The 288,358-nt window shown below is 41.6% G+C and overlaps 1 long non-coding RNA gene across 4 annotated transcripts; it reads right to left on the reverse strand.

Annotated features, from left to right (window-relative positions):
• Positions 1 to 6,747: 6,747 nt before the first annotated feature.
• Positions 6,748 to 236,710, reverse strand: LOC311527213. Of its 4 annotated transcripts, none has more exons than XR_014713281.1 (4): positions 236,576 to 236,678; positions 227,867 to 227,896; positions 175,091 to 175,179; positions 6,748 to 7,489 (listed from the first exon to the last, which is right to left on the reverse strand). It is a non-coding gene; the product is annotated as an uncharacterized lncRNA (long non-coding RNA). The 4 variants fall into 4 exon arrangements; XR_014713282.1 differs by lacking the exon at positions 6,748 to 7,489 and adding an exon at positions 10,878 to 10,948; XR_014713283.1 differs by lacking the exons at positions 6,748 to 7,489; positions 227,867 to 227,896 and adding exons at positions 122,932 to 123,297; positions 123,732 to 123,803 and having other exon boundaries at positions 236,576 to 236,710.
• Positions 236,711 to 288,358: the final 51,648 nt, after the last annotated feature.

Genomic DNA, 288,358 nt, shown 5'->3' on the forward strand with positions numbered 1-288,358 from the left:
TGTCTCCTGTCCAGGACTGAGACAAAACCAGAAGTGGTTTTGTCTGGTTTTAGATGGAGACTGTGCTGCTCTGAGCAGCTGCAACTATGTTGACCTAACCCTCAGTGCAGACGCAGCAATGTTGATGGAAGAATTTTACTATCAGCCTAGCTACAGCTGCTAAGAGAGATGGATTAACTCCAGTGATGGACAAAACCCTTCCATTGCTATAGGAAACATCTATGCTACATGTAGCACCTGTGGGGTGGACATGGCCTTTCTTTTTGTCCTCAGTAGAGGACTTCCCACAGCTGAGATGTAAAAGCAGGAATTTCTCTTTCCCCCTACCCTTGGAAACTGTACTTCTTCACATCAACTTTCCTTGGCTAGAAAGGGCTAGCTGGTATTTCCTCCTAACTTGCTCATAGGAGTGATAAGCTAAGAACTGAGCATTCTGGGTCTACATAGCTCCCTGTGCCTGCGATACAAGGGAGTGAGGTGTGTTGCCAGCATCAAGCCCCAAAGTTAATCTAATGCCATTTTAAATTTTGTTGCATCAGGTCCTTTTGATTTGTTTTTAAAACAAAACTCTTTCCCACCAGGCGAAGTACAATACCAGAATCTGCTCAGCAAATGGGTATTCAGTCTAAAGCATCTCTTTCACCTGAATCTTCCACTGGAAGTTTCTAAAGAGAACACGGGGGTAACAGAGGAACCAGCCACAGGGCAACAGGAGGAATCAGCAAAGCGACATGCTCAACTAATTGCAAACAACAAAAGTCTGTGTGGCTGTGCAATGAAATAGCTCCTTTGTACGACAGCCTCCCAGTGGTGCAGAGTTACAAGCTGTCGCCAAGTTTCTTAAATGTGTGGCGGAATCCAGTGCTTAATTTGCTTGACTCCCGGCACCTCTTTTCCTATTTTTTTTTTATTTTCATAACTGACGTGGCAAACCCAGAGGTGCCAGGACTATGAACTGCCAAGCGTAGAGATGCCGGGGCTCCGCCCTAGCAAGCCACAGAACACATTAACCACCGGCAGGATCCCCACTTCCTGTGCTGTCTGCAAAGCCAGAAAGTGATTTACTGGATGGTGCAACAGGATCAGCAAACTCTCCCCAGCCACAGTCCAAAAGTCTTGGTGAACACTTCCTTGGGGACTAACAATACTTTTTGCTTAGCTGGGTTCCTTATTTCAAGCAAACGCCTCGGTAATAGAGCAAGGGGGATACTGAATATACAATAATGAAGACCATGCGTATTCATTCACCTTTAAAAATGAACTGATTTTAGCCATCTTTGGTCCCTTTTGAGTGTTTCTACATGAACCTTTTTTTGCCTAAAATTCAAATTGTTGCCCTCCACCAGGCAGGCCCACAAGTGAAACCGGATCTCAGTCGGGGGATTATTAATTTCTGTCTTAATATATACAAATGATTAATAATAGTGACATTTATGGAATTCATTGACATGTTGCTAACATAGCATTTTAATTCTATTATTACTTTGTTAGTCACTTCTAAACTGTTTTACTAAAGGAGAAGAAAACTTACCTATTCTTGGTTGGCACATGGCTGGCTTTGACACTTGGCACACAGAGATCAAATTCTTCTCAGGCAATGTGACACATGTATTGTATTGGGTTAGGTTACATGCCTTCTTTATAACATTCATGGGATATGACATGTGGAAGTTGGTGACAGAAAATGGGGATTTTTGAAGCTATCTGGGCCAGAAAGATTCCTAAGAACAGCACAGATAACGAACAGCAAAATCTACTCAAAGGAAAAGCACACAGCTCCACCTAGGTGAGAGGGCAAATCTGTGAGGTGCCTGCATATATCTGCAAACCTAAACTATTGCTATTGATATTGGTTAGCATACTAAGGGTCTAACATGCTGGAGAATCTGGATTTTATCTCCTGGCCCCTGTCACATGACCTATGTCAAAAACTACAAAGGTTGGTACTATCAGTATCTATCAGCCCCAAGGCTACTGCTACATTCACAGAGAGGTGTAGGCCTCTGAAAGGCCAACCTGAGAATTACAGACCAGTCAGCTTAACTTCTGTACCTGGAAAGATAATGGAGCAAATAATAAAGTGATCAATTTGCAAACATCTAGAAGATAATAAGGTGATAAGTAACGGTCAGCATGGATTTGTCACGAACAAATCATGTGAAACCAACCTGATAACTTTCTTTGACAGGGTAACAAGCCTTGTGGAAGGGGGGGGAAGTGGTAGACATGGTATATCTTGACTTTAGCACATTTTTTGACAGTGTCTCACATGCCCTTCTCATGAACAAACCAGGGAAATACAACCTAGATGGAGCTACAATAAGGTGGGTGCAAAACTAGTTGGAAAACTGTTCCCGGAGAGTAGCGATCAATGATTCATAGTCATTCTGGAAGGGCATAATGAGTGGGGTCCCGCAGGGATCAGTTCTGGGTCCAGTTTTGTTCAATATCTTCAATGATCTGGACAAACTAGAGAAATGGTCTGAGGGAATAAAAAGGATGAAATTTAATAAGGACAAATGCAAAGTATTCCACTTAGGAAGAAACAATCAGTTGCACACATACAAAATGGGAAAAGACTACCTAGGAAGGAGTATTGCGGAAAGGGATCTGTGGGTCATAGTGGATCACAAGCTAAATACACTGTTGACTCATAACACTGTTGCAAAAAAAGCGAACATCATTCTGGGATGTATTAGCAGGAGTGTTGTAAGCAAGACATGGGAAGTAATTCTTTCACTCCGCTCTGCACTGATTAGGCCTCAACTGGAGTCCTATGTCCAGTTCTGAGTGCCACATTTCAGGAAGGATGTGGACAAATTTGAGAGAGCCCAGAGAAGAGCGACAAAAATGAGTAAAGGTCTAGAAAACATGACCTATGATGGAAGATTGAAAAAATTGGGTTTGTTTAGTCTGGAGAAGAGAAGAGTGTGAGCGGACATGATAACAGTTTTCAAGTACATAAAAGATTGTTACAAGGAGGAGGGAGAAAAATTGTTCTTCTTAACCTCTGGTGATAGGACAAGAAGCAATGGCTTAAAATGCAGCAGGGGAGGTTTAGGTTGGACATTAGGAAAAAATTCCTGTCAGGGTGATTAAGCACTGGAATAAAGAGCCAGTGCTTAAGAGAGAGGAAGAGATTGGGCATGGTTTCATAGCAAAGGGGTCCTGTTTAACTGTGGGACCAGCCCAGGGCAGGGAAGTAAGCTAGCACTGACCTGGAGCAGAGCGAGACTCCATGATTCAGGAAAGAAGCCATGATCTGCAAGAGAAAGAGTCTGAATCCAGCAGAGGGCTTTACACTAACTCCACAGAATTCTCCAGAGTGGTGATTTGTTTTCAAATCCTATGCACAGGCTATTTGTGTGTCTGTTTGTTGTCACTATCACGTGCCCCCTGAAGCGTTAACTAGAAACCCAGAGTGCACACATGGCTGGTGTTCTGGAAAGGTGGGCTTAAGCTTCCAGGGAGTCGGGGGGAGTCAGCACCATTCCTAGAGGCTTAGAGCAGCTGGATCACGTGGTCCCATTTCCATGAAGAGGTAACAGATAGAGCACCTCTGTCCCAGAGAAGTGCCAGAGAGTTCAAGGGAAGAGATAGTGTTGCAGCTTACTGAGACCCAGGGACGCTCAGAGGAGGTGTGTCTGGCGTATTGGGATACAACACAACAATGTAGTGAGTGTCCAGCAGAGGGTGCTTTACTAGGGCTGTGTGGGTGACAAGCTAAGTTGCAGATCATACCTGCAAGTGAATAGACTATGCCTACTTGCGGCCCAACTGTGATGGGATCAGTCCCATCTGCTGGGCACTAATTTGGAATCCTTCCCTGCTGTTGTGCTGAGGGAGAACTTCTAGCAGATCTTGTCTTAAAGCTGTACTGATTCCCCAAGGGATAACATCCACATTTTTTTTAGTCCAACATAACCCCTCTGCTCACTGCTGCATGGGAGTGGCACCTCTTCCCAACTCAGATGGCAGCTTTAAGAGCCATGAATGTTTCCTCTCCTCCTGAAAATTATCAACCCACTTCTGCAACCTATTGAAAAAGGAATGTAAAAGAGACTTTGTTTTTAGAGCCATGTTTTCCACTCCTAAGCCGATCCTGAAAATATTTTAAATTCATAACTGCAATCACATTCTGAAATATTAATAAAAGACATCTGAAGTAATTTTAGCCACTCTTAATATTAAGAAAAGTTTTGAAATGGTTACTTGATGCCTATTAGACACTACACTAAATTAGAGAGAAAAGCTGGGTTTCGTAATATCTTTTAATGGATCCACCTTGTCTTTCTAATATCCTGGGACCAACATGGCTACAACAACACTGCAAACGACGCTAAGTTAATACTTCCCAGGAGTTTGCTGCATTTCAAAACAAAACACACAAACCATACTCAACTTTTTAAATAGTTCTGCCAGACACAGGGGATTATTTATCCATACTTGCATGCAAATATCTCATGTTACTCTTTAAAAAGCTCTTTAAATAAAGCTTTTCAGGGAAATAGAGCCTGCTACTATTTATGGTCCTTGAAACTGGAACTATAAACCTCATCAGTTTCTTTTATTGATTTTAGACAAAATTGCAAATATAAATTACAGCGGCTGCAAATTAAATGATTTAATCATTGTGTTTGAAAGCCAATGCAATACTGTCAATAACACAACAAGAAGTGTGCAGAGCTGCCATATGACCTTGAGAAAGCAGAAACATTTCTGCAGGGAAGCCCCCAGCTACCAGGCTCGTACCAGTAGCAATGGATTCCTCATGTATCCCTGACCAACGTACTCATCCAAGCAAATGGGAGTAATAAGAGCCTTAGACAGATGGTTTTACATGCAGCTCATGAACGTATAGCAAACTCATATAAAGTCACAGAACAAGCTGGGTGAAATACGCACCGCTCTGTACAGATCTCTACAGAGAGATTGACTGTCCCACCAGTTTTCTTCTTTCATAGTCTCAGTAAAACACGTCGACCAAAGGGTCATGATTTAGAAGGGCAAATATAAATGAGTGTGCTTCTGGCAGGATACATTTCTAATGACGGGGCTTCTGTTTCACAAAGCAGTGTAATCATCACTTTTCGGCATGGCTGAGACTTAGACCCTGGTGCACAAAGGTATCTGTTTACCAGGTCATGAAATTGCATGTATACTAGCAGTGATCTTTGTTTTGCACCTGATGAAACTGTAAAACATTTCATTTTGCTGTCTACTGAGTTTTGAGAAAAGGACACTGATGGCAATAGGAATGCCACCCCCCCCACAAAATCTCCACTTTTCCACGTATATCTTCGTGATCCGGGGGCACACACCCTTCCTTCTCTCAGGCTGTGCTACTTCTCTGTGTTACAGGTCCGTTAACATCTGGAGTGACTAATATTGTATCGAAAAGGAGTACTTTGGACATAGTCCATTATAGTTTTGTAAAAAGGGCGAACACAGGGATACTGGCTGTCACAATGGGCTCTACCCCCAAGGGATGGGAGGCCTTCTGGTGGGGGCTTTGCAGAGTGAGCCCTCTCCTCCACTCAGACTCCAGCAGTGGCTCCTGTCCCATGCAGCTGGCTGGGCTCAGCCCCCTGCTTTGGGCACTGTTATCTGGCTTCTGGCACATGGGGTCTCAGTGCTACTCATGTTTGGCCTAGCTCCCAACAGGGGTGGTTGTGGACAAATTTGAGTGAGTGACACTATGACCAGGTCATAATGCAACTCAGTGAAATTTGGTCCAGCTGCCCCCAACTTTCAGACTGATCCTTGATTAAATGATCTGGGTGAAAGTGGGCAGTGCATCTGGGATTTGGGACGGAATTGTTCTCTGCTGTAAATTACCCAAGCTAATGTGATGGTGGGTGGGAGGAGGGCACCCTCCCTGAGATCATTCTGCAGGGATTGTCTGGTGGGCACAGCAGCTGCAACAAAGGGTCCTACAATGGTTGTAGGTGGGCTCATGGCAGCACTAGTGATAAATTGCCCAGTTCAGGTTAAATGCCCTTTCACGGTGTACTTGGGCTACAAAGACTGATGTGTTTGCTATTAATGCTGCAACTTGATAGACAGGCGTCCCTGTAGTATAGAGAGTGAGGGAGGCAGAATTGGTCCTGTAGTAGGTGCTTGTCAAGGTTCCACCCCCACTCTGAACTCTAGGGTACAGATGTGGGGACCTGCATGAAAAACCTCCTAAGCTTATCTTTACCAGCTTAGGTCAAAACTTCCCCAAGGTACAAAATATTCCACCCGTTGTCCTTGGACTGGCCGCTACCACCACCAAACTAATACTGGTTACTGGGGAAGAGCTGTTTGGACGCGTCCTTTCCCCCAAAATACTTCCCAAAACCTTGCACCCCACTTCCTGGACAAGGTTTGGTAAAAAGCCTCACCAATTTGCCTAGGTGACTACAGACCCAGACCCTTGGATCTTAAGAACAATGAACAATCCTCCCAACACTTGCACCCTCCCTTTCCTGGGAAATGTTGGATAAAAAGCCTCACCAATTTGCATAGGTGACCACAGACCCAAACCCTTGGATCTGAGAACAATGAAAAAGCATTCAGTTTTCTTACAAGAAGACTTTTAATAAAAATAGAAGTAAATAGAAATAAAGAAATCCCCCCTGTAAAATCAGGATGGTAGATACCTTACAGGGTAATTAGATTCAAAACATAGAGAACCCCTCTAGGCAAAACCTTAAGTTACAAAAAAGATACACAGACAGAAATAGTTATTCTATTCAGCACAGTTCTTTTCTCAGCCATTTAAAGAAATCATAATCTAACACGTACCTAGCTAGATTACTTACTAAAAGTTCTAAGACTCCATTCCTGGTCTATCCCTAGCAAAGACAGAATATAGACAGACTGAGACCCTTTGTTTCTCTCCCTCCTCCCAGCTTTTGAAAGTATCTTGTCTCCTCATTGGTCATTTTGGTCAGGTGCCAGCGAGGTTACCTTTAGCTTCTTAACCCTTTACAGGTGAGAGGAGCTTTCCCCTGGCCAGGAGGGATTTCAAAGAGGTTTACCCTTCCCTTTATATTTATGACAGTGCTGCATGAGAAGCTTATGGTAGCATGGGTCTTTAGAGGACCACGATCTCAAGGTGGGCATAGGCAATAGAACGAGGCCCTGAGATACATGGGGGATGAACCTGGATATCCTGCTGTGTCCTCAGCCTCCATGTGGTTCCTGGGCTGTATTCCTCTCCTCCAAGGCCTGGAAATCTTCTTCTGTGAGAGAAGAAAGCTGCTAACCTGAGTTCAGATCCAAAGAGTTTTCCATGGTGAAGGGGAAAACCCAGCCCTTGGATTCACATCCACGAACACAGCCATGCAGGGAAAGGTGCAGGGAAACAAATGGTGAAAGTCCCATTGAGCATGGTGAAGTATTTCAGAAAGTCCTTCAGAGTTTAATTACTCTCTTTGCAGTGAGCAATGCCAAAGGCAAAAGGAATCTTTTCCAGGACAACAGAATGTTACTATTTATGGACCTGCAGGAGAAACAGAGCTGAAGTAATTAGATACACAAAGGTTTTAATAAATGAATTTAATTATTGCTAGAGGTACCAGATTGGAAGCCCTGGAGATAGAAAGCTCTTTTTGTCTGCAAAGCACATACAACCTGGGTGAGAAGAGTAAAAACCTTCCTACCAGTACGACTTATTGTGACTTGCAAAGACCACTAATAAGGGTATTCGATTCACATCCACTCAGTTCTTGGTCTTTGCTGAGACTGCCAATGATGGGGCTGAGCTGTCTACACTGCAATAAAATACCTGTGGCTGGCCTGGGTCCGCTGACTCAGGCTCACAGGACTTGGGTTGTTGGGCTATAAAATTGCAGTGCAGATGTCCAGGCTTGGGCTGGAGCCTGCGGTCTTAGACCTTCCATTTCTTCCCCCTGCCCCCACTATGGGATCCCAGATCCCTGGCTTCAGTCTGAGCCCAAACTCCCAGTAGCTCCAATGGACTTTGGATCAGGCTGTCTAGAGGAGCCAATTACCAACCCCCTCAGACACCTCAGGCCCTATAACTTTGGTGATTTTGTCATTCATTTACCTCAAGTCATTTTGGTTAATTTCTTTAATGGCCTGTTTGGAAACAGCAACCGCTTTATTTATCTTGGGCTTTATCAGGCTCCACAGCTGTGGGGCCCATGAGGCACCGAGGGCTGGGAAGCTGAGCAGCTGCAGAGTCTGTCCCTGACATGGAAGTCAGGCGGTGTTTTAGAAAGAAAGGCTGAGGAAATGAAATGCTAGCAGCATTCCACCGCTCACCCCCATTCACACGGCACGCTCCATCGCTCTTGCAGCTGTGGAGAGTGTGACTCCTCCTGCCAAATATGCAGCGCAGGCTATTGGGTTTCCAGCACAAAATCCCATTGTAGAGGAGGGAGGGAGAAATCTGGTCTTGACATTCCACCGCATGTGCTCTGGAAACTTTAAATTCTTGTTCCCACAATCATCCCAGGCTTGGCTTGTCCCAGAGCTGAGATTTAATACCTTCCAATGGCCTCCATTTCCTGGTGTAGCACAGAAACCAATGGATCTTCTCAACCTATTAGAGCCCTGTATTGAGTACATTAAGTCACAAGCAACACTTCTTTTTTTTTTTAGCTTGGTCAGAGAGTCGATATGATGAGTATTCAAAGCCTACAGTTAGTAATTCCACAATCAGAGCTTTAAGGTGGTATGAACCATGGGTGATTCTAAAGAGCTGTAACTCTGAAGGAGACATGACATGAATTACTGAATTTCCATAATTCTCCAGCTCTTCAGGTATTTTCACTGAAGAATATATTCAAATACGGTAATTTGTGCCTAATTAGGCAAATTAAAATGCCAAAAGATGAGAGTTGAATGGGTTTTTAAATGTCTGCTCTCACTGGGTACCTGGGGCTAGCACACAAATCCACTGGCTCATCGGGTCACCAGATCCACCAAATTGCCTAGGTTTACAAAAAGTCACCTCCCATTAGCATTCTGTACCACTGCCTCAGCATATAGCACAGGAAAGAAAGAGTCAAGTTTGGGGGAAATTGCGAGGTGGCAAACAATGTGTTCAAAGCATTTGCTGTGGATGTTCTCAGGTTGCCTTCCCTATTCTCTGTGGCCACTCACTAAGCTGCTGACATGTGGGCTGCCCAGACAGCTAGCAACACCATGTTTTCAGCTGTGCCTATCTGGCATACAGCTGCCTGACTATGTGTTTGCTGATTTACTTTTTGCTCACTCAACAACTAGGGTTTGGTTTGGTTTGGTGGGGACACTCAGCCACTGTTTCAAGGAGACAAAGGAAGATTTGTTCATAGCCACCAACAAAGATGATAAGAATAAAGCTTATCCAGGTGTGCTTGACTCAGGATCACTACCTACATTGGGGTCCACAAAGACACACCTTAGCTAATACTCTTTGAATCCACTATTGGCTTCTTCACTGCTCACCAACAAAGACTCCTTGGATTGCAAGTAGATATTGATGGCATCACTTGCTGTAAATTCTTTAGTTCTTATTGATGCTAGAACTCTTGCCCTTGCTTTATAGTGGGGTGTGAGGTTGGACAGTGAGGCCTTGGTGTTTAGCCGTCCTGTGACTGACACTATAGGCTGCGAGTGAGCATTAACACTTGTTGGTATTTTCACAGAAGGAACCCCAGTGATCTGGCATGGAGCACCGATAATTGTGGTGGCAGCTGTTTACCCCTTTTACCCTGCTTCTATTGAGCAACCAGACAAATGTGACTGTGTACAAGAATCAAAGGTGTGGCCATTGCTGACGTGCTCCTTTATGAGCTCCTGTCTAACATTCTGCCTGATGTTTTTCAGAGCAATCGTTACCATGGACGGTACGCTGGAGAGATTACATTTCACTGACTGGCTCTGAGCAGTTAGAATGCCTACTGCCGGTCGCATTAGAAGCTTATTACCAAGGCAGCATTTTGTGTGCGTGGTTGCATTGTAAGAGAGAGATAAGGTACAGTGTGCCTCAAACTGGTTATTGTTAAACCATATGGTATTGGGACCAAGTAATGATGGTGTGTTGAAAGTCTAGTGCATAATGGTTGTAACGAATAGCTGCAATGTACAGTGTGGTAAATACAGGGGAGAGATCAAGAGGTTGCTGAGCACATATGAAATGGCAAGTAATTGAGGGAGAAGTACAGAGTGACGCAAAAGCCTTTACCAGACCCCAGTCTGTTCTGTAAGCTGATGCACTTCCTAACAGGAATATAACACATAGAAACTATCTCTGTTTATTTGGGAGTATGGAGAAGTTCACATTCAGCTTAGGTGTAGTCCATCCAATAACCCCAGGGCTATGTTTCCAGGGACTGCTACAGCTTCTGCCATCAGCTGAGGTACGACTCATGTAGCTTCCTGCCATGCACGGAAAAGAAATTTGTGCCCAAACCTCCCTGACAGCAGCACTATGGAAGTTTCTGACACCACTACAGCTAGTGAGCAATGCAAATCCCTAGCAACTCAGTGAAGAAAGGATATGGGGATGGTGCTGTCTAACCACCGCTGTGCAGAGCTTTTTCCTTTAATATTTTCACCTCTGGTGGAAACATTACATCTTACCCTTATCTCTTCACCTTCCTTCTCCCTCTGGGAACCTTCATTGCTAGCTTTAATGCTTACTGCTATGCAGATGACACCTAACCCTATATCTCTCTTTTCTTACTCTTTGATGCTTGTATAACAATTCTATTTGCCTTTATTCTTTTAAGTTTTGCCTACATCATGAATTCCTACCTCTGAATGCTTGAAAGACTAAATTCTTCATTCCAGGGAGAACAAAAAAGAAGTGTTTTTTGTATCCAATGTCCTTGAATTTGCTATCACGTTTCCATTCAGACCTTAACTTTGTTCCTGAGGGCCAGATATCTTGAATTCATCCCCAGTCTCCAGTTCCACAACTCCATCTCTGCATACCTGCTTATCACAGCCTCTGAAATTTGACCAGAATTCATCATTACCTTTACCCCACAGCTTCCTGCGGAAGTCCTTAATCGTTGCCTATCTTGACTACTGCAGTTCCCCCACTTATGACCCACCCTGCTCTTTAGGGATTGCTGTGAATACAATACACTTTTGCTCCAAGAAGCTGGAGCATATCACGCCCCCATCCTCTCTTGCTTGGCTTCTACATAAAACAGTTACAAAGTGCCATCTTCCTGGTTATCAGAGCTTTGTATGGGCTTGCTCACATCTACCTTGGATGCAGGAATGGGTAGGTAGGTAGGAATGAGATCAAATACCATGACATTGAGTACCTAGGTGTCCACTCTTCTTCAGTCATGTCCTCTTCTCTTTCCCCAACCCTATGACAGGCCAGAGGGAGAGGTCACTCCTTTGAATCGCCATCCCCATTTATCTCTACCTTACTCCCTTTCCCCACTACCAAGCCGCTGAATCATCTTCTCTATAAACCTTGCTTTGGGGTATGACCGCCAGGTCTTCTCTTGATGGATTGGGCAGACAGCCCAAACTACCTGCCTTGCCAAGAGCTGAATGGCTGGGGAAGAAGGGCAGACAGGTGGGAATACATGAATTCTTACCCAGAAGAAAGTACCCCCTCCCTCACTTTATGTAGAAGAACCTGAACTTCTCACCTTCACAGACTTTCTAAAGAAATAACACCCTTGTGCATGTATAATATACAGGAAATGCACAGCTCTTCATGGGCAAGAGGAGGTGTTTGATGTGTGTGATTGAAGGAGGGTTTTTTAATGACAGAATGAAGCATGATTAATAATGTTGGTGGGGAAAACTGTGATTTGCACAATTTCCTCCCTGCTCTTTTGAAATCTCCAACATGAAGAAATGCCTCTTAGAACCATCTTAAAACAAATTCAGTAATAATGCATGTCTGCTACCATTCTGCCAAACCAGCCCATTTAAAGATCAATCTGTAATGGGAAGCAGTTTAACCCCATTTACTTTTTTACTGTCAGTGGTATCAGAGCGATCACTTATAACCTTGCACGTTAAGTAAAGCAGTTAATTGCACCACTGTATCAGGTTTAGACATAAAAAAACAGAATTAATAGTAGGTTTAAAGAAAAGGCTTAAAATAGGAGATTTGAGTGCTGTAAAAAGGGTCAGCGTCAGTTAATGCTGTCTTATAAATATCAAGCAAGGTTAATATTTGGCTTAAAGAGAAGACTAGGAATGGTTTTATTGATTAGAATTATCCATATCTACAGGCTTTTGCCACAGACCCTCTACCTTCTGCATAAGTCTATATCCACCCAATGTGGCAGCTTAAGTCATTGATGATAGATGGGTTTCTCAAATAAGCTGTCTACCTGAGGTTTTTCTAAAGTGACTGTCACCGAGATATCTAAGCACCATGCAACAATTAGAGAGAGTATGTAGCGTGCCCTAAATAGCAGTATTTTCACAACCTCCTTTATTTGTAACGTGTCAGTGTGGATGTTTGGTTTTTTTTCCTTCTTGCCTTCCACTTCCTCCCTTCCCCAGCATCCCAATTTGTAGGGTGGTCCTACGAAGATAGCATTACTGGCTCAAGGCCTTACCGAAGAAGGTGGGACTTGCATTTAGATGTGAAGGTCATAGAGTCAGATGAAGTCTGACAGCATCTGTAATGTTTTCCACTATTGGGCTGCTGCCACTGAAAATGCTCCAACCGACATCAAGGCCCTGTGGTATCAAGCACTGTATCAACTCATAGTCAGAACGGCTCCTTGCCCTCAAAGAGCTCACAGTCTAAACTGATAAGACAGACAAAGGGTAGGAGACAGAAAGGATTATTATCTCCATTTTAGAGACGGGAAATGGAGGCACCGAGAAATGAAGTGATTTGCCCAAGATCAAATAGACAGAGGCAGGATGTGAACCTAGGTCTTTTGAATCCATGTTCAGTTCTTCTCCTAAATTTGTATTTTAAATACAACTACACAGCCCTATTTCTTTTGTATTTTTGCCTTAGAATCATAGAATCATAGAATATCAGGGTTGGAAGGGACCTCAGGAGGTCATCTAGTCCAACCCCCTGCTCAAAGCAGGACCAATCCCCAATTTTTGCCCCAGATCCCTAAATGGCCCCCTCAAGGATTGAACTCACAACCCTGGGTTTAGCAGGCCAACGCTCAAACCACTGAACTATCCCTCCCTGGGGTATCTAAATATTAGCTACATAAAATATGTAAATTGAAAAAAATGCATATTGCCATCTTTTATATATACACACACACACACCATATCTAGGTGAAGATTTTGATATTCAAGCTTCTGATGCCTGGAATCGTTGTCAATTATATGTGATATTATATATGGTTTGCACCAGATTTGCCAGTATAAACCCAGTGCAATCTTCTTCTTTCACTTTTTAAAAAAATTCTCTGATTTACAGATTTTAACCAAGATCACACTGACCATTTGGAAATACCTTAATTTAGAAATAAAACAACCCTAATACTATTAGTCTCTAAGATCATATTAAAGCTTCCATTCACACCTGCAGTTTACTGGATATACAAGACTATAACTTAGAGCTAACAAATGATCCTCTGACAGTCAAAAATATTTGAACTGAGGAGGTTTTGAAATTTTCCTTTTTATGAGCACTGAAGTTCTAAGTGACTAGAGATGGTCAGAAAATGGAATTTCTAGACCACAAGAAATTCTGACATTTAAGAACTTTTTGTTCTCCTGAATCGGGACGAAAAGTCCAAATTTCAAAATTTACCTCGAAGCAGAAATTCCAAAATCTTGTGTTGAAGACACTTCAAAACAATTTTAGTGAAACATTTTGTTTAATGTTGAAACCTTAAAATATAACATAGTACATTACCAGTGATATATAGAAATATAATGTATTAAAATTAATTAAAAGGTTTTAAAGTAAATTAAAAATCAAAATATAACAAAGTGATAAAGTCAGAACAAAATGGAACAAGGTCAAAACAAAACATTCAATTTAGAGTCAAGTAGTTTTGAAAAATTTTCATTGAACAGTTTGTCTGAGTCAGTACATTCCCCAAAACAATCCCATTGCAATGGAACAGTATTTTTGAACAGCAAACTGTCTGATAAAATTCTTTTGCATCAACCCTATTGCCTGGGTTCTATTTCCATCTGTCCTTAGCTCCTTTTGGCCATTGTTAACCATTGTGTGCCTCAGGTCATCCAGCTGTAAAATGATGCTAAACCAGGACTCACAGCCATGTTCTAATGTGTTCTGAGATTTTATGAAGGTGCAATAGGAGGACCAATTGTTACTAATTACAAGTTACTAATTACCATTTTTTATTTATTATTGTGGGATCACTTGGAGCTGTATTTTCATGGTCCTTTTACAGCCACGCAGGAGAATAAGAGGGAGTAAGGAACCCTTTGCTCTCCCACTCAGCCCTGCTCAGATGACTCTGGCTGTGGTTGGGAGAACAAGAACTACTCATATGATACTCTCTGTGGTGTGCAACAGGATGGAGATGAGGCAGACGGGGGAGGGAGGTGGGCAGAAAGTAAGAGGAGACCCAGCTTTGCCCGCCCTAACAGGTCGGAGTACCTGGCTTGGTACACAAGGAGGAGTAAGCTTTTCCATGAAAAAGAGTGAGGTAAGTTAAGGCCAGATGGTGCCTAATTCTAATGAAATTCAGTGGGGGACTGAGGTGGGATTCACTAAGTCGGACAGAAGCTGCTATGTCAGCATTTCTGTGCTTAACTTTTAGGTGCCCTTCTGCCTAGAAGGATCCACAGCCTTTAGTTAAGTGCTCAGGCTCCCCATACAATGCCCAATGCCTAAAAAAGGGATTCACAAAAGCCAGCATGCTGAGCAAGGAGCCATCTAAAGTAGCCTATAGGACATGCTGAGGAGAGAGATGTGGCCTAAGCCCTGGCCCTCAAAAGGACTTAGATGCCTTGGGATTCACAGGCTTCAACCCTCTCCTGGAGTTCAGAGGTCAGCCATTTTTGGACAAAAGCTGAGGAGGATGTGTCAGCATCCTGCTCTAGAATCTTTAGCCTAGAGGTCAAAGCACTCCTCCACAATGGGGTGACCTGGGTTAAAATACCCACCCTGCCTGATGTGGAACAGGGAACTCGAACTTCTCTCCAACCTCCAGGGAGAGAGCCCTAGCCTTTGGGCTATGGGATAGTTTGGAGTGGGTCTCTCTCTCTCAATCTCTTCTATGGAAGTGGTGCCACTGGGTCTAAATAATTAAACTCACTGCCCAAAAGAGAGTGAGGGTGACTCCATAGCCCAATTGTTAGAACATTCCTCTGCAAGATGGAAGACGTAGTTTCCAGTCCCCCAGCTCCACTCAGGAGAGACTGAGAAAGACCCACCCCAGAACACTAGAACCTGCTTCTTTTGGGTGGGTTTAGGTATGCTTTTAGCATGCCTCCTGGATCAGGCCCCAAAGGCAAGAGCCTGGTTGTGAATCCCACTGGGGCTTAGGCGCCAAGCTGTTGGGTGGGGTCAAGACTGAGACGGCTCTGCGCGTGTCCAGCCACTGACACTTAGATGCCTTGGGGATTTCAAGAGTGGAAACTCAGGTGCCTAGGGACCACAGGCACATACAAGGTTAGGCAGCAGCTGAGCAGGGGTTCTGTGAAAGCTCATGGCACCTAATGTTGAACTTCAGCACCTAAAAGTGGCAGCTAGGCACACAGGCCCAGATCCACAAAGGTCAATGGAAGTTAGGAGCCTAAATACCTTTGAGGATCTGGGCCTAAACCCCCTTTTGTGAATCCCAGACTAGGTGCTTATCTGCATCTTTAGACACCTAAATACCTTTGTAAAACCAGCCTTAAGTGGCTAAATCATTTTTGAAAATGAGAGTTTGGCTCCTAAGGAACTTAGCTGCTTTTGAAAATGTTACCCTCTGTATATTCAATTCTGTATTTCTACTGAGTCTGCAAACCAAGATACATCATTGCCTGTTATTATGGATTTTATTTTTATGGTGTGAACACCTGTCTACTCTGAACTGGGCTACATCCATCAGCTGGTTTTACAAATGCTACCAAACAGCTTCATTTCTTTCCCTTACATATAATGGATACATTAAAACCACGAGTGACTTTTATTAATTCAGGAGAAGAGCTGGTGCTTATCTCCTTCTGGGAAAAAGCTCCTGCCCTCTTTGGGAACTCTCTGTATATTGATTTTGATGCTTTACTGAAGCATAATATGTGCCTAAAAGGAAGATTTTCCTCAGATGACATTCAGTAGCTTACAAGGAAGTGGGGAAATAAAACAGCAGTAAGAGAAAAGAATCAACTAGTGAAGAAAGCAATTTAGATCTGATGGTGTAATTTCTCTCCAAAATGTAAAGAGATATTCAGGGAAATATATGAATGTGCATTTTCCTAAAGATATACAATATTCTAGCACCTCTTTTCCCAAACAAATTCAAACCACTTTATAACAGAATTTGTTCTTTCACATTTTTCAGTGCAAATGAGGGCAATGACTTTTAATTGTGTATTCTTCATTTGGATCGCTATCTTCTGCTTCATCCCCTGCCTCCATAGCAGGATGGAAGTTCAGTCTCAGCTGCGGCCATTCAATCCTCCTCTTCTCCGCTTAGACTGCCACTGAGGGCACCGATTGTTACAATGTTGGATGCTTGCCTGTTAGACCAACCACTCGTTTTGATATGTCCTGGACCTTTAAATGCTCAGAGGGCTCTGTGCTCTCCCTGTTTCCCCAGTGTTTCCCAGAATAAAAGCCTCATTTTCCTCTTAGTTTCTGTTTTGCAGCCAGAACAATAAAGCATCGCAGCATTCAGCCGTGTGTCCATTACCTTCCTTTTGCCTCTGTGTGGCTAGCTCCTTCTCCACTGGCTCCAGAAACATAACACATTCCAGAAAGACTAGCAGACGGGCATTGCTTTTGGGGAGCACCAGCTCGGGCTGGACCCATCATAGTGACCTAGAATGATCATTTCCATTCATAGAATCATAGAATCATAGAATATCAGGGTTGGAAGGGACCCCAGAAGGTCATCTAGTCCAACCCCCTGCTCAAAGCAGGACCAATTCCCAGTTAAATCATCCCAGCCAGGGCTTTGTCAAGCCTGACCTTAAAAACCTCTAAGGAAGGAGATTCTACCACCTCCCTAGGTAACGCATTCCAGTGTTTCTCTTAGTGAAAAAGTTTTTCCTAATATCCAATCTAAACCTCCCCCACTGCAACTTGAGACCATTACTCCTCGTTCTGTCATCTGCTACCCTTGAGAACAGTCTAGAGCCATCCTCTTTGGAACCCCCTTTCAGGTAGTTGAAAGCAGCTATCAAATCCCCCCTCATTCTTCTCTTCTGCAGGCTAAACAATCCCAGCTCCCTCAGCCTCTCCTCATAACTCATGTGTTCCAGTCCCCTAATCATTTTTGTTGCCCTTCGCTGGACTCTCTCCAATTTATCCACATCCTTCTTGAAGTGTGGGGCCCAAAACTGGACACAGTACTCCAGATGAGGCCTCACCAATGTCGAATAGAGGGGAACGATCACGTCCCTCGATCTGCTCGCTATGCCCCTACTTATACATCCCAAAATGCCATTGGCCTTCTTAGCAACAAGGGCACACTGCTGACTCATATCCAGCTTCTCGTCCACTGTCACCCCTAGGTCCTTTTCTGCAGAACTGCTGCCTAGCCATTCGGTCCCTAGTCTGTAGCTGTGCATTGGGTTCTTCCGTCCTAAGTGCAGGACCCTGCACTTATCCTTATTGAACCTCATCAGATTCCTTTTGGCCCAATCTTCCAATTGGTCTAGGTCCTTCTGTATCCTATCCCTCCCCTCCAGCGTATCTACCACTCCTCCCAGTTTAGTATCATCCGCAAATTTGCTGAGAGTGCAATCCACACCATCCTCCAGATCATTTATGAAGATATTGAATAAAACCGGCCCCAGGACCGACCCTTGGGGCACTCCACTTGATACCGGCTGCCAACTAGACATGGAGCCATTGATCACTACCCGTTGAGCCCGACAATTTAGCCAGCTTTCTACCCACCTTATAGTGCATTCATCCAGCCCATACTTCCTTAACTTGCTGACAAGAATACTATGGGAGACCGTGTCAAAAGCTTTGCTAAAGTCAAGAAACAATACATCCACTGCTTTCCCTTCATCCACAGAACCAGTAATCTCATCATAAAAGGCGATTAGATTAGTCAGGCATGACCTTCCCTTGGTGAATCCATGCTGGCTGTTCCTGATCACTTTCCTCTCATGCAAGTGCTTCAGGATTGATTCTTTGAGGACCTGCTCCATGATTTTTCCAGGGACTGAGGTGAGGCTGACTGGCCTGTAGTTCCCAGGATCTTCCTTCTTCCCTTTTTTAAAGATTGGCACTACATTAGCCTTTTTCCAGTCATCCGGGACTTCCCCGGTTCGCCACGAGTTTTCAAAGATAATGGCCAGTGGCTCTGCAATCACAGCCGCCAATTCCTTCAGCACTCTCGGATGCAACTCGTCCGGCCCCATGGACTTGTGCACGTCCAGCTTTTCTAAATAGTCCCTAACCGCCTCTATCTCCACAGAGGGCTGGCCATCTCTTCCGCATTTTGTGATGCCCAGTGCAGCAGTCTGGGAGCTGACCTTGTTAGTGAAAACAGAGGCAAAAAAAGCATTGAGTACATTAGCTTTTTCCACATCCTCTGTCACTAGGTTGCCTCCCTCATTCAGTAAGGGGCCCACACATTCCTTGGCTTTCTTCTTGTTGCCAACATACCTGAAGAAACCCTGAATTCCCTGAGCTATTCAATCCTACCCTGGTCTAGGATCTTTAAACCAGCGTAAACTTTCGTAAATGCTGTCCCCATACACGTTCATCACATCCAGGAATGTACTTGACACACAAACTGGACATTTTGAGGGCTATTGCACACTGCACACTTTCAAAGATGGCTTTGAATCAGCATAAGATTCTGTAATTGTCAAAACTGTAAAAAAAAAAAAATCTAGGGCCAGGTGTAAATGAGAACAGAATTTGAGCAGCTAATGTTCAATCTATTCATAAACTCACTCTGGTCGATATGGGAGATGGGTTTTCACAGCATCTATCTATTCATCTTTGCTGTCCAAAGTGACAGATCATGATCCTGAATCCCTAATTCGTATGAATGGTCTTTACTCAACCAAGTAGCTCCATTGAAGCCAATAGGATTGATCACATAAGCAATATCTGTGTAGGATTAGCTACTTAATACTAACAGTTATAGTGCAAAACAGTTAGCAATAATGGCTAGTTCAAAACCTGGTCATATTCTTGCTTATACACTCTGAGCTTTCTCTTTCCTCCCTCTATGCAGCTGTTTTCTCACTTTACAGAATATCCTGGTGGGGGAACAGATCTAATGTACTCTGGCTATGTTTATATATTTTCTTTCTGGCCTTGTTAATTATCCATGAAGGTTCAGGAAATAATCAGATGCTTAGAATGCTTCTGCAGATAATCAAACCTTTAACAAATACCCCAAAACATAACAGCCCTTCCTCTACTTTAGGTGGAGGGCGGGGGAGAGGGGGGAGAAATGCCAGAAAGCTTTAAGAGCATTTTACTCAGGAAATCATGTCTTTTCCCATTTTCCAGCTGACACATTGCATTGCAATTCTGTCACAGTGCATTACCTTTGTGATGTGATGTAATGCAACATTGCTGATGCAACCCAATCTGATGTGTCTAATGTGATACATCAGGTACAATATTTTGGAAGATTTTTTTGAAAACAACTACCAGAGAAGAGACTTTTTTCTTCTTCTTTCCAAATTAAAAAGCCTTCTCAAAGAATTGTGTCAACTGGTGCTAATTGCATTTTCATGGATAATTAGCAAATAGAATTAAATATGAAAAAAGGTTTGGTATTTTGCTACTTAGATGTTAAACAAGAACAAAGAATATGAGATCTGATATGGGGATATCTAACTGGCTTCCCCAAGATGCACACAGCTTAACTGAGTAGATTTTATTTGTTGTGTCTGATCCTACTATCGTTGATTTAGAAAGAACTGGATTGGAGCCCAGTGTTTGCATTTTTTTTATGAGCTTGAACCATAGTGATGCTCTGATGGAGAAAAATAGTAAAATCACACGTGTCTGCAGAAATATTGGAAGTCACAAAGCATCACTGGATAGGAATCCTGGCTAGTCCGGAGGGCACTGTGCAGCAGAATTAGAGGATGGCTGGCAGCCTGTTCTGCTAATCACTGACATTCCCTACAGTGGAAACAATATTGCTGAAGAACGTAATCAAGTATCAGATATCTCTAGCAGGAAAAACCCTTAGAGAATCGGTCTACAAAGCAGCCCCAGTTCATAGAATAAACTCCAATAGCATCAGGAGTGCCATTTAATAAGTTATAATTTGGGTTGCTCTTTTCTTTTATGATTCTATGCTCACTGGGCCAAATTATACCCACCAACAGGGCTGGATGGGTGTAAGGGGGGACTGAATTTGGCTAACTCTCTCATCAGCCTCTCTCTGGATTATAGCCACACTATCTGTGAATAAACTCTTTCACTTCTCTCAGTTAATGCTGCACATACCTGCACTATGTTGTTTGCAATCAGAAGGCTTCATGTCCAGTTCCCACTGGGGTTAATGAAAGTCTTTTAATTGATTTCAGTGGGCTTTGGATCAGGCCCAGAGAGCTTGAGGTCCCACTTACTTTCTCCTCCCAAGCACATGAGAGAGAAAAGAAGGTTTCTTTCAGGTTAATCATTGTGCATTAACATTAAATTCATTATTGCCTACAGTACAGCTGCACTTGGGTCTCATGTTTCCAAAACTAACAGCAGATACAGAGAAGCACTAGACTTTTGTATATGAAAGAACTTAGCTTTTTCACCCGTGTCATGATGACCAGATGAACAATAACCATTTATTTCTTACACAGTGCAATTTTGAAACTTTCTGGAAGTGATTTTTTTGTCAGCAAAAGCAATTTCAGTTAAGCTGAATGAAGTGACAGTAAATTCCACATCTCACAATGAAAGGCAGGCAGTTAATGTTGAAGGTCCCGTTCTGCTTGCTGCATCACTTGATGATAGTCAATGTAATATAAGCTTGCGTCCCTTTATCACTGTCAGTCCCTGGAGAGAACCTCTATATTTGAATAATACATATCCCAGAAATATAGTCAACCGCGCCACTGCTTTGGGTGCCAAATTGAGAAACCTTGGGATGCCCATTGATTTCAATGGGCTTTGGATTAATGACTCTAAATCTTTGGAAAAAAGTGAATTTTAAAGAGGGATTTGATGGTAGAAGGGGGTGGAAGCATGGCTGCCTGCTTTGAGGAGACAGTCCAGCATGTAAGGGACCACATTTTACTCTTCCAGATCTTGCTTTCCTTCTCATCCACCCCATGTTCCTCTGACCAAACACCACTTCAGTGTTTACACTGCAGTAAAACACTCATGGCTGTGTCAGCTGACATGGGCTTGAGCTGCAGGGCAATGTAGACATCTGGGCTTGGGCTGGAGTTTGGGGTCTGGAACCCCACAAGGGGAGAAGATCCCAAAGCCCAGACTCCAGCCCGGGCCTGAACATCTACACTGCGATTTTACAGCCCCACAGCCAGATCCCACATCAGCTGACCCAGGCCAGCCACGGGCATTGCATTGCAGCGTAGATATACCCTACATTTCAGTCCACTTCACACACTGCTGATACTAATTTTTCAAGTGTAAAATGTAATTCAAGTCTTCATAAAAAGCCATTTGCTCCTGAGTCTCAGAATTCTCACACCAAGTTTGAAGTGTGAAATCCAGTTGAAATAAAGAAGCTTTATACTCTGGGTCTGACGATCTTGCAAGAGCCTTCAGCATACTTTAACTCTCAGACTTAATCGTATCTCTAATAGCATCTCAGCAGTTTTGTCTCGGCCCTCCAAAGGGCTGGCAGAATGTCTTTTATCTCTAACGACAAGATTTTCAAAAGCAGGCACACACCTGATCTACACACAGACACATACATTAGGAATTTGTGTGCACACGCTGGGCAAATATAATTACAGGCTCACATCTGCATTTGCCTAATTTTGAATATCTAGCCCTAACTGCACATCGCATGTGTAAATGAGTCTCTGCAATCTGCATAATCCAGAAACTCATTCTGAAGGAATTTTATCAAGACTGCCAGAGTCAGCACTTATTTAGGATATTGTAAGCATCTATCTACAACTGTTGTTTCTTGAAGAGTTATTAGTATTTCTTAGGAGTAGTGTGTCCTGCATAAATGTTTGTCTGTAATGCTGTCCAGTCTTAACAACACTATTCTTGATACTTCACACTGGCATATATCATTGTTGAAAGATGTAGGAGTTGTTCTTTTTTGATTTATTTATCACCTAGCATATATGAGATTTCTTTACTTTTGAGGAAGCTCGTATTTAAAGTGAACTTTTACTGAAGGTGTCATAAATATAAAGGGAAGGGTAAACCCCTTTGAAATTCCTCCTGGCCAGGGGAAAGCTCCTCTCACCTGTAAAGGGTTAAGAAGCTAAAGGTAACCTCGCTGGCACCTGACCAAAATGACCAATGAGGAGACAAGATACTTTCAAAAGCTGGGAGGAGGGAGAGAAACAAAGGGTCTGTGTGTCTGTCTATATGCTGGGTTTCTGCAGGGGATAGACCAGGAATGGAGTCTTAGAATTTTTAGTAAGTAATCTAGCTAGGTACGTGCTAGATTATGATTTCTTTAAATGGCTGAGAAAAGAACTGTGCTGAATAGAATAACTATTTCTGACTGTGTATCTTTTTTGTAACTTAAGGTTTTGCCTAGAGGGGTTCTCTATGTTTTGAATCTAATTACCCTGTAAGGTATCTACCATCCTGATTTTACAGGGGGCATTTCTTTATTTCTATTTACTTCTATTTTTATTAAAAGTCTTCTTGTAAGAAAACTGAACGCTTTTTCATTGTTCTCAGATCCAAGGGTTTGGGTCTGTGGTCACCTATGCAAATTGGTGAGGCTTTTTATCCAACATTTCCCAGGAAAGGGGGGGTGCAAGTGTTGGGAGGATTGTTCATTATTCTTAAGATCCAAGGGTCTGGGTCTGTAGTCACCTAGGCAAATTGGTGAGGCTTTTTACCAAACCTTGTTCAGGAAGTGGGGTGCAAGGTTTTGGGAAGTATTTTGGGGGGAAAGACATGTCCAAACAGCTCTTCCCCAGTAACCAGTATTAGTTTGGTGGTGGTAGCGGCCAGTCCAAGGACAACGGGTGGAATATTTTGTACCTTGGGGAAGTTTTGACCTAAGCTGGTAAAGATAAGCTTAGGAGGTTTTTCATGCAGGTCCCCACATCTGTACCCTAGAGTTCAGAGTGGGGGAGGAACCTTGACAGAAGGAGTAGCAATGGACAATCCTCAAGAGATCTAAAGTGTGGGTTCAGGTCAGAAAAGCATTCAAAACCATGGAGGGGCATCCACATTATCCAGATCTTTGGATCAGAAAAATGGATTGAAACATGGCTGAGCATAGATTTATCTGGGAAGATTTCTGTTCCTAGACACCAGTTTAAATACCGTATTGTGAGAACAGATGTCCTTGAGAGTATTTCAGAAATTCTAGTTCTTGTCCTGGTCAGAAACTGAAAAAATAAAACCAGATATTTCAGAGCATTGGAAACAATCTGAGTTCTGTTCTACAAATGGGGAAAATATTTGGTTTTCACATTTATAAATTGTCTTGTCAGCTTCAATTTATGAAAAATACCAATTTAATAGCTTATATTTATATATCATGATCCATCCCAAGGGTCAGTGCTGCCAACTCTCTTGCTTTTATTGCTAGTCTTGTGATATTTGTGTTTTTCTTAAAGCCCCAGCTTCTGGAGCCCTGTAATTAGGTGCGAATCTCAACTTACATTTTTTTAAAAATGAAAGTTTCTATCCCTCATGGCTATACAAAAAAGTTAGAAAACATGAGTGCACCCTAAAGGCTCAGAAACCAGAAGACAAATGAAAAGAACCCCAAATGTATTATATTTAAGATAATCTCATGATTTTTGAACAGTAGGGGTTAGCAATCCTAAGGGTCCAACAGTGACTTGAATCACTTCACACACAAAACTGAAATGCAACCACCTCTGAGGTAGGTCATGGCAACTGTTTTAACAGTGTACAACAGTTTTGGATAGAAATGAAATTGGCATATCCAATTGAAACATAATCAGATCCTCTCTGTCCGATTGTTGAAGTTTCTCTCTCAGGACTTCTGATATTTACTCATATCTGACTTCAGGCTGTTGTTGAACAGTTTTCTTCACTTGTTATCTGCTACTCTCTTTCACAGATTCTTCAGGCAGATCTCGTGTTTTATGCACAAACTCATAACACTGTATCTTGTGAAATCAGCCATCCTACTTAAGGAGCATGATCCAGCTCAATTTATTTCTCTAAAAAGCAAATTTGTCTTATCATTTTATTTTACTGGCAGAAATTTTTGTGTGGTAATCTGCTTTCTAATTATATTTTATTATATCTCCAAATGCAAGATTGGGAAATGTTTCCTACCTATATTAATGCTATACTATGTTCCTGGGAGGGAAAAACATCTCTCTTCAACTCATGGATTTCTTTAGCAGAAGTTCATTGGCATCAGAGTTAATTATCAGTTCTAATATCAGATAACAGCACCACCTTCTGCCAACAAAGTAACAGTTTCTATCTCTTTTCTTTTGAAAATGATTAGATTCATTCTCTTTTTACTTTGATAGCTTTGTCAAATATTTCTGATGTAAAAGACACAATTTAGACCAACACTCTAGAGAATGTAATTTAAAGCACCCCAAACTGACCAGAATAAATATAGGTGAACCTACCGGTAATTAACAAAATACACAGGAGTTGGCATACAAAAACAAAACAAAACCAAAATAATTGCACATTAAAGTCCTGATTCAGCAAAACACTTAAGCATGTGCTTAGATCCTTTAAGCATGATTTAGTGCTTTGCGGAATCAGGACCTTAAAGTGTCATGATAAGATCATGGGTACAATTTTCAAAAGTGCCTAAGTCTTATTTTCAAAAGTGACTTGGACATTTAGTTGGCTACTAAGGCCCAGATACTCAAAGGAATTTAGACACCTAACCCCCATTGACTTCAATACCTTTGAGGACCTGTGCCTTTGTAGCTATCCAAATGCCCAAGTCACTTTTGAAAATAGGATCTGGGCTCCTAAGTCACTTAGGCATTTAAAATAAAATTACTCCTTAACAAGAGGAGAATGAAAAAAATGAAAATGTATTAGGAATCCTAACAAAAAGAAAAAGTACAATCGGCCTTACTCTGATCTCACCTATGCCGGTGTAAATTAACTCCGATGTATACTGGCTAAAAGTGAGAGGAGAATGAAATCCACAGATTATGGCACTATGTTCTATATTTTCTTTGATCCATATTGTGGCTGGCCTTGTGCACATTTGCAACAAGGGAAGTAGCTGCAAGGAGCCCACCTTCTCCTGTAGCTGTGTTGGGGGCAACCAAGTTCCTGATAGCAAAGGGGACTGTTATACTGCCAGAGAAGAGGGGAGGGGGTGAAGTTAGGTCATTCTCCACGCCCCCCCGCACATACAGTCATACACACACTTCTGCATCACCTGTGAGCTACAGGGAGTGCCCACATTATGCCTCCAAAAAGAGGTCTAGGTAACGACCTTTGAGCATGCTCCCCCTCGCACCTTCAAACGAAGCCCACATGCTCTGTAGACAGAATGCCTCTGGGAACTGCCACATGCAAACCTGTAAAACCCAGGGCCCAAGCTGCAAATGTGTTGTCAAAACATGGTATCCAAATCTCCCAGTGTTTTGTTTGCAAAGAGCTCGTATATAGGTGCCCAAGTATCCACTGTAGGTATTTAATGCCAATTTGGGAACCCAAACGCAGCATTGCAACATCCGGTGAAGGCACTAGCATTCATATACTGTGCTCCCAGTATTAAAGGTTTTCAAATCCACAGGAAGCTTTAATAGGAATGTTACTTTATGCACTAAACATGCCAGAAGTACCAAGTGATACAATGAGCCAGCGTGGAATATATTTCATTCACCATTTTGAAAGCAATACTCAGTGTATTCCTATGCTAACTGTGGATACAAATCATAGAGCTGCCAACAAGAAATACCAACTGCTAGTGGTTCAAGAGGAATATTTTTCAAGCCAGAAGGGACCATTATGATCATACTGTGTGACCTCCTTCATAGCACAGGCTAGAGAATTCCACCCATTCATTTTTGCATCAAGGCCATAACTTCTGGACATGCTAGAGCATGCCTTTTAGAAAAATATCCAGTCTTGATTTAATGACTTCCAGTGACGGAGAATCCAACACATCCCTAGGTTAGATTGACAACTGGTTAATTACCCTGAATTGGGGCCTTTTTTCTAATCTGAATTTATCTAATTTCAGTTTCTAGCCATTCTATTCTATTCTGTAGAGATTCTTATACCATGCTCATCAGCATAGTATCTGTGCACCTACCTGGAATTTATTAACCAAGATGACTAACATCTAACATTTGTTCTCTCATCCTCTTCTCAAAGGGAGGCATGTGTGCAGAGGAGTGCTTTGTTTGGGAAATTTTAAAACACATGTGGTTATGTGTTTGTGTGAAAGAAGGAAAGGTCAAAGAAAAGATCCTTGCCATTAGAGCAGAAGGCGATGAGCTTTGGAATGGTTCTTAATTCTTGTGGGAGTTCATTCTTCACCAGTATAAAACTCAGGTAAATTACACATATTCCTGTCCCTTAGGTTTTTATTGAGGATTTAAACTCTCTACTTTTGGGACAAAAAGAAGTAAATGTCCCTCGTCTCCACTTTTTCAAGTATGCATACTCCTCCCGGGGCTTGTAACAAAATAAATAGGCCAGATCCTCAACTGGTTTATATAACTGAAACTCCATTGTAGTCAGGGGCACTATGCCAATAGCTCAATTTCAATAACACTTCTGCTTCTAAATCCCTTAGGCACTTTTGAAAATCTCCACTGAGTCTTTAGATAAAAATATGTCACCTGAATATGTGAGTGGGCTATGTAGAATATCAGTGACTTTGAGGTGTACCGTACTTTCAGAACTCACTCTGTGCTTTAATCACAGGAGATGCCACATTTTTACGATAAAAATGCTTTTCAATGTAGGAATCATGCTGAGCTGGAACCGGAGGCAATGGGCACAGAAAAATTTATAATCACCTATAACCCGAACAACTGATGAATGGCTAAAGAATAACACATTTATACTCAGCTCAATAACCTAACATTTTAGGGTTGTTGTTTCGGGTGGGGTTTTTTCAGATTTTGAAGGCAGTTTGCTTATTAGAGTTTTATAACAGCCTCAATGAGTCCAAATTCTGTTCAAACCAATGAAAGCATCTTCTGAAACAGCTGTATTTTTATGTGCATGTGTTTTAGTCAATTAAAAGGTCTAGCCTTAAGGATTTATTTTAGTGTAATCTGCTAAAAAGATAAGTACAGCCAGATGCAGTGGCTTTATAAACTACTGGACAATTGGAACTGGAGCCAGACGGTATTTGAAATCAACTCTAGCCCAGGAATATCCTTCCACTATAGGAAATGGGTTATTTCTTCCTAGCCTAAAATAGCCTTTTTAATTGTGTAAAAACACCTAAAAAAACTTTAAGAAAAGGAGGACTTGTGGCACCTTAGAGACTAACCAATTTATTTGAGCATGAGCTTTCGTGAGCTACAGCTCACTTCATCGGATGCATACCGTGGAAACTGCAGCAGATATTATATACACACAGAGATCATGAAATAATACCTCCTCCCACCCCACTGTCCTGCTGGTAATAGCTTATCTAAAGTGATCATCAAGTTGGGCCATTTCCAGCACAAATCCAGGTTTTCTCACCCTCCACCCCCCTACACACAAACTCACTCTCCTGCTGGTAATAGCCCATCCAAAGTGACAACTCTCTTCACAATGTGCACGATAATCAAGGTGGGCCATTTCCTGCACAAATCCAGGCTCTCTCACCCCCTCACCCCCCTCCAAAAACCACACACACAAACTCACTCTCCTGCTGGTAAAAGCTCATCCAAAGTGACCACTCTCCCTACAATGTGCATGATAATCAAGGTGGGCCATTTCCAGCACAAATCCAGGTTTTCTCACCCCCCACCCCCATACACACACAAACTCACTCTCCTGCTGGTAATAGCTCATCCAAAGTGACCACTCTCCCTACAATGTGCATGGTAATCAAGGTGGGCCATGTCCAGCACAAATCCAGGCTCTCTCACCCCCCCTTCCCCTCCCCCGGGGACACACACACACAAACTCACTCTCCTGCAGTCTATACTGAGGCAAAGAAAGACGGTTGGGGTAGTCCTAGGAAATATGTAAAATACAGTTTAAATGGTTGGTAACTGTCTTCTCTGCTTCTGTGTATGCACATCCATAGAGAAAATCAATCTGTCGTATAAACCATTCAACTAAATTAAATTCTAGTTAGCATCTGGGATCCCGTCAATAATAGTAGTTATATTTCTGGAGATCCAAAGAATGGTGGAAGTAATAGGCACATAAAGATTTGAAACGTTAAATAAATTAATTGTTGCATTTCTGCTGCTACCAAAACATGGTTTTACAGAGTAATTAGTAATTAGGTATCTGACTTTAATGAATAAAATTATGCAATAATTTAAATTCTCAAGACCTGTATACCATCAGTAATGTTTACTGACTCTCAAATGCATTAACTTTGCAGTCATCTTCTTGGTAGTTCAACATAAATCTTTAACAGTAAGAGATTGTCACCACCATTTTAAGTGATTTTCATGGTCACCATCATCCTGAAAAATAGTCCCCTGTGACCGTAGCTCTTCAAATAGAGTCAAACAGAAACACAGCCCAGTTTTAATAACAGTAAAATTCAGGTATAAACCCACCAATGCAAGAAAATTCTGCTTTCACAATGTCTACATAGACAGTACCTATCACCACCCAACTTTTCTGAGACTCTGCGATGTAGCCATAGGCACAATTAGTGAATAGACTAAACGTAAAGGACCAGATTTTTAGTCCTGCCTTAACCAGGTCTCCGCTGGGCCTCCAATTCTGTGTGTGCAAATAATTGCAAATGCAGTCTATTCACTTGTTATTAGCCCAATTTTAAAGATGGGGAATAGTCACGCAGAAGTATCAACCCTGAAATGACCTGGGCTCTTGGAACCTAATCCTGCAAAGCATGTCCTTAGCTTTAATAATCCCGTTGAAGTCAAAAGAGAAACTAGTGACTTACTAAAGTCACCCAGGAAGCCCATGGTGCTGAGAATTGAATCCAGATCTCCTGAATTCCAGTCCAGTGTCATAATCACATGAAAATCCCTCTATTTTGGCCATATTCTCTGACCATTAAACTGTCTTTATGCCAAAAACCTCCTGACATCAATGAGAGTTTGGAGTGAGTAAGGACTGATTAAAGCACTGTTGTACATGGCTGGCTGGTTCTTGCTCATATGGTCAGGATATAACTGACTGTCATATGTGGGGTCAGGAAGGAATTTTTCTGCAGGTCAGATTGGCAGTGACATCTTTGTTTTACCTTCATCTGCAGTGTAGGGTGCAGGTCATTTGCAGGATTATCCTGGTATACCTCAAACAATTCCCTGCCATTGTAAGGGCCCCAGGAACTGATGTACCTCAGTCCCTCCTATTCTCTGCCTGCACCTCATAACAGTTGAATCTCTTTAGTTTAGATACTTTGGTCTAATTACAGTTGTTGGGTTTAGTGTCCAGGTGCTGGGTGGTGCTCGTGGTTTGTGATATGCTGGAGGTCAGACTAGGTGATCTGGTGGTCTCTTCTGAAAGTCAAGCTGTGTTCTTTCTGATTTGTGCATAATCACCAATCATAAAGCATCTGCAGGGAGGACTTAATACAAGACACAACAGAACCCAGCTCTCTCTCCCATAATTATAGTCTATTTAGTATAAATAATATTTATTTGTGTTGCAGTAGCATCAACGAGCTCCAATCACAGACCAGGACCACAGTGTGCACGAGAGCATGTCTACACTGTACAAACACAGAACAAAAAGATAGACCAAAAACTCTTTGGGGCAGGGACTAAGTACAAGACAAAAGAGAATAGGTGGGCACAGTCAAACAAAGGAGCACAAGGAAACAATGAAGAAGATGAGTGAATCCTACGAGAATAATAAATAGCAAAAACTTATCTTTGCCACTAAAATAAACAGATGTGGCTTGGCATATAAACAGGAACTTAATCTATTTTTCTGCTCAGAACCACACACATTAAGATCTGTAGCATCTCACTCTTTATGATTAACATGGAACAGAGCTGGCGATATGTCATATTCTTCATATGGATGGCAAAGCAACTACACAAGTTCAGACTGGTTTACTATGAAACACTTAAGTCAGAGAAGAGATCCCGAAGATGGAATCCTTGCTCAATCACAGTTCTGCATCAACACTGCCATACATTCTCCACAAATGGACTGCCATCTGGCAAATACCTGAATGAAATACAACCCGTGTTCATATATTTGCTATAATGCTAATTCTTGTCTTTTTATAACTGGCTATAAGATAACATCTTCTTTATTGCTCCCTCATTGATTTGTTCCTTAGAAGCAAATGAGAGCATTTCAGAGAAAGAAATATATAAAATAAAGCAGAGAGGCAATCTGCATGTAAATCAGCATCAGTCATTGACATTTGAGACTTGACAATAAGCCATCTCAGTCCCAGCTGTCCCTGCAAAAGCTGATCTCTTTTGTAAGACAGAGAACACTGAAAGCAAACAGAACCCAGAATGAATTTAGATAAGATGCAGCCCCTCTTTAGCTTGAAGTTTTTTCTAAAGCTTCCTTTGTTCTTTAGCACCCAAGAATACTTTCTACCTAATGTCAGTGTCAATGTCAATTTTTCATTTGTCACTTTCCTCCCAACTAATGCAGTTTCCCTAAAAGTCTCATTTAAGTCATTTAGAATATATTTTCTCAGCTATCTGGTTGCAGTCCAACAGAATGTTCCTTAAACTGCACAGTGTGAATAATTCCACTTTCTCCACTACTTTATGTGGTACGTTAAAACAGGCTCCTAATCTGCTGCTGCTGTTAAAGCTACTAGGGATAAACTATTGCATTGTTCTGATTGCATTGTTATATCATTTATTTTACTTTAACAGTTCTCACTCTGTACAACAAATTCCCCAAATGTGGATTTTTTTCTATTTCAGGTACTGTGATAGAAAATAACCAAAATAGGTTTGGATTTACAAAATGAATATTATTGGACCTTATGAATGGTTTTGTACAGGACTAAAAAGGTTTTATTTGGATAAGCCAAATGACTTAACTGTTAGTACAAAGACACTGTACTGAAGACACAGTATGAGATATGACCTTGTGAATACTCTTTCTCAGGTCAGCAGGAAATGGAAACTTGGAATGGTAGAGGAAATTGTGACTAGCATTTCACTCATACATTCTTATGGCGAGTTGTGGAAGGTCACTCCAAAATCATGATATTGTTTCCTCTTCCAGCCACCAGGGGAAGCCTTGCATTTCCATAGAACAGGGATCAGCAACCTTTGGCACGTGGCCCATCATGGAAATTCGCAGCGGCCTGGAACAGTTTGTTTACCTGCAGCGTCCGCAGCTTTGGCTGATCGCAGTTGCCACTGGCCGCAGTTCGCCGTTCCAGGCCTATGGGAGCTGCGGGAAGCAGCGGCTAGCACATGTGTAGCTGATAATGTATATGACAGTGCACTTAGGCTGGCTCATCACTTCCTTAGTCACTCAGGATGGAGAGAGATCTTTTGGCCTGTTCTAAGTCAGTTATCTAAGGCAAGGGAAAAATCACCATTGATGCATATATCCTAAAGAATGGCAAGTTCCAGTCTCTCATTTAAAGAGCCCAGAGTCATCGTGACATCCTACAGAGTGTGAGAACAATGTATTTCCCCAATACCCCAGTTAATCCTCAGTTACATAATTCAGTACACGGTGAATAGCTCTAATAATCCAATTCCTCCAGTTGCGGTTCACCCAGATGGAATAATAACTGACCATGATTTCCATACTCACATTGAATAGTATCCATCGCCAGAAGATATCCCATTGACTTCATTGGGATTGCATGTGGAGTACAATATTGTAAGTAAGGGTATCATAATCTGGCCCTGAATCACTCCTTCTTTATTACTTTTTTTCAACTAGGCAGAGGTACTTGGGTTGGGTTTTACTCAAGGGTTGTGTGGGGGATGTAGATTACATCATAGAGGCACAACTCACATTACTTCTGGGGGAATTCTGCACCACTGTGCATGTGCAGAATTTATGTCCCCCACAGATTTTTTTGCTTCCCCACAGAAAAATTACTTTCTGATGGGGAAGCAAACGGAAGCCATAAGAGCAGTCATGTGACCCTCCCCAGCAGCATGTTTTGGGTGCCCAGGGCAGGCGTCAGAGAGGTAAATCACTGTGGGGCAGGGGACGAGAATGGGAAAGACTCGGCTGGTGGCTTCTACCCCGTGCCAGGCTCAGCTGCTAGTCCTGGCTGGGCTGGGGAGGATGGGACTTCCTCTTCCCCTGCATAGCATCTGGGGCTAGGTCAGACCCACCCCCAGATTTTCCCCCCAACTGCAGGAAGCTCTACACACTCCCCCTCACACACACACACACACACACACACACACACCACCCTGGCTTCCTGCACCCATCGCTCCTGTCAAGGTTCCTCCCCAACTCTGAACTCTAGGGTACAGATGTGGGGACCTGCATGAAAAACCTCCTAAGCTTATCTTTACCAGCTTAGGTCAAAACTTCCCCAAGGTACAAAATATTCCACCCTTTGTCCTTGGATTGGCCGCTACCACCACCAAACTAATACTGGTTACTGGGGAAGAGCTGTTTGGACGCGTCTTCCCCCCCAAAATACTTCCCAAAACCTTGCACCCCACTTCCTGGACAAGGTTTGATAAAAAGCCTCACCAATTTGCCTAGGTAACTACAGACCCAGACCCTTGGATCTTAAGAACAATGAACAATCCTCCCAACACTTGCACCCCCCCTTTCCTGGGAAATGTTGGATAAAAAGCCTCACCAATTTGCATAGGTGACCACAGACCCAAACCCTTGGATCTGAGAACAATGAAAAAGCGTTCAGTTTTCTTACAAGAAGACTTTTAATAAAAATAGAAGTAAATAGAAATAAAGAAATACCCCCTGTAAAATCAGGATGGTAGATATCTTACAGGGTAATTAGATTCAAAAACATAGAGAATCCCTCTAGGCAAAACCTTAAGTTACAAAAAAGATACACAGACAGAAATAGTTATTCTATTCAGCACAATTCTTTTCTCAGCCATTTAAAGAAATCATAATCTAACACATACCTAGCTAGGTTACTTACTAACAGTTCTAAGACTCCATTCCTGGTCTATCCCCTGCAGAAACCCAGCATATAGACAGACACACAGACCCTTTGTTTCTCTCCCTCCTCCCAGCTTTTGAAAGTATCTTGTCTCCTCATTGGTCATTTTGGTCAGGTGCCAGCGAGGTTACCTTTAGCTTCTTAACCCTTTACAGGTGAGAGGAGCTTTCCCCTGGCCAGGAGGGATTTCAAAGGGGTTTACCCTTCCCTTTATATTTATGACAGCTCCTCAGCTGCAAAGGGAGGGATATGTGTACAGGGAGCTGCTCCCCCATCCACCCAACCCCTGTGCATCCAGACCCCCTCATACCCAGACCCTCCCGCTGAGCCTCACCCCCCACACTTGGAACGCCCACAATGAGCCCCACTCCCCATGCACCTGGGCCACCCTGATGAGCCATCTGCACCTAGATGCACACCTCACCGAGCCCCAACCAGCTTCACCTAGATCCCCAACCCACTGAGCTCCACTCCCCCAGCATCTGACCCCAACAACCAAACCGCCTGCTGAGCTCTATCACCCCCACACCCAGACTCCCCCTGTGGAGCCCCAATGACCTTCACGTGGACCCCCCTGCAGAGTCCCATTACTGTTGCACCCAGAAGCCCACCCCCCACCCCCAACAAGCCCCTGTGCATCCAGATTTCCCTCCCCCCGGATCTCCCACTGAGCCACCCGCATCCAGATTGCCCCATACAGAATCCTCTCAACCCACACCTGGATCCCCCCACACTAAGCCTCTCATAGAATCATAGAATCATAGAATATCAGGGTTGGAAGGGACCCCAGAAGGTCATCTAGTCCAACCCCCTGCTCAAAGCAGGACCAATTCCCAGTTAAATCATCCCAGCCAGGGCTTTGTCAAGCCTGACCTTAAAAACCTCTAAGGAAGGAGATTCTACCACCTCCCTAGGTAACGCATTCCAGTGTTTCACCACCCTCTTAGTGAAAAAGTTTTTCCTAATATCCAATCTAAACCTCCCCCACTGCAACTTGAGACCATTACTCCTCGTTCTGTCATCTGCTACCCTTGAGAACAGTCTAGAGCCATCCTCTTTGGAACCCCCTTTCAGGTAGTTGAAAGCAGCTATCAAATCCCCCCTCATTCTTCTCTTCTGCAGGCTAAACAATCCCCGCTCCCTCAGCCTCTCCTCATAACTCATGTGTTCCAGTCCCCTAATCATTTTTGTTGCTCTTCGCTGGACTCTCTCCAATTTATCCACATCCTTCTTGAAGTGTGGGGCCCAAAACTGGACACAGTACTCCAGATGAGGCCTCACCAATGTCGAATAGAGGGGAACGATCACGTCCCTCGATCTGCTCGCTATGCCCCTACTTATACATCCCAAAATGCCATTGGCCTTCTTAGCAACAAGGGCACACTGCTGACTCATATCCAGCTTCTCGTCCACTGTCACCCCTAGGTCCTTTTCTGCAGAACTGCTGCCTAGCCATTCGGTCCCTAGTCTGTAGCTGTGCATTGGGTTCTTCCGTCCTAAGTGCAGGACCCTGCACTTATCCTTATTGAACCTCATCAGATTCCTTTTGGCCCAATCTTCCAATTGGTCTAGGTCCTTCTGTATCCTATCCCTCCCCTCCAGCGTATCTACCACTCCTCCCAGTTTAGTATCATCCGCAAATTTGCTGAGAGTGCAATCCACACCATCCTCCAGATCATTTATGAAGATATTGAATAAAACCGGCCCCAGGACCGACCCTTGGGGCACTCCACTTGAAACCGGCTGCCAACTACACATGGAGCCATTGATCACTACCCGTTGAGCCCGACAATCTAGCCAGCTTTCTACCCACCTTATAGTGCATTCATCCAGCCCATACTTCCTTAACTTGCTGACAAGAATACTGTGGGAGACCGTGTCAAAAGCTTTGCTAAAGTCAAGAAACAATACATCCACTGCTTTCCCTTCATCCACAGAACCAGTAATCTCATCATAAAAGGCGATTAGATTAGTCAGGCATGACCTTCCCTTGGTGAATCCATGCTGGCTGTTCCTGATCACTTTCCTCTCATGCAAGTGCTTCAGGATTGATTCTTTGAGGACCTGCTCCATGATTTTTCCAGGGACTGAGGTGAGGCTGACTGGCCTGTAGTTCCCAGGATCTTCCTTCTTCCCTTTTTTAAAGATTGGCACTACATTAGCCTTTTTCCAGTCATCCGGGACTTCCCCGGTTCGCCACGAGTTTTCAAAGATCATGGCCAATGCCTCTGCAATCACAGCCGCCAATTCCTTCAGCACTCTCGGATGCAACTCGTCCGGCCCCATGGACTTGTGCACGTCCAGCTTTTCTAAATAGTCCCTAACCGCCTCTATCCCTACAGAGGGCTGGCCATCTCTTCCGCATTTTGTGATGCCCAGCGCAGCAGTCTGGGAGCTGACCTCGTTAATGAAAACAGAGGCAAAAAAAGCATTGAGTACATTAGCTTTTTCCACATCCTCTGTCACTAGGTTGCCTCCCTCATTCAGTAAGGGGCCCACACATTCCTTGGCTTTCTTCTTGTTGCCAACATACCTGAAGAAACCCTTCTTGTTACTCTTGACATCTCTGGCTAGCTGCAGCTCCAGGTGCGATTTGGCCCTCCTGATATCATTCCTACATGCCCGAGCAATATTTTTATACTCTTCCCTGGTCATATGTCCAACCCTCCACTTCTTGTAAGCTTCTTTTTTATGTTTAAGATCCGCTAGGATTTCACCATTAAGCCAAGCTGGTCGCCTGCCATATTTACTATTCTTTCGACTCATCGGGATGGTTTGTCCCTGTAACCTCAACAGGGATTCCTTGAAATACAGCCAGCTCTCCTGGACTCCTTTCCCCTTCAAGTTAGTCCCCCAGGGGATCCTGGCCATCCGTTCCCTGAGGGAGTCGAAGTCTGCTTTCCTGAAGTCCAGGGTCCGTATCCTGCTGCTTACCTTTCTTCCCTGCGTCAGGATCCTGAACTCAACCAACTCATGGTCACTGCCTCCCAGATTCCCATCCACTTTTGCTTCCCCCACTAATTCTACCCGGTTTGTGAGCAGCAGGTCAAGAAAAGCACCCCCCCAGTTGGCTCCTCTAGCACTTGCGCCAGGAAATTGTCCCCTACGCTTTCCAAAAACTTCCTGGATTGTCTATGCACCGCTGTATTGCTCTCCCAGCAGATATCAGGAAAATTAAAGTCACCCATGAGAATCAGGGCATGCGATCTAGTAGCTTCCGTGAGCTGCCGGAAGAAAGCCTCATCCACCTCATCCCCCTGGTCCGGTGGTCTATAGCAGACTCCCACCACTACATCACTCTTGTTGCTCTCACTTCTAAACTTAATCCAGAGACACTCAGGTTTTTCTGCAGTTTCGTACCGGAGCTCTGAGCAGTCATACTGCTCCCTTACATACAGTGCTACTCCCCCACCTTTTCTGCCCTGCCTGTCCTTCCTGAACAGTTTATAACCATCCATGACAGTACTCCAGTCATATGAGTTATCCCACCAAGTCTCTGTTATTCCGATCACGTCATAGTTCCTTGACATCACCAGGACCTCCAGTTCTCCCTGCTTGTTTCCAAGGCTTTGTGCATTTGTATATAAGCACTTGAGATAACCTGTTGATCGCCCCTCATTGCCAGTATGAGGCAGGAGCCCTCCCCTCACAGACATTCCTGCCTGTGCTTCCTCCCGGTATTCCGCTTTCCCACTTACCTCAGGGCTTTGGTCTCCTTCCCCCGGTGAACCTAGTTTAAAGCCCTCCTCACTAGGTTAGCCAGCCTGCTGCAAAGATGCTCTTCCCTCTCTTCGTAAGATGGAGCCCGTCTCTGCCCAGCACTCCTCCTTCATGGAACACCATCCCATGGTCAAAGAAACCAAAGCCTTCTCTCCGACACCACCTGCGTAGCCATTCGTTGACTTCCACGATTCGACGCTCCCTACCTAGGCCTTTTCCTTCCACGGGGAGGATGGACGAGAACACCACTTGCGCCTCCAACTCCTTTATTCTTCTTCCTAGAGCCACATAGTCCGCAGTGATCCGCTCAAGGTCATTCTTGGCAGTATCATTGGTGCCCACGTGGAGAAGCAGGAAGGGGTAGCGATCCGAGGGCTTGATGAGTCTCGGCAGTCTCTCCGTCACATCACGAATCTTAGCCCCTGGCAAGCAGCAGACTTCTCGGTTTTCCCGGTCAGGGCGGCAGATAGATGACTCAGTCCCCCGGAGGAGAGAGTCCCCGACCACCACCACCCGCCTTCTCCTCTTGGGGGTGGTGGTCGTGGAACCCCCAACCTCAGGACAGCGCATCTCATGCCTTCCAACCAGCGGAGTCTCCTTCTGCTTTCTCGCCCCAGACATATCATCTGGTCCACTCTCCGCAACGATACCTGTGGAGAGAACATGAAAGCGGTTAGTTACCTGTGTCTGTGTTACTGGAACCCGGACATTCTGCTTACCTCTTCTGGAGGTCACATGTTGCCAAGCTTCTTCACTGGCCTCTTGGCTCCTCTGTGCAACCTGCTCTATATCTGTAGAGCTTTGTGCCCCTAGAAGCCTATCCTGAGTTTCGTCCAGGAAATCCTCAGTTTCCCGTATGCAACGCAGGGTTGTTATCTGTTGCTCCAGACTTGGATCCTGCCTGTCTACACCTGGTGCTCCTGACATGGAGGGGCAGGGTCCTGGGGTGTTTCTGGGGTAGGCCCAGTTCTTGTGCTGTGTCAGGCTTCAGTGCAGCCTCAATGCTGAGTCTGTATCCCGGGGAAGTGGGGAGCTGCCCAGTGATCTCCCACCTCTGTGCAGCCAGTGGTCTATGCTCCCCCCCATGCCATGCTGGAGGCTTCACATTTATTTGACAAATAAAATTTGCAGAATTTTGCAGAATTTTAAAATATTGTATGCAGAATTTTAATTTTTTTTTTTGTGCAGAATGTGCTCAGGAGTATCCCATGGAGGACATAGGGGTCTAACTGCAGGGAGATCCTTGCAAGATTAGGGCCTATGTTACTTTCCTTCACTTTCTTTCTTATCTTTAGAGATCCTAGCATATTATCAAAATAAATAATGGATCAAATACCTCATTAAGAACCTGAAGCACTACTTTTGTGCTATGAATTTAAAAATAGCAGCAATGTTTGGGTTGCTAAACAGAACTGCGAGGTTATGGGAGAATGAAACCATTGATTTCCTTTTGACAGAAACAAGTCAGATCATTTTAGGATGTTAGCCTTAACTGTGCATGAGTTTTATAAGCTTAACCTGTGCTAGTCAGCTATGAGCTCAGTGGTTGAGGCTAAATACAAATTTGGGACTAGCCCAATTCACACCATATAGAACCCAACTGATTATGTTCTGACTCAAGCTTTAGATTCAATGGCCTTGGTCCATTGAACTTTGTGCAGTTTGTTTACAGCAAGGTATACTGAATGCAAAATCCTGCCTTTCTTCCTGGAAAGTAAAATCAAAGTTGAAACCATCTGGCCTTTAGAAAACACTCACAAAGGGAAGGCCATTGCAGGATCCTTGATGTTTGAAAATCTGCTGAAGATAGCACTGACAGTTCCCAGTGGACGATGTCTACACTCTTATTCATACAATCTATAGCACAAAGGTGCAGGGAACAAATGAATGTTACATTTTTGAATTCTTTAGCAGTTACAAGGCAACACCTTCGCCCCTTCCCTTCCCAGCATGGCATATTTCTTTCTATTTTGGAGTCTTTCACCATTTCTTAATAAGCAACACGCATCTCACTCAGGAACTCTCTCCCTCCTCCCCTATTATTTTTTCCAGGACTTTGGGGGGCCCCATGGACTGCTTTTCCATAGCAAGAGTTCACTATAAAAGACAAAGTTAGACTGTATGTTCTTTGGGACGGAGACTGTCATATTGCTGTGTGTTTATACAGCGCCTAGCGCAAAGGGGTCCATGTTCATGACTAAGATTCCTAGTCATGATGATGATAATAATACTAATAATGTGAAGCATTAGCACACCAACATTCCTAGAAAATGTTAGAAGTGGGTGGAAATTATCCTTATGCTCAAATAAATTTGTTAGTCTCTCAGGTGCCACAAATACACCCTTTATTATCGTCTCTGGCTTTTCTGCAAGTGTAGTTCTAGTACAATGCCATGTCCACACCTCAGTCCCAACATACAGAAAGAACAATCCAATGTGGGAAATACCATGAAAAATGGGTTTTCTGGAGCACTTTAAATTACAGGAAAGAAGGAGGTTAGTGCTCTGGGATAGAAATGTTGTTCCAGACACAGGGAGAGGCATGGAGTAATGTAGTAAAATGTGAGAACAGGAGCTGTAAGGCTAGCATCATTGGTGGAATGAAGAAGGAGAAGAAAGAAAACAGAGTAAAGTTACAGGCTGGGTCAGAGTCCTGAGGACAAGAACCGTAAGTATAAATCAGTTGGCAACGGAGAACCAGCAGAAGGATTTAAATAGGGGAGTAACGTGACCTTTGCGGTGGGTAAGAAAGATGATTTTGGCTGGACTGGAAGGGAAGGAACCCAGAGAAGAAGAAGAGGCAGATGTCAAAGTGGGAGGTAACCAAGGCTTGTACAATTGTGTTAGCTGAGAGGAACTGCTGCCACCAATGATATTAATCTCATATCTGAATACAGCTGGTTGAAATTTTAAAAATGTTGATATAATTTCAAATTGAATAAAAAAAAATCAGGAATTTTTTAAAAATTTCTGCAAAATTGTTTTCCTATTTTCAATCAGCTAGCCAGCTGGTCAACAATTTTCAAATTTTAAATTTAAAAACAAAAATGAATTTCTTGTGCGGAAATTTTCATGATTTTCTTTCCGCTCCCTCCCATTTTCAACCAGTTTCACGTCTGAAGGAAGGGACTTAGGAAATAAGAGTTCCTATCAGTTGCCATATTTATTCTTCAAAAGAGACCACAACAACAGAAGTATTCTAATTTGCTGTGTTTTAGCTAAAAACTCGCTACATTGCGATCTTTGCTAGAACCACAACTGGTGAAAAACGGGGGAAATGATTTTCAAGACAAATTTTCCAAACAGCACTAGTTACAGCAAGCATTTTTTGCTAAATGGGCATTCTTCATCCTCTTTCGCCGCAGCTGGTGGCTTAGCACTTGTATGAAACTAACTAAATAACTTCCCAATTAATGAAAAGCTCTGATCATTACTTTGCCTTTATGCTGTATGCTGCCCACTTCTGCAGGAGCATACTTTCACCTATCAGTCCGAAAAATGCAGCATATAAATGAAAGGGCTCTCAGGTCGGAACCTGCAGAGAGAGATCCTGCAATCCTTTTCTTCATTCTGCACCACCCAGAAAGACATACACCTGTAGATCCCTGACACTGTAGCAAGGACCCCTAAGGAAATCCTTTAGCAAAGCTTTGCCAGTGTTAGCAACTGATACATTGCCATCTGTTAGACTGATTCCCTCTCCAGTTCTTTTCCTCCTGGGACATTTCTAAAAGCAGCTATATCTGGTTTACTGTAGCTGTGCAATTAACTGATAACTAATGGTTTTCCAGTAAATGGTTATGGCTGGAGACCTCACCGTAAACTCTCAGACAGCAAAATGCCCTGTTTAACTCAGTGCCGTAATCTATCGGTTTATCCCCAGGTAAAGAGGAGACTTGTAATGATGATAAAGGGCTCACTTGTAATGAATATAATATTGAGACTTCAGGACACAGACAAAATCTTTAGACTTTCACAGACTCTTTAGCTTTCAAGCTAATCAAAACAGCCTGTGATGTCACCACACAGGGTCTTGGTAAGTCTTGGCCTGAACCAAACAATCAGATTAGACTGCTGGCTTCTCTAGAAATAGCATATTCCTATCTTATGTAGGAACATCAGTATACTACACAAAAACACACAAAAAGAGACTCCTTTCAATCTCAATCTCGCTCCGGCCTGGCTCTCTGTTGTCCTGCCCCTTGTTTAATTATTTACACAAGGGCATCAGGAGTAGAACATACCACCTTTCTGGTCTGGTCGCATCTTACATTCACTTTGCACTGGTTCAAATGACTACACAAAGTGCAAGATAATGGGAAAATCAGGGCCATCTCGTCTTTACTGTGACCTTCAAGTTTCTTTCATGTTCATATGTATTACTTTTAAATTGTCTTTTTAATTTGTGTTACAAACTTTAAAAAGTATAGTTTAAATACCTTGGACGCCATTCCTTTGAATCATCTCTGTGTTACATTATGCAAGACTCTAATATAGTTGTCCTTCAGACTGATTTAATCAGGCATCTAACGTTACAGTGACATCAGAACTGATTTCTAGGGCGAGAAAGATAAAGAGACAAGAACAAAACATGACTTGTGCTGAAGAGGAGCAAATTATAGCACCTTCTAGAATGCTTCGGGCACTTATTCTAGCGAGTCATATGCATGAAATCTATCTTATCATGTCTGACCCGCTGCAGGACACGGCACATGAAATATCAAAAGGATCTTGTTCCAGAGTTGTCAAATAAAAACTTCGCTGAGATCTCAGATTTGAACTGTCTAAATCAAACAGAGAAGCTTCTTGTGTTGGTTTAGATTACTTATATACACAGCTTGAACATTTCCTAATTCTGCTGAGGTCCATACAATTCTGCCTTTTGAGAAGCATTATCTAGATCGTTTAATGCCTAATCAATGGACCCTGTCACGTCAAAGAAGAGCCATTACATGAGAAAATAACAAAAATGTTTACTTTAGGCTGGGAAAAGAAACTTACTTCTGTTATTGACTCCTTATCCCATCACCTTCTTGTACCAGTTCCTTCTCTGCTCTTGTAATCCTTCATGGTTAGGTGCTCAACTGCTACTAACAAGAAAATATAACAGATGGACAAGGTAGCTTGGGATGTACACACTATGAATACGGAACTGTCCTCACTCCACTCTCTCTCATTTCTGTCTCTTTCAACAGCCATACACCTGTGTCTTATTGGCAGTGCAGTTGGTTGCACTGTGGGAAGATGGTCTCTGAACCAGATGAAGAGGAAGTGGAAGGAAGTGTGATGTCTGAGCACAGTTTTGAACGAGCGCAACAATGACAGATGGACTCAGGAGCGTAAATACGAACAGTCCTAGGGACGTTGAAACATAATTTCTGAGCGGAATTTGGGCAGTGAAACAAATTACGATGTTTGTTCTCAACTCTGATTTAAATTAAAGATGACAAATTAACAGAGAAAAGCTGTGAAAGGTGCTGATTTGTTTGGCTCAAGGTGCATTTTGTGGAGAAAATTTACAAGTATATTGTTGCAGAATATTTTTTATTGTATAAGAAAAGGGTAGTCAGTGGCATAGACAACTTTCTTCTGTGTGATGGGGAGGGCTAGAGTTAAAAAGAACATAAAATAATAGCTGCTGAATATGATCTGTATACTATTTAATTACTGTCGCAGAGACAGTTCTCTGATAATTCAGTTTGTTCTCTTCAAAACGGGAGGGAGATAGCTGCTTGGAGTCCCTCTCTTTCCCCCAGAATATCAGATGGCTTTGATAGCCAGGGCCAGGTTGAAGGTATCTCCTGCAACAGGCTCAGGATTCTCCCTTTCCTTCCTCTGGCTGGGAAATAGCTCAGCAGGGTCTCCATTTCTTGTAAAGGGGAATTCTGTGTGACCTGCCCATACTTCTCCCATTCCTTTTGCAGCTAAACTGGCTGGTTCCCTTCTTCTCTGATGAGGGTTACTGATTCTCTCTCTCCTCTCTTTGTGCTCCTGGACTTCGGATCCACTCTCTCTAGGGGAACCTGGGATAGGTCCAGCCAGCTGCCTCTCCTCTGGGGATGACTCCCACAGCCTTTTAATTGGCTCGTTTTTCCTCCCTTCCCACCCCCACAACATGAGTTCCATGTGCTCTTTTCACAAAAGGAGGGGGGAGAGGCCAGATGATCAGACATCACGGAGCCATAATTCTCTGTCTGTCCTTTTGCAGCCTCTGGCTTCTGTCCTATCATGCCTTGGGGTCAAAGGACCTCCAGCTATCACCTTATTTATAGTCTTCTCCTTGTCAGAATCTCTGGGTGAGAGAGGCACATAAAAGCAATTGTTTTCCAGTTAAATCAACAGATCAGATAAAGGCTTTTTTCGTTCTTCATTCTTTTGCATTCTACGCAGTTCTACAAAGAATGTAGTGAGTACAGACAACTAAAAGGCAAGCTAAATACTATAGTTTTTGCATTGGTCTTCACTGCAAAAAGGATGTGAAGGAGATTCCCAAAGCTGAGCCATTCTTTGTAGGTGACAAATCTGAGGATCTGTCCCAAATTGAAGTGTAAATAGAGGAGGAACAAATTGATAAATTAAACTGTAATAAGTCACCAGCCAAGAGTTATGAAGGAACTCAGCTATGAAATTGCAGAAACTACTAACTCTGGCATGTAACCTATCACTTAAATCATCCTCTGTAGGAGATGACTGGAGGATAACTAATGTAATGCTGATTTTTTAAAAAGACTCTGAAGGTGATCCTGGCAATTACAGGCCAGTAAACATAACTTCAGTACTACGCAAATTGGTTGAAACTATAGTAAAGAAAAGAATTAGCAGACACATGGATGAACATGGTATTTTGGGGAAGAATCAACACGGTTTTTGTAAAGGAAAATAATGCCTCCCAATCTATTCAAATTTTTTGAGGATGTTGACAAGCATGTGGACAAGAGGGATATAGTGTACTTGGACTTCCAGAAAACCTTTGTCAAAGTCCCACACAAAAGGCTCTTAAGCAAAGTAATGAGATGTGGGATAAGAGGGAAGGCCCTCTTATGGATCAGTAACTGGTTAAAAGATCGGAAACAAAGGGTAGAAATAAATGATCAGTTTTCACAATGGAAAGTGGTAAATAGTTGGGTCCCTCAAGGATCTGTACTGGGACCAGTGCTGTTCACATATTCATAAATGATCTGGGAAAAGGGGGTAAGTAGTGAGGTGGCAAAGTCCACAGATGATACTAAATTACTTAAAATAGTTAAATCTAAAGCAGATTGCAAAGAGATAAAAATGATCTCACTGGGCGACAAAATGGCAGATTAAATTCAATGTTGATGCGTGCAAGGTAGGACTGTCAAACGATTACAAAAATTAATCATGACTAATCGCACTGTTAAACAATAATAGAATACCATTAATTTAAATATGTTTGCATGTTTTCTACTTTTTCAAATATATTGATTTCAATTAAAACACAGAACACGAAGTGTGCAGTGCTCACTTTTTAATTTATTTTTGATTACAAATATTTGTGCTATAAAAAACAAGAAATAGTATTTTTCAATTCACCTCATACAAGTACTGTAACACAATTTTTTACCATGAAAGTCGAACTTACAAATGTAGAATTTTGTACAAAAAAAACTGCATTCAAAAATAAAACAATGTAAAACTTCAGAGCCTACAAGTCCACTCAGTCCTACTTCTTCTTCAGTCAGTCACTCAGAGAAACAAGTTTGTTTACATTTGCAGGAGGTAATGCTCCCTGATTTTTGTTTACAATGTCACCTGAAAGTGAAAACAGGTGTTCACATGGCACTGTTGTAGCCGGCGTGGCAAGATATTTATGAGCCAAATGCATATGCATAAAGATTCATATGTCTCTTCATGCTTCAACCACCATTCTAGAGGACATGTGTCCATGCTAATGAGGGGTTCTGCTCAATAACAATCTGAACCAATGTAGACCAACACATGTTCACTTTCATCATCTGAGTCAGATGCCACCAGCAGAAGGTTGATTTTCTTTTTTGGTGGTTGGGGTTCTGTAGTTTCCGCATCTGAGTGTTGCTCTTTTAAGACTTCTGAAAGCATTCTCCACACCTCATCCCTTTAGATTTTGGAAGGCACTTCATATTCTTAAACCTTGGGTCGAGTGCTGTAGTTCTCTTTAGAAATCTCACATTGGTATCTTCTTTGCATTTTGTCAAATCTGCAGCGAAAGTGTTCTTAAAACGAACATGTGCTGGGTCGTCATCCGAGACTGCTATAACATGAAATATATGGCAGAACGTGGGTAAAACAGAGCGGGAGACATAGTATTCTCCCCCAAGGAGTTCAGTCACAAATGTAATTAACACATTTTTTTAACGAGTGTCATCAGCATAGAAGCATGTCTTTTGGAATGGTGGCTGAAGCATGAAGGGGCAAACAAATGTTTACATATCTGCCATGTAAATACCTTGCAATGCCAGCTACAAAAGTGCCATGTGAAAGCCTGTTCTCACTTTCAGGTGACATTGTAAATAAGAAGCAGGCAGCATTATCTCCCGTAAATGTAAACAAACTTGTTTGTCTTAGCAATTGGCTGAACAAGAAGTAGAACTGAGTGGTCTTGTAGGCTCTAAAGTTTCATATTGTTTTGTTTTTGAGTTCAGCTATGTAACAAAAAAAATCTAAATTTGTAAGTTGCACTTTCACGATAAAGAGATTGCATTACAGTAGTGTATGAGGTGAATTGAAAAATACTATTTCTTTTATCATTTTGCAGTGCAAATACTTGTAATAAAAATAATAATATAAAGTGAGCAGTGTACACTTTGTATTCTGTGTTGTAACTGAAATCAATATATTTGATGATGTAGAAAAACATTCAAAATATTTAATAAATTTTAATTGGTATTCTATTGTTTAACAGTATGATTAAAACTGCAATTAATCACAATTAATTCTTATTGTGATTAATTTTTTGAGTTAATCATGTGAATTAACTGCAATTAATGACAGCCCTAGTGCAAAGTAAAGCACATTGGAAAACATAATCCCAACTATACATCTAAAATGATGGGGTCTAAATTATATGTTACCACTCAAGAAAGAGATCTTGGAGTTGTCATGGATAGTTCTCTAAAAATATCCACCCAATGTGTAGCAACAGTCAAAAAATGTTTGGAATTATCAGGAAAGGAATATATATATGTTAAGACAGAAAATATCATAATGACACTATATAAATTCCTGGTATGTCCACACTTTGAATACTCAGAAAGAAAAGGAGTACTTGTGGCACCTTAGAGACTAACAGATACAGAATTAGAAAAGGTACAGAGAAGGGCAATAAAAATTATTAGGGGTATGGAATAGCTTCCAGATGAGGAGAGATTAAAAAGACTAGGACTGTTCATCTTATAAAAGATACAGCTATGGGGGAATATAATAGAGGACTATAAAATCATGAATAGTGAGGAGAAAATGAATAGGGGAGTCTTATTTACCCTTCAGATAACACAAGACCCAGGAGCTGCCCAATGAAATTAATAGGCTTCAGGTTTAAAACGGATATCAGGAAGTACTTTTTCACACAGCATGCAGTCAACCTGTGGAACTCATTGTCAGGGGATGTTGTGAAGGCCAAAAATATAAACTGGATTCAAAAAAGAATTAGATGACTTCATAGGGGATAGGTTCATCAATGGCTAAAGGTCAGGAATGTAACCCCATGCTCTTGGTGTCCCTAAGACTCTGACTGCCAGAACCTCGGACTGGAAGAGAGGGAATGGATCACCCAATAATTGCCCTGTTCTATTTATTTCCTCTGAAGCATCGGTCACTGACCACTGTTGTAAGACAGGATACTGGGCTGGATGTACCATTGGTCTGACCCAGTGTGACCATTCTTATATTCAAGAGCATTTTGTGTAAGTATTTTAATTCTGCAATCTTGTGCCATTCTTACTAAGTTAGTAGTGACTGAGTGAAATACAAAAAGCAAAGTATATATTCTTAAAGTACTAAAATGAAATTACTTATAACATGACTTTTTAAAATGGAGGAAATTATTCTTCCAATTGGATGAATTTCTGCTGGTTGTAGTGCTGAGTAGAGCTGGACAAACAGGTCAAAACAAAAACAAAAATTTTCAAAGTATTTGAAATTAAAAAAAAAATTGTTTCATGTCAAACAGAATATTCTGTTTCATTTTGAGTTTGAGCATTTTTAACCATATATATATATTTTAAAAGTTAAAGGAAATTTCTAAATAAAAGTGCTTTTGAACTAAAACATTTCATTTGAGAAATGTCAAAATTAAACATTTCAGTTTTTTTGGAATTTGATTGGATTCGGGTTTTTTTGCTTTGTTAATTGTTTTTCTTTGTTTGTTTGTTTTTTGCTTTGACTCAAACACTTCAGTGAAATTGGCACAAATTCATAAAATATGTCAGTGTCACTGAATCTGCACGTTTTGCAAAAAAAAAAATACAACAACTTTCAATCAAAAACTTATTTTAATTAAGCACACAAATTAACCTTTCACGCAGTCTGGATTCCCTAACTGGGAAAAGGCTCAAGACAAATTTCAGAGGCACCAAGCTTCTTCGTGTTACCTTGATGCAGTTTATAGTCTTCAAAAGACCACAGACAACAATGATGACATTCTAAGTTTTCTGTAGTCTCAGAAGAAAAAAGAAAACAGGAAGAAACTATTGAAAATACTAAGTAATATATATTATCTTGCCCGACAAGGATTTGCACTGCAAAGCTATTATACTGAACAGCTGAAAATATGCCCCAAAATGGAGAGGTTGACTGCAATTGCTTTGTTTACAGACAGAAATATCTCTTATGATTTTAAGAGCCATTATTTCCATTAGCTCACTCTGAATAACTGGACTTGAGATTTTGTCTTGATTCTTTTTCAGAATCATATTCTGAGAAAATTTCTAGAAAATGGTATACTATTATAGTAGGTGAAACAAAAGACTTCTCCAACAAAAAGCAAGTGGTTTTATGCCTGCAATAAGTGGATTATGACATGAATGTTCATGAAGAGTTAATTGCGTTGTACAATGCAGCCTGTACCTCAGCAAAGGTAATCATATCAGTAGATATGTTATTGAACCTAAATCTGAGGACCAACAACTGTCATGTACAATATGATGGTGCTGCTCATACGGAAGGCTTAGTATCAACGTGTAGCAACCAGAGTGTAACAGGAGGAACTACAAGCTACATATGCTCATTGCTAGGGCACACTTTGAAGTTGACATGGCAGCTCACTACGGAATTAACCGTATCATAAGAACATAAGAATGGTCATACTGGGTCAGACCAATGGCCCACCCAGCTCAGTGTCCTGTCTTCTGACAGTGGCCAATCCCAGATGCTTCAGAGGGAATGAACAGAACAGGGTAATTATTGAGTGATCCACCCCCCATCTTTCAGTCCCGACATCTGGCAGTCAGAGGCTTAGGGACACACAGGGCATGGGTCTGCATCCCTGACCATCTGGTTTATGAAATCACAAAATTATGTTTGTAAAAATCGTCCACATGAAATTCTATATTTCAGGACCTAAAGTATGAAGTGGTAAGTATAATAGCAGGCATTCATGTCTTTCATCCAATAGATAGGATCTCCATGCAGAAGCATTGGAGTCAGTTTCTGAGAAAGTCGCTGTACTCTGTGTGCAACTTGAGATTTTGTGGAGGATGCAACAAATGATCCTCAAATGTGAGCTAGAATTGGTGGCACTGCAGCTCAAATGTAAAAGTTTAACTTACTCTTTGGTATTGAACTAGGTCGAAATGACCTCAAGATGGTAGCCAGTCTGTCCAAAAGTCTGCAAAACTCAGATATTTCACCAAGAGCACATAGAAACTTGGAATTTCTGATAGGCAGGAAAATTTCACATTAAAACAAAAATGCTCTGATTCACAATGAAAACAAATATTTATGAAATTTTCCATAAACCAGAAATTCCAAAGAAAAATTTACAGTTTTGGCAAATTTTCTTTTCAAAATTTCAGGTTTTAGATTTGGAATTCTGAGTTTTCATTTCAGAATTCTGAAATTTCATTTTGGAATTTTAGGGGGGGATTCATTTTTACACTATTTTTATTATTTTTACATTATTTCAATATGTGTCAGTAGTCAAACTGTTTCATTGGAACACAAACAGGAAACTTTTAGATCTACAAAAGGATATTTCAATCAGTACTAAGTAGCAGATGATTTTAAAATATTTTTATATAAATGATTTTTAAAATAAAATAAAATAAAATATTTTACTATTATGTCATATTATGAAATAATGTGAAATAATAATAAAAGGTCATTTGAAACAAAATTTCAAAATTCCAAAACAAAATTTGTAATTCAAAACAAAATTCAAACATTTTCCAAAACATGCTTTGAAATAATTCATTTTACAATGTACAGTATTCCATCAAGTTTTGAACATAAAAGCTACAAAATTAGTCAAAATTACAGTGGATCTGAGAGACAGACAGAACCATATTCCATTGGACATACAGTTTAATCGAATTGCTTCCCAAAACTGAGTTGATTTTACCAGAATTTCATTTCAGAAGAAAACTGAAAGAAAAAAAAAGTTCCAACAATGTCAAATCATCCCATTTTGACATTTGCAGAATGTTTCAAATTTTCATTTTGAAATGACTTCTCTTTTCATTATTTTGTATTATATTATAATTTTTACAACATATATAATATATGTTATAAATTTCATCGGACTCTATTTCAGGATTACATAATATGATATTATTTTAAAATTGTGTTTTGTACAGGTTCTGTGGGCCAGACACTTAAACCCACACTCAAAAGCCAGTGAACCAAATGATATTTCAGTACTGTCCTTCACATGATTCTGTATAATGCACAAACTGGGCAAAATTATGTCTCAGTTCCCAGTACAGGTAACTGACAAACACCACTGGGGCAAAGGTAGGAGGACTCCTTCTCCTAATCCCTGGAGCAGCATGGCTCCATGACTGACAGTGTAGCCTAGTGGCCAGAGGATGCTCCATAACCCTTGTACCTCTCCTACCAGGGGGAGATGGACTGGAGACTCTGCAGTAATGCACAGCCCTATCTGTGCTTCCCAAGTCCATCTGCAAACCTGCCCCATGGCATCAGGTAAAAAGCTTTTTAAATGCTTTGCTTATGTTCCCTTCAGCACAATAAACACACCATGGTGCTTTATAGATATTAAAAGACAAAAAAGCCTGCATTTTTATACTTGGGTGCCTAAAGTTGCACCCAAATCCATATTAAAGCATCTAAATAAGTGTCCTGAAGTCAAGAGGAGGTGCGGATGCTCATCACCTCTGAAAACTTCTTTAAATACCCGACTAAGGATCTAGGTGCTTAACTTTAGGTACCTAAAACATATTTGAAAATGTTGAAATGGCCTTTGTCTCTCTTCCTAAGAGCTTACGTTCCAAATAAGATGCAATTCTTTGGGGCAAGGACTCCTCCCTACAACAGAATAGATTAGTTCAAGGACAGATGCTGCTAAGTCAAGCTCCATGAAGAACAAAACATTTAAGATCTAGCTTAAGTCCTGACTTAAGACCGGAGATCTCGCTGCATAGCTTTTTACCATACACCTTGTATTCATCAGTATGTGGTGAGCTTTGGTGTGTACAAAACTGCCAGCACATATTTTAAGACATCTGATGGCAAAAAGTCCACTGATCAATTAGCAATTTGGAAAACTTCCCACATGCTGATGGAGGCACCTTCCAAACAGTTTTTCCCCCTTCAGGTTTGCAGAGCATTTGTAAGAGGCTTTCGTCCAGACAAGATCTTTTCATGCTGACTGAGGAAATACCCTCAGAAAGTGAAGGAAACCATATTGTGTTCAGATTACAAGTTTGCACATGCATCTCATAGGTTGGTCACATCAGCCTTTGGCAAGAAGACAGAAATAATTATTGGGCTCCAGGAAGATTAGTTTTCATCATTCATGTGATAGTATCATGTGGTGTATTTGTAAAAGCAAGTTACAGCAGGATTCCTGGAGCACAAAGAAAATGAGATTTTTAGATGGATTTAAAACATTTCAATGACCTCCAGTGGAAAATTGAAAAGTATGTGTTCTGATACATTTTCAGTAAGACACACCAGACAAAATTAATGTCTGGGATGTGGTTATACACTGACACAAATAAGACCATGGAGTGGGAAAAGTTTAACAACAGAAAAATCCAAAGAGAATACAGAGTTTATTTCCATGTTTATTTCCATGGGTAAATAATTGCAGCTAATGTCTGCTGAATGTAAACTGTCAGTTTAACAACCAGTACCAATTCATATATTTGAATGGATTTTTAACAGAGTCCAGCTTCATAAATCAAGTAAGGAAAGGATATGATTCTTCTATCCTCAGTGGTATCTCAGGAGCTTCATTGACATGTGCCTTAATGATTTATAGTTGGCTACCTTAATCAGTGCTCCAAGCACTAGGGGAAAGTGCCCAGGCAGCAAGCCAGATCATGCAAAAGTGCATGCTAATTTGGCTTCTTGCTCAGTGTTCACAGTTCTCAGAGTGCTTATGTTCAAACTGAACTCCACTACAGACTTTCTAACAAGGTCACTGTGTACTTTCGGTGATCACCATAGAGATAAATGATTTCTAAATCCCCCACTGCAACACACTCATTCTAACACTGGAATTCCAATAAACTGGTATATAAGCCACACTATTTTTATCAAAAAAGAAAAGGAGGACTTGTGGCACCTTAAAGACTAACAGCTCACGAAAGCTTATGCTCAAATAAATTGGTTAGTCTCTAAGGTGCCACAAGGGCTCCTGTTCTTTTTGCGGATACAGACTAACACGGCTGCTACTCTGAAACTATTTTTACCAGCATCCCTGTTCATTAGACCTTAGAATATGTATGCCGTCATTTCTAAAGTGCTTTTAACCATGACATCCAAGTGCTTATATGCAAAATTAGAAAGGTGTAGGTCCTGATTCCCCCCTGCCTCGCCCCTTGTGTAGTCATTTACAACTGTGCAAATTGTGTGAAAAATGCCGCCAGCGGTGAAGGTGACTGGGGAATTTTAATCTGATAGCATTTTAGACTCACTTTACCCAGATGGAAATAACTAATTCAGCTCCATAATCTACACAGCTACCCCTCGTGGTTAGTATAAGCACTGTTGCTACCAAACTACTACAAATATTGAAGTGATCGAAAACAAGGCAAAGCCAAATTAACAAAATGCTAAATATAAACATTTCCTATCACACTCTGAAACTCACCAAACGCTGTCTCTGGCATACTTCCAAGGGCAAAGAATTCCAGACACAGAAACCCTCAACTGAGAAACCTTTTGACATTTTGGTGGAGTTCATTTAGTTGAACACAAGAGACTGGTAGCTACAGCATCCCAGCAAATCTCAACTACGGTGATAACATGGCGGGTGTCAGGCAGACTCTGAAGAAACTGCGTACAAGATCGTTCAGGGCTTCAAAGGTAATCAGCCATGAGCACAGATGCATTTCTTTGCCTACTCCATGCATTCAATGAATCTGGGTTGCCAAGGGTAGAGAAGAGGCCAATAGGGGGCAGAGTTGCAGAGCAGCCCGCTCTCCGTAGCATGGTCCTTTCAGAACCGCTAGATTTCCATGCAGAAATCTGTGCGGGAGTTAAAGCAGCATTAATGTCAACACTATTTCTATATCGCTTCCACTTTCCAGTCCCAGGGGGTAGAGGAAGAAAGAGGAAGGACACACTATATGGCAGCCTGGCTTGTAACTGTGCCATGCTGCCAAGGGAGGCAAAGAGGACCCCTCAGAGCAGCATCAGAGAGCAGAATTTACACATGGAAGCCCTGGGGAACTAGCCAAATGTACAGTTTAATAGTTTTGTTATTGTGTATATTAAAGACACACTTGTCTTACTCCAAACACCTAAAATGCTATATTTGGTCATTTATATATTACTAGGTAATGTATATCAAATATTAAATAAAAATATAAGACTAGATTATAAAAAGATGTTCAACATTCTTAGGGGTTGCATTCTGTTATCAACTTCTGGTAGAGGTGACCCAGCCTTGAACTGTCTACTACCAAAAGACTGAGCAAACTAGTGGGCCATGACATGCTCAGAATTCCTGACTCCAGAAGGTAGTCATTTTTGCAATGATATTGCCACAGCAGCTGTTTGAAGTAATGCTGCAATGTCAGAATTGCTAAAGAGTACTTACTTCTGATTGGAGATGTTGCATAGCATGCTCTGAAGATTTACACAATATGAAATTACACACAGGTATTTTGAGAATCAGGCCCACAGTAAGTATCATTTACACTAAAGGCACTTTACACTGCCAGAATGGTGTCAAGGGGATTTAGTGTAAATAAGAACAAAAGTCCCCAGACTCCTTGTCTAACCCCAGGGACACAATCTTGAATTTTCAGTTTTTTGCCAGAGGAAAATAAATATTCAACAAATAATACGGTGACTGAAATTTGAGGAGGAGCAAAACAGAGTGTACATATAACCATCGTCTTGGAGAGTTTAATGTTTAAAGATTCCCCTTCCTACAGTGTGTGACTCTACAGATTGGACAGCTTGTATCACTGTCAGCTTCCATCCTGAGGAGAGACACCCAAATCAAAACTTAGTACCATATGCTGGTCTCCAGTAGGTCACAGACACCCAATAAAAATCTTGATGAAATCCAAGACCTTAGTTAGGTGGTATTATTTTATCTGAGCTTTCTTTTACAGGGTCTGATTCTGTCTCTCAGATTTACATACAGGAACAGTTACTCACACAAATATTACCACTGGACTCAGTGCATTACCTGTATAAGTAAATATTCACCAATGTGAGTATGGATTGTATGATCCAGCCCATAGTGTCTATAGGACTCATGGCATGGATGTGTCATCTTGTAATACTCTTCTAATGTGAAAATGTATGAGAAATAAGAAAACACCCACTTTGTTTTAGATAATGGTAGTATCATTTACGAGTGAGCTGGAGGCTTGGATTAAAAGCTTTGATTGACAGGGAGTTGATCATCCTCACACTCTATTTCTACAAGAGAGTCTATCAGTTAATATTTCAGGCATGATCTGAGGTTGTGCCTGTTAGCCTAGGTGTTAGAAATGACAGTAATATTATTCTGACAGGCTGTGACTTTATAAGTGTTTAGCTGAAAGGTTAGTTTGAGCTTCGGTGTTAGAGCTGACAGTAATGATATTCCCATATACTGACATCAGAAGTTTGGAACTGTTAATGTAAGGCGAGGGGCGGGCACAAGGTGAGGGCAAGAATTCCTACAGCCCCGGGGCTGGGGTAGAGAGAGCAAGATCCTTTGGCCCCGGGGCCAGAGTGGCAGGAGCTGATGGATCCTCTGGCCTGGGTCCCCAGCGGTGGGAGTTGACAGCTGCTCCAGCCCCAGGGCCGCAGGGGGAAAAGCTGACAGCTCCTCCAGTCCCAGAGCCCTGGTCGGGAGAGCGAGCTCCTCAGGCACGCTCACCCTTCAGCACAAACTGTGCAGAGGGGCTGCGAGAGCCACTGCCACACCAACCCCATGGGCAGGAAGAGGAGAGCCAACATGACCCAAGACCGAGAGGGTCGGGTTGTTGCCCCACCTCAGACATGGCACTTGTAGTTGGGCCCTGTTGGATTTGGGTTGGGTTTCAGGGCTCTACTATTCAGGGGTAAAACACTGTAAGAGAGTCCCTTCTGCTTTCTTTAAGCTGGCCAATGTTTGCAGCGTGGCTACCCTCATTTCCAGACTCATCCTATGCATTCCATCTGCCTGGGAAGGTGCCAGGGAGAGGTTTGGGGTATAGTTGTGAATGGTGGGAGGTGGGGAATTTGTTGATTATTAAAGTTTTAGCATTTATTAGTTAACCTTAACCCTTTCCTTCCCTAGACCCTCTGTGTCCTCTCCCCAGTGAAGTCTCCCTTTGGTACGTTGTTATTTTGGGGTGAGGCATTTCATTTGCTGCGGTTTGTATTATTATATTTTGTTTGCTGCTGATACTCCTCATTATGAAAAGTAGCATCAGTCATTTTCTTAAGGGACAATACACCTTGTATCCCAGGCACAAAGAGGAGTCACCTTGGGTGAAGGCACCAGATATTTCAACAAAGAACCTAGGATCCAACCCACGTGAGAAATATGTAGAAGCCGCTCTGATGAGCAAGCACCAGGAAGGAGCCTTGAGTCATGCCTCAGGGGAAAGGCTTACATCTGGCAGCAGTCTTCCTTCTTTATTTCTAGTATCTACACTGTCATTCACACAAAAGACAAAGACTGCTTGTTCCTGAGTTGCAAGCATAAACAACCCCCCCGCCCAATCAACAAGCACAGTTTACACTTTCAGCAAAGGAGAAATCTGAATGATTTTTCTTATAGCTGGCACAAAAACATCCATTTATACTTGGCCCCAAGTTCAACTTCATTCTTATATATCCTGGCAGAGTGCTGCTCATGTAATAAGATGGAAACTGACTAGCCAGGTTCCATGAACTACTGGGGTGCAGGGGAGCTGGTAAAAATTAGAAATCTGTGTCATGAGGGATTTCAGAATTTGTTTTTATTCCCTTCAGGGAATCCAGGACATCTGCATTGCAAAACACCGTTTCCTGCAAAATAGGATCATGCAGAATCAGCAAAATCTCTCTAGAACACAGAACTTTTCTGCTGATTACATTGTAAAACTTTCACTTTTCTTGTGCTCCCAAAGGTAATTAGTAAACAGAATAGTGATTTGCTTTTTCTACTTGGCTGCTGAGAGAGTACACGTGCTCAGGCTCTCTTTGCTTTAAAGTCTACTATGGCTTGAAGACTGGAGACCCATAGGAGAACATATTTAGACCCTCTGTTGTTCGAGTTCAGCAGGCAGAGTCACATAGTGAAAAATACTAACTTGCCCCCAGCAATTGCTGGAAAAGTTTTATTTCTTTTTGTCACTAATCAATATGCAGCTCCTTAGCTGGTGGCAATTGGCACTAAAGTCCATGGAGCTATGCTGATTCACCACAGCTAAGTATCTGGCTCCCACTCTCTAATGCAGAATTCAGGAGACGGGGGATACAAATTACTCAGCATGTCACAAATCTTTTAAAACTTTAACTCCCTGTAGAGCTAATGTTCAGATTAAACTAGAATCCGTGATACCGCTAACAGTCCACTCCTCCAAGGTGCTGAGTCCCTCTACTCCCATTGTCAGGATCTCTGCCCCTCTCAGGATTGGGCCCTTATAGATAGCATCCTATTGTATTATCACATAAATAGAGCCCTGAAAATCTGTGGATATTCACTTTATATCCAAGAATGTGGATATCCGTGGACCATGTTTGCGGGTCACAGACCGGATGCGGATACAAATTTTGAATTCGTGCAGGGCTCTACACATAAGGTCATATGACTAATGTAACTGGAGAGGACACAGCAAACGGTTTATCGGGACAATAAGTTAATAAGTTGGAAATGGGTGTCTGCAACAGACATAAGGGAGCAAATTCTTTGGAAGTCTAGCATGCCATCAGCACACTTACATCGGCTTTCAGCACATGAACTGTACAGTAAAGGCCTTTCAAACATTTCCAGAGCCACCCAAATTTGTGGCGCCCACAAATCTCAGGAACAAAACAGTGGGCTCCATGCATGAAAAACTTCCTTGCACTACTTCCAGATCACAGATGCTGCAACGGTGTCCCTTACAAATAAGAAAGTTATAGTGTACTGTAGCTCATGGATGTAATACAAGAACAATGTATTTGTGCTGCAATTAGTCGTATCCACCAATTAAAATCTTATTTGCTAAATATAGGTCAATTCCAAATACGGAATGACTAACCTCATGGCCAAAGAACACAAAGTACACATTTAATTAGCAATTAAAGTTCTCACTAGTTTCAGTTTAACATCTGTGTTTGTATGTATTAGGCCATGGATTGATACCATGTGATTCTATATTGTTTGATGTAGGCACTGATTTATTTTAAAATAAAGGGAAGCAGGACAGAAGCCAGAAAAAATAAGGATTTTTTTTTTTTTACTTCTAAAATCATGCCTGCCTGATTTTTGGTTTTAATCGACTGGGATATGAATAGAGCCAGATACAATATGTATCAGATCTGGGTGCCAATTTGCTCTGGATGTATGACAGGGAATTTATTATGATTAGTATTTATGTGACTCAAATAAAAATCACAAGGTGAACATGCACCCCTCTCCCATAAAGATTCAAAAAGAACTAACCAGTTTCTCCTGATCAGTGGTTTAAATACAGTGTTGGCCCTTAAAAAGTTTCCAATCAGCAGTGTGCTGGGGAAAAAAAGTGGGTAAACTAACAAATTAACCTCCGTATTCCCCAAATCAAAATTGGGTAAATGCCAAAGCTAAACTCTATATTAGCCAAAGGAGAAGTCAGTAAACTCCATTTACCCATATTTACTCTCGAGTACACTACTGTTTCCAATGTTACCTAAGATAGACAAGATACTTTGGTCTGCAATGTTTCCTTGAACAGTGGTGTACTCTCTACAGGCAATACATTGTATATTGCAAATACTCAAGTAATATAACTACAAATACAAAGTTATCTAAGGCAATCAGCAAGGTTATAAGGGGTGCCCCTGTAAACAGACCAAAGAGCCTTTACAGTTGAAGATGCTCCAACAACGTTTCATGATGTTTGTCAACGAAAACTAACAAGCAACCACACACACACGCCCAGATGGGAGGATGATTATGAAGGAGCCAGTGTGATCATCCTTGCCCTGAGTGAGTTTTGAGATCTATATGACTTCTTGAGACATTCTGGAATTTTAGGGGCTGGATCACTTTCCCATTCTGTGCACGTGCCTATGTCTACATGATGAGCCTGGAGTGTGATCCCCCACTTGCATACACATAGTTGTATGGTAGCAGCAGCATGGGGGGGGGGGGTGTTGAGTACCAGCCTGCCTGAAATTGGTGAGTACATACTCAGCATGTCTCTACTGTGTCTTCACTGCCGCTATCTATGCACCTACAGCTACACTACTCTTTGTACACATGCTAGCTGGATAAGAGCTCGCACACATATGTGTACGCAAGCAGGGAAATCTCACCCCTGGCTTGTAGGGTAGACATAGCCCCTAGGTGTATGTGTACATGTAGGCATAAAAGCCCCGCACACACTTCAAAGGATTGATCTGAAGGAAATTCTAGTACAGATTCTCCACTTGTGTAAACTGGCAAAGTTCCATGAACTTCACTAGTGCTACGCCAATTTACCCCACTGAAAGTCTGGCTTTCTGCCAGTTGCAAATCATGAAACTTCCCGTTCCCTATCAGGTGTTTCCTTGTAAAAGGAACACATTTGCACACTTGTTCCTTGTAAAAGGAACACTCTGACATGCACTGTAGTTATAACAAACCTTTTGCACTACAGGTATGAAAACTGTGCTGACTTTATGAAACCCCAAACTATGGCATCAGGTTTCATGACAAGCATAGTTTGGTTGTCCACAATGGCTTAACTTGGGCCAATATTGAGACACTGAAATAAACTTCCATCATATCCACTAATTCAGTTGCAGAGCCCCAAACTGCATTTGGCCCGAGTGCTATAACATTTTTGTGCATGTGTATGGGAAGCGTCTTGTGGCAATGGTATCGTTATTTGCAAGCAATCCAAGATTTTCAGTGTTGGAGGAGGGGGTGTGTGGAATCTGTAACGCATTGCTGTTGCTGTCACTTTCGATAGTCCAGTGGATTAGAGTCAGCAAGCTGACAAAGCTGACACAACCTCAGATTGAGGGGTCACAGCAGCAAGCACTTTATTGGCATTCATTAAAGCTGGGGAGAGAGAGAAGCGTGGTGATAGGTGCAGGCAAAGGGTTAGTTTGGCTGAGCAAACACCCTCAAACTTTGGGAAAGTTGAGAGCTGAATTGTACAGCTTGTGCCCTTCTCTAAACACACTAAGCAGCTCTCTTCCGCAGCCCTCACTGTGCACTATGCTGTGTCCCAGTCATTTGCTGCATTCTAGTGCAGAGAGACCTGTGGGCTGGTAGTGTCTTTAAGGCACAGCCCAACACAGGGGGGTAGAGATGTACTGCCCCAGGGTGAGCAGCCAGAAAGAGTCCCAAAGTCTCCCTGGTATGCAGGAGGAAAACAGTAGCTAATACACAATTCTGCAGGCTCCAGCTTATTTCCCCCATGCACCAGCCTCACTCCATGGACCAGTATCCAGGTCCTGACTCCTCCCCATCCCTCGAGGTGCTCTCCACCCCAATGAGTGCATGGACGGCTGCAAGGACTACACAGGCTTGCTTTAATGTGGCCATGCAAAGGTTGGGAAGGCTCCTTGTGCCTCCAACATACTGTGTGCCTGAATGGAGAAGGGGCAGGTATAGCCTGGTCCTGTGTGAATACAGGGCCCAATTCCGCTACACTTCTTTACACTGAGAAGCACTATACTTCACAAGTAATCCCGGGCATGTGGTCTACTGGCCATGGCGCACAGTGACAGCATTGGGACCACAGTTTGTAAAGCACTTTGGGATCCATCGAGATATACGGCATGTAAGTGTAAGACAGAATTATTACTACTACTGTTAAGGTCTTTCTCGCAAGGTGTGTTCTAAAATGCCTTTGCATGTTAAATATCACCATTACAGCCCAAGATACTAAATAATCAGCTGAGAGGGAGAGAAATCAGTAGTCATCAGCAAGGGGAAAAGGATGTGTTTTCAAACGATATTTGAAGAGACAGAGAGTCCATGAGGCAGAGAGAAAGAGGAAAGGTGTTCCTCATGGCTGACAGGCAGACACGCACACACACTCACTTTGTGTTATTCCTGAGATATAACCAAGCTAACACTACAACCTCAAAATGTAACACTCTGACTACAGGTAGCCATCACAACTTCCGTTTTTCAGACAGTTTTCCTTTCAAGAAGTTTCATCTTCGCAGCCCTCGACCACAGACAGCAGATCCTCCCCCACTTCAGACTTCCACGAAACAAAAAGATGAAAGTTAGCCCTGGCAACATTGTGGTTTCTGCTCTCTCACACAGTCTCTGCAGGTTCACAGGCGTCTTCTGGTTCTGTCAGCCTACCCTGAGTTAGACCTGTCTGCTATATGATCTTTACTCCTCCTTCCCATTGCTTTCCCAAGTGTATGATACCATCAGAAGAAGTTTGGTAGTAATGCCATTTTTTGTTCATAATTTTGTAGCCAGCACTGACATCAAACTGTTTTTCCAAACAGCTTTTCATGAGTGAATTAGAAGGGACATCACGGTGTAATGGCTCCAGAGCAGAACTGGAAAGGACCCATTAAGACCCCTTCCATGTTGGAGCCATACAAGTATTTTGTCCATTCATATAATTGCAACTTCTTTTGACTCAAACTGATATTACTAGAATCATTTAATTTCATCTTTTTGAGACACATCTAGAGGTCAATCTTGTAAATGTTCCACATGTGAAAATCCCACTGACTTCAGCAAGAGATCCATGCATGGAACATGTGGAGACACTGTATGAAATCCATCAGTACATCTTCTCTGGAGTCAGTGTGGTATGTACAACGGTTACTGCACCATGCAAATGTCCCTCTGGGACTGGCTCTTATCATTTACCAGATGTTTCTACCATGCCTGTTACAATGGGGTCCCAGCTTTGCCTTTAGTCACTACCACAAACCAAACGTTACTACTGAAAAACCATATCCAATCCTATAGGCCAGATTTTCAGATGGTGTAAACTGGTGTAACTGTGTGGACTCCAATGGAGTTACAGTGACTTATACTAGCAAAGGATCTGGCCCAGCATGTTTACATTTTTCTACTTACTCTACTTGGGAAAAAGACACATAATAAAATACTAGTATGTTCAATAGCCAGCATTGACCCACTCATCTCATATGGGTGTAACTCCATTGGCTTCCATAAAACGAATCCTGATTTACACCAGTCAGAATCAGGCCCTAAGATTTCCCCCTCCCTGCTCCTCATCACTAAAAAGAGGTTTGGAGAAGCTGAATGGATTTATGCCTTCATTTGGGATGGTGCTGGTGATGGGGAATTTGCATTAGGTTGCTGCTGAAGAATGAGGGAGTTATTGGTAGTATTTTTTATAAATATCATATGCCCCTTGGGTTTGATATTAACCTGCCTGCATGCCCCGAGTTAAACCAAAGGAGGCTGTTAAGGGAGAAACCAAAAATAAATAAAACAATAGCAAAGTAAGACTCCTAGAGGAAATTATGGGAAAGCTGTTTATTAGGGAATACTCCTATCTGGCTCTATCCAGGCTGAAATGGATTACTCTGCCTAAGGTTAAAGCCTGGGATCAAAGGGGATTCTAAATCTCACAGCCCTAGAAAGGGGGGAGGATTTGGATGAGCTGGGAGAGGCTAATCAGGGTGTGTCAGTGAAAAACTGAGTTTGCCAAATGCAGAGAGACAGACACAGATGCTGTGAGCAGGTGCTGGCTGTTTCTCCCTGCCAGCGATGGAGTTAGCTGCGCTGAGGAGGAATTTACAAAGGTGTAAATAATACCCAAGCATGCAGTAGCCTTTTATTGCTTTTACCCTTTGCTCCACAGGCTTTGTACCTCTGGGGAATGAATAAATCATGCTTCACTTTGAAGATGCTCGTTCTGTGATCACTGAAAACAAACACTGGCTCAGGCTCCCAAAGAAAACTCTGAGAGGTGCCCACGCAGAGTTGGGCCTGTGTCATTAACATGATTGGGAACCAGGGAGGTTCCAGTCCAGAGATCCAGGCTGAAGCTATGGCTATGCTACAGAGCTTACAGCGCTGCTAATGCTGACGCTCGGAGCCGACGGGAGAGAGCTCTACAGCAGAAGTAGCTACATTGGTGGGAGACCGTCTCCCACCGACATAGTGCTGTCCACTCCAGCGCTTAGGTCAGTGTAACTTAACTCGGGGGGTGACTTATATGTAGCCTGCATGATTCCACCACAAATGAAGGAAGCCAGGCCTGTTACCACAAGATTCTCTCAAGAAGGTCTAAGGTGCAGTGTACCCAGTGGTCATGACAACCTTTATACTGTGATTGTATTTTTTGAAGGGTAAGAGTTGCCACCATTTTGCCAAAAGAGTGATTCATGATTAAAATAGTCCCTAGATTCAGCACCAAAAGCCTACACTGAAATTTACAGACTCAAGGAAATTCACAATTCAGGATTAATTGCTAAATAACTAAAATCAGGCCATAGTCTGGTGACACTTCTTTGGTATTTGAATATGAATTACTTTGGTGTTTGTATCAAAACCGTAATGTTCTTTTAATGTAGATAGTCTCATTTGAATTTCACTGGGATTTATTGGAAGTAGTCTTTTTTCAATTATCTCATATTGACATGATTACTGTAACTATGTATAATTACGTACATAGTGTAAATATGTGCAATCATATACTTTCAACATTCTTGTTAATCCTTGCAAACAGAGACAGTTCTTCAGGCAAGCAGGACATATATTCTTATGTATAGCACAATCAGATGCACCATTCCTGAGCCCTTTTATAATGCTTATGAAAAAATAATGATAATTCACTTCAATTACAAGATAAATGGAAAACTTCAATATTATGAAAACAGAATTCTGGGCATTCGGGGGTATCGTTTGTACGCTATGAGTGGGACAACACAAGGGTTAAACTGACTCTGCGTATGAGGCTTATCAAAAATATGCAGTGAGTCTTCAGAAGAAGCTCATGAAGTCAAATATCATCAGTTATTGCCTGCCTGTGCAGAGAGTGCCTATGAAAAAAGAACTCAAAGTTGTGTGTGAGTTTTAGGAGAGATACAGCACCCTCCGCCACACATTTAGTCTTTGGCAAAAGAGGCAGTGTGGTCAGGTGGCCAGTAGCTGGACTGAGACTCAGGCCACCTGGGTTCTATTTCTAGCCCTATTGAAGTCTAAATGTTTTGCTGGATCACGATCTATGTGTAGGCTGTGCAACTTGGACAAATCAGTTCACCTCTTTGTGCCTCTGGTTCCCTTTCCCACACTGTTTGTTTAGCTTGAAAATTCCTCAGGGCAGAGATTATCTTTCACTATGATTATGTACGGCACCCACCACAGTGGGACCCTGATCTTAGTTGAGGCCTTCTGGTGTTACTGCAATACAAACAACAACTGTTTCCTTCACACAGTTGAGAAAAAGATGCACTGGTTTCTTTTATGTATATAGAGAGCTATATTTTGCTGTTTCCATTCGTTTTAAAAAAATTATATGATTCAGCCCAGCATGAATTCTCAGGGTTATAAAACCTCACAGAAGGGACTGCTAATGGAAATTATACATCTGACTAGAGTGGCACTACTGAGGGGTGTTAGAACATTATGCAAACAACAGAAATACTCAGGTTCAAATATAGTGTTAAAATAGTGATGACTCCTGCTGAATTATTCCAATTTACAATCCAGCAATAGATATGATGTTTTTATCTTGTTGGATATGTGTGCTCTAGCTTGTTGGCACGTTTCAGAACCATGAGCCAGCGCTCCTTACTCAAGTAAAACCCAACACAGTCACTTGACTTGACCTCAGTGGGAATTTTGCCTGAGTCACAAGCTCATGATCGGTCTCATTGTCAGGTTTCTGACTTAGATCTTGATTCAGCAAAGCACTTAGGGTACATCTACATGGCAAGCAGAAACCCGTGGCAGCAAGTCTCAGAGTCTGGCTCTAGAGATTTGGGTTTGCAGGGCTCATGCTACAGCACTAAAAATAGCTGTGTGGACGTACAGGCTTGGGCTCTGAAGCCCATGGATCCTGAACCCAAACCGAAATGTCTACACATAGCAATTTTTTGCACGATAGGCAAGCCCCGCAAGCCTGAGTCTGTAGATCTGGGCCTCTGAGATTTGCTGCTGTGGGTTTCTGCTTGCCATGTCAGACTTCAGTAGATCTCTACACAGGTGCAGCAGTCAGTCTGCGTGCAAGAACTTGCAGGACTGGGGCTCTGACCTAAGTAATTAAGGCCAAATTTACAGAGTTGGCTTGTAATTTTGGGTGCCTCAAGTTTTAAGCACCCAACTTTAAACACTTTGGGACTAATTTTCAGAGGTGCAGAATATTGACTTCATCTGGAAAGGTTGTTGCTCAGCATCTCTGAAAATCAGATCCAAATTACAGGCCACTTTAGGCAACTAATTGCTGTGTTTGCCTATGAACTGCCACATTGCTATATTGTAGATAAAAAGCTCTTCTAATTAACTTCAGGTGGTTGTAAGATATACATGTTAGAAAAGAGCTGACTTCATTTTTAAACCAGCACTTATATTGGACCACACACAAATGAAGGGTCATTTTATGCTCTACCGACTTCTCTGAAACCCAAAATGTTATACAACAGAAGCATGTCATTGTAATCCCAGAGATCTATGCCAAAGTCTTTTATTTAAAATACATATTATATATTAAACAGTGGATGAACTTCTGTGCTTGGCCTGTTTTCATAATACTGGGCTTACAAAGGCCTCAAAAGAAAGCAAAGAGCGAAATTGCCTGATGACCTCTTCTGCTGACAGCCTCTGTTGTTCATCTCAACTGCATTTGATAGAACACAGCACATTCTTTTAAATATTTTATCCACTCAGTGATCATGGGTGAAAGAAAGAGGTAACAAGAAATGACAAGGGAAATAACTACATTCTACAGCCTCTGACAACTACAGCCCTGACAGCATTCTTTATTTTAAATTTGACCAGGGTTGTGGATAGATATTAAGGTACAACTTTGACAGGAGATTAAATAAGTGAGTTTAGGATTTGAATTATATTATATCCAAGATGATCTGGGAGTTCATTTGCAAAAAGAAAAAAAATAGTGAAAGACTAAGCAAAGACAAAGAATTCAAAGTGTTTTGTTACATTGCAAAGAATGCTTTGGTTTTATTGTACTAATACTATGATATATGCCTAGCAGTTTCCTTATGGAGGTACCTAAATTAGCACATAAATACAGTGACATATTGATGAATGAAAAACACACCTACGTAGATTACTCCACGTAATGTGCAACTGTTACAAGAAAATATTTTAATGTGAATCTGGGTTATAATGCTCCATTGTAACGCAGAACACGGGGGCCACCTTTCTTTTCATCATATGCAAGGGCACAGCAGTTCATATACTTAGATCTGTTTCTGGACTCTTTTCAGTTATATAAACGACGGGTCATCTTATAACCCTCTGGCCAGACCACAGAATAAGGTTTCACAATTAAAACCCTCATTATTTCTGAGAATCTTTTATTTCATAAAATCAGAGTTCCCCCTCCATGCCTTGCCTTCTCAGCATCATCATTCCTGCTTCAGTGGCTTTATTCAGTGAAGGTGTGCTTCATTAGCAATAAGTGACGCTGCAGAGTACCAAGAAACAGAGTTGCATAAAACATGCTACCAATGTGATATATGCCATCATGTGCCAGCAATGCCCCTCTGCCATGTACTTTGGCCAAACCAGACAGTCTCTACGTAAAAGAATAAATGGACACAAATCAGACGTTAAGAATTACAACATTCGAAAACCAGTCGGAGAACACTTCAATCTCCCTGGTCACTCGATTACAGACCTAAAAGTCGCAATTCTTCAACAAAAAAACTTCAGAAACAGACTCCAATGAGAGACTGCTGAATTGGAATTAATTTGCAAACTGGACACCATTACATTAGGCTTGAATAAAGACTGGGAGTGGATGTGTCATTACACAAAGTAAAACTATTTCCCCATGTTTATTCCTCCCCCCCCCCACTGTTCCTCACACGTTCTTGTCAACTGCTGCAAATGGCCCACCTTGATTATTACTACAAAAGGTTTCGGGTTTTGGGGGGTTTTTTTCCTTCTCTCCTGCTGGTAATAGCTCACCTTACCTGATCACTCTCGTTACTGACAAGAATGACCCTCATTTGTGTGACTTCATTCAAACTCATTGAACACTTCATCGAAAATGTGTATGGTAACACCCATTGTTTCATGTTCTCTGCGTATATAAAATCTCCCCATGTATTTTCCACTGCATGCATCCAATGAAGCGAGCTGTAGCTCACGAAAGCTCATGCTCAAATAAATTGGTTCGTCTCTAAGGTGCCACAAGTCCTCCTGTTCTTTTTGTGGAAACTAACACAGCTGCTACTCTGAAACCTGTCAGAAAACATGCTGAGGCTCTGTTCTTTTTCTATCAGCAGCCAACTCGAGACTTGTATTCCTGAACCTCAGGGTTCTTCCCAATTTAGGTCCCTCCAGAAATTAATCTTTCCCCTCCAGTGCCAACCTTCATACAATAAAATGGAATAAATATAACCATTTTGGTTCTTCCACTGATTTCAGCCAGATGGTATAAAGTGGAAGGGGGTTAAAAGCCACTTTTTCCTTAATAAATAAATTAGTCTCAAGAGATGGTCAGGATGATAATAGGCATGAGGATACTGAGCTGGGAGAGATAGAGAAAGAAACGTTCCCTTTACTTTTTAATAACATAAAGTCTATTGTTACAAGGAATTAGAGTCACCAGTACGCACAAAATAAGAACCAAACATGAACAGCTTTTCACCTCTGGATTATTGTTCCTCTAAGGCCGGGGTTCTAAAACTTTTGTACTGGTGACCCCTTTCACATAGCAAGCCTCTGAGTGCGATCCCCCTCCCCTTACACATTAAAAACACTTTTTAATGTATTTAACACCATTATAAATGCTGGAGGCAAAGCAGGTATGGGGTGGAGGCTGACAGCTCACGACCCCCCCCCATGTAATAACCTCATGACCCCCTGCGGAGTCCCAAGCCCCCAGTTTGAGAAGCCCTGCTCTAAGCCTCCTGCAGTAGAAAGTGTGCACAGTTGCTTCAGAGGACTCCTTCTGGAGTGCTGTCAACTCTCATAATTTTATCATGAGTTGCAAAATATTTGATGTTTTTCTTAAAGCCCCAGCTCCCGTCAAACATCAAAATTTCATGTGGTTACATGAGAATCTCAATTATCACTGAAAAAAAAAAGTTTCCAGCCCTCAGGGTTACAGAGAAAAATGTGAAAATGTGGACGGTAAAGTCTCAAAAGCAAGAAGACGAAATGAAAAAATCTCAGTATTATTAAGTGATTGTCATTGGGACTAATGGGGTAACTCATGATTTTTGGGTGATTGGGGCAGGCAATACAGTGACTGACTAAGAGTTAATTAGAACAGGAATACTTGTGGCACCTTAGAGACTAACAAATTTATTAGAGCATAAGCTTTCATGGGCTACAGCTCACTTCATCAGATGCACAGAATGGAACATAGAGTAAGAAGATATATATATATACATACAGAGAAGTTGGAAGTTTCCATACAAACTGTAAAAGGCTAATTATTTAAGATGAGCTAGTATCAGCAGGAGAAAAAAACTTTTGTAGTTATAATCAGGACATTTAGACAGTTGACAAGAACATGTGAGGAAACTTAACTTAGGGAAATAGATTCAATATGTTTAATGACCCAGCCACTCCCAGTCTCTATTCAAACCCAAGTTAATGGTATCTAGTTTGCATATTAATTCAAGCTCAGCAGTTTCTCATTGGAGTCTGTTTTTTAAGCTTTTCTGTTGCAAAATTGCCAACCTTAAACCTTTTACTGAATGGCAAGAGAGGTTCAAGTGTTCTCCTACCGGTTTTTGAATGTATGATTCCTGATGTCAGATTTGTGTCCATTTATTCCTTTACGTAGAGACTGTCCAGTTTGGCCAATGTACATGGCAGAGGGGCATTGCTGGCACATGATTGGCATGTATCACATTGGTAGATGTGCAGGTGAACGAGCCCCTGATGGTGTGGCTAATGTGATTAGGTCCTATAATGGTGTTACTTGAATAAATATGTGGACAGAGTTGGCATCAGACTTTGTTGCAAGGATAGGTTCCTGGGTTAGTGTTTTTGTTGTGTGGTGGCTGGAGAGTATTTGCTTCAGGTTGGGGGGCTGTCTGTAAGCAAGGACTGGTCTGTCTCCCAAGATCTGTGGGAGTGAGGGATCATTTTTCAGGATAGGTTGTAAAACTCTGATGATGTGCTGGAGAGGTTTTAGTTGGGGGCTGAAGGTGACAGCTAGTGGCTTTCTGTTATTTTCTTTGTTGGGCCTGTTCTGTAGTAGGTGACTTCTGGGTACTCTTCTGTCAGGGTCTCAGTCCTTATCTTCAAAGTGCTCCAAGACCTGGGCCTAGGATTTCTAAAGGATTGTCTAAGGCTATGTGGTCAACAACTCCACTCTTCTGACACTCAGCTATACACGCTTTTCCCCCTGAGGAGAGGATGAGCGAACAAATGATAAGTGACAGATGCGTAGTCATGCAGATTCATGCACTGCTTGAAGGGGCTCAGCGACTACAATGATGTGAGAGATATAAAAACCTATAAAGAACAGAGAGAGTTAGAGCTGTCTGAGTACAAAGTGGGTTCCTTCCAGTCTTCACTGGCCACCAGTGTATGGTGATTTCAGAGATTTAGGAAGGCTAGATTAAATAGATTACACAGACAGACAGGCAAGTTCTCCCTGATCCTGCAGTGAGTGGAGTTTGGGCTCAGCACAGAACTGGGATGGGGATGAAGGGCATAAATAACTCCAGATACAATCAAGTAGTTCCTCTTCCAAATGTCGTGAATAGTCCTCCTTATGACTGATAACTTGTCTACAAAGCTAGTTACTGCACGGCAAGCTAAGGTATGAATCTATCTCAGTGGTTTCCAAACTTGTTCCGCCGCTTCTTCAGGGAAAGCCCCTGGCGGGCCGGGCCGGTTTGTTTACCTGCTGCGTCCGCAGGTTTGGCCGATAGCGGCTCCCAGTGGCCATGGTTCGCTGCTCCAGGCCAACAGGAGCTGCTGGAAGCGGTGGCCAGTACGTCCCTCGGCCCGTGCTGCTTCCAGCAGCTCCAGTTGGCCTGGAGCAGCGAACCGCAGCCACTGGGAGCCGCGATTGGCCAAACCTACGGACAAGGCAGGTAAACAAATCGGCCTGGCCTGCCAGGGGCTTTCCCTGCACAAGTGGCAGAACAAGTTTGGGAACCACTGATCTAGTGCACCAACTTGCCACTTGGTAATGTCCTGTGTGGTCACTGTTGCAGCAAAGTCTAGTAATACTGTACACCAATCCACACTCCGGGACTTCCACTACGCTGTTGCAGTGTCCACACGGAATGTTACTGCGCAGCAAACTGGTGCGCTGTAGATTGACACCCTGGCTTGCCACGCAGTAACCTGCCATGCAGACAAGCCCTTAGTTTCAGTTTTATAAGAAAACAAAGATCTTGGTGCTTTAGGGAAGGCCCAGGCCTCGGACCTCTTAAAAGAGCAAATGTCACTTGAAAACAATCCTCTCTCAGATTCCTCTGTCTTGCTCATCATAAATGTTTACTGTGTTGCAGTACAACAAGGAATTGTATCCTGCAGGGAGTAAAATTGGTATAAACAGTGTATTAAAGAAACACTTATTAGGAGAATTTATTAGAAGCCCAAGGAAGATATTTAGTACCTGGACAGTTTCATTTGGGCTTGTGGTGTGATGTGCAACACCCAGAAACTGACAGTATTAATTCACTTCCTTGCACCCCTACTCCTAGAAGCGGTGCTAGCCCATTGGGGGCCTAAGGAATATTTTTGCCTCCCCCCACCAACACATAATAAAAAGCAAATGGGGCCCCCTTGAACTGCTTGTGGCTCTAAGTAATTGTTTAGTCTGCTTATGCCTAGCACCGGCTCCACCCACCACACTCCCACACGATCTGAGATTCTGACCTTAAACTGATGTTATAAAAAGCAAGTGAGAGATGGTTAGAAATAAAGGCAAAGCTTCTTCAATGGTCACGCTAGGAATGAGCTCTTGGTACCTTCAGTGAAGCTGCAGCTACCTAATGACCTGACAAAGCAAATCATTAGCAACATTTCACCTAGCTCTTAAAATATTTTCATTGTAAATGACTCTCCAGCTAGATGAATGCCTGGTGCAAAAACTAATTACCCTTTATTTGAACTTCCACTCCAGAAAGTTGAAGCAACTAAGAAAAAAAAAGAAAAAAATGACAGAGAAGAATAAGTGCAATTTTTCACCCTGTTTTTCTTCCCTGCTTTTGTTATCAAGTCATTAATAGCATGAGGGACAGAGGAGCAGCTTGGATTCTCTGCATAGCCCAAGCCATAATCAAAGTTCAAGGAGACTGCAAGGGACGTCATGGCTGAGAGGCAGCTCTCACTAGTCATTCTTTTAGAACTGCAGTTCTGACATACATGATTTGACAGGACTGGATGAGTGAGCTGCCAGGGGACTTAGAAGTTGGCTTGGAGAGAGCTCTCGGGGCACATGCCAAGAGACACAATCTAGAACTCCTGACGCTCCATAAATGCCCTCCCTATTCAAAACACTGCACCGCAAAGACAGATTATAAAACTATTCACCGCAGTTGAAGGCTGCATTTTCTAAAATGCTTACTCCTGACTAAACAGAATATAAGAACATAAGAACAGCCATACTGGGTCAGACCAAAGGTCCATCTAGCCCAGTATCCTGTCTTCCAACAGTGGCCAATTCCAGGTGCCCCAGAGTGAATGAACAGAACAGGTAATCATCAAGTGATCCATCCCCTGTCAGCCATTCCCAGCTTCTGGCAAACAGAGGAAGATGACAGGAGACAAAGCCATAAGATGAGTGTTCATATTTACAAATTCTTAGGCCCTCAAACACAACAGCCAAAATTGTTAAATGTATTGTGTGTGAAAGAGTATGCACGGGCACACAGTATATGGGAATCACGGCTGGGATTATGATAATTTATTTTCTGTTTTCCAAACATCAGTACAGGCTACCAAAAAGAGTCATGTCCGTGTTTTAATTTAACTTCCTCCTGTTTAGCTACAAATGCAAGTCAGAAATAAGGAGTCCCCTTTCTGAAGAAGAAATACTGAGATATTAATATCAGGACTAAGATACAAGGGTGTAATATGGAAAAAAAATCTATTCCTTATTTCAGTGAGTCTCATGCATCCTTATCTCTTTTGTGGAAGGACTTTTGTGTGTATGTGTGTGCATTTATGTTTGTGTGTTTCTGCATGTTTGTACATTAGTGATAGAGAGATGATAGAGGATACATAAAAAACTTTTTTCAGTGGCTTTTTTTTTTTTGGTAAAAGGAAGAAAAAAGAAAGAGAGGGTAATATGAAACTAGCCCCAGCATAGCACATTTACATGTTTTTTTTTGTAAAGCAGCAGAAAGTCTGATATGACATAACAGAAAAAGAGGAGAAATCCACAACCATCATTTTGAAAATGGTTTTCTCCTAAGAGTTAGGAAGCTACTAAAGGAGAAAGGGATAGACACCAAGTGTAGCATTTAAGACATGTTTTGCTCCACAGACTTTTAATTAAATTCAGCTTGCATCCCTGAGTATGGAACCCTTGAATCAGAAATTATATCAGACACCAGACATCAGTCGTATCACCACAGGTACAGAAGGGACCCTTCCCATGTGGGTTTCTTGGCCTCTTTCCATCCTATGATTTTCTGCGTTCCAATGAGAGATCAACACACTGCACTCTATGACATCTCTCTGACATCTAGTTACTACCAAGATTGATCGATCGATCCTGTTATGTGAAATTCATGGACTATACAACTATAGCCGAGTATGACTAGACCCGGATTAGCTGAAATTAAAATGTATACATTAATATTTGTGGGGTTGCCTGTCCTTGCGGGTGTTCTCAGTTATGTCGCCTGGCTTCTATTGTTACAGACCCCTCATCAGGCACATGTGTTCATGAACAACTCATGTCTTCTTTTATTTATCAAATAAAATAGCACTCTCTCTCGCACATGCACACACAGAGAATCATATACTGGGAGGTGCTTCTGAGCATCTACTGCAAAGTCCTTAGTGCCCTCATCTTCCATTGACATCAATGAGCATTGAGGGCACTCAGCACCTTGCAAGATCAAGACCAAAAAAACTGGTACTTCTTAGGGTATGTCTACCTTGGAGCAGAAAGGTGTAATGTCCAGCTTGAGCAGAGATACCTGCACTAGCTCTGGTCAAGCTAGCCTGCTAAAAATAGAAGTGTAATCATGGTCGCACAAGCAGCAGGATGGGCTAGTTGCCCAAGTATGTACCTAGGGTCTTAGACCAAGGATCTCAGGACAGCTAGCCCCTCCCGGCACTCACACTACCATGGCTGCATTTTTATTTTTAGCACTTTGCAGCTCCAGGCTAGAGATACTCTTTGTTTACCAGCTGTCTGGCTCTCTCCTTCCGTCAGTGCCTTTTACCTGTCCCAGGCCTCCTCTCATTCCTGTTATAGCAGCAGTTTCAGAAAACATGAACCCAGGCCAGACCATGCAACTAACACATGCAACACTACACCTCTTGGATGTTTTTGATTTCTTTGTCTATCCCCAACTAAATAATTAATAATCAAATATGGTTTGGCAGTTGAGTTCCCTGGAGCAGATTAGAGACAGTGGGAAAGATATGCCACTCCATTCTGGCCCATTTATGACCAGTAAAAGGGCCAGAGTGGCATAAAGTGGCCTTAAAAAGCTCTGTAGCAGGCTGAGGGAGGATTACCCTGGAGTAGGTGTAACACCGACAGAGCCCGGTCATCGCCAGGCAGGATCAAACCTGGGACCTGTGGAGCTAAATGCATGAGTCTCTATTGCATGAGCTAAAAGCCACATGGACCTTAGCTAAGGCTGTAGAGCAGACTCATTAATCTCTAAGTGGTCTTGGTGCCCCGAGAAGGGACAGAGCATCACATCCAGGAGGTGTGTGAGTTACAAGGGCACTGCAGAAGACAGCTGTAAGGCTGATTTAGAAGGACCCACATGAAAGCCCTAGTACAGGGATGTGCCAGGATGGAGCTGGGGGCAGTAAGGTCCTGACTGCAGCAGTCAATACTGCGGAGAGTCTAGGTAGTGCTGTGGCTCATAGGGCAGCCAATGGAGGTTGTCATAACATAGTGATTGTCTACAGAGGAAATTTGCTGGCATTACTATCTGGGTATAATTATACTGCTAGAGTTATATCAGTATAACTCCCTATATGGACACTCTTATTAGCAATAACGGTGGACATTTTTTGGTTTAGCTTAATTTGTTTCCATGTATTTAATTTGTTTCCATGTATCAGAGTTTGCAGGATTGTGGCATTAATTCAAAATTAAAACCCTTCAGATTTCAAGCAGTTTCACCTTTCGCTGTATTTCTACCATCTCTACTAATTGTACCCAGTGGGCTTCTCTGAAGCAGAGGTTTATTCTGTGGAGAGAAATGTGTTACTTAGGCTTTTTAGAGCTGTGAAAACAAATGCATAGCTCTACTTAGAAAACTCAAAACGTTATTCAGTTGCATACAGTAAGATTTTGTCTCCCTCTAAATCCTGTTCAGTGCTGCCTGATTCAGAAAATCTGCCACATATATAGTGTAATTTATATGGTAAACTACAGAAAATGTCCTCAAAATGCAGATTTGGGAATAGAACATCATGCTAGGATTTGACAAGAAGCTTTTATATTTAAGTGATACCCATTGTATTGTATACAAAAAAGAAGGAAACAGCTATTCAGGCAGAAAAATAATGATCTATTATTTCCTAAAAAGAAAACTCTGAATATATCAAAGAGGATCAGTCACCCAAAAGGCACAAGCACACTTGATCCTTATCACCTAATGTATACCTGTTAGCAGTTCTGTGATCTCATGGCTGACTTCTGATTATAGCTTGTATTTCAAAGGGAAGAGGAGGATAAGGTGGAGGTGTCAAATCTATGCCTCTCCACACTTTAAATGGTGCTCAGTAGTCCCCGATAAAGAGAGTCCCTGCTCCAAACAGCTTACGATCTAAAACAAGAGCCAACAGATGGAGAGAGACAGACAGATGGAAGAGTACAAGGAAACAAACAATATTGGCCACCGTGATAGGCTAATCTAAAGCAGCAGAACTTAAGCACATGCTTAAAGTGAACCATGTGCTTATACGCTTTTCTGAATAAGGATGGATTTAAGCAGGTGATTAAAACTTCCCTTTATGAGGTCCTGCGAGTAGTCCCACTTGCTTCAGTTTGAAAGTGTGTAAAGTGAATAGTATGTTCAGAAGTTTTTGCAGGATCCAAACCTAAGGTGAAATCCTGAGCTCATTGAAGACAATGGGAATTTTAATCCAATATTATTTTATTGAACAAAAGCAACCATAAATTCTGAGCAATCTTAGTCTTTCTTTGCTGTGTGTGGATAACTATGAATAAAATATCAGTCAGTCACCTTGCAAGCATCAATCAGTGTGTTGATTCTTCTTCCCCAGTGTGCTGCTTCTTTCTGGTGGAGCTAATTGACCTCTGACCTGTTTATTGCTTTATTGCCACAGATTTAGCATCAGTTTATTCAGCAACATCTGGTGGTCTGAAAATGATGTTTTACATTATTAGCTCTGAAATGGATAACTAATGCTGTTTAATGGGGCAGTTCTGAGCTATTATAGGTTCATTTTTTCTCATTTTACTAATGAATGGAAACCTTCATCAAATAAATATTTGTCGGTTGGCTTACTATCAGAACCTTGAATTAAAAATAGAGAAAATTCTCAGTTTAGAGAGTATATGTTAGTGGAATGTGACTTTTAAAGAGGTACCGTTTCTGCTGCCTTATGTGTTTGCATCTGGGAGCCAGACAAATTGGCAATCAAATGGCCACTGCAAAGAAGGTTGAGCTGTATTTACATAGTGTCTTGGTAAAATGCTACTGATTTAGTTCTGCAAAACTGATTCACAATCTGGGGCAAAACTTGAAGTGGGCTTGGTGCCCAGCCAAAACACATTAACTGAAAAAGAAAAATATATTAATGAACACACTCAGACCCCTCCCTACATCTAGGATTCTACCCACTAGCACAACAACATTCTACTGTGCTAGCTTGTGCCCCTTGAATTACATAACGATCTGAAATGCAGAACACATGAAACATCTGTGCAGTGAGTGTGTGTGTGCATATGCATACGAGCGTGGGTTAAACACGTTCCAGAAAGGTGGCCTTCAGCATGGCATTCAGCTAGGCCAGGGTACAGGGTTTGTTTCAGCCAGGGCTGAGTCTCTCGTTTGGATTACAGGATACCTTGCTGGCTTTTAAAAGCGATCTCAGCCTAAAATGGCAAATATCTCACAAGGTTAGCTGGTCTCCCAAGATTTCCATCTTGGATTGATATCTTAAAACATTTTGGGTTATTTTAGTATAGGTTTAAGATGTTTGCTTTTCCTCTGTGTGTGTATGTCTATTATTATCTATTTATTTGTATTACAGTAATAACTGAAGGCCTCAACTGAGACCAGGACTCCTTTGTGCTAGGGACTGGAGAAACACACTATAAGAAACTATCCCTGCCACAAAGAACTCACCATCTAAAATAACTATAAAGTAGTGCTATGATTTCACTGGGATGCTCATAGTGCACAACGAGCACAGAAGTAAATTTTTGCAGGATTAGGGCTTAAAGTCCCAATCCTATAAGAATTTAAGCACGTGCATAATTTTGCTCATCAATGGGACTATTAACACATGCAAAGTTACACACATATTTAAGTAAGGGAAGCCCTTACACCAGTGTGAATGAAAGCAGGATCTGGCCCATCGTACGTGCATCCTGCTTTAATGAAAAGGTGCTTATAGAATTCAGCTAACATTTTAGAAATCACCACCCCCCTTTTCATTTAAGAAGCCTGTAGCATTTTGCATAGCTGAGACTTGCTGTGTTTTCACCAGTGTTTGAGCTACTTGAGGCAACACAGTGAAAAGAGAGCATAACACCCACAAATTACTATAACATCACCATTACAATTGGAAGAATTTTTCCCCCAAGCCAGATATCTGCTATCCTTTCAATAAGAATTTACCCTAATCTAAAGTCACTGAAGCGCACAGAAGCTGAACCTAGTCTAATATATCTGTGGGCCACGTGGAGCATTAAACAGCACAGATGGCTGTTTGAATTATTTCTGAAAACGTCAGTACATCTCTAATATTTTAGGAACAATTTCCTTAATCTCAGGGTTGTATATTCCCTGAGCTTCCTTCCAATATAGCATTAGGTTGGTGCGATTTATTACACTATGGTTTAGGCAGTGTCGGAATTTCATTACAAACCCATTTGTGCACAGGATTGGAGCAGGGCAGAAACACTGGCAAAGTCTAAATTGAGCAGGGTCAGTTTGGATCAGTGATTAATTTCCTGCCATAGGATCAGGGTAGGCAGATCTCAGGGTCCATGTGGAACTCCTCTGATGAAAGTCTTTGCAGGTACAGGGATTTGTACCAAGGGTCGTAGATTGGATTGAGGTCATAGATTGTAAATTCTTTGGGGCAGAGAAACTGATTGTTCAGCCCCTACCACAGTGAGGTTCTGATCCCATTAGGTCTTTGGTTGCTACCACAGTATAAATGGAACATAATAATAATCCTCCCCTTTTTTTTAGCATTTGTTTAGGAATTTTTAAATACTTAGGGGCAAATCCTATGGCAGTGGGGAATTCTTGGCGCAGTGGAACCTGTGCATTTCCACTGCATGTGGGAATAACCCAACAGCAGGAATCAATGCAGGCAACTGGCATCTCCAGTGCTTTGCAGACTGCCCCTCCAATGAGACATAACCATATATAGCAGTTCTTGGGGGGGGGGGGGGGGCTACAGAGCAGAGACAAGAGGACATCAGAACCTCCTCCAAGGCTTAAGGCAGATATAGTTGATATGTGACCACTGGGGACTAGAAGGAAGAAGTCTCAGCACCCAGCCCAAGTCCTTGAACTGGAAACAGGGATGGCATCTGCCCCATAATATATTTTATTGGGTCAAAAATAACTTTTTTAAAAGTGTCTGAATATATATTTACTTGGTATCTTGATAAATGTAGGAAAAATAATATGCTATATTTGGTCCTGAATGCCTACCCTTTGTCAATCTAAGCTGCAAGCAGTTAGTGGCAGGAACTGTGTCTTGCTCTGTGATTGTACAGCACCTCACACAATGGGGCCTCAACATTGGTTGAAGTCTTTAGGTGCTACTGTAATATAAATATTTACTAGTGTCATTTTAAAAGATTTCCCAGGGGGCTGAAAGCATGGGATGGGTGCTCTTTCTTCTCCTTCAGTAAAATATTTTACAAGTGAACACACACCTAAACACGGGAAATCAGAAGAGTTTCGTGCTTTTTAATTTCTGTTATTTTGAAAAGAGATGCTAGACTATTTTGCATAAGAGACAGAAACTGCCACCAGCCTGATTAATTTAGGGTGATTTTGCTATTCTGTTGCTCCTGTTTGTAGATCCAACGGCACAAATGTGCTAAAAAAAACCAGAAGAATTATTGCTTCGCTAATGTAGATCATTTGAATGTAAGGAATCATGAATTCATCGTTTCTGATAAGTCAGGATATAACTACCACACCTGTCAAGTTTAATATTTGCGGCCTAATTCTCAAGGAGGAACACAAGATATTTACCTAACCTCCTGATATTTACGCATTTAACTCCAACTTCCATTATTCATTGTTATCAAGGTGCTGTAAATCATTTAAACAAAGATTTTTTTTCTCCTTATACTTTGGCACTTTCTACTAAATTTGATAATAATATAGTCAAGGTTTCCAATTGCTTTATTATTATTATTATTATTACTCAGAATGTTAGCACTCATTTGTATTTTTATACACAATTCCCCCCTAGTGCAACAGAGGTAGGAATTAAACCTGAGGGGGAAAATAGTGGTTTTACTTTTAAATGGAAATGTTTTCTTCAATTATGTGCAACGCAGGGTTGGTAATAGTCATATTAATTTGGCAAACCCTTCAAACCAATGGAACTACTCACCTGAGTAAGTATCATTCCACAAAAAAAAGATGGGTCCTTAAATATGTGTTGAAAAGATTTGCATTTATACTAAGGCCCCTTGTACCACTCCGAATCTGGCCCTGTGTGTCACCACTGCCCTCTACTGGTTGGAATGTCTGACTTGCACCAATGTGTGGATCATGTTAACTTCTAGTACTGTCACCGTACACAAGATATGCTAGAAGAAGTTATATAGAAGGTTGCTACAGATTTTCCTGCAGTTTAAGCGATAAAGATAGTGGGGGCAAATTCTGTTCAGACTGATTCTGTTTTAAATGGAAGCAAAATTTGAAACTGTGTATGTGTTTTAAGCCAAATATCCTGCAATCTGTCCCTATGCCCTGTGTTTATAGAAAAGTTTAAAGTAGTATCCAAGATGTGGGGCAGAAGACAACCTGTAGGTGTTTGGGATTACAAGGAAACTTTCCATGATGCAGTTTATACCATCGTTGCCTGTTACAGGGGTTCTTCCTTTGAAGCAGCTGCGACTAGTCACTCCCAGAGACGGGATGCTGAATTAGGTGTTTGATAACAGTATGGCAATTCCTTTATTCCATGCATTTACAGCCCTTTAGTTGTTACAGTATGCAGCCTCCAATTTGTATTTAAACTTTGAAGCCAAAATGAATCTCAAAGTCCAATTCAATCAAATTTCCATCTGGTTTCATAACAAAACCAGATGAAGCCACAAATTTCACAGAATAGTTGATATAAAACAACATAAATCAGCCCAGGTTTTCCCTCACTTCAATCTGGGTACAATTTAACTCGAAAATTTTGTGAACCTTAGGAGACATTTGGATGCTCCTGGCCTGCGTTCTGAGTTTGTAACAAAATCCAGAGCCAGGCAAATTTCTCATCATGTCAGGTTTTGTTGCAATCATTTTGCAGATCTATTGTCATGCTATAAAATGAAGTTCTAGACCACAGTCTCTTCTAGAGTACAACAATTACGTCCTTCTCACTAGCAGAGCGCCTAACTTGACAAAAGTCAGCTTTAAGTATTCCAACACTCAAAACTATGAGTAGGAAAGATTTTCTCTTTATGGAGATATAAAATATACTTTTTTGTAGCAAGCCTGTAGCTTATTTATTGTTCCCAGGTGGCTATTGAAAGCTCCTTTAAATGCTGTTTGATAGAGTACTGATTCTTTTCTGCCCTAGTGGTGTAAACAGACCGCATCTGAAAGCAGAAAGTACTGGCAATAAAAAGTGTTCTTCTTTTTGAGGTCTATCAAAATAAAATATACTTGTGAGGCTCTGATGTTAAGTTAAAAAAATCTTTGGGAAATTGCCTTTCATTTCTGAAAGCACAATTTAAATCCAAGCTGAGAGTGTGTATGAAATACTTTAGGTGCTCTCCATTTTGAATTCAGTTGATTAATACAGCCTTAACAATTTTGATGAAGAATCAGGCAGATGTAATTAGAGGAGAGGTAGCTAATACTACATAGATCATCAAAAGATAAGACTGCATAACTCAGATAAAAGATTGCAATACAATTGTAATAATCTCCCCAGATTATAGATATAAATTGCACTCATGATTAGGAGAAAGTAATGAAAGATATATATATATATATATATGTATATGCATGCTAATGTGGGTAGGACATGAAGGGTTTGACTCTGCAGTCCTTTCTCAGAAGAATTCCACATAAAAGTTAGCAAAGATCCCACTGCTAGGCACAAAGAAGGGCCATGTGAGCCTGTGTACAGGGGCTTGCCACTGCTCCCCTTGAGTCACTGGAAGGTCAGCTCAGTCATCAAGGTCAACTTCCCACTTGTGGAGAAACAAACAAGTAAAGGTGAGAGGGGAAGAGGCCAGGCCAGGTGTAAGTAGCCCCTGAAGATTTCCCAACACCATCCCAAAAGTCACAGCAAGCATTATCCTGTGGAGGACAGGGATCCTCATTTTAAATAGTAGCCCAATTCCATGGACAAATGGAAGTGGACATCTCATTGCCTTGTGCATGATCAGCTTCCATTCCAGCATCTCAGGCCTAGTGGGGAGGGAGTGCTTCAGATCACCACTCCCAATGCAAAGGATTCCATTTAAGCACATAGTACAGGCCTTGAGTGGTGCATGGGGGCCTTGTGTGGAGTTTCTGCATTGGGGATTAAATTCCAACTAAGGAAATTCTAACTGTTCAAAATTACTCAGATTCAGCCAGACACATAAATAACTTTAAGCAATTGAGGAGTTCTATTGACATAAATTGTACTAATCACATGCTTAAATTGGGCATATGTTTTACCATTGGGGCCAATATGAATATTTTTGCATTTTAATACAAATTTAAAATTGCCCCACACACCTTGTTTTTTAAAGGTACAGTAAAATATACAACTGTGAATATGGGCCCTTGGTTCAGGAAAATTATGGACAGTTATGATCCTAAGCGATGGATTATACATAAGCATAACATTCCTACTGCTGTTAGTAATGTATAGTTTGCAAGTGACATGCAAAAAGTAAGACTGTAAATATACTGTCAGTATTGTTGTCAATATTTTCTAGACAAATCTGAAAATTGCAAACTGGCTGGAGTGCATTAATGTTAAAGGTGTTGTTAATGGGACACATGTATCTGTTATCTCTGATGTTTGGGGAGGAAAGACTAAAAGACGCTCTGTGGGATTACATGAATTACAGAAATCGGAATATGTATGATGATAGCTTGTGAGAGAGGAAGGATGATCCAGTGGTTAGGGAATAGCTTGGAACTCAGGAGACCTGTGTTCAATTCCCTGTTCTGCCACAGACTTCATTTGTGATCTTGGGCAAGTCATTCAGGTCCAGATTTTCAAAGATGATTTCCCGTGGAAGTTAGGCGCCTAAGTACTTTTGAAAATTCCACTAGGTGACTATCTGCATCCTTAGGAACCTAAATACCTTGGAAAATGTGGTAATTAGTCTCTGTGGGCCTCAGTTCCACATCTGTAAAATGGGGATAATAGCATTGTCCTACCTCAGGAGTCTTGTAAAGATAACTGCTGTGACAGAGATGGCAATTTGCCACAATATCTTTGGGAGATCTTACAGTATTAAATGTACGTATCATTGTGGGACAGGGATTGTATGTAATCCAATGGGGGAGAGTGACCTCAGCCCTCCAGGAACTAAGAACAGTGATGGCTGTGGTGATTAGGCAAATTCACTCAGGTAACACCTCCCAAAAGGTACCCCCCCCTGGAGAAGCTCCCACATTCTGGTTCAAACTGGATTCTCTAGAGACCAATAGACAAAGGAAGGATTTTTGAATAAATAGCCTGAGTTTAAACTAACGCAGGGCCTTTGTTCTGATCCAGTAAATGGACAGAACCTTCAGTCCAAGGGGAGGGTCCCAGTCCTTAGGGGAGGGTTGGAAGGACTGACACCAACCTGGGTCTTTGTGGAGATGGGAGAGTCATTTCTGATAAGCTTAGTAGCATACATACATGTTATTTTATTGTTTTAAAATGTTTTCTCTGTAATGCTTTCACCTTAACAATAAATGTGCTTGCTTAGAAAGAGCTGCGTGGTAACTTAACTGTGGAAATTATACTGTTCATTGCCTCTGAGGAGGGAAGGCAAAGCAGGCCTGCTGAGGCAGTCTGACTTAGCTGGTGAATTCACAGCATAGGCAGGAAACTGCAGCCTGGAAATACATCAGCCAGGAGGGCGAGCCACAGGTCTCTTCCCAAGGGAGGTGATGGCTGGAGAGTTAGAAGCCTGAGATTGGGTGCCCTTGCTGGACCATGAGGGGGAGTACAGGTGCAGGTGTTTAGAACTGTGACAACCACCTTAAAAGATGGTGAGGCACTCAGATGCTATATTAATGGAGGTCATATGAGAAGCTAACATGGAGAGATACAATATGCATCCAAGTAAAAGGGGCCTTGATGCTGAATGTTGTACCATTCAAGTCAAAGAGCTTTTTGCCTTTTACAGGATGGGGCCAACGATGCCTTGACAAGGTATAAAACTTTGGAATCTGGTTATCAATATAGATGTCACAATACAGAAAAAATTAACTTGGAAACCAATCTGCCTGTCACACTGGTACACTCATAGTCAGACACTCTTTGGATGCCTTCCATAACTGAACCAGCAGCTTCTCGGCCCTAGCACAGATGTCCCATTTTATCCTTTACTGTGCAATCTGTGCTCTTGTAAGGCTGCATAACTCTGACCTTTCTCTGTCAGGCAAGTGCTGGTCTTGCCAAGAATGTGCAGGCTAATAAATGCACCTTTTTAAAAAAAAAAAAAATAACTATAGAGTAGTTAGTGATTTTTGCATTCATGCTTCACATTCTGTCCGAGGACTTTGGGGATTTTTCATACACCATTGCCTTTGGTATTGGCAATTCTGAACTCAGCAGAGCTATCCAACCATGCAGCTATTGCTGTAGAAAAGTTAACAGACAGTTTGCTAACAAACAGCCGCCGTGTCTAACTAGAAAGATGCTCTCCTATTTACATTTGTCCTGTGGCTCAGTAAAGTGTGTCTAATTGATAAATGATACAGAATGGTAGCCAAAAGGCTTAAAAGCAACCTCTTCTCCTCTAAAACATGGAGACCTTTCAACTAACTTTGTGGATTTGTCCTGGATTTTGTCCCACTCATAATTAAATATGGATAAAATTTTGAAAAGCACCTTAATGACAAAGATCCAGATTTTTAAAAGGATTTAGGCATTTCTGTGCTCAACATTGTAAGTCTAACTGATTTAATAACCTAAATCTCATTTTGAAAAGGGATTTAAGCCCTTAGGAGTCTAAATTCCATCTAACAGTAATTTGCTGAAAAATACATTTTTCAAGTCACCGAAACTATTCATGAGTTCAAGTCAAAAACTGGCAAATAGTTTTAGCCAAAGAAAACTGGAACTAAAAATTCAACGAAGTTGAAACAGTTTGTTTCGGCCATTTTGAAACAAAACGTTTGGATTTGGACTTGGTTTTGAAACATTTTGTTTAGACTGTTTTGCAATGAAACTTTTTGATTTTTTAGTTTTAAATGGCTTTTTGGTTTGAAATTTGAAATAGTTAATTAAAAAAGTGAAATCCACCAAAAAATGGCCTGAGACAAAACAATGAAAAAAACCTAACCCAAAATGAAATTTTGGGGGTGGTTAGTTTTGGCAAAAAAAGAAAAATGCAGTTTCCATTCAGACTAAACCAATTTTTTCATTCCTCCCTCCCTCCCCCCCCGCCCCCCTCGGTTTGACCTCCAAACTGAGCTCTGTTAGGCACCTAACCTGCTTAGGAAATCCCACAAAGTGCTATCTGTACCTTTGAAAATACATCTGCCTTGAACTTGGAAGGCCACATCTCATTGAAAGACAGTGGGGATTAGGCTCCTAAGTGCCTAAGTCACTTTTTGAAAATGGGACACGTTTCTAAATCACTTAGACACTTTTGAAAATTTTACTCTGTGGTCTATATAAATTCCCTTGTAGTATTGATGCAATAAATTATTTTTCACTTTGTTGTCACAGCAGTCTATGGTTTTAGCTGAAGTAGGGGGACACAGTGAGGTTCTGTCTACTCTTTTAACCAGCATGCAACTGGATCAGGTGATAAAAATGTCACAGCTGAGTCCTTGGCTGATTTAGTTACAGTTGGCGTGTAGATGGAGACTACTTAAAACATTCCTCATTTAAAATGCTTTTTCAGCAGTCCCTTCTCCTTGCCTGAGCCCACTGGTCAAACCAAGATGACCCACACCAAAAGACGGACAGAGATTAGACACAGGTCACAAGATGGACAGAGATTCATTAGGACAGAGAATCATTAGAAAATTAGGCTTCCAGTAAATGCCCACTGAGCATGTGCAGAAGTGATTCTTCAGTAGCTTATTACATTTATCCACTCTTCCCCATCCTGTTTCCCACTCCTTGCCCCATAGCAAAGACACTAAGCCTCAGTGAGGACGATATCCTTGCCATAGTTCAAATTTCAGCATTTTGCTGTAGCTCTATTTTTAAAAGTACAGCTATATTATGGTTATAACGGCGGGGAACATGGTAGGATTATGGATTGGGGGGAGGGATTTCTTTTCTGTTTTCCCTCGATTTTCCCATAGCTCACAAATGGTTGAAGAAACTTTGTACAAATAGTCTTTAAAAATAATTTTGCTAGATATCAAGAAGGAAAAATTTCAGTCCAAAAAAGCAGTCCAAAAATTTCTGACTATCCCAGAAGAGGGGGTTGAGGGAGAGTTTTGCAACATTCATAACAGCAGTTGCCAGTAAAATACTGACATTTCATTTCAAATAAAAAATAAATTTTAAACTGTAGTGCCCTGCAATACTAATTATTTTCAAATGATAAATATTAACATTTTAACTGCAACCACAGGACTTTCATTTTGTAGCTTGATCAATATATTTTTTCTGACTGTTATAAAAATCTTCAGCAGCATCGTGAACCTTTGTTTTGTTTTTGCTGGTAGGTTTTTCATTAATGTGTTATTCAACAGTAAAAAAAAAAAAAAAAAAAAGCCCTATTTGAGTTGTCAATCCTCTTTTCATTACACTCTAGAGAAACCCAGATTCCCACATGCCTCCTGACCCCATCTCAGAAAGGAGAATCACACTCTGCTAAAAAATCCATTTCTTTTTCTCTGCTATTCAAAATTTTCCATATTTCTGAACAGGTTCCAAAAAATAAATTCTGCCCATAAGCTATTTTCTTCTCACTCCTCCTGCATACACTACCATAAAACTTGACCCATACAAAGAAAGATTGCTAACTCTAGTGTTTAACAACAACAACAACAACAACAAAGATTATTGTGCCAAAAGCATCAGCTGTCACAATAGAGTCCACACTGGTCTTCACTGATATAGGAAAGCAAAGCTCAGAAACAGGATTTAACATAACTCACATTCCCTATTGCGATGCCTACAGCTGTAACTAATATAGCTCTGGTCCATTATTTCTCAATGAAATGCAAATTAATTGAGAGCTGTGCCAACTGAAAAAGGCTTCGAGCAGGACTTAGCACCAAACATATTTAAAAATTCTAAGTCTAGTTAAACTTTCATTACCCTATGTATGTACATTCTCAAACCTGCAAGGTATATTACCTCAACCCTATAAAGCATGCCATTTTCACTATAGGATAAACATAAAATTCCTCAGGTCAGGTGGGTATATTATCTGACTGAACTTAAAAAAAATAAGCAAAAAGTAAAGTGTGTGGGGGGGATAATTGTCTAAAGAAAAGAGGTGGAAAGGTTCTGAGGCTGTATGAGTTCTGACAAATCATCTTGGCATATTGTTCCCAGTGGTAGAGGGATATAGTTCTGTGATTGATTTATTTATTTTTCCTCACACCAGAATAATTTATTTGGAGTGAAGTGGCAAAATATCTTTAGAGTAGTGAGCCATTTCCTCATTTTTTAAATGTCCTGGAGGCAACAGTAATGAGAGGGAATCGTCCTGCTATGTAACCTATATGGGAAAATAAACTCAGAGAGACCCCAACCTGTAGGGACTCTACATGCTCTTAAAGTATGTGAGCAGGGAAGCAGGACAAAAGTTTTTAGTCGAATAGCAAATTTGCCCCAAAACTGCAGTTTTGGGCTGACAAACTGCTTGTGAATTCAGGTCATATTCAATTATTGGTTTCCGCTGAATTAAAAAAAAAAAAAGATTTTTTTAAAGTCAAAATGGTTCAACATTTTCAAAATGAACAGCTGTTAACACTGTTTAGAAATGAACAGTTTCATTTCTAAATGTTGTTTCAAAACTAGCCAAGTTGCTTCGAAGTGATGTTCAAAATGTATCGTTTAACCTGAATGACATTTTTCAGTTTTTCATTTGCGGTGGGGGGTGGGGGGTGGGGGGGAAGGGGGCGGGATCAGTTTGGGTTTTTTCACATTTTTTTTTGCTTGGCCACCAAACCAAAAATCAGTTATTTGTTCAGCTCTGGCAAGTAGCCCCACTGTGTTCAGCAGGACTTTTCTTGAATTTAGAATTAAGCACTTGCATCATCAGTCTGTGCCGGATGGGGCTATATAGTTCCAATATATTTCATAAAATAACATGAAGCATGCTCCATCTCTAACTTTTGGAATGAAACATATTACAGAGCTCCATGCACATTTCACCTGGTCCTCTAAGAAAATGGACCAACTTTATGTCATTTAAGTATACAACACATACTTAACAACTGTGTATATTTTAAAAGAAACTGAACATGACTGGCATTTTGCCATTGGGTTGTGTTTGAGGTTTACAGGAGATACCTTATGCATGCAATTCTCCTGAGAAGATGAAAGGTGAAAATTAGAAACATGGTAGCTGCATTGAAGCAGATTCAGGTATCCCTGGAAACAATAAATACTGGGGGCTAGACATAACTTGCAGGGTTATTTTCACAATGGTTACATGAAGTGAATTCTGCAGTTTCTGCTCACAGGGTTTGGAAATGAGCCAAACCCTGGATATTTGCTTGGAGAGTCAAGTTAGATTAATTTAAGCCTTCAGAATCAAAACACAACACAGGATAAGGAAGGGCTTATGTATGTTGGTGGTGGACAGCTTTTGAGGAGACCAGCCTGGTTTTATTTGCAAGAGGCAGGTATACGATCTCACCCTGAGTGTATAAACTTCTACTCATCACATTTTAGTACAAATGGGTGACTATCCATTCAGATGAAATAAAAACCACCCCAAACATTGACTTTTATAACCAAACTTGAATCAATAGCTGGTTGAAGTTCTCAACTGGTTGCACCAAGTGTTTTTCTCCTACTTTTGCAGGCTTTGCATTTGGGAGCAGAACCCAAAGAGAAAGAGACCAAATAGTATAAGAACAGTTGCTCTCACGTTATTTTCAACTGTGAAAGGAAGTCTCATAAGAAAGATCTTCTCCCCAGACTACCAGTCAAATTCTGAAGACTCACTATGTTCAGATAGGCCTGAGGATTTTTTGAAGGCTCCTCTGAATTTGGAGATCTCATCTAACCTTTTGAACTTGCCCATCTGTGCTATGTCCTTTCCCTACTTTAGTAGCTATGGAATCAGGGAAAAGTTCTCATATCCTGCAACACATTTTCCATAGTACAAGAGCTTGTAGAAAACAGATGGGGTGAAGTTCACCTCCATGCATAGGCCCTCTGCAAATGAGTGTATTTCACTCATTTTGCATATTTTTAAAAGATACAGTACTTGGGTATATGTTAGCAGCAGAAGCAGTGACAACTATAGAACAATTTGCAAAAATAGTTCCCATTATAACCACCGGTTTTCAGAAGCTCATAACTTTGTGACATTTTCACCTTTCAAGCTCCAATATATTAGGCTTGGTCTCTGCCTGAAGATGAGTATTTTGGTAAGAAAAGAATTTTTAAAAATGGCCCCTTTAAAAAATCCTTCCAACTTCTCTTTTGCTGGTTCTAAACTTGAAATAGTTGGGTGTATAACGTTGAGGTTTCATATGGAAATACATATCTTTCACTGGGAAGTGCCTTTGAGTGTTCTGATCAAACATAATTTTGACTTGAACTAACTATGACTCACTGAAAAAAAAATCACATTCTATATGCACAATATATTTTGGAGAGAACTTTCCACTAGGCCAGGGGCGGGCAAACATTTTGGCGTGAGGGCCATATCTGGTTTCCAAAATTGTATGGAGGGCCGGTTAGGGGAGGCTGTGTCCCCCCAAACAGCCAGGTGTGGCCCGGCCCCCTCCCCCGCTTCTTGCCCCCTGACAGCTCCCCTTGGACTCCTGCCCAATCTAAACCCCCCCATCCCCTGATGGCCCCCCCCAGGACTCCTACCACCCTCTGCTCCCTGTCCCCGACCCCCCACCCCTGACTGCCCCCTGCTGCCCCATCCAACCCCCCTCTCATTCCTGACTTGCTCCCTGGAACCCCTGCCCCATCCAACCACCCCTTCTCCCCATCCTCTGACCACCCCCGGAAACCCTGCCCCCCCGGGACTCCTGTCCCATTCAACCACCCTCTTCCCTGCCCTCTGACCGCCCCGACCCCTATCCACATCCCTGCCCCTTGACCACCACCCCCAACTCCCCTACCCTCTATCCAACCACCCCGCCCCCTTACCGCGCTGCCTGGAGCACCGGTGGCTGGTGGTGCTGCAGCCGCGATGCCCAGAGCAGCGGGTCAGGCTGCGGCTCTGCAACTGCACTGCCCGGCCGCCCAGAGCGTTGTGCCAGCAGCGCGGCGTGCTGAGGCTGCTGGGGAGGTGGGACAGTGGGGGAGGGGCCGGGGGCGAGCCTCCCGGGCCAGGAGCTCAGGGGCTGGGCAGGAGGGTCCCGTGGACCAGAAGTGGCCCGTGGGCCATAGTTTGCCCACCTCTGCACTCGGCCCATAAACTGTGCAATGCTGCACATGTGTGTGAATAAGTTAGCTGCATCATGAAAAGTGTAAGGTGAGAGGTTTTTCGCAGGAGTGGATGGGTGAGATTCTGTGGCCTGCGTTGTGCAGGAGGTCGGACTAGATGATGATAATGGTCCCTTCTGACCTTAGTACCTATGAATCTATGAAACAAACTAGGGAGGTAATTATGTGATAGGCAGCTGTATTCCGATGCACTTTAGGAGTATCTAAATTTGTGTAGCATAATAGAGTCCAATTCTCACCTCTCATTGATATACAGATCATTGGATAAACAAGAGATTATGTGTGCCATCCTTATTGGACAGTCGTGCAGAGAAGTCAGGTTCACTGAAGAAGACAAGAATGAGAGTAGTTCCTTGACCAGCACAGCATTAGCAGTAGTAACATCATTAATGTGTGTAATGGCTTACACGTGCAGCCTGGGCTGACATTACACAAGATAGAAATAATTTAATTGGCATACACTGTAGTGGACGAATACTTCCACAGTGCACATCGAAAGGTCTAGAGAAGTCTCCACTGAAAGATGAAAAGTTGCCTATGACAAACATGAAAGGAAAAAATTACAGTACTTTATCTCAGCCCTTCGCCTTTATCATGCACTCTGTGCACACCTTCGGCACGGCTGGGAGCAGTCTATCTGACTGCAGACTCCTACTGCTTAGCACCGCCTCAGAAAGGAATCCAAAGACCAAGGATCTGATTCTCTACCATCTTGCACTCTCTGGAACCATTTGCACCCATGCAAAATGGGTGGGAAATGCTATCATATCAGAAGAAATGGTATTTATACACCAGTTTTGCACAGGTATAAGTGACAATACAAGGTGCAACACAAAGGAGAAGCAGGTCCAACATTATAACACATCATCCCTCCCGACATACATTTCTGGGTCCAGGGAAAAGAAAAAAGAGTAAAACAAAACAAAACAACATCGACTCAATGTCAGCCCACCACAGAAGTTGTGAGTGGACTTTGGATGAGTGGAGAAATTGGCTCCTGGCTGGCACAGCACCATTAGCAAGGAACCATGTCAAAGACTGTAGTATAGTGCTAATCTGAGAGAATGTGCATTGGATTCACCTTGGTGCAAATGGGAGAGGTGTGTTCTCTGTGATACTGGTCAATTCCAATAGCTAATACTGTATTCTAAGAACGACTCTGATAGGTGAGGTTCTGTGCTATGCAGGAGGTGGGATTACATGATCAAGAGACCCTTCTGGACATGACCTCGGTGAATCTATGTTTTAGTTTTAGATGTGCCCGAGGCACAATGCCTCTCAGGGCTACTCCTGAGCTGCTGCAGCTCACGCACTGTCCATTAATCAGACCTGTGCCTCAGCTCATAACCTAGCCTTAAATGTGACCCAACATGCCTGTGTAGCCCTAGCTGAAAGAACAGCAGTGGCCCGGTTTCACTCACAAGTAGGCCAAGATGAAACCAAAACATTTGCAAAGTTCTGAGTTTGTGCTGGGATGAGTTTCGAGTTTGTTATGAAACGTGAAGCCGGGAAAATTTTGCATCGTGTTGGGTGTCACTATGAACCTTTTTGTATATCTCTAGAATTCTTCTGGCACCCAATTAACTCCAACAATTTAGGATCTATGTATGTTGCATGTTACCATGTTGTGCTATAACCAAGTGGTGCATTGGCAGCTGCCTTATCAGTTTAGCCTCACCTGTATGGATGGAACTAAACTTAGTTATAGCCATGACTCATCCTTCTCGCATTACTTGACAACAGTGATGTCTGCAGAAATGGAAGTGGTAGTTTCAGGAGACACTTCTCCAGCAGTTTTTCTGCTCTACGCTATGAAACTAATCAGGTGTTGCTCACTGATACCAAAAGGCTTCCACACTCTTCCCAAATACCTTATAAAAAAGTGCAGATACAGCTGACTATACCTGAGCAGTTAACTTCAGTATATCTAAGTGGAAAAAAGAGAGCCATTTCTTTTTTGAAATTCAGGATCATGCAAGCACATACTCACTAACTAAAAGAACCAATGCAGACTGGATGCTGTCCTCCTTTGCATGCATTTATTCTACTGCATTGAATAATCCCATACAAATGGAGATACACAGAGCTAAACTGAACATTTCCAATGAGGATTTTGGCTTCTGGAGTTTTATTTGTCGTCACTAGATTACTATTGTACATTTTCTAAAATAGCAAATATTTGTTGTTCTCAGAATACATTAGTGGTGCAAGCTTGTGCGAATTTCAAAATGTTCAGGTCCCTCTCTGCCCAGGGAGTGTGGAAAAGCCCAACAATAGACCTAAATATAATAAACTAATTCTCATACCTCTGCTTCCTTTCCATGCTGAGAACTACTATGTTTTCCTGTATTCCTGCAAACCAGGAAAACCATACTTTGCCAGCACTGTAATAAAAGTCTCAGAAAAACTTCACCCAGACTGGGCTAGTTTTGGAATAATTTAGTAGTTTGGCACCCACATATTTTGGGAGTTAGTTTTCAGATGCCACGAAATGGGGAGATATCGTCAATTCTTTCTTATTTGAAACAAACTCCTACAGTTACTTTCTAAACTTCAATGCTGGCTTTAAACCATTTTAATTCAGGAGTGGACCATGTTGGTCTTTGAGACATTTTGTCCAATAAAGGCAAAATAATACTAGTTGATCATGCTACCTAGAGTATGCAAAGAGTTAATTAGAAATGGACCCAAGTCACAAAGTTTGAATCAAGATCTCCACTTTCCCAAAGTGCAGGAGGATGAATTCCAATCCAGGATTTTCTTTCAGCCCATCCTAAAGGTTGGAGAAAGCTGAAAAGATAAGATCTGCATCAGGATCCAAACGTTTCCCAAATGTATCAGTGTTCAGACCCTGCATTTTGATTCCAGCTCATCTCTAATCATAATTATTATATAAAATGTCAAGTCTCAGGTTATGCACTTTAAAGTTCTTCTTATAAACAATTAATTAGTTTGTTGAAGCCTTTCTATAAATAGCATGGGCACATAAATTATTCTCATCTGTTCAGACAAACAAAATCACTGCTCTGTTTTCTCTTCCCATTTTCCCTAGTGGACTGCAGCTGTTAGGCAGTCAGATGGACACGTACACATGTGCTATTCATATTTAGAGCTAAAACTATGATTATCTGGCTACTTAGTTGACAAAGTTTTTCCTAATGAATTAATGCTTGAAACAAAATCAGGTTTTCCCCTGAAAATGTCTGAAAGAATGCTCTTCTTTAATTAAGCAGCACTTCTATCAAGTTAACAACTCCATACCATCTGAAATGCCATTCAGCCAGCAGCATGTATCATTTGCTATGAGGCATCATGCTAATAAGGTACAGGATGCATATGGTCCCCACACCAATTTTGCTGAACCATCTTGTAAACTCAAACCCTGGTATCTCTTGCCAAGGGCATTGCAAGACTCCACTTACAGTGAAGAAAGATCTGCAGTCTTTCCGCTTCTCACCTGTATCTCCTCTGTTGTGATACTTTTGCTCCTCAGCAGATAGTGTGAGAGAAAAAAAACCAATACCCAATTTGAAAAATGCTGCTTACCAGAGTTGAGAGCAGGAAAAAGTAACAAGGAGGGAGAGGGGAAACAGGAGGAACACCAAAGAAGTGTGGGAAAAGAGAGACAACCAAAGGGTGGGAGAGGAGAGACAGACAACTGAGGAAACAAAATTCAGCTCCAGAGATAAAACCTTTGACTGTCTTTTTTATTTCTGAAATAAGATTCCTTTCTCTCTTGAAAGTCAATGAGAATTGCATCCACTTATGCAAGGGCTAAACTAGTTCTTCTGCTGTACTGGATATCATGTCTTGTCAATTTATATTAATGCTTGTAAGTCCATTAAATAGCAGTCTTTAATTTCCCAATGTCTTGAATACTTTGTATATTTTGCAACACAAGCACGTGTTTGCCAACACTTAACTACTGCCCTGCACCTATTTAAATTAGGACTAGCGAACAAGGGACCTCATCTCAACCTACTTGCATCTTGTGAAGCCATTTACATCAACACAATGTGGGTGTAAAACATGATCAGATAAGATAGCTTTGTACTGATGTAAATTCCATGAGGTGCTGAGAAGTGGAGATTCAGGCTTAGTGTCTCATTCACCTTCTGGTAATGAGGTTTGGCTAAACCATACCATCCAGAAAGGTATCCATATCAAAGTTACAGACATCAAAAGATGGAGACATTGGTAGTTTGTTCCAATGGTAAAGCACATTCACTGTTAAAAATATGCATCCTATTTCCAGTTTGAATTTGTCTGGCTTTAGCTTCCAGGCATTAATTCTTTTTTTGTCTTTCTCTGTTAGATTAACAAGCCCCTCAGTGCCTGGTGCTTTCTCCCTGTGAAGGTACTTATACACCATAATCAAGTCACTTTTCGATCTTCTTTTCGACAAACTCAGCAGTGTGAGCTCTTTAAGTTTCTCACTGTAAATCATTTTCTCCAGTGCTCAAATCATTTTTGTGGCTCTTTTCTGCCTCTCCAATTTTTCAATATCCTTTTTAAAATATGGACATCAGAATAGTATGTCAGGTTTCAGAGTAGCAGCCGTGTTAGTCTTTATCCTTAAAAAGAAAAGGAGTACTTGTGGCACCTTAGAGACTAACAAATTGCTGTAGTTCACGAAAGCTTATGCTCAAATAAATTTGTAAGTCTCTAAGGTGCCTACTAAGAGAAACAAGTTTGTTTACATTTATGGGAGATAATGCTGCCCACTTCTTAATTACAATGTCATCTGAAAGTGAGAACAGGTGTTCGCATGGTACTGTTGTAGCTGGCATCACAAGATATTTACATGCCAGATGCACTAAAGATTCATATGCTTCTTCATGCTTCGGCCATTGTTCCAGAGGACATGCTTCCATGCTGATGACGCTTGTTAGAAAAAGAATGCGTTAATTAAATTTGTGGCTGAACTCCTTGGGGGGAGAATTGCACGTCCCCTGCTCTGTTTTGCGCGCATTCTGCCGTATAATTCATGTTCTAGCAGTCTCAGATGATGACATGTTGTTTGTTTTAAGAACACTGACTGCAGAGTTGACAAAACGCAAAGAAGATACCAATGTGAAATCTAAAGAGAGCTACAGCACTTGACTGAAGATATAAGAATCTGAAGTGCCTTCCAAAATCTGAGAGGGATGAAGTGTGGAGCATGCTTTCAGAAGCCTTAAAAGAGCAACACGCCGATGCGGAAACTACAGAACCCGAACCACGAAAAAAGAAAATCAACCTTCTGCTGGTGGCATCTGACTCAGATGATGGAAATGAACATGTGTCGCTCCGCACGGCTTTGGATCATTATCGAGCAGATATGGGCGCATGTCCTCTGGAATGCTGGTTGAAGCATGAAGGGACATATGAATCTTTAGTGCATCTGGCATGTAAATATCTTGCGACACCAGCTACAACAGTGCCATGTAAACACCTGTTCTCACTTTCCAGTGACACTGTAAACAAGAAGTGGGCAGCATTATCTTCTGCAAATGTAAACAAACTTGTTTGAGCGATTGGCTGAACAAGAAATATGACTGAGTGAACTTGTAGGCGCTAAAGTTTTATATTGTTTTATTTTTGAATGCAAGGGGGGTTTTTGTACATAATTCTACATTTGTAAGTTCAACTTTCATGATAAAGAGATCGCACTACAGTATTTGTATTAGGTGAATTGAAAAATACTATTTCTTTTGTTTTTTACAGTGCAAATATTTGTAATCAAAAATAAATATAAAGTGAGCACTGTACACTTTGTATTCTGTGTTGTAATTGAAATCAAAGTATTTGAAAATGTAGAAAACATCAAAAAATATTTAAATAAATGGTATTCTGTTATTAACAGTGCGATTAATTGCACGATTAATTTTTTTAAACATGCGATTAATCATGATTAATTTTTTTAATCACTTGACACCATAATTTGCTCGTATTAAATTGTTTGGGTTTTTTTTTTAATGGGCCCATCCAGATGGCTCTGCATAACTGCCCTGTCCTCATCATTATTTATCACTCTGACAATCTTTTGTATCATCCACAAATTTTATCAGCAGCAATTTTACATTTATTTTCAGATCACTGATAAATATTGAATAGTATCGGGCCTATTAGTGATCCTTTTTGAACCTCACTAGTAACCCCCCCCCCCATACCCCCATTCAAGGATGATTCTCTATTGACAACTGCTTTTTGAGATCTAGCCATTCTCAATCCATTTAACATGTTCTGATATCAGTGCCATGTCTAAAACTGACTTTTGCCTCCATCAGTTGTTCAGACTAAAAGAAATGATATTTTCTATGTATGGGTGGAATACACATAGCCCAGTTGAGAAATCTGCTTTACATAATACATCAGGGGTGGCCAACCTGTGGCTCCGGAGCCACATGCGGCTCTTCAGAAGTTAAGCTCCGGGGCTGGAGCTACAAATGCTAACTTTCCAATGTGCTGCTCAACCCCCTGCTCTGCCCCAGGTCCTGCCACCACTCCACCCCTGCCCCCAAGGCCCCTGCCCCTTTCCCTGAGCCTGCCATGCCCTCGTTCCTCCCCCCCTTCCCACCAGAGCCTCCTGCACACTGCAAAACAGCTGATTGCAGCGGGCGGCAGGCGTGGGGAGGGAAGGGGAGGTGCTGATTGGCAAGGCTGCCAGCGGGCAGGAGGTGCTGGGGCTGGCGGAGGGGTGGGGTTGGGGCTGATGGGGGGCTGCTGATATATTACTGGGGCTCTTTGGCAATGTTCATTGGTAAATTCTGGCTCCTTCTCAGGCTCAGGCTGGCTACCCCTGTAATACATCATAAGAAAGGAGGCACGTTTTGTGGTTTGAGCAGCCGACAGTTTCTCAGAAATCTCTCTTATAACCCTGGCTCTTCTACAGAATTGCTGTGTAATCTTGGGAAAGCCTAATTCTGACCTCACTCTCTCACACCAGACACTACTCTTGAGCAATATTTGTGACATGAGACCAGAATCCCGCTCTCTGAGACTGCATTTTCCTATCTGTAATAGTTCTCTGCCTTATGTAGGAGTTACGAGACTTAATTCATATTATTAAAGCACTTTGCAAGATCATAATATGCTTGTGCTTCATATAAGTGCTATGTAACTTTATGAAAGTCTTTAAACTCTGACCTAAAGCTTTGTACTGCAATTGAGCATGCACTCACCAGATTGCTCAGCTACATATAAAACACTGAGGATTATTTAACAGTTAATTTTCACAGTGCAGTAGCTCTAGTATCTTTGGAACTACACTGTGCCGAATAAGTTACATTGTTTTATGGCCTCCAAGCTCCCTCTGTCTTGCTGTCCTCCTTCAAATCTGCACACAAAACTCCTGTTAGTTATAATGGGCATTAAATAAGCAAGGGACTGGGCCAGGAAATATTTGCTTGTGTTGCTCTATTATTATATTATTTGTTTATCACTAACAATGTTCCCAGTGCCATACAAAAAGAAGACCAGATACACCAGGAAATTATTAAGAGGTGGGAATATTTTAGGGTTCAGAGTTTCTTTTTCATCATCATTAGGGCTCTGTGTTTGTCACGGATTCCGTGACTTCCTTCGACCTCTGTGACTTCTGCAGTGGCCAGTGTGGCTGGCCCTGGAAATCGCCTGAGAAGCAGTCTCAGGGGCAGCGGGAACAGCCACAGCTTGGTGGCTCCCAGCCATGGTCCCGGGGCAGGCAGAGTAGTGGCTGGCCCCCAGGGGCTTCGCTTTCCCCCCCGCAGCGGCAGCAGGACCCCCTGTAGCTGGTGCCGTGGGCACCCTGGGCTTCTCCCCCTGCCCCCAGCTGGTGCCACATCCCCCCTGGGGCTTCCCCCCAAGAGTCAATCAGGGTTATTTATGGTATAAGTCATGGACAGGTCACGGGCAATGATTTTTCTTATTTCTTACCCATGAGCTGTCCATGACTTTTGCTAAAAATATCCATGATTAAATTGTAGCCTTAATCATCATTATAGATTAATTTACTTGTGGCCTAGTCGATTGAGCACTGATCTGGAACTCAGGAGAGCCGCGTTCTATTCCTGGTGTGGCCCTTGGCCTGCTGGGTGAGCTTGGGCATGTCATACCACCTGTCTGTGCCTCAGTTTCTCTATCTGTAAAATAGGGATAATGATGCTGACCTCTTCTGGACAGAACTTTGAGACCCACTGCTGAAAATTTCTATATAAAGGCTAAATATTATTGTTGGAGACATCAGAGAAAAAGTGGGGTTCTTAGGAGTTATTTTTTATCTTTCTTTAACTGATTAAGTTAGTAACGTTTAGTTAGCAATCCACTGGCTATGTCACAACCTGCAAACAATTTTTTCCTCCACTCTCTTCCCCCCACTTTACTGAGACGTGTTTTGTGATTTATCCAGTCATTAAAGGGGGGCGGGGCTTTAGCAAGGCCAGTTTTGAACCTAGAAATCTGTCAGTGTATTAAGTGCATTGTCAACTATCCACAGGGGCATACCCAATGAGCTGGTAAAAATGTGCTTGTTATGTTCGGGTACTTCTGTATGTACTTAGAGGGTGGTTTTTTCCTCACAGCTTTGAATATAGTCAAACAGGTGAAGCAGCCTTGCCACAAGTCCATAAAAAAAGGGAAAAGGCAGTTTAGTCACAGTAGCGAAGTTCATACTGTTCTGAGCCAATCTGGAGAGCAATGGAAAGATTGGGTACTTCTGTGACTGCTGCTTACTACACTAATCTTAGTGCTACCCAGTGTGCCTCCCATCTGATTCTTGTATCCTCCTCATTTTGTCTGCGTAAATTAGAGCAGGAACCATCTTATCATTTTATATCTGTACACAGTCTGGAACAATGGGGCTAGGATCCCTAATGGGACTACTGTAAGACAAGTCATAAATAATAGTATTAATCTGTAGACATACGATCTAGTAAAACTGGTCAGAAAATTGTTTGGGTCTTTTCTGCTGATTTTTTTTTTCATTTTTGTCAAACTTTAGTGGAAAACTGTAACTTTTAATCTAAGAAACAAACCAACCCCAAACCCAAATATTTTCAATCAAAACCCAGGACAATATTCGCCGAAACCCAAAATATTTTCTGTGTCCTGTGAAAAATTCTATCTTCAGGGTTTTTTTTTACAAAAAGGAGCACATTTTTCAACGAGAATTTTATTGCAAATTCTCATTTAATCAAAAAAGCCAATTTTTCATTGAAAAAAATTGATGGGAAATATTCAACTAGCTGCACTGTGCAGGTAACTATTTGTCTTCATATGGAGCTGAGAGATGCATATATCATACAAAACTGGTGTGACGGGGCATCTGCCCCGCACTAGCTCTGATAGGGTTAAAACCCAGCCTGGAGGGCTGCAAGAAAACAGCCAATCAGAGCCCAGCCAGTCCTTATAAAAGGTAGCTGCAGGCCAAAGCAGGTGGTCTGCTGCAGGAAGTCTAAGGGAGGGGACTGGCTTCCAGGAGGGCTGCAGGACTAGGGCTGCGAACAGGGCTGCTAGGACTTGCAGGCCCAAGGCCCTGGGAAGAGGGTTAAGGAGCTGGGGCTGTGGAGAAGTGGCCTAGGGAATTGAGACAGACTGGTGGAGAAAGAAAGGAGGGGCAGTGGGAAGCTGTTGTTTACAGGGTCCCTGGGCTGGGACCCAGAGTAGTGGGTGGGGCTGGGACCCCTTCCCCTCCCTGCTGCTGAAGAAGCAGCCAGGCTATAGACTGCCAAGATGCTGTGAGAAGTGGTTAGACTGTTACAGAAGGATTCCCCTCAAAGGGGGGAACCCGGATTGTGAGACGGCCGGAGGGCTGTGCCACGAAGCAGAGGCAATGAGACTGGAACTGCAGTGGGTCTGTAGGTGGAGAAGAGGATGGGAGAGCCACCGGAGAGCACACCCACTGACCAGAGCTAATTCCTGAAACGGCCAGCAGGAGGCACCAGTGTGGTGAGTGAGCCCGTGACAACTGGAATCAAGGAATTGAGAAGCTAAAATTAATGGAGTAAATTTGAAGGAGTTATCTGAGAAGGGAAAGTATGCATCAGTTACAGGGTCACGGACCTTACGTTAAGATGCCTATCCATCCAGTGCCTCTGAGCATGGATTGTCAATGGTTCTACACGATACAGAACATGAATATACATTGCTAAATCATTCACATTCAGGGTGGGATTTTCAAAAGCATTCTGCTTTGACCTAACTGCTTCTATTGAAGTCAGTTATTGTAAGCACAGTTGGTGCTTGGGAGGATTCCATTGCTTGTCGACAAGCGTTTGAAAGGCAGATTTCATTAGAGATGATGGTCCTGGAAAAAATAGATGCATCTCAACACTCTGTTTGGAATTACCTGATCTAATTTTAATAGACTCTTGCCAAATTCTACTCTCACATTCTCCCAGGTTAATTGCATTTATTTAAGTGAGTGAAACATATTAGGTTTATTCATGATCAGCATCATCTTCATGAAGACACGAGAAGATTTTATACCTAGGCTACATCTTAATCTATATTAACCCTGGCTATTTATTGATATTGATCTTACTTGTTTTGTTTTAGTAAACAAGTGAGGAGTATATTTCATCTAGATTTATGTATATTAATATTCACATACCTGACATTTCACATGTCTTTGCTGTGGGTTCCCTTCCACCCCTCTCACCCCCTACTTTGTAAGATTAGTTGCCTTTTGACTTTTGCATTCTTCATATTTAATGAAGCACCTAAAGCTGTATCTGTTTGAAACTAATCAAAACTGTCATTATTCTGGAGGTGGAGATCTATCTTTTGTTTTTCTATTCCATATCACTTAGTAATGAAAATCACTGACTTGTCTTGTTGTCTTTTACCACTTTTATTTTTCGCATTCAAATGGCACACAGACTTGTGCGATGAAGTCATTGACGTCTCCATTATTCTTTATTTATCTGTACTAAATTGCCTTTGTCATCTATTAGTCTTCATACATTGTAAATCTCTTGGTATCAAGATTTTTTTCCCCTCAGAATATATTGCTCTTCTTTCATCCACTTTGACCATTACTAATCTTCCCTCTTTGTTTTTAATTTTTTGGGCACCTTCCATAGTGCACAACCTTAGTGATGTTCAGTATAATCATAAATTATAATTTATGTGAGTTTCTCCTAGCTACCAGTGATAAAGCTGCTTTTGTCAGCATTTGCAAAGAACCACACTAATTGGCAGTGGAAGAGTGCTGCTTTGTTTGATCATCCTGTTAATCCTTCCCCCAGCGCAGGACTGTTCCCTACCTTGAATTGTGGAATGCATTGCTCAATCTAAGGTCTTCTCTTGGCTTCAGCAGTCAGTCGATATGCATTGGTGCAAACCACAACTGAACACAGCAAAGCCATAATTTTCAGTGGTTGAACTTACCCTGGCTAAAAACTGGGGTAAACGCCCCTGGTGTGTGTCATGGTTTGCCTGTTCTGCACTTAGAATTCACACTGGTGCAACTGCCAATAACTGAATCAGGGCTAATCCCAAATTTAGACAAGGCCTAATTTTCAAATGAATCCAGCAATGGGGCATCTATTTCGTATTCTAAGAAGGTCTCACTGCTAGCAAATTTTTCTCAGTGTTCAGTATGGGAGGGAAACCAGTATGGATTAAAGTTATCCTCCATCCCTTCCTTAAAACTTTGTTTAGAAGCTGAAGTGACATTGAATTGAATTATCTTTTTGGCTCAAAAAGATTTAATTCACTTTTACCACCATTATTATTAGAGCTGATCAGAAATGTTCTGATTCAATATTTTTCCATCAGAAAATGTGAATTAAACAAAAGCGAAACATTAGCTGAAATGTATCAATTTTGATAAAAATTTCATTTCCGGGGGAGGGGGAAAGCATTTAAACCTTAGATAATGCTGAAACATTTCATTTGTTTGTTTCCAAATTACATTTTTGTTGTAATTTGGTTTGTATATTTTTTTATTTTATATAATAAAAAATTAACATGTCAAAATAAAAACAAAACTTCTTTTATCCCATTTCAGTTGACCAGAATTTTTTTCCAGAATTTTGTTTCATAGCAAATTTTGATTTTTGTTTTTTTTCATTCCCTTTCAGAAAGGAAAACTTTTTGAAATTGCAGAATTTCCTGTAAAAAAGAATCTGGGTCCCCCACCCACCTCTAATTATTATGTAAATTTGCTTGTCTCTTCACTCACAAACACCAGATGAGTTACATCCTAGTGGTGGGTGAAGTCATTTCAATAATACTATACTTTGCAAATCCATTGATAAAGCATGTGGAAACTTTGCAGGAGAGGGTGATCCAATATGCAATGCTTCCAGTCTCTCATCCTTCAAATCCCTCTTCTTTCAATGGGTGCTTTTCCTTCAAATGATAAACTAACGAAGGACTGAAAATCAGAAATGAAATATCCAACAGACTGAAGCCAGGAGGAAAAAAATAGAACTAACAAGTCATGTCCTTAACTTCACCATGTATCCCTACTGCTTTCCTGTTGCCTCAGATACCCCTTTCCTTTCTTTGTCCATTTAGATCCTGATCCTGCAAATAAATCCGCTTGCATTCAGGGATTCTCTCTTGCAAAATCAGGGCCTTACATTGTAAGCTCGTCAAAGAAGGTACTTTGTCTTGATATTGTGACAAAGGATCCTCTCCACCTTTGTGGGTCCCACGTTTCCATTTAGCGGCGAGCTGGGGTATTCCTCTTTTCCCTCAGAATTTTCCCCATGCCCCTAGGTTTACCGTCCACACCCTGTCAGAGCAGGGTTCCTCTTAGCCTCCCTGATGGAGGGTGGGGGGTATGGGAACCTCTGAGACTCTGGTAGCCCCTCCAGGTGTGGTGGCAACAGATCAGACACCCAGTTCAGTCTGTCCCCTCTGGCAGGGTCTCTTCCCTCAGACCTCTGGGCCTGGAAGGGCCGTCCACCCTGTTAGGAAGGGATTCTCCCGCCCTTCATCGCTGTACCTGCGTGGCTTCTCTCCTAATGTTTGTCAGCCACTGCACTGCCCAGCTTTCCAGTAGCTCACCTTCCTCCCCTAGCTCCTATCACGTGCTCCTATCTGGCTGGAGGGGAGGCTTTTAACAGGTTCTGGCAGGCCCTTGATTGGCACAAGATGTCCTAATTAGCCTAGAGTAACCACTATTCAGCTACCAAGGGAAAAGAGACTTACTTATCCTGCGGCTCATATCCCTGCCTTCCAGACGGCTCTCCTGTAGCCATCTGGCCCGACCCCATCACACTACCTGTTCAAAAAGAGCCTCATGTTCTGATGAATCTACACAAATATTAAATATAATAAGATGTGATAGAAACACTTCTTTCAAAATCAGCGTTTAGATTCACATGTGTTCACTTGACTCCCGGAGCTGGTACCTAATGAAAAACACCACCGATCACAGTAAAATCACAAGAGCTGTCACCACTGTTTTATAGTCTGGTTAGCATGGCTCAGACTATTAATGCATCAAGTGAGATTATATGCCTCCAACAATCTCCAGGAATTAATATTTCAGAATAAATAAACCCAAACAAACACCAAATCCCTAATTCACTGTTTAGTTGTATTTGAATCTGGTGCTTTGGTTCATGGCCATCTCTAAAAAGCTTGAGGAAACAATCCTTCAATGAGCTTTAGACTTACAGAATGCTAATGGGATAGGTGAAGCAGTACCATCAAAGAACAGATGCCTCCTACGTGGTACCCTACTGAGAGGCAGAGATAGCTGCATGAAAGACATTCCTTTCTTTGAGGCTTAACCCAGCCTGCGAAGAAACAAAACCAAAAATACTTTTCAACACTAGGGCCCTTCTTGCTGAGGACATTTAGATCCAAAGCAATCCCAGATATTTCCCCCAGACAAAAACCTTAAAGAAAAAGAGGATTTCTGCATGAAAGTAAACCCATCCTTGGAGAACTCAAACTGCTCCTGGTACTCATATTCCTCCCAAGAGCACTGTGGAAATGAGTTATACAGCTTAGGGCCAGATCCTCAGCTGGTATAAATCAGTGTAGCTCCACTGCCTTCACCAATTTACAGTATCCGAGGCTCTGGCCTGTAGTTCTTATCAGTTTTTCAACATATTCTAAGCAATGCCATGTGTGACAAACACAGCAGATCCTCAGCAAAAATCTCCCTCAGTACTGATAGTTTCTTCTGTATGAAATAAACTTAAGACTTGGTACTTTTTTGTAGCCATAACCACCTTTAATTATAAGGCTTCTTTCACTTACTGCTTGTGCAGAGAATTATATGCTGGCTTCACGCTAGTTTCATTTCAAATGCCATTATACAGTAGGATCAAGACATAAAATTATATTGGAGTGATCTTTGCTGGAGTGGGAATTGCAATCTTTGCATAAGATATGGTTCCAGAAACGGCAAAAACATCTCACTAAATGGTGGAGAGGAAGGGAATCGAGTATGGGGGAAATAGCTGCTGGCAGTAAGGCCAAGGAACTATCTTTATCTACTATAGGACTCTAGGGCTATGTCTACATTGCACGCCACTGCGGGTAGCATTTAGGGTAAGTGTCGCTACATGCCACACATTGAAAAGCCATATGTGTCCACATGGTGGCTTGTAGCTACGCACATCCATGAAAGACTCCAGCAGCGGGGAGCCACTCGCACATTCTGGGAATATTAGGCGTTCTGTTTTTTTCTGGGAATGGCATGACCCCGACCCTGCCCACTTGACTTGTCAGGACCTCTCACTTTTGGTGCATGCAAGGTCACACAACATGGAAGGCACCATTTTGAAGAGTGTGCCGTCCAGCCCACGCCAGGATGATCTTGCTTGCACGGCGTGCATGAGGTCATGCCAGCGGGGGTGAAGTGGCACGTTCTCCATAATGACATCCCCCATCCGATAGCAGACAAAGCAATGTCCAGTTTTGTCTCCATGCCGGACAGGGGACAAACTTGAAAAAGCAGGACTGTCCGGTTTAAAGTCAGATTTAAACTAAGCCCTCCCCCCAGCCCTTTCCCTGCTGCTGGAGCTTTTCCTTGTGATGGGGAAAGGCTCTGGCAGCGGGACTTCACACTGCTGAAAATAGCAATGCAGACAGGGGAGGCTTGGGTGAGTAGAGAGCCATGTCAGGTACATACCCTAAACCTCTGTCATGTCTGTATTTTACTCAGCTAAGCAGAGTGTCATCGTGTACACTGCTATTTATACCCGTGCTGGGAGGCACGCAGTGTATGTACTCTACACGCCGCCCTAGAGAGTGTGCAGTATAGATGTACCCTAAGGGTATGTCTACACTGCAGCTGGGAGTAAACCTCCCAGCCCCAGCAGACAGACTCATGCCAGCTCAACTCAAGCTAGCAAAGTGTAAAAAAAAAAAAAAAAAAAAATAGCAGAGTGGACACTGAGGCTGGTGTAAACTAGCATAGCTCCAAGGAATTCAATGGAGATGCACCAGTTTTCCTCAGATGAGAATCTGAATTTAAGGCGTTAGCTTTGCTTTTCTAGCAGAATTACCTATGCCACATTGACTAGCAACAAGTTGGAGAGTGGGTAATGAGGCATGTCTTCCTAGTTCTAGATTTAGGGGGGTAGATAGATTCATATGTGCTACTGATATCTATGAGATACACGGTGGAGCAATGTGATAAAATAAATGTATCAGGTACCCTCTGCTGCATCACCTGCATTCTGCCCATTAGTCCATCTTCACTGGGATGTATTCAATCTATATGTTCACCCTTGGGTTTCTTATGTACTACCTCAGCACCATCAGGTCTAGATGCTTAACATTCTAACATCCCCTGCCTCAAAGTAGCTTCAACACAGCCACTGTTTTGTTTTGTTTGAAACCAATACCTGACAGGAAAGTGTTGCCTTCATTTCCCCAAGGGCTGAATTTCCCTTGCAAAATTACATTGGGCTGTAGTGCAGGACAAGCAATACTGAATCCTGCTCAAGTGACAGGTGTAAGGTCCACAGTGCTTGATGGCTAGAAATAAGAAATATATATACCATTGGAAAGGAGATCTTCCCAGTGGGACATAATATGATTGTTTCTAACTATATATGGTTACAAAACAAAGGACCTTTAGGTTGGGATTTTCAAAGAAACCTCAAGGTAGGTTGGCACCCAGCTCCCACTGGAAGTCAGTGAGATTTGGATCCCAAACTCTCCCATCGGTTTCTCTGAAAACCCCAGTGTAAAATCATAACATGAAAAAATATTTCAGATAATATTTGAAGTCCTCAGACGTGCCGGATACAAAGTGAGGCTTCTAGCATTCATTATCAGTTGAAAGGGGGAAAAAACTCCTACATAATATTGTCTGATTTCCACAAGATGGACTAACTGCCATAATACTGGACATAAGAACATGCCATATCTCAGTGGCTCTCCCTTTTGCATGGCAAAGAGCCAAACAATTCTGACCATAGAACATATGGAGCACAAGGTTACAGGGATGGCATCCAACAAGATATGCTGAAAACAGTTTGTCTTTGACAAGCAAAAGCTTCCAGTGACTTCAAACAAAATAAAGCTCCAAGAAAATAAAAAGCAAAACCTCCACTTAACCACCAAAACCTCCAAAACACTTCAGTTTTACTTTGGTTGTATTGTCATAAAGTTCTTTCCTTTCACAGATTGGTGTCCGTTATACTGTATGGAAACAAGTATTCTCTCTCTCCCTCTGTTGTCTAGAAAAGCGCTTTTCCAAGGGCAAAAGTGGGCTCAAGTAAATTTCTCGGAAGAACACACATGCTCTCTCCCCCATTCAAAATAAGATGATGAAGGCAACGATGATTCCTTGCCCTTATCCGCCCACGTCAATCAACAGCCTATCATCTCTGGTTTAAAATGGGACCTAAGGTTTTAGAACAAAGATATTCCCCCTTCACTATTGATGGCACTGTTAGGTTGGCTATTGAAAAGAAAACCCAACACATATGGCTGGAATATGCAATAAAATATCTGTGAAACAGGGGATAGGGGTACATAAGCAGTTAAAATAACTGGCTATTAATATATGTTCCTTTCTCATCCAGAAATGTATGAAAAGGGTGCTTATAAAAATGAATAATGAACACAAGTAAGCAGAGTTCTATGCCTGTAGAAGAAACATTGGGCTAGACTTCCTCTTATAATTGTGTCTGTGTCTGCCATAATTCTGTCTTAAGTACAAATGACCGCATTGCTTTCAAAGAACTTGCTACAAATGCTATTTGCTGGGAGAAAAGATAAGTGCTTGCAGCTATAATTCAAAAGAAACAAAAGCTGCACACATTCCTTAACAACACAACCAGTGTGAAGAAAGATCTACATTTATAACAACAACAAATAGCTGGAATAGTTCAAACTGCCTATTTCTCAAAGAGCAGAAAGGAGGAAAAATTATCTGGTGGCTGTTCAGGGAAAGCTAGGGAATGCTTTTGTTTCTTGCTATGTCAGTCTGTGAACAAGGGATTATCCAGTATCACACCTCTGCAGCCATGGAATGTTACTAACAAAAATTACAGGTTGGACTGAAGCAAAATTGTGGAACTTTGGAACAGTTGTAGTATTAGAATCTGAACTCAGAGATAGAACCATATTTTATATTGGGTCTTTGGGTATATAATTGACTGAACCAAACCCCTGATCTGAGCATGCACAGAAGTCTGTGAGAGTGAGTGTTTAGGGTGGTTGAGCAGTTTTCAACAGTGTGGATCTGAATTTTACTGCTCAAACCGACCTCTGTAATAAACTAAGGTCTCTGGCTATACCTACATCTATGGATCTGGGGGCACAGAAGTTGTCAGGCAAGATGCACTGGGTGAAATGAAATGAAATCTTTGTCTTAGGTAAAGCAGGAGGACAGACTAGATGATCACACTGGTCCCTTTAAGCCTTAGAATCTATGAATTCTCAGAGTTCTTGTCCCTTATCTACTCATCCATTTGTGCTTGGAGATGTATCTGAAAAGAAGAGGAGGCAGTGTGGCCTAGTGGATAGAGCACAGGACTGGGACTCAGGGGACCTTGGTTGATCTTTCCAGCTGGGTCACTGACCTGCTCAGTGACCTTGGGCAAGTCACTCAACCACCCTCTGCCTCAGTTTCCCCTTTTGTAAAATGGGGCTAATGCTAAGTTCCTTTGTAAAGTGCTTTGAGAGCTACTGAACCAGGTATTACTAAGGCCCCAATTCAGCAAAGCATTTAACCATGTTCTGTTGAAGTCAAGAGGTCTTATGCATGCATTTTGCTGAATTGGGACCTAAAAACAAAGTTCTAATCTCTTTGGAAATGTCCGTATGAACTGAATATGGATGAAACCAATAGAAATGCAATAGGGTTATAACACAATTACTTTAAAACATATAGAATTGCATTGAATATAAGGCCTTTTCTATAGATCTTTTTAAGCATCCTATAGAATTATAGCTATTGGAGGAGGCAAACAATTTTGTATGCCAAGTCTTCAACCCAAATTCAATTTTCTACTTTTGGCAAATCAAAAATAACATCTTGGCTTGGATTATCATCAATTATAGATGTGAATGGAAACTGCACTTGTGAAAGAGGGAAATGGATTAAGAACATGGGAAGTGAGGAAAAAATTCTGTGGATGTTTATTCAAATTAAAAAAACAAATCTCAGTCTCCCACAACAATTTTCAGATGCATAAGACTGTTAACCCTAATATCTCAATCATATTGCAGACTGGCTAGTTAATTTGCTCTGCCTAAATTCCCCTTCCATTTGTAACAGGACAAGGTATTTCTTGCACGCTATCCTGAAGTATTAGAGTATTGTACTCAGCTAAACACCTGCCACATTGCACTGCAAACGACAAAGATTTTTCTCTATCCTTTAGATACTTAAGCATGTATGTAAATTTAAGCATGTAAGCCACTGGGACTACTCGTGCTTGAATTTAAGCACACGCTTAAGCACCTTACTGAACTGCGGCTTTAGGTATCACATCTTTTGTTGAGCTTGGAATTCAGGATCAAATCCTCAACTGGTGCATATCAGCATAGTTCTACTAATATCAGTTGAGCTACGTGATGTTGGCCATCAACTTTCTAGTAGATTTGGCAACTCCAAACTCCTTACCCAATCCTATGTCCATTACTTCTTTTGCTGTGACATTGAAAAGTAGCCTCTTTATTGTATTCCTGATTAGAAATTATCCATTTCTACCCTACTTTTATTCTTATAACATTTCACATCTCACTCTTAAAAGTTAAAACTGCTATTTCTACCTCATAGGCTAAGGGATATATTTCTCAAAACTATTTCATTCCTGTGGTAGCATTTACAGTAGGCCTGTATTTTGCCACATTACAATTCATGGACACCAGTCAAACAGATGGTAAAAGAACATTTTATTTAATATAAAGCATTTGGCATCCAAAAAAAGATTCTCTTACATCAACCACTGAAGGTCAAGTCAACTGACACTGAGAATAACATCAGCAGCAGCAACAAGCAAAATTAAAATGCTTCATGAAAAATTTGATGGTGGAAAAAGTTGACTGAAGCTTTTTCAAGCATCCTGTCCATTGGCCCATGACACCAACCTTTCCAAGGGAATGCGTCTGTCTTTAATAATCACTGTTTGGATGACAACACAGGATCTGTTCTTCACTTTTGGGAACTGATTCAAACTATTTGGACTAATTGCTTTAAAAGAAAAAAACCTAAAAAACCTACAGATTGCCGACCATTGCCTTAGATACCGTAAATCAGTGTTTTATTGATTTCAATGGAACTACACTGATTTACACCAACTGCAGATTTGCCCATATCTTTCAGGAAGCTTTGTCACTGAGACATCATTCTTAGTGATATTTTCTCTTTGTAATGTTAAAAATAAACCCTTGTTCAATGTTTAGCTCTTGCCTTCTTTGACCATCCCTTCTTTTTTGTTTTGTTTTTATCTCCAGACCAGAAGTATTTACAAAATGTCCTATTCTCAGTAATGGGCCGGCTTCTTTGTCCACGAAATCTGCTTTTGTGCTAACCTCTAGCACAAAGCGGACTTCAACCCAACTGACCTGAATCTTAGCCCTGGTCTACACTAGGACTTTAGGTCAAATTTAGCAGCGTTAAATGGATGTAAACCTGCACCCGTCCACATGATGAAGCCCTTTATTTCGACTTAAAGGGCCCTTAAAATCAATTTCCTTACTCTACCACTGACAAGTGGATTAGCGCTTAAATCGGCCTTGCCAGGTCGAATTTGAAGTACTTTGGACACAATTCGACGGTATTGGCCTCCGGGAGCTATCCCAGAGTGCTCCATTGTGACTGCTCTGGACAGCACTCTCAACTCAAATGCACGATTGTTTGCCGTTGCTCTGACGCAGGGAGGGGCAACTGACGACACGGCTTACAGGGTTGGCTTACAGGGAGTTGAAATCAACAAAAGGGGTGGCTTTACATCAAGGAGTATTTCAGGCAGGACTTCACGGAGGGTTCCAATAAGAAATGGTGCACCTAAGTTATTGTTCTTATTGGAACAAGGAGGTTAGTCTGGCCTCTGATACATGGCTAGATTTACCTCGCTGCACCTTCTCTATGAGTGACTGAAGTGTGACCCAGAGGAATGAGTCCCCTAGATGGGGGGCGGGAGGGTGGTTTGCAAATGAGTACAAAACAAATCTGGTCTATTTCTTGTTTTGATCCACTCCATCTATCTTTTACATCTTTGGCTGGCAGCAGACGGTGCAGAAGGACTGCATGCCATCCACATCTCATGGCTGCTCGGCAGAAGATGGTACAATAGGACTGCTAGCCATCCTCATCTCTTGCCTCCCCGGCAGAAGATGATGCAATAGGACTGCTAGCAATCCGTATCACCTGCCTGCTCACCATAAGATGGTTCAATAGGACTGACCGCAGGACTAAAGAGAGTGACCTGATCAAGTCACTCCAAATTTAGTCCTTGCGCCCATGTCTGCCCAGGCGCTCCTGATCGACCTCACAGAGGCGACTAGGAGCACCTCAGACATGATGATGATGGCTACCATTCCTATTGAACCGTCTGCTGCCACAAGGCAATAGGTTGCTGCTGCTGTGTAGCAATGCAGTACCGCGTCTGCCAGCACCCAGGAGACATACGGTGACAGTGAGCTGAGCGGGCTCCATGCTTGCCGTGGTATGGCGTCTGCACAGGTAACTCAGGAAAAAAGGCGTGAAACGATTGTCTGCCCTTGCTTTCACGGAGGGAGGGAACGGGGGCCTGATGATATGTACCCAGAACCACCCGCGACAATGTTTTAGCCCCATCAGCCATTGGGATCTCAACCCAGAATTCCAATGGGCAGCGGAGACTGCGGGAACTGGGATAGCTACCCACAGTGCAACACTCCGGAAGTCGACTCTAGCCTCGGTACTGTGGAAGCACTCCGCCGAGTTAATGCACTTAGAGCATTTTCTGTGGGGACACACACACTCGAATATATAAAACCGATTTCTAAAAAAACGACTTCTATAAATTCGACCTGATTTCGTAGTGTAGACATACCCTTAAACTGCTATAGTTCTGTATCACTAGTCTCCTGACCCCTGGCATAGGGGGCATGGCTGGGAAAAAGAGGGAGTAGCCAGGGCATAGTTTACAGTAGCTCTGCGCCTTCTGTAAACTACACAGGGAACTGGGCTAGTGTAGAATCGATGGCAGACTCAGAGGGTTGGGGGTATAAATGGCTCTATTGCGCCCCTTTCCCCAAATGCACCAACATTCCTTGGCCACAACATCTGTAGAGTTCCTGAGATAGTCTCAGAAGATGTTTTGCCTTCCTTTCACTGCTTAATATGCAGCACAGCTCTGACTGTATATATATCTTCAAATTATACAGCAGCATGGAACCATATTCCCCCTCCACCTCCGAAGCAATTTCATTGTACCTTTCTCTATTCACCCTGTAAAACAGTTAGTATTCTTCTCCTATTTTCAATTCTTGAGTGGAGCTATGGTGACCTGTAATGCTGACTTATTTACAATAAGAATCCAAACTGAAGCCCATTCTGGTAAGATTTTTGTATCTCATCCTTGGCCTGTAGAGATTTAAAAAAAAAAAAAAAACCAGTAGAGGTTCACTCATCCCTGAGGGCACTGTTTCAAATCCGAAGCAATTTGGTCATTATGTACTGGAGTGTAGGTACGTGATTTGACTCTCAGGGGCTTTTCAATCCACCCAGTATTCAACCAGTTCTATCAAGGAGGTAGTTTAATTTAAATATAAAATTGTACAATTTAAGATCAAGGTGGAGGTTAGTAATGAGGATCTTGGGGGACATCATTCTGCCGCATGAAGACTAAAACAATAACGTCCTTTACAATTCCATCGTGTGTGCTACGTGCACTTAGAAGAATATTCTTTCTGCTTTAGCCATCATCCAAAACACAGAGATGGATGAACTAAAACTTTCAGAATTGTCCCTTCCTTTGTCTCTTTGACTATAACAATTTTATTTCTAAAGTGCAAACTGCCCAAAATGTCACACAAGCCATTAAACGTGGTCAGAGTGAACAGTGATGAATCATCATTAAATGTACCATGCAGAAAACAAGACTCAAGCACAATACTTAAGAGTTTAAGAGAACAGGAGCATAACAGAGCCAATGCTCAATTCCCATTAAAATCAGTGGGAAATGAGTGTCCAAATCCCCTAAGCTGATTTGATTGTCAGCAGATGTTGTATTTATAGTACGAGAAAACTGATATTTGTATTTGAGCAAAGAAATGGCTGTTTAGGCAACAAATTTGTGGGCACAAATGTAGGCATGCAATTGAATGCATCAAGGGGCCTCAGTGGCAAAGCTCCAATTGGCTTCAGTGCACACAAGTATGACCTTTGTAAATGGGAGCTACATTACATGAAATTTAAACTGCAGCTGTTTAAGGCACGGATAAACTGTGAACCTATCCTGCCCTCTGGTTCCCAACTGCAGTAACTTAGGTTCTACTATTGTAATTATTGGTAACATATTCAAAGGAATAGCAACTGTTGATATTCTGACCTGTCTTAGATGCAGTGGTTTTAGTCTTTACATTTCTATGTGTTTTGCTGCACAGGGATTTAATTAGGAGATACACTTTAAAGCACCCACTCCATATTTCAGCATCTTCTTTCCAAGAATGACCTTTGATTTGTTGTTTTTCGCTTGCTTATGCATACTCTGAAATGCATTTTGCAAGCTGAATTAATTTTCATTTGCAGTTTACCACTTGTGTTAAAATTTATTGCAGCCTTAACTTCCTTTATGAAGATCGGCTTGTAAAGGAGAATCTTCGTAAAGTTTAATTTAAACCACTCAGTGCAATGTCTGTGAAATGTGTATAATGACTGTTCTTATTAGATTCCTCAGCGAGGCAAAAAAATAATAAATACACAAAACCACAAGTAGATACAGAATTTAAAACATAGTTTTCATTTTGGAGAGTCTAATTTTAGTCCCTAAAAGACCATCTGAGCATTAATTTTAATGTTTTTATTACATAGAACCAAACCCACTGTTCTGAGCAACCTCAGACTTGCCATTTAAAGCTCAGTTGCTCTCCTCCAGTAAGATGAATGGATGAGAGCAAAATCTAGTAGAAACCCAATGGGGATGTGGAAACAAGGAGATATAATTCTGCAACATTTCCCCTACAGACTCATGTCACAAGGGTCCCTCCGCCCTCAGGACAGGGTTCCACCAGTCTAAGGATGTGGAGTCACGGTACTGTCCATAGCATCACCCCTCCTCAAAAGAAAGGACTTCCCTGTGGGAAGTCACACTGACATGCTCAACGTCACCTTCACTAGGTTCCTTCTCCATATACTGATGCCTACCTCCCATGTGAGTACATTTGGGTGCAGTAGCCAGCATGGAGGCACAGGTGACGTGTATCAGAGAAATAAGTTCTCAAGTTCATGGGCCCTTGGTGGGTGTCCTGCAATTCATGGGATCTTCTTGCAGATCATGGAATGTCCCAATGGTTGGTGGGACTGAAACCCCACCCAGGCAATGGAACAAACTGAAAGAGATTGTGGAGTCTCCTAGATAAGCCCTAGGGATTGTGTAGGGGACAATATGGCCCTGACACTTTAAAATAGTATCAAAAACTTCAAAAAAAAAGCTGCCTAATTTTGCACTGATGCTAAGTTTCTTGTTTCCCACCTAACACCTCATCACTTTAAGTGTGGCTATGATTTAGAAGCCCATTGTTCAATGAAAGCATTATTTTTATTCATTATTATTACAAAGTTACTTCTAAAAATCCATAAGCGGGGGGATAGAGACAGAAAGGGCTAGTGTTCCATTTTCAAGGACAGACTTTAAGTGATATAGCTTCTTTTTGAAATCCTAAACTTTTTTTTTCCAGGTAGAGAAACTAGCCAAGAATTTTGGTGGTTGGGGATTAACCTGGCAAATTATTATGGGCCCATTTCTGCAAATGTGACTCACATTAGGTGCTTGATTCTGATGGGGTGACTCACATGAGTCAATGCTACTCAACATGAGTTAGGTTTGCAGAATCATGCCTTATAGATGTTTTAATCTGCATTCAGAGGTCCTGGTTTTTAACCTGGCCTCCAATAGCATGTCCAGTGCTTCCAAGAGCACTTAATTTCACCTACACTTGACTACATTAACTACCTAATTTGCCAGTGCACAGTTACACTTATTAATGGGTGCAACTGCAGATTCAATTCACTGAGCCCAAAATGTTGCAAAATAAACAGATCTTTCTGGTGAAAATTTAGGCCCTAGGAGTATCATCCAGCACAGCACTAATGTATGTGTGTAAGTTTAAGCACATGAGATGTCAACAGGACTACTCACATGACTAAGGTTTACACACATGTTGAAGTAATTTCCTAGATCCAGGCCCAACGCTCTATTTCTAAGAAGCAACAGTACAGCTATAGTCAGGGGAGAAAAAAAATGAGGTTAAGATGGAACTGCTTTCCCCTCTGTTATACTAACAAGTTTAATAAATATTAGCAGAGGACAGAAAGGGGAAGCAGCCTCAAAAATTATTTGCCATTCAAGCCCTGCGTTCATAGCCTCAGTAGCGAAGCCATATGTTTCCTGTACTTATACTTTGGCATTTCTTCCATCATAAATATAGAAACTACATTAGCTGTTTTGTTCTTTACCATACATCCTTTTGAAAAATTAAGCTGGTATTTTTTCGCTACTTTATGGATTTTTAAGAGTTAGAGTGAGCAGTGTTTACATGAATTGAATATAAAATCAATTCTATCTTGATTACATTTGACTTCAATAAGTACTAAGTAATGCTTCTTCCATTTAATCAGTGAACAGTGTTGTTGCTACACTATTTGCATTTTAATCAAAAATTCTCTCAAGATCCATCCAACTAGAAGCGGCAAGAATCTCCATCTAAGTGCTGAGAAATTAGGTTTGGGTTTTTAACGAACAGTAAAATGCAATGTTGTTTTGTTTTTATTTTATTTTATAACATCTACTTTAATAAATAAAACTGGTTTAAAAACTGCTAGTTATAGTTGTGTGTTTACAGACTCTGCCTCAGCTGTAGAGGCAAAATCTCTTTTGAAAGACAGAATGAGATCCTTTTAATCTGAGCATCATATTCCAGCTGCTTGAAAAAGTAATATGGGGCATTACACTGTAGCATTAATAAGTAATGAAATATGAACTCATAGGCGTAAATTCATTTTCCTCAGTGGAAATTATATTATGTTGCTCTTGCTATAGCTCACCAGCATATCATTTGAATTTTGCATCACAATGACTCCAACTCAGTCTTCATATTTTTATATATATATATACACACACACACACACACACTGAATTCTGGGTGAAAGGTTAGTCTGTAGAAACATACAAATAGCGGAGAACACCACACATGCTCCTATACAATGGGTGACTGCATCCTTTCCCATGCAATGGATCTGAAGTTTTGAAAGTTGCTTAAGGGCTTTGTATTTCCCATTCCCATTAAAAATTAATATTCAATTCTCTTAGGTAGCGTTGAACATTTGAACCTAGATGTATACACATACTACGTCATTACTAAATCCTGGATCAGCTCAAGGGATGTTATATTTAGTGGTATTAATGAACTCAATGCATCTTTACTCTTTGGGCTAGCTGAGATTCTGGCCCCATGCATTCACCTGCTGTTCTTCCTTGCTCTAATCTGTATGTTTTGGATCACTAGCTTCCGTTATCACCGATGACCCTTTGTAAAGTCCTCATGACAAATGTAAACTAATTAATATTGTAGGAGAGAGTGATTCTCGTGCATATCAATAAGTAACTGATCTGAAACTGTATAGCAGCATCGTCAGTAGAAAGTGTTTAAAGTTCAACATATTGAACTTCAATCACATGCAAGAGTTGTAGAAAGAAACAGACCTCCTGAAAACATGGGATTCTTTCTCCACCTCGTAGGCCCTAACTCTTCTCATATCTGAGTTATGTCATCAAGTAGTGCCAAATAAACATGGGAAACTAGCACCTGGAGCAACATCTTGCCTATGTTGGAACTTACAGAAGGAAGAATACATACGACAATGTCTTATGCTTTGTGTATGGTTTCTTGGCATATCATTGTAAACCCTTTACTGTTTTCCTAAAGAAGTGGGTTGCTTTGTAATCATTGTCCAAGACCTGGACTGTTCCATCATAGTTTGTCCAAAAACCCCTTTATCAGCTTCATCTCTTGGATTCAGCAGTTAATGATTTCTGATTTATTTCATTACAACTCCTATTTAAATCAGCTACATCAATTTTATCAGCAAGTTACAGCTCCAAACCTTGTCTTTTTAATTAAAAACACCCTAGTAACCTTGTAAAAAAATATTCACTACTTCATTACAAGGAATCTTAAGGTCACTTCACCATTGCTAAAACCATTTGATACTTTAAAAAAAAAATCTCATCTCATCACAAACTGACCAATATTTCTAAATCACTAAAACATGCATAACTGTTAAACTTGTTCCATGTGAAATATTCACCATGAGCTAGTGTGAATTAGCATAGGTATATTGAATTCAATGGACTTAGCTGAACTTCTGGACTTGTTTGTATTGATAATTATTTGCATGATTCATTTAAACAATCTCTTTGGCTCATAGTCTTGTCTTAGTTATATTGCTGTAAAGCCACTGACTTCACTGGAGTTGCACCAAGGATGACTTTGCAGCATTGACTAAAATGAAATCAGTTTCCCATAACACACTTGTGTTCTGGACACCCAGGAAAAGGCACTAGTGTGAACAAAACCAGAAATAAAACATGCATTTCCACTGATTCAGGGAAGACTGTGGGTGAAATGGATTTTACTTCACTGGAGTTATTGCAGAATTACTCATATAGCTAGATCAAAATCTGCCCACGACACATTTGCTCAGCACCTATAATATGTAATATTAAAAATTGCAGTCTCCTCATTCCTATAATGTGTGAAATTGTCTCTGTTTATATCATCTTTATTGTCTCCCACTCCCATTGTTTATTGTCTTTCCCTGCTGTTCTATCTAATTTAGAACCCAGCACTGCACCTTTATATATACCCACAAGAAACACTCTCTCCTCACTCCCCCCCCCCCCAAAAAAAACAAAAACCTGGGTTGAATCTTGAGGACAAAGCCACTCTGCACTTGTCAGCATGGTGGCAGGAGACCAGGATTGGGGGGGACTGTTTCATCTGCAGAATAAGAGCAGCCTCAGAGCTCTGGCTATGCCCGCACCCTTAGGCAACACTTGACACGCCTTGGAGAGGTAGCCCTCTGCTAAGCAGGGATTCCCCCTTGGAGGGGGAATCCTTGGCTATACTTTATAGGAGCTTTACAGGCACTTGATAGCATCAGAGAGATACAAAAGAGCAGTCAGTATTAGGGGCCAGAATCAGTCTCATTTGCCTCTCTTTTCCTTCCCATCATTGTATTCTTACCATCTTCTCTGTTGTTATGCTTTATTCCCACGGCTGCTGTTTGAAGAGAAGTATGAAGCCATTTTATCTACCACAGAGCTGTGCTCCACTGAGCCTGCTGATGATGTTAATGACCCTGCTGGCTTCTTACTATTCCACTTCTTCATGCCCTAGGTACCGCATTGCTATGGCAACATGTATCTGATGTTCTACAGCCTTCATTTGGAATGTAACATACCTTATTTGTTTTTACTCTTCTTTCTGAAGCTTAGCAAGTTATAAGTCATTTTGGATACCGTTCCTGAAAGGAAATACACTAGGATCAGAGCATATTGAAAGAAACACTGCAGATCGCCAGTCCCTCTTTTATTTTTAAAATAAGTTTTTTCTTGTCTCTGGCTAAACCATCTTTACTGAATCACCTGCTCCTCCCCAAAATTTCTCTCTGATGCACAAGTCCAGTCAGTCTTTCAATGAACAGAGCATGTAAACTTTATCTTGAGAACTGAGTACATGCCATGTCTTATAGAATTACATGAAAAGGAGGCTTTCTTTCCACATACATATCTGAAGGCTTCAAGCCCATAATCAATCACTTACATAAGTGCCCTCAGCTGAGTTCTTATTGGTGTATTCAGAAAAATTGCTACTCAAATTTTAAAAGTAATTTAATTTAAGGCTGGGTCAGTGCATGGGATTTTTTTTTAAACTATTCTCCTTTCAGAGGACTGTCTGAGTATTGTACGTTAATCGTGAATACCCTACATGCTGGTCCTTCAGATGTGCTTGTCTTGTCATGGCCTTTCCACCCCTCCCTGAAACACTTGATGTTCTGAATAATACTTTCACTTAAATAAGGGGGTTCCCAAAGAGTTAAGTATGAAAAAAGAACCCCCGCATCCTAAGCTGTACGTTTGTTTCATTGTGGACTAAATCAAGGCTACACACAATTCACTTCCATGGTGACCTACATCCGTCTAGATTTTACTCTAGCTGCCATCGTGGACTGGTTCTGTGAACACTGCACCACATCAGTCTCCAGAATGTTCATCTTAATTGTACAATCAGAAAGCTATTGTGTATGATTGCCCTCACTTAATACACATGGAAGTACTATATGCTCTCAAAAGCATTGATCTTGTTAGTCCTGTTAGAGCAGAAGCTTCACCAGCAGTGGTGCAAAACCTCAGGTTCAAGTGGAGACTGCTTGTGGGCTCAAGTGTAGTCCAAAGCAGAGATCAGTAGCAAGTCCCATATTCCTTGTGCACCCATTCCCTTACACACAAGTGAGAAAGGGGCAGAGGAGACATGGGTTTAAAAGATAAGCTTATCGCACCCAGAAAGCCTTTAGTATCCCTTGCTACTAAGCAGGAGTAACTTGGCTATACTGCAGCATTCTCATTAACGCACAATCAATTTGTCCTATATTCCCTGCCCTGCACATCACTTATACATACAGCCAAGACACCTGTATTCTGCCAACCAGACACAATATTTTGCTCACATTGATAAAATGCTATAGGAAATGCAACTTCTAAAACTTCACTCAATAAGCTACTAGAGAGCCCCAGACAGAATTGCATTATAAACATTAATTGCATATTAGCTCAACTAATTAAAAAATAAATGCTGTACAGGGCAGAAAGTTCCTTTTTAGAGAAATTGCTGCTTTAGGAAATGAGCCAGTGCTTTTAAGGAACAAACTGTATAGTCAGTGTTTCATCATGGGAGGCTATGAAAACCACTATGGAGCAGATATGAAAGCCACCCCACCATACAAAAGCAAGGTGGCAGCAAACACTGGGAACCTGTTGCCAAAGCAGGGATTTTGCTCCCCACAACAATTGAGAACTGTAGGTAACAAAAATTAAAATAATATTTCAAAGATACACAGTTGGCATTTAAATAAGGAAGAGGGTTCCTCTCCTCCTAAGGCTCAGGGGAAGTGGTATCAGGACATGGATTGTTTCACCCTAAAGTTCTGAAGGTATTGTGCATCTTCAGCTCCCATCAAAATGGTACCCAGAGAGTACAATAGGAGCTGGAGACTCTCAGGACCTTACAGAATCAGGGTAAGGCCAGGAGGGACCATTGAAATCATCTCGTCTGATCTCCAAAATTCAGCTAAGAGATGATATCACCAGGGATGGTGACACACTTTGGTGCTCTAGAAGGTGATAGTCAAGGGTTAGATCAATAAACAACAACAGTAATACCTACTTCTTATACAGAGCTTTTCATCATTAGATCTCAAAGCACTTTACAAAGGAGATCAGTACCATTATCCCCATTTTATAGATGGGGACACTGAGGCCCAGGGTGGTGAAAGCCCAGATTTTGCAAGGTATTTTAGGCATTGTTTCACTCAGCACTGCAAGGCCTAAGTACCAGATTTAAAAAAAATTTTAAGGTGCCTAAAGATGCAAGTTGGCACCTAAGTGCTTTTGAAAAATCCCATCAGGCACCTATTTGCATCTTTAGGCCCCTAAATACCTAAAAAAATTGGGCCTGACATAACTTGTTTAAGGTCACCCAGCAGGCCAGTGACAGTGCCCAGTCCAGGGCACTATGTACTAGGAAGCACTGCATCACAATGAGACTATGCAGTTGCTGATAGATGTATCTTGAGGGCTAGGATTTGTGTATATACATACACACAGATACAATTCCATTATTCTCCATTTAAATTGTATGGTATCTTTCACTCTTTGAGCTTGTTGTCTCTCAGCATGTGTTTGTACAGCACCTAACACAATGGGGCCCCAATGTTGCGTGGGTCTGGAAGCGCTATTATACTACAAATAAGTCAGCAGCAGCAACAACTACCGCAAAGTTGTTAATTCCCTTAACATTCTCTTTTCTTTCCAATACAAACGTGTGTTCTGAGTTGGCAGATGTTTCCTTTCACCAGTGATGCACATCTATATTCTGCTGTAATCTGGAAGATCACATATCATACACATTTATAATACTGGGTAATAATGGACAATAAAAGCAAGAGATTTCTTGCCAAACACCACAGACCTTTCCGTCTAAGTCACATCAACATTTTAAAAGCAATTTCTATTCAGAAGACTTAAAGCAATTATAGTTCAAGCTTAGATTCCATTTAGGTTTCACTGATAATCAACTGGTGCATCCTAAACAGACGAATTGCAGTATCATTTTCATTCTCCTCTTTGGTATAAAATATGCATGAATCTCATCTTTCAAGAATAGATACCACATAAAGAGCACATCGTAACATTTCAATTACATTCATTGACAGCTACTTGTACAATCCCTTTTCATGGTCAAGAAAAGTCTTAAGTATTTTGATTGAGAATGAGCCTCTGAGATCACATTAGCTGTAAATATTTTATTTCAGTTTGAGGGTCTTGTGGAAATCATATCCCCCACGAGAGATTTCATCTTGGGCAAGTCAAGATAGTCAGATCTGCTTCGCTCTTAGAGTTGAGCCACAGCTGAAAATTTAAGAGTGCTGGTAACAAACAACAGTAGCCCCTGGAAGTGCACTATTTGTCCAAAAGGCCGGTTAAGCCCTATAAAAGCAATTCTACTGTGCACAATACTGGTGGTTAGCAGTATAGTCTACTGGCAGAGGAAGAGTAGACTCAGGGCTTGTCTACACTTGAAACACCACAATGGCACAGCTGCCGCACTGCACCAGTGCTTCAGCGTAGATGCTACTGATGCTCACAGGAGGGGTTCTTCCATTGGCGCAGGTAATCTACCTCCCCAGGAGGTGGTAGCTAGGTTGACAGAAGAATTCTTCCATCTATCTAGCAACCGACTACACCGGGGATGGGTTGGCTTAATTGTGTCACTCAATGGCGTGGATTTTTCAGACCCCTCAGTGACGTACCTGGGTAAACCTAACTTTTTAGTGTAGACCATATGCTACCATATCCAAATAAGAGGCAGATCAGGAAAAAGCACAATCATGCCCAGTACTGCAACTTTTGCTGATTCAGACATGCACCAGTTAAAGCGCTCCTGAAATAGCTGAATACACACAGGTGCTCCGATATATGCAACCAGTTCTGGTCATACAGCGTAGCCCCACAAAGACACAGGCTGAAATATTTTGGAACTGTCACACTGATTTATAGCCTTATGCATAAACAGGCACCCATTCCACGGTAGTTCAGGAATGTTGTAACTCTCATCTCATTTTTCTTCACACTTCTCAAATAAACATGTATGTGGACAACAAGAGGAACACCGCAACATTTAGTTTATGCTTCACTCACCTTCGTGCAATGTTTTAATGGAGAGCGGGCTTGTGTTCTTGTCTTTTTTTGCTTCCTAGAATTTGTCTCCAAGATCCCATTAAGCAGCAGTATTAAGTGGTCTCCTACAGCACTTGCTTCTTGTACTGAAATGCCTCTTTGTTTTTGGTCAAAACCAAACTACCCCTGCATTTGTCCTGCTGCTTAATACAATTGCACAACAAATAAAGACACATGGACACAAGCCATATGCTGCGAATAAAGTGCTTCTAGCAGCCCTGATCCACAGGTCCAGCTTAGATGCACTATGCACAAGTTTTGAGGGAACGGGAGAAAATGACCTCTGTGCTTGCCCAATCCAGGAGGCTGCTAGCAGAGACCAGTTTGGCTCCTGCCATAAGTTACTGAAGCCTTAGGGGTACTCAAATTTACAGACACCTGTAACAGCTCCCACAGGGCCATGTAGCAGCCAGAGATTGCCAGAGTACAGTGTTCTCTTATCACACCACCTATCCCACAAAACATGCCCTGACATGCACTGCAAGATGGAGACTGTCAGGGCATGGCATAGCCACCTATATGAGGGGAATCTCTAAATATTTTGTTAGATAGCTTCTCAAGAGAGGGCATTATAATATAATATGTTTATTTGCAGGGTAATGTCTAGGAAGAGAAAGAACTCTAATTTCAGGAAGAGCTTAATAAGAGAGGACTCTATTTGGAGGAAGGAATAAAGCCTGAATGTTGCACTGTCTTGGCTCTCTGTCTTCCTATGCTTGAACACTGACCAGTCATTGATGCCAGATTTAATGATCAGTACAAAGGAGTCTGATAGGGCCAAAGATCTGGCCCAGCATTGTCCTGCAAGCAAATGCAGTGTCAATGTTTAGTTAATTAACATGTAAGCCACTGACTACCTTCACTGTGAAAGGTGCTTTAAAAAGTAAATGCTATTCTATCTTCATTTTTATACCAGTCGGTAACTGTACTACATAGGCAGGATTTTCAGCAGTGCTCAGTGTTGGCCTAACTTCTCCCACAGAAATCAATGGGAGTTTTAACATTGGCTTCAGTGCGAGCACAGGTAAGTCAGTAATGAAGGATTTTGAACATCTCAGTGTTAGCGGCTGCAAAAACCAGAATTTTTTCCAGTAGTAAAAATTGAAAAGTTAATTGTCACATAAACATAAATAGTCTCTATTTATATGTATGTAACAAAATAGCGATGAAACACTAATACACTTTCTGCTGCTGTAGTTGATATCCCAGATCTATTTGTGTCACTTTTATGTTGGGATATGGGAAACATGGCAGAGGGCAAAGGGCAAATTCCACATCTCTGTTTCCAGCAAACTCAGGTCTTTGTTATTTGTCATTTTTCCATTCCCTTTCCATCCTTTACAAATTCAGAGACATTCACATGTCTCAAGTGAATTCCTGTAATTAGATTTCAAGGACTAGCTGGTACTTAGATTTCATTTACAATTATTTCAAAATGTTGAAATTATGAGCAGCATTATTTGTGTTATTGCTTTAGGGAAAGTCAGTTTGAATAAATTGTGAGCAGGAGGATACTCCACAAAAGGGATAAAGATGGCGAGGAATGTAGCAAAAAACTGGCTATGGGCAGAATGGGGAGGGAAATTGCTTGTGCTATAACTCATAGAGGATTTATGTTTACAAGATTTCAAGCAGGTAACGATCAGAACCACTAAAATTCACCGAAGGTTGCGTCCTGAAAGATGCTGAGATGAGGGTGCACAGCATTTTGCAAAAGCAAATTATCCCATATAGTTATTTAAATGGGTGGAGAATTGAGTCACATTAACTACTGCTATTTCATTTATTTTCCCATTCCACTTATTTGACTTAGACTATGGAGGGATATGTCTCCACTCCAGGCATAAACAGTTTTCAAATGAAGACAGTTTTAAGATGAAACGTGAAGAAACATTTTATTTGCTATCTTGGGTGAGAAGAGAAACAAAGAAATAAAAAAGCAGAAGAATTATTCCTCTCATCCTTCACCCATATCAAGTCGTCCTTATTCAGAATGTAGTGGGATCTTGTCTGAATAATGAGTGAACAAAACTGTATAGGAACCTAGAGACATGGCCCAATGAGGGCCTATTGTGAGGGGCTATGCTATGATAGGACCACTTCCTACCAGTGCTTCAATGCATACCTTTCTCTGACTGTCAAGGGGAAAGGGGAGAGACAAATATTTCTCAATTATTCGTATGTAATGTTAGCTATTTAAAAAAATAGTTAACAATATATAAACATGCATTTAACAAACAAAATAAGAAGTTAATACAATCAAAAGAGCATTTATTCAGTAAAGTGACCCGAGGGGAATGCTAAATTATTTTCCAAGAAAAAAAAATCTGATAATACTACCAATACAGAGTTCCTAAGATCATTTGAAGTAGGTAACATTTAAGAAGACAAACCCTGATGCTAATTCTAGGGCTTCTTTTCCCACAGCCAGATGCATATTCTTTAGCTAATGTTTTTTAGTTTCTCACAAATCTCTTTTGTAATTTTATTATGAAGCACTGTTTTATTAAACAGTTTAACTGTGAGGTGTGTTCTGTGCTCTCAGAGGTGAACATGTGTGCACTGTATCATACGTCTCTGGGGTGCTTGTAATAATTGCTCCACTTTAATGCATATTAAAGAGCCATCCATAACAATCATTCCAGTAGATGTCCGGAGCTCACGTTACAATTGTCCCAGGCAGATCGTAATTATACTGTGTACTCTGATGTTTTAATCTTCTTCCTTGAATACGGGTTAACTATTTATCAACAGATAGAAGAGAGGCGGCACATTTCACAGAGTTCAAAGGGACCTAAATGATAAGAAAAATTCATGCTCCAGAATAAGGGTTCTTTTGTGTGCTATTTTATGCATAATTATTACATCAATGATGCATGAAAATCTGCATACAAATGATCAGTTACATGTCTAACTGGGCTGTTTCACACACAATGACTGCAGTTTTGGTGTCTGCCATGTTGTCAGAATTACACCCTCACACACTAGAAAATACAGCATCAATACAGTATTAGAGATGTGCAAACTAGCACACAGATGGTGGGATGTTAAAAAGTGTTCAGGTGACTTGGGAGCACAAATCCCATTGATTTTCAATGGGATTTCTTCCACTGAAATCACAGATTCATAGGTGGATCACATAGGTTTGTAAAGATTAGCATTTCCAATGGTTTAATCATGTAGCTAATCCATAGGGTTTGAAGGGGTTCATTTTTGGAGAAGTTTTACCTTTAGTTAACACTCCCAATGCAATCCAGGCAGAAAATCTCCTGCTTTGCAGGCTCAGATGCAAACATTTTTCTAGGAAGATATGAAAAGAAAAAGCAACTTGGTTCCAGAATTTAACTTTACTTTTAATTAAACTGGTGCCTCGAAAAATCATCCAAGACTTTGACTGATATTTGTGTATATTTGCAGTCTGGCTGTGGTCCAGCCTGTGTAATGAATGATGTGTAGTCCTATCTCACACATAGATAATCCTTGTATATGTACAAGGGTGTATATTTAGGGTTAGGTTGTTAAAGATACAAAGGATATTTGGATTTCCAATTCCCATTAGAAATTCTTACCTGACTTTGGACATCTCACCCACAGGTCTTATCCACAGTAAGGTCACACTTTATATTACGGTTCCCCTTATAAATGGTTTATAAAAGACTAACAAGTCATTTATATATGTTATATGCATGTTGCAGGCATGAGTAGCACTGTTATAAGCACTTCTATAAACGATATAATGGATGGGTAGAAACTACAGTTAGAAATAAACTACTGAAATATTGGATCGTATGACAACCTTTAGTAAGGGGCGTCAGTTCCTATTTGGCAAGAGGAGAAGTTGACTCTGCCCCTCCCAACTGTTTCAAAGTCTATATGCTCCATTATGTCTTCTGCTTTTTGCCCCAGTCCCTGACTTTGCAGGAAATAACATAACTCCATATGTCCTATATGCTGACACAACTTTGCCCTCCCCCCAGAATGTTTCTGAAATTACTCCCCTGCCTGTAACAGTTGATTAACCATTTATTAATAATTTAATAACCCTTTATAAACTATTTAGAAATGGAATCATAAGTGTGGCACGGTAATTTTTCCTGACAGACAATATGTGCATAATTATTGTATCTGCATCTTAATCTTATGAATATGAAAATAATTTCAGTTGATAAATTTTTTCTAAAATACATCTGCATAAATCTTGCCTATTCACATAATTTGTGCTTAACAAATAATAAACTATTAGCTGATAACAATCCAGTATGTAATTCACATAATAAACAGTAATCAAGATTATCTGCATTTTATTTTTCTTGATAAGCTTTTTTATTTTTTCATAGGAAGTGCATGTACCAACCTAAGGGTGACTATCAGTGTCCAGCAATATTAAGGACATATTTTTTTCCCATGACTTCTTCAGTAAATTCTATAACAATTCATTCCATTAGCCCTGTCAAGACTGGATGTGAAACCAATTTGGAGTAGACAGGATTTTCCAGTCAGGGAGTTGGCTACGACTGTCACAGGTGAAATGTATTACCTAGCAATAGCACCATGTAAGTTAACACCCTGTTACTCCATTCATTGACTTTCTACTTTCTACTTTTAATAATTGTAGAAGAATCTCAATGCGGAATTTCTCTTGCCTTTCCTAAAAGTGATTCTACCTGTACCCTTTAGCCTTCACATTGCCCAAAGGACCTCAAGGTTGATAGGGGATTGTGGCTAATTGTGTCAGGTTTCAGTGGTAGCTGTGTTTGTCTGTATCAGCAAAAAAAAAAAAACCACGGACTCCTTGTGGCACTTTAGAGACTAACAAATTTGTGGTTATCCTCAGGGATGTCTTTTGCCATTGAACTTAGATTTGAATCTGAATGATGAGTATCTCTAAAATTAAAGCCACCACGATAAGATGTTTGCTATACATGCATGTTCTCCTGTAGGGTCCAATGCTTAAGGTGCTTAAGCCCACCTGAGAGGTCCCATTCCTCAGCACCTTATAAGATCAGGTCCATGGCCTCCAGGTTTCATTCTCTGGGCAAATCTATGGAACTGTGCTTGATAAATACACCAGCAGAAGAAGACATAGGCCACAATTCAGGAAAGCACTCAAGCACATGCTTAAATCCAATTGAAGTCAACAGGACTTAAGTACCTGTTTAAGTGCTATCCTGAAAAGGGATGCTTCCCTGAATTGGGGCCAATGTAACTTGTGTTTTGAGCTCTCATTGAATGAGCTGTGAACTCAGCAGCCTCTCAATTGAGTAATAAAGTCATGCATTTCTGAGTACGCTGCCACATAAGGTTTCTTAATGGAGCAATAAAAGTTTAAAACTTTCCTAAGTATGGTATTCCTAGGCCATAAACTCATTGCCCCATAAATTAACAATATATATTTACATAGAAACTTTCCAGGAAAATTCAAAGTTGCTTTAGGACACATTCGTAAATCTGTCTAAATCAGAAATAATGGCATAATATATTTCAAAGCATACCATAGCTCTGCTCAGCAAATTAATGGTGCAAACACTGGAGAAGCAATGACTGAGTTGGCATTCCAGATATAGAAAATTGTTTGATGAATAGAAGCAAATAATTCATCTTAGAGTCTCTAAACTAAGAGCCAAATTCTGAACTCAGATGCACACCTGCAGTTCCCAAGGATTTCAGTAATACATGATGTTAAACGGAGATGTATACATTGAAGTCATGAAGTCTAAACCATGGGTCAAAGCCTGGGGCAGCAGTAATTGAAAAGTAACATCCCTGTGGTCAAAACAGGGGGAAAACATGATTCTTTATTTTGATTTGACTATTGTGTGTTTTGTTATGTCCTAATGGATGGTCTCTGATCATTTAGACACTGGCACAAACTCCTTCCTGACTTGCATCCTATGCAACCCCACTGATTAGGAAGCCAAATTTGTCCCATTGTGCCCAAAATATTCTTGTGAGTGATTTTTTATTTATTTATTTATTACACCCCTTTGTTCAATTCAGAGACAGTACCTAAGTAGTCTTCGGGGGGTTGTCCGGGACAATTCTTTTCACTTTCCACCATTAGGTGGAACAATCAGGGTAGAGAAACAACTTTTTACCTTGGGCCCAGACCATTGCAAAATTTCATTCCCTCACTGCATTCCAGGGTAGAATTTGGTTCTAGGAGCCAGATTCTGATACCTTCCCCAGTTATTTCAATGGGACTATTTATGGAGTAAGGTGCTAACTGACATGAGCAAGCAAATCCAATTCTGGCTGCTGGAAATCAGATGGGGCTTCGTATGTGGTACAATTCCCCTTCATTACTTGCCAGAGAAGACAGCAGTGTAGATTATGACAGACTTTTTTTTCAATTCAATGTGTGTGTTAGTTTGTATTTTGTTTTTATCTCATTTTTACTGAAGAATTACAATTTTTCACTGCCTGGCCTTCAGTTCATACCCAGCTGGATTTAATTTTCAGATAGGCATGAGACAGTAAATATTCTTTCCTTAAACAACAACTAATTTTTGCTGAAATTCAGTAAATGTAATCGGAAGGCAGCATTTATTCAAGACAGTTATAGCTTGATTCAAAATAATATATAAAGCTGGAAAATGACAAAAGTGTCACAGTGAATATCTCTGATGAAGACCCTCAGATGCTTCCACATCTTTGCTACATCAGTGAACTCCCCACCTCTACAACATCTTTAAACGATTTTTTTAATAAAACAGCGTTGGACACAAGGTGATCTTTTTCTATCCATTTCAGAGCTGGGCAAACTGAAGGCCAGATGTAAATTAGTATAGCTCCTTTGAACAGCATCACACCAGCTGAGGATCTGGCCTTGAGTCTATATCTGAACTGTCCAAAGTCACATAACAAATTAAGGATAGATTTAGGCTCATAACTCAAGAATGATACTTACAAAGATACTCCTCGTATCTTGCTTTAAACACTACACCAGCGTATGGTACAATGCTTTTTCATCATTCTCTACCAAAAAGGGCTCATTCAAAATGGCCATTCTGCTACCGAAAAAAATCTAGGCTACATTGTGTCTACCATACCAGCCCCTAACAAGGGACAGAGCTAAACTTATACTGTAGAAGGTTATCCTAATGAGATAATGCTAAATCTTGTGGCTATAAGGCACAAACTAGCATTTTATGTACTATAACAGCCCTGGAAGGAAAATCAATTATTAAGTATTCTTAATACCATTATGATAGTAGACAGGAAGAACTAAGGTCCACCAATGCCCATACCCAGAGATGGGAGGGAAATAGGCATATTGGGACAGTCACAGATGATCCATACTTCTCAGAAAAGTGGAAACATATCACCAAGCTCTCTGCTACAGCAGTAAATGGAGTGCCGCCTATAAAAAGGATGCTCTGCTCTGTCCTGCCCATAGATGTAAGAAACATCTTATTGGGTCAGATGTTTAAACAAAGGTACATACATTTGCACGCATACAGCCTAAGCTATATGTAGAAATATTCTTTGTCTATGCACGGTGATTTTGTGTGCAGCTAACGAACCGGGTGCATGTGTGAATGTTGAGCTGCATTTGCACATTCATTATTTAGCCACACACAACTGTACACACCTCTGGCCATGTTTACTTTATAAGGCCCAGGCTTTAAATTAAGAACTTTTAGGTGACCTGGGCCTCTGCTGTATTTTAAATCTGTGTAGAAGAAAGAAATTCCAGGGGACACATTTAAACCTTATTATTTAATAACCTTCTTACTGAGTTGGCATTTTGACAAGAGGAAGATGAAACTACATACATCAGTGTAGATCCAAATAAGACAGCCCTAAAGACTTTAAGACATGGCAAATCTGATTACTTCCTTAGGTTATGTTTTCCTGTTTAATGCACACACATACAGCTACCATGTAGCTACTACCATTAACATTAATGGAAGATATACATGCATATCCATAGTTATATATGCTCTTTTTATGAGCATTTTCTATATTTTGTAAGGATAGGATTGTTCCCATTGACCCTCCTATTCTATACTAAGTAATACAGGACAAACTAGTCCAAGTATTAGAAACACATACTATCCTATAAGAAAAGGAGTAATTGTGGCACCTTAGAGACTAACCAATTTATTTGAGCATGAGCTTTCGTGAGCTACAGCTCACTTCATCGGATGCATACCGTGGAATGCATCCAATGAAGTGAGCTGTAGCTCACGAAAGCTCATGCTCAAATAAATTGGTTAGTCTCTAAGGTGCCACATGTACTCCTTTTCTTTTTGCGAATACAGACTAACACGGCTGTTACTCTGAATACTATCCTATGTCATTACATAGAAGTTACAGCTCCCAGGGGAAATAGAGATGGTGTATTCAGACCCTCAAAAATTTCAAAAGACCATGAACTTAATATTTGGCTTCTTGCTAGAAAAAGCTTCTAATATTGGGATAAGGGGTTTTGAAATGAAATGTTTGCTTCTTCTTGTATAAAGTAGGCATATGCAACCCTAAATTCATTGCCCACATTAAATCTAGCAGATTATATAAGGATCAAATTCTTATTTAGGATGATTTATTTCAACAGCAGGTGCAATCCCGTCATTCACAACTCATCACATTCTAAGGAAAAACTTCATAAGAGCAAATACTTTTCTCAATTGGTTTGTATGATTATATCAAACTCAATGCCAGATACTGCACAGTAGATCACAAGTGAAAATAAAAATGTTCCCCTCCAGCTCGTTCACTAATTACATTCATTCCTGAGAATGACTGAAACCTTTCTGCTTTGATTTGTGAACGTTAAGAGTCACAGGCAACTGTTGAGGCCCTAGAGGTATCTGTCATTGTTGGGAAAACATTCTCTTTGAAAATTTGCATTACTGGGGGAAGGTTCCTTTTACATATTTATAGCAAGAAAATTGAATCTCCAGGGGACATTTTCTCCTTGCTCTAGGCCCAGTGTTGAAATACCCCTTAATCCATTAGTTACACATTATGAAACCAAAAGAGATTTCACATTTACAGTTGGAGAGACATGTAGACATGAATGGTTTTATCCAGCAGGTGTTTGGTCCAATATATTTTATTGCCTAATAATAAATTAAGGTTTCGCCTCTTCCACTTTTGGAAATCAGCTTAATATTTTTGGTGGATGACAGCATGGTCCCTTTAAAAAAAAATCAGCATGAATAAAAAAATAAGGAAGAAAAAATTCAAAGAGAGATAGGGAAGACGCTTCAGAGATGGGAAAAGGAAAAGGGGAAAAAGGAGTTGAAAATAATTGGGAGGTTACATAACTCAAAACTTCTAGAGAAGCAAAGATTGAAACAATGGGAAACCCTCAATAAGGCCTTATCTTTACGAGGAAAAATGGTTTACTTTTAAACTGTCTGATGTTGCGATCCTAGAAAAGCCATGGAAATTGTAGTTGTGTGTTCACAAGGTAAATCTTACCGTTTTCAAATATATAACTGCGAAGATATATGACCACATGGTTTCCCTCCATCAACTAACAGGTTAAAACTTCAACTGTCTTGACTTCAATAAGATTGTAACATGGGGTCGTTAATACAGATTAGCTTTACAAATATTAAAAAAACCACTTTTTCCTAAAGAAAACACCCTCCAAACCCCCAAAAGATGAGAAAGGTGAAAAAGTTACATATCTCAAAAGTGAGAACAGGAGAAAGAATACAGACTGAACTAATGAGTAACAATTTTTCACTATCGTGTCTTAACACCAGTCCTACCCATACCCGTTCTTAAAGCAGAAAGTTGAACATAGGAGATAATAAATTATTAGACATTAGATTACAAAATTTAGTGGAACCAATGAGTTGATCTGATCCTTTCTAAAAAGACATAAGTGCTAGGTTATGTTAGGTGTCTAGGTCTCCCTAGTAATTCAGTGTGTTTCTGTTCAACATATTTATTTTGTAGGAACTATAGTACTGCACTAATCTTCCTAAACACAATTAAGTTTCTTCATCTAATAGGTAAAACAATCCATTCCTTTTCATTTTTGTAACGCCATAATATCAAATACAAGCACTTTTAAATTTGGGAGGAGTCCAGATTCAAAAATCATTCCTCCCCATAGTTTTGGCCCTGGGTTGGATTAAAAATCAGTGGACAGCTATTTCCCAGCTATTTCCCAGTGGTTTGGGAAGGAGCAGGAACAGACTCGTTCTTCAAAACATAGTCTGTAGTACTTGGCTGGAAATCACAGAAAAGGAGGATTTCTCAAGAGACGTCTGGTACTCCTTAATTCTGTCTGGCCAGAAATACCAGCCTTTTCATGTGACTTATGAAATTCCCAGGCAATCAGCATATTTCTGTTCCTACAGAAACTGAACATTGAAGGTAATCCAAAGGAATGTGCGTTTTACCTCCCAGACACTACTACGAGTTTGCACGTATAGTTAGGTAGGGCTAGCAATATGCAGGGAGTACACTTGTACCAAAAAAAAGAGAAAAAAATCTTACTTTGTCAAGATCTCTGCTCTATTCTCTTTCTGTGTCTGATAGGGGCTTCCAGCAGGACCTTATGTTCTCAGCCTCTTTTGCTAGTCACTGCTCAGCTTTCTAGAATTCCTTCTATACCTCTACGTCATCAAAGCATTAGCACGAAATTTTCATTTTTCTTTCAGGCTTATTGCTAAAGACTAATTTTAAAAATTGTACTTTTCCTCCTAAGGGAAAAGCACGATAAATATAGCTGTCTAATGGTGATTTTGAAGCTGAAGTGAATAATGCACTTTCCAGGCTCACACAGCTCCAATTCATATATAATTCATGTATAATGTGTGCACCAGTACAACTAACAGCTTCCCTATACCGTTCGTACAACACACTACAATCCTGAGCACAGTGGGATAGTAACTGTAAGGCTAATAGCACATGGCCCTTTGTCCTACCTGTATATAAAATTCACATGTGTATCTGCATGAGTGATGTGATCTATAGTCAGTGATTGCGCTGTAACCTGCAGCCTTGTTTATTATGCCCACTTCTTTACAGTTGCATCTCAAGATTTAAATGCACGATGCCTGCCTTAATATTGCTTAGGAAATAGGAGGAAGGAATCAAATTTCTTATGACAACTAAGGTAATATTTATAAATTCACTTCTCTTACTTTGTTGACACAAAGTATGTGTAAAGTTGGTTCATTCTGTCATTAGCTTTATTTAGAGCTGTTTAAGCAACTGCTGTGCTTTTTAACCTCCTCTGCTTTATAAGGTGGGCAGCTCCCAACAAAACTTGCTCTCACTTATACAATAAAGATCAAAATCTGGTTCCATGCAAGTCACTGGGAGTCTGAGCACTGATTTCCAGCAGACCACGATTAGGCCCAATATCTTATCTCAGCCTTACCCCCATTCTGCTCTCCTTCTTCAATTTCAGTTTTCCTGGGAGGATGGACCTTTTTGAAATCAGGAAGTTATGGAAGTCAGGCCATTTTACAACGGACAGCGATATTTCTATCGTGACTTGAATGTGATTATGAAGTGATAAATAACCCAAACAACGATATATATTCTATATAACTGTATCTTATCTTAATTTAAAGGACAGAGTGATAGACAGATGTAACAGGATGGATGAGTTCTAAACTTATGAGCCAAATTTATCCTAACATAGGCCTAGTCTTATTTACTCAGGATATTTGTTCAAAGAGATGTTTTGCTATTAAGAGTGGGTGAGGTTCACTTTTGCTTTATAAATCATGGGCTGAATTCCCTACTTTAAGAGGGTGCAACTCCACTGAAGTCAATGGGGGTCTCATCTGCTCATGCCAGCAATGGAGTTTGCCTGAGATATTAGTGTGGTTAAGCAGCCTTGTTTGTGGACTCAGTCTTTTTACATTAATGTCTTACCTCAGATGGAATCCTGCTACACTAAAGCGCACCATGACAGAACAGTGCCATCCCTTAGCCACTGCTCATGCCTTCTATGCATTTCAGTATGGTAAGGGAAGGGGCCAACTTTGTTTTATCATTAACTGGAGAAGTCACATGTACAGGTAAATATTAAAAGACACATCCTGCAGCCTGCCGAAACATGAGTAAAACTGACCTGCAAATGCCAGGTTCGTGACATTATTCCCTGAAATCTTAACTTCAGTGCTTACAATCCCAGAAGTCACCTACTACAGGACAGGCCTAACAAAGAAAATAACAGAACGCCACTAGCCGTCACTTTCAGCCCCCAACTAAAACCCCTCCAACGCATTATTAAGGATCTACAACCTATCCTGAAGGATGACCCAACACTCTCACAAATCTTGGGAGATAGGCCAGTACTTGCCTACAGACAGCCCCCCCAACCTGAAGCAAATACTCACCAACAACCACATACCACACAACAGAACCACTAACCCAGGAACCTATCCTTGCAACAAAGCCCATTGCCAACTGTGCCCACATATCTATTCAGGGGACACCATCACAGAGCCTAATAACATCAGCCACACTATCAGAGGCTCGTTCACCTGCACGTCCACCAATGTGATATATGCCATCATGTGCCAGCAATGCCCCTCTGCCATGTACATTGGTCAAACTGGACAGTCTCTACGTAAAAGAATAAATGGACACAAATCAGCTGTCAAGAATTTTAACATTCATAAACCAGTCGGAGAACACTTCAATCTCTCTGGTCACGCGATTACAGACATGAAAGTTGCAATATTATAAGAAAAAAACTTCAAATCCAGACTCCAGCGAGAGACTGCTGAATTGGAATTCATTTGCAAATTGGATACAATTAATTTAGGCTTGAATAGAGACTGGGAGTGGCTAAGTCATTATGCAAGGTAACCTATTTCCCCTTGTTTATTCCTACCACCCCCCTCAGACATTCTTGTTAAACCCTGGATTTGTGCTGGAAATGGCCCACCTTGATTATCATGCAGATTGTAAGGAGGGTGGTCACTTTAGATGGGCTATTGCCAACAGGAGAGTGGGTTTGTGTGGGGAGGGGGGGAAGGGGAGGAGAGAAAACCTGGATTTGTGCTGGAAATGGCCCAACTTGATTATCATACACATTGTAAGGAGAGTGATCACTTTAGATAAGCTATTACCAGCAGGAGAGTGGGGTGGGGGGAGGTATTTTTTCATTCTTTGTGTGTATAAAAAGATCTTCTACACTTTCCACAGTATGCATCTGTCATAAATATAAAGGGAAGGGTAAACCCCTTTGAAATCCTTCCTGGCCAGGGGAAAGCTCCTCTCACCTGTAAAGGGTTAAGAAGCTAAAGGTAACCTCGCTGGCACCTGACCAAAATGACCAATGAGGAGACAAGATACTTTCAAAAGCTGGGAGGAGGGAGAGAAACAAAGGGTCTGTCTGTCTGTCTGTAGTCTTCTTTGTCGGGGATAGACCAGGAATGGAGTCTTAGAACTTTTAGTAAGTAATCTAGCTAGGTATGTGTTAGATTATGATTTCTTTAAATGGCTGAGAAAAGAATTGTGCTGAATAGAATAACTATTTCTGTCTGTGTATCTTTTTTGTAACTTAAGGATTTGCCTAGAGGGGTTCTCTATGTTTTTGAATCTAATTACCCTGTAAGATATCTACCATCCCGATTTTACAGGGGGGATTTCTTCATTTCTATTTACTTCTATTTTTATTAAAAGTCTTCTTGTAAGAAACTGAATGCTTTTTCATTGTTCTCAGATCCAAGGGTTTGGGTCTGTGGTCACCTATGCAAATTGGTGAGGCTTTTTATCCAACATTTCCCAGGAAAGGGGGGGTGCAAGTGTTGGGAGGATTGTTCATTGTTCTTAAGATCCAAGGGTCTGGGTCTGTAGTCACCTAGGCAAATTGGTGAGGCTTTTTACCAAACCTTGTCCAGGAAGTGGGGTGCAAGGTTTTGGGAAGTATTTTGGGGGGAAAGACGCGTCCAAACAGCTCTTCCCCAGTAACCAGTATTAGTTTGGTGGTGGTAACGGCCAGTCCAAGGACAACGGGTGGAATATTTTGTACCTTGGGGAAGTTTTGACCTAAGCTGGTAAAGATAAGCTTAGGAGGTTTTTCATGCAGGTCCCCACATCTGTACCCTAGAGTTCAGAGTGGGGGAGGAACCTTGACAGCATCTGATGAAGTGAGCTGTAGCTCACGAAAGCTCATGCTCAAATAAATTGGTTAGTCTCTAAGGTGCCACAAGTACTCCTTTTCTTTTTGCGAATACAGCCTAACACGGCTGTTACTCTGAAATCTTACAATGTGCTTACAATCTTAACTTCAGAAGGTAACACTTCCAGGAATTATATTACATGGACAGAAAAATCTTATGTCAGAGTATAGCAGGTTGCTGGGTGCTTTTGAGGAACGGCCATACAACAAACCAGATGTAGGAAGATGTAAGGACCAGATCCTCAGCTGATGTAAGCTGCAGTAGGTCCATTGAGACAAATGGAGTTGCGCCAATTTATTACAGCTGAGGATCAGGTTCGTAACACATGGGGCTGCATCCATTCACAACTCATCATCTGAAGTAAACTCATACAAAATTGTGTTCAGATGGTGCTACCTGCTTTTTTCAGCTGAAGCTGAATATGGAGACATCTGATCTTGGTGAAATATCTCACCACTAACTGAATATGAGAACTACTGGTTTTCTATCACTTCTAAATACCACCTGTCAGGATAGATTTTCCTTTGATTAAGATGCGGAGGCATCAACAGAACAATCACAGATGTCAGATAACATCCTTTGCTCAGCATTCACTCCCCTATACCACTTAATTAATAATGTCTGCACTTCCATCCGAATTAGGGCCTTTTTATTTACCATGACGTTTTCAGATAACTTCAGCACTGCAGCTCAACCTCTATGATTAAGAAAGAAACAGGTAGGTACCAGGACTGACAGCACTCAGTACTGAACTGACAGACTATTACCATAGGAAAGAAAGAGAGTGGCGGGTGTCTCTTGAGCAAGTCTGAATTTATGGAGGCTTTTGAGATATGTTTCTTAGATCTGGCCCTTAAGAAAAAACATTAGGAAACAACCTATTGAAATTGCCACATAACAGAGCAAGATAATAAAATCTTCGGAAACAGTTGAAGGCTACATAATAACACTGGAACCCAACAAAGAAAAATGCCCAGACTGAGGTATGACTCACCTCTCTGGGGGGAAAAATTACCTGAACTCTTTTAATAAAATGGACAATAAAACAATGCATGCTTTTAAAGTCATGTTTAGAAGAAATGGATAAAGATGCCGTTTCTGCCCTGACCTACCTCTAGCGCAACTTCCCCTGAATCAATGGAGGTGGCACAGGGTAGAAATTAGGACAAAAATCTTTTTTTTATTCATTGGATGAGCCTCCCACAAAAAGTAAGGGCCTGATTCTCCACTGCTATCCACCTAGTGGGCCAGATTGTGATCTCACTGACACAAGACTAAAACCAGAGTAACTCCAATGACACTGCAGCACTGTGTATGAAGACAAGCCCTCAGAAATTTGCCATAGAAAAACAAATTGTGCAATTTGCTACTCAAGCTCTCATTTTAAAATCCGGCTGAAAAAGCTGATACAATGGCCAGAGTAAGTACACAGTTTCCTTTAGATTATTCAATTATTTGTCTAGCTAGAGCGTTTCACAATATACCTCATGAAATTTGAGCTCCAGCAAAAAAAACCAAGCGGGCTATTTATGCTCCTTCTGAACCTAAGCAAATCTGTGTTTGATGCCATTCAGTCCATGTAGCCTATTAGAATGGAAACATTACAACAGACAGGAGGTTACTGTTCAGGCCTAAGCATTACGATCACTGGTAATGAGTCACAGCAGGATTTCTTTTCATTTACAAGGAAAGAGAAGCAATGTCATTGTTTTCTAATGCTAACAAGTGAACATGCCAAAGAAGGGAGATGTCTGAAAGTCCATTTGGTGCTAGTATCACTAGAGTGGAATATGTTATCACTTTTTAAGCAATTGCAAATTAGTATTTTAACCTAGCCCCATCATCTCGGAAGGCAAATACATTGCATTTCTGAATCCCTGAAACCCCAAAGGAGCGAGTTATGACTCATATTCATATTCTCTGTGTGTATATAAAGTCTGCTGCAGTTTCCACGGTATGCATCCGATGAAGTGAGCTGTAGCTCACGAAAGCTCATGCTCAAATAAATTGGTTAGTCTCTAAGGTGCCACAAGTACTCCTTTTCTTTTTGCAAATACAGACTAACACGGCTGTTACTCTGAAACGACTCAGCTACTGTAATCTCCTTTTTCAAAACTTCATATAAAAAGTGAGTTATCTGCTGTCCAAAATACAGCCAGTCAATGCAAAGCTGCCATGGCGTTAAAGAAATCCTTTGTGTTTTCTTAAGAACCATTTAAAACTATTGGACCAGATTCCCTGTCCCACTCCTCTTCCTTTGCACTTCTTGGCTGGTATAAAGGGAGCAAAGACAACCCATAACAGCCTATGAGGGAGGGGTAGAAGCTGGCTCCCATGCATCCCTCCCTGCAGCAAAGTGTGTCAGGGCAGGGAGGGACATGCAGTGGGGCGTATGATGCACTCTGGTTATCCCCAGCTGTCAGCCCCTTAGGAGCCATTGCCAGCTGGTGCAAGTTAGAGACACAGACCATGCTGCTCTAATCTGTACCAGGGCTGGGCAGCAAAATCAGGGAGCTGCAACCAACTTCTTCATTACTCAGACCCATGTCCCCTGCATTCTGCGAAAAACCACCCAGCCCCAGGACAATCCCAGGAAAGGTGAGATTTCGGTGCCCGCACATGTGCCACAAGCTCTTCCCCCCAGATCGGTACCCAAGCCAAAAACCAGACCCCTCCCAGACTTGGATTCAAAGATAGGGGTGAAATCCTGACCCCATTGACTTCCGTGGAGCTTAGCTGTCAGCTTAAAAAATTAAGTCCAGTTGGGGGTTGAGGGGGAGGGATCGACTGATTTAAGGTTCTGATTCAGGTCTGTGACTAATTTGTCTGAACTATTGTAATTGACATCCTCTTCTGTAACACACAGCACTGACAAAACATAAACAATTCAATATGGGTCCATTTGTCTTCTTTAGGTGGCCTGTGCACTGTGCTGCCACATATCACTGTTGGGCTTTCTTAATAAACGCAGCGCTTTATTCCTGGTGGTAATGTGAGAAGATGGCATGGTGAACTTTTAAAATGTTTACAACCGTTCTATTGTGACAGATATACTGCAGGTCTCATTCTTTTGTCTCAAGGGCTGCTCCCTGCTCACATTTGTCAGAAAAAAATAACCGTGAACCAGTGACACCTATATCCATTTTATGGCACCTAATATTGGCATTCACGCTGGCTGGCTGCTCAATTCCTAGGACCTGATCCTTATTTCACTTGTGCTGGTGTAAATCAGGAGTAACGCCATTAGAGTTAATGGACGTATACCTGCATGAAAAAAAAATAAGAATCAGGTCCAGAGTCTTCTTGTGCCAATCATACTTTATTCTTATCAACAAACTCATAAAATGTCACATCATTGAGATTACAACCCATTAAAATTTATGAAAAATCCTTTGGATTTCTAGTAAAGCCACAATCTCAGGACAGGTTTCAGAGTAGCAGTACAAATTTATTTGTGCATAAGCTTTCGTGAGCTACAGCTCACTTCATTGGATGCATGCAGTGGAAAATACAGTGGGGAGATTTTATATACATAGAGAACATGAAACAATGGGTGTTACCATACACACTGTAATGAGAGTGATCAGGTAAGGTGAGCTATTACCAGCAGGAGAGAAAAATTTAGGCTTGAATAAAGACTGGGAGTGGATGTGTCATTAGAAAAAAAGTAAAACTATTTCCCCATGTTTATTTCCCCCCGCCCCTCTACTGTTTCTCACAGGTTCTTGTCAACTGCTGGAAATGGCCCACCTTGATTATTACTACAAAAGGTTTTTTTTTTTTCTCTCCTGCTGGTAATAGCTCACCTTAAGTGATCACTCTTGTTACAGTGTGTATGGTAACACACATTGTTTCATGTTCTCTGTGTATATAAAATCTCCCCACTGTATTTTCCACTGCATGCATCCAATGAAGTGAGCTGTAGCTCACAAAAGCTTATGCTCAAATAAATCTGTTAGTCTCTAAGGTGCCACAAGTACTCCTAATTTCAGGATACCAGCCCTCAGCAGAAGCATTCATCTATTCTGGTCCAAGGATCTCCATCTCCTTAATTTGCAAATCCCAGTCACATTCTGGGAGAGGCACCCTTCCAAAGGAGCCTGCCTAAAACAATTAGGCGAAAGTGTCAAAGTATGCTCAGCCATATCTGCAGGTTAAGGAAGATCTGTCACTTGCTACATCCAAAAGTTTTACTTGTATAACAACATTAAAGAGACACCAGCCGTTCTCACTCAGTTTTTTAAAGGAGCCCGAGGGCAGTGCTTTTAGTTCTAATGACAGGAAGAATTCTCAGCATCTGTTCATCAAAACAGAACAGAGGGATCGCCTTGTTGCTTTGCAACCAATAAAAATGATACATTTTTAATAGCTCTGGCTGAGGAATGCCACTGCTGTGCAGACTCAGAAATGTCAGAGAGAGTAAGAAAGGGTTAAAGCTTTAAGGGAAGTTGAACCACTTTTCAATAACAGGGGCAGAAACTTTTCTTGAAATGCTCAGCTTGGCTGAACTGCGTACTGCTTTCAGCAAGAACTCCCAGTAGGTATGAAGAATTGTTCTTCTTGCCTATTACACAAAAAGACTATAGTTTCTCTTCCTTGACCTTGCTCTGTTTGTTTTGCCTGTTTCTTTCCATATTGTTGAAAACTTGACCTTTAAAAGTCAGTGTGACTGACAGCGTATAGGGCAGAAAAGGACAGTCTAGGCCACCTACTGGTCTCACAACTAGGAGGTCTCAAAATAAAGGTAACCAGTCTATCAAATATATTGCCTGCATTTTAATATGCCTAAGGAGGACACAAAGTGTCAGGAACAGATAAACCGTGAGGCAGAATTATATACGTTTGTTTGTTTTTTAAATTAATTTGATTTAATCTCATAAAAAATTCAGATGGACTGTGTTTGTGTAGATAGACAGATACAAGGCCCAGTTTTAAATACAACAGACACAGCTGGTATAAATCGGCATAGCTCCATTGAAGTCAATAGGGCTGTACCAATTTACATGAACGGAGGCATTCCAATTCTGGGAGGAAGAGTCATATTAGAATAGGTAGTTTATGGCTGAGACTTTCAAAGCCACCTAAAGGATTTGGACTCACAATTCACGGGAATTTTTTAAATTAATAGACAGCCAAATCCCCTAAACGCCTTTGGAAGTCTCAGCTTACATGTACATGCATTAATAGCCAAACAGCTTAAAAAACAGGCCTTTTGAATCTTAACCCAGCTGTAGTGAACGGATCTTGAACCACATTTATGGAAATAGGCTCCAGATAGGGCTGGAAGCAAAAAGTGCTGGGAACTGGATGACAAAACCAGCTCTCATGCGGTTTTCAGCCCAGTTACGCTGACTCAGAAAAGTTGGGTTGTTCGGATAAACTTAATGATTTGTCCCCTTCATGACGACAAAATCAGGCTTCACATTATTGGTTTGCTACTGTGTATTACCTATAAGGGCCAAATCCACATTCCATCCAAATCAAAAGGAGTTTTTCCATTAACTTTGATGGGATTAGGATTTGGCCCTAAATTAATATAGACTCATAGATTTTAAGGCCAGAAGGGACCATCATGATCATCTAGTCTGAACCTCCTGTACATTGCAGGCCACAGAACCTCTCCCACCCATTCCTGTCATAGACCCTTCACCTCTAGCTGAGTGACTGAAGTCCTCAGATCATGGTTTAAAGACTTCAAGTAACAGAGCATTCACCATTTATACTTGTCTGAACCTGCAAGTGACCCACACCCCATGCTGTAGAGGAAAGCAAAAAATGCCCAGAGTTTCTGCCAATCTGACCTGAGGGAAAATTCCTTCCCGACTCCAAATATGGTGATCAGTTAGACCATGAGCATGTGGGCAAGACCCACTAGGCAGTTACCTAGGAAAGAATTCTCAGAGCCCTCCCTATCTAGTGTCCCGTCTCCGGCCCTTGGGGATTTTTGCTACTAGCAGTCACCTATGAGCCACATGCCATCATAAGCAGTCCTGTCATACCATCCCCTCCATAAACTTACCAAGCTCAGTCTTGAAGCCAGTTAGGCTTTTTGTCCCCACTTATTTCCCTTGGAAGGCTGTTCCAGAACTTCACTCCTCTGATGGTTAGAAACCTTCACCTAATTTTGAGCCTGAACTTGTTGATGGCCAGTTTATATCCATTTGTTCTCATGTCCACATGGGCACCTAAATAACTCCTCTCCGCAAGTGTGCATGTGTTGCTGGGTAAGAGCGGGAAGGCTAGAGGATGAAAATAAAAATAGATCTACCTTTTGAGATCCTAAATATGACCATTTTCAAGGCTCTAACAGAAGAATCATTTGGGGGAATTTCACATGCTTATAAGAACCGTGGCTAAAAGTTCTGGCATTAAGTGTGGTTTATTGTGTGTCGTGGAACGATGCAGCAAACAACCGAGAGCAATATTCTTCCAAACTTTAGACCTTAGCCATCATCCCTTATATACGCATGTGTCTTCCTTTGAATTTAATGTGAATTTTGCATGCCTAGGGACTGGAGGAGAATGAAACTTACGCAGTCTCTTATTGGGCTAGAATCAAAGCCCATTAAAGTCAATGGGATTTTTATTTTTGTCTTCAGTTGAATTTGGATCAAGCCCAGAATGGTCAGCCCTTAACATTTTCCAGATGTCTAACACAGATAGTAATATTTAGGAAAATACTGGACATACTGCAAATCTTCCTCTTTGCTTTTATGGCATCAATAAATCATTGAAGGCATGGATGTTTGTCTGGAACTGAATCCAAATAGTCTTAAACCTGAGTCATATTGGCATGTTTTTGTCCTCAGTGCACCAAAAATTTTGTTTGGAAGCATTTAACTAAACAACAATTGTGACTCTTTTCAGTGCTGTTGCCTGTAATCAGTTAGGGTATGTCTACACAGCAAAGAAAAACCCACAACTAGATCCCAGGCTCCAGCCCAAGCCCAGAAATCTACACAGCAATGAAACAGCCCAGCAGCCCAAGCCCCGAGAGCCCAACTTGGCTGGCACAGGCCAGCCATGGGTTTTTCCTTTCTGTGTAGACATACCCTTAGAGTCTGCACGATCAACCAAACCCATGTGGGATAGGGTTACTAAATGAAATAAACACAGCATGAAAAAACAGGTAGTTTTCAATGCAAAGTGATATTGATTAAAGTGGACTAGAAAGATACAATTCTTCCCTGATTTCTTGTGTTACATTAAAAAGTGGTCTGTACTGTTGAGGGTTATTTATAGAAACTAGAAATAACTACCACTGGGGCAAACTTTGGCAGCTATGGAAATATTCAAGGGACTAAATGATTTCGTATTAATACATAATGTTTCTCAGACAACCTCCATTTAAAGTTAGTTTAGAAGAATGGCTACATTAAAATGACTGTGTTGCTTTAGTAGAAGGGCTGCCCACATGATACACCGACTGCCTAGTTTTACAAAGAACAACATCTCAGGCTAGTCAAAACCCATTGCTTGAAATCTATCTGATTCTTTCTTTGTCTCCAATTTTTGTGGTATCTGGGCACTTCTCAGTCTTTAACATATTGATTCTTATATTACCCCTGTGCTGTTATCCCCATTTTAGAGATGGAGAACTGAGGCATTGAGAGGTCACAAAGGAAGTCTGTGTCAGAGCAGGGACTTAAACTGAGGTCTCCCAAGCCCCAAACTAGTGCCCTACCCACTGGACCATCCTTTCCTGCAACATAGACCCTGTGAACGTTGATATTCAACTTGTACTGGCCCTCTGTACAGGGCAAATTTCATTCTAAAATAGAGAATGTTCCTTAGGTTCTTCATTCAGAGGCAAAAAAAAGAGGGCCCCATCTCTCACACAGGGGTGGCTTCCAATACGATTGGTGAGAATGAAGGGGGCCATTTGGTGAAAAGTGTCTGGGCATACCAGAAACCCACTAACCCCACAAATCCCTCTCATATACCCACTCCTGCCTCCTTTCTTCCTGCCCCATCCCCCAAACCAAGCAAATACACAAACCTATGCAGGCTCCCCTGAATCTGTTCATCCACCTGGTCACCCCACCTCAATCCACACGTTAGGCTTGCAAGAAAGGCTCCTCCACAGGCCTCCACAAGCAGATTCAAACTCTCACCCATGACCAAAGCAAAATCTCCCCCAAAGTCCTCGGGCTCTCCCTTGGTTCTCCCTCCCTACACCTCCTAAAGCTGCCCCTTCCAGATAGCAAAAGAGGAGACTGTTTGGGAACAGGAGGAGGAGGAAGAAATGCAGCACCTACCTAGAAGAGCTGGTTGAAAGACGGAAAAATAATGTTGAGGAAAAATAACTGAAATTTTGAAGTTGTTTCCATTTGGCAGGGCTCAAAACAGAAACCCCTCCCCCCGCAAACCCCCCCAAAAATGTTGGGGTTTTTTGGTTGTCAGAATTTCAAAATATCAAATGTTTGTGGTTTTCCCTTTTTCTTTTTTCCATTTTGCTATTCTGTCACTTTTTAAAACTCATTCACCTTTGGCAAAGTTAGTTTTGTTGTTTTTTTTCTTTTGGCACTCTGTTGCTTTTTTAAAATTCAGGACGTTATACAGAACGGCAAAAAGAAAAATGAAAGAAGTGGAGGAAACAAAAAATAATAAAAATAATAAAAAAACCAAACCAACCACAAAGGAAAGAAGAAGAGAAAGGACATAAAAATAAAATTGAAAAAACTTCAACTGACTCACCTTCACAGTGGCTGTAGCCTGAAAAAGATATTTGCTAGAGTCTAAGACATGTCTACACAGCATTGTAAACCCAAGTCTGTAGGACCCAGGATTATGGACTCTGTGTTTCCAAGCCCATGCTTGAGCATCCACACTGCATTGTAAACCTGGGTTTATAATTGCTGGACCTGGGTCTCACAGCTGTGGGAACGTGTCCATACTGCGTTACAATGACCTTCTCACTCAGGTCTCCAGCTTGAGCTCTGTCCACACTGCAGACTGACAAGGTGTGGACTTGCATTATAGTGGGACTCAGGCTCTGACCCATCCCCCTAGCAGGGTCCTAGAACCTGGAACCTGAATGCTTGATGACTCAAGTCAGATTGATTTGTGTGTGGACAGAGTGGGGGCTTGGGCTCAAACCTGAGTCAGAACCCAGACTCAGTGTGCAGTATAGACATATCCTAAGGGTGACATACTGGTGCTACAGAAGTCAATGGGAGTTTTACCACTGATTTCAGCAAGGTCAGGATTTCACCTTCAATGCCTTTGACCATAGAATTTCATGGAACTGACTCGTGGAATTTCATGCTTGCTGAAGTGCTCAATCAATCATTGAGCTTAAAAAGCCTGATCCAAAGCCCATTGACATCAATGGAAGACCTCCCATCGACTTTAATGGACTTTGGCCCAGGTCCCTAAGGGAACCTTCCATTATCTTCTCTTTTCCAAAAACAACCAGAAAGGAGCTACTTGATACAGATCATTTTACTTGGAACTGATCCTACAGGTTGTACCAATATGCATTTAGCAGACATACTATGCAATTAAAGTAAGTAAAATGTTTTTGTTTTGTTTAAATGTTTTTGTACAGAGACAAAATCTTTGCTCCCATGAAAAAATGTAAAGGGTTGCTTTTTTGGGAGAAGGGAGGGTATTTTGTTTTATGGTTTTGGAAATTTCATGCAACTTGATGGATTTTATTGAACATTCTTTGGTAATTTCTAAGTTTTCTGACCAATATACTTCACATTTATACAGCTGGGTAATTAGTTCCATATGGAGACAACAGCTCAAATTATGTTGTACTTGGTATTCATGTCAACTCCGGAGAAATCAATGTCGTTATTCCAGATTTACACCTTTGTGCTAAGAACAGAATTCAGCCCTATGTTTACATATAGAGAAGTGTTGAAGTTAAACAGTTTTTCAGGTGGAAATACTGCAAATGTTACAGTGGATTAATTTGAACACCTGTCTCTTTGGACAATTTTCAAAGTCTTCCCTCAATTTTTTTAGTGTATAATTCTTGCTCGAGCTTGAAATGCTCTTTCCTGGCAGACTGCAAACTCCTTCTGGTCTGTGCATCAGTGAAATGCAGCACAGAGCGAAGACTGATCAAGTTATGCACTGTGGTTTTCGAAGCCTGTGAATATAAATGAGCGAACTCCACTTTGAGGATGTGTGTAAATTTTCACTTTGTCAACTTGCTACTTTGGGAGTGAATATACAGGTACCAGTGAATTTGGTACTAAATGAGTTTGTATGCATTGTAACAAATTACTTTGGTCTTTTCTTGAGCAAAATTACTGTATGCTTAGTATGTCTAAAGCATTCTCTAAATGTAAAATACAAACCGTTTTTCTATAAGAAAATAAGTTACATAGAGCCAGATTCTGCTTCCCTTGCTCACATTGATAATGTGACTGCAAGGTAACTACACAAGGACTAAGGTGCTTCTCAAAATGTGTGAGGATATCACAAGCTACCCATAATAAGTAGCTATTTGGAAGTGATTTAATACTTCTATTTGCTTGAAATGACATAACCAAAGGCTCTGTGGGACTCAAAAGATGTAGGAACGTAAGTATTGCCATTCTAGATCAGATCAGTGACCCAGCTAATCCAGTGTCCTATTTCCAACAGTTGCCAGTACCTGACATTTCAGAATAAGAGGCAATGAACCATCTTCTGGACAATTACAGAATAAATTACCCAAAAGGAAATTTCTCACTAACCCCTTCCCTTGGAGGGTGTGTTAAACCTTGAAGCATGAAAGTTTACATCCCTTCCAAACTAATGTAATGCTGGATGTTCTCATATATACACCCAGGATGAACTCTTAACCTTAGTGATATACGGTGGCAATGAGTGCCACAGACTAATTGCATCTTGTGGGTTCTATTTGTCAAGTGGTTTGAGATCCTTCAATGAAAGATGCTATGCAAGTGCAAAGCATTATTATTTTATACAATAAGAGGTGATTAATAGAGCATCTTTTTTTACATATCCTTTTCTCCACTCTAGGTGGCCTGACCTTTGCATTCAACAAATGCTCCTGTCCCATGAATACTGCCACAGACAAAATATTATTAGGTGCCAGTAGTCTTCCACACTTCACAAATTCATAGATGTTAAGGATAAACTGGACTGCTGTGATCAGCTATGCTAACTTTCTGTATAACACAGCCTGTAGAATTTCACTCAACAGAGGGAATTATTCTTTCTTCTGATACAATGACGTGATTCAGGAAAGCATCTTTATTCATGAAAACACTCAACTTTAAACTTTGAAATCAATGGTACTTAAGCACTTGCTTAAAGTTAACTTGTAGGTTAACTAGATTGTATCTTTCAGAAAAACATCCAATCTCAATTTCAAGACTTCAAGTGATGATGAATCACTTCCCTTAGTAATCTGTTCCAGTGGCTAATTACCCTCACTGTGACCCTTGGGTCTTCTTTCCAGCTGGTATTTCTCTAGTTTCATTCAACATCCATTCCTTAATTCCTAATTCAAGTTCCCCCATGACCTGCGCACCTGTTGGCCTTCCTAAACTGTTCTGTTTTGTTGGAAACTCCCTCAGAAGGAGCAGTGTTTTCTGAAGTCCTCTACACGGTATGCAGTATTATGGGGCAGGGGGAGTTAAAGAATAGTAATGACTTTTAACAGCATCAAAGCACTTGTTTGTTAGCAATGCAGCTGGCTTCTCCCAGCAACAAAATATCCTGTATACTCCAGTCTGGGGGACTAAGTGCTCATTAACCAAATAAACAAAGGCTTTGGCACTTGCTTCCATGGAGTCTCACAAGACAAGTAATTAAGGAATCTTTTGACAGGTTTCAGAGTAGCAGCCGTGTTAGTCTGAATTCGCAAAAAGAAAAGGAGGACTTGTGGCACCTTAGAGACTAACCAATTTATTAGAGCATAAGCTTTCGTGAGCTACAGCTCACTTCCTCAGATGCATATCGTGGAAACTGCAGCAGGCTTTAGTTGCCACCCATTACAGTCTTTCTAAGGCTAATTAGCCAATACAACAAACAGATTACCACTTTTGGCCAACGGTTACAGGAGATTATTTTTAAAAAAACCCAGCAACCCAATAGATGTACCAATAACCATCCTTTTGTATTAGATATAGGTAAGTATAAAATATATGTTATTAATTTTCAGAGCTGAATCCTGGAATTAAGAGATTCTTCCAGGCAGCAAGTGGAATCACTAATGTTTTTGAACTTTAACCATCTGAGCTAGTAACGAAGGGGCGGACAGATGGAAGGTTTGACTATTCCCCACCAATGGAAGCTATTTTTTTTTTTTAAATTTGAGTCTCTCTGAAATTCCTTAAATGCAGCTCTTAGATGCTTAAACAAATTATGTTTGCTTTAGCTAACTTGTAAATGTTTCTATCTCTGTGAAGTTGGCTAAGGTGGTGTTTTGATTTTATTTCTGCTCCGGTGAGTTGATTCCCCCCGACCCACCTTTTAGTTCATGGCAAGCTCGTTCCGTCGTGACGCATTGCAGAATTGCTTAGGAGGTCCAGAAATAAAATTTTGTCCGTATTAAGGGCAGATCTTTTTTTTTTGACTTGTGCAAGAATAATGCTACTGCTTGCTCAGACGCTGCAGGTGGCAGCAGCTGGAGCCCTGGGCCCTTTAAATCGCCCCCGATCCCCTGAGCTCCCAGCCACCTCTGCAGCTGGTAGCTCGGGTGTGATTTAAAGGGCCTGGGGCTCCCAGCCACCACCACCATAGCTGGAGCCCCGGGCCCTTTAAATCAAGATTTAAAGGCTCTGGGGATTTAAGGCCCTGCCTCTTCCGGTTGAGGTCACACCTATTCCGGTTGAGGCCACGCCCTCCTGCTCAGGACTCCAGCATACCGGTAAATCCTTTCACTTACTTTCACCCCTGCTTATAGCACAGATCATAAGTTGTGGGCATTGATTACACTTGCACTGTACATTCATCCCTCACCTCACCCCTCCTACAGGAAGGTAGTGTAGGAATCCAGCAAACCAGAAAAGATTTGGGAAATGAAATGATTACACTTAATTGTCCATGAAAATTTTAGCCAACTGCAGGTGTACTCAATTAACATCTCATTATAAAAACCTCTTGAACTTCAAATAAGCCGTCAGCCTTGTATAGTGTAAATGAAGGGTATAATTGATAGCCACAGCAATGGTAGGTTAAGTGCTTTAATAACATTCTAGCTCTCCAGAGAAAGTCAGCTCTGTTTCATCAATATAAAGCATCCACGCCAAAGAAGTTTCATAGTTTAAATGAGTTTTCTGTAGCTGCAGTAGAAGAAAGGTAATAAAAGTCAGAAGGAATGACGGCATTGTGCAGCATGAGCTTTCAGTTTCTGGAATATTTTCCCTTGTTCTACATGGTTTTCAAAGTAAAATTGCTTTGAGTATCGGCATTTTTATGACATTGGATGGGATAACGGGCTTGGCAAGTACATGAAGTATGAACTACCACTATGAGAAACATCTGGGCCCAATTCCAACCTCACTTACACCAGAGCAAATCTGTTCACTTCAATATCTTACCCCAGAGTAAGAGATCTGAACTGGCCCCAATGTATCTAATCCCAGACCCACCCAAATGACCTTGACCTTCAGGAAGGTCCAGGTCTGGAACAATCTCTTTCATAAACCAGAATCTTTAGCACAATGATTGATGAAACGCTAGAAAGAAAATTTAACAAGCTATTTGGTCCTTGGCCTTTCACTCACTGCAGTGGTTCAGGCCTTTGAACAGCAGACAGTCAGTACGTGCAGCAGCTGAGGGCAGAGCCATTATTCCACAAATGGCCTTATTTCCTCTCCTTGAGAAAGGGGAAATCGCCTCTCCTTGCGTGGTGAGGGAGGAAGTACATGATATTCCAAAACAGACTGAGGAGGCTCCAACACCTCCAGTTCCTTTCATTAACTTGCAGTTAGGTTAATACCCTCTCCAGATTTGACAGCTCAGATACACCAGTGAGGTGAGCCCCATAAAGTGCCTAAGTAGACATAAGAGGACAGGTAGTAGTGGGTCTTTTCCCATGTCAGTGCAAATGTCCCATATTCCTGAATTTCAACTTGGCCACCAATGAGTAGTGCTTATATCTCCTGTTGCCCCCTTTGAGCACACTGCAGAGAAGTTGCAAGCATCCTCAGTGTATATATATTCTTGCTTGTATCCTTCCCATACTGAACACCAGGCTATCATGCCTTACATTGAGTTATGGGACATATAGTGTCAGCTCTTCTTCCTATGGATGAATACAGGATGATGCTACACCATGAACAGGGGGGAATCCAGCCTAGCTCACAGCCTTCCTTGGAATTCCCAGCACTCTCTCTTCCTCCTGGGTATGGAGGGAAGCACAAAATATGGTGAACAATTCATTTTGAATGTGAAGTATCTCTTAATGACATGGCAAGCATGTAATGGCTGTCAAGGAGCCAGGAGAGGCCCCAAAACCCTCTTTGGCTGAGATGGGAGAAGACGCAGAGGGAGTGGGACAGGGTCCTGTGCAGTACAGGAGGGACGAGTGTAAGAACCACTCAAGGAGAAAGGGACGAGCTCTCAGTGGGGGCGAATTTGAGGTGGAGAGTTGGGACTCTGCTGGCTTTGCACCTCAGTTTCAGAATCCCTGATAAATGAAGCTCCTATGAGTGGGTTTCTGTTTAAAAGGTTATTTTGTGAACTCTGCATCTGTGGGGAAATTCACCCCTAGGAGAGGAGGGTGTGCCCAGGTGTACGGCCCTACAAGAGGCAACACGCTCCAGTTGGCGAGGTAAGCCTGGCTCCAGTTGGATGGAAGGTTAAGGATGAGGCTCAGCTGATCTCTGGAGCAGCAGTCTCCTCACCTGAATGCTACAGTTTTCAAATTGTGAAGCCCTGTGGCTACTGCAGTTCAGCTGTGTCCCCTGTTGTTTGATTAAACTATCTGCACTGTTTGCTTGTTTTCTGTCAATAAATATCTGCATTTGCAATTTTGTGGACTTTGACTCTATTTAACCAAGAGCAAGACTCCACAGGGAGGGACAGGTAGATATTAATAGGCTTTGCTTTTTTGCAAAGAGAACCCTACAGGAATTCTAAAAAAAAGACACCACCTAAGGTGCACCATTGTTCAGGGGCCAGCACAGGTAGCTTTCTGCCAGCCTTCCATCCTTCCAATCTTGGAAACATAAGAACATAAGAATGGCCATACTGGGTCAGACCAAAGGTCCATCCAGCCCAGTAACCTATCTACCGACAGTGGCCAATGCCAGGTGTCCCAGAGGGAGTGAACCTAACAGGTAATGATCAAGTGATCTCTCTCCTGCCATCCATCTCTACCGTCTGACAAACAGAGGCTAGGGCCACCATTCCTTACCCATCCTGGCTAATAGCCATTAATGGACTTAACCTCCATGAATTTATCCAGTTCTCTTTTAAACCCTATTATAGTCCTAGCCTTCACAACCTCCTCAGGCAAGGAGTTCCACAGGTTGACTGTGCACTGAGTGAAGAAGAACTTCCTTTTATTTGTTTTAAACCTGCTACCCATTAATTTCATTTGGTGGCCCCTAGTTCTTATATTATAGGAACAAGTAAATAACTTTTCCTTTTTCACTTTCTCCACACCACTCATAATTTTATAGACCTCTATCATATCCCCCCTTAGTCTCCTCTTTTCCAAGCTGAAAAGTCCTTGCCTCTTTAATCTCTCCTCATATGGGACCCGTTCCAAACCCCTAACCATTTTAGTTCCCCTTTTCTGAACCTTTTCTAATGCCAGTATATCTTTTTTGAGATGAGGGGACCACATCTGTATGCAGTATTCAAGATGTGGGCGTACCATGGATTTTTATAAGATATTCTCCGTCTTATTCTCTATCTCTTTTTTAATGATTCCTAACATCCCGTTTGCTTTTTTGACTGCCGCTGCACACTGATTGGATGTCTTGAGAGAACTATCCACGACGACGCCAAGATCTTTCTCCTGATTAGTTGTAGCTAAATTAGCCCCCATCATACTGTATGTATAATTGGGGTTATTTTTTCCAATATGCATTACTTTACATTTGCCATTTTGTTGCCCAATCATTTAGTTTTGTGAGATCTTTTTGAAGTTCTTCACAGTCTGCTTTGGTCTTCACTATCTTGAGTAGTTTAGTATCATCTGCAAACTTTGCCACCTCGCTGTAACATCTAGGGGAATGATTTAGAAGGGCCATGTATTCTATTGTATCAGATTCATGATCATCCAGGACTTCATAATTATCACTATATCATGCACACTGGCCATCTACATCACAGATCCTCCTGGTCCAAAAATCATATGACCCTACCATTGAAGCTAACGGACAATCTACATGAGGTACAGCCATACTACATTCCAAGCAAGGGAGAACAGTGGTGTTTCCACAGACTAGCAGAGTTGTGGGGAAAGTTTGAAAACAAAGTACCATCGTCCTTGCTTTGGCCTTTTATAGTGAACTTTCAAAATGTACCCAACTGCATGGACAACCTTGGAAATACAGCAAGTTTTAGGTTTTTAAAAAGGCCTGGTTCTGTGTCAAAAGGAACACATTTTCATTGACGCAAAAAGAGGCAAAAGAATTGCAAAATTCAGTCAGACCAAAATCAATTTGCATCAACAAATATCTGAAATTGCTATCATATCCTTGCTTGCGAAAAATGACTCCCACGGAAAGTTCATGAAAAAACAAAATGTACAATAAGGCCTGAAAGGAACCAAAAAAATTCACAGAAAACTTAAAGTATGAGTTTTGTATAGCTCTGCTGCGCTAATATTCATTTTATTACAAAAGCCAGCAACGGAGAGGCCCTGATCTAATGTCCACTGAGTCAATGTAAAGGCTTCCATAACTTGAATGAGCTTTGGATCAGTCCCAGAATCCATTATGAAGTTCAACACAATAACACACCATCTAGAGAACACAAGAAGATTGCACACCCACATGGTGCAGGAAGGTTTGAGTACATCCTGGCCTACTGCATGGGAACTCACCCTTTTTATTAAAATTGTCTCAGCACTGCCATCAAGGGTCACCTAATGGACGGGCAGGAAGATGCAGTGGCTTTGGTCAGGGGTTTCATCACTCTCTGATCATCTGTGCTGGAGATTTGCTGCTCCTCAGGAGCATCAGTCACATCACATGATGGCAATTGTGCTCATTTTAAGCTGTCATAACACTGTATCTCTAGGGAGACAGGACTATTATTTTACTGCTGAGAGGAGCCTCTTTGTTGCCTTAGGCTTTAAGAAAGAGGGAAAGGAGATCTTTTTATATTTGGCATGACTGGAGTTTATTCATTCATTTTTTGGTGAGGGTTTGCTTGCCCTATTCAAACATTCCTCACTTCATGTATGCAGTCCTCCCTCCCCGCCCGCCCCCGAATAGCACACTTAATACACGGCATTGTGATCTGCTTTACAGAGAGAAATCAGGAAGGAAAGAGGAAAGCTTTTTCCAGCATCTCTGTAAGAGCTAAAGGACTGATTCTTCTGTTCTACGAAGCTGCACAGCTGCATTGGCATATACTGTCACTCATAAATCCACAGCTCCTAGAGGAGGAGATGCTAGATAGAAAGAAATGCTTTCCAGACACATTTGCATTCAGCAGAAAAACAGTGCGAGCTGATCATCAGATCTGAACTCCAGCAAGCAAGCCACTTCAAGCCTGCCAGTTCTCTGTTGCTGCCACCACCAAGATCCACAACTCAGGGCACTCCAGTCTAGTCCCAATCATCCCCTGTAATTTAACTAGTCACAGCCAGGGTCACATGCAATATTTTTGTGGCGTGGAGCAATAAATGAAAAGCCGCAAAATCCACCAACTCCAATCCTTCCCTTTAAAAATAAGAAGTTAATTGAGAAATTGCACTGGGATTCTCAAGCTGCAAGGAAATTTCTGAATGTAATTTTAAACATATGAATTTGGTTATTGAATATCATGATCAAATTTTGGTGCTTGGCCTGTAGTACTTAATAAGTTTAGGCTCTTCAGCATTTCCTGGAAACTCATTGGTTGGGGTTTGGAACGGGTCCCATATAAGGAGAGATTAAAGAAGCAAGGACTTTTCAGCTTGGAAAAGAGGAGACTAAGGGGGGATATGATAGAGGTCTATAAAATCATGTGTGGTGTAGAGAAAGTAAATAAGGAAAAGTTATTTACTTGTTCCCATAATATAAGAACTAGGGGCCTCCAAATGAAATTAATGGGCAGTAGGTTTAAAACAAATAAAAGGAAGTTCTTCTTCACTCAGCACACAGTCAACCTGTGGAACTCCTCGCCTGAGGAGGTTGTGAAGGCTAGGACTATAACAGGGCTTAAAAGAGAACTGGATAAATTCATGGAGGTTAAATCCATTAATGGCTATTAGCCAGGATGGGTAAGGAATGGTGTCCCTAGCCTCTGTTTGTCAGATGGTAGAGATGGATGGCAGGAGAGAGATCACTTGATCATTACCTATTAGGTGCACTCCCTCTAGGGCATCTGGCATTGGCCACTGTCGGTAGACAGAATATTGGGCTGGATGGACCTTTGGTTTGACCCAGTATGGCCATTTTTATGTTCTTATGTTATGTTCTTATTTAAAATTGGACTGAGAAAAGCCTCAGTAAATACACTGAAGGGAACAATTTTGCACTGTCCAGGAATGAATTGGGTGATCAAAGAAGTCTCTCTCCATCTCAGTATCTGTGATTCTATGGTTACTGACCGTCTGGGAGGAGTTTACAGCCCAAAAAGCACAATCTGGTCCTCACTCCCAAGGAAATTCTCTGTGACAAAGTGGTTATTTCTGTTGGCAACCAGGGGAAAAAAGAATACTCATTTCCATTTTATTCATGGCATGACAACTGCTACTAGCCTCAGCCACTTTGGCCAAAGTATCAGGCTATAACGCTCTAGAAGCGCCTGGCACACACGAGCTTATTCAATTTATGCTTTTATTTTAAATCTGTTTCTTGGGCAGTGACTGAGAAGGGATTCCGGGGCTGGGAGAAAGCAAACAAAGAATCTTACCTAAATTCATCCTCTTTTCTTTTACACTTAAAAGTATTCTCATTCCAGGGCACTGTTAAATAACTGCCATGTTGCATCCCAGAAGGAGGCTGCACTTCAGTAGTAGGTGAAGGGAGAGTTGTATATATTATTTACTGGACCCTTGCTCCCTGACCTCCCAACTTGGGCGTGCATACAGGGACAGCTGCAGTCTGGCCCCTTTGCTTTCTTATCCCTCAGGTTTTCCTATAATGTACAAAGCTATAGTATTAACAGGGAAAGTATATTGGTGGCTTCTAAGCTCCATAATTAAATACATAGGGCACTGAATCTGCAGAGCTGAACTGAAAGACTCTGGATTGGAAGCTTTAATAAAGCCTAAATGAGTGCAGTGATGAGTGGCATGTTTTTGTCAGACGAGGCTCCCGCAGGGTAATCACTAGGTGTGGCCACCAAGAGCAAAATTAAATGTGTACCCTTTGCACATAGAAAAATATCAAGAGACATTTTCCTCTCTGCTTCTGAATTCCCTTGAAGAGGGATCTGCTGGTCGGCATTAAATGTCACTGCTTGCAATTATGTTCATTTTAACTACAATGGAACTCATTATTCTAGTTAAAATAAATGTCCCAATCTTGGGAGACCCTCTTACTTAATCAAAACTACATCCACATGAAAAATTACCTTTTCACAGCTGCCAGATAATCAGCATTATCAGTTTAATGAATGGTCTCCTACTTTTATCTCTGCTGCTGCTGCTGGCGCTTCTTGTTTGGCATTACTGCTGAGTTTATCACGTAAACTGTAAGCCCCCCAATCCAGCCTTTTTTGGAATCTATCATGAGCTCACTTCTTCTTGTCCTGTCTTCCTATTGCTTCCTGCCACATCCACGTGCATTCAGTATGCTGGATCATTTCACTCTGCCAGGTCACTGGAAGGACATTCGTGCTCAAGTAGCTGGTGTCACAGGAGCTGCTTCATCTTTTGACAGGTTTCAGAGTAGCAGCCGTGTTAGTCTGCATTCACAAAAAGAAAAGGAGGACTTGTGGCACCTTAGAGACTAACCAATTTATTTGAGCATGAGCTTTCGTGAGCTACAGCTCACTTCATCAGATGCATCCAATGAAGTGAGCTGCAGCTCACAAAAGCTTATGCTCAAATAAATTGGTTAGTCTCTAAGGTGCATCCGATGAAGCGAGCTGCAGCTCACAAAAGCTTATGCTCATAGCTTATGCTCAAATAAATTGGTTAGTCTCTAAGATGCATCTGATGAAGTGAGCTGTAGCTCACGAAAGCTTATGCTCAAATAAATTGGTTAGTCTCTGAGGTGCCACAAGTACTCCTGTTCTTTTTGCTTTCATCTTTTGAGGTGTTCTACCACAGTCACAGATATTGGGGCCAGTAATGTAGTCCCACTTGACCACTGCATCTCTAGACTAGCCAACTCCAGTGCAGAGTTGATTAAGGCAATGCTGTATAGTCAAGGGTTGGTCTTCCCTGGGAGGTAGGTGCTTGAGTGGTGGGAGCCGATTGCACAGACTACAGGGGCATTCCCTAGTCATTTGCCCTAACTGAACCCTTATCTGTTTGGGTGACAGTGGCAAGAAATCTTTTTTGGTGACTTCAGTCAGACTTAAAGTTTGTGACTCTTGCTAAACACCTTCTACTACCACTTTTGAGCTTGCTGATGTAAAGCTACATTAGAGCACACTACAATATCCACACAGCAATTCAGTGATCATTCATTTTGAATTCTGTGTGAACCTAGATGTCTCAGCCTCTTAACTACTCACTCCGCTAATTCACAGTTCTGTCCTGAGCACAACCTGGGCAAGGTGAGAGGAAGAGGAAGAAGGTTTTCTTCAGCCAGTGTTTAAAAGGATTGAAGCGTCCTTGCCTCTGGCTACAAAAGACTTAAAATTTCTTGTTAAGGCTTTACAGCCACAAGATTTAATTCTCTGTGGCATCACAGCTCAGCTCGGTATAGGAGAGAGTGGTCCAGCCTGAGGTGAGTTACAGAAGCCTAAGGGCTGATCTAATTTATGCCACCAATATACGGTGTTTAAAGGCCTTTACATCAGCGGAGGTTCAGCACAGGAGAACTGTACATGGCAGAGAACAAGCGACAAAGTCCAAGAAACTCTATTTTTATATATAATCAGCTGGGAAAAGACGGGACACAAATTAAAAAAGATTGCACTGTGTTTAAGGTCCATCAACTGTTCAGAAAACACATATCCTTAGAAAACAATTTGCTAACAAAATGACAAAAAATAGTCAAATTAGGCTAAATATTTACAGTTTATATAGTTATGAATAGTTATAATTCAGAATCAATGCAGCCGTATTCCTATACCAACTTTAGACATACATTGATCTGATAGTACTTTTACACTGAATAGAGGTCATTAAGAAGGTTGTTCCTTAGTTAGCTGTCTCTTATTTATAGGCCTGTCGAGGTATCTCAGTTTCAATCTGTAATTACTCAAGAGGGTGTATAATATATTATCTACTGAGGTTCATCAGGCAAAGCACAACAATTGGGAATAAGTCTCTTTCTAAGACCCTTCTCTTTAATCCCTGGAGCCACACAGAGAAAACACTGAAAGGTCCCCAGTCTCTTGCTGTCCTGATTAGCGATGTACATGTTTAGGGCATTGCCTTGTGCAAAATACTGAAGCTGGTAGATTCATTACAACAGAGATTTTTTTTTAAAATAGCAGGAGATAAATAAATCTAGAGTCAATTTGCCTAAAACTAATAATCACAAAACAGTAAATTACTACATTACATAAAGCACCAATTTATCTTGTGAAATAAGGAATATGTCCAAACATGTTAAGAGTTGATTATAAATGGCCGACAAATTTATCTTGAGATCTGTCTTGTCTTCTTGGCTCTGCTCTGTGATAACAGAAGCAGAGCTGTTGTTATGGGCTCAGCCTCAGTTATATATGCAGAGTGGTATCAAGATGCCTTTTTGACTTGCTGTTCTTTCACCTATTAGAAAAAAGGAAACAGCTAGTTCATTTTTTAAAAATGGGCCGGGAGGGGAAATACCTCAAAGACAGGGCCATATCCTCAGCTGGCGTGAATTGGCATAGCCCTGTCTGAGGATCTGGTCTATATGGTATTTTCTTACTTTATCCATCTCCTCAGAGTATCAAACAGGAAATAAAATCTTTTTCTTCAACAATATTCTACTAAGAACTTGGGCCCCAATCCTGCAAACTGGCCAACCCACATGGACCCCTTCACCCATGTGGTACCTTCACTGAATTGGCACTTCCTGTGGATGTGAAAGGCTACCCCTATTCACAGGACTAAGGCTTTGTCTGTGCTTTTCATCTCCAGAGCAGCTCAAAAACAATAATCTTCACAATACCACTCTGAGACAAGAAATTAAGCACTATAACCCCAAATTTACAGGCAGGAAAAAATGAGATAGAAAGGTTACATGTCTTACCAGGTGTCATTATGGGGAACTGAGGGATAGGGAAACTAAGGGCATGTCTACACTGCAATGTAAGCCCAGAGTTGGTAGAACTCAAGCTAGCAGATCCTGGGTTTGTTAACGTATGGCTTGAGCATCTATACTCACGTGTAATCCCAGGTGAGGAATTGTTGATCTCTGGCTCCCAACTTGGGGCTCCAGCATCAACGCTGCATTATGTGGGCCCAAGTTCAACTGCCCATATCCCAGATTTCCTAGCACCCTCCCAAAATGTAGCCACTTTACCCTTTGTTCATGGTGCACTGTGGGAAAACGTGACTGTCCATCCTATTTGACTGTTCAGAGGACAAAAATAGTTAGTCTGTGGGACTGTGAAATACTTTTGGTGGACTCCTAGAACACGAGTCCAGTGGGGCTGCGTCTATACTGCAAAGCAACAGGGCTTGAACCCTGGGTCCTGGATTGACTCAGGCTCAGGCCTTTGCTCTAGAATCTTGCTCTACATCACCCTGGCAGAACAAGGACTTGACCTGATAGCTCACAAATCCTAACCACCTACCCCCAGACCAGGTTTTTCTTCTTCAGGTTTCTTGTGCTCAGACCAGACCTCTCCTCCTTTAGATTTTACAATACACCTTTTTAAGACTTCCAGTTCAAAATAAAGAGACTCTGAAGACAGTTGGGGTTATGTGCGGGTAGGTGCCCAGGCTGATCTAACTGTAGGACCAGAACTAGTATTAACAGTGTAATAAAAACACACGCCGTGCACGCGCACACACACACACACACACAGAGTCAGGAATACAACTGTGTTGGGTCATGTCCCTGAGAAATCCCGTCCTTCATTAATTGGGTTCATTGCTTTTGCAGGATGTCAAGGTTCCTCCCCCACTCTGAACTCTAGGGTACAGATGCGGGGACCTGCATGAAAAACCTCCTAAGCTTATCTTTACCAGCTTAGGTCAAAACTTCCCCAAGGTACAAAATATTACACCCGTTGTCCTTGGACTGGCCGCTACCACCACCAAACTAATACTGGTTACTGGGGAAGAGCTGTTTGGACGCGTCCTTCCCCCCAAAATACTTCCCAAAACCTTGCACCCCACTTCCTGGACAAGGTTTGGTAAAAAGCCTCACCAATTTGCCTAGGTGACTACAGACCCAGACCCTTGGATCTTAAGAACAATGAACAATCCTCCCAACACTTGCACCCCCCCTTTCCTGGGAAATGTTGGATAAAAAGCCTCACCAATTTGCATAGGTGACCACAGACCCAAACCCTTGGATCTGAGAACAATGAAAAAGCATTCAGTTTCTTACAAGAAGACTTTTAATAAAAATAGAAGTAAATAGAAATAAAGAAATCCCCCCCTGTAAAATCAGGATGGTAGATATCTTACAGGGTAATTAGATTCAAAAACATAGAGAACCCCTCTAGGCAAACCCTTAAGTTACAAAAAAGATACACAGACAGAAATAGTTATTCTATTCAGCACAATTCTTTTCTCAGCCATTTAAAGAAATCATAATCTAACACATACCTAGCTAGATTACTTACTAAAAGTTCTAAGACTCCATTCCTGGTCTATCCCCGACAAAGAAGACTACAGACAGACAGACAGACCCTTTGTTTCTCTCCCTCCTCCCAGCTTTTGAAAGTATCTTGTCTCCTCATTGGTCATTTTGGTCAGGTGCCAGCGAGGTTACCTTTAGCTTCTTAACCCTTTACAGGTGAGAGGAGCTTTCCCCTGGCCAGGAAGGATTTCAAAGGGGTTTACCCTTCCCTTTATATTTATGACACAGGACATGAGAATTCCCTTCATGCTTTTCTGCCATGCCCACCACTGTGGTATCTGAAAATTCAATAAGTGGCAAACCAAATCATGGAAGTGTACGGCACACAAACGAGAAGGGGGAGGGAGACAAAACATAACCAAAAACCTCCCATTTTTAATGTGTCAAGATACCATTACAAGCAGAGTAATCCATGGAGTGAGTCTGGAAATAACAGGAAAAGGCTTTTGGAGCTGCCTAAACAAGAAACATCATTCAGCAAATTATAAGCCTGCCCTGAGGCAAGGGACAGAAGCTTTGGCCTCCAACCAATAATATGGTTCAACCGGTCATTTTTCAAGACATAAGCCAGGCTTATTGTAAAATATTTCTTCAAGCTCCTTGCTAAATTCAAAGACTCCTTGTAGAAAAGAAAATAAGGGCCAGAACCTCAGCTGGTGGAAATCAGCATAGCTCCATTGCTATGCCCATTTACAGCAGCTGAGGATCTGGTCCTATATGGGTAACTTTTTTGCAATGGCAAGCAATAGTATGCAAAGGGCACAAAACAAAAATCTTAGGCTCCTCTGGGACACTTCTCCTGTTATTAGACAGCCGTGTTCTAAAAATTTTCCTTTCTTATTTACAACAGATGTGTCTTAACTTGTAGTTTAGGCATCCCAGGCACAAACAGTGACTAGACTTGTGCTTTGATGCTGTAAACAAAGAATAGAAGAGACCAGTAAAAACCAAACAGGACTTTCACCATCAAAATTTTATTTATGAGCAGGTGTTTTCACTCAGACGTAGATTCCCTCTGCAGCTTCCTTGTCTACACATGTACATTCTCAAGGATGATGAAGAAAATACACTGCAGGGATAAAATCGTGTGACCCATCACACTAATTTTAAACATGGGTTTAGAAGAACATTGTTTGTGACCCACAAATATTCATGTAACTTCTTTAGTACACACTGCAGAAGAAGACAGCTTCCCACAGTGTATCAAATTGCATAATGAAGCAGTAATGTAGCCAGGACAGAAAGAATGGGCTCATCAAGAGGTATCCAGAATAGGAATCCATAGACAACAGATGGGAGGTATTGAATTAAAAAGTCAAACATGTCTGTATCTGTATCCATGTCAACACCACAATTTTTTCCTTACTTTCATATTTCCATGCACCCATTGGATTATTGGCCATGGAGGACTAGCTGGATTCACATTAGAGATTGGCTCTAACAGGGGCCAATCAGGCAGAGGGGTTACTATTAAATAACACAAGACATTCATTCCCACAGTCTCCCAGAAGATGGATTTGCATATACCACGCCTGTTAGCCCAGATGAGAAATCAGGGCTGGCAAATGCAACCGTATGACTAAGCAGAGCTCACCAGGTTTACTCTGCTGAGGTCACTGGTCTATTCTGCTGCTACAATTGGGGGCAGGGAGGGGGGCAGGAAACTAGTGCAAAACCGTAGCTCCACTGAGTGGGAGTTTTATCATTGACTTCAAGGGGGGCAGGATTTCACACATAGTGTTCTAAAATTAATATCTGGTTGCTTCTGTTAGCTCCTGCCCTTGGAACTTTTGTTTTGGTGTACAAGTCACACAGAAGGTTACAAGAAGAAGAATCAGAAAATAATCCAATCCCCTCAGTGACCTATGGCCCTATATATTCAGATTGTGATAACCTCACTCCCACTGACTAGTAATTTATTCCACAAGCACTCCCAGTGAGATCGTGCAAGATACCCTTCAGGTATAAAATCTGGTCCATAGTGCAAATGTAAGATAGCAGCTCCTGCCCATGCTAGAAGGCTTTGTCTATTTCCTCATTCCAAATGAACTTTCCTCTCCCCCCTTCCCCCCCCCGCCAAGTGTACAGTCAGGTTAATATACATGCTAATGATGGGAAATGTCATCATTTACTATGATAGGATGACTACAACATTTTACAACATATTGTATGCAATGCAGAAACAGATTAAGTTACTTTTTACAATGTGTTGCATTAGGAAGGGGATCCCACCAATCTCGATTCTTAGATATGTTGTGTATTTGGAAAAAAGTATCCGATGATTTAAAAATAAATAAAGAATTGGAATTAGAATACAAAACAGGCATGACTATTTCTTTCAGCTGGAAAGAAAAGATGAATTAAGTTTTTCTTTAATGATGCTGTCATGGTTCAAAAACAAAAAATGAAACAAAGTATGGCTCTGTATAATACTGTATGATAATTTCTTCATTCCACTACGCAATCTTGTTTTATTACTCATTAACTCCCTGTCCTCAGTGTAAATGCCATTCAGAAGCATTCACTGATTCCCTAACATATCTATAGAGAAATGGAAATTAGGTGTCTTAACGTTTCTTCTGCAACGTAAGATCATCACCCTGAAGATATCATGTGTAGCAGTTTAATTGTATTTTAATTTTAACATTGCCGTGGCATTGGGAACTTTATTTGAACTTCCCTTGTAAATCACTGACAGCTAAGGATGTTATGTATCATTGCTGGAATTACATTGGTCATGTTCTTAGGGCCCATGAGTCGTAGGTTAGGAGAGGATCATGGGACTGGAAGTTACTCTTCCCTCAATTCCCTCCCCCCCTCCATGGGACTTCAGGAACCTATAGAACATATAGCACAACAGACATAATAATTAATATTTACCTCTCATAGCACCTGAAAAATCAGGGTTATAAATCAGTGGCCACTATGTGCCAAAGACTACTGGATACCTAGGGAGTCAGGGCAGATCATTTCCAGATCACAAGCTGACAGAACTGCCCCATCTTTTCTGTGTGTGTGGGTACAGGTGCAGTATATCATACAGCCCTAGGGTGAGAGAGTGCATCGCTTTGTGTTATGACACAGCTGTCAGGAGACTATGGAATTTACGCTATTTGTATCATCACAGAAGAGTAAAAAGGTGACCTATTTTCTCATTTATCTCACTGCAGTTGAGATATTACAAGGCGCTGATGGTAACAGAGAGGAGTTTGTCCTACTTTCAGGCTGGCGAAATGCAATGGTCAATGAGGTTTACATTTAAAAACAGAGCAACATGTATTGTCCCTTCTTTTATATAAATGTGGTGGCCTGGAGGTACAATTAGCATATCAATGTCAGGGCCTGTAAAAACCATTAAAAATTTCACTATACACCCGTGCATTGTTGAACACCCTAAATATTAAATCCCTGATGTTTCATGTGCCAGAGCCTAAAATTAGATTCCCATTTTCTATTGTTTTTAAAAATGTTTTCAGCACTGACTGGGCGCACTCCAGATTCTACGAAAGTGAATTCTATGAACCTAGTTTTCAGAAGTGAAATCAACAGAAGTGGCAAATGCTCAGGCCCTCTACACCTTAAATCTTGAAGTGCTAGGAAAGCGGATCCAAGAGGTTTAGAGGAGAAAGGGACTCATGTTCAACTGGCCACACCCATTCTGGATTGACGGCTGCTACCTAATCACATTAAATGGACCAAAGATCTTAACAAACTACTGCTGTAATAATAAAGCAATGCATTTCAGACCAGGGGTTTTGGGGATGTGTGAGGAAAATGTAATTGCGTGTGGTGCACAAAGCTCAGTAAATTGTCAATTCAGTTGGATCTCTTCACCTGTGAGGGTCATGTTAACAGTTGACAATATGGCAATTCACCTTTACAAACAAAGCTTACAAAGGAGGTTGCTGAAATCAAGTGCAGGATGTTTTCCAACAAAGGGGTTCAGTTGCAGGCTCTCTTAGTAGCAGTAACAGCTGTAGGGAAATACGGTGCTCAAAGGGATATAGATAGTGTAGTATATAAACACCCTTCTTTTGTTAGGATAGAGTACATTTGTCTGAACATTTTAAAAGGTTGCAACCCACCTTTCAAATGTGAGTAGACAATTAATTGTGGGAAACAGAACCCAGAAATCCCCAGTCCCTTGCTCTACCATGTGCTATGACCCCTGCACACACTGAAAAGAACAAACTCTGCAAATTACACATGCTTCAAAGGCAAAAACAAAGAGCATGGTTGGTTTGCCATCATATTTTGGCTCCTGGAGTAATGGGATGGGTGGAATTAAATAGCCCTTGACCCTTTTAGAGCCACTGAGCTAATCAGTGTACCACTGCCTGTTTTCCTACCTATCAAGTTAGTGACAGAGGATTTTCTCTCTTACTAAGTGCTCTTTATGGACCTGATCCAGTTCCCATCGAGGTCATATACCGTGAAAAAGGATAATGTATTAGCAGCAGAGCTCTCCAGCTGTTCGCTGTTGGTCTGTCAGAGTAAGATTACAGGCATGAGATTAATCGAGTTGTTAACAGGATAAGATCACATGTGTCATAACAACATTGAGATTATGCCTATTGTCTCATGAGACAGAGAAGAAATGGCTACACATTTCTCCTTTCATTTTAAAGAATGAGGGAGCATTAATCTACCAACAACTGCAGAACATAAAACCAAGTATTGTCAGGCACCTGTCAGGCATAACAGTACAATGCGGATCAATAGAACCAAGTACACACACTCAGCTACTGTATAATATTCAGAATTTCCTTGGTTTATGTTGGCATGACAAAGATAATTTAGATCAAACCATAACTCTCCTTAAAACTAGATGCCATTTCTCACCACTTGTCAGCTGCATCCTTTACTGAATGTTTGTTTTGTATTTACATTCCACATGTTGATATTTCATCATGATTCCAGGTAGCAGTGTGTTTAAAATACAACATTATACATCAGACTTTTATCTAGCACGGCCAATTATGCAAATTCCCCCCACATTTATTTTTAGAGAAAAGGAAGATTGATTGCAGAGACATACCATTACAGAGACAGTGATTTAGGAGGGTATTTCAATTGCTAATGTGCCTCACAATGATGTGGGGTTTGTTTGTAAACTTCAGACCTAGAAAATTGAATGCTCTGTCAACACCAGATAATTATCACCTCCTATCCGAAATTCTAAACTTAATCAAAATGTTCTTTGCAATGGAGTCAACAGTTGGCATGAGCCTTAAAGAAATTTTATTATGATGCTGTATGTATGTAAAAAGTAATTACAAATCAGATAAGTAGTGGATACCTAAAGCAATTTCCCCACTTTGCCTGGAATGCAAAATAAAGTGGTGACTACATCATCACATTTGATTGACTTTGGGGAAATTAGTGGCTACATCAGAGGTTTCAAACTCATTTGGAGGTGAGGGCTGGATTCTATGTCTAACTGTGGTCAGTGGACTGGGATATAAATTCAGTACTTCATTACTCCCCTAAGTTCACAGCAGTTCTCCCTCAGATGTCAGGGGAGTGGGGGGGTTGCATATGGATCAAAGGGAGAATATGACCATGTAAATAACTAAACTTTTATTTGTTCAGTATTTTGTCACATTCAGACAGATCTCTACCACTGCTTCTGCTCCTTGTCTCTTTCTTATTCCTTCCTTGTCCTCCTTTCATTGTTTCTCTCACTCTGTCTTTGCATGTCTCTGCTTTTCCTCTCCCAACAATTCCCAAGTTCTCACCCCTTCAGCACCTCATTCCCATTCAAACGGACATGCTAATCAGGGAGGGAATAATTAAGGTTGACATCAAAGTATAATCACTGAGCTTTAGAGTCAACACCTCAATGAGATTAGTATGGGATGGGAAGGTTCATAGTTTCATGCTGCCTGTAGAATCAGGCACACATCATGACATCAGTTCATACTCCGTTCTCATTGGAAGGTTGTCTCTGCAACCAGCACGGCTAGAAACTTCACTTTCATTTTTAAATGAATACTGAGATTCTGCATATGTCATGAAGACCACATAACTATAGAATGTGAGCCAGGTCCGGCCCCTGGTGGGTCACATGTTTGACACCTGTGGCCTAGAAAGTGCCTGGAGGAGCATTTTGGAAACAGAGGTTCAATCATGATTCATAGGTGGAGAACAACATTTTGGGCCTTTTGTTCATTTTACAACCTGGCAAACTTGCAATATCTACAGTTAAGGGATATGTCTGAAGTCAATAGCTAGGACTTCTGACTCTTCTTTCCCTAATCTAATCACTTGACAACCCTTCTGCTCAGATGTTAAGAGTTAAAAATCTCACCAGGGTATTCTCTCACTTTCTTATCCCAAAATGCCATTCAATATGCTGTGGGCCAAACTCAGGACTCAATTCTCTCCATGGAATCCCACAGACAGGACTCGACCTTCTCCACTCTAGGGTTTTTCTGTTTACAGCCACGTCAGATTGCCAAAAAGAGCAGTTTACAGAACCTAAGTAATGCTTTAGAGTTAAAAAATATTATAAATATGGTTATGCATAAGGGTCATTGAAAATTTTCCATCAAAATGGTTTTTAATGGACAGTTGGTATTTACCTTTTTTTTTAATTAAAAGTCAAAATCCCATTTAGCCATTAAAAACAGTTTTGATGGAAAATTTTTAACAAGCCCTCATATACATACATAGTATTATAAATCTGCCCAGCTTTCCTTCAGCCTTCCAACAGGAGGCAAAGTGTCTGGATCTGCGCAGGGACTCTGGGGAGAGGTCAGAAGAGGCCATAAGGACCCTATACCCCCTGCCATGATTTGATTGCCTCTCCTCACAAAGAGAGGAGACCGGGGGGTATTATCGGAGATGTAATATGACCAAAAAGCCCAGCCTACAAAAGAAATGGTGAAAGCATGAATCACCCAATGACAAATCCCATGTGGCATGAGGCATTTCAGCATCCAAATATCTTGGCTTTATGAAAATTCAAAATAGCATGGCTAGACAGGAGAAGGTAGGATCCTGAAAACTTTTTCCTGTTGTAAAATGAGGTTACAGTACAGGAAAGGTTAAGAACCACTGTTACAGATCATATACTTCAAATAAGGGCATCAATACAGCAAAACCAAGCACAAGTAACAGCCATTTTTTATCAAGCTATAACTTTGCTCCAAAAGCTGGTCTTGCCAAAAAGAACATGGACGCCACAGAGCATAGGAATGACGATATATTTCAGTATGTGCTTTGCAAACTTGTCAGAACATTCTGATCTAATACTGGAGTGTCCTCATCTCCTTTCTTGTTTTCCCCTCCAAAACTTGGACTATTATCCTGTCATATTTGAGGAAGCTCTGCTCCCACTGTAGGTACAATATTACTGAAGTATGTGCTTGTATTCTAGGCTATCAGGAGAAAATAATAATTTGCCTTCTGTCTACCCCTAAGCTATTTACAGACTGATTTCCTGGGGTTGTGATGGATGCTAGGATTATGACTTTACCAAGGGGGGTTGAGTACCTGACTCTTTTTTACCTCCAATGGGTGCCTAGCTCCCTTTGATGTTACCAGCCTAAATTACTATTTAAAATGGCCTTTTCAAACATTCTTTAAACAAAAATGATATAAGAAGCATAAACGATAACATGAATATATGCCAAACACTTTAAAACCTGAAACACAATGGAAATATGACTAACTGAATGGAACTCCTGGTTTTCTATATTCTTGTAGGCTTTTTGCTTTGTCTGACAGTCCCCAGAGCCTCTGCTAGTGAAAACACTGTCACTTAATGTACTTCTGTTTCCAGGAGCTGCATACAGAAGCAGCCACATATTCATTGCTGTTGTGATAAACACAGGTTTGAAAGTACCAAAAGCTGGGGACTTGTCTCTTTGATGCAACTCAGTTTTTGGTATCCAAAGAGCCATGTGGTAATCCTTAGGAACAGTAATAAAAGGAGCTCAATGTTGTAGCTGAAGAGAGGGGGAAGGGGGGGGGGGGAAACGACAGCAACTGGTCATATACGTTTTCACTTGTAACAAATCCCCTCTTATATATTGCTGCTAGAAGAGATTCCTGAGCCAAAAGCTGACTCTAAGAGTCACATTTTAAGCAACTCTGCACGGCCTGAAAACACAAAGGGCTTCTTCACCATTTTTATTTCAGATGCGGTTGTGAGATGGGGTTTACAGCAGCCTACGTTTTAGTATGATGAACAAAACTGATTGGCCGGCAGCAGCCCTGCTTGGATGCTAGGCACAGCAGCTCATTAAGAGATCCAGCTCTCCTGTGCAAATAAGCATGAGAAACAAGAGCTACTGAGAGAATCTTATACAGGGAGTGTCTAAAGTGTTCTCATAGCACATCAGCTTTCTTACGATGCTGACCTGCTTCCTATTCTTCCTCCCCACCCCCTCTTCCACAATGGGTTTGAAGGCACTACATCGGTTCATGCTGACAGTATATGCACTAGCATATATGGAGAAATCTCCAAAGGTCAAGGGGGGAAATGACGCCATGGAGAGAAGCTTACAGGCTGCTTCATTTCTCCCTGCAGCCTTGCCCCCCACCCTCACAGAAATCAGACCATGCTTTTGCAACTCACAAGTTCTCCCCCATCTCGTCTTGCTGAGTCTTAGCTTGCTATCTACAAATGGCTAACCAATACAACAGGTGTCATTTCCATAGATTTTAAAGAGTCACATCCTCAGTGGATGTATATTGGTTTAGCTCCATTCCTGGAGTTCAATGGACTTACACTAGTTGAGGATCCAGCCCATTGCCTTTATACAAAAACAAAAAACGAAAAAGAACACTTTGTTTTCGGACTGATAGATTTTAGCTACATTACTTCAGGACTCTACATTCTGCTATGGGCTACTTTCATTCAACAAAATATACTCCAGAAATTGTATTGAAGTATAAGAGCATAAGATAAATGCCCTCTTCCAATTATAGCTGAGAATCTGGCCCTCTGGATTTAAATGTGTCATTGGAAAAAATTGCACATTTACAGAGCAAGGTCTAATGTGGCTCCCTTTAGAAGGTGACATTCCTCTTAGAAATGTATTTTTATTTTGGATTATAGACAAAATTTCCACAGCATTAATGTTCTCTAAAGATCTGAATTTCAAAAGGAAAAGCAATAATCCCAGTAGACTTCCAGGAGAGGCTTTTGTTTTATGTTGTCTGGTAATCATTGGAATAGCTAGACACTTTTTAAAAACTATGTTGCATATACATCATACAGACTTTCTTTAACAAAGCCCACAAAGAATATTGATATTTAAGGGGGAGGATTAGAAGAATGAAGCATGCCTAGATGTAAGCAGCTACTCATATCACTACTTATCTTAAAAAATGAATTACAGTAATTACAGCAATAAATTTAATTTGCAAGACATAGCTACATATGTTAGACACAGTGCTGCTGGATACTGCCTGAATCCAGAATATGTTAATATTACTTATTACTGAGTATTCCCGGATGACCTCTAGGAAGAGAGAGAGGAAAAAAATCCATCTTTCCAACAATATTGACAGAGATTTTAAAAAAATATTATATGCATACAGCAGTAAGCAATCTAGTATGAAGCAGAACCCTATATGTGTATTACTGATTGTAGCTAAGAATAACTTCCACATTCAAGAGAATTCTCCCCTCTGTGCTTGTAAATAATGCAGAACCTTTGGTATCCTTCATTAACAGTGGTGTTTCCACAGGAGGGTGAAGGGACATGTTGACCTACAGGATGGATATTATGACATCCACTTGCCTTATTGCTTATGAAAAATTCGGGCAGAAAGGGTATGTCTCCATTGCAATAAAACACACATGGCTGGCCCATATCAACTGACTGGGGCTTGTGGGGCATGAGCTGCAGGGCTACTACAAAAAGCAGTGTAGTCAATTGGGCTTGGGCTAAAGCGCAAGCTCTGGGACTCCGCGAGAGGAAAGAGTCCCAGAGCCCAGCCTCCAGCCCAAGACCACACAACTACACTGCAATTTTACATAGCCGTGTAGCCCAAGCCCCACAACCTGGAGTCAGCTGACATGGGCCAGACACAGGTGTTTTATTGCAATGTAGACATACCCTCAAGCATTGATCCAACAAGGCACTTAACCATTTGCTTAACTTTAAGTACATGAATTGTCCCACTCAGGACAATGACTTAATGTGCTTAAGGGGATTTGCTGGATCAGGACTTTGGGTTCCATCCTGAACTTTTCCCCCCATCATCCAGCCATATGAAGATGTGGGTACTGCCGGATCCCTAGACTCCAAAGCTACCTTACACTCTTACAGTGATTTACACTGAGGGCAGCCCTTGCCCATGTTCTACTGTCAAAGGGACTTAGCAGGTCTTCTGATTTAAAAAACACTAAAAGCTACTGCTGCTAGAACAAAAACATATTTGGGGCCAGATTCTCAGCTGTCACAAATTGTCAAAAATCCATTAACTTCAATTGTGCTATAATGACAATTCACCCAAATTGAGGATCTGGCCCCTTGGTATTTTTGTTAGTCAGCAATGGGTGAATGCAATTAAAGTTGTTTCACAGGGTACTGCTCACCCAGCTTCCTTCATGCCCAGAGAAGCCCACAGAGGAATGAAAATAAAAAGGGGTCCCCCCAAAAAACAGAAGCTTAATTACCATTTACTCTGCCTTTCCCCCAGATACCGTGTTTACTATTATGTGAAAAATATAGCCGAGAATCACCATAGAGAATTAGCACAGGTTTTTGAATAAAAGCAATTCATTAAGAGTTACACCCATCTAACCAGGGAACAGAATATCTTGTGACATATGTGAGTCAACCAAAACCTCTCAAATTATATATATTCTATACTTGCAAATTTACAGGGGGGAGGGATAGCTCAGTGGTTTGAGCATTGGCTTGCTAAAGCCAGAGTTGTGAGTTCAATCCTTGAGGGGGCCATTTAGGGATTGGGGGCAAAAATTGGGGATTGGTCCTGCTTTGAGCAGGGGGTTGGACTAGATGACCTCCTGAGGTCCCTTCCAACCCTGATATTCTATGATTCACAGACCAAGAATTATTCACAGAAATTAGGTGTCAAATATTTTTTGAATAAATTCTAGAAAATCACCTTCTGTTTGCAACCTCTTCCTGAACCAAAGGGGAAAGAAACAAAGATCATTTACAGTGAATAATTTCCCCAGGTCTGTTAGTCTTATGTTATTGAAAAGGTACAATTTTACCTCTTTTATTTGCAAATCCTTTGAAACTTCTAGCTTGTCCGGTTAACAAGCTCTGACCAATTAATAACTGGCGAAGAGTGGCCAAGCAGCCTTTGCATTGGGATTAACACCTAGTTCAGTGGTTCTCAAACTTTTGCACGGATCACTTGAAAATTGCTGAGGGTCCCGGCAGGCCACTTAATGATCTTTCCAAATATTGTTTGTACCATTAGCTAACTATTATAAAGCACTTTGGATAAAAGCGCTATATATAAAAAAACCACCTTCATAATTAACTTTTTTTGTTCTACAAATAAAAGCACACTACTCATATTGTAATATCAGTCGTCTTACCTTTCTAACGTGCCTTCTCCCCCACTGCAGCAGCCCCCGAGCTGAGGCGGGGAGGAAGAGGGGGGGTGTCTCTCCCACACCAAAGAGCTGAGACTGGGAAGGAGGGCCATCTTCCCCAGGCAGCTGCTGCCTTGGAGCTGGGGAAAGTCACCTTTTTCTCTGGCTGCCGCAGCCCTGCAGGTCCCAAATTCCCCCCACCCCTTCTTCTCATGCCACTGCCCCCCCCACCTACTCCCTATCCTCCCAAGGCCACCACCTCACATGTGCATCTTCTCCAGGTCCAGGCACCTAATTAGTGGAGCCACGCCTGCGCGGCTCCACTAATTAGGTTGGTGGCACTTTGTCTTGCGTGTGGCTGCCCAGGTGCACACCTTAGAGGGGACTCTCTGTGGACCACCTGAATGGAGCTCGCAGACCACTGGTGGTCCATAGACCACAGTTTGAGAACCACTGACCTGGTTTATTAAGTTCTCTCACAACTGTCTTGGACAATCTGGGTCAGATATAATTAGTCCCTGATCCAGAGCACACAGTCCATTACAAGTGGTGGCAGACTGCACGTGGACGTGTCCAGTGTGAATTATACCTAGTTTATATAAACCTTGTTGGTTTTAATATTTACAGAAATATCAGATAGGGATGCTGTGAAACATTTACATCTATTGGGCTACACGCAAAGAGGCTCTCTCAAGCTGCTTGGTAACAAAACTTTCTCAAGAGCCAATGAAGACGAGCAACCAGGCTGTTGAGACATTATGTGAATTTCTTAATCCAGCATGCTGGCCTGTATCCTCTGCAATGCCACAGTTGCAGAATTAGCCATAAAATCAACCCCCTGGTTCCCTATGCTCTAAAATCCAAGTACTTGTTGTTAAATTACATATTTCCTATATATTATTGTATCCTCAGTGTTGCAAAGAAAAAAACTTTAAAAGATTAATCCAGTGTAGCCAAGGTTCAGTTGCCTATGGGGGTTAAGCAGAAAGCCTGAAACAATGTTTGAGAGGTGTGGACTATCCCATTCAATGCAATGTGTTAACCCTGAAACCTATGATGACAATCCAAATGTTCACATTGTTAACTGCTTCCCTGTTAAACATTTTAGCAGAAACATCCAGGGAATGTGTTTATGCCACGATCCCAAACTGCCTGCTGACTCAGGATCATTGGGCTCAGGCAAAAGGGGCTGTTTAATTGCAGTGTAGACATTCAGGCTTGCTCTGAAGCTTGGGGTCTGAGACCCTATGAGGGGGGAGAGGGGGGGCAAGGGTCCCAGATCCCAGGCTACAGCCCAAGCCCAAATATTCACACTGCAATTAAACAGCACTTTAGCCCAAGCCCTACTCAGGTGGCACAGGCAAGCAATGAGTGTCTAATTGCAATATAGACATATTTGAAAGCAAGGGAGATTTAGGGTAAGCCCATTACTTCTTGTCCTACCTGCAGTAGCATGGAGAACAATTGACTATAGTCCTCTTTCCAACAGCCCTTAACAGAGTTGAAGACTGTTATTGGGTCCCCCCTCAGTCTTCTTCTCTGAAGACTAGTTTTTTTAAAACCTTTCCTCAGAGGTCAGATTTCATAAACCTTTTATCATTTGTGTTGCTCTCCTCTGCAGTCACTCTAATTTGCCCATATTTTTCCTAAAGTGTGGCCCCCAGAATTGGATACAGTACTTCAGCTGAGGCCTCATCAGTGCTGTGTAAAGCAGGACAATTACCTTCTGTGTTTTACATATGACCCACCTATTAACACACCCAAAATGACAGTATCTTTTTTTGCAGCTGCATCACACTGGTGAATCATATTCAATTTGTGATCCGCTAGAACCTCCGGATCCTTTTCAGTAGTACTACCACTTAGACAGTTATGCCCCATTTTGTAGCTGCACGTTTGATTTTTCCTTCCTAAGTGAAGTACGTTGCACTTTTCTTTACTGAATTTCATCTGGAGAATTAGTTCATCAACAAGTTTTCAAGGTCCTTCTGAATTCAGATCTTGTCCTCCAGAATGCTTGGAACCCCGCCCAGCTTGGTGTCATCTGTAAATTTTATAAGCATATTCTCTATCTCTACTTCATCCAAATCATTAATGAAAATATTGATTAGTACCAGATGGAGGACTGACTACCACAAGACTCCACTAAATATGCCCTCCTTCTTTGACAGTGAACCCTTTAAAACTACTCTTCTAGTATGGTCTTTCAATCAGTTGTGCACCCATCCTATAGTAATTTCACCTAGACTGCATTCCCTTAGTTTGCATATGAGAAGGTCATGTGGGACTGTTTCAAAAGTCTTACTAAAAATCCAGTAGACGTGATATAGCTTGTTTCCCTCATCCACTAGGCCAATAACCCCGTCAAAGAAGGAAATTAAGTTGGTTTTGCATGATTTGTTCTTGAGAAATCCATGCTGGCTCTTCCTTATAACCCAATTATCTTCTAGGTGCTTAAAAATTGATTGTTTAATCATTTATTCCAATATTTTTCAAAGTATTGAAGTTAGGCTGACTAATCTATAAATTCTTGGGTTCTTCTTCGTTCCCCTTGTCAGAGATAGGTACTATGTTTGCCCTTCTTCAGTGCTCTGGGTTCTCACCCATCCTCTATAAGTTCTCGAAGATAATTGCAAACTGTTCCACCAAGGCAACTGCCAAAAATCTTCCCTTTTCTCCTCACAATTTCTACAGCATAATGGAGTTGGGAGTCATCAGTAAATTTAAAAAAAAAACCTCCCCTTTTTAATTTAAATGAAGCTGTTGCAGAATTTCCAGTCTGTCACCAGAGTGCCTTGGAAACCAGAGTGTCTTGCTGAAGAATTTAGGTCCCACTTTAACAGATAAAAGTATCTTGCATTAGATCAAATGTATTCTTTGGAAATGGAGGGCAATTTATGTATTACCCCCATGTAAACATGAACATAGAAAAGGACATGAGCATTTAGCAAAAAGTGACATACGTAATGGAAAAAATCACAGTTTGGTATGAGAGCTAATCTAAGCAAGTCAGTTGTGGGATATGAAGAAATAAATTGTATTATTGTGAATTTCCTAAGAGGTATCACCCCATTGTGTTCATCTCCATATTAAGTAAAGACTCTCTACGAGACTTCTCTCAGCAAAGAGCCCCTGCCAAACAGATGGCTCTGAACTAGCATGTTGAAAGAGTCTTGTCTATGGACACAGAGGGCTTGATCCAAAACACGTTGAAATCTATGGAAAGATTCCATTGGACTTTGGATCTGACCCATAGAGTCGGAGAGCAGAGAATCACTAAAAAGCTTTACTTTGATGAATGGTGTTAAATAAGGATATTGTTCAAAAGAATTAAAGATGCTGGACCTAATTAGGGCTATCCGTCGAAGGTCTGCTCTTGTAAACACTTATGCCTGTGAACATCTTTACTCGTATGTGCAGTTTCACTAGCTATTTGTACATAAACGTCTGCAGGACTGGGCCCTGAGAGAGACATTACCAATGAATTAGATCATTCATAAAAAGATTTCAAATGCCTGTGATTTTATAGAGAACCAAGCTTCTAATTGGTTTAGTCGTAGTGCACATCACCCAGTCTGAATGCAGTGACTCCATCGGGCTATAATAAGCAACTGTCATTCTCTGGCTTTAACCTCCATTGGATGAAATTATTCAATCTACATCAATTATTTGACAAACAGCAATAAAGGTAGTATAATAGAACACTGGCACAGTAATATTCTACCCCATTATCATTTAAATGAAGTTACCCAGGATAGCAACCCAACACTCCCTTTGCTATTGTTCTAACCTGTATTACTTTACGTTCTGTCAGTATGTTCTTAAAGCAATATCCAGCTCCTTCCATAGCAGCAACCCTGGTGACTCAGTTTCATAATGCTATCATTGCATTTCATACCTATGCAGTTTCGGAGATGTAGAATTCAAGTTAATTCTGTCTCCTCCTGGGGAGTAAATATTCGAACTAAAGAATCCTTGGTGTGACTCCTGCATCTGCTCCATTTTACAGTGTTTATCAGCAGTTCATCTGCTCACCCATATGGGCAGTCTCGTTTTTTTATACGGAATTACTCAGTGTTGGAGATCCATGCACTGGCACATTCCATACACTCTAGTTGAGGATGAAAATAATTAGACATGTGCACCAAATTTATGCTTTTGCAGCCCTGAATGAATGGCCTCCAATAGTTTCAATTTTAGTACACTAATTTATGATAAGGATGTTTGAGGACTGAAAATGCCAATTTTGAGGGGTAATTGGGCAGCGTTTATAAACCCCATTATTTTAAAGCAAAAACAGGTTAACGTAACTGTGTTACCAAAGCAGGGCTAGTTGCCACTTTGACCATTTATATATTGTACCCGTCCAACACCCTTTATCTGTTTGTCTGTCTTTGACCTGGTAGCTCCTCAGAGCAGAATACCAATATCTTCTTTTCACTTTGGAAAAATCCTACCATACTGTAAAGGTTTCTGGGAAAATGAATATTAACCTGGTTCTACTGAGGAAAGAAAATTAATTCTTCCATAACCTCTGCAGCACAATTTGACCTCCATTGCTCAAATGCTGCCTTGGAAAAGAATTTGCCTCATTTTTACTGATGATATTTGTGAATGTTAAGATGATGTTAGTGTATGAATCTGTTTACCTATTGGCCTCCTTCTTACTCAGCCAATTAAATGTTTTTCTGCTCTCTCCCACTCTTGATTCCCCTCACTCAGTCTGAAACCACCAGTCATATAATAACCAGACCCAAATTACACCAAAACTTGTAAAGTGCCCACAAGATAATTAACTTGGAACACCAGTGAAAATAGCTTTTCTTAAAGCTTTAGCTGGATGGTCTGAAGATGAAAGACCAGAGCTCTGTCTTCTAATTCTCCTACAGCCAGCAAATACACTGCCCAAGAATAGATCTTATATTTTTTAATTCTTACCTTGACCAAGTGCAGTGTCGAATAGGTTATCCTCATGATAACCTCTAGCAGAATATCTGACTCTAATGTTTGCTCCTCAAGTCTCCATCCTAAAAGAAATTAAACAAATGAAAGTCAACAGGGTTAGAAAATTATTATTATTACTAGAATTGTGGAAATGTCTATGACTCCTGGACATGGACCTGCACCCCACTGTGCCAGGCACTGTACAAACACAGAACTAAAAGATGGCCCCTACTCCAAAGATTTTACTGCTTCTTCCATATTTCCCTGCTTTACACAATGTCATGGAACTTTGAGGGGATGGGGCTGCTTTTATAATCTACTTTTTAGCTGTGCACCATCACAGTGAAAGAGAAAAGTGAGGGAAAGGGTCAATGTGTTCCTCAAATCATAGGTGACATCTCATACTGTGTTCATATTCCCAGCATTCGGACCTTGATCCAACTCCTGTAGGTCAATGGGAAACCTGCTGGATCACACCCATGGTCTCACATTGTTTGATCTTGGTATCAGGTGTTACTCATGTAACAATATTGTTGTCTGGACTGAAAGCTCTTCAGGGCAGAGATTGTGTCTAATGATGTATTTGTACAGTGTCTAGCAGTTTGTGGCCCTGATCTTCGTTTGGGCCTCTAAGTACAACAACAACATTCAGAGTTCATCATCTCTCTTCGATATCAGACTTATTCAAGAAAAGGGCATTTTTTATTCTGACACTAAAAATTTAGATTTCTTACCCCACGAAAAAGATTGACTATTCAACCCATGGATGAAAAGAATTAAATATGCGCAATGCTTTGACTGGATACATGCACCATCCATGGATTATACAGTATGTTAATTCCTTTACAAAGAAGTTCAGTAGACGCTCTCACAATCTATATATGGGGAAACACTTTGTTACACCGATTGGAACAGTTTCAGTTAGGTCTTGAAAAACTGTAAAACAAATCAACAGTAATAGCAGCTTGTCTTATCAAACTGCCAGCCTGAGGACTCAAAACAGAATTAAACAGTCTATTATTCTCCGGCTAACTTTACAAATTAGGAATGCAGCAAAATGGAGGAAAACTTGTGATTTTCCCCCCTAATCTGGTCTCTATTTTGTCCTTAAAATAAACCAGTTCTTCATGCTAATTTGTCATTGTATGTTTTGAAAATGCTTTAGAGTCAAGAAAGCCAAACACTGCTGCGAAATATGAAGGCATCGTTTTGTAGAAGTAAACTTTACATCAAGTTCTGTATAGATTTAGATGAAATGGGCCTGATTCCACGTTCGTTTCTAGGCTTGTAGTGGTGTAACTGAAAGAACTCACTCATTAAATATCAGGAAGCCTGTTACGCAACTGCATCTTGTTTCAGGTCTCAAATAACTGAATGCTTGCCAAAGACAGGAAACTTTATGTTTTGGAGAATGATATTATGACCCAAATTCGGAGGGGGTGGGAGAAGAGATTTCATAAATAGATCTGAGAGCAGGATGCTTTCCCAATATGCCCAGCTGTCAAAATCCACATATTATGTATTGTCCAAGTTCATACCCTTCCAGCTGTTTGGCTTTATGAACAGAGAAAACAATAATATAAAGTTCAGCTCAAACGATCTCTTTAGTCTCGGCCACTCCTACAGCTCTTCCCTCAGGACTGCTCAGCTCCCAACCAAGATAATCACCGAAGAGCCACTCTCACCTTTCCTGTTTCTGGGCAAGAAAACAAGCGACCAGCATTAATGGATCAACAGAACCTACACTTTCTCTGCTTGATCGACATCTGCTGACAAGATCATCCTGCAAAAACATTTGTTTTTCTGCAGTACTTTTTTAAAGTATCATTTTAGGTCTATAATAAATAACTAACAACTCTTGAAACATATACAAACTGGATAGCTCAGTGCTTTGAGCATTGGCCAGCTAAACCCAGGGTTGTGAGTTCAATCCTTGAGGGGGCCATTTAGGGATCTGGGGCAAAAATTGGGGATTGGTCCTGCTTTGAGCAGGGGGTTGGACTAGATGACCTCCTGAGGTCCCTTCCAACTCTGAGATTCTATGATTCTATGTATTACTATCAATCATTACAACACTCTTAGTATAAACTGCAGGCAGGTTAGTGGCTATGCTGATTAGGTATTTTGAGCATCATCATAACAAGGAATATACAAAACTCATGAAATATGATATACAGTGCATGAAAATATTGACTCACTGAGCATTAGCAATTAATGTCTAATCTAGCTAAAGAACAAGCAGCTGTATTGCTTAACACTGAGCATTTTTAAAGTCAGCATTTAGTCTGTTGCCTGAAAAGACTTGGAACCAGTCCTTGTCCAACAGAATGGTAAAGCTTTTCAAATTTAAATTAAAAGGGGAGGGAGCCACCAGAACCTAGAAATGTTTTTCAAGTATAATTTAATGGAACAAAACCCCCAGAAATCAGAAATAAAGGTTCTTTTCAAAGATTCACCTGTCATATCTGCCATTGATTTTCATAAGCAGTTTGCTAACCAGCCAGTGTTTGCTGATCATGTTCTCTATGCTCACAGTGAGATCATGACAGATACCCAAATTAAATTTTTTTACCCAGCAGAAATCACCACACACTCACACCCAAATTGCTAGTCCTAATGACATCTTGCTGGTGGTAGCCAGGTGCTCTTATCTGATGATACTTGACAGGCAATAGAAGAGCCCACATCATTAAAATCAGAGCTGACTATTGGCTTGGAGAAACTGACTTTTGTTTCAATTACAGTACTACTAAAAATACATGAAAAGTGAGAAGAGGAAAAGTGGTCTTCCTGTCACATAAACAGTTCATTATGGGATACAAGATTGATAGCACCTGCTAAACTTCCTGAAAAGGTGTCATTTTAATTTACAAATGTACTTTTTAAAGATAATTTCTAGCAAATAAATACTTGCTTTTTCTTCCCTTTTGCTGAGAACTGTCCTCATTGTTTTTATAATCAAGAGTCCACTGCCTTCTATATTATTTGGTTCCTGGTTTGGATAATGAGCATATTGATGGCTTTTGTTGACTCTGCAGTGAATCACTGGGTTTTAAAGTTCTCAAAGAAACAGCTGGTAGTTATTCCACAGCAGGGAATTCATCTATGATATCCACAGCATCACATCCCTCTAGCAAGCACAAACTCCAAACAAACAGTACATCAAAGACTTTAGGGAGGCTGAAGATAATTTGTGTTGCTTCAAATTCTCAGTGATAAGTCTCTGGCAATTATTTTTGTACAGAAAAATAAAAGTTTTATCGTAATTAGGTTGTACTGGTAGGCTGAAAAGTATGAGTGGAGAGAAAACAGAATAAGGTAGCCTCCTGACTCTCTCTCCACACCCACCCACACTTTTTCTCCACAAGGGCTACAATTTGTAGGGTCTCCCCAAGCCCTGAAACTTTTAATGTTTAATTTTGTACTGGCATTTTAGCTTCCCGTAGGAGGTTCAGTATGTGACAGGAATTTCAGCAGTGAAAATTGCCAAAACAAAACAAAACAACCCCACCCAACAGTGCTATTATTGTCAAACAAACAATATGCCCCATCACCCAGATAGCTCCTCTGAATGATATGAATGTCCCACAAGAGCCCAATTCAGAATAATTTTAGATGACATTTGTATTTCCCCCCATCAATGAAATTAAAAAAAAAAATCTTGATTTTTTTTTCTTTTTAAGCAAGAGACATTTAATTGAATATAATTAAAAATCACTCTGCAGCCAAGAGATTTTAGTAGCAAAGACTTCCTTGGTGAGGTTAGTAAAATAGTGACAAGCAAAACCAGGTTAAGAAACATGGTAACTAATGGTCTACAGATCAGAACAAGAACCAGTCACACAAGTACTCAGTGCTACCTCAGAGCCCTGGCCTACCCTGTCCAATGTCCCATCTCCTGCCATGACAATCCTTAATGCTTCAGAGGAAGATGATTATTCCATACCCCATATGGTGCAGGGAGGGAAAATCCCTTCCTGATCCTTGCAGGTGGCTGGCTGAAACCCTGAAGCATGAGCTGTTAGGAATATAAGACAATCTGGAAGCGAGTCCCTCAGCTGCTGAGTCCTGCCTCCTACCATCACAGCAATCCTGTCAGACAATCACACTCCTAAATTTGTCAAGCTCTCTCTTAACACTAATTAAGTTGTTTGCCCCCACAACTTCTAATGGGGGGTTGCTCCAAAACCTGACTCCTCCAATGGTTAGAACCTTCTTCTAATTTCCAGCTTCAATTTGTTCATGGCCAGCTCATACCCATTTGTTTTTATGCCAACATTTCCCTTTAATCTAAATTGCTCTTCACCTTGCCTGGTAAGTAAATGATCCAAGTATGTTTTGTTAGGCAGTGCTCATCATTTTGATACTGTTTGGTCATTTACCAGCTAACTTGCTTTATTTGGCCTCCCAGACGCTAGTGGGAATTGTGGCTCTTATACCTATGCCCATGGAATCTCAGATATTAAGGAGTCCATAGCTAAGTTCATCCTAGATACAGGCCTAAGCACATCCAGATGGGCCAGATATGGAAATCCCAGCATTCGGGGATGGGGAGTTTTTTGCCTACAAGACTTTGTTTCAGGATTATCTCTCATTATTTGTACTATAGCAGGACATGTCCAAAGCACTTCCTCCTTTTGTCTTCATCACAAAAACAACACATTGGTTTGTGATATAACAATATTATTGCTGTTGTATTTGTAAGCAGAGTTTTGCCCTGAGACACCTTTTGCTTCATGTCATGCTGGTCTAACAATGCTTGCAAACTCCACGTCAGTTCTAACTGAAGATGGTAAGCCTCAAAAGAAGATATAAGCTTGACCTGAAACATGACTCCATCTCCCCTTGCCCACCCATATTGACCAGTATTGTTAGCCATTCCCAAGAAGCAAGCTGCACTCCTTCAAAGGCTGCAGTAACTTACCTCCCCACAGGAGCAAGAAGGGGGCATGGAAGGAGTGCAAGTGCAAAATCAGAAGCTGTGGCCAACTTCAGTTAAAAAAAAACCCTGAGCACTCCAAATTTTCAAAATCTTGCCCACGATACCAACTATCAATAAATAGTGAGATGAATTCTCAAGTTTATAAGTGCAGAAGCCAGAAGAAAAGTCTAGAATGTTACTCACCATTCAGGGTATGTCGACACAGGGTTGAAAGACCTGCAACATGGCCTGGCTGATCTGGGTCAGCTGACTCTGGGTCATGGGGCTCAGGCTGTGGAGCTTTAAAAAAATATATATCACTGTGTAGACATTTGGGCTCCAGCTGAAGCCTGAGCTCTGGAAACCCCCCTCTTCATGCAGGTGAAAGGTTTACTCAGCAAGTTTTCAGCCCCGGAGCCCAAGCCCCACAAACCTGAGTCAGATGACCCTGGCCAGCTGTGGGTTTTTTATCCCTGTGTAGATAGACCCTCAGAGGTCCAGCTAACTCCAAATGTATAACACACAAGTGGGAGAGGATTCCAAACCTCAGCTTGACTTGATCACTGCTTTATAACTACACATCAAATTAGCAGAACTGGATGGTGCGAAGTTTTGCGCTACAGTAGATCAAGCCAAGCTCCAACATGAACATTTAATGTCTGATGGTTTTGATTTTGTATGCTTTCAGCATTACTTTATTATTTGTATTTGATGGACTCTATACATGTTTCACAGGAGAACGGGACATTTCTCAGAGAAAGAGAAAAAATGAAGTGGTCTCACATAGCATAATCTAAACTCTGACATGGCTTTCAGCACACAGGGATTATACACTGTCTTGTTCAGTACTTTGGAAGATTACAGGCATTTTACTCTCCGGCATATCTCTAACCTGCTAAGTGCTCTCTTGGAATATATTCATTTTCTGAAGTCCCACTTCTTGAAGGGCGTGATGCAATTCTCACTGAGGTTTCTCTATTGATTTCAAAGCTATCTGGACTGGGTTTATGTGTGGGAGTTAGAGGAATAATGTCCCCATGCTAGATAGTGCCTCTCCAATGGCCATTGTGTCACTCTGAAATTCGTATAGATTCAAAGGTGATACAAAATCATGGCAACACCTATTAGCTTGGTGTGCCAATAAGCAACTGGCATATCTTATAGGAATTGAGTTCTTATACGTTAGCTTGCCTGTAGTTTTAAATAACCTGCACATGAAGAAATATCCCTGCAATTTTTACATATTCTTTTAGTGTAGTGACCACACATACATCCACCCCAACCAGGGTTGTTTTTTTTAATTTATTTATTTAACCTTTGGGCTCTTCTGACTGTAGCATATCTTTGACAAAGAGGTATCTACAGGCAAAAAGAAGAAATGATGCAGGCTTGAAGAAAACTGCCTTGTATGAGGACACTTAACTGCAGCTAAATACCACCACTGGGAGCTTTGAATAGAGAACTAAAGGCACTAACCCAGGAGAAAAGCATTCTATGACAAATTACACCACAGCAGCAAATTTACAACAAAGTTATAACATGGTCCTTTGTCATACATCAGCAGAGCTCAGAATAGAAGGATAACATTTGGGATTTTGTTCTGATTTCCCACACTGACAATGTTTGGAGGTACAGCATAATAACTTTGAACCTACTCATCCATTCTCAGCTTACAGCTATTCTCCTACAATGCTGGTTTTATGGTGGCACTAAAGGCTCCATGTACTAGCAGTTTGCACTAGTGTTGCCATTTTATTGTCAAGTCAAAAATGCTGATGCACAAAATTACTGTAGGTTTAGCACTTGTTAAATTGACACAGCCATTTCTGCAACAGCTCCAGTGCTCTAGACTGGGGAAATTGAAAGATGTAAATCAATCAGACCTGGCACATATTAAGCACCCATCTGACTGCAGCAGAGATTAACTCTATCCCCAGAACATGGATTTGCATCATCCATTTCTAGAATGAGTCAGAGAACTCCATGCTATAACTGTTCCATATGAAGCAGATGTAGGATTAGGACCTCAGTGTGCAAGTTTACTCCTTTGCCCTTTTAAAGGGAAAGCTTCTATTTATCATGGGCCAGATTATGAACACATTACTCACATTAGTAGTTCATTTGGCTTCAATGGGATTACCTGGGTGAGTGACACTGGTGTGAGGGGTTCACAATCTGATCCTTTGAAAGATATTCTGATCCAATTGCACTGAAGGGGTTGTCAGCTAAGATCAGGGAAGCAGAGAATGTTTTCACCTAAAACAAGCAGACAGTTCCTGAAAGACTATTTTGTTGTCTCATGGATCAGATTATCAATGTGCCCATTCCCTTCATAGATCTAAAAATTGTGTTGAAATGTGTGTTAACTATAGTAAGTAGAATGGATTATAAAAAGGGGGGAGGGACATTTTCATGATTTTGTTTTGTTTTTTTACATATGGAAAAAATTCCCCCTTTTTGAAATTCAAATTTTTTTTAAAAATGCTACAAATTCCAAAGTAGGTTACAGAGTCAGGGGAGGGGCCTGCAAAAAAGATTCATTATACATTTTCCACCACCCCCTTTTTTTCCCCTCAAAAATTTTGAAAAATTTTAACTAGCTGTAAAAGTGATAAAGAATTATGAAGGGGGAAACAGACAAAAGCGCAAAATACCACAGAATAGATTGAATTAAATAGGTAAGATACCAAGTGCCTCTAAGGCACTAATAATGAAGCAGCCAAAAGCTAATTAAAAATAGCCCAGCAAAGAAACAAACAAGAAAAGCCTGATTTCTTTAAAGCTAGGTTAATATTACCAGAGACAGAGACACAGGAGTAAGCTTGAGAAAAACAGACATAGAAACCAGAAGTGCTACAAGAAAATGTGTCAACAGCTAAACAACTAATATTCTCCATGTTCACTTTAGAGGAAAGAATTAAAAATTTATTTGGTAAGGTTAACAACTTCGTTGCTGACCAAATGAGATCAGATGAGAAGACCCGATAGTTGCCGGAGGGTGGTAGAGGAGAAGGTTAGGGAACAACAGAATTACATACCAAAATAATACACTAGTTTTTCATCTAATCTTGGAAACGTGTCTGGAACAACTTGACGATTATGTGCTGTCAAAAACATCAGAATTATGGGGGGGTCTCTGCAGGCAAAGAATGACTGGACCCTGTTCGGTTTGCTGAGAGTTTCTGCCTACACTACTGGAGTCAAAAAATAAATGTATTTAAGTGGAGAAGGGTTATAGGTTCTCCTCAAGGCATAAGATGCTGATTAGATACTTCAGTGAAGAGCAGTCTAGAAGTACCTGAGCTAAATTAGATTAGATAAAATACATAAAGATAACAATGGCACATCAATATTATTTTTATCTGACTCACAAGATAAGGAAATTAACAAATATTAAAGATCTGTTTCTTGGAGGTAGAAAAATTCTAGCCTTTCCTGACCTTTACCCATACACAAAGATCAGAAAACAGAGGGTAAAGACACTCCTTTGCAATTTCCAGCCAAACCGCATGTGTAACACAAATGGAAAATGTTCAACTTCTTTGTTATCAAACCAGCATTCTCATCTGCTTAATAAACTCCAGGAAGAGTGTACAAAGATTTAGAAAGACATGAACCAAGACTGAGCACCATGGTAAAATATTGGCTCTTCTTTGTTTATTTTACTACCTGTTTCTGTGCTGTGTTCTCAGTGTTTGTTTGTTTTAAATGTAGGTATAACCACTTAGGGCTAGACTGTGATTTGGACACCGAGGGGGGTGGGGGTGGGAGGAGGAGAACAATTCTCTATGCTCCAGTACAGGCTTTGGAACCCTTGAATATGGGTGCGCAGGAGCTGAGAATGGGCGACCAAGGATGAATCACTTGGTGATTACCTGTTCTGTTCATTCCCTCTTGGGCACCTGGCATTGGCCACTGTCAGAGGACAGGATACTGGGCTGGATGGACCTTTGGTCTGACCCAAGATGGCCGTTCTTATGTTATGTTCTTAAGTGTAACCCACTGCTAAGTGGCAAAGAGTCCTGTGGCACCTTATAGACTAACAGATGTACTGGAGCATAAGCTTTCGTGGGTGAATACCCACTTCGTCGGATGCATGTAGTGGAAATTCCCAGAGGCAGGTATAAATACGCAAGCAAGAATCAGGCTAGGGATAACAAGGTTAGTTCAATCAGAGAGGATGAGGCCCTCTTCTAGTAGTTGAGGTGTGAACACCCAGGGAGGAGAAACTGCTTTTGTCATTGGCTAGACATTCACAGTCTTTGTTTAATCCTGAGCTGATGGTTTCAGAGTAACAGCCATGTTAGTCTGTATTCGCAAAAAGAAAAGGAGTACTTGTGGCACCTTAGAGACTAACCAATTTATTTGAGCATAAGCTTTTGTGAGCTACAGCTCACTTCATCGGATGCATACTGTGGAAACTGCAGAAGACATTATATACACAGAGACCATGAAACAATACCTCCTCCCACCCCACTCTCCTGCTGGTAATAGCTTATCTAAAGTGATCACTCTCCTTACAATGTGTCTGATAATCAAGTTGGGCCATTTCCAGGACAAATCCAGGTTTTCTCACCCCCCCCCCTTTTTTTCTTTTCCCAAAAAACACACACACAAACTCACTCTCCTGCTGGTAATAGCTTATCCAAAGTGACCACTCTCCCTACAATGTGTATGAAAATCAAGGTGGGCCATTTCCAGCACAAATCCAGGTTTTCTCACCCCCCCCCCCCCAAAACACACACACACAAACTCACTCTCCTGCTGGTAATAGTTCATCCAAAGTGACCATTGTCCCTACAATGTGCATGATAATCAAGGTGGGCCATTTCCAGCACAAATCCAGGTTTTCTCCCCCCCACACACAAACTCACTCTCCTGCTGGTAATAGCTCATCCAAACTGACCACTCTCCTTACAATGTGTATGATAATCAAGGTGGGCCATTTCCAGCATAAATCCAAGTTTAACCAGAACGTCGGGGGGGGGGGGGAGGAAAAAACAAGGGGAAATAGGCTACCTTGCATAATGACTTAGCCACTCCCAGTCTCTATTTAAGCCTAAATTAATAGTATCCAATTTACAAATGAATTCCAATTCAGAAGTTTCTCGCTGGAGTCTGGATTTGAAGTTTTTTTGTTTTAAGATAGTGACCTTCATGTCTGTAATTGCGTGACCAGAGAGATGAAAGTGTTCTCCGACTGGTTTATGAATGTTATAATTCTTGACATCTGATTTGTGTCCATTTATTCTTTTACGTAGAGACTGTCCAGTTTGACCAATGTACATGGCAGAGGGGCATTGCTGGCACATGATGGCATATATCACATTGGTGGACGTGCAGGTGAACGAGCCTCTGATAGTGTGGCTGATGTTATTAGGCCCTGTGATGGTGTCCCCTTGAATAGATATGTGGACACAGTTGGCAATGGGCTTTGTTGCAAGGATAGGTTCCTGGGTTAGTGGTTCTGTTGTGTGGTATGTGGTTGTTGGTGAGTATTTGCTTCAGGTTGGGGGGCTGTCTGTAGGCAAGGACTGGCCTGTCTCCAAAGATTTGTGAGAGTGTTGGGTCATCCTTCAGGATAGGTTGTAGATCCTTAATAATGCATTGGAGGGGTTTTAGTTGGGGGCTGAAGGTGACGGCTAGTGGCGTTCTGTTATTTTCTTTGTTAGGCCTGTCCTGTAGTAGGTGACTTCTGGGAACTCTTCTGGCTCTATCAATCTGTTTCTTCACTTCTGCAGGTGGGTATTGTAGTTGTAAGAATGCTTGATAGAGATCTTGTAGGTGTTTGTCTCTGTCTGAGGGGTTGGAGCAAATGCGGTTGTATCGCAGAGCTTGGCTGTAGATGATGGATCGTGTGGCGTGGTCAGGGTGAAAGCTGGAGGCATGTAGGTAGGAATAGCGGTCAGTAGGTTTCTGGTATAGGGTGGTGTTTATGTGACCATTGTTTATTAGCACTGTAGTGTCCAGGAAGTGGATCTCTTGTGTGGACTGGACCAGGCTGAGGTTGATGGTGGGATGGAAATTGTTGAAATCATGGTGGAATTCCTCAAGGGCTTCTTTTCCATGGGTCCAGATGATGAAGATGTCATCAATATAGCGCAAGTAGAGTAGGGGCTTTAGGGGACGAGAGCTGAGGAAGCGTTGTTCTAAATCAGCCATAAAGATGTTGGCATACTGTGGGGCCATGCGGGTACCCATAGCAGTGCCGCTGATCTGAAGGTATACATTGTCCCCAAATGTAAAATAGTTATGGGTAAGGACAAGTCACAAAGTTCAGCCACCCGGTTAGCCGTGACATTATCGGGGATAGTGTTCTTGACGGCTTGTAGTTCATCTTTGTGTGGAATGTTGGTGTAGAGGGCTTCTACATCCATAGTGGCCAGGATGGTGTTATCAAGGAAGATCACCGATGGATTGTAGTTTCCTCGGGAAGTCAGTGGTGTCTCGAAGGTAGCTGGGAGTGCTGGTAGCGTAGGGCCTGAGGAGGGAGTCTACATAGCCAGACAATCTTGCTGTCAGGGTGCCAATGCCTGAGATGATGGGGCGCCCAGGATTTCCAGGTTTATGGATCTTAGGTAGTAGATAGAATATCCCAGGTCGGGGTTCCAGGGGTGTGTCTGTGCGGATTTGATCTTCATGGTGTCAAATTTGCAAATGAACTGTGACTGGCTCGCCAACTACAAAAGCAGTTTCTCCTCCCTTGGTGTTCACACCTCAGCTGCTAGAAGTGGGCCTCATCCTCCCTGACTGAACTAACCTCGTTATCCCTAGCCTGATTCTTGCTTGCGTATTTATACCTGCCTCTGGAAATTTCCACTACATGCACCTGACGAAGTGGGTATTCACCCATGAATGCTTATGCTCCAATACATCTGTTAGTCTATAAGGTGCCACAGGACTCTTTGCCGCTTTTACAGATCCAGACTAACATGGCTACCCCTCTGATACTTGATACCACTGCTAAGTGTTCATCACAAGTCCCCCTCTCTGCCCAATCCACAGAGGATATGACACTATTACAGCCTCAACCTGAAAATCTTTGCTTTTTAGCTCAAGCAACAGTGTTCATGCTTTGATCTCTAGAATTGCCTAGTTCAATCTTTCACATGGCAGCTGCCACATAAACAGGTACTGTGAACCCATCTCTATTTTCTCCCATATCAGGTGGGTGGCAAGTGGGTGGGGGGACGAGAAGAGCCTTTTGTCCACCCCCTACTACTTGTTGACCAGTGCAAGTAGTCGTGTTATTTGCTGCTGGTGTAGCCCAGCAGTAAATTGCTATCAACCACACACAAGGAAGAAGCCAGGCAATGTTGTGCCTTTGAGGCATCCAAGTCCGATGCCTCCTGAGATGATGTCGCTTAGGCACCCCCGCTTTGCTCAGGACTGTAGGCCTAACATCAGTGTCCAGCCCTTAGTGAGAACTTTGTACTTGACTACACTTCAGTTTATGAATCCGCAGGAGTCTCGTGCAGCTAAGCATATGGACGAACTTTTATACTGATATTTAGCTTTCTTGGGTACATTATTTAGTAAGGAACCCAAGGAGGATTGAGTCAATGAACCAGTAGGAAGCTAATAAAGCAAGGCATCTTGCAGGACCTTTGGCATTTTTTTCTTTTTACTTTCAGCTACTTGAAGCTTCTTTGATGTTTGATTGTGAAAGCTTGTTAAAACCCTTAGGAAGAAAGCTAAAGTCATTTGTGTAGGCAGTTCAGATGAATTTAAAACCCAGAGTCAGCTGAACACTGCAGAGGGGATTTATGAACAGTCATCTGAATTCCAAATGGCTGCTTGTTTCAGCCATGTTTGACTAAACTGGGAGGAGTGGTAGATACGCTGGAGGGGAGGGATAGGATACAGAGGGACCTAGACAAATTGGAGGATTGGGCCAAAAGAAATCTGATGAGGTTCCATAAGGATAAGTGCAGGGTCCTGCACTTAGGATGGAAGAACCCAATGCACAGCTACAAACTAGGGACCGAATGGCTAGGCAGCAGTTCTGCGGAAAAGGACCTAGGGGTGACAGTGGACGAGAAACTGGATATGAGTCAGCAGTGTGCCCTTGTTGCCAAGAAGGCCAATGGCATTTTGGGATGTATAAGTAGGGGCATAGCGAGCAGATCGAGGGATGTGATCGTTCCCCTCTATTCGACGTTGGTGAGGCCTCATCTGGAGTACTGTGTCCAGTTTTGGGCCCCACACTACAAGGAGGACGTGGATAAATTGGAGAGAGTCCAGCGAAGGGCAACAAAAATTATTAGGGGTCTGGAACACGACTTATGAGGAGAGGCTGAGGGAACTGGGATTGTTTAGTCTGCAGAAGAGAAGAATGAGAGGGGATTTGATAGCTGCTTTCAACTACCTGAGAGGTGGTTCCAGAGAGGATGGTTCTAGACTATTCTCAGTAGTAGAAGAGGACAGGACAAGGAGTAATGGTCTCAAGTTGCAGTGGGGGAGGTTTAGGTTGGATATTAGGAAAAACTTTTTCATTAGGAGGGTGGTGAAACACTGGAATGTGTTACCTAGGGAGGTGGTAGAATCTCCTTCCTTAGAAGTTTTTAAGGTCAGGCTTGACAAAGCCCTGGATGGGGTGATTTAATTGGGGATTGGTCCTGCTTTGAGCAGGGGGTTGGACTAGATGACCTCCTGATGTCCCTTCCAACCCTGATATTCTATGATTCTATGACAGAGGGCTCCTGGAAGTTTAAAATCTGCCTGGAGAGAGCACTGCAGGGGGTTATGGGCACCCACTACAAGGGGACCCCACACAGAGCCACTAGCTAAAGAAGGTAATGGTTAAGACAGCTGAGCAGCTTCAATCTATGGATTTAATGTATCTATCTAGGGTACCTATAGGTACCTACCAAAGCATCTAGGTGCCTCCCAATTTGAGGCATTTATCCTCACCACATCCCTATGTGGTAGAGCAGCGCCATTATCCCCATTTTACAGACAGGCAGCTGAGGTATGAGAAATACTAAGTGGCTTGCCCAAGGTCACACAGGAAATCTGTGGCGGGGAGGGGCTTGAACCCCGGTCTCAAGTCCTAGGGTAGTTCCCTAACGACTGGAACATCCTTCCTTAGAGCCCTCAGATACATATTTCAATGAGACCTCTCATGTGAATAAGAAGAGTAATATTGTGATAACTGGGCCTACAAATTTACTCTTATTGTGAGCTCAACTGTAAAGGGCATGTGAAAGTTCATAAGACATCACAATAACCTACAACAAATGTCAATGGGAAAAGGTATGAAAGTGAGAGAGATTGAATTAGTGTAAACAAAAGGGCCTACTGATATGGTTCAAACACACCGTTAAAATCATGGGTGGAAAAAACAGGATGTGAACCCGGACATTAATGAACCAAAATGGGTATGTTGGATATTATGCCTAACCAATGGACAAAATAATGAGTGGGTGTGCTATTCCACCCACCACTCCCTTTTCCCCTTAAATAAACTGGGCGGGGGGGAGGAAACAGGGAAGAACAGACAGAGGCTACTGGAGTGAGCTTCACCATCATGGTTGCCACCCCCCACTGTTTCCTAGGACCCATGGCCTTCATTATCCTGATTCTGAGAGACATTCTGATTAGCCCAGGCCAGAGAGAGGGATCCAGATGACATCACCACCCCTACCAGCTCCAGCTGACTCCCAAATACCACCTGGGATGAAAGAGGATTGGACTTTAATAACAGCAGCAACAAGAGCTCCAGCTTATCTCACCTAACTTCTTCTCTTTTACCCAAAAGGACAGTTACTACCATCTTTGAGACCATCTACGAGACAGTCAAACAAGGAGGATTTTCCTTCTAAAACTCTGTTCAGCTAGAGGGAAAGGGAACAAGAAATTTGTTAAAATGAAAGACTTACTTAATACTTCACGTTTCAAATGCTTCAATTGTTTTTCCTTCTTTTCTGTATCTTTAATAAATGGTTAAAAGGATTTATAATAATCTTTGCACCATGGTACTGAGCAGGTTGAGGTCTCTGTATACCAAACCCCGAACCTTGTTTAACTCTGTTTAATGTTGGACAGTGCCTGGCCCACATATTCCATGTAAATTAATACAACAATAAGGGTTTGCAGTACCCAACCCTAAATGTTGCTCTCCCCTGATGGGGACAGGCAGGGGCATTACTGCCTACTCTCCTTCTACTTGTGTTTGGCCAGGGAGTAGCAGTTGTCCAGATCTTCTCTGTATCAGGGCCATGCTGCTTCTGGTTACTGGCAGGAGTGCCAAAAATATTGTCCCACCTAATATTATGCTCACACTGTACTGAGAATAATAAGGCTGAGATATGTTTGCACTCCAACAATTTTTGGATTTCTGCTCTTTAATCAAAAGTGTACAAAAATCCTATCATTTAATAAATAAAACGTACATGCAGGGGAAATAAAGCACAGACACATCACTTGAATACACAAATACCATTTTCACAGAGGACTGTGAATCGGCTTCCTTCTGCTGTTACAGTTTACAATTACTTATCACATTAGTTCCTAATTGTCTTTTCAGAGTGCACTCAATTACAAAATTAGAATCCTTATCTTCCTGTAACAGCCACCTCCTAGACATATCCCTGTAAAATGTGTAAATTGACTAGAAGGATATTTTCCTTATACCATTCCTGTTCATCAAAAGGTTGTCCTAAATCAAAGCCTGAGTGTGCCTTTGTTTTTCCCAGTGAAAACTAAAAAGCAACCCAGCCAGCTGGGGGTGGGAGGAATTGGTTTATTACCCATTTGCTTATTCAGAGACCAGGTGGTGTCATGGATTAACTCTTTTCCCTACTGCACAAAATCATAACTCATAACTTTGTTTACAAACATGTTAATTCAATGGCTGTAAATGTCCTACTATAGCATTCATCTTAACAGCAGTACTGAATGAAATAAAAACAACAAAAAATGTCCTTTCCTTCTTCCCCCTCCCCATCCTTGGGGGTAAATTCCTGACTTTGTTTGTACAGCTGCCAATTCTGCACCCACGCTTTGAACAGGCTTAGCCAATTAGTAAAGTCAATTATTATATGGTCAATGCAGTAATACTCACTCCTGCAGCTGAAATTCCAACTAATTTTTCCCATTGTGAGCGAGGAGCAAAATTCTTTTAGGGAAGGTCAAGATAAATTTCCCACTGGCTAATCCAGTAAGGGCCAAATACATAGCTGATTGAAATCAATAGAAAGATTCCCTAGGAACAATGCTAAATGTTTCTCAGGTGTTAAGTGGACTTAAGTGCACTGTATGTGTTGTATTCAAGAAAATAAAATCTGGGCACCTTTCAAGGCTGCCTGGATCAAACCTATGTTTCATCCAAAATAGGAGAGCTCTGGCATCCTACAAATTCAAATGGTAATAGCCTGTGAAAGAGGAAAGTTAAATATTAATGCTTGTACAAATGACAAGCTTCATACATTTTCAATCGCCTTTATTTGCCTTCCCCCACTTTCCAGTTTGCTTGTTATTTGCATTCTCTCCTCAGGAAAGACTTAAATAAGATTTGCCACAGCAATCCATAATCTGATTATAATACAGTCAGTTTTATTTTTTGTATCTCTTCGTTTATTTATATGTGAACACTGAGACATGAGGAGCTGAATTTTAATGTAGTATCACGACGGGGAGACGAAAACGGCTTAGTAAGTAGCAGTAGTGCTCAGGGTTCCAGTAAGGAAAGCTTAAATCTAGCCAGGACATCCCCCAGCTCTCCATTTAGCAATATGGGAAGGACTAGGTAGTCATTCAGCCTCCTGACACATGGTCATGACCCACAAGCTGAGAACCCATCCACTAGCTTTGTACTCTGGAGATAGGGGTCCCAATTCTTGTCTCAGGTCACACAAGTGTAATGATTTGTATGGCCTCATCCCAGTCCTTAGTGGACATTATTTCCTGCATCAATGTACTTGGTGCTGTACAAACATATGGAAAAATAATCACTGAAGAGACCTCGCAATCAAAATCCCACAGATAATGCAGAAACACATGATGCCTAAACTGAAGGTCCAAGTTCAACGTGGTGCAGATTTTTTAACAGAAAGATTACCAAGGGTTAGCTCTTTTAGATAGGGGTTGGAAAGAAGACAGGTCATTTAGGGCCAGGGTCCATAGCCCTGTGAAATCAATGGGAGTCTTCCCATTGACTTCAATAGATTTGGAGGGCGGGGGGAAAGGAGAGAGAGAGAGAGACTATGGATTTGAATAAGTGCGGACATGGAAAAAGATGCAATGGGGGAATGACGGAAAGATACAAAAGGAGGCATTCAGGAAGGAAGCTTGAGTAGAATGTTGGTAGGGGGAGGAAGTGGATGGAAATGAGGGCAGAGCTGTAAGCGGAGGATTCAGGGGGTAGCACAGAGTCTTGAAAACAAGGGCAAGAAGCCTGAACTTAATGCAGAATGTGAGAAGATACAGAAGGGACTGGAATAGGTGAGAGAGCAGAGCAGCAACAGAAGGAGATGATTGTGAATAGAACTGAGGAGGGTATAATGAGATGTGCTGAGGCCAGGGAAGAGAAGTGATAATAGTCAAGGTGGGAGATGAATAAAAGTTTTAGCAGTAGAGATGGGGGTGGGGTAAGATTTTTAAGATGCTGTAGAGCAAGAAGCAACAGGATTTGGTCAGAGCCTGGCTATGTGTGGAAGAACAGAGGTGTGGGGCAAGAAGGAAAGAAAAAAGACCACCACCAAAATTATAAGCATGGATAGTAGGAAGGCTCGTGGCGATGGAAGTAGTGGGGGAAGGAGAAAAAATAAGAGCTTCTATGATTATAAAAGTGAGAATAGTTAAAACCTCCAGCAGGAAGATTTGAACCTGTTAAGGAGCAAAGCATTAGCAGCCTGATCCAAAGCCCATTAAAGCTAGTGAGAGTTTGTCCATTGGCTTCAATAGGCTTCAAATCAGGCCCGAGTAGTCTAGAGCACTATTTACACAGGTAACTCTTTATAACAAAGAAATGTCATTTGCTTTCCAGCCACTACAACTTTTTAAATATTGATGTGAAATTATTTCATAATTTCTAGGCTAACTGCATACATTTAAAAAAAGTGGCTAATCATTATTAATTCCTCTGGCATCCACTGTGCTAACAGTAACCATTATTAACCTATTTGACAATACCGTGGATTCCTTTGGCATTAATGTGGTTGTAATATGTAAATCCATAGGAATTCAATTGTAAATTAGCATTATTCAATGTACTTAACTTCACTGCATAATTCTGCAATTTGTGCAGAAGGAAATTACATGCTGACTCTGGAGACATACATTTTCAGGGCTGCATAAGACCTAATGTGAATAATTTGTATCTATAAATTGCATAAATGTGTAATCAAAATATATGCGGCAGCCACCAAAAGTTTTTAAAAAGGAAATACAGCACTTATATCCTTACTAGTGTTGCTTCTTTTTATAAAACTAGCTACTTGCATTAACTACTGGTGTAATATCGATTTACTTAAAAGCTAGCAGTCTGTTAGCAATAGTACAGTCTCTAATGTAAAATATACTAAGAAGAAACTTCAGGTGAATTGGATTTTAATTCATCATAAAGTGTCTCAAGGGACTGACCCAAAGACTCCTCTTGGCTTCAGGGAGCATTGGTATCCTGGTCTTTGAGTCAGCATAATTTATCATTAGAGGATTGATCCAAAGCCCATTGATGTCAATAGAAAGACTCTCATGGACTTCACTGGGACTGGGCCAGGTCCTAGAAGAAGTAGAGTAACTTGTCCAAGGTCACACAATGAGCTGGGATTAGAACCTAGATTCTCTTTTGCTCTGTCCACAAGGGGCCAAATTCAATTATTTCAGTGGGCTTTGGATCAAGACCCAGACTATTAGAAGATCTCAGAGAATGGAAAGGTGTCTATGGCAACAACATATCAATATAATACTATATATCTTTGAGCCTCTGCTCCAATAGTCCCATTCAATGCATCCCTCCTGTCCTTCCTGGGGGACTGCCCTGACGAAGTAGTGATGGGAAATTGCACCATCACCACCAGTCCCTTCAGTTGTAGAATCCCACATGGATCAATTCTCCCCCCTGTCGTTTTCAGGATCTACCTGCAGCCACTAGGTAAAATGGTCAGACAACATGGATTCAGGTGCCAGCAACATCTAAGCAAGGCACAGCTCTACAGATTCTTCACATTCAACCACACCATGACCATCAAGCTGGCCCTGTGCTTGGATGAGATCAGCTCATGGCTGACATTGAACCCAAGCTAGACTGAGTTGATGCTGATGGGTAGAAGAGCTTGCAACCATGGTGCAGTCTCCGTTGGCTGAAGATACTTTCCCCACCATTGGTCAGTTCTATCTGTACTCTTGGACTGATTCCTCACTGATGCCGAGGTCTCCTACCAGCATGCATGAGTAATGCTGTCTACCATCTCTGCTTGGCTAAGAGACTCCACCCCACCCTGGTGGATGAAGATGGTAGACAGCGTTACTCTGGACAGAGCAGAGCACCCTGCCTTGCTCTTATGGTCCCATGCCAGAAACTGACCTGCTCAGGACCTGCAGCTCCTTTTAGCTGAGACAGCTGGCCTCTGACTGTTTCTATGAGGCCTGTCTAGGCAGGCCTGGAAGACCCACCTCTGCTGCTCCTTCCTGGAATGAGGTTTATTAGGGCCACAGGGCCTCCACCAAGGCCACAAAGGGCCTGGTACACCCTGTCACAGATGCAGAGTCACATTGCTTAGTGCATTACTGGAAGGCATTCAGATACTACAGTGCTCAGCATAGCATAAGAACCTATATAGAACAGAACAGGCTTTAAACAGAGCTTGAAGAGTATGCAGAATTAAACTCTCATTCATAAATAACTTTCAGTTTAAGTTTGATTCAGATAGGCATCCAAACGACTGGCTGCTCATCCAAACCATGTAACACAGTAAAACTGGGCTGAAAATTTCATGGGAACAGACTTGTTTGTGAGATTTCTAGATCATTTAACCTCAGCCAGAATTACTGTGAGAGAACAAACACATGGCGAGAAGCCAGAAGTGTAAAAACAAACAAACACAAACTTGTCTGAACAGCTCACTATTGAAAAAGTCTTCATCTGAGTTTGGGTCTAGAAATGGGAGAACATGCTGGGAGAGATCCTGCACCCCTTCAGTGAAGCGCACAAAACCTGAAACTTTGGGGGAGAACTCTGCTCCTGGTTGAAACGGCAACATTTCTGCTTGTGAGCAGCACTCATCTGTCCTTCAGGAGAGCCAAGTCCCAATTTCTAGTTCTAACTGCTTAGCTTCTGAAACAGCAGGGACTGAAAGTGCTGGATGCTCAGCTACTAGGCAGGATAAGCAACGCCACTCTTTGCCTACCAGAGCCTCTCCCAGCTGAATCAGTCTTGCCCTCCTGGTATTTGTACAATGCTCAGCACCAAGGTAGCTGACGGAATCCAGATTTTTCCCTGGCCAGAAAGGTGACAGAGGAATGGGCACCTTTACAATTTTGGGGGGAAGATAAAGCAGAAAATACTGGGATGTAAGAAGAAGATTTCTGCTCTAACCAAGGACACAGATGTCCCTGGACTAGGGATCAATCATTAAAGAATGGCCATCTTAGAGGAAATCACAATCTAAAATATTCCTCATCCCAATGTAACACTACTTAACATGATATAGGCCCTGGCCCATAGCCCACTAAAGTCAATGGAAAGATTTAGACTTCATTGGACTAGGTCCATAATGCTGGATGAGCTATTTAATTGCAACAAGATACAGTCCTCATTTGAGCCCAGTCCTGCCAGAAATTCACAGACAGTAGCGTATATTCAAAGTTAGTGGCAGTTGAAAAGGAGACAAACAAGTAAGTGGTTGCCATCGCCATCCACATATCTGCAGATATTTTCACTTGCTTCTATATCATTCTATTGTACCTTGGTTTGAAATACCTTGTGTTCTCGCCTTATCTCAAATAAGGAGATTTAAAGTATACCGCATCTTAATCACTCCACCCGCATCATTCAGATAAATTAACAATGAGCAGTCACTGAAGCAAAAGCAGATTTTTCTCAGATGATTTTATGCTGAAACAAAGCTCTGCACTACCATAGGGAGAAATGTTTATTAAACATTTACAGTTGGTTATTTTAAATTTAATCCATTTGCCATCCTTTTAAATAACCTTTTCATAACATTTTAACTTTTGGTGTCCTTCTGATTTATTAGAAAATGCTGGAATGGTACAGGTAATCCATAAAAAATAAAGCAAATCTTTTTTTCTGTAGCAGTCTGGTAAACATTCAGAAAAATGAACGCTACCATTAGAACTAGTCAAAAAAAGGGGAACAAATTCAACAAAATGTTTGTGAAGTTGTCTCCTATTTTGTCCCCCATCAAAATTTAAAAGACTGAAAAACAGAGACGAAAGGTAGTTACAATGTTCAGAATATGTTGTCCCATTTTATTGTTGGGATTCAAATTTCAATAAAAAACATTTAATCAACATTTCACAATTTATTTATTTTACAAGCTCTGGTTACCATCTTGCCTAACGTTCATATTCTCATCTTTTCCTACGATGGATTATTCACACACAACGTGAGTAAGTTAATTTAGTGCAGTACGGATACAGCCAACACAATATTATAACAGTTTATAAGCAAGAAATTAGCCAGGCAGGTTTTTTAATACTGTTTAACGTGTTATGCTGTTTCACCTGGGCTCAACCAATGCCTCTTGCCTAGAAAGCGGCACACGCATTTTGTGTTTACCCATGAGCAAAATCACTACTGATGTGATCATGATGTGGGGAGTTTGAAGAGGTAGCTCATCTGGAAGTGCATATGTGTGGGAAGAATGAACCTCAATCTAATCAATGTCAGTAAGTCACCAGTAGTGTGAAGAAAATTGTTCTCTCTCCTCTGTAGCTATTTGGTTTGTTTAATCTTTGAACTAAAGAGACCATGGATTTGGTTTTCCTGGTTAATCTTTCTTTTTTTTGGGGGGGGGGAAGGGGCGGCACAGAGGATGGGGTTCAGACTGGGGCTGGTGAGTTGTGAGAGAAAATAACCAAAGGAGATAAACACAGGTAATTGAATATAGAGAACACTTTCTATCTGCCTTGACAAAGCCCCAAAGCAATGCTCCTTCAAATAGAAAAATTTAAGGAACACAAAGACTGATTCTCATCTCACACCAGTGCAACTCCATTAACTTCAGTAGAGTTCCTCCTGATTTACACCAGTGTAAGTGAGACTAGAATGAGGCCCACAGTATGCAAAGGAAGCAACAGCCATAGAGATGAAAGCAGATGCTGCAGTCACAAAGCAGCAGGAGAGGAAGGAACAGATGTAAATAATAAAGGTATATTTCTCATGCCTTTAAAAATAATGAAAGGTGATATCTTTAGACATAACATTACTGACACTGTTGCTCTCAGATTTCCAGGGAAATAGCTTGGGATAACTGTGAGGAAAAGGTGGTGATCCCAAAAGAAACCCCAAACTTTGGGAGAGTTCAGCTCTAAATCTATACTTCATGGTTCAGAGAAGTCAATAAAGCTATACTGATTTACAGCTGCTGAGGCCTGATTCTCCTCTCATTTCCAACAGCACAACTTTGCGGCATTGTGGACTGTGCTTTTAAGGGCTGAGCTGCCCAGACAGAGAGTCTGGGCAAGGCGCTGTGGAGCTCTTGCCATTGTTATGCACAGTCAGTTGAAACCAGACTCAGAATAAACCAGATCTCTTGCAAAAACCTTAAGCACCAAGGGATCGCTGAACACTAAAAACTCCACTGATTTCAGTGCAGTTACTTCTGATTAACAGTGATATGAGAGAAAGGAAAATAAAACCTCATTTACATAGATTTTGGCACATGATGGTAATTTAAATATGGACAGTTGGATTCCCCTTTTTAATTTGATGTCAGTAATCCTCCAATAGTGTAATTGTTGAGATTATTTATCACTTGTACTATGGTAATGCATGGGGCCCCAGTCATAGATCAGGTTTCAGAGTAGCAGCCGTGTTAGTCTGTATTCGCAAAAAGAAAAGGAGTATGAAGTGAGCTGTAGCTCACGAAAGCTCATGCTCAAATAAATTGGTTCATCTCTAAGGTGCCACAAGTCCTCCTTTTCTTTTTGAGTCATAGATCAGCAACCCATTCTGCCAGTGGCTACCCATTCTGCCAGTTGCTATATAAGCACATAAAGACAGTCCCTGCCCTGAAGAATTTACAATCCATGCGACAGCAGGTGGATGCAATGAACAGATTGTTTCCTTGTGCTCCTCCCCAGAGAATTCCAAAACTCTAGCTGCAAGTTTAGATACAAATCTCAAATGATTGCTCATCCAGCTACGTGTAAGCAGGTGGCAGTTGTTTGTCACTCATGGGGAAAAAAAACAAGCAAGTTTGAGAGAAATATACAAACACTGTTAGTCTTTGAGGTTCCCCGTGCATTCTCACTGGATGGAATTCACACACACACACACAGGAACGGGGTTCACTCACCACTCTGGTGCCACCTGCTGGCTGTCTTGGGAATTAGCTCAGCATGTTAGCGCACCCTCTTTGGGTGGTGCCTCGCCACCGTCACTTTCTGCTCTAGCACCCACATCTCTCCAAGGACCGCAGCAGCCTCTTCAGTGACACTGCCTTCCAGCTGTGCCACACTCTGTGTTCCCCCCATCCGGGGACAGCAATCTCTGTACAGCCACTTCCCTCAGTGGCAATCACAGTCCATTGTCCCAGGGCCACTTCCCATTCAGCTCCAGCCCCCTCAGGGCCTCAGCCTGCAGGCCCTAGCCGTCAGCCAGGAGCTTTCTAGCTTCCTTGGTCCCTGCTTGCAACACTGCTCTGTCCAGGGTGCTGGCAGTTCTCTCAGCCCTCCAGAGACACAGTCCTTCCTCCCTGCCTTCCTCTGCCCTGAAGTTCCCTTTTTATATGGGCCTGACTGGCTGCTCCCTTCAGCCCTTCTCTAATTGGCTGCCTCCAGTGCAGCCTCCATAGGGCTCTATTAACCCTTTAGAGCCCAGTGTGGGGCAGGTGCCCCATCACAAATGTCATAGTCCCACACAAAAAGCTTGGAAGTTACAAAAGTAAAGCTGGTCAGGCATTTGACAACACATTTTTGTGTGTGGGAAATGCTGATTCACCAAAAACAAAAACTTCCTGGAAAAGGATCAGTTTTGACAAATTTTCCATTTCAAACAAAATTTTGAAATTGTTTCAACATTTTCAAAATAACAGAAAAATTGTTTGAAATTGCTTTTCTTTTTAAAATTTAAATTGGTTTAAGAAGAAAAGGTCAAAACCAAAAAACATATAGACTGACATCATCCAACTTTTTTTTCCAGATTTTTTTTTTTTTTTTTTTGAGATTTCAACTTTTTGTCCCAGTTCAGGTCAGGCACGTTTTTCAAAACCTTGAAAATTCTTGAACATTTTCTGCCCACCTCTATACAAACACCACAGGGTCTGGAAGAATGGAGTTCATTCCCCAAACTGCAGGATAGATCCACAGCCTTTTGGTAGCTGCTGAGTTGGAATAGACCTTGTTTCCTCTGGCCCTCTCCTAAACACAGGTTTATATGTGAAAACGCATAATCACAAGTCCAGTGGCCAAGCCCTTGTCTCATCCTGGTCCTCTTTGGTTTCTTACACAGATCTGGCACATAACCCAGCATCACTTCACCCTGGGGTGTCCCTCTGTGCTTGTGCCCTCACAGCCCTCCACTGTGCAGAAGGAATGCCCCAGTTCCCTGGCACACGCATTGGGGCTTCCAAAGCTTCTGGGTTCACTGGTGGTTTCACCCACTGTGAGCTCTACTCCACTCAAGATAACATGTGGCTAGAAAGCCACAACTCTGAATAGGGTACAGTATGGAGGGTTTGTGGCTCAGGAGGTACAATCTCTCCCACAGTCCCTAGGCACACCAGGATTACTATACAAACTGAACCATCCAGTCAGTTCTATGGTGTGGAGGGAACATATTCTTGGTCTTATTTCCTCCTCACTCACTGGGTACCCACGAAAGCTTATGCGCAAATAAATGTGTTAGTCCCTAAGATGCCACAAGTCCTCCTGTTCTTTTTGTGGGTACACATAGGCTCTCTCTAAAATATGAGCTGGCATGGGATTCCCAGCTGACAAAGATATACCCCTACTACCTTTCATCCAGCCAGCAAACTAAAAATTCCAACGTAGCCACAGTAGCATTCGTAGCTCGCTGTGCTGAGTACCTACCCACAAGGGTCAGGTGGATTTGTACTCAGCATGGCTAGCCTGGGCTGCCATGCACTACTGCCCATGCGCTACTGTGGCTATCCTGCTCTTTTAGCATACTAGTGTAACACCGACAGACCCCAGTCGTCGGTGGGCAGGATCGAACTGGGGACCTTGGGAGCTTAGTGCATGAGCCTCTACAGCATGAGCTAAAAGCCAACTGGCTGTTAGCTAAGACTGTAGAGCAGACTCATTTTCTCTCCCTCTTTAAGTGGTCTTGGTGCCACGAGAATGGGACAGAACACCACACCCAGAAGGTGCGTGGGTTACACTAGATCAATGTGAGCTGGGAATCACACCCCAGCTTCAAGGGTAGACATATCCATAATAGAATGAGCAGTCCCTGCACTCTTCCAAGTGCAAGGGCTTCATATTCTGCCCTCTGGCAATAAAGAGGTCCTTCATTCACTTGGTCCTTCATTACTATATACTGTATATACCCTCATGAAAAGGTGGCAAAATTAAGATTAATACATTGCTCAGCTGACCTGATAATTCAGGTGCACATAACATGTCATCGCAGCAAATATTCCCCATCCATACAACTGCAGTACAGAAGCTACAGATTCCCCCCCCCCTTTTTTTTTTTGTCTCCCACAATAGTCTGCTTTGTTCTGCTCTCTTCTCCGTTAATGACTGCAGGGACCTCAGGTGTTCTTCAACCTTTACAGTCAACAAAGCACTGAGTCCACAATTGGCTCAAATTCTCTCTGTTCTGCCTGCGGCTGTCCAAGTGAGATGTTGTCATTTTGGACTCTGCTTTTTAAATTATTGATGGCGGAGACAGGCATGCAATATTTACTAGATTCAGCTACCCCTAGAGTGTGTAAAATTTTAATCCTGCCCCCTATATCTACTGCACACAAAAATCAATCAGGCGGCTTAATGTTTTTTAACTGCAAACAATGTCTATTAGCTGGCATTGTTGCAGTTCTACAAGGAGAGTGTGTGTAGCTGTACTGCCCAACTTCTTTAGGAGAAAAAGAAATGCCTTAAAACCAGTTACTCCCAGAATAGGAAATGGAAGCGTGTGGATTTGTTTTCTCTGTCAAAAATAATTAAAGCTTGTGTGGGTTTTTGTCCCCCTGCTGCTCACCTTTTCATATCAGGCTATTGTAGCTTAAAATGGCAGGACTGAAAGTGCCATTACCCAGTATGCAATGGGAACATAGGAGCATGTTAGTGGACAGCCCAGTGGCTTCTCAGTAAGTATGTAAAAACAAGACAGAATTATAGATTACTGCAAATGCGCTCACACACACACACACATTTTGCCTAAGGGAACAATCTTCCCATACCAATAGCTGCTCTGTGGTTTTCAGTTGAATTGCCTCATTGGGAGGCTTTTAAGCTAGACTTTTTTCCACAAGGAGCAGTCAAAACAGAGCAAAAACAACCATTTGAGCCTGCTTCTGCTCCAACTGAAGTTATGGTAAAAGTCTTGTTGGCATCAATAGCAGCAGAAGCCTGCACTATAATTTTACAAAGAGGATCAACCAAGGTTAATGATTAAGGACTTGGGTAAACCTGAAAAATGTTAAGCTCCTCAGCAACTAGAGTATAGTATTTATATTACATACTTTGTCTCAGGGAACCTCTTCAGTTTTCAAGTCCTGGATTTGTCCTGTATAGTTTGACAAAATCCTACTCCCCTGTTGCTTGAGGCAAATACATTTAGTAGTTTTTTCCATACTCATCAATTATGGTAAATATGGAGGGAGGGGGAACAATATGCCTGGGATGGTAAATGTCCAGGATGATATTGCAAGGCTGAGGCCCAAGAGAATGAGTAGTTAACTGGGCCAGATAATGATCCTCTTACTCACACTGAATAGTACTTTATTCCACATGAAGTCCTTCTGACTTCAGTGAAGTACTCGTGGTAGAAGGTACAAATCAGTATGAGGAAGGAGATGACAATCTGGCTCCACAGAAGGGATGAGTACTCTCGGGGTATGTCTACACTGCCATTAAACACCCACGGCTGGTGCATGCCAGCTGACTTGGGCACACAAGGCTCAGGCTGCAGGGTTGTAAAATGACAGAGTCAACGATGGGACCCCGCAAGTGGGGAGGCTCCCCAAGCCCAGGACCCAGCCCAAGCCCAAATATCTATACAGCAATTTTACAGCCCCGCAGCCCAAGTCTTCTGAGCCCCAGTCGGCTGACACAGACCAGCTGCGGGTGTTTAATTGCAATGTAGACATCCTCTCGGTATACTGTAACCTCAACAATCAAACTGGGATATGTGTCTTTAACTGTAGGTCTCCCTAACAGAGAACATTGGTTTGCAGTGACAGAAAAATTTGGGGGTAGAAAAACTATCCCAAACATTATAAAATTTTTATAGACCTGATCCTGATCCATTGAACTCAGTTGGGGGGGGGGGGAAGGGTTGATAGTGACTTGGGGATTGGGCCCTGTTGTCTTGATTCTGAATTGCAATCTACAAGTATGGATCCTTTACAGCCATAAAGTGCACTGGCTCCAAAGGAACTCTCCACTGGCCTGAGGTCCATGCTAGCAGATCACATTGTAATTCCTAATTGCATACAAATGTTTAATGTACATGCAAATCCTCACGTTTTAACACATTAACTGTCTGGGGGGTAGCAAGGAGTTCATTCCATACTTGTCTATTATGGGATTTCTTGCACCTTCCTCTAAAACAACATTGACTGGCCACCATTGGAGACAGGATATCAGACAAGACTGACCACTGTTCTGAGTCAGTGTAGTAATTCTTATGTTCCTGTTTGTTAGGGTTTTTTGGTGAGGGATTGAATTATAGAAGGTAAAATTTGGTCTCTTCCCCTGGCTGGCCATTTGGCCCACCGAAAAAAGGGGGGGGGGAATAACTGACATTTAAAATGTTTTGTATTCAAAAAGTTAGACGTGTTTGGAATATGGATCAGGCAGGTATAAACATGACTTTCTGAACCACTAACATGCACAGCTCTGTGCTTCTCAGACTTGGCCAATTCACCAATAACATTCAATGCTACGAGTACTATATGAATGGCCAAATGGCAATACCTTCCTCTTTTAGAGTATTTGTGACAGGTGACAAGAAATACAACGGGGAAGCAACATAATCCTGTGCACAAGTGGTTAAAATCCTTCTCCTCAAGCCCAGCCCCACAAACTGTCTGTTCTATAGGCCCCCCCAACATTCACCACTGCTGCAATCCCCACTCAAAGAGCCTTTACATAGAGCTGTTGATGGAAGTCCTACTGAGCCTCAGAAAGGCACAGGGAACTTACAAAGAAAAAGAAAAAAAACAAAAAACAACAACCCAGAAGTGCTGCTTCTGTAACTCCAGCTCCTGCCTTTCCTCCCCAATGGAGAAAACAAAGACAAATCATTCGTGATAGGCACATCACTCACAAAAGGACTTGCATATGGGACTCTTCCAGGCACAGTGCTCCCAATGTCTACAGGATGCCTGTTCAATTATAGCAAAAGAAACTGAAGAGCTGGGTACGACTGAATCAAAAGCAAAATATAGAAAAGAAAAAAAGAGAGAACTCATTCAAGGGATGAATTTGGCCTGGATGGCATAAAATCTGCCAATAATGAACAACTTTAGGGAGTAGGGAAAATCCCCACTCCCATTGGTTAGTAAAAGAAAGATGGAATTACTCTAAATACTTCTTCATTACAATGCAAACCATTACGGACCTTCCCCATTGTATTCACTCCCACTCCAAGCTGGAGTGGGCGAGGTTCTAACTGAACTTCTAGAGACTTCCTTCTAGAGACTTTAGTTTAATTAATTATAAATTCACACTGTTAGTTAATTTGGATGAACTTTCCTCCACATCCTTGGGTAGACAAGCCTTTACATTCTAGAGGGGAAATAACAGCCCTTTTGAAGTCAATAGGAGTTTTGCCATTGACTTAACTGGAGCCAGGACTAGATCTAATATTTTTGACAAATTTTAGGCAATTCTAATTAGGAAATTGTTTTGGTTGGGGCTATTCAGAGGACTGAGCTGAGCTACCTGTACAAAGCAGACTTTTAGTTGAACCTGTAGCTAATATTGTTTTAAGTTTTACTCACATCACTTGTTTAAAGAAGCCCTGACATTTTCGATGTCTACCGGATGTGTAAATCGTTAGCCTCTTCATTACTTTTGTCCTGTGTGGAGGCAAAAGCACCAGGTTTTATCTGAGAGCTCGGCAGACAATTTAGTATTATGTTGCCCACAAACAAGTGACAATGTGTTGGATTATATACACTCCTTGGGAGCCTGCAGGTTACATTTATTCTGACATCAAATAAAATGCTACAAAAGGAAAGAATACTTTTTAAAATTCAGCCTTACAACAAAAATGCAAGAGCGCAAACAGTAATGGCTGTTCTGGGTTACTACTTATTGCACCGTTAAATATTGAGAAGGGCTGTTTATCAGCCTGATCATTTGTAAATACAACTTTGTGTACACAAAGGGCCTTATCTTACTCTAATTTAAATTAATGCAAATTTTAAAGGCAGAATGATCAGGCCTGAAGGACATACATAGGCTATACAGATGCTTTAATCTGAATAGCACCCACCCAGAGATCAACATACATCTAATTCTTGGCCCGGAACATGTTTATTCTATTTTATAATGGTTAGTAAAAGACAAATGCCAAAGAAGGATCTTAAATTATGGAAGAGATAGATGGTCTATGCAGTGCTTAACACACTGTGCACAGAAGAATGCATTCATCTGATTTTCATTTCATTTGTTTGGTAACTTGGTTGTTCAGCTCCCACTGAGCTTGCTCCAAACTCACAGGTGCGATTCTGCATGCTGAAAGCAAAAAGCATTCAACCCTTCCCCTCTGCGCGGTACAACTCAAGCACATGCTGCTACATTATTTGTGCCTTCCATGCAGTCTGAAACATGCATCCTGTTCTGACTTAACCTGCGAAAGGGAGCCTTTCTATTGGGACATTGGGCAATATTGTCACTTACAACAGGTGTGTGGGGGGGACCAGAAACCAAAGTTCTTCTTTTAGAGTTGGGGACTGGATGTTCCACTTCTCCCGCTCTCACCCCCCACAAGCAGCAGAGAAGTAGCTGCCCCCAATGTCAGAGGATCCCCAAAATTCATGGCAGACTTGTACCCCCTATGCCTGATTTTGCTTACCCTTCCTGCTCCATTGGCAAGGTTTCTCTCACCAGTCACTCTTCCCAGAAACCTGGTGTGGTGCGGAGAAGGTAATACACAAAAAGGTGTGGGTGGGGGAGTGGGTAATGTAGTGCAATCAGCATCAATTTTACTTGCTAAAGTACCCAGAGAGCAGATTGAAAGAAATTAACAACAATAATGTATAACCTACATGTAAGAAGAGTTGTGGGTAGGCTTTTTTCATAGTTAAAATAGGAAGACAACTGTCTTAAAAAGATCAGGTTTTCAACCCCTCAAAATTGGGCCTAATTCTATTTCAGGAATTGCCTTGATTTTCTTCATCTTCACTTTGATGAATGTATCCAGTGTTATCTATTATTCCCTGTTTGCTGCTCAGATGCAGCATATACAGGAACAGCCTTTATAGGCTACAATAAAAAAGCTGAAACTTCAAGTAAGAGTTTTTGAACTATAGCTAATCAGAAAGCCGGCTGGATCATTTACTGCTGGCCACAATTTTTTTTCTTTTTTTGGTACAAAGAGGAACCCATACCATTCTTTCTTTTCTGAAATAAATAAATCTTGGGCAGATATTTACAATCTGTGCTATATATTCTATGTGCTTGCGAGCCTTTCAGTTTGTTTTACTAGCATCATTATATTTAGTTCTACTTGTTCATAAAGTATATACAGTGCCCTCTCCAAAATTGTGAAAAGCAACTTTTCAGGTTACCTGACCTTCTTTATAACTCAGGAACCGTGTGTGTGTGTCTTATAAAAGAGGTGTTTTTAGAATAAGGACAATCAATAACTCTCCATGAGTACACGAGAGTGGGAACCAAGTACAGTAATACATCAAGGCACATCGGTGAAATGTATTTATATGCAGACTGAGAGTCTTTCAAAGACAGCAACCCTATTTAGATACCTTTCCTTTCACACAGAAGATCTAGAGCAAGATCTAGCTTCTTTGGGAACCATTTACATGTCTTCACTGCAATTAGATACACACAATTGGTCGGTGCCAGCTGACTCTTCATAAATTTATCTTCATAAATGATCTGGAGGATGGTGTGGATTGCACTCTCAGCAAATTTGCGGATGATACTAAACTGGGAGGAGTGGTAGATACGCTGGAGGGGAGGGATAGGATACAGAAGGACCTAGACAAATTGGAGGATTGGGCCAAAAGGAATCTGATGAGGTTCAATAAGGATAAGTGCAGGGTCCTGCACTTAGGACGGAAGAACCCAATGCACAGCTACAGACTAGGGACCGAATGGCTAGGCAGCAGTTCTGCAGAAAAGGACCTAGGGGTGACAGTGGACGAGAAGCTGGATATGAGTCAGCAGTGTGCCCTTGTTGCCAAGAAGGCCAATGGCATTTTGGGATGTATAAGTAGGGGCATAGCGAGCAGATCGAGGGACGTGATCGTTCCCCTCTATTCGACATTGGTGAGGCCTCATCTGGAGTACTGTGTCCAGTTTTGGGCCCCACACTTCAAGAAGGATGTGGATAAATTGGAGAGAGTCCAGCGAAGGGCAACAAAAATGATTAGGGGACTGGAACACATGAGTTATGAGGAGAGGCTGAGGGAGCTGGGATTGTTTAGCCTGCAGAAGAGAAGAATGAGGGGGGATTTGATAGCTGCTTTCAACTACCTGAAAGGGGGTTCCAAAGAGGATGGCTCTAGACTGTTCTCAATGGTAGCAGATGACAGAACGAGGAGTAATGGTCTCAAGTTGCAGTGGGGGAGGTTTAGATTGGATATTAGGAAAAACTTTTTCACTAAGAGGGTGGTGAAACACTGGAATGCGTTACCTAGGGAGGTGGTAGAATCTCCTTCCTTAGAGGTTTTTAAGGTCAGGCTTGACAAAGCCCTGGCTGGGATGATTTAACTGGGAATTGGTCCTGCTTTGAGCAGGGGGTTGGACTAGATGACCTTCTGGGGTCCCTTCCAACCCTGATATTCTATGATTCTATGATTCTATGACTCAGGCTGATGGGGCTAAGGCTCAGGGGCTGTTTAATTGTGGTGTAGAAATTCAGGCTCAGGCTGCAGCCTGAACTCTGGGACCCTCCCACCTCTCAGGGTCCTAGAGCTCAGGCTCCAGCCCAAGCCCAAAAATCTAAGCCACAGTTAAGCCCAAGTCAGCTGGCATGATACAGCCACAGGTATCTAACTGCAGTGTATTTATAACCCCAGAAAGAGGATGTCCTTGAGCAGGGAAAAACTAAAACATGTCTTGCTTTAAAATTGGACAGATGTCTGAACCAACTTTCCCTATCCTACCTCAGTGCAGAAGGCTAGGCTAGATAACCTTTCAAGGTCCAGCCCTACATTTCTATGATTCTGAGTTCAGATGAGTTTGGATTCAGTGTTCTAGTGGGCCCATATAAAATACAATAATACATGTACTGTGAAGTTCAAATGATATATTAACTTTTCCTACATTCAGAGAGGAAGTCAGATCTGGGATTTCAGCTTGGACCCAATTCTAGTTATAATCTGCAGGGAAGCTTCCTCCCTGTTATTTTTAATTAGCCTCAGCAACACCTTGAAATAAAACCATAAACAAGAGTCACTTTTTCTTGTTGTAGTTAGAAGACTTTCCAAAAAGAATGGTGACAACAGCTAACTATTCCCGGAGCTATGAATATTCTTGCTTCAGTCAGAGAGGATGCTAGAGAAACAACAAGGAATGAAACAACAAAATCATATTTTTCAAAAAATGAGGCAAAAATGGACTTCTAGGAACTCAAACATCTACTCAACCATTAAAAACCAAGGGCCATATTCCAACCTTAAATTGTGCTCAAAACTCTTATTGACTTGAATGGAAACTCCCTTTAACTCGGGTATTGACTAAGGCCCTCTGAAAGGAAACTATGCAGTTTGGAGCCTATTCATGACAGATGGTTATTCTTGATTTAGTTTGACCTATTCTTAGGAGTAGGAGTGATAACTCTGTTGCACTGGCTGATTTCCACATTTGGTCATTCCTGTCTGCAACTTCAATTGAAAAAGATATTCTTTACTTCCTATTCTAAACAGCTGCATAAAGTTGTGGCAAACTGTTAAGCTATTTTTATTATTATTTGCATTAGCATAGTGCCTAGGAGTTGGGATGTCATTGTGCTAGCCACTGTACAGACGCAGAACAAAAAGATGGTCCCTGCCCCAGAAAGCTTACATTTACCATCTATAGGCACCTCTGGTATGATACTTCATTACTGAACAAAGTGAATCTTTTATGCAGTATTTAGTTGATTCAAGCAATTAATAAAGCCCTTTGAGATCTGATCAGGTGAAAGAAGCAGAGTAAGACAAAGATCCAGATCCTCAGTAATACTTTGGTCTAATTTCAGTGGCTAGATTTAATGTCAGAGTGCTGGGTGGTGTTGCTGGCCTCTCATATACAGGAGGTCAGACTAGATCATAGAATCATAGAGTCATAGAATATCAGGGTTGGAAGGGACCCCAGAAGGTCATCTAGTCCAACCCCCTGCTCGAAGCAGGACCAATTCCCAGTTAAATCATCCCAGCCAGGGCTTTGTCAAGCCTGACCTTAAAAACCTCTAAGGAAGGAGATTCTACCACCTCCCTAGGTAACGCATTCCAGTGTTTCACCACCCTCTTAGTGAAAAAGTTTTTCCTAATATCCAATCTAAACCTCCCCCACTGCAACTTGAGACCATTACTCCTCGTTCTGTCATCTGCTACCATTGAGAACAGTCTAGAGCCATCCTCTTTGGAACCCCCTTTCAGGTAGTTGAAAGCAGCTATCAAATCCCCCCTCATTCTTCTCTTCTGCAGGCTAAACAATCCCAGCTCCCTCAGCCTCTCCTCATAACTCATGCGTTCCAGACCCCTAATCATTTTTGTTGCCCTTCGCTGGACTCTCTCCAATTTATCCACATCCTTCTTGAAGTGTGGGGCCCAAAACTGGACACAGTACTCCAGATGAGGCCTCACCAATGTCGAATAGAGGGGAACGATCACGTCCCTCGATCTGCTCGCTATGCCCCTACTTATACATCCCAAAATGCCATTGGCCTTCTTGGCAACAAGGGCACACTGCTGACTCATATCCAGCTTCTCGTCCACTGTCACCCCTAGGTCCTTTTCTGCAGAACTGCTGCCTAGCCATTCGGTCCCTAGTCTGTAGCTGTGCATTGGGTTCTTCCGTCCTAAGTGCAGGACCCTGCACTTATCCTTATTGAACCTCATCAGATTTCTTTTGGCCCAATCCTCCAATTTGTCTAGGTCCTTCTGTATCCTATCCCTCCCCTCCAGCGTATCTACCACTCCTCCCAGTTTAGTATCATCTGCAAATTTGCTGAGAGTGCAATCCACACCATCCTCCAGATCATTTATGAAGATATTGAACAAAACCGGCCCCAGGACCGACCCTTGGGGCACTCCACTTGAAACCGGCTGCCAACTACACATGGAGCCATTGATCACTACCCATTGAGCCCGACAATCTAGCCAGCTTTCTACCCACCTTATATTGCATTCATCCAGCCCATACTTCCTTATCTTGCTGACAAGAATACTGTGGGAGACCGTGTCAAAAGCTTTGCTAAAGTCAAGAAACAATACATCCACTGCTTTCCCTTCATCCACAGAACCAGTAATCTCATCACAGAAGGCGATTAGATTAGTCAGGCATGACCTTCCCTTGGTGAATCCATGCTGGCTGTTCCTGATCACTTTCCTCTCATGCAAGTGCTTCAGGATTGATTCTTTGAGGACCTGCTCCATGATTTTTCCAGGGACTGAGGTGAGGCTGACTGGCCTGTAGTTCCCAGGATCCTCCTTCTTCCCTTTTTTGAAGATTGGCACTACATTAGCCTTTTTCCAGTCATCCGGGACTTCCCCCGTTCGCCACGAGTTTTAAAAGATAATGGCCAATGGCTCTGCAATCACAGCCGCCAATTCCTTCAGCACTCTCGGATGCAACTCGTCCGGCCCCATGGACTTGTGCACGTCCAGCTTTTCTAAATAGTCCCTAACCACCTCTATCTCCACAGAGGGCTGGCCATCTCTTCCCCATTTTGTGATGCCCAGCGCAGCAGTCTGGGAGCTGACCTTGTTAGTGAAAACAGAGGCAAAAAAAGCATTGAGCACATTAGCTTTTTCCACATCCTCTGTCACTAGGTTGCCTCCCTCATTCAGTAAGGGGCCCACACTTTCCTTGGCTTTCTTCTTGTTGCCAACATACCTGAAGAAACCCTTCTTGTTACTCTTGACATCTCTGGCTAGCTGCAGCTCCAGGTGCAATTTGGCCCTCCTGATATCATTCCTACATGCCCGAGCAATATTTTTATACTCTTCCCTGGTCATATGTCCAACCTTCCACTTCTTGTAAGCTTCTTTTTTATGTTTAAGATCCGCTAGGATTTCACCATTAAGCCAAGCTGGTCGCCTGCCATATTTACTATTCTTTCGACTCATCGGGATGGTTTGTCCCTGTAACCTCAACAGGGATTCCTTGAAATACAGCCAGCTCTCCTGGACTCCTTTCCCCTTCAAGTTAGTCCCCCAGGGGATCCTGGCCATCCGTTCCCTGAGGGAGTCGAAGTCTGCTTTCCTGAAGTCCAGGGTCCGTATCCTGCTGCTTACCTTTCTTCCCTGCGTCAGGATCCTGAACTCAACCAACTCATGGTCACTGCCTCCCAGATTCCCATCCACTTTTGCTTCCCCCACTAATTCTACCCGGTTTGTGATGATCTGGTGATCCCTTCTGGCCTTAAACTCTATGGCGTAGCTGTGTCAACTGGTGCACCATACATTTCAAAGACCGTTTACCATAGCTGAGGATCCAGCCCTGTATCTTAAGTTTCATTTTGCTGTTTAATTTTCCTTTAGTTTGGAGATTTCAATGATGTGACTTCAGGACTTGATGATGTACCATGGAGGAGCTTTGTTCAACAAGACATCGTCCAAAAATGTCATTAAAGTATAAGTCAAATAACATTTCCACCCTAGACCAGGGAGCACTGACAGGTAATTAAAGTAGACCTGTTACACTATTTAATATAACGAGCCTGATAACTTCTGAACTTTAAAAAGGTACAGACAAGATGAAAGAAAAAGATCAAAGTAACCTTTTGAAATCATAAACATATCTAATATATCAGTGTGGGTGTCTTTTCCATGTTATGCTTATTAAAACATTCTTTAATTACCTCACTACAAGATGAATAATGTTCAGTTGCATTCCTTCCACACTGAGTACATACCAGCTTGAGAAATCACATGTGAGACTCTGATTAAATCAATATAAAGGTTAATACTATCCTGAGGGAGCGTTGGTCATGTTATCCATAGGATAACTGAATCTGAACTAGGATATGACTTTCCCACAGTTTACTGGCTCATTTTAATTAGACAAATGAAATGAATAGTTACAAGTAGCTACAGGGAACACACTTCCAGTAAAACTATACAGTATTTTAATCCTAATTAAGTACACTAGGTGCTCTGAAGTAGGGTGTGTTTCTATCTGCCTGTCTGTCTGTCTAAAAGGAAGCCAAAATCAGGCCTTCCGCTTGTGTTTTGAGTCACTTATTCTTTATTGCTTCTTAGGAATAAATGTTTTGAGCATTAAAACAGGTCTCCCAGATTATACAGGAATCCCTGAATCCTGAAAGGAAAATTCGAAGGAGTTTACAGAAAAGAATGCCAGCACTGGAGTTAGCAGCATGGATGAACAGAGCACTTTATCATATTACAGAGATATGTGGTTCATGTGCTGAAACACTATGAATGTACAGAAGAGTACAGAATTATGTATAGAAGAGTAACCTGACACTAGCTTAAGAGATTGCGGGAGGAGCTGGAGAGAGGCTAAGGAGTTTTGCTCTTCTATGCTTAAAGGTGCCTGGGGACTCCAAAGGAATGATGACAAACCCTGGCTTGGGCCCAGTTGATCTCTCACTCCCAGGCAGCTCTCACCTGCCCCTTCCTGACGGACCCTCTCTGAGGCCAGGCTCTCCCATTTATATGGCCCAGGTGGCCTCTCTTAAAACCCGCTTAGGAGTCACCTCTTCCCTCTTCAAGGCCAGTGTCACCCTCAGAGCAGAAGTTGTCCTTAACTAACCTGCTGACGTTCTGTAAAGATAGTACCGCTGTAACAGATCAGGAAGATGCAGTGAAAGTATCAGTATAACTTTTCTTCTACAAAAACATTTGACGGGGCTCCACGTGAGAAATTCATAGCTGTGAGAAAGTGATGGGATAAGAGCTAAATTAGGGTAGCAGTTCAAATACTGGCTTTAAGGGCAGGAGACAAAGGACAACCACAGATGGAACCAGAAAAATGTTTTCAGACTTCTGCTGCTGCTAACATCTCCCACCCCATAATCGGGATGGTTGCACTGATGCCCTGTCTTCCTCTGGTGTACCAACAAAGCTTCCCTAAAGTGGATAAGGCTCAAGTGATTTACACCAGTTACAGATCTAGCCCTCTATCTCCAAACGTGCAGATAATCATAAATGTGGAAGCCAGTAATACTCAGACAGTCTTTTATCCTGTAGCAAAGATTCTGAAGCATGAATCAAATTAGGGCCTAATCCTTCTTCCAGCAAAGCCAATGGCAAAATTCTCCATAATTTCAATGTGAGCAGGCACTCAGCAGCATCTATTTCTATCACAAGTGTGATTTAAAATGCCATGTTTCAATGAGACAGTATCACTAGAGAGAAGCTGGAGAATAGACGGAGGCTGGAGGGAGAACATCTACAGTAATTAGAGGCAGAGAAGCAGCTAGCATTTGAGATAGTGCATAGCTAATTGGAACCTGCTGGGTTGGGCTTCAAGGACACAGGAGTGGAAGAAAGGAGTTGGAAAAAAAAAGTTTCCTCCGAAACATCCACAAGAGTGGTTTCTCTAGAACCCCGTAGCCTAATTTGCTCCTGTGATCACAGGTACCTTTTCATTAGTTAGGAAGCCCAGTCTGTGTTTGAATTAACTTCAGATTCCCCAAAATCACACTGGTGTCTAGGCCATCCACCCATCCTGCTGCATCTCCAGGTAGTTCTAGTACTTTAGAGAGTTGAAGTAAAACAGTTTTAAACTGATGTCAGCCAAATCCACACAAGGCAGGGCATGGTGGCATAAAGCTCCCTTTTGCATTACCCTGGTCTGTGTAGGGCCTCTCTCTACATTGTGTGAGGCAGCCTGCTATCCAAGATGGCATGGCCGCACCCCCTTTTCCTCTGCTATTCTCTAAGAGCCACTTTTCTAGCTGGAAGATAACCAACACACCAGGCTGATCCTTCCTATTCTGGTTACATCTGGTAAAGTTCAGGGCAATTGCACCGGTACTCCTGCTCTGCGGTCCACCCAGGACACTCACTTAAAGGTTTCTGGTTTCCAGCCATCACCTCTTGGGGAGAGACCTGTACCTTCCTCCCATGTGATGGGGGTTTCCCAGGCTGCACAGCTCCTTCCCTACACTGTGATAGTCCCAGCAAGCCAGATTGCCAAAACAAGCCAGCATCTGTGCTTTGTTTCCTCTCCAGAGGCTATAAACAGAGTAATTGCCAGCAGTAACAAGTTACCCCACAAGCTCTTTCCAAGCAAGCACATTTATTCTTAAAGTGAAAGCATTAAAAAGAAAATATATTTAAATATAACAAAAGAACCTATATGCATGCTAAAAGGCTTAGCAGAGGCCATCCCCAAACCCAACTTCAGGCTCTGGTAGGTTTCCCTCCCTCTAAACCCACAACTGAGTTTTTTCCCATGATTAAAATTTCATGGCTGTATCAGATTCAGAATCAGAACCAAGACTGGCCAGACTGCCTGGTTTTTTTTGTTTGTTTTTTTTGCACAGTCTCTGGGAACAGGTAATCAGCAGACAAATACCTTCTCCTCAGGTCATAGCTTCAAAAGGCAGGGAGGTTGCATAAACAGAAGGGAGGAATTTGCATTAACTTCTCCTTAGGTATTCTCCAGGAATTCCACTTCACAGTTATTGTCCCAAAAGCCCATTTTTGTCTGGCACATTTTCAATATAGTCTTTGAACTCCCCAGGCCTCACATCACATCTTCTCTTACCCCCGCCCCGAAAGGTTGCATTCAATCCCCGCCCACAATAATTGTCAGGAACCAGGGCATGAGCAGTCAGGTCCAGTGGTTAAATCTGTAAGCAGCAGAGCCTGAAGGGGTTGTCAGCCAGTGTCTGCAGCCAAGGTTCATTCCAAGGTCAATAGCTGGGGACTGGAGCACCAAGTCAATAACCAGAAGCTGAAGGATAGGGCAAGGAGGCAGGAACAAGGAACAAAGTAGGATCTGTCTGAGCAGCAGGTGAGGAGCAGCCTTACTGCAGAGATAACTTTCTGGCTTAAGTAGTAGGGCTTGGCCAATCAGAGGTCATGAGAGGGGCTGCCAGTCATCTCTATCATGGGCAGCATCTCCAGTAGTGACTGATCTCCCAGGATGAATGGTGCATTGACCTTGGCTGTGCCAAGGCTGCCTGGGGGGTGGAGTGCCAGCATAAGTGATGGTGTAGAGGAGGCTTTCGCGTGGTATTAAATCCCCTGCTCGTCCCAGGGAGGGGCAAACCCACGTCTCCCAACTGAACAATCTGGTGAAAACTCAGTGAGTTGAGCCCTTTGTCCTTTACCTTGCCCTGCTCAGCTCTTTCCCAAGAGTTTTTCCCAAGGGAGTGAGCAGTCTGGCCACCTGTGCGTTGTAGAAAAGGCAAGCGGCGGTAGTGACTGAACATGGCAACACTCATTGGCTGTGCTGGATGCACAGTGCTTTGGGAGGCAATTTAATGGGAAAAGAGGAACATTATTAATAATTGATTTTTTTTATGTTTACTGTTTGCCACTTTATTTTCGTATTTCTGATAAAACACCTGTTTTAATATTCTGCCTCTGACAAGCTCCTTCATAAATATTTATACTTCACCATATAAAAAATTAAAGCTTTTAATTAAACCATCATCATAATTTTAAGGCAATAAATGCATTAATTTGAATAAACAGCAGTGTTTAACTAAATATGTACACTTTTCAAGAGATTGTTATCATTGTTCTTCATGGGAAAAGGACACGTGCAACGTGAAAATGGTCACACAGCACTCACCAGAAAGACTGGTGTCTAATGGCTGGGCTCTAAGTCACATCACTTAAGAGCAGCACCCATGAGGGAGGGAAGGAAGGAAGAATAGTAAAAAAGAGGTCCATTGTGATTCTGCACTGTAGATGTTCTTTCAGTCCACTGCAGCACCTGGATGAATTGGGGCTGCCTTCCATTACTTGACAGACATTTTCCTCCTCAACCTTCAATAGTTTCAATGTCAGGGAGCTCTAGTTCTTCCCTTACTTATTCGTAACCTATTTTAGAATTCAGAACGACTTTTAACAGTCTACACAGAGTCAGGAGAAGTTCATTATAAAGGAAATAATTATTTGTCTGCTGAAGTTATTATCCACCAATATGGAACTTTGAAGAAACTAAAAAAGAATAGTCTTTAAAAAAAAAAAACATTGTCATATTATTTGTATGTTAAAATTACTGAACTGGAAAAGTGCTTTTCAAAGGGGCTAGTTGTCATATAAAGGTGTACATTAGAGGCAAGGTTATCTTCTCCATAGTTATTCAAAGAGAGCTCTTAGAAGCAGAAGCACTGACCCCCATACAGATTAGACACAAGATTTCGCTTTAATTTAAATGTGTTCTATGTTTGAAACTTTCATAAGAGAGCACTTTAAAGTGAAATTGATTGTGAATAATTTAACTCCATGGATAAGCATACATTGCCGCTTTTTTCTTATCAGGAATACATACAGAGGGAAGATATATGGCCTTTCCTCACCAAGAAAGTTCACCACCATTATTTCAGTAGCAAGAGTATGCTACAGAGTTTTGCAAACATCTGGGCAGCTGATAAAACCAGTGGTAGAGATGGGGAGGATGCTTCCTGCCAAGAAAGTCGTCAATGCTGGCAGACATGCTCTGAAGCTTTTCAGTGCCACTTAGTAGCCAGAAAGAGAGAGGAGTAAAAAACTATTGGGACTATCAATCATAAAGCAGACTGGAGACCTTTAACCTTATGTTCCAGCTACTCTAAATATTGCCTGAAGCTATTTTTTGTTGTTTTGTTTTGTTTGTCTGTAAAGCAATTAATAGCCAGGAAATCTGCCTACCTGATAATTTTTCTAATTCATATGTTGCTCTTGAGACCGATCCCCCAAGCCCCTCTTGTGAAACGCTGAGTGCTTTTAACTTCCATGGTGGGGTAGGACACTCAACAAGAGGTGGTCAAGCACTATATGCCATTGGTCCTCTAGCAAGAGTGGAGTGGTGGGAGAATTGCAAATGCCACTCCTGTTCTCCATGGCACAGCTGGTAATTCCTTGTTATTTTCACTACCCTGCCAAGTTCTTTGGGTGCAGCAATTTGAATTCAAACGTAGCTATGTGAAACCAAACTATGTTCTACTGCCAGGGGCACCAGAACAGGGAGGGCCAGAGAGGTGTGAGTGGAGCTGGGGTCTTAGGGGAAGAGGTAGTGAGAGAAAGGGTGGCACAGGGGAGCAGGGCCATTGTTCAGGCACTAGAGCCCCCCCCCCACACACTTTTAGGGAGCTTCCACTGCTCCTATCTACTGCTGCTAGACCTTACTAGTTCCACTATGAATGTCATCCAGGCTATTCTTACATGCCTTAATAAACTGGGGCTTCAAGAAGGCTTGGCAGGGTGTTCATTTAAAACACAGCTCCTTGCAACATATTGAAACTATACAATTGGCCTGGGTTGCACAGGAGGATTCTTTAAAGCTTGTTTTGGCAAATAATATTATGCCAGATTATCCCCCCCCGCATCTGTAACCGGGGTGGACTCTGATCAGGCTAATCCAAGGTGGTGGTAAGAAGTAGGGCACCCAGCTTCATCTGCTTTTCTCCCAATCCTAAAGGTCTTCTGTAAGTGTAGTGTGAACGAGGAGAGGGTGGGCTGGAATGGGGCTGCGGGAGATAGCCACTCTCCATAATAGTATAGCCCCAAGTCCAAAGGAAAGACAACGGGAAAATAATGCTGAGTTTGAACTGCTCTAGACCTATAATCCTACTACTTTTATAGAAGCTCAAATGGTAGATATAGAACAAACATCAATCATTAAAGAGAAACATGTTTCTAATCATTCTCTGGGAAGGATTTCCTGGTGCAAACTCCTTACCCAGCCTCTCTGTAGAACTGCAGATTATACGCTCACCCTGAGAGCTCTGAAGCACACTGCAGACGAAAAATGCCTTCTCTTGTTCTTGCCAGGCAACTTCTAGTACAAATGGAATTTCAACCAACACCTGCTCCATAAAGGCAGGATTGTACATGTCCAGCCAGATCACATCCCAGACACAGGCATCGCTGCCGCAGCAGGAGTCTCTCCTGTCTTTCATAAGCAAACAGGAACTATGTTACATTAGTAGGGATGAGTAAGATTGCTACCAGTGAGTTTGGATTCCCTCTACTAAGTAGTGCAGATTCTTATTTTAAGTTATTCTAGTGTAAAGCAGAGCGAGGTTGGCAACAGTTTTCCCATCCCACGAAAATTTGAAATATTGAAAAATTTTCCCATCCCTCGACAGGACAAAAAGTCAAACTCCCAAAAATAAAATAAAATAAATAGGCTAAGGTCAACTGAAACATTTCATTTAGATAATTTAAATACATTTCATTTTGATTTTTACCATTTATTTATTTTGTTATAATTAACTTAAATTTCAAAAAGAAAAATCTTCTTGAACAGGAAAACTGGAATTTGCTTGGAAAATGTCTAAACATGACATCTTGAAAATTAAAAATAAAATTTCAAAATGTTTGAGCTGAAACAGTCATCACTGTTTCCCACAAAAGGTTTTGGTTTCAACAAATCAGCATTTATGGCCAAAAAAACAAAACAAAAAAACAAACAAACATTCAGTTGAAAAATTCCCAACCAGGTCTAATCAAGAGCAACTTCATTGAATTCAATGGAGTTGCACCGGTATAAGAAGAGAAATTGTCCCAGACTCTGTTAACAAACAATATTCAGGAAAGAATCCTCTTCATCCGACCTTCAGCTTCCACCCACAATTCTGCTATAATGCACAAAGTCCCTCTTTTCTTTGTTTAAAAGAAAAAAAAGTTGGAAAAGGCAGCAGTCCCATTTTGTTTTATATGCAAATCTTTCTCCCCAGTTAGTTCCAAGTCCTTCCCTTTTGCAGCTCCAGCACTGTACACTAATGTTACGGTTCATCTTTGAAACAAAAAGCTATTTTATTTATACTCTTTCAGGATTTAAGCAAAGCTCAGCTGGGTCAGGCAGGGGGCTGAAGAAATCTTGCTAAGCCTTTTTTGAAAGATTAGACATTTTCTTTCCATCCCTGTTCGGCACCTAACCACAGCACAGAACGACAGGAAAACTAGCACATGCTTGGCTGAGCTTGTCATTAACAAGGATGCTTATCTGTAGGGTCTCTCTCGCTCTCTCTTGAGCTGTTTCCAAAAGGAAAGGACACGACCAGAGAACTGAAAAATATCTTATTAAAAGTTTTAGTATTTCAAAACAACTGTTTTAAATCAGTAACTGTCACTATTTGATGCATGTCAATAATATCCACATAAGGTGAGATGGGAGTCTCAAGGCATTGGCATGGAACTTGTGAGATTTGGGTTCTAGTCCCACCTCTGCACAGGCTTCCTCGGTGACCCGGGCAGGTAATTAAATCTGTGTGCCTCAGTTCCCCAGACTATAAAATGGTGATCTCGGCCATGCCTGTTCGATCTATTTAGATTGTAAATTCTTCAGAGCAGAGATGCTCTCTTATGGGCCCCTGATCTCAGTTAGGGTTTCCAGACTGTACCACAAGTAATATGGTATACAAAAAAACCATACAATTAGGACAGATCCTCAAGGTTTTGCAACTAGGTACTTAAGGTTGATCACCTAAAATAGTTATTTAGACATCTAAGGAATTGTCTGGATTTTCAAAGATACTAAACACCAAGCCATTCCCATTGACTTTCATAGGATATAAAGGTATACAGAGTACATATACACATACCAACAATCATAGAATCTAGAGAGGAAGGATGGTCCACTGGTCCAGTACTAGCCAGACACCTAGATTCAATTCCCTGCTCCACCACAGACTTCCTGTGTGACAGTGAGCAACTCATTCAGTCTCTCTGGGCTTCAGTTCTGTACAACAGCACTTCCCTGCCTCACAGGATGTGTTGTGAGGATAAATACATTAAAGATTTTGAGGCACTCAGAGATTATAGTAATTGGAGCCATAAATACCTAGAGTAGATAGAGATTCTAAAGGATGAGCACTCTCTGGCAACAAAACAGGTGGCAACAAAACATACTTTCCTAAAAGAGATAGTGGGGAAGAAGAAAAAAAACTTAATGAAATGGAGTTTGCCACAAACCAGTGACCAAGGTATAGAACTAAGAGGCTGTGGTACTCTAGGTAAGGCATAGTTGTGATGGGTTGGACCCCTCCCTTCTGGGATGCCACCTGATGTATTGGGATTTCACGGAGCCTCTCCTGCTCAATCAGCCTGGGTTCCCTCTCTGTGCTTTGCTGAATTAGGCTCTCCAGCCTCTTGCAGAGCACACACACACTCACACAGTGAGACCATACCCTGCTGCAGACACAGACTGAAGTCAACTCTGTGTGAGAGGACTCCCACAGGACTCATGTGGACACCCCCTTTGATAGGTAAACCCAAAATAACCCTGCCTTGTGCTGTATAGAAAAATCTGCACAGCACAAGCTCATAAAAATCCACCCTGTTCCTCAGTGTGAAGAGAGATGTGTACAACTTCTTGCACCCCCAGTTAGAAATTGTACAAACTGAGTTATATTATAAACAAGAAATACGTTTATTAACTACAAAAGGTGAATTTTAAGTGAACATAAGGGAAAATAGACAGAACAAAGCAGATTACTGAGCAAATAAAACAAAGTATGCAAACTAAGCTCAATATACTTAAAAAACAGGTTGCAAAATGTAATTTCTTACCCTAAATGTTATTTTAGGCAGGTTGCAAAGTTTCTGTGGTTCACAGTTCCAGTAATATTCCTTTTCAGGCCCCCTCCTCCCCCCCGCCTTCCCTTCAGGTGGCTTTAGCAGTCTTTCTTCTTGGGCAGACAGGCCATGGAGAGGAGGAGTCCTGTTTACATAAGGTGGGAATCCCTTGTTTCCCAAACTCGACCACCCTTCCCTCCCAGTGGAAAGTTACAAGTCATCCCAGATAAGGTTTAGTATCAGATGACAAGACCACCTGACCTAGTAGTGTCACAGTTATGTCCCCGGATGCCTTCCAGGAGGGAGAGAGATTAGTATCTTCATGGTCTTGTTGTTCCTTCCTGATGGCCCATCAAATCTGATGGCCTGTCGTCTGGCGAGTGTCTTCCCAATACCCACTTGTGATGGTTACATAATCCATATTCATAACTTTAGATACAGATATGATACATGCATACAAATTGGATAATCACATTCAATAAATTATAACCTTTCCAATGATACCTTACAAGATCTCTCTTGCATAAAGTATATATCAGTTATGTCATATCCATATAATAATCATATTTCCATAAAGAATATGGAGTGCAACGTCACAATAGTCACACCTTGTTTTGCCGGGATTATATCTCTTATTTAAAAATATGGTACTGTAACTAGTTTATAATTCTGGTGGGTGGAGAATATTGTTACAGCTTATTAACACTTTACCGAGTTTTTCCTCCAATCAGCTGCAGAGCGTGTTTAAGAGTTACAAATCCCCAAACCAGCTTTTGTTTTTGATTAAATGTGTTCTCTTTTCCTTGCTCAGAATCTAGCAGGATTGGGCCTTCAAACAATGTATCAAGGCTATGCAGCAAGGAAGTGGGATTTATACCATACAGCTGAGGGGATAAATCAGGTTCATAAAGCATGTTATTTCCAGCTGGGATGTTCTACATACTGTTTTTCAGAAGCCGCAGGAGCGGTTTCCTTTTCCCCTTACAGCTGCTTCAATTTGTGACAAAATGGTTTAAACAACTGAGCGGATGCTAAGGACATTTTAAAAAGACTGACATATTTAAATTAAATTTATATTCTTAAGTGATGAGCATGCAGAGGGAATGGGAGGGAGCTCTCCTTGTTGGGCACGTTGCGTGTAACTACCACAGTACTAGTTTTACCATCAAGAAACCTTTCTCCGATTAACTTGTGTTATCACACAGTAAATCTGACTCATGTTCATTGCAGGGTCACCTTCTGAAGGCTGTATATCCAGAAATAAAAGTCACAGCATGGCCATTCTCAATGGGGGTGTTCGCTGTTCACTGGCACACACTTGGGAATGGGGTCTGATCCTGAATGTGAGGTGCAGGAGCCAGAGGTAGGTTCTCCTTGGGCCCAGCTGGTGTGGTTAACCTCCTCTCCAACATCCCCTGGCTGAACTAGCCAGGGCAGATACTCCAATGTGATTCAGTCCTTTTGCACCAGTCAGGTACTGGAAAACAGCTGGATTTCTTCATTTATGCCAGGGCATGAACAGAGCCAGCCCCAGAAAATGAAGAGAGACACCATCAACTCCCTTGCAACCCCCCTACCCTCAACTATACCCCAGGGAAGCTGAACTTGGGCCAATGCACATGCATCTTCATTTTATTACAGCTAAGAACCAAATCAAGACTTTAGCGGTCTGTAGGCAGCTGAACCAAAAGGGAATCCCTGTCCCCAAGCCCCATAACGGATCCAGCAGGAGCTACACTAAAGAGAACTGCTGCAGATCCAGATGGGTGATTTCATCAGCTGTGGAACCCCGCCCCCCGCCTTAGAGTATGATGAGTAGTTACCACTTTCTGGAGTAGACTAAACGATCTTTAAAAATCATCTGCTTTTTCATCCCAATATGATTTTTTTAAGTAAACAACCAAATGGCTTCAAGTGTCAATCCAACCATTGTACGTGCCACTGAAGAGGCAGGGATAAGAATAACAGAGAACTGAAGTGGGTAGCAGGGAATAATAAATAGGACTGAAGAGAAGAAAGAATGAGCCCCCTTAGGGTTATATTTGGCATCCAGCTGAGAGGGCTATCCGTACAGAGAAGATTTATTTTTTACATTGAAATATGAATTATAAAGTAATATTACAAAGGCTTTCCTGCTTTAAGTATGAAAAAAAGTAATTATAAGAATTACCCAAATGTTAAATGGTTTAAGAGAAATAACTAAAATACATAAAATTTCTCTCCCTAGTGAAATGATTTGCACGACAAACGAACAATTTTTTTGAAATCATTCATTTTAAAATGCAAATATTTTAATAGGTTTCTTTTAATATATATGATAATGAGCTCACGGATGAGGCACAAACCACAGGCCAAGTAAGCAGATGTCTTGTCAACAAGGTCTAGAATTTAGAATCATTAGGCTCTTTTAAGAAACACACTTACTCTGACATAAAACTGAAGCATATTATAATATTTCAAATTCACACTGCTCTATGTGACACTTTTTCCTCATTAAAATGAAGAATGACACAGCCAAAGAGACAGCCCCACTTCCCCCCACTTTGTATCTGTAGTTCAAAAGATGTCTCTAGCAAATTGTCCCAGAGAGACAAAATATTAAGCACCTTGAGTGCTGTACCGCATACAATTAATTCACAGCCTCGGAACATTTTTAACATGTTCTGGTGGCCAGTGAAATAATAAGTAGTTGTTGCTCATTGTTCTCATTTTGTTTCTTTTTTCTCCTTTGCATCTTGTCAACCCATTTAACTCCATTTATTTTTCTGGATGTCAATTCCTTTACCTCACAATATATGCTAAATTTTCTTAATCAAAAGGCCAAATATTCAGGTGGCATTGTCCAAACGGAATGCTATACATAGAAAAACAGTGTTGTTCTGAAATTGCACCAGATGACAGTGAATATGATCATTAAACAAACATCATAAAAATTAGGTCCATTTCTAACTGGGTTAGAGTTAATTAGCTATGGCATTGGAATGTTTAATATTTGGGGAAATGCTGTGCAGAAAGGGCCTGATCAAAAGGTCACTGAAGTCAATGGGACAACTCCTACTGACCTCAATGGGTTTTGGATCCCGCCCCAATATTTTCCCTATTGTACACACACGACTCCATTGTTGACATATACATGTGTGCCTATTCAAGGGTAGAATTTTTCCTTCCTGATTTCTCTAATGTGCTGAAGATAATTTCAACATTTCTAGTACTTCTCTGGGAACATAGTGGATGTGAGTAAATACAGCTGGGAGGCCTGTAATTAATTAATTAAAGAAGTCCTGCTACTGTCCACTCTGTTTCAGACATTCTAGGAAAACTGTTTAAGAGGAATTGTACAGCAGGGTCTGATGTAACAACACCACCGGTGCAAAACAGAGGAATCTGCAGGAGGACATATTCTTACCCAACAGAGGCTTTCATGTTACAGTCTACATCAGTAGGCGACTTCACACCTAACTTTCAGCCAATTCCTTCACATTAACAATGAAGGGGTGATAGTGTTTGTTTAAAGGCAGCTTTAGGAAAGGGGGAGACCAACCCCTGGCACATCTCCAGAGCTAAGCAGGGATCCTCAGTGCAAAGGTTCGGCATTGTTTACTGAAGATGGGGAAATGAGCATCTTCCTCAACAGCTTCATTGCAGAAGAATGAAGTATATAATCGTCAGACTTGTTATTTTTATTACAATAGCACTTAGGAGCCTTAGTCAAGGATCCAGGACTCCATTGTGCTAAGTGTGATACAAGTAGATAAAGGAGACCGTTCCTACCCCAGAAAGCTCAGTCTACATGTCCACAAGGGATGCAACAGGTGGACAAGAGAGAAAACGACAGCATGGGTGGCCAGTAGGATACAGTAATTAAACGAACAGAGTTTAGCAGGAAACAAGAAGCCACAGGTTGCTCTGGCACAGCTCTAATTTCAGCAGCTCAGCTCCCTTCTTGCAGTGTTTTTATATTCCTGGCAGATAGTAGCAAAGACTCATAAAAAGGAAATTTCAGAGTAGCAGCCATGTTAGTCTGTATCCATAAAAATAAAAGGAGGACTTGTGGCACCGTAGAGACTAACAAATATATTAGAGCATAAGCTTTTGTGAGCTACAGCCCACTTCATCGGATGCATACAGTGAAAAATATAGTGGGGAGATTTTATATAAACAGAGAACATGAAACAATGGGTGTTACCATACAGACTGTAACAAGAGTGATCAGGAAAGGTGAGCTATTACCAGCAGGAGAGCTGGGGGAAGGGGCGGATACGGGCGGGGGAGGGGGGGGAGGAGGGGAAGAGAACATTTTGTAGTGATAATCAAGGTAGGCCATTTCCAGCAGTTGACAAGGACAGTAGGAGGGGAAATAAACAAGGGGAAATAGTTTTACTTTGTGTAATGACACATCCACTCCCAGTCTTTATTCAAGCCTAAGTTAATTGTATCCAGTTTGCAAATTAATTCCAATTCAGCAGTCTCTCATTGGAGTCTGGTTTTGAAGTTTTTTTATTGAAGAATTGCCACTTTCAGGTCTGTAATCAAGTGAGCGAAGAGACTGAAGTGTTCTGCGACTGGTTTTTGAATGTTATAATTCTTGACATCTGATTTGTGTCCATTTATTCTTTTACGTAGAGACAGTCCAGTTTGCCCAATGTACATGGCAGAGGGGCATTGCTGGCACATTGTGGCATATATCACATTGGTAGATGCACAGGTGAACGAGCCTCTGATAGTGTGGCTGATGTGATTAGGCCCTATGATGGTGTCCCCTGAATAGATATGTGGACACAGTCGGCAACGGGCGTTGTTGCAAGGATAGGTTCCTGGGTTAGTGGTTCTGTTGTGTGGTTGCTGGTGACTATTTGCTTCAGGTCTGTAAGCAAGGACTGGCCTGTCTCCCAAGATCTGTGAGAGTGATGGGTCATCCTTCAGGATAGGTTGTAGATCCTTGATGATGCATTGGAGAGGTTTTAGTTGGGGGCTGAAGGTGATGGCTAGTGGCATTCTGTTATTTTCTTTGTTGGGCCTGTCCTGTAGTAGGTAACTTCTGGGCACTCTTCTGGCTCTGTTAATCTGTTTCTTCACTTCAGCAGGTGGGTATTGTAGTTGTAAGAATGCTTGATAGAGATCTTGTAGGTGTTTGTCTCTGTCTGAGGGGTTGGAGCAAATGCAGTTGTATCGTAGAGCTTGGCTGTAGACAATGGATCATGTGGTGTGGTCTGGATGAAAGCTGGAGGCATGTAGGTAAGTATAGCGGTCAGTAGGTTTCCGGTATAGGGTGGTGTTTATGTGACCATCGCTTATTAGCACTGTAGTGTCCAGGAAGTGGATCTCTTGTGTGGACTGGTCCAGGCTGAGGTTGATGGTGGGATGGAAATTGTTGAAATCATGGTGGAATTCAATCTCTTTGGTCACTCGATTACAGACCTAAAAGTGGCACTTCTTCAAAACAAACAAACAAACAAACAAACTTCAAAACCAGACTCCAACGAGAGACTGCTGAATTGGAATTAATTTGCAAACTGGATACAATTAACTTAGGCTTGAATAAAGATTGGGCGTGGATGTGTCATTACACAAAGTAAAACTATTTCCCCTTGTTTATTTCCCCTCCTACTGTCCTTGTCAACTGCTGGAAATGGCCTACCTTGATTATCACTACAAAAAGTTCTCTTCCCCCCCCCCGGCTCTCCTGCTGGTAATAGCTCACCTTTCCTGATCACTCTTGTTACAGTCTGTATGGTAACACCCATTGTTTCATGTTCTCTGTGTATATAAAATCTCCCCACTATATTTTCCACTGTATGCATCCGATGACGTGAGCTGTAGCTCACGAAAGCTTATGCTCTAATATATTTGTTAGTCTCTATGGTGCCACAAGTCCTCCATTTCTTTTTAAAAAGGAAATTGGTATTCCTGATAGGAGATTGTTGAGAATCCTTTGAGAAGCCCGCCAAAATGCTGTATTGACATCCTGCATCTTAACTAGAACTGAAAGGGGAGGGGGGAATCTAAGAGCTTGTCTACATGAACAATTAGTTACATCAACAAGTTCTACCCCATGCTAGTCTGCCATGGACTAACAGTCCATGTGGACCCTGCTAATGCACATTAACAGTTCATTAATGTGCGGTTCTCTAGTCCTCTTTGAAATGGCACTAGATCTAAGCACATAAACTGTCTGGACGAGTAAGCAGGGTCCAGCTAACCATCAGCAGAGTCACACTCCATTTTGCTGCAAACTAATTGTTTGTGCAGTCAGTTCCTGAGTTTGGATCCATGAGATTTTAAAGGAAGAACTGAAGAAAGGACACAGCTACCAGTTTTGCAAATTCAGCATCATTTAGAGAAATTCTAAACTTTTGCAGAATTTCTCTAAACTCTCAATAATCTATTAGAAACAAGCTACAGCAGAAGAAATTTGTTTTAGTTATGATTGTTTACTGAGGGATCTGGTTAAGCTATGTAAGAACCTGATGTACAACCAATGAAGTTTGGCTTCCCATGATGATCCAAAGCGAATCTACCCTAGCTTTTTATTGAATATAGCATAGGCACCAACTTTTTCCAGAACTGCCAGGAACTTTTCCCAGCGCTGCCGGCCCCACCCCGATTCCACCCCTGCCCTTCCCCCATTCCAACCCCTTCCCCAAAGTCCCCACCCCAACTCCGCCCCTATTGGACTCCTTCCCCAAATCCCCACCCCGGCCTCGCCTCTTCCCGGAGCACACCGCGTCCCCACTTCTCCCCCTTGCTCCCAGTGCTTGCCCCGCGAAACAGCTGTTTCTCGGCAGCAAGCACTGGGAGCAAAGGGGAGAAGTGGGGACGCAGTGTGCTCCGGGGAGCAGATAGAGGTGGAGCAGAAGTGAGCTGGGTGAACTAAGTGAGCTGGGGCGGCGGGGGTGGGGAGCTGCTGGTGGGTGCAGAGCACCCACCAATTTTTTCCCATGGGTGCTCTAGGCCCGGAGCACCCACGAAGTCGGCACCTATAGAATATAGTGTCAAGTTCAAAGTCTCAGTTCTTATTGTCAAGATGCTCAACGGCCTACACATGATATTTAAAGGATCACATAAAGCTCCAGGAATAAATACTGTGGTCAACAGCTCCGCTCCTCTAGAACAATGGAACTCTACAATAAGGATGAAGCTCATCTGTGCAGGAGATAGTGGTCTGAGACAGTGAAATAAACTCCCACGGGAGCTAAGGACCATCACACAAGCCTTCTGCTCCAAGTGCAAAGCACACTTCTTCAGCCTTGCCTTTGCTAATACAAACTCATAGCAACATGTACCTAAAATAATTTAATAAAATGCTATCAAAACTAAACACTCCACTGCACATACAATTCTCCCTCTGGGGAGAGGATGAGAAAAGAAACCACATGTGACAGATGTTAGTCATATCGCTTAATGCAGTAACTGGAAGGCACTCACCTACTGCGGCGATGAACGTGGTATATGAACCTGTACAGACAAGAAATAGAATAGGAAACTCAATGGGTTTTGGATCCAGCCTTAAGTGTCTTGTTCTTCTGCACAATAGGTAGTGGTGCTCCAAGATAAAAGCAACTTTTAAGCAACCAAGCCCTTTGCTCTCAATGAATTTGAACTGAATATTTCTACTCTTGAGGGGGCTCTCTCGCATTATTTGAATATGGAACCAATTTCCACTGAACATTCGGAAAAATGGAATTATGGCATAAAGGGGAATTATGAGGCACCAAGAATCTGACCGCCAGTCTTTTTTCTTTTAAGAACATAATTTAAGCAGCTTCAAATGCTAAAAACATTACAGGGTTATTTAAAGAAAAAAAAGGGCAAGGTTCAACTTCTATAGATATAATGGTGATGGCACTTTGGAAGCCTCCAAGGTGCATAACCATTTTGAGGTTCTCTAGGTCAGAGCACATGCACTTTATTTACTCTAGTACACTCTACAGAACAGCACTGAAACAAGAAGAAATCAGCAACAATCAAGTTTAAAACCACAAAGGTAGTGGAAGGCATATAAAATCAAAATTAACACATTTCCTTTTCAGGAAGTAACAATGTTTAGGGAGAATTCAATATCTTTAAAAAGCCCTGGTTTATCTCAGTCACATGACAGAGGATTGCTAAACAAGGGCATTGCCTTTAAATGTCAACAATTGTGCATTCAAGAGACAAAAGCATGATTCTTTGGGAAACATTTCCCAACAGCTGAGCCAAGCTCATGCTCCAAGCCAAAGCATGAATTTCCAGATTTTCAAATGTTAGTATTTTCATAACTTTAGCCTTAATTTAGAACTTGCTGGCTTCTAAGTGTTTGGGGTTTTTTGCCCAATACTCTTATGAGAATATTATCAGCAGTCCTATGTCTGTCCAACCTCAACTGATCTTCACAAAATTTTAATGCCTGGGAATTGTATTTATAAGACAAAAGAAAAAAAATCCTTTTACATTAACTGTTGCAAATTCAGCATTAATGATTCACTAAAGAAAATGTAATAATAAGATCATGCATGGTGTCACACAAACACACACGGGTAACCTAAAATTAAATGAGCTCCAGCTTTTGGTGTCCAAAAACTGAAAAAACTAGTTTCACATCAACATATCGGGTTATATAATTTTCACGGATACATATAGTTCCATTTGGAATGGAACACATTAAATTCGGATACAATTGAAATGCCCACTCTATGACCTAGAGTTTGTGATTTGGAGTCAGAATCTTAGCTAGTTCTTCTAGATAAGGAAATTATTTCCTTCCAGCCAGAAAAGTTTGTCATTTGATAGTTGGCCAGTTTATGCAGTTAATTTTATGTCAAGTGAGGGATCTAATAATGTGTTTATGGATCAGTTTATACATCCTAACTTTAACTCATTGTCTAGTGATACTAGTCCATTCTGTATGGGCTATTGGTGTGTCTCCTTTGATTGCTTACATTAAATACAACATGTAAAGATAGGTAAAGTGAAAAGTGATTTGATGACAGAATGTTGGATAACTCTAACAAGAAGGAGAGATAACCATTAGCAAATACCCATAGGGAGAGAGTGAATTCAGGTGATTTGGAAGGTTCCTACACCTGATACAGTAGAATACATTTTAGTTGATACCATTGGTGAACCTACAGACCAGACCCCATAAGATTTTCCTAGATATAGATACAGTTTTCTCCACTTTCAGTGCTGTTGCACATGTGCGTGCCTACACACACACACAGGGCCAGATCAACACTTGGTGAAATTTGGCATATCTCCATTAACTTCAGTTTACACAAGCAGAAGATATGTCTTACAGTTTCCAAATATAGTTACTGTGAGTGCCAGGCCCAGATTAACCAATGTGTATTCAGTGCTCCTGCACAGGGCCTCCCTCTCAGCGGACTCCCCCGACCACCAGATTTGAGTGAGTGGCATTGTAACCTAGTGCACGGGGTCACAATGCCACTCAGGTTTGGCTCAGCTGCCCCTCTGTCATGACAGGAGGGGAGATGGCCACGGCAGGGCCAAATATGAATGAAGGTGCCCCCTCTTACCCTAAATCCCATAGTGCACAGGGCCCCAAAATTCTGTAATCCGGCACTGATTAGTGCAGATCAAGTCATCTATCTTTAATTATTTTAACACTGGTAGTTAGCACTCCTCTCCAATTCCTGTAGAGAGGAAACAGAAGCAAAGTAATTTATGGAGATTCTCAAATAAGGCTGGGTGGGAAACAGATTTTCTCATCACATGAGACTTTGACATTTAAAAAAAAAAAAAAGATTCCAAGTCAGAAAAAAAAAAGTTGAAATCTTGAAAATTTTCAGAAACTGAAAATGTTTTGGTTTGTGTAAAAGCATTCTATTACGCTATTTCAAAACATTTTGTTTAAATTGCAACCTTTTCCTTTTTTTTTTATTAAAAAAAATCTTTAAGGTAAGTTTACTAAAATTTCAAAACCAAGTTACTTTGGCTAGAAAAACAAACTTTCTGGTTCAACAATCTCAAAACTTTTACCAAAAATTTTTCAAGATGGATGTGTCAGCAAACTCAAAACTTGCACAGTTTTGGCTTTGACAAATCAGGATTTTTCAGTGAAAAAAAAATGTTTTGTCAGAGAGTTCCCAAACAGCACTATGCTCAAATATTGCACTTATGATCAGGGCCCTACCAAATTCATGGCCATGAAAAACGGATCACGGCCCATAGGCACTGGAGCACCCACAGAAAAAAATTAGCTGGTGCTTAGCACCCACTGGCAGCCAGCTGCCTCCCTCCCTCCCAGCACCTCCCACCCACTGCAATCAGCTGTTCCACAGCGTGCAGGAGGTGCTGGGGAGAGGGCGCACTCAGGGGAGGAGGTGGAATGGAGTGGGAAGAGGTGGGACCTTGCGGGAAGGGGTGGAGTGGGGGTCAAAGCCTGGGGCTGAGTGAGGGTTGAGCACCCCCAAGGAAAGGAGGAAGCCAGCATCTGCATCACAGACCATGAAATCTGATCTCCCCCGTGAAATCTGGTGCCAGGCCAGGGGCTCCTACTCTGCGCAGGGCTCCAACTGCTAATTCTAGCCAGGGATGGGGAGGGACCAGACTTCCTCTTCCCCTGCAGGGGCCACTCCCAGGCATAGGCGCCGACTCTGTGGATGCTCCGGGGCTGGAGCACCCATGAGGAAAAATTGGTGGGTGCTCTGCACCCACCGTCAGCTCTCCACCCCCCTCCCCCCGCCCCAGCTCACCTCCACCTCCTCCCCTGAGTGTGCTGCAGCCCCACTTCTCCCCCGAGCTCCCAGTGCTTGCCGCCGCGAAACAGTAGTTTTACAGCGGTAAGTGCTGGGAGGGAGTGGGGAGGAGGGGGAAAGTGGCATGCTCTGGGGAGAGGCAGGGCCAGGGCGGGGATTTGGGGAAGGAGTCCAATGGGGCAGGGAGGGGGTGCAGTTGGAGTTGGGACGGGGACTTTGGGGAAGGGGTTGGAATGGGGGCGAGGCCGGGGTGGAGTCGGGGCAGGGCCAGGGGTGAGCACCCACCAACGCCAGGAAAAACTGGCTCCTATACTCCCAGGGTGGGTCAGACCCACTGCCGGGAACCTCCCCTGCTGCAGGAAACTCCATGCTTCCAGCTGTTGTCACCGCCCCCACGTGGGAAGGCTGTGGCTCCAGCCCCCCAACTCAGGCAGGAGACTTCCAGGAAAACTAGACCTATGGTAACACCCCACACCCCCCTCTGCACATACCATGTAACCCTCACTTCTGTGCTGCTGCTGAGCCTTTAGTGCTGAGCGCCCAGCCAGCAGCCTTACTCTCTGGCTGTCCAGCGGTGAAGGCAGGACCCCTGCCAGCAGCAGGGAAGAGGTAAAGGGTGACAATCCCATAAGCCCCCTACAATAGCCTTGAGACCCTCCCCCACATGACCCACTTTCGGGTTGGGACCCCCATGATTACACCACCATGAAATTTCAGATGTAAATATCTGAAAACATGAAATTGACGAATTTAAAAAAAAAAAAGCTGGCCAAGAAATTGACCAAAATGGTCCCCCGAATTTGGTAAGGCCCTAGTCATGATATCCAGAATCCTATGCAAGTTTCTCTGTGTTTCTTCCTCCTGGATAACTTCTCTTTCCAACCTCTCCCTTTTTCAGTCTTTTTCTTGACTGTTCTCTCCCTCATTGTCTTCTGACTTTTCTTTTTCTCAGTGCCTTTCTTCATTGTTAGAGTGTCCCATTTCTTCTGGCCCCACATATTCCACTTTTATATGTCTTTTTTGTTATTGGCCTCCTGGGCCTTGAATTTATTGAAACTGAGGCCTACCACCACACCATGAACCAAAAAAAAAAACCAGCTGCCAATTAACTGAGCACTATCCAGCTCCTGCACTGAATGAGGCAGGGGTCTTGTGAGTGTGGGGTGGGGAGGGATGGGAGGAAGGGAAGAGGCAGGAAAGCACATGTCTGTATAATTAAAGACCATAATCATAATGTATATGCACAAGGGGACCAACATAAGGTTGGCATTTCCAAACTTGTGAGTGTTTGATTTCGCAACCTTAACAATGTTCTTTTCAAATATTATATTTATTCCCACACGCACAGAGAGAATACATGATATTGTGGGGGATTTAAAGGTTTTACTAGGGATAGTCACATAAGGCTTAAAATATGTAAATAATACCAAATGAATTCTCATAGAAATTTTATATCACAATGCCACGTTTCATAGAGTTTTAAACATTTTTATTAGAACTATTACATGTAATTGATTGGCGCTATCTCTTCTAAAAATTATAACACCTCAAAAGATGACCTTTACAAAGTTTTTTCTATATATAAAAATCCCACAATTTTAAAATCCAATACTTTGACCCCTTTATATGTGTAAGATCATTAACAACAACAATAGTATTCTTCAAGAGTCTGAGCCAAACCCACTGAAGTCAATGGAAAGATTCCTATTGAATTCAATATACTTTGGATCAGGCCTCATATGAGGAGCTCAAAGTACTATGGGCTTGATCCCATGCTCATCAAACTCAATGGCAAAGCTCCCATTGACTTCAGTAGTGCAGTACCAGGGCCTATACAAAGGTGAATGAGCATTATCCTGATTGTACAGATAGGGAAACTAGGAAGTACAATAAAATTAAATGACTTGCCCAAAATTACACAGCATGTCCACAGCAGTGCTGAGCACAGAATTGAGGTCTGCCATGCCCTATCCACTGGACCCATGCAGTTTTTGTAGATTATTATATGCCTCAGTAATGTAGAAAATAAAGTTGTATGCGCAATGTCACTAAGGAAGAAGAAATGAAGAGATAATTAGAATTGCCGCAGTGCAAGGACTCTGCTGTAGGGATGCTTGTAATGACATTGCCTGCTTCTAGCAGATGGTGCTGTATTTTGCTTTAGTATTCAGTGAACCTAGCAAAGTGGTAGGGCAATATCAACTTGGTAAGCAGTTTACATCTTTTATTAAGGGCAACAAAGCAGAGTTTTCAAGTAGTTTTATGAATCTTTATATTTTTTTCTCCTCCTTCCTGAATTGAAATAAATGTCCCATATCTGTCAATTAGAAACACTGCAGCCTCATTTGTTAAGCTGGCACGACCTCTCTCGTACACACAACTGTTTCTATTGATAGAGATGAGCAAGGGTGAGGCTATACATGGCAAAGGCTTGCTGTGTTGAAAAAATATTTCACATTGTGTTGGCTTCATAAATCAAAAGACCTTAACGTTTTTGTCTGTCTCCTTTATAATGTACATTGAAGTATGATGTTTCTGGCAAGCAAATAAATGTTATTAGTCTGCAACAGAGTAGAAATATAATTATTTTCCAATCTGAGAGGCTGGGTCAGGGAGCACATGTGGTCTTCATCTGCTACATCCAGTTAGTATCATCTGCGATTAAGTCAGATGAAGTTCAAATTAAATCACAAGAGCTAGGTTAGAGTTGTGAGCACAACTTAAACTCATAAAAGCAAAAGAGAGAGAGAGAGCTGAAGTTGAAAAAAATCCAGGTTGACGTTCTGTCCTCAACTCACCCTGCTGTGCCTTGGTATTGCAGCACATAGCAGGGGACTCAGTGTGGTCTAGTGCAGGGGTTCTCAGACTTTTGTACTGGTGACCCCTTTCACATACCAAGCCTCTGAGTGCGACCCTCCTTATACATTAAAACACTTTTTTATATATTTAAACATCATTATAAATGCTGAAGGCAAAGCGGGGTTTGGGGTGGAGGCTGACAGCTTGCGACCCCCCATTAACTTCGTGACCCCCTAAGGAGTCCCGACCCCCCAGTTTGAGAACCCCTGGTCTAGTGGACTGAATTGGAAGGTGTCAACTCCTGGATTCTTTGTCTGACTCATTGGGCGTCCCTGTTCAAATCACAGCTGCTCTGTGCTACATTCTGCCCTTATTAAAAGGGGGATGATGAAGTTATCAATTATGGCTAGGAGTTTTAAAGGCTCAGGGAGCTAGATGGCCAAAGTCCATTGAACTTAAAGTGGAATTGGGAACCTAAATCCCATAAGCTCATTTGAAAATCCTAGCCTATTTGTATCATAGTAGTAACTAAAGGCCCAAAGAGAATTGAGGTGCCTAATTAGTTAGGTGCTGTACAGACATATAGTGAGAGACAATCCTTGCCATGAAGAGCTTACACTCCAGATTGTCTTTCATATCTAAGGAAGTATCTTTTACTCCCATTTTATAGTTGGGAAACTGAGAATTTAAGAGAAATTAAATGACTTGCTATGGTCACACAGGAAGTCTGTAGCAGAGCTGGGAATTATACTCAAATCTCCTGAATCTCAGTGCCTGATGTTTTCACTGATTTATTTATTTTTCCAGGAGGTAGAATGACACCACAAGTCACCATGTATAACCAACACTGCTTGGAACCTAACCAAGGGATCTGTTGCACAATCGCTCACGACAGCCAATAACATTAGTTTTTAGTCCTACTGCAAATCTGTATATTTAGATGTTTAGGGAGAACAGTGGGGAAGGAAAAAGCTATTTATAAAGGGATTTCATGAAGAAGTACAATTTTGCTTAATGTTTTGAGATGAGCTTCACTGTTGACTCACCTACTGTGATGATTAATTATTTGTGTTGTGGTCGAACCTAAGAGCCCCAAGCATAGACCCACAGAACAAAAACATAGTCCCTACCCCCAAAGAATTTATAATCTCAGATACGGATCATCAACCTCAAATACCTGTAGTTACTTTTTACCTCACATACATCAGCTGACACAATTCTCTTCCTAAACAAAAATACGAGATCAATACAGAGAGTGGAGGTTGGTGTCCAGTGTGACCATCTGTTTAACGCCATCTGTTGGAGCAGGTCAGGTAGCCCACTTAAAGACAAGTGACTGAAAGACTTCATCTGCTTGGAAGGAAGATCAAGAGACTCAGGAGCAGGAAGACTAGGACAACAACACAGGTCTGATTCTGCTCTCACTTACACAGCATAAAATAGGAGTAATGCCTCTGATAATGGCATTCCACTTGTGTGAGTAAGAGGAGAATTAGGCCTAACATCACAGAGGGCTGGGTGGAAAAGGCTATGCAGGATGTGGAAGCTGGGTTCTTACCTAGTCTTACCTTACCTTAGAACAAGCTTTCTGCCTTTGTAGGCCAACTGGCCACCTACTCTTATTTCAAGTTCCTTTCATCCATGAGGCCTTTCAAAAGTGAACCACCAAGTACAGCATTTCCTTAAACACCCACCCCTACAGTATGCTGCAGCTCTTTCTATTCTATATGGTATCTATACCTGGGCCTTCAATTTTCAGCTCCTTGGGGCTGTGACCTTTCAGAAACAACTAGTTATCTTGGCTGCTTTCCTCCGTTTTTGAGGTACTCAACTTGGGACACCTTAAAAAGACTTGGGATTTTTAGAAAATGCTGGGAACTCAGCCCCCTGCAAATTAGACCCCTTCGAGATGTCTCAAGTTGGTCACCCCAAACATTGAGAACCCAAAGTTACTAGGCCTTGAAAATGTTGCCCGATTGGCACAAAACCCAGCTCATTGCTGGTGCTCAACAGATATAAACTACCACCACCACATCTACCATCAGCTACACCCCATGCCATTCAGTCCTTATTGTCATAAGAAAAACCTCTCAAGCTTTAAGTCTAGCCAGTTTTACCAGCTTTTTTGTAGCAGATGAACAGAACTGAGTCATGAAACATTTAGATAAACTATACCGTGTTTTTCAGTCTGCATGCTATAGAAAGCGGCTTTTGTTTGATACCATGAGTTCTAACTACATAGAATACCAGTCCTTTGAAAGCCAAAGAAGAGCCAGCTCAGTGGGGCAGTGAAACACTGACAATCAACACACTTCTAATGATATGCCTGGCTCTGCAGACCCCTACACTCCTGATTCCTACTCAGGCTCCATATTTCCTCATCAAAGGAGCCACTGGAGGGTAACCTGACATTTAACTGGTAGAAAATAAGTCAACAGTGCACAAGTGTAAACAATAAAAAAAAGAAAAAATGACCTGTTACTACAAGTGAATTAACCTTTGGTCACCGGTTGAACACAGTATTTCTAGAAGGTCTGTAATATTTTACTAGAGGAAATAAATACATTTGGCAACATAAAAGAGGCTTTCATTTCACTGCACAACCACCTTAAAATTTACTTAGCTAGAGAGAAGCTACCTGTTGTATGGGTTTCCTTACCGCACCAGTTTGTCAGGACATGGAAAAAAGCAGCACGGGGCGAATGACAGGAGACAGAGTCACACTGGCTGTTTTCTGGCATTTTCAGGTATTTCCCTGAAGGATCTCTAGCCTGCAAGTCAAGAAGTCACTTGTGCAGTAATTAGGCTGTCAGAAGAGCAATCATCCTCCATATTAGAAAGTAAAGTCTGCTGTAAAAAGATAGTTGGACAGATCATAGAGTATTAAAGCATTACTGGGGTATTCAGCCAACTGTATTTGGGACCCGCTGGCACAATGATTAACAAAACTGTCCTTCAGCCAGGGGTTTTTAACAACAGCATTGTCCTTCAAAGAGAAAATATTCTGATAGCTCAGTGCTGTTATGTGGCTCCCAAGCTGAGCAACAAACAGTGGCGAAATAATTGTATTTGCAAACATATGCAAGGCATTGGATGAAGGAGTAAGTTGGTTCTGCTTTCTTACGCAACTATATTTGCTTTGTCAGATAAAGTAAGAGCATAGCTAGAAAATGAAAAGTGATGGTGGCAATGGACACAGGGAGGAGAATACCAGAGAAATAGCAGGTGATTATGGATAATGGTGCCATGAAGAGAAGTATGAATATTAGCTATACTCATGGATAATGTTGGTATCTTGTCTCTTAAATGCGTAAACATCCAGAGACTCCCTTTTTAAACTGCCTTCTGGTGCTCCAGAAACAAGATAGCATATTATTGCCTCCAGCTTGCTCGACCTTACCTGCTTTCCACCAAGGACAGTTTACTATGCAGGCCAGATTTATGAGTCATAGGAGTGTTTGGAGAATTTGACCTATTATTTATTTGTGTTACAGTACCACCAAAAACCCCCGCAGATTTGACTGGGTTCTATCGTACTGCACAGAGAGAACACAAGTCAAAGTAAAAGACAGTGTGTCCGTCTGTCTTGTCTTTGCGATTGTGAGCACTCCACAGAGCGCTGTATTCAATTTCTCTACAGCACCTAGTACAACCCTGGCTAGGGTCTTTTAGACACTACCACAATACAAACAATAAGAAACAGCATCAACAGAGTCTGACCCACATTGTTTCAAATGTTAGCTTTAAAGACAAGAAAAAACAGACCTATCTGAATCTCTTCAATTTGCAAAATTGGACTAGCAATCTCATGAGAAAAGGTTTTCTTTTACAATATGAATCCACTAGGGACTTCAACTACAGCAGCAGGGCAAAGCCATAATCAATAGATTCATCCTATTTTTTCTTATTGCCAGTCTGGCTGGAAATATCAGAACTGATTTCCTCTGTATATTCAGTACTTCTGTATATACACTTCAGCCAGAAGTGTTGGAAAATTAAATAATAAAAAAATAGCTGAGCAAAACTTTCTGAAACTTCATGAAAAAGTTTGCTCCAAATTCAGAGTGAATTAATAATATTAGACCACCACTTCTGCTGCACTTTTTATCTTTAATAAACTAATACTCTATAAAGGTATATATTATCTTCATCTTACAGATGGCAGAAACTGAGATACTCCACAACTTAGCCTAAGGTCATAGAGAAAGTCTTCAGCAGAGGTGAGAATGGCATCCAGCTTTCCAGACTCCCATATCTCATATTGAAGAGTAAGATCAGTTCTAATACTTATCCCAACTAGTTTGCTTATCCCTAGAAATGTGTAGGTGATTTGTTTTTTTCAAATGTTAATGAATAAATAAGTACTATACTTAATGTGCTAGTTTATAATTTTAGGAGAAGACTTTCAAAGGCACAAATGGCCCAACTTATGTTGAAAGTCTATTATTCTTTTATGATACTAGAATTTCAGTGAAGGTTGGGACCTCTGCACCTTTGAAAGTCTTCCCCTTCGTAAACTATTCTAAGGATAATCATCTAAGTTATATCCAGGATGCTCACAGGGTTTGTCATAAATAATGCTTTTAAGTGTGTTTTGTTACAAGTAATTTATTTCAGTCATTATTGCGCAAAACATTCAATCAAATTTTAAAGATGATAAATAGGAATAAGCATAGTTTATTCACTAATATTCCAACCCCTCCAAAAATCTACCTATTATACTCATGATATATCCTAGCCTAGGTCTCTAATACATGTTGGCTTTATTCTCTCTGAGAGACCCCTATGCTGGACAAATTCTCGACTGGACATTAGAAGCAGATTCTAGCTCCTTTGTAGTGGGATCTGACTGGAACAAAGGAGCCAGAAGGAAGGGGAGGGGAAAGGGGGCAGGGAAGAACATAACATAAGAACATAAGAATGGCCATACTGTGTCAGACCAAAGGTCTACCCAGCCCAGTATCCTATCTGCTGACAGTGGCCAATGCCAGGTGCCCCAGAGGGAGTGAACCGAACAAGTAATGTTCAAGTGATCTCTCTCCTGCCATCCATCTCCACCCTCTGATAAACAGAGGCTAGGGACACCATTCCTTACCCATCCTGGCTAATAGCCATTAATGGACTTAACCTCCATGAATTTATCTAGTTCTCTTTTAAACCCTGTTATAGTCCTAGCATTCACAACCTCCTCAGGCAAGGAGTTCCACAGGTTGACTGTGCACTGTGTGAAGAACTTCCTTTTATTTGTTTTAACCTGCTGCCCAAGAGAGATTGAGAGAATCTGGTCCATTATTTTTTCCACACAGTTTACAGAAGTTACACACTGATCATACAAGATATAAATAATTGATAGGTGTTTATTCAATAACTTCCTCAGTTTCAATTTAAAGAGGCATTTTATCAGATTTCTAACATAGTCCCCTCTTTTCAAATGATTTCTTTTTGGCAATGTGCTCTGTCCATGCTAAATGAAAAATGTTTCTTGCACCAAATAACAACTAATACCTTTACAGACTTCAGTAAGGCATTTTATGATGAATGTAGCCAATTTCATAACAGCATTCATCCTGTCCCTTAACATAGTTTTGTGTGTGTGCTAATATATTTAAAGGAACAATAAAAGGTCTGACAAACCCACAGAGCAAGGAAATTCAGTGTTAGGACTTTTATTCTTAGTCATAAGAACATAAAAACTGTCATAGTGGGTCAGACCAATAGTCAGTCTAGCCCAGTATCCTGTCTTCAAGGATAATGTGACCAGTATCAGAGCTTCTGGGAGTATATACGGAACAGGGCAGTTAGAGTGATATAACCATATTCCCCTCCTGGCTTTTGACAGTTGGAGGCTTAGTGTCGCATGAGGTTGAATCCCTGACCACCTTGGCTAAAAGTCATTGATGGACCTATGTAGTACTTTTTTGAACTCAGTTATACTTCTGGCCATCACAACATCCCATGGCAAGGAGTTCCATAGGTTAACTGTGCATGGTTTGAAAAGTACTTCCTCTTGTTTGTATTAAACTTCCTGCATATTAATGTCATTTGATGACCCCTGGATTTTGTATTGTGGGAAGGAGTAAACAGCACTTCTCTATTCACTTTTTTCCCCACACCATTCCTGATTTCATGCACCTCTATCATATCCCGAGTCATCTCTTTTCTAAGATGAACAGCCCTAATCTTTTTAGTCTCACCTTATATGGAAGCCATTCCATAGCCTTGATCTCTTTGTTGCCATTCTCTGAACCTTTTCCAGTTCCGCTATATCCTTTTTGAGGTGGGGCAACCAGAACTGGAAACCGTATTCAAGGTGTGGGTGTACCATGGATTTATACAGTGGCTTTTTGATCGTTCACAAGAACCCCTATTGTTCCTAAGTAGCTTCTGGAGAACTCTACATCGTGTTAGGCAGAGAATGTGCTGCTGCAACACGTAAGCCCGATAGGGCAATTTAAGGATAGAATCTTAGATTTACCTTTAAATCTATGAAATCAAAAGGATTTCGATCAGCCTATTAGCATTATTTCCAGCATTGCTTTCTGAATGTTAATTTTAGAGTTGCAGCCTGCTGAGCTCCCTGGTGAGCTGACGAAAATAGTGTTTTAATTTGTAAGTTTTCTGCCATTTGTCTGTCAGGCTCCTATGAAACCAAACCAAAAGTTATGCCTCTTCCAGCCTTCTCTAACCTCTTATGCAGGTCCATTCCAGTTTGAGATCTGACCGTGTACCAAACCCACTAGGGTGGGTTCTCGTTCCCAGACTCAAACTCAAAAGGTCCTTCCCCTGAAATTCAGAGGGGTTCCAATGAGAGGAGAGAATCCTACAGACAAAAAAAATTATGCCAGATTTGGTTGGATGATTAACAAAATTACTCCTGGGTTTTTATTCTTTGTGCCAAATTTTGTTCCAGGATATATTTTTTATCCAGATTATAAACCCCTTTAAGATCCTTTTATAAAGGATACAATGTCACATTATATCTGAGTGTGTTAGTGTAACATTTTGTCCTATTAGTATTCACACTCAGTCACCTTCTATAAATAACTTGTCAAAGTGCATGTCTGGAGCTCTCTGTGAAAGTTTTTCTGATGATATTTTTTTAAAAGTCACAAAAGAAACATTTCTTTTCTACTAAATGTACAGGACAAACCTCCTATTAGCTGAATCTGTCATTCTGAATCACAGGGATTTACACATTCTGTGCAATTGTCCCCAAAATATAACATACTTAATCATTTCATTTGTCATCAGCTGAAGATCGTACATGATGAAATAACATTATATCAATGAGGTTGTTCGTCTAAGAAATGTTTGCTGAATCAGACCCATAATTGAGTCAAGTTTGCAAGATCAGGCTCACTCTATTATTATGTTTTAAATTTTTAGTTGTAATGCAGTTAAGAAAATATTCTGGGCCACATTCACTAGTGCACCGAGAGTAGATAAACAACCAGTGAAGATGTTAAACTGAATCTCCTTTCAGTCTCAATAGAAGTCCTCTTGTAATTTACCATCTTACCCTGATAAGTGCTAGGGGGACCACAAGCACCAGCAAAGTCACTGTGAAGTCCCACTGCAGACAACCTGTGCTGAAGATGCTCAACTACTTACAGGATTGGGCAAGTACATTTGCTCTTTAACCTGTAATTAGTGTCAATTAAATAGTAGCAACTACCTACTTTCACTGCATGAAAACTATTACACAGTGCTGGGGTTCTTTAATGACCCTTTAAGAGGAATGGTTTTGCTTTAAGGTTTTTTCTCTGATTCAGATTTACAGGAAGAATTCTGCAAACAGTGCCACATGGATTGTGCAGAGTTGTTAATCAGTGAGCATGGGCCTCTACCCCAGAGTTCTAGGAGTAAGGATGCAAATAAGGCCTGGTCTACACTGGGGTGGGGTGGGAGGGTGAGTAAAGTCGGTCTAAGTTACACAACTTCAGTAGGAAAACAGCGTAGCAGAAGTTGACGTACTTAGAGCTACTTACTGCAGTGTTTTCACTGTGGTAGGTCGACTGCTGCTGCTCCCCTGTTGACTCCAACTACGCTTCTTGCTCCGGTGGAGTACCAGAGTCGATGGGAGAGCGCTCGGCAGTCGATTTATTGAGTCTTCACTAGACACAATAAATTGACCCCCGCTGGATTGATCGCTCTGGAGGTAAGTGTAGACATGCCGTAAGTATGTCTACACTGCAATTTAAGCCCATTATTAGGGCACAGACTCAACCCTAACCACCCTCCTTTCACAAATTGCACTAACCTGAGACTCCGACCCAGGTTCCCAGGATGCCATGGGAGTGGAGGGTCTGAGACCCAGGACTCAAGCCCTATTGCTTTACACTATAGATGCAGCCCCACTGGACTCACGCTCTTAGAGTCGGCCAAGACTATCCCATAATCCCACAGGCTGACTTTCTTTGTCCTCTGGACAATCAAGTTAGGTGGATTGTCAGGTTTTCCTACAGTGCATCATGAACAAAGGGCTAGAGCAGCCACATTTTGGGAGGATGCTAGGAAGTTTGGGATATGGGTGGTTGGACTTGGGCCCAAATAATGCAGTGTAGATGCTGGAGCCCCAGGTTGGGATCCAGAGTTCAACAATTCCCAACCTGGGGTTACAAATGTGTATAGATGTTCAAGCCCTAAATTCACAAATCCATGGTCTGCTAACTTGAGTTCTACTAACCCGGGGCTTCCATTGCAGTGTAGGCATACCCGAATATTTCCATCTACATTTTTAAATTTCAGCAACCAGGTTGCCACCATGGATGCGCTCAAGCCACAAAATTCAGATTCATATTTTAAAATGCATCTCTTACTTCCCAAAATTTAGGGATGTTTGGATCAGGATTTTAGGTTAGGACCATCTTTAGTTATCAGAGAAAGAAGTTGCAGACAGCTGGTTTCGCCAAAAGACTATGTATCTTATATGTATGTTTACCTTTATTTTATTTTTTTTTGTAAATATCCCAGATACACAGATAGGTATACACATGCTTTATGGTTGGTATTATACCAAGAAAGGCAGGTTCACAGGGATCTGATGCAGAATCATTTTGTATTTTTATTGCAATAACTGCGTGCCATCCAAAACCTAGTAAGCTGTAAGAGGTAGAAAAACAAAATTTTCCCTTTCTCCCAAATGACTTGAATCTCTCTTCAGTTTTGGCAGCTTTTCAGAGATCAGGAAAAAAAATGTTTGCTTGATCTCTCTTGTTTCAATCATTGACATTAAGTGGAAAGAAGTTCGGGTCAGTGAATATACCCTCAGTTCACAGTCTGTTGGATAAACCTTCTAAGCACTATTTTGACACCACTAGGGGAAAAAATACCCAAACCTTTTTTATAACAACTTTCCAGAAAGGAGAATATTGTAGCAATCTCAAGTAAGTAAAACACAGGGCTGGGAAGAAAAAGATGTGTGTTCTAGTCTTGGCTCTGCAGTAGAGACTCACCTATTGTCACAGAGCAAGTCAGAAAGTAAAATTTCAGTCCAGGGTGCCTAAACTGTGGCACATACATCCACATTTAAACACCAGTGACCAAGCTGATCTTCAGGTCTCTCAGATGTCAGGGACAGATGGAAGTAAGATTTAGGACAGAAGGGGTTCTCTAGGGAAAGCTTTAGGTGCCGCCCATCTTGGCTAGAAAGTTTAATCTGAAATTTGTTGCATTGTTATTATTTAAGGGTGAGATTTTCAAAGGAGCCTGAGAGAGCTGGGTGCCAACGTCCCACTGAAATTAAATGGGAGATGTTGGCATAGCTCCCTGAGGGTCCTTATGTTACCAGTAAAGCCAAATTCTGGGAGGAGGGTAAACAGACTGAATAATGTGTGTGCACAGAATGTTCAAGGGAGGATGGGAACACCACCTGCTTTACATCCTGTTTGTAAAACTCTTTGCAAATCTTAGATATAAGAAACTATAGATGGGAAAGCCTAGTATTCTAAGTCACAGATATTTAATTATAAGGTTGAATCCAAAAAGACTGTAAAAAAAAAAACCTACCCCCACCACCACACAGTTCTGTCAATAATGGAATGTAATTTCATTCAAGCAATTTTCCTTAGTAGGAAAATAATCTATTATCAGCTTATTCCAAGAAAAAAAGAAAACAAGGACAATGCATAACTAAGGAAGATAGCAACGGGAAACAATATTCATCAGGGCAGTCGAGAACCGTTTTAATATTTCATTGGTTAGATTACAGAGCATTTTAATATTTCATAGCATAAAAATCACAGGTCTTTCTCTTTTTCAAATATCGGATGGTAATGAGCAATTTAGTCAGCCTTATTAGGGTTTTGAATGCTCGTCTCTGGCCATTATGACCTAATGACAGAGGAACAGTGTCTGACTATCAAAAGGATCTTGTTATCTGATAGAATTAGAATCCTGATTCTTCAACTGCAACTAAAAAGTGCACAGTGCAACTGCTAGTCAGACATATAAAGGCCATGCCACTTTTATGTCTCCCCATTACAGTAGACTGGCTGTGAGCCAGGCTGATTCCCCTGCTATGAGGCAGGTAAACTGGAGGGCTACTTTACAGTTATTCTGGTTGCCAACATGCTCAATGCAGCCAATCTGGTAGTCAAGGACTGCCCTGATTCAGGTAGAATGTGGCCATGCCCTCTCTCTTCCCCTGTACCCCGGCCCTCCAACGATGTACCCGATGTTGGCCACATGAATAGAAAGCTCAGCTTGATGCTTTCGCTCATTAACCAATTCCCATGTTAGAACTTGTTTTGTTTAACTCAGCACTAGTTCAATGAATATAAAACCTGGCAGAGCTGCTGAGATTCCAACGCAAGTGAGGAATGTATGTAGTCTGAAGCAAGCCATTGCAAGTTGCAGCCAGCACTTATCCAGAGGTGTGATAGTTTCAGGACTTATTTAATAACAAGAACCAAAAAACATTTTTAAAAGGGTGAAATAAATTTTACAAGGTGAACATAGAGACTCCCAGGCTATAAATTGAGTACATTCATCCACAACATTTTTATTACCACTTGTTAAGGAGTTGGGGTTTTAGGGCTATTAACTTTATACAGATAAATATCCCTAATTAACGAAATATAACTGGGAAAAGATAGCGAGGGGCTCTATGGCAGCAAGGTAAAGTTAGAGAAGTGTCTCTACCTGAAGTAGTTTAAAGTGCTACTGATAAGATTTTATTTAAAGGGACATTACATCACTCCTTCAGACTGCCATACCTAGAATTAATATATCACAGAACATGAGAGCTTATTTCTCGCACACCATTTTATTCACAAACTACTTCTTTAACAAAGTGACTACAAGAACGCATTTGAACCAGTGACTTATTGGATCAAAAATATGGGTTTCCCTGAAAGAAAACAAAAAAACAGAAGGAATTGATGGAATTTAGGTTTTTATTTTTAAAAATAATCAAAAAGAAAACTTTTTGGGGGAAAAAATGAAGTTTGTTATTTTTGAAATTTTTTGTTTAGAAATTTTGGGAAAATCCCTATCTTCTCTCAGATTTTTCTTTTTACCCCTTTTGCCCCTCCCTTCCACAAGAAAAGTGGGAGGGGGGGCATTTTAAAAATGTAGAGGGAAAATAAACCAAAGAGCAAAAGTAATGCTCTCCCAGTTTTAAAACTTTCTTTCATAAAGTGTGAGAAAACACAAAGCAACACTTTTAAATATGCTTTTTCTAGTGGGAGAGAGAAAAATACAATCAGTGTGCTTTCTCTCACTCCGAAGTGGAAAATGTGTTGAAAAGTGAGAGAAAATTGAGTTTTAATATGTCCTTTGTTTCACTTTTTTATTCCTCAGTCACTTTTAGCAATGGATTGGGGGGGGGGGGGCTTTTAAAGAGAGAAAGTGGAATTTTTTCCTCCAAAAACAAGTTTCAAAATGAAATGTTTCATAAAAACAAAATTTTCACAAAAAATATAAAAAGGAAATTAATCTTTTCAGGTTTTTTAATACAGCCAAACAATACAACAAGCCCTAATTCTAACAGCTTATTACAATATTAGTTGCACATTTATTATTTTGAAAATTCTCTTGTTAAATCAATGGAAACGTTCCTTTGTCTTGCCTTTCTAATGGAAGCTTGTATCAATTTGTGTTTTCTTTTATTCTTTCCTTTTTAGAGGGGATGAGATAGGTGCTGTTGTAAGGAAATTGTGTTGTGTAAGCCTATTCATCTAAAATTATCCTCAGGATCAAATCTGCGCTCCTTGCATACCCCAACATAGCATTGTCTTAAATATTGATTTTGGATGTGCAAATAATGTGGGACTGGGCCCTACATAGTTGCTGTACACTGATTGTCAGATGTATTTTATAGTAACCTAGGAACCAAAAGAAAGAAGGAATTTAAAAAGTTATCCAAGAAACAAAAGATATTTTAACCAACTGTTCTAGATGCTGAAAAGTGTCACTAGGGCTTTTTGAAAGATTTTCTCCAGCAGACTAAAACAGGGAAATAGTTATTTTGATTACAATAGACGTTCAAGTAAATAAAGAAAAATGGGACAAATTATTACAAAAATCCCATCTGAGACCCCAAAGTATTGATGAAGCTATTTTGATTGGGCTACTGAGAGACCAAGAAAAAAAATTAATAACCTAAAAGAAAGTCTGGATCAGTTATTTCAAAAAGTGCTATGGTATCAATATCAGTTAATGAGCAATTTCAACAGCTTCTAGCTGCAAGGATAAATCATCTGTCACTTTCAGCAAAGTTGCTATAGAGTTCAGGCTTGCTGAAAAGAGGTATAAAATTATGGAAGAGCTAACTGAACTGCTAATAAAGCCTGGCTAAATATATACATATTATATAGATCAGGGGTTCTCAAACTGGGGATCAGGACCCCTTAGGGGGTTGTGAGGTTATTACTGCGGGGATCAGGAGCTGTCAGCCTCCATCCCAAACCCCGCTTTGACTCCAGCATTTATAATGGTGTTAAAAATATATAAAAAAGTGTTTTTAATGTATAAGGGGGTCGCACTCAGAGGCTTGCTGTGGGAAAAGGGGTCACCAGTCTGAGAACCATGGATATAGACACACTGCAGAAATTACTAATGAAATCTTATCCAGTCACAGAGTTTAGTAGCCAAAATAGGCTTCTTGATCTTTACAAGATCTATAGTAGCTAACAAATTAAGCAGACAGAGAACTAGATCCTACAGCTGCTTACCATGCTAACAAGAGGCGTCTCTCTGAATTCAATGGGATTCACTTGCATAAACAAGGTAAACAGGATTTTGCCTTGAGAGATTAACAAAATCTGAACTAATTGGTATTAAATTCCTAATGATATTCAGCATTGATTTAGATTTAAGTTGGTCAAAAAGGCAACAATTGCTTTCCATTGATTTTCTGTAAAGGCATTCAATCAAATGGAATTTTCTGGGAGGCAGGGGGGCAGGAGAGCATTCTGGGAATGGGAGCCTTGATTTAGCCATATAACTGGAATATGAAGTGTTTTGTAGCTATGTCAATCCTGGGATATCAGAGAGACAAGGTGGGTTTATTGGACCAACAGAAGTTGGTCCAATAAAAGGTATTACCTCTCCCACCTTGTCTCTCAAATAACTGGAATGTTAGTTTGTGCTTGAAAAGAAGTATACTTTAGGGATAAACTAATTGATTAAGGGATAACCAGATACCATACAATTCATACTGCAGGAACAGAAAATTCCTCATATGCCATTTCCTGAGGACCGCACCGTAATAACCTGAAGAGTACAAGTATGTAGGTATGGTATTTAAATACACAGCATTGGCTGCAACAAGCACCGGCCGGTACTGTCAAATTATCCTTTTTCAAACACTTCAAAAGAATAGACTTGCTCCTCAGAAGATCACCAGTAAGCTTTGAAAGCTCCACTTTTTAGAGCAATGTAATACCGTCTCCGTATAAGGATACATTTGCTGTATCTTGACGGTTATTTATTGTGTATTCGGTACGGCAAGAATCTAAGTGCTCTGTGCAGCAAGGAACAATATAACCCTAAGATGCACTAAGGCTACATCTACATTTGAGCTGGGAGGTGTAAGTCTCAACTCACGTAGATGTACCTGCACTAGCTCTGTTCAAGCTAGTGCCTAAAAAATAGCAGTGCAGCCAGGGCAGCACGTGTGGCAGCTCAGGCTAGCTGGCTGCCGGGACCCTCTGGCTATGTACTCAGGCAGCTAGCCCGAGCCGCTGCCCACACTATCCCAGCCACCCTGCTGTGTCGGAGAGCTAGCGCAGTTACACCTAGGTGAGCTGGAAATCACACCTCCCAGCTCAAATGTAGACGTGGTCTGATGGCAGCAGTCAGATCTGAGTAGCGGTAAGGTGGTGCTACTGATTACTCCACAGGGCTAGAGAAGAAATGAGGTGTATAGCCCTGCCCCAGACCATCCCCCCACAACACCCCTCCCAGAATTGTGGAGAGGCCTATGGGGATGAAGAAGTGGTACAACAGAAGTGCCTGGGCCTCCTTTCCAGGTGAGAAGATCTGCATACAGAGAGCCCCCTAGGCGCGTGAGTAACCCGCTGTCGAGGTCCCTCTCTGTGCTCTAGCTGCAGAAGAGGGGTCCCTCACAGCCCCAGCTAGATAGTTTTAGCTCGAGCTGCAGCAACTCATGGTTTGCATAGAAATGTAGGGCTGGAAGGGACCCTGCACTGAGGCAGGACCAAGTACACCAAGATGATCCCTGACAGGTGCTTGTCTAATATGTTCTTAAAAATGTCTAAAGACAGGGATTCCATAACATCTGTTGGAAGCCTATTCCAGAGTTTAACTACCCTTCTAGTTAGAAAGTTTTTACTAATATCTAACCTAAATCTCCCTTGGTAAACATTAAGCCTACTTCTTCATGTCCTACCTTCAGTGGACAGGAGAACAATTGGTCACCATCCTCTTTAATAGCCTTTAACATATTTGAAGATTTATCAGGTCTTCCTCATTCTTCTTTTCTCAACCAGCAACTCTGATTCAAGCAGCCTGATTGTTGCCATACTCTGGTATACACGAGCTCTGGTTAAACTCCCCCCAGCTGCCTGTATTTTCCTACCCCAAACACACTCAAATCCTCATTGCGTCTTATCAAGGAATTTTACAGGAATTACGGTGCATATAATTGGAGATTCAAAGTAGAATTTGAAACAAAACTGTCGAATTCTGGAAATCCAGGCTCAAGTTTTTCCATGGGGGAAAAAAACAAAAAAAAAAACCCCAAACAAACAAAAAAACACTTTTGCATTAATATTTTTCTTCAGTGCTAATAGTCATTTGTTTCCTAAGGTCATCACAGCTAATGTCAATATAGTGAAATAAGACCACACACCAAAACACAAGTTCTTAATAAGTTCGTAGAGCACAAAGGATCCCAACCGGTTTATGACCTTTTGTGCTACCCGAAGATAAACATTGAACACCAATAACAACTAATGTGATGGACTCTCTAGCATCATCTCTGTGGTTCCAGCATTAAACTATGTTATCCAGCTCTCTTCATTCATCACCATACCAGGCCTTCTCCAAAACCCAAGAACCGCTACACAGCAAAACTGGCAACCAGGGGCTACTGCCAAGTCAGCTGGAGAGAAGACAAGGTGCTGGCAACTCCTCCTGACAGTTTTTGACCCAAAAAGGAGCAGGTTTTCAACTCTGGGAAATATCTGTGGGGGATGACTATGGCGAACTGTTGCCTTTTTAGAGATTGTTTAAGAAGTTTGCCTACACTCATTCAAACAGTATAATGTACTGACAGTATATTTGAGAAGCAAAGAGCCTTAGCATCTGGAAAACCATGTTATAGTCAACATACAGCACAATAGCAACCTTTTCCTATCGCTCTGCTGAACTGAGAGCTAGCTTGCAACACTTTATCGCAGTACATGAAGCAACTATATAGATAGCGGGCTCATCTCCAGGGATTTCTGCCAATATTTCCAGAACCTGTTCCTGCTGTTTCTTGTATTGTACCAATTTGATGTAGTCATTGTCTATGTTCTTTCCAATACTGGATATGCCGTAGGACATACTGGCATTATCAACATATGCAAACAGGACATTATGCCAAATGTGTTGGTAGTGTTCTCTTTTAACAATATAACACAATCAGTGTTACTTTTATTTCTACCAACAGTGTGCATTTTCTAAAGCGCACAGAAAGTTTGATTGATCCTCCATCTAAAATGTGATCTTGCGTTTGAAGCTGTCATTTATTTCAAAATGCTGGGGGGCTGGAATTTTGCACATTTTTATACAGTGTTCTTTCGGTTCAATTCAAATTACAGATCACCTTGCATGTACAGTAGCGCTGTTCTTACGGACCAAGCCATGCGCATGTTGTAGAGTACTGCCCAAGTTTCAGTTAGAATGGAATAAATACAGTGGTCCAACTGTGGCAGATTTTTGACCCTGTGTGAAGAATTGAACTGAACATACAAAGATTTCTTCTCATAGTTTGTCCTTGGCAAAGAAATAGGCATCCATGAAAAACTTTGGGGGAGTGGGGGGAGAGAATACAGCTAAAGTGTCTGCTGTTGTTTCCCATTCTTAATAAAACAGGAATGTTAACATGATGTCCAGTCAAACTTGTAAAACTCAAATCTCCGAATATTTCCATTCCTAATGACCTAATCCAAATATTTATGAAGCAGCAGTCTAAATGGAAACTTTAGCACCACTCAGAGAAACTTTATGAACTATGTCTTCTGCAGCATAATAAAACAATGACTAATTCTGAAAATATATGCAAATAATGTTTATGTAGCTTACGTTATTTTTTCATTTTGGCATTGTTTATTTGGTTTTTTTAAATGACTTCTCATGAAGGGATAAAACTAATTTCCTATTCAATCGATTATTTTTAATCAGAGAGGACTATTGGTGGTTTTTAAATATTTGACAGCTCATAGGGGCTTTAAATGGCCAATAAATATATATATATATATTGGTACGGACTATGGAATCCATTACAAAATGGTCAAGAAAATATAATTTGAGAAAATGTTGTTGTTTAAACTAATGAGTGTTCAGTCTTAAACATGACAAAGGAGAAAATTCAAAGCATAGAGAGAAAATTTAGTCTTCATTGGAAGTGCCATGAGCACAAGGGCTGGGAGGCCAGATACATAGATTTGATTCTTCATCTGGCTACTCATATGTTAAGTGACTTGTCTAAAATAATCCAGGTGAACATTTTCAAAAGTGGTCACAGGTTGTGTGCGTCTCGGGAGAGGGAGGCTTGATTGTTTTGTTTTTTAAAGCCAAAATCAGTGACAAGTTGGGAGTGGGGTTGAGATTGTAAACTTCTCTTTGCCCCAGTTTAATTTTCTGTAAATTGGGTAGAATACCCACCTCACAGGGAGTTAGTGAAATTTAATTAATACTTGTACAGATATTGGACGAAAGGTACTCCAGAGCGTAGATGCAGAGAATTCTTAATACAAGTACATTCTGGAATATGATGATGGTTTTAGAGTCTGGAAACTGGACTACTTTGGAGCCAACGGAATTTACTCACCTGAGTAAGGGCTCTTGCCATGCTGGCTAAATAAAAGTAACTTTTACTTTCCTTATTAGCTTCTCCTCTTTCAGTAGGCAGACATTATCTTCTTCTCCAGTGTTTCTTCTAGAGAAAGACTCAGTGTGGCTTTCCTGTGTCTGCTGTTTCTTTTGACAACCTCATCAATGGCTGTGATCCTGGACTGACAGTAGCAGAGCAAAAAGATTGAGGTTTCTGTGAAAGGAGTGGTCTATCTTTTTACGTCCGTTAAAGAAGAATGACGAATTAAGAATCTGAGTCGTGGAGTTTGCCACAATAAGGAAGGTAAAATTTGAAGGCTAATTTATGTGAATAAAGCAGTTCCTCTCACCCAGGTGAGCCCAGATAATGAAAAGGGCTCATTGCTTCATGTGCTCTAACCCCTACCGTAGATGCAGCTTACAACTGTGTCCATCTGATGTTTCACTCTTAACGCAGAAAAGTCTCACTTAAGTGGCATGAACACTGACTTTCTTGATCTCCAATCCCAAGGTCTACTTCTCTGGGCAATGTGTTTGGTTTTACAGGCGTAAAAGGCTTCTGATTTCAGAATAGTAAGTTCCCCTCTGTGTCCTTGGTTAATTTCATGGAGAGGTAGAGACTGTGGGCTCCTTGTGTCGCTGGATAAATGGAAACTATCAGGACGGTGCTTGTAGGGCAGCATTCAGGAAACATCACAGGCTCTTCATTAGAGTAAATGTCAATATATAGCACAGCCACTAATATAAAAGAGCCAAAACCTTCTAGTAAGAAAGATTTTCTTTTTAATCCCAATCAATTTAAAAAAAATCTGCTTCATTTAATTTAAACATTTTAAATCTTTCATTTGTGAAGTGAATACTAACTGCGAGAAAGAGAAAGTGCCAGGCATTAAACTGAACACATAAGTCAATCAAGTGCATTGCATGCTCATTTAGAATTTGCTCATGGGTTCTCTTTTCTGAAGGCACAAGAAGTGCATTGAGGACTATAAATAAGCCATTCGGGTAAGTACACATAGCATTTGCATTCTGATTATAGGAATATCAAATCAAGTTGGCACAGTAGGAAACATAGGACCTGTAATTTAAGGACTCGTCTCTTCTTCCATATACACCAGTTTAAGTCTGACTTCGGTGGCACTAACTCAAAGTAGAACTGGTGGAAGTGAGAGGAGGATTACGATTTACATTTGTATTGCAAGTATTTGGGCTGCATTGAGTATCCCAAAGTCACTGGGAAACACAGGGGGGAAGCAGCATTTTGCAGAATGAGGCCTGTGTGGGTTTACATTTTATAAAAAGAAAAGGAGTACTTGTGGCACCTTAGAATCATAGAATCATAGAATATCAGGGTTGGAAGAGACCCCAGAAGGTCATCTAGTCCAACCCCCTGCTCGAAGCAGGACCAATTCCCAGTTAAATCATCCCAGCCAGGGCTTTGTCAAGCCTGACCTTAAAAACCTCTAAGGAAGGAGATTCTACCACCTCCCTAGGTAACACATTCCAGTGTTTCACCACCCTCTTAGTGAAAAAGTTTTTCCTAATATCCAATCTAAACCTCCCCCACTGCAACTTGAGACCATTACTCCTCATTCTGTCATCTGCTACCATTGAGAACAGTCTAGAGCCATCCTCTTTGGAACCCCCTTTCAGGTAGTTGAAAGCAGCTATCAAATCCCCCCTCATTCTTCTCTTCTGCAGGCTAAACAATCCCAGCTCCCTCAGCCTCTCCTCATAACTCATGTGTTCCAGACCCCTAATCATTTTTGTTGCCCTTCGCTGGACTCTCTCCAATTTATCCACATCCTTCTTGAAGTGTGGGGCCCAAAACTGGACACAGTACTCCAGATGAGGCCTCACCAATGTCGAATAGAGGGGAACGATCACGTCCCTCGATCTGCTCGCTATGCCCCTACTTATACATCCCAAAATGCCATTGGCCTTCTTGGCAACAAGGGCACACTGCTGACTCATATCCAGCTTCTCGTCCACTGTCACCCCTAGGTCCTTTTCCGCAGAACTGCTGCCTAGCCATTCGGTCCCTAGTCTGTAGCTGTGCATTGGGTTCTTCCGTCCTAAGTGCAGGACCCTGCACTTATCCTTATTGAACCTCATCAGATTTCTTTTGGCCCAATCCTCCAATTTGTCTAGGTCCTTCTGTATCCTATCCCTCCCCTCCAGCGTATCTACCACTCCTCCCAGTTTAGTATTATCCGCAAATTTGCTGAGAGTGCAATCCACACCATCCTCCAGATCATTTATGAAGATATTGAACAAAACCGGCCCCAGGACCGACCCTTGGGGCACTCCACTTGAAACCGGCTGCCAACTACACATGGAGCCATTGATCACTACCCGTTGAGCCCGACAATCTAGCCAGCTTTCTACCCACCTTATAGTGCATTCATCCAGCCCATACTTCCTTAACTTGCTGACAAGAATACTGTGGGAGACCGTGTCAAAAGCTTTGCTAAAGTCAAGAAACAATACATCCACTGCTTTCCCTTCATCCACAGAACCAGTAATCTCATCATAAAAGGCGATTAGATTAGTCAGACCTTCCCTTGGTGAATCCATGCTGGCTGTTCCTGATCACTTTCCTCTCATGCAAGTGCTTCAGGATTGATTCTTTGAGGACCTGCTCCATGATTTTTCCAGGGACTGAGGTGAGGCTGACTGGCCTGTAGTTCCCAGGATCCTCCTCCTTCCCTTTTTTAAAGATTGGCACTACATTAGCCTTTTTCCAGTCATCCGGGACTTCCCCGGTTCGCCACGAGTTTTCAAAGATAATGGCCAATGGCTCTGCAATCACAGCCGCCAATTCCTTCAGCACTCTCAGATGCAACTCGTCCAGCCCCATGGACTTGTGCACGTCCAGCTTTTCTAAATAGTCCCTAACCACCTCTATCTCCACAGAGGGCTGGCCATCTCTTCCCCATTTTGTGATGCCCAGCGCAGCAGTCTGGGAGCTGACCTTGTTAGTGAAAACAGAGGCTTAGAGACTAACCAATTTATTTGAGCATGAGCTTTCGTGAGCTAAAGCTCACTTCATCGGATGCATACCGTGGAAACTGCAGCAGACTTTATATACACACAGAGAATATGAATGGATGGGCTATCACCAGCAGGAGAGTAAATTTGTGGGGGGGGGTGGAGGGTGAGAAAACCTGGATTTGTGCTGGAAATGGCCCAACCTGATGATCACTTTAGATAAGCTATTACCAGCAGGACAGTGGGGTGGGAGGAGGTATTGTTTCATATTCTCTGTGTGTATATAAAGTCTGCTGCAGTTTCCACGGTATGCATCTGATGAAGTGAGCTGTAGCTCACGAAAGCTCATGCTCAAATAAATTGGTTAGTCTCTAAGGTGCCACAAGTACTCCTTTTCTTTTTGCGAATACAGACTAACACGGCTGTTACTCTGAAACCTTACATTTTATAGAGACTCTTATTCATGGTTCCAAAATTATGCAAGATATGGACTTCTTGTTTTATTTCAGATGACATTTTGACGCAATAAAAAGTTCATGAGAAGAGCTAAAAACAAATTACAAGATACCTGCCATTAAGACTTCCCTAAATATCAAGATTTTAACTTTTGGGCTCCTGTGGAACCAAAGCGCACAATCCTAATACACAGTGACTATGATATTAAAGTTCAATATCATACTGTTATTTTCCCACACAGATCGTCTCTGATGATGACAGCATGTCATTCAAGAGTGTATGCCCACTTCAGAAGTCATGCAAGTCATTTTGCTACTGCATTATCCTCATAGATTTGGAGTCTAAGCCTGCAGAGAACCACCCAGCCTGATTCCCCCCCACTAACTCCAATGGGAGTTCAGCAACTTCAAGGTTAGTGGTCACAATCTTGGAAGTTTGAGGCCAATATTCCTCACAACCTTTTCACGCATGAACATCCTTACAGCAAAAGAAATACAATTACAGAGAGCCAAATCCTGGTCAGCTGACTCACCAAGTAGTCCCAACAACACACATGAAAGAGGTGACCACAGATTGGCCTGAATAACGTATATTTTATCTGGATTAATGATGATGTTTACATATTTACAAGCTTTTTATATTTTAAAGCGGAGGTAGAAAATCTGAGCTAAAATACTAGACACAGACAATTATAGACACTCCATGGGGGTGCAAGACCCCCCTATTTTAACTCTTAGGACATGATTTTGCATTTTCCCAAGCCAATGTTCTTATTTCTTGTTAGAGACCAATTTCCCAACCCTGTAGTTGTCATTTGGTCAAATCTTGGTCATCCTAGTCACAGGAGCAGTCTCGTTCACTTCCTCTCATAACTAAATTTACCCTGCATGGAGAACTAGCAAGGATTTCACAGCACTTCAGCTTAAATGGGACTTAAATGATGCAGAATGCCTTCTGCAGGCCCTCTACAACAGAGGATGAATTTCACTCCAAGTAAGCAGTCCTGCTGATTTTTCATGGTCAAGATGACCCTTTGAGATAGTTAAGCAGGATCTGGCGCACATATTTATTGTTTTTCCTTTATGTTTCCATTTAAATAAATAATTCCTCTTTTCACTATATCTTTAGAAACCAGGCAGAAACGCTGGAAAACATAGATACTACAGAAGTAGTTTCCCCAACAGAAACAGTGACCACCTGGGAGCTCTCATAAAGTTCCTCTGTACTCAATGTGACATTTCAGAGGTTCAGCAAGTTTATTCTGCTGCATAAATACCTAGCTGGTGGCAAAATATTTATATGGCCCATTTCTCACATACCCAGTTCACCAGCTAATCATAATCACGTTATTTTTAGATTCCTTTGACATACTGCCCAACTAAACAGTGGTTTAAAAAAATTAAAACGCTGAAGAAAAAGGGTTATATTTGCACATACCTCATTTTCTCCACTCCATTTTTCCGAAAGAAGTCTAGATTGAATGCTCCTACTGTGGTTTTCTGTTACCAAGCCATCAGTATATATATATATATATATATATATATATATATATTTGCAGCTTACTAAGAATTTGGATTGGCACATAATACCTGAAGTTGTGTTTTTTATGATTGTTGTAACAAACTAAAGAAGTGTCAAAAATTGGATAGGAATTACTAGCACATATTCTGGAGCAAGTTCTTTTGAAAAGAGAAACAGTGAAAAGCTGACTACCTATTAGCTTTGGACAGAGTTAGTACATACACATTTTCAGCAGCCTTCATACAAAATGTTAAATATTTATATTTCACAAATTCTGCATGAATAGCTGCATGGGATGGGGTGTTTACCCCACACATGCCATGAGAGGGTTAATAGGGGCCTGAGGGGCCAATTGGGGGCCAGACCTTATTAGAAATAAAGCCTAGCAAAGGGAGAGCAGGGCTTGTGGCTATAAAGAGCTGGGTGAACCCAGTTGCAGGACGAGACCCAGAGGAGAGAAGGTTGAGAATTCCCTCTCTCTGGGAAGCCGCCTGAAAGAAGGCTGAGAAGCAGAGCCGGCAAACGACTTCAGGGATGAGCTGAAAGCCTGACTGGAGGCAGGAACCCTGAGGAGCTGTAGCCTACCTGAACCCCTGAGTGAGGGAAAGGATGTGCCAGCCCCTCGGTTATGGGTTTGCTTGAGGCTCAAAAGCCTGTGGTTATGCAGGAGGTCAGTATAGAGCAGCCGAGGAACACCTACACAGAGGTGGCTGCCAGCTGACCTGAAGGTTTGATTGTTTATATTTTTTCTACACTTTGGTAAAAGGACTCTGTGGCCCTAGAAGGGGCAGGACTCTGCAAAGGCTGGAGGGCCCCAACACTCCTACAACTGGGGTAAGCCAAACAACAGTCAGGGAAACTGAGGCAGAAGTTGCTGATGCACTACAGCCAGCCAGGTGATGTTTCAGGGCTGTAAATTTGGGGTTGTTTCTTAACTTTACTAGATTCATGGGCAGAATGTCTTTAAAGTAGAATTAAAACCCTAGGGAAAATCTGAACTGTACATAATCTTAGGGCTTAATTCTGCACAGCGCAGCAGCACAGTGTCACGTGTTTAAACAACTGATAAAGCAAGATAGGAACCGGACTCCGGATGGAGTGAAAATTTGCTGTGTGTGCAGAGGGCCACCACAAGAGGTATGCAGCACTCCAGCCCTATTTTGAGAGCCTACGTGGTTCATCGGCTAGGGCTGATTGGAAAACAATTCTTTTTTGTGAAAAATTTTGAGGCTTCAAAGTTTGTGTCCACTCAGATATGGAACAGAAACTAGACATTTCAAAACATTTTTGGGGAAAAAGGGCAGACTCCGACCAAAGGGAGGGGGAAGGAAGAAAAGAGAGATCAACTCATCCTAGATTAACCAATATTTAGTACATGAATCTGGGATGCAGGAAACCCAGGCTCAAGTCCCTGCTCTATCTGATTTGGACAGGGACTCAAACCTATGTCTCCCAGGTCTCAGGTAAACACCCTTACCAGCAGGCTCATTGGCTATGCTGCGGCATCTCTCTCCTTCCACCCCATCCTAGACCCAAGAAACCTTCCAAACATAGGTGCCGACTTCCCCTCTTTTCCCTGGGTGCTCGACCCCCCGTTCTGCCCCTGGCCCCACCCCCACTCCACCTCTTCCATGCGGCCCCACCCTTGCCCCGCCTCTTCCCATCCCTTCTCCGCCCCCATTCCAATCCCTTCCCCAAAGTCCACACCCCAACTCCGCCCCGTCCCTGCCCCTATTCCAACTCCTTCCCCAAATCTCCGCCCCGGCCCCACCTCCTCCCCTGAGCACGCCACATTTCCACTCCCCCCACCCCACCCCGGAGCATGCAAACAGCTGTTTGGCAGCAGCCGGGTGGGAAACTCTGGGAGGTAGGCAGAGCAGCAGGGACACGGCGCGCTTGGTGGGGAGGAGAAGGAGGAGGTGGGGCAGAGGAGAAGTGGAGCTTGGCTGCTGGTGGGTGCAGAGCACCCATTAATTTTTCCTTGTGGGTGCTCCAAGGCTGGAGCACCCATGGAGTCGGCGCCCATGCTTTCAAACAATACATTTCCATTTTGACAAAACCATATTTTTTTGATTGGAAAAAAGGCTGACCAACTCAAACAGAGACCCCTCAGTACAGAATGAAAGTCATACATGACAGCTCTACTATGGGGCCTCAAGGTTACTCTCCCAACTGCCAGGGTAAGGTCTTCAAGGGGGATGTGTATCTTGGGTCTCCTTAGTTTGATGGGGACCATACCTAGACCTGTGTTTTGTCAGACACAGCAACACGTCACCCCTTTTTCAACTTTGGCATTTGCTAGTAAGACAGCAGGTCCTCAGAAGGCATTAATTAAGAAGATCATACATGCTTCCTGAAAGTCAGTCTTAAATGCTGTAAAGGGCTTTCTGGTGGCCCATGGATGAGCTAGGAAAAGACATAGCATGAATGTGTGTATGTCGCACAGAAGAAGGAGGAATTACTCCCTTTCAAAATACAGTGTGTTGCACGAGAATGTCTCAGAGAAACAGTAAGGCTTCAAGCAGTGTGACAAGTTTCCATGGAGATAGCAGTTCTGTGTTGCTTGCTTTGCACCCATGGGGTCATGCGCTATTATAATTAGAAAAATGTGTCTGCAGACAAAACTAATTTCCAAATATTTACATTTGGTGGAGCAGTTTTAAACTAAAGAGGAGGGAAAGGTATGAAATATAAATGCCAGCCTTCGAAAAATCAATATCCTCCTTTCTGTACAGTTATTTTTTTCATCCTGGCACCCCTGGGGTACCCTTCAGTGATAATGCCATTCTGATTCAGAGGTTATTGCAATTATCCTACATCACATCCTTCCTGCATAGCGATCAACCTGGTAATCTCACTCAATGACACTTTGGTGACTTAAATCCTCCACTTTCACCCCTTTCTCCCATGCAAACTGAGCACTTCAGGCAACTTGGTCCTTTCATGCTTTTTTTTTTTCCTCCATGCATATTTTATTTTGATTTAGAACTTGATTCCAGATGCTGGATGGGGCTTTAGAAGAGACGGCTAAAGACTAGGGGACGGTCTGAGTTTCTTCCCAACCCCAAAAATCTATTTCTGGAATGAGAATCTTGTCACAGTGAAACATTAAGAGGAAAACCTTTAAGGACTGACAGGTTCTAGCCTTAAGGGAATGGGGAATAAAGAAACTGGAGACATCAATTGAAGATTTTCTTAACCTTGAGATTTCCCATCCCAACCATATGCTGCAGTTTCTCAAAGGGCATTGTTTCAGGCTGGAAGGAATGATGTGTATTAGTTGAATAAACAGGATAGATTATCAGAATATATAAAGTCAAAGCCCATACCCTACAGCAAGTTATAAAGACAAGCAGCCATCTGGAGCCTGTGAAATGTTTTTAGCTCATCAATGAACATTATAATAAACACACAATATAGGCTGTTCATTTTAAAAAATAAAGCTATAACTGAGCATTCTCTCTCCAGAGATTTCTGCTACACACTTTTTAAAAATTTGTGATCAAAGAAGGCGAGTCTTCTAGGGCTACAGAAGGTTAACTGTCTGGCTTCCGAACACACATCTGCCCCGGTCCTCCATAAAAATTGACCATGTTGCAAAAGTCTTCACCCCCTGCAAACCCAGTGTACTGTACTTCTCTGGTCTAACAAGCACCAACAACTATACCTCCTTCACTTCCCTCCAGCTAATATGTGAAGCCCTTCACCTGGCATTAGGAAAGCTGACATATACGAAACCTGACTGTTAAATCTGAACTAGTAAAACTGACACGGGAATCCTCTGATGGCACCAGCCGGTTCTTGCAATGTGTTTGCTCTTTTAGAAAAAGCTTTGACATTTGACGTGAAGAGCAAAAGTGACTAAGATAGTTCATGGCTTTGCAGGAGGTGGTGGGAGAGGATGCTACAGCAGCTCTTAGTGAAAACAATTTTTTGTTTAGTAAAAACATGTTTTCTTCTGGGGTGAGACTTTCAGTCAAGACACTAAGCTCAGCCTCCAGTAAATGGAGATACTCATGAGCCAAGCAATGCCCAATAACATACATTTGTCAATCAGCAGTTCTAGAGCCTTCAGTGTAACTAATCACATGGATAAAGTTAAGCATGTGCATACATGTTTACAAAAGTCTTTACTCTTTCAATTGACACAAATGTGAGGCTTTATTACTGGTTATAATAGCATGTCATTCTCCGAATCATCCACAGTGTAGTTTCTCTCCCTTCTCTATCCTCTCTCCCAAAAACCCACAAATAATCAACAAAAAAGCCCACCCTAGTCCCGCCGACCCAGGTGCATGGGTCAAAGCCCGAGCCCCACCGCCATGGATGGGGGACAAAGCCTGAGGCAGGGGGCCTGTAACCTGCACCCTGCTGCCCTAGGCAGTAAGGCTCGGGGCTTGGCCCCAGGCCCCAGCAAACCTAAGCCAACCCTGGAGACCCCATTAAAATGGGATCATGACCCACTTTGGAGTCCCGACCCATAGTTTGAGAACCACTGCACTATGCTACATAGGAGCTCTCTTCTAATACTGTTCTTTCAGTACTTTAATAAAAAGGCATCTGGAACCAACCTTCCTGCAAGGCTCACTTCTGCCATGACGCTTACAAAATCCAGTCCCGATCATTACTAGGCAGGCAACAAGTTGTGACTATTCTTTCCCTTCCGCCTTCTTTTTCTCCCCACTTCTACCCATACTTAAAGATACAATCCATATGACCAACAAAGCTGGGTCAATTCTTCACCAGGGTCATTCGCTTGTATATCCAGGCCCTACTCTTTATGTTTTGTGTCTTTAGACTGTAAGCTCTTCAGAGTAGGAATTGTTTCTTCTGTGTTTGTACAGCATCCAGCACATCTGGGGCCCAATCCTAACTGGGGCACTTCAGCATTGCCACAACATAAACAATTACATGATTCTCTGTCACACCTCTCTCTCTTTCCTCTTTGTGGCATGATTCATCTTCCCCTGGACTTCAAGGTCATAGTATCTTTGATCATGTAAGGGCTTGATCCTGCAAACTCTTACTCAAATGAGAAATCCTTACTCATATGTATAGTGTTCAATGGGACTTCTCACGTCAATAGGGACTATACATAGGAGTAAACCTTGGCAAGATTGGGCCCTTAAACTATAAACTCTTTGGACCAGGAACTGTGCCTTAGGCCTTCAAAGTACAATGCATACCTCTGCTACTGTATAAATCATACTTGTTCTGGGATGATCTAACGATAATTAAAAAAAAGAAAAGGAGTACTAGTGGCACCTTAGAGACTAACTAATTTATTTGAGCATAAGTTTTCGTGAGCTACAGCTCACCTCATCGGATGCATCCGATGAAGTGAGCTGTAGCTCACAAAAACTTATGCTCAAATAAATTGGTTAGTCTCTAAAGTGCCACTAGTACTCCTTTTCTTTTTGCGAATACAGACTAACACGGCTGCTACTCTGAAACCTAACGATAATTAGAATCAGCTGTCACTGCATCACTAGAGTGGGACCTAGTCAGGTGCCGTTGGAATGTCTGCATCCTTGGAGTGAGTCTGTTGAACCCATTTGAATCTCTGTTGTGACATGACAGGTAACATACCTCTGAACATAGTGATCATGGACATTTACTGCAAGTCAAGCCTGTTTGTACCATCTTTTCTATCACTAGTAGAGCTAAGAAAGTTGTGCATGACAATTACCAGAAAAATTATACTAGAGAGCTTTGGTCCCATCCATTTATTTCTGGTTTCTTAACTCATCTTCATTCTCACTTGAACTCAGTTCTGCGCCATGGTGCATTAATAGGAATTCCCCCCTCCCTCTATTTTAGGGTGACAAGATGTCCCAATTTTATAGGGGCAGTCCCATATTTGAGGCTTTGTCTTCAACAGGTGCCTATTACCCCCCACCCTGATTTTTCACACTTGCTCTCTGGTCACCCTACTCTATTTCTGGTGCACAGTCTTGGCCCTTTATAATTTCTGCTGTTCTGTAAGAAGTGCTTCCCCCGCACCTCCTCCCAAGTAACTGCAAGGTACACAATGGAACTCACCGTGCAAGACAAGAGGAATTTTAAAGGGCTAGTACTACATTCCCCCAATATCTGTACAAAATAAAAAGACTAAGAAAAACAGTGTGCCACCCTCATATATTAGTTAACCCCTTGTACATTGTGCAGCTTAGTCTCCTCGAGAGGACGCTTCTCCACAAGGATTCTCCTCATGTCATCTCCCCCTGATACGGCTCATGCTGCAAACCAGAGCAATCTGCACAGCTAAAGAGCACTAGTCATTAAACATAATAAAGGGTGCCACTCATTATTCTAAGAAGAAGAAGAGTTCACAATGGGATGTCTGAGTTTTAAGGTCAGGGTATGGAAAAAGGCTACATTGTTTCTTGGGATCAAAGATGCCCTGCTTACTGAGAAGATTAGTAGGAAGTCAAAGGAGCAAAGTACCTACTTTGGTTGTAAAGTGGATTTAAAAAGTAACAGATGATATTGTTGTATAGAAGAGAAGGGTGGGGGGAGAATCACCAACTTGCACTTCCAGCTTGGGTTGAAAGATTCCTGCTTCTTAAGAATGAGTGGCCAGAGAAGGAGTCTTCACTCAAGGGAAAGTGAGTGATGACTCCTCAGCATGAAGTAACTTGGCTGAACTCCATTGTTTTGGCTTCCAAAGTTGTATCTAAACTAAGATCTCACAGGAAATGGCAGCGTTGATGTTTTGCTGAGTTTGGTGTGGAATATAATAAACATGCTCAGGGATAAGTTTAAACCTTCAAAACTTAAATTCAGATCTTAAGTTGAAGCCAATGGACACATATGCAGTTTTGTACTGCTTCATGTGACACTTTAAGTAAATACTTAATGAGCTAATTTGCATATGGCCATACATTTCTGCTTATTGTTAATAACCTTTCCAAAGCAAAGGTTGGGTTAGGACATGGAGCTGCACAAAACATGGGAGCTGTTAGATTGCGGGCAGGAGATACTGGGCTAGAGGGATGTATGCTGGGTGTTTAGGGTGCTTGTATACATCTGAGATTTTCATCAGCATTTAGCGGCCAACAGGGGGAAGGAACTAGCTCCTGGCTGCAGTGCCGCTGTACACACAAGATTCAGGAACACAGACAGAGCTGTCAAAAGCATGTCACACCGGATGAGACACTTAGAATAATTATGAGTAGAGTTGGTCCTCTAAATTAACCCTGGACCTGCAGTTACACTCTGAAAATCCATTCTAAGAGTGGCATTGAAGGTTCCATGTCCATAGTCTCTGAAAGACCCCAGCTCAGATCAGCAGAGTTTGTTAAAACAAAACATCATCCACCCTGCTGAAAGGGCATGCTCAATTCTGAAAAGCCAAGATGCAGTCTTCCTGACTAACACATCACATCATGATTAACACTAAACAGTTACCCATATGTTCCCATCCTGCACACCATCACACGGAAGGGAACAAAGTAACAAAACGGGTGGTCCAAGGTCTGGAACCCTGTGCAAGGCTAGCTTGCAACTATAGCATCAGGCTTGGAATAGAAAGAAAAAAATAGTGTCTCATTAAGGCTTCAGTCTCCAATTATATCCCTGTCCCTTTAAGGCCCTGGCCTGTTTCTAGGAAGAGGGAGTTGGGTTTCTCTCAGCTGTGGGTCTTTAAAGAGCCTAGCTCAACCCCCTGGCAGGTTCCTGTCAGACCTTCTAAAAAGACAAATGAGAAACCAAACAGACGTATCTGCAGGCCCCTTCAAGCAGAGTGCAGTCCTCTGGCAGAGAGGAAGCAGTCTGCTGGCCTCTCACTCAAACTTGCTCTGAAAGGCTTCTGCTCCGCTCCCGCATTGACTGGAGCAAAAAAAAAATCCATTCTCCTTCCCTCCTTCCTCTCCACTTCCTTTTCCTGTTTAAACACCCCAGGGACCCAACCCTTGGCTACTGCTTAGCTGCAGCTGAACTCCCTACCCCCATGCATGGAAGTCTCAGAACCTGTAGCTGCAGACTCTCTGCTATTGTGATTCGGGGGTGGCGGTGGGCAATAATCAGAGCCCGCTGTCTGTGTTCTCTTGTGACACCTACTCCCCATATGGCTAAGTCATGCAGGCCGAAAGGTGGCTAAGATTGAGGAGGAGAAGCATGGTTTGTGGAGTGTTTTTCCCTGTGAAGATACCTATTTATAATGTGGCCATTCAATGTTCCTGTGCTGTGTTAACAGCACAAGCAAGGGAGCGGTTCTCAGATCAGAGACAGCGACGGAGACCAGCCTGGGTTGTTTCTAATTCATTGCTGTGCTGTGACAGCCCTTGTAGCACCGAATGAGGAGCCGCTGGGCTTCAATTAACAATGCTGTGGATGTGTGAGCTGGAAGAAGCAGCCAGCTCGTTCTCAGCCTCACTGTCTCTACAGGGCTAAACAGAATAGAAAGAACGTGGGTTTCGTCTCGAACATAAGCCAAACTACCTGACTTTCACACAGAGAAAGCAGATTATAAAAACTGTATCTTTACTCAAGCAGCCACTTTTCTGACTGTAACCATATTTTAAAACTCAAGCCCACTTCAACACAGCAGGCTCAACTGATCAAGAGCAGTTTCTACCCCATTTTAAGCAAAATATATATATTTCCTTATGCTCTGTGCTTGCTTTGAAGGCTCCTTGATTGATGAAGTGGGGTAGCTGTATTGAATGGACTTGAGAGATGGGTCAACCTGAAGAGGGCTCACCCAGATTAACACCAGCCCCCCATCCTGCTGTCTCACACACCTACCTATGTGGGAGGAAAGCTCTAAATAGTCTAAACTTTTGCCACCCTTTTCCTGACCATCCCTTATGCACTGTATGTTTTTTTTTAAAAAATGAAACTAGAGCAGTAGCTCACGAGAAAGTTTGAACCAACTCAGAAACTTATGAACTGGAGCTGATTTGCTGGTTCCATTTCAGTGGGTTTAATGAATCCTGAGGAGGTATTTTACCTCATTCTATACCATGTTGCTTTTACAACAGGGCTGTGTAATAAAATTGCACAGAAACATATTATGGTTCACAGTTTTAAAAAATGAAGCAGACTTTTCTCCAACCCTCTCTTTAAAGATGAAAAATGAAAGGTGTGTTCTTGGTCCCATATTTGGTTTTAAAAGATATGCAGTCTCTCACTAGAAAATATGGGAAAAACTGTAGCTGGAATGTAGAATTTGACTTTGTGATAGATAGATAGACAGACAGACAGACAGACAGACAGACAGACAGACAGAGTCAGTAGACAGCAATATAAAGTTACATAAGATACACTTTATTAAAGTTTAAGCTTGTGCTTCGAACTGGCACATTTTAGGGTAAAGAAAGATACTTTGTACTTTAAACAAGATTAGTTAAGGTTAAACCTTTGTAACTTAAGTAACTTTAAAAATTAAAGCTAAACTCATTTTAGAAGGTAATAAAATACCTATTTCCTCATAGGATCAGAGGATTTTTGAGCCATTATGGAAATTCGAACATTTACAGTGGAGAGTAACACTGCCATCGTTAGTAGCAAAACAACGTATACTATACAGAGACAAAGGAATACATGGCCCCTGCCCCAAGGTAGAGTTTACAATATAAGGTATAAACTTGCAATCAAATCTGTGTGCCCTTGCACCCAGATGGAATGCTGCTGACTTAATGATAACACAACAGATTCACCTGGTTTGATCCAATTGCAGAACTAGGGTGAGAACAGATAAATTAGCACAAAAATTTGGACAACCCCACACCAAAGCTGCAATTTTTATTTTTTTTAAAGGGGTGGGCAACTGTATTTTTATTCAAGTGGCTTAGCACGAACAGCTCCGGTGGAAGAAAGTTAGTTTTATGAAGGCATCTGAACAAATAGGGTCAAGTAAGGGAGAAGTTACAGAAAAAGAGTGGGAGAAGCATCAAGGAGCTATTTCTGAACCTTGTGAATAACTGGTCCCTAATCAGAAGGGAAAGATGCATGCGGCCAGGTCCTTAATTATACAAGTAGGCCTAGCTCCACCGCCTTCAATGCAGCTACAGTGGTTTACACCTGTAACAGGACAGAAGACTCCATTCCCACCTTGGGAGTTCCTCACAAACAAACAGTCTTTGATGCCTTTTTTTGGTTGGTTGTGACTTCAGAGTTTCATTTACTACCTTCCCTAAACCACCACCACCTGCGTGGCACATTTACAGCATCTCCTAGCCCTTTATTTAGCACTGGGGCCCCTCTTCATCTGGCCTCTGCTAGCCTTCCCCCTCTTTATACTTCCTTCCTGTTCTTTAACTAGCCTCCCCAGCTGGTGGGATAGTTAGCACCTTAGCTCATCAGCCCCCAGGCTGCTTAGGCATTAAGTACTCTCCTCCTCCATCAGGCCTTTCCTGGTGGAGCTAATTAATACTTAAATCATCAGAGTGCTCAGTCAGCCACTGGCTTTTCCCACTGTTCCATCACCATGTTAAGATTTGGGGGCATACTGCAATAGAGAGAGAGGAAGAATGGGTAAATTTTGCCATATACTTTCATGAATAATGACAGGTTTCAGAGTAACAGCCATGTTAGTCTGTATTCGCAAAAAGAAAAGGAGTACTTGTGGCACCTTAGAGACTAACCAATTTATTTGAGCATAAGCTTTCGTGAGCTATGCATCCGATGAAGTGAGTTGTAGCTCACGAAAGCTTATGCTCAAATAAATTGGTTAGTCTCTAAGGTGCCACAAGTACTCCTTTTCTTTCTACTTACATGAATGTAATTTCTTACAATTTTACAAGTGCTACACATTTCTGTCACAGAGCTAAAAGGGAAATGATAATAAGGTACTATGGATCCTAACCTGCTATTATTGAAGCCAGGGGGACAAAACTGCCATTGACTTCAATGGTGGAGGATCAATCCCTATCAACATAAACAGATCTCTCTTTAAAAAGTGATGAAACTTGCACTTGCAAAGCAGACACCATTCCATGAGACTGTTTGATGCTGCTTAAGTCAGACTAGAATGTTTAAATATTTTTCTGTGTCACTGAAGCCTTAGAGAGAGCAGCTACGTCTCTCGAGAACAGGGGTTATATTTCTTACTTCTGAAAGGTGATTTCATGGTTCAGGAAGTAAAGAAAGTTTGCACATTGACAATATAAATGCAGATGGATCCCATAATGACTGACACCAGAGGTCGTGTGAGTGGACTGTCATTTCTACTCCCAGTAGGTCACACAGCCAAACAAATTAATGGCTGTTTAGGAATTAGAAAAGTCAGAGTTCTGACAGCTCTGTCTTCCCCCTAAAATTGGTTGTTCAGGAGCCTTCCTTGAGGTCTGGTCAGTCTACTCCTTGAAATTCTCTCTTTTAATAGACACTGAGAGCCAGTGACAACCCTCCGCCCCCATACCATCTCATGCAAACACATTTCCTTCCCTCAAAGGACATCAGTGGCAATGAAAGAAATTGACCAATATATAGAACAAAGAGTAAAATCCAGTGTCAAAGAGCTGCTAATTTCACAGATCTGTCAACACTGTCCCAATACAAATTGTATGTCATAAAATGATGCCTCTTATAATGAATATCATCTAAAGGAAGAAATGTTAGGTTTTTTTTCTAAAACATGCACACACAAAAAGTGATACAGATGTTCTTAGCAGGTAGGCTTTGCACTATAATATTTGTGCTGCATTCATGAAAAAGGAATTTGCCAATACAATAGAAAAGCTAATGAGCTACAGCACAAGATTATGACAAGTGATAAAGAGTTTTCAAGTCAGCAGTTTTCCCTAAAGTATATTTTTATACAAAAGCCTTTCTTCCTACTGAATAAGGATCAGAAGTTAACTCCCATCACATAGTACTGTAAGGCAACTCACCTTGTGCCAGCATCAGGTTGCAGCTGGTGCCTCAGTTTCCCTCTTGCTGCTGGTCTTTCCCAGACTGGTAGAATGATTTGATCCTCTAGCCAAATCAATAGGAATCCACCCAGAACAAGCCAGTCTTTCTACAAGGGCCTGTCCTCATCTCCCCACTTTATTAAGGGGTTTCCTCCCACTGTTTCTGGAAGCCCCAACCCTTAACAGGGATCAGTGCTTACAGTCTGTCTCTACTCACAACAGTGCTATATTGTATCACTGCATTTTTCATTCTCTTATTTTATCCCTCTCCAGGGTCCAGCTACATCTTCACTCCCCATAGGCCTTTCCCCTTTCTGAAAGTACTCCACTCCTCTCCTTCCACACTAAGGAAAGCTTTCTTATATCTTATTTCCTCACCCATCATGCATTGCAGACCAGCCTACAACTCCCAGATATCCTTCAGGGAACTACAGTTCCCAGAATTCCCTTGTTCCATGCCAAACCAGAATCTTCTGGCTTTATTCAAGCCTGAAAAAAAAATCCCTGCTTTAACCTTTTAGTCTTGATTTCCCCATCTGTCATCACAGGGACACTGTGACAATTAATGAATGCACGTAAAGCACTATTTAAGTACCAAAATATACATAAAGTACACAAAATGCTTCAGCTAGACCAGCCTCTCTCACAACCAGTGGTTCATGACACGTACAAGGGTCACAAAAGATAATTGGTAGGGGGGTTATGATGACTCAGGCACTGATCATTTTATTACAATCTAAAGCAAAAAATCACACTCTCTCCCTCCCCCATCTCCTCATACTCTAACCCTTCAACATCAGGTATTCTCTGACAAGCTTTCAAAATGCACACACAAACATAGGCTTAGGATTGCTATCAATTATATATTTTTACTCTCTTATTCTTTACTTTAACAGTAAATGAAAGAGGGCCATGAACATTTGACTTCAAATAAGAGGTCACCAACCTGAAACAGTTGAAAAATCCAGGTGTAGACAAGAGGGAAAGCAAAACTTAAAACATTGCTTGATTCCTAGTAGATGTTAATTCACTTCGATGCAAGATCTCCTGAGAAATTAGGTTTTTTCAGCATTTCTGTTTCCTTTTCTCCTTCCAAAATTGGCGAGTGCAGAGGTTCCCTAAAATTCACATGGGCAGAGGAGTTCCACCTTTCATTATTTTTATTAATTTTCATAAAGAAACAATGGAAAGTACAAAAAGGTAAATTTACAGCTTATATGTTCCCAGTCCCACACGCTTCATAGGATCACCAATAAAATTATGCATTTTTCTAACTTCTTAAAGCTGCAAGACCAGACCATACAAACCCAAACAATATTACATAGACTTAACATGTTAGGGTGGGGGTAACAGGAATAAAGTAGGAGAAGACATACATGAATGGGGAGAGGAGAGAATGCGGGAGCTGGCGGAGGGCAGGAAGCGTGAGGTCTGACATTCTGATACATCTCAATATTTATCCCAAATGTATCTAGAAAGGGGGTCTAAGTTTCTTCCAATTCAGACAATTGCTCTCTAAGGCAATAAGCTATTGTTGCTTTGGCTGCTAACTCAGACAACCCAAATATCGCTGCAAAAGCCTACTTTTCCATTTCTGTTTGAATGCTGGGCAAAGGGGTTCCAGGTGGTTACTTTATCCAAAATGATTTCCAACATCCCCGCTATCTATTTAATTCACTCTTGCCTCAAAGTGTTTATCTTTTTTGCTGTATTAAAAGAAAGAAGTGATCAAGATATGTCGTAGAAGGACATTTTGTAGCATTGCAAAATAAAAGTGAGAGCTGTTCCCGTGCTCACGGCTTCAATGGCAATAGACCCATGGCTTTGTTTTCACTCTCGAGTCAACATGGCATCTGTCTTTCATAACTTATTGAAGACATCTCTCGAGATTTCCACTGGATCAGTTTTACTGCCAGTTCAGAACTCAGCCTCGTCACATTCTGTTTGGGAGACGAGAATTGTGTTGAGGCTCTTAGCACCAATCATGACTGGGTCTTTGGTCAAGGCCGCAATGCAAATAATTAGTAGTAGTAACTGTACTGTTACTACTCCTGCTTCTAATAATAGTCAATGGGCCAGCTTCTGGCCCCTGTTGTGGCCTATTTATGCTATTCCAGTGATGTAAAGAGGTTACACACCATGACCCACTGCAGAATTTCCCCAGTGCAGCCATGACAGAACTGATGTAGGCAGCTTTCTACTGCCTTCATGTGCAACACACAGCTTAAGGACATGCTGACACAGGGTGGGAGATCTGTTGGGAGTTTGCAGAGCGGGAGCAGCCAGTTTACTTTGTGGTCCAGCTATTCTGGGCTGCAGAACAGCCCATATGTTGCCATACAAACTAATATAAATTAGAACTACTTCACCTTTCCCCCCGCACCTCTTCTTTACTGTGTCAATCTGTCCCAATGCTCTCTCTCACTCTCTCTCTCGCATACCTTATTAAGGCAATGAGACACACAGCATTGAGGTGCAAGCTGGATACCTGCCCAATGGACAAATGATGGTATTTGCAAACATTTTTAAATAAGCCATCAGGGGCTCATCTGGCAGAATGCTACTTAATCACTCACTGCTGCTGCTCCCAGAAAGCTTTGAGTCCTAAGGGGATCTGTACAAAATCTGAAGTTTGCACTTAGCCTGCATTTTTTTTCATTTGGCTTTTTCAGTCCTTCAACTATAGAGATCCAGTGCTTGAAATTAATGGCTTTATCAAGTCCATAATCAAGACACGAAACTTTGATGCTAACTGTTCCAGTGGGACATCAGAAGAACTTTTATCAAGACAGGATCATCTGACTCAGCAGAGTCTTAATTCCAAAATTCTTGTATTTATGCAATCAGTTCATGACAGAAGTGTACGATTTTACTCATTAGAAGAAGTCTGAAAGAACTGTTAGGTGTAGGAAATCATTCAGCAACATTTCAACAGTTATTCAAGGGCTTCTTGGCCTTCCTCCTAATGTCAGTTTGCTCAACAGAAGAATGCAGTAGTCACAGTGGCTGCCATAATCCTGGATTCATAGATTTTTAAGGCCAGAAAAGACCATTATGATCATCTAGTCTGATCTCCTCCTCATTACAAACCATAGACTTTTACCAAGTGATTTCTGCCCATTACTGCCCAGTCAAGCCCATTACTTATAGCTGAGCTAGGGCATGATGGGTCAAATATTACAAAGCAATTGCTTTCCTCTGGATTACTGGTAATAATTTCCATAGCTGCCACAATATCCTCATGTACACATTTTAGAAAAGTGAGCTAGAGATTTTTACTTATGTGTTTAGCGTGACCATCATCAATAGGAGCATGCAGAAGAGCTGCACAGTCTAGTCCTCTTAATGTACATTCCTAAACAAGTTATTCTCAATTTTACCCCTTTTCAGAGAGTTTATGCGCCACTTAAATCCTATTTGAGGCCATAAGTGGGACTTAGGGGTGCCTGGGCCTTGTGAGAAGTTCTCTGCACCAGGTTAAGCATCACCACCAAATATAATCAGTATAAACATCAATTGTTACTCAGCACATTGACAGAAGCTCTGGTGGAAGCCCCATGATAAAACTTCACTAGGAATCTAAAGGGAGGGTTGGGATGATTTCCCTGTCTCTGATGATGGTCACGCCCTTTCTGACTACTACTACATCATTCCTAGGATGGCTTCTTCCGTCGCTAACAAAAGAACTTCTGTAGAGCAAATTTGTTGCCTTTAGAATATATCAGATATTTTTAGTGAGGAAGATATCCCTGTATTTCTCTGCTACAGGTCTCCCTCACATGTAAGATACACACTTACTTCAAATCGCATATAAGGCTATTCTACCAATAGACCCAGTTATTTTTAGTAACAAATGATACACATTTCCAGTAAAGTGCCCTTAATAGAAGTTTTGCAGGTTTGTGTTGCCACCTCCTTCCTTGGTGACGGTTTTTGTTTAAATGAGAACACAAATGAACAGGTTCCACAGTCCCTCAATCCTGCTCTTTGCAAGATGACCCAGTGCATTTGCAGTACTGGGGATAGTCATAGATTTATAGGTCTAAAGATGACATTTTGGGGAGCCCCCTTGTTGAGATACTAGCTGTGTATCATTGGCTATAAAGCTCCAATGATATGCAATGTGTGACTGAAGATTTTGAAGACAACACCAAAAAAGTAGAGAAATTGCTATAAACCAAGAAAAGAAGAAAACACTTTCCCAGAAAGTGCACTTGTAGTAAAACTCAGCGTGAGGGCCACATAGCTCTTAAACCCTTTGGATAACATAAATTACAACAGTTGCAATAGATAGGATTAAAATAATTAGATGTGATACAAACCCTCATGCTTCAGGCATAAGGCCAACCATTATTAACTGACATGGTTAGGAAAAAAACTTCCTCTATGGGCGGGTTAGTGCATAATTGTGGATGGTGGGGTTTCTTGCTCTTTCCTCTATAGCATCTCATAACAACCACTGTCTGAGACAGGATATCCGACTAGCTATTCCACTGGTCTGAGCTGAAATTGCAATTCTTTTGTCCTACATTCCTAAACTATTTATTTAACCTTGACATATGCACGATGTTGATTACAAGGAGACAAAGTCAGTGAAGCAGAAGGAAAAAAGAACATGTAAGTGAATATGATCCTCATATCTAGTGAAGCCATAGTCGTATCAGGAAACACTGAATTCATGTTTTGGAGCTAGACTACCACTGAATACTGTACAGCAAAGGGAATTCCATTTGTTCAGTTTTACTAGTATCACTCTAAAATTATTAGTTACAAAAATACTAGGTACTGGAGTGTCTGACTGCTCACCAAGGGATTTCTTGACAGAAAATTAAGATGAATATACATTTAGGAAATTCCTTCTTTGAGGCAAGGAAGAGAGATTACAAATATGCATATAATACTCTACTAGAGCTTAGAAACATTTATCATTGGTGATGGACTTACATTGGCTGATGTCTTGTGTAACATAAAGTGTATTTCATCTCATCTCACCTCAAACCAGTTAGACCAACTCCAGATTATTTTAACAAGCAGGACTGAGAATCATTGTACAGTATTCAAACAGAATAAACTCTTTATGCTCCAATGAAGCAACAGTCATTTCTACCAGCTGAATATCTGGCCCATTATATCTGGGCCACTGTCCAAGTGTTCCAGTGGCCTATTTGGGAGCCATCCAACTCTTTGTATTCCAGGATGGAATATGTATAGAGAATAAGGAACATTAAAAGGTTCCTCCAAAGCAGATTTAGACAACCTCTTTAGTAATCTTTGAAGTAATCCTCACTGTCTGTCAGATCGGGATGATGAACTTTCACGGATGAGAATGTTGTGACGGGTTGGACCCCTTAAGGTGCCACCTGATGTGCTGGGATATCACTGAAACCACCTGTTCTGCCTGCCAGGGCACCTTTTTTACCTGTCTTGCTGAGCCAGGCTATTAAGCCGCCTCCAGCGCCAGCAGAGGCAGGGCCACACCCAACTGCAGAACAACACAGATACTGAGGTCAGCTGTGAGAAGCCTCAACTTACGGGACTTGTCCCAGCACCCAGGTGTCCACCTCCCTTGGAGTGCAGTCCCAAAGGTATATTATGAAATCCACCTCTTCCCTCAATGTGGAGGAAGATATGCACAGACTCTTCCCTCCTCCCCCCCACCCCAAATATTATGAATTGGGCAAATGGGGTTATATTATAAACAAGAAATAAGTTTATTAACTACAAAAGGTGAATTTTAAGTGGTTAAAGAGGTAACAAACAGAACAAAGCAGATTACTAAGCTAATAAAACAAAAAAATTGCATACTAAGCTTGTTTCACTAAAGAAATAGGTTACAAATAGGTTTCAGAGTAACAGCCGTGTTAGTCTGTATTCGCAAAAAGAAAAGGAGTACTTGTGGCACCTTAGAGACTAACCAATTTATTTGAACATGAGCTTTCGTGAGCTACAGCTCACTTCATCGGATGCATACCGTGGAAACTGCAGCAGACATTATATACACACAGAGATCATGAAACAATACCTCCTCCCACCCCACTGTCCTGCTGGTAATAGCTTATCTAAAGTGATCATCAAGTTGGGCCATTTCCAGCACAAATCCAGGTTTTCTCACCCTCCGTCCCCCCCCACACACACACACAAACTCACTCTCCTGCTGGTAATAGCCCATCAGGTTACAAATAGTAATTTCTCATCCTAAATATTGTCATAGATAGATTACAGAAGTCTTGAAAGGCAGCTGCACTGGCCTGAAGCTTGAGACTTCAGGTATTTCCACTCACAGACTGGACACCCTCTCAGCCTGGGTTCAACACCCTTCTCCCCTCAGTTCAGTTCCTGCTTTCAGGTGTTTTTCAGTGTTTCTTTGGGTTGGGAGGCAGAGGAGACCCACGATGATGTCACTCCCCTGCCTTGTATGGCTCTTGTGTATGGCTGGAACCCTTTGTCTCCCAGTGGAAGAACACCGGCATTCCAAGGGGTGGTTCCAGTACCAGGTGACTCAGACCATGTCTCTGCAGGGCTGTGGCAGCCATTACTCATAGACTGTCTGGAACGTCCACAGGAAAACTAAGCTCTTTCACAGGCCATTGTCTTTGCTAATGGGCCATTTGTCCTGTCTAGCTTTTCCATTGTTGTACCTGATGGGCTAGCTGGACCCTGATGGGCTAGTTGGGAGACACCCAAAGTAACACATTTGAAATACAGATACATAGTCAGTATTCCTAACTTCAAATACAGAAATGATACAGGCATACAAATTGGATAATTACATTCAGTAAATCATAACCTTTCCAATTATATCTTACATGAGCCATCTTGCAAACAGTACATCTCATTTATGTCATTCATATCAGCATATTTTCATAAAGAATATGGAGTGAAAGGTCACAAATTGCACTATTTCTGAGATGCTGATGCTACCTAGGGTCAATGAGATGGCTGATGATGATTTGCCTAACACTTTTCTCCTTTCACAGGATCTCGTTCCCCTCTCCTTTCCTTTTTCTCACCTTCATCTCCATGCATTTTCTCAGAGAAATTAGTTAAAAGATTTTGATAGTATGAACAGACAGCCAATCTGCAGCTGGTGTAAACTGACATAATTTTAATGGAGTGATGTTAATTTACTCCATCTGGAAAATCTAGCTGATATGTTTAGCAGGAGATATTTGGGAAATTAAACTTCTTTTAAGGCAGTAGTGATATTTTACATTAAACAGGTTGAGAAGTGGTAGCAGCAGTGGTAATTTTTCACATGAAAGGCACTATTCTTTGGGTGTGTTCCTTTGGGACTTTTCACATGAAGAACACACATCCCATGTGGCTTACCTTGAAGATCAAAAACATTCACATAAATGTGGTTTAAGGGAGACACCAGTAAAGAGATCTGGACTCCTTAATTAATCACTCTGTTTTCCAAGCCTTCTCATTTGTTTCCTCCCCTCTTCCATCTAGATTTCCTAAAACACTTGACGGATGAAGATGAAGGAGAGTTAAGATGTTAGTAGATGTGCTGTGACCAGTGCCTATCCCGCTGAGCAGAGTTATCGGATTGTTACCTCGTTCTTTCTACATTTGCTAGCTGCATTCACCTCTTGCCTCCTGTCTTATAATTAGATTGTAAACTCTTCAGGGTAGGGATGCTCTTTTGTTGATGTTTGCATAGTACCTAACGCAACATGGCTACTGCAATACAAAAAATAATATACAGCTCCACATACGGCAGGCTCTAAGGCTTACATTCCTCTTATCTCTGCTTGCAAAGTGATCAGAATCCTAACAGCAGGGGTGGGAGGTGGACAAGACATCCATTCAGGCTTTTCCATCTAATTTCATTGAGTCTATTAAGGCAAGGGGTAACATTTTCAAGCTCATAAGACACTTAGGCAAAAGTCTTACTTTCAAAAATGACTTAGGCACCTAAGTCACCTAGAAGCTTTTGAAAATTTTAACGGAGGCCTAGAAAGTGCAGAATGTAGAATCTCCTTTACGAGTTATAACCACTAGAATCAATTAAGATTATCAGAAAATATGTATATAGTGCATTAAATTAAGATAGCATTTCACATATATTTGAATAAGTCATGTTCAGGCAAAGCCATCTACCTAAACATTGCCAATACTGTAGAATTGTCCATATACGTGAATACAGAGAACATCAATACTACCCAAAAGGGGCATTCCCGCCCCTCCACTTTTTGTAACACTTTCTGATCTCACTAATTTTTCTCCAGGAGCAAATGTTGCCACTGTTGCTAAAAGGAGACTACACCAAGTTTAGAAGGCATACAATAGCCAAAAAGAAAGTCTGTAAAGGATCACAAACTTCACTCAATTAAAGCAGTGCAACTTTATGGGTAACATCCTGGCCTCGCAGAAGTCAATGGGAGTTTTGCCGTTGACTTCAAAGGGGACAGGATTTCACCCCTATGCATTGAGAGCTTCAGGAAACTCTGCAGCACAGTCAATTTTTTAAAAAAATTGAGTCTAGTCCCAAGAAGGTAATGCATGCAGATGATATGAGCCACCAGGAATCAAGACTTACAGATGAGTTAACTGATTTGGACTGCATGACTGCATGGGGTAAGTTATCCATCTTTATCTATGATGATCAGATAAAGCTAGCTCATTCCCACAACAATGCCTTCTAGTCCAGACCCAGCATTTAGAGAGGCAGAGCTAAGTGAAGAAGCATTTCTGATAATAGAGTTCACTCTGTGCACTGCACAGATTCCAGTCCCAATCACAATAAGGGGCAATCAAATCTTTATTCAGAGGCCCATTTATAAATCAAGAGCCTGGGTTGCCACAATTCAATCTAAATTGGACCTTTCTTTGGAGGATCAGGTAAGTTAGAAAGTGCTCTTGCTTACCTGGGCAGATGGAGTAATGTTGTTTGTGTGTCCTCCTCCACGCACGTGTCTTCAGGAAGGACTACCATGCTGTGCCAGCCTCTGAGCAGAAATGGGGAGAAACCAAATGATGCTTTAAAGCAGCCTATGAGGGAAAAAAATCACAAAAGAATTAATACATGTGGAGCTGAATACCTCACCGACTTGTCCTGTTGGAGGTGGTTGGTTGCTCTGTGTAGGACTACTGTAATAATAAATATTAAATGAGTCTATATTGACCCTTTCCTCCTGAAGAATCCCAAAGCACTCAAGTGCTACAAACAAGGATCCAACCATGGAACTCAGCCATTTATGAGTACAGCACAACACTATACAACAGCTTCTTAGGGCACTACTAACACAACAGGAAACTGGGGAAATCACAAGAGGACCCGTAGAAACCAACTACAAACTTCATAGCGGTGTCACTTATTTTTGACCCCTGGCAGGCTTTGGTTATTTATTCACCAAAAGCTAAGGTAGGAGACTGGAGCTTTCTCATTTAGTTTACCTAGGACATGAGTGGAGGGAAACAGCTGGTTGCCATGAGCATTTGGTTGTAGCAAATTCCTCATCCTTTAGATTGCTACTCTGGCTGATCCTGGCCTATACTGAGGGGACTGAAGTGATGAGTAACTGTTCCTTTTACTTTCCCTTCCTCCTCCAATATTAAAGGGGTTTAAAATGCTGGGGGGTGGGGGGAATGAGAGCACAGTCAAACTTTTTAAAACAGAATCATATTCTCAACCATTAAACACTCGCTTTATTACGAGTTGAGTGTGGGTCAGGTTCAGGTGGGCTTTGGCCAGCCACCACAAGGTGATGGAACAAGAGGAAGCCAAAAAGTCATCAGACTTTGAATCAATGAAACAAAATGTTTTTTTGTTTATTTAAGATGTTCTTATTCATCTGAATAAATGTTAGACAACATAGGAGTCACAGAATTCAGATCTTGATCCAGACTTGCTCCAGTTCAGGGCTCTTTACGGGTTTGGGGTCAGCCTCATCTGTAGAGTGAAAGAGGCGAGAAAGGAAAAAGGAGAAAGGTTTGAAGCAGAGAGGACAGCGATCAAGGCAGGAGCAAAGAATGAAAAAGTAACAGATAGAAAAAAGGGGACAGAAGAAGGAGGGAAAATACAGGGCAATGAATGGAAGAGGAGAATGAAGGGAAATGAATGAGGAAACTGAAGATTGGTTGAGGGAGGAGCCAACCCGCTCTTTTCCAACTTGTTCTGTAGAGCTACCCAATGAACCTAGCTTCACATGTTTGTGGAGTTTCAGTAATTCTGCCTGCAGAGTAGACATATCCTCCATTCCCAGTCCTAATTCAGGTTTTCCACACAGACCAACATGGCAGCTTAATACAGCCTTATTGGAATGCACAGAGAAGATGGGGGTGGGGGTTGTTTTGCGGGGTTTTTTTAAATTTTGTACTGCAAAGTCAATAAGATTTCACAGTGAGTAACTTAGCCAAAGGCAATGGTTCAGCTGTATGCATGTGTGCATGTTCTTTCTGTACCCCCGTCTTTGATTCAAAAGAAAACTAGGCCAGTAAGAACTTAGTTTTAGTACCTGGGCATTCTCCCATTAATATTTGTGTGTCTCCTATATCATTTGATGATCAGGGAGCAGAACACAAAAGTTTCAAAGTCAGGAGAGAGACACTTAATAAAAGTGCTTAGTTTATATATAGCTGTCTGCCTTATTCCCCCTCTCTGCTCTATTTTGGCAGTTCAGGCATTTGTTAAACACTGGGGGCTAGATTCCCCAAAAGATGGAAGGGATGTAATTTTGCACGAGTGCAGGGAGGGGAGGTGGGATCCATAGTTTGGTCAGAGAAGCACCCTACACGTCTTTAGGGTACTGACATCCTATTTATGCCATGGTCCAAAGGTTTAAGGAAGGAAACCAGACTATGGAGGGAAGTGATGAACATTCATCGACTTCCACATGCATTTTAACCCATGTTGTTGCATAATGTACGAAGATCAGAGAATTATAGAAGTTAGACATTAAAAAAGACTTAGCAGACCATCTCTGCTGGAATTTATCCATTCTCTATAACCAAGCTAATTTTAACATGTGCATTTCTCCCTGAGCAATTTTAAATCTTCCGTTAGGAGGCTTTTAGCAGCACTTCACTCACATTTTATGCATGTCCAACCACATGCACACAACGTCTACAAAGCCCATCCAAGGGATGAAAATGTCAGAGCAAGGGGAATGCCACTGGAAAAAACAGGGCCTTTTTTATTTGACTGAACTGCTGAGAATCTGAAACACACTTTTATTGCAGCACAGTAAAAACCTAGTGACAGATGGTATTAATCAGTTACAAATAAATCTTTTATGCAACCAGCTTTTACATTCATTCAACAAATCATTAAATCTATAATATTTTGTGTGCATGTTGTGCATTACGAAACAACAACTGCAGTACATTTTTCTTAACCCATTAACGTTCACCTACAGCCACTGCTAGATATAATAGGTGAAATCCTGGCCTCATCTAAATCAATGGCAAAACTCCTACTTAAGTGGGTCAGGATTTTACCCACTGTAATAGAGGTAGCCAGTAGAGATGCTCTTGATCCAGAATTCCAGATTCAAAACATCCCCAGAACTTGAAGATGTTCAGACTGGAATCTGAACTTTAGTCTAGTAGCTAGGTATTAGTTTTCCAGGTCATCCCCTTTGCATCCCCAGTGACTGATTATGGTGGCATCTTATTGAGTGATGTGCATCTTAACGTGGTTTTTCTTTGTGTATCTTTGATTTAGGAGTGAGTTCAGCTCTACAACCAAACAAATAAAAGTCAATGTACTTAGTTTACTTATTCCATTTGGGCCTGCAGTTAGCAGCCTTAGAACCAGACCCCTTTAACATGTAATAATGTAAATTAAGTGTTCCTGATGAAGGTATCACATGCATTTAGAAAGCATGTTTTTCATGAGATTCCTTCATGGGTGGATGTAGATAACACGCTGTCTATGGAGACAATTTTCTTCTTCTAATACTGCAACATGATAGTTGGAATAGGGTGCAATTAACCGAGGAGAGGAGATGAATGGAGTAAGTCAAGAATAAGGCCCCCAATCAAAATTCTGCTCTGCTTCCTGTGCCACATACTGCTCTCAGTCCCTGTGCACAATTCCTGTTTACATCAAAGGGAGTTGACAGAGGCAATCAAGGGCAAAAAGTGACCCTATTTAAAATATTAATAATTAGGGTCACGCTTTAAGCCAAATGCATGTTAATGAAACAGGATGCTTAAAACAGATGCCTCTCCCCATAAAAGAATTCTATACATAGCAAATACCATTTGCAAGAAAGTAGTAAATGCAATTTAATCTGACTGTGGTAGCATGAAACTGCCAGCTGAAAAAACAAGATTCCAGACCTTTAAAATGAATTAACACCTTTCCAGGTAGCTAAAGAGTGCAAATGCTCATGATTAGAATTAAGTGGTATATAAGTGCATGCGTGCTGTTCTTCTGACAGGTTCTTCCTCATTTATCTATTATCAGAAGGGTAGCAGTATCCACAAAAACAACGAGGAGTCCAGTGGCACCTTAAAGACTAACCAATTTATTTGGGCATAAGCTTTCATGGGTAAAAAGCCCACTTCTTCAGATGCATGGACTCATTTATCTATAATTATTATACACTTTTGCTGGCACTCCCTCTTAGTTTAGCACTTGACACAACCATGCTCAAAATCTCCCTCTGAAACAGGAAGGTCCTTTGTTTCCCCGCTGCCCCTCTTTCTTCCAATCATTGTATGAAAGTCAGACTGCGATTATCCCAGAGCTGCATTCAACAGAAGAGTTGCACGGCCTTCCCCATGGATGGAGAGCAAGACCTTGTACAATAGCCCCAAATCTCACTGTCATTCCCCTCTTCACAGCGACCATTAGTGTAATTAGATCCACATGAGGACTTATCAGGTAAGTCAGTTGCCAAAGGAAACATTTGACTAAATGCAGGAAAAGTCTCAGTAATTAGATCAATTACATTATGTAATAACCTCCCAAAGGAAGTGGTGGGAGGCCCAACACTTGAGACATTTAAAATTAGACTAAACAAAACATCAGGAAAAATTACAATGAAGAGAATCACCCTGCCATGGAAAGGAGATAGACTGCATGACCCAAGACCCCTTATTTCCCATCTTCTAGTTCTCGTCCTGTGTAACCATTCCTTAAGTGAAAGAGCTAGATATCCAAACAAACGCTAAACTATTACAGTTTCATAGCACTGTGGTTGAGTTCTACCACTAGACCAGTCATTCCATACTGTTGCTCTCTTTTCATCCAGCCCAGAACTGCTAAACATTTCACATTTCGCTAAATGTGTGGTTATAGGAAAGAGCACAGATGTTGTGCTTTATTGATGAGCCATCGTGAAAGCATGACATTTGCAGAAATATTTGGGCATAACATAAAAAAAAGGCTCAGTTCAGGTAAGGAACCAAAATGACATATGTATGCCAAATCTCTTCAAAGAAGTAGTCAGGCTGCAAGTCTGAATAAGGTTTCTACCTAAGTTCCCTCTAAGCTGCGCGGCTGCCCAGCAGTCTATCAAGTGCCGCACACTTCAGGTGCCCCTCCCACCACTGCCACGCTGTTCTTGCCCTCTGCCTTGGAGCCCCTGAGCAGCTGCTCCCAGGAGCCTACTGCTTGCTGTGCAAAGCAGGAGAAGGGAGAGGGGGCGCTGATGTCAGGATATCCCCCTCCACCCCATCTCCACATGGTGGGGGGCAGGGACACAACAGGGCTCAGGAGTGGGATGGAGCTTGTTGGCAGCTGCTGCTGTGTCTGAACAAACAGGCTTTAGAATGGTGAGTGCTGATCTACTCAAAGGGGCAGCGCGCGTGTCTCTCTCTCTCTCACTCACACACACTCACACACACACACACACACACACACACACAGAGTCTTTCACACTCTCCTCCCAACACATACTGGTATTATTGTTGCTGTTACTTCTTGATACTTCCTGCAATGCACATATAATATCTGAAATTTTATTCTTTCAAAGAGCTGTTATTTTAGTTTTTTGACTAGTCTACACATTTCATAATTTTTATCTCTCTCTTATGCTTAAATTTAATTCTTTGAGAAGCAAGTTCTAAAATGCCTAACCTGTCCTGGCTGGAGTAATTATCCCTATTGTAACTTTTAAAAAATATATATATTATATCTAGGTTTTTTTGGTTCTATCGGTGGCGCACATCACCTCGATATTGGTGCACATAACAAAAATCATTCTGCACGTGGATGGAAAAAATTAGAGGGAACATTGGTTTCAACTCCCTCTTGATTTTGGACAGAGCAGTTTCTAATGCAAGAATGATTCACATTGAACAGAGCACAGAACTGGGACTCAGGAGACCTGGGTTCTATTCCCATCCACCACTGCCAGGCAAGTCGCTTTAACTTGGAGTCTCATTTTCCAAATGGGGACAATGGCACTGACTTCCTTGTGTAAAGTGCTTTAATATCTACTGATGAAGAGTGCTATATTAGAGCTAAGCATTATAATTATTACACAGAAACAGAAGCGTAGAGGCAATTTAAGTCACCCAAATGTTCAACCTCAAAAGAGTTCGGTTTGGTTTGACTGTCAGAATCATACCTCATTTTGTCTGGCTCAGCCACCCCCGATCATCATAAAGGAATGTAGACAGCACACGGTAGGTTCGATCCTGCAGTACATTCATTGTCTCCCAAGGCAGACATGCACTCACTCTGAAGGTACAGTTAAACAGAGTGATCTCAACGTATGCTAATTAAAAAGGACAACAGAAGAAGAAGATAGCTCTTGTGCTTTAGGGGCTGGATCCAAAGACCTCTGAAGTCAATGGGACCTTTCCCCTTTGAAGATCAGGCCCTAGAATAACATTGTGCCTGCTGGAATCAAGTGAAGTCTAAAGAGGAGTTTAGATGGGCGGCCTTCATGACACTGCAAGTACCTTATCTTCTGAAAGAGAGTCACTCTCCTGTTTGTAACAAAATTGCTATCACAACTACATATGTCGATGTGTCCCTTGGTATGCAACATTCCCCCATAACTGTTATTCAGGATATGGTGATCTTAAATTACTTATGGATGTAATTCATGAGCATCTTTTTACATTTAAAAAAAAACCAGGAAGACTAAATCCATAAATAATTTTAGTATTCTTGAATGATATCCAGCAGAACAGAAGATGAACATGTCTACTGAGATTGTTATAAGATTTTTCATGCTTTCTGCAGCACTCTTTCTCCCCCCCGCCCCCCAACTCCCCCTTGAGAATTTTTAACTGGTTTCCTCATTTTTCTTTACGAGAGATTTTATAAGGGAATGAAATATATAGCAGGACTCTGCAAAGGCTCAGTTTGCTTATGGCTAGGGCAGAACTTGGAGCAAACACAGAATCTGCAAAACCAATCAATGATACGGAAAACAAATGTACGCAAGGTGAAAAGATTGACATGTACGACAACAAGAAAGCCACCGAACAACATACAGCTTTGGTGCCCTGTACAGACACCAGGGTACACCCACAGAAATCCAAAGGCAGGATCAAGGCTCAAATCATCACACCCTTCCCTATGGGAATGGCTCACTGTCTTAGAATACAAAGAGGTTTCTTCAGGAAAGAGTCAGCATTGCCCCCAAATTAAACAGAAAAGGAATCCGCTCTTCTCCCCACAACCTAGTAAGAAAGAGACAAAGCAAAAGGAAGATAAACACAGTGAAACTAAGGAAACAAAAAAAACAGGGTCAGGCAGTTTCTGCAAACAGTGTCCCAGGTCCAGAAAACTAACTTCTTCCGCCCCTCAGTACAACTAAAAACCTATCATCAACACCCAGTCAGACAGTATTTGCGCCATATGCACAAGTCACTACTTGCTTTAATCATTTCAAAGATGACTCCAGTACAAAGCCACAATAAAAAAAGCAGACTTTACCAAACCAGGGGCCTCATGCCACAATCCTTGCACAATGGAGACTCCCCATTGACTTCGCGAGAAATTTGGAGGTGTGCAAGGTTTACACAATCCAGCCACAGCGGTGTTCACAAACTTGTCAGCACAAGCTTCCTTTCTATTAAAACATAGCTGAAGGAAACCAAGAGAAGAGGTACAATTTCCTCCAAATACTATCCACTTGAAAATAAGGAGGAGGAAAAAAAACAAGGCAGAGAAAATAGCTGGAGGTAGAAGATTCCCTAAATCTCTGGCTTTTTGATATTGAATGTCTTTGCCCTCTGTTTCAACGTGTTCAATGGAAAGAGGGTTACAAGATTTTGCTACATGTCAAAAAAAAAAAAAGGATATTCTACATTATCCATGGCTCATGCAGAAATTATTCAGCTCCTTTAAAAAGAATTTGAAAAACCATTAGACAGTGCATGTGCTGAGTGGCTAATTGTCTAACATAGCCTCTTGGCACTTTTATGTATTATTGTATTTGTTTTGCAAAAAAACAATAGGGCATGGTCCACAGGAGGGGCAAAGTCCTCTGCAAAAAGCTAACTTTTTCAAAAACAAACCTCTGAAATGAACTGTGCCTCTGGCATTAACCAATATGTGATGTCCCAGAGGAAGGCCACAAAAAACCCTCTAACGCACCTAACCAGTTGCACAGTACTGTAAGTGCAAAAGAGAAAAACAATTCCTCTCTGACCCTGTGGTGATTAGACTATATCCTCAGCATTAATTCTAATTGTCAGCTTGCCTAACTGCAAATCATATTATTGTCCATAAAATACCCTGGATTTATAATTGAAAATCTTATAGCATTTGGCTAAAATAATCGGGGCTCAGCAGAGAGTTACTGGTATTTTATAAAAGTTGCTATGTAAACAGACATGAGACCTCAGTACATTAAATAAGTTTACTCCACTGTGATTTTTTCCCCCCTTTATTAGAGGTTTTGATCCTGCAAGGTGCTAAGCATTCTGACCTCTCTCAGGAGAGAGTATTTACATACATGCTTAACTTTAAGCACAAGTAGTTCCATGAGTTAAGCACATGCTTGAGTGAATTTGCTAGAAGGCCAGAATGCCCAGTACATTGAAGGACCGGGCTCCACATGTACTGATTAGGCCAATGTATGCTATACTCATTGATAACCATGACATATAATAAACAAAAAAACATGCAATAAAAGGCTGCGTTTCGTAAGAGGCAGAATCAAATACTATGAAAATCAACAGAAAATCCAAGGGCCATATTGTACCATTGATTCCATAGCATGAAATAGCTCCTACTGAAAGAAGTTCCCTAGAGTCTTTGACCCAAAAAGTCCACAAAGTCAGGCTGGCAACCTCAGCATTGTTGAACAGATACTGGCTTCAGTGGGTATCCTCAGGTCAGGAAGGTCTTATATATATATTTGATGCTGTTTGAGGAGAGTTGCTTTATCAGAGTTCAGGTATATTACTCAGTGAGGCCAGTTCTGATCTGATCCTTGTGTTTCTAGTCAGTCATACCTGAGTAACTCCCTTACATTAAACAGGGTTATTGCCAGTGCAAGATTAGTACTGGGCCCACTATATTAATGTCTTGCCACAAAGATGTAAGTTTTTGGAACATGGTTGACATGAAACTTTTAACATGCAGCATTTTCTCATAGCCTCAGGCTTAGCCATGAGATTAGATCCTACCTGAGTTTTAACCATTTTGTCCCATGTTTACTGTCCAAAGACATTCAATCTATCCACAATAATATGCTTGTGGTATTATCTAAGGCGGTCCCTAAAGCACAGCCCTATGCTGTGTGCTGCCCCAAGAGAAGCCCAGGCAAGGAACTGTGACTCAAAATATCACAATTCCTTCCCTGCTCCCACCTGAATCCCAAGTAGAAATAATCTGCTACTGGATTACTGCCATTGACTGGTGTATAGGGTGGATGGAACCAAACCTTTTTCCGGCCCTCCTCCACCCACCTATATGGTGATGGAGTATAGGGCATGCAACCCCCACCCTGAGCCTAGAGTGGCAATGCAGCGGAATGGAGGTGGTCATATTCCTCCTGTAATGGGGTTCACTCACCACTAGGTTACCGTGGGGATTAGCTCCTTCCAAGTCCAATGCACCCTTGTGTCCCTCATTCACATGCCTGCCATCCCTCTTTCTCTGACTCATTGTGCTCCCTCTTTGTGACTTGGTCCTCCAGCCAGGTCAGTATGTGTGTGTTTCCCCTTCAAGGGGTTAGCTACGTCTCTCCACCCAAAATGGCAGTCTTCTCCCTCACTACCCAGACTGCACCACGTCCCCAGTGGCTGGCAGGGAACCTGGGCCTACCCTCTGTTCCGAGTTCCAGCTCAGGGATCATCTAACCAGTAGCCTAGGTCTAGAATGTCCCACCTTGCTGCCACATCCTACTATGTTTCTCCCAGACTTCTGTTCTACTGCCCATCTGGCTAAACCCTTTCTTCGAGGCTTCCATCTCCCCCGGCTTTCCTTCCTTCCTTCACTCTCTAGGATCCAGAGAGTAGCTACAGGCACCTTTGTGACACTTCTGGTGCCAACTTCCTGGCTTTGTACTAGTCCTGCCTGTTCCCTCTCAGCTGGGATCCATCACAGCCACGCTTTCAATCCCTGGTTCTCCCCCAGGTGCAGTTTATTAGGTTAATTAACCTAATTTAATGTGCTCTGCCTTGTGTGAAGTGGCCACCCCCTTATATCCCTACGTACCTCGGCCAATATCTGACCCTGTATATTTTTCTGATACCCAGATACTTGTATTGGTTAATTATTTTCTGCATGCATTTCACTTAAAAAAAACTACACTCTTTAAGGGCCTGATCCAAACAGGCTTCAATGGCCTTTGGTTCAATCCCTATTAAAAGCGGTTATGAAAGCAAATGACATGGACCCCGAGTACAGTATCATTTTTGCAAATTTTCCCTTTCTATGTAATTCATACAAAAGCATCTGGTTTAGAGGCCAACTACCCAAACAAAGAGATATTGGCTCAAATGAAGAGTAATAAAAAATTCAGTTTATGAGGCCATTTGTATGACTGGACTTCTATTTGTGCCCAGAGTCTCAGCTGGTACAGGCATAGCCCCGCTGACGTCCCTGGAGCTGCACCAACTTGCACCCAGTGCGGATCTGGTCATTAATGTCTACCAGCTACCAACTAGGCAGGTCACAGACTCCATTTAAATCTGAGTCAAAGATAGAAATGTACAGAAAACGCTAATTGTGGGGAACATTTGCAGCTGGCTCCTATGAAGCACAGACGGCAAATGACACTGCAAGCTGTGTGTGTTTGCGCTGCGAAGGAGCAATGAGCAGATTGTCAAGTTTTTTTTGTAAGTGATCTTGAAATGAAATAAGATTGATGACACATGCATTATGCAGATGTGGATGAAGTGATTTGTGGGTCACATGCTTCCAGAAACCCATTATACAGCTTCCTTTAAATAATTAAGCACAGAAAATGTTACCTCTGCAGAATTATTTTAGTACCCAAAGGATTCCCTGTTGTTCCTAATTGCCAAAGATAAAACTAAAAAAGTCCTCAAAGTTCATGTTCTCCTGATCATGGGAACATTGCCCTGCCTATCGTTATGAATTTCATGGATGCTACTGTGTTTTTTAAGACATTTCTTAACATAGCACGCCCAAGGGCACTGCATGTGATAATTTCCTAGTGCTGTGGCTTCATTCACAAAAGCTTCCTAATCTGATATCTTCAGAATTTAGCAGAGCCCCAACTACATTTGTTAGTGTGGTAAGGAACACACCACAGATTTGTTTTTTGTGATTTTTCATAGGCTACTTTCCTTGTTTAAATTTCTTGGCAATGATGTGCTAGATTTAAAACCAAAACCAGTTAAAAATACAGAAAACATTTCATGTCAGGTTATAACGAGTTATATTGTACCATTGATTTTAAGCAGAACTCACCATCAGGTTTATGCTAGATCAAAGATAGCTGCTAAACTACTTAATACTGTCCTTTTTGTATCAGACTTGCTCAAAGGTGCAACTTGTGCATGGACTTTGAGTGGACAGTTCAAGGAACTTAAAGCACTGTGTAAAGTTTTAAGATAGAGCACCATCAGGTCAGATTTTCAGTTGGTGTAAACTAATCTGATGTCAGTAATGGAACTACCAGATTTACACCAATTGAGCAATAAATACCCGTTAATTGCTTCAGGAACATTTTCCTAAAGGCAAAAACATTAATTGG

Source organism: Lepidochelys olivacea (genome assembly GCF_965140295.1).
Source record: "Lepidochelys olivacea isolate rLepOli2 genome assembly, chromosome: 10".
Lineage (NCBI taxonomy): Eukaryota > Metazoa > Chordata > Testudines > Cheloniidae > Lepidochelys > Lepidochelys olivacea.